Source organism: Cylas formicarius, unplaced genomic scaffold, assembly GCF_029955315.1.
Source record: "Cylas formicarius isolate icCylForm1 unplaced genomic scaffold, icCylForm1.1 PGA_scaffold_4__25_contigs__length_36172078, whole genome shotgun sequence".
Taxonomy (NCBI): domain Eukaryota; kingdom Metazoa; phylum Arthropoda; class Insecta; order Coleoptera; family Brentidae; genus Cylas; species Cylas formicarius.
Genome location: NW_026844334.1, coordinates 10,527,813 through 10,745,035, shown reverse-complemented (window position 1 = coordinate 10,745,035; position 217,223 = coordinate 10,527,813). Strand labels below are relative to the sequence as shown.

At 35.6% G+C, this 217,223-nt stretch overlaps 16 protein-coding genes and 2 long non-coding RNA genes across 36 annotated transcripts; 12 read left to right on the top strand and 6 right to left on the bottom strand.

Moving 5' to 3' along the window:
* Positions 1-772: 772 nt before the first annotated feature.
* LOC132701475 (histone-lysine N-methyltransferase 2C-like) lies at positions 773-36,297 on the top strand. The gene is made up of 43 exons (XM_060669421.1): positions 773-886; positions 1,091-1,366; positions 3,156-3,294; positions 3,347-3,649; positions 3,708-3,883; positions 3,942-4,163; positions 4,226-4,336; positions 4,432-4,598; positions 4,654-4,844; positions 4,902-5,059; positions 5,115-5,312; positions 5,369-5,556; positions 5,615-5,772; positions 10,078-10,225; positions 10,281-10,487; positions 11,602-11,914; positions 11,966-12,256; positions 12,312-12,538; positions 12,598-12,856; positions 13,034-13,176; positions 13,231-13,478; positions 13,534-13,767; positions 14,443-14,554; positions 16,752-16,901; positions 18,433-18,568; positions 18,639-19,069; positions 19,131-19,818; positions 19,985-20,535; positions 20,594-20,738; positions 20,799-21,010; positions 22,667-22,780; positions 23,090-23,575; positions 23,631-23,789; positions 23,957-24,278; positions 25,764-26,750; positions 27,854-32,841; positions 32,896-33,280; positions 33,342-33,857; positions 33,914-34,247; positions 34,324-34,608; positions 34,670-34,799; positions 34,856-35,038; positions 35,092-36,297. The coding sequence occupies exons 2-43, from the start codon at positions 1,102-1,104 to the stop codon at positions 35,182-35,184; spliced, it is 15,753 nt and encodes a 5,250-aa protein (XP_060525404.1). The 5' UTR covers positions 773-886; positions 1,091-1,101; the 3' UTR covers positions 35,185-36,297.
* A 764-nt stretch (positions 36,298-37,061) lies between these two features.
* LOC132700889 (lathosterol oxidase-like) lies at positions 37,062-48,854 on the bottom strand. The gene is made up of 6 exons (XM_060668466.1): positions 48,569-48,854; positions 43,924-44,111; positions 38,982-39,230; positions 38,580-38,763; positions 37,863-38,035; positions 37,062-37,806 (listed from the first exon to the last, which is right to left on the bottom strand). The coding sequence occupies exons 1-6, from the start codon at positions 48,750-48,752 to the stop codon at positions 37,498-37,500; spliced, it is 1,287 nt and encodes a 428-aa protein (XP_060524449.1). The 5' UTR covers positions 48,753-48,854; the 3' UTR covers positions 37,062-37,497.
* A 347-nt stretch (positions 48,855-49,201) lies between these two features.
* LOC132701513 (carbonic anhydrase 7-like) lies at positions 49,202-54,694 on the bottom strand. Of its 2 annotated transcripts, none has more exons than XM_060669492.1 (4): positions 54,277-54,694; positions 54,047-54,148; positions 52,690-52,949; positions 49,202-50,691 (listed from the first exon to the last, which is right to left on the bottom strand). In XM_060669492.1, exons 1-4 carry the CDS (start codon positions 54,551-54,553, stop codon positions 50,362-50,364), a joined length of 969 nt encoding a protein of 322 aa, XP_060525475.1. In that variant the 5' UTR covers positions 54,554-54,694; the 3' UTR covers positions 49,202-50,361. The 2 variants fall into 2 exon arrangements, with proteins under 2 accessions (XP_060525475.1, XP_060525474.1); XM_060669491.1 differs by having other exon boundaries at positions 54,047-54,220; positions 54,277-54,685.
* Positions 54,695-62,158: 7,464 nt separating this feature from the next.
* On the top strand, positions 62,159-69,100 carry LOC132701167 (carbonic anhydrase 2-like). The gene is made up of 5 exons (XM_060668890.1): positions 62,159-62,408; positions 63,965-64,135; positions 64,587-64,728; positions 66,660-66,996; positions 68,740-69,100. The coding sequence occupies exons 1-5, from the start codon at positions 62,324-62,326 to the stop codon at positions 68,869-68,871; spliced, it is 867 nt and encodes a 288-aa protein (XP_060524873.1). The 5' UTR covers positions 62,159-62,323; the 3' UTR covers positions 68,872-69,100.
* A 2,530-nt stretch (positions 69,101-71,630) lies between these two features.
* LOC132700887 (carbonic anhydrase 2-like) lies at positions 71,631-72,739 on the top strand. Its single transcript, XM_060668465.1, has 4 exons — positions 71,631-71,900; positions 71,946-72,193; positions 72,243-72,467; positions 72,515-72,739. Exons 1-4 carry the CDS (start codon positions 71,666-71,668, stop codon positions 72,737-72,739), a joined length of 933 nt encoding a protein of 310 aa, XP_060524448.1. The 5' UTR covers positions 71,631-71,665.
* Positions 72,740-74,319: 1,580 nt separating this feature from the next.
* On the top strand, positions 74,320-75,762 carry LOC132701371 (uncharacterized). Its single transcript, XM_060669217.1, has 4 exons — positions 74,320-74,527; positions 75,195-75,516; positions 75,576-75,675; positions 75,727-75,762. The coding sequence occupies exons 1-4, from the start codon at positions 74,323-74,325 to the stop codon at positions 75,742-75,744; spliced, it is 645 nt and encodes a 214-aa protein (XP_060525200.1). The 5' UTR covers positions 74,320-74,322; the 3' UTR covers positions 75,745-75,762.
* Positions 75,750-78,454, top strand: LOC132701372 (odorant receptor 49b-like). Its single transcript, XM_060669218.1, has 3 exons — positions 75,750-75,810; positions 75,882-76,037; positions 78,387-78,454. The coding sequence occupies exons 1-3, from the start codon at positions 75,757-75,759 to the stop codon at positions 78,444-78,446; spliced, it is 270 nt and encodes an 89-aa protein (XP_060525201.1). The 5' UTR covers positions 75,750-75,756; the 3' UTR covers positions 78,447-78,454.
* Positions 78,455-80,044: 1,590 nt separating this feature from the next.
* Positions 80,045-93,019, top strand: LOC132700884 (uncharacterized). The gene is made up of 13 exons (XM_060668460.1): positions 80,045-80,278; positions 81,769-82,008; positions 83,077-83,389; positions 85,097-85,196; positions 85,255-85,347; positions 85,426-85,581; positions 90,533-90,749; positions 91,213-91,452; positions 91,503-91,818; positions 92,215-92,314; positions 92,409-92,501; positions 92,642-92,797; positions 92,899-93,019. The coding sequence occupies exons 1-13, from the start codon at positions 80,074-80,076 to the stop codon at positions 92,947-92,949; spliced, it is 2,280 nt and encodes a 759-aa protein (XP_060524443.1). The 5' UTR covers positions 80,045-80,073; the 3' UTR covers positions 92,950-93,019.
* A 1,300-nt stretch (positions 93,020-94,319) lies between these two features.
* LOC132700553 (odorant receptor Or2-like) lies at positions 94,320-97,550 on the top strand. Of its 5 annotated transcripts, XM_060667947.1 has the most exons (8): positions 94,329-94,415; positions 94,522-94,594; positions 95,239-95,478; positions 95,529-95,844; positions 96,824-96,923; positions 97,062-97,154; positions 97,237-97,392; positions 97,457-97,550. In XM_060667947.1, exons 2-8 carry the CDS (start codon positions 94,522-94,524, stop codon positions 97,505-97,507), a joined length of 1,029 nt encoding a protein of 342 aa, XP_060523930.1. In that variant the 5' UTR covers positions 94,329-94,415; the 3' UTR covers positions 97,508-97,550. The 5 variants fall into 5 exon arrangements, with proteins under 5 accessions (XP_060523925.1, XP_060523926.1, XP_060523927.1 ...); XM_060667942.1 differs by having other exon boundaries at positions 94,320-94,594; XM_060667943.1 differs by lacking the exon at positions 97,062-97,154 and having other exon boundaries at positions 94,320-94,594.
* A 151-nt stretch (positions 97,551-97,701) lies between these two features.
* On the bottom strand, positions 97,702-105,904 carry LOC132700555 (uncharacterized). The gene is made up of 3 exons (XR_009618652.1): positions 101,012-105,904; positions 100,777-100,951; positions 97,702-100,706 (listed from the first exon to the last, which is right to left on the bottom strand). It is a non-coding gene; the product is annotated as an uncharacterized LOC132700555 (long non-coding RNA).
* A 202-nt stretch (positions 105,905-106,106) lies between these two features.
* On the top strand, positions 106,107-116,951 carry LOC132700554 (odorant receptor 30a-like). 5 transcript variants are annotated; one of them, XM_060667949.1, is made up of 10 exons: positions 107,647-107,694; positions 107,784-108,092; positions 109,354-109,544; positions 111,031-112,721; positions 113,658-113,897; positions 113,948-114,263; positions 116,175-116,274; positions 116,330-116,422; positions 116,593-116,748; positions 116,814-116,951. In XM_060667949.1, exons 4-10 carry the CDS (start codon positions 112,499-112,501, stop codon positions 116,862-116,864), a joined length of 1,179 nt encoding a protein of 392 aa, XP_060523932.1. In that variant the 5' UTR covers positions 107,647-107,694; positions 107,784-108,092; positions 109,354-109,544; positions 111,031-112,498; the 3' UTR covers positions 116,865-116,951. The 5 variants fall into 5 exon arrangements, with proteins under 5 accessions (XP_060523934.1, XP_060523931.1, XP_060523933.1 ...); XM_060667952.1 differs by having other exon boundaries at positions 116,787-116,855; XM_060667951.1 differs by lacking the exons at positions 113,658-113,897; positions 113,948-114,263; positions 116,175-116,274; ... (1 more) ...; positions 116,593-116,748; positions 116,814-116,951 and adding exons at positions 106,107-106,648; positions 107,090-107,329 and having other exon boundaries at positions 107,379-107,694; positions 107,784-107,883; positions 108,000-108,092; positions 111,031-112,486.
* Positions 116,952-130,335: 13,384 nt separating this feature from the next.
* LOC132701511 (uncharacterized) lies at positions 130,336-196,130 on the bottom strand. 6 transcript variants are annotated; one of them, XM_060669488.1, is made up of 7 exons: positions 195,741-196,130; positions 152,539-152,687; positions 140,044-140,148; positions 132,838-138,901; positions 132,631-132,675; positions 132,463-132,573; positions 130,336-130,673 (listed from the first exon to the last, which is right to left on the bottom strand). In XM_060669488.1, exons 2-7 carry the CDS (start codon positions 152,631-152,633, stop codon positions 130,590-130,592), a joined length of 6,504 nt encoding a protein of 2,167 aa, XP_060525471.1. In that variant the 5' UTR covers positions 152,634-152,687; positions 195,741-196,130; the 3' UTR covers positions 130,336-130,589. The 6 variants fall into 6 exon arrangements, with proteins under 6 accessions (XP_060525471.1, XP_060525472.1, XP_060525468.1 ...); XM_060669489.1 differs by lacking the exon at positions 195,741-196,130 and adding an exon at positions 185,263-185,432; XM_060669485.1 differs by lacking the exon at positions 195,741-196,130 and adding an exon at positions 181,137-181,410.
* LOC132701258 (uncharacterized) lies at positions 168,743-174,206 on the bottom strand. 2 transcript variants are annotated; one of them, XR_009618747.1, is made up of 4 exons: positions 172,896-173,032; positions 172,772-172,835; positions 172,387-172,715; positions 168,743-169,467 (listed from the first exon to the last, which is right to left on the bottom strand). XR_009618747.1 is itself a non-coding variant. In XM_060669047.1 (3 exons), exon 3 carries the CDS (start codon positions 170,725-170,727, stop codon positions 169,495-169,497), a length of 1,233 nt encoding a protein of 410 aa, XP_060525030.1. In that variant the 5' UTR covers positions 170,728-172,715; positions 172,772-172,835; positions 172,896-174,206; the 3' UTR covers positions 168,743-169,494. The 2 variants fall into 2 exon arrangements, 1 of the variants encoding a protein (XP_060525030.1); XM_060669047.1 differs by having other exon boundaries at positions 168,743-172,715; positions 172,896-174,206.
* On the top strand, positions 182,567-184,934 carry LOC132701156 (uncharacterized). Its single transcript, XM_060668870.1, has 2 exons — positions 182,567-184,347; positions 184,400-184,934. Exons 1-2 carry the CDS (start codon positions 184,009-184,011, stop codon positions 184,562-184,564), a joined length of 504 nt encoding a protein of 167 aa, XP_060524853.1. The 5' UTR covers positions 182,567-184,008; the 3' UTR covers positions 184,565-184,934.
* LOC132701071 (odorant receptor 30a-like) lies at positions 186,081-188,435 on the top strand. 2 transcript variants are annotated; one of them, XM_060668731.1, is made up of 7 exons: positions 186,081-186,283; positions 187,122-187,358; positions 187,419-187,740; positions 187,816-187,915; positions 187,973-188,065; positions 188,117-188,272; positions 188,363-188,435. In XM_060668731.1, exons 1-7 carry the CDS (start codon positions 186,118-186,120, stop codon positions 188,408-188,410), a joined length of 1,122 nt encoding a protein of 373 aa, XP_060524714.1. In that variant the 5' UTR covers positions 186,081-186,117; the 3' UTR covers positions 188,411-188,435. The 2 variants fall into 2 exon arrangements, with proteins under 2 accessions (XP_060524714.1, XP_060524713.1); XM_060668730.1 differs by having other exon boundaries at positions 188,117-188,398.
* Positions 196,131-196,411: 281 nt separating the features above from the next.
* On the top strand, positions 196,412-198,523 carry LOC132700739 (odorant receptor 49b-like). Its single transcript, XM_060668254.1, has 7 exons — positions 196,412-196,644; positions 197,095-197,334; positions 197,394-197,724; positions 197,779-197,878; positions 197,933-198,025; positions 198,100-198,255; positions 198,310-198,523. The coding sequence occupies exons 1-7, from the start codon at positions 196,440-196,442 to the stop codon at positions 198,355-198,357; spliced, it is 1,173 nt and encodes a 390-aa protein (XP_060524237.1). The 5' UTR covers positions 196,412-196,439; the 3' UTR covers positions 198,358-198,523.
* Positions 196,484-205,385, bottom strand: LOC132700740 (uncharacterized). Its single transcript, XR_009618685.1, has 3 exons — positions 205,257-205,385; positions 204,838-205,212; positions 196,484-196,622 (listed from the first exon to the last, which is right to left on the bottom strand). It is a non-coding gene; the product is annotated as an uncharacterized LOC132700740 (long non-coding RNA).
* Positions 205,386-206,495: 1,110 nt separating this feature from the next.
* LOC132700738 (odorant receptor 49b-like) lies at positions 206,496-209,667 on the top strand. 3 transcript variants are annotated; one of them, XR_009618684.1, is made up of 8 exons: positions 206,496-206,724; positions 207,311-207,550; positions 207,607-207,937; positions 207,992-208,091; positions 208,141-208,233; positions 208,301-208,456; positions 208,512-208,649; positions 209,062-209,667. XR_009618684.1 is itself a non-coding variant. In XM_060668253.1 (7 exons), exons 1-7 carry the CDS (start codon positions 206,520-206,522, stop codon positions 208,560-208,562), a joined length of 1,176 nt encoding a protein of 391 aa, XP_060524236.1. In that variant the 5' UTR covers positions 206,496-206,519; the 3' UTR covers positions 208,563-209,034. The 3 variants fall into 3 exon arrangements, 1 of the variants encoding a protein (XP_060524236.1); XR_009618683.1 differs by lacking the exon at positions 209,062-209,667 and adding an exon at positions 208,757-209,035; XM_060668253.1 differs by lacking the exon at positions 209,062-209,667 and having other exon boundaries at positions 208,512-209,034.
* Positions 209,668-217,223: the final 7,556 nt, after the last annotated feature.

Genomic DNA, 217,223 nt, shown 5'->3' with positions numbered 1-217,223 from the left:
AAAACATTCACCAAACACAATCACACAGAAACCACACACAGGAACAGAATCACACGAAAAAGACCGACATCAAGATTTTTGGGACGAATACAACGGATTCTGCTAGGAGCTGCAATGCTCCACCACAGAATCCCATGAGGGAATATTCTTTTATGACAACCAACATGACGTCATTACAAATGATTATAATTTCGACTATACATAATCGATGATGAAGAGAAGGCCAGTTGCGTGGCGATAGACAAAATCTTCTCACTTAAACACAAGTTATTTAAAACCTGGTAACTTTTTTTTCATAAAGTTGACCTATTTAATTAAAAACTCCGAATTTAAATTGTTTATTAAAAACAAAATTCTACCAAAAGTATATCGAGTCTTCCAAACAATAAATTTCAAGTTGCAAAAGCATTTTTAATTTTATCTAGTAAAAATATCGTCTGTACTGGGATATACTTTAAAATTTCCGCTAATTTTAAAGTATTGGTCAATTGATCCTGATAACCTTTCAACAAAAAAAAAGAAGAAGAAATATTTCATTATGTAGTGTGTTTTTTCTTTACTAGATGGCACTATCTTTGGATTTGCTGAAAAAGTGGATAGTTTATTCAGAGATGAGTTAATTGGTTATTAATAAAGCAACGATTTTGTCCGTTTGCGTTTATTTCCATATTCCCACAAATTAAGTGTTTTAAATTAAAGAGATTTTCGGAACCTTCCATGTTAGAGAAAACTATTTTTAAGATAGGTAGTGGCGACAGTGTAAGTAAGATGGCGCCATCAGAACGATTCGCAGTGGCAGAAGTCGAGTACGGTCTCTCCCTTTATTTAATTACCATTTTTGTTTTCGAAAATTACGAAAAGCTACTACCAACAATAATGAGTTGATGTAAGTGAACAATTTTTCTTGACCTAGACGTGGCAGACACTATCAAGATGGGTTGGCCAAGATTTTGTGTCAGATTTTGCTTGTAGGACTATAAACATCCGCGCTTAGTTGACATGGCGCTTGGCTTAATGAAGATATTTAATTAAATTGAAATAATCGTATATAATATATAAAAGGGTATTTAGTTAAATTTTGGTGTTGTAGCACTACATACCATGGATGAAATGAGCTCAGGCTTGGAGCCTGATGAGTTGATGGACCTGGAGGAACCAGAACCTTATGAATTGGAAGAGGAAGATGAAGAACTTACTGAAGATCCATCTTCTTCTCCTTTTCAACTTTTATCTTCTGGTCCTGGTTCCACAGCTACCTCAGCAGCGTCATCACCACCAAATACTGAAGATTTTCCCACCCCTTTCAATTTTTCTGGAAAGCCACTCAGTGTCAAAAGGGGGAGAGGTCGTCCTCGTAGAGAAGGAGGTAATGTACCGTTTTTAGAATTTGTTTTATTTACGTCTGGTGTCTAGTTTTCACTTAACTTTTTCATTTTTTCAATAATTTGTACTTTATCTATTCTTTGGCCGCGAGTACAGCACCAAGAAGTTATTTGTTAGTTTTTTTGGAGATGTTAGTTCACAAAGCTTAACTGGCCAGCTGTACCCGACAGCGCTCTATTGTGTGTACTTCACATAACCAAGCTAGAGTGGGAAATCATCTGCTATGACCGAGTGTATTTAAGGTAGTCTTGATCATCCTCTGGGAAGCAAGACTTTAACCCAGGCAGTTAAGATTCTTCATAATTTGATCCTTTCGCTTTTGCGAGTTCTTGTTGTGCCAACTGCTGCCCTTTTCTCTCCGAAAAAACATTTTTTAGGATTTGTTCCTACCAAATAATTGTTAATGCTACCATTAACCCTAAAGTACATGAGGTTGATGTACCAATTTTAGAAGTGATTATCGAGATTGGCTCATCTTTATTGACTTATCTAATAGTTTAATTCATAATAATGCGTACATGATGACATTTCAAACATTGTGAGAATCAAGCCTTTAACCTATTAAAAACTTATCAGATATTGTGTAATAGGTACCTTAATAAAACAATGCAACGCTGCTAATATGTTATATTCGGTTTTTAACCCGAAAACACCTCGCGATAAGTACAGCGTTGTGAGCAACATCGCTTATGCACATTATGTTTCATTTCGCGGCGCAGCGCTAAGAAATGCGTTAGTGCCATATCTTTCCAGATTTGCGTTCCAAAAGCAGTTATTAACGGATTCATCATTTGAGAGAGCAAGGATATGCTTCTTTTTCGGCAAACATAAGCAATTCAACTTGCACACTTGCTGGGGGCAGTTTATTCAGTCATATTACTAATATTGTTCCTGCAAATCACAAATTTGATAGTCTGTTATTTTCTCAATAAATATCTGTCTGCTGGTTTTCAGACTTTACTTTATTTGTGCATGTATATCGTTGTTTTTTCATCTGCTTTTCAGTCTATCCAGCTTGAATTAGTGTCCGATTTATTATGTGATACATTTTTGGCAGCATAAGTTTCTGCTTTCCATAGTCACTGCAGAACAAATGTTATTTCTGCATCAGAGTACATAGCCAACAAGGCATTTTAATCCTCCATCTAGCCCATACTCTGGTGGACTGTAGGAAACCGGAGTAAAAAGCGTAAAAAACATAAAAGAACAGGCTGACTCTTTGTCTCTCCTATGTCTGTGCACAACGTAATAACGTTGCTATTGGCAAAGTTGTTACTTACATTTTTCCGAATGAGATTTTTAGGGTAAAATACATACCGCATTTTGGTGGGCAGTATGTTTAGTTTTTGCTATTCTTTTCGATTTTCTTTTTTTCATTTTTTCCAATAACCCATACGTTCTCCATTCGTTGGTCGCGAGTACAACACCAAGAAGTTATTCGTTACTTTCTTTTACGGTGTTAACTCTAAAAGTTTAACTGGCCACTTAGCCAACCTAGAATGCGAAATCGCAAGGTCCATATGGTTAAAAAAGTGCCGTTGAACATACCATATTTAAACGAGTGCGGAACATCAAATTTTGGCAGCACGGGCATCTCTGGGAACGAAGTCTTAAACTGAGGTAGGGTTAGTTAAGTTTAGTCATAATTTAATGCTTTCGTTTCCCGACTTCTTGCTGCCCCAACTGCGGCCAAATTCCTTTTTGTCGCGGACAAACCATCTGGATTGGTAATACCTAAAACCTATCAGTGCATGTATTTGTGCAATTTGCAGGAAAACCAAGCCAAAGAAGAAGCTGTGGAAATTCATCATCTAGAGTTCGGCGAAGCAGACCATCAAGTTTATCTAGATCTAGAGGCTCTCGGAGTGTTAGGCAGCCTGACAAAATGGACTTTGATTTTTCATATTTTAGGTATCTGTAATATCTGTATTATTACAAGTCAGATGACAAAATTTATTTTTAGTTCATCTGCTTTGGATGATATGTCCCTTGATCCGGATACTGGAGCTTTGCTGTTTCCAGAGAGGGACAGGTTTCCACCAGTTGAGGATGTTCCATATGCTCCGGAGGCTTGGCCTGGAAAAACTTGCGCCTTTTGCAATTTACCAGAGCGCAGTCAACTCGGCCAAGGAGAAATGGTACGTTTGAACTGTCCTGAAGGGTTCACTCCTCAAAGGGTTGTTATGGATCAAAACAGTCAGACGCCTCCTCAAGCTTTAGAGAAAGACAATGGGGATAAGAGTCCCAGAGGGCCAGTTACATGCAGGTAAATGTTTAATTTTTAAGATTTGACAATGTATAAAAATGTCTATGTATATGATTAGGAGGAACAAGACTTTCAATAGGTTACGTAATCAGTCAATGACCAATGAATATGTAGATGAACTTAGCATAATTGGTTACAATGAGGAACCAAGTGTGAATATCCTGTTTGAGACAAATGGGCAGTTTTTTGTACACAGAAATTGCGCCCTCTGGTCTAAAGGGGTTAATAGAACAGGTTAGTCAATTTTCTCCATCACATCTCTTTTAATTTGACAATTAAGGTTTGTTTTTAGAACAATTTGCTTTGGAAAATGTGGGTCCCGTTGTTCTTGAGAGTTCCTCCAAAAAATGTTCATTCTGCAATCACTATGGGGCAAGTCTTGTGTGTAAAATGGAAGGCTGTACAAAAGTTTTCCATTTCCCTTGCTCCACAGCCTCCGGTGCTTTCCAAGAATTGGCCTCGTTTAGTGTATACTGCAGCAGTCATCTTGGGCAAGCTGCTTTGCATTGCGAGTGTAAGTTTTTTTTTTTTTTTTGAAGTGTGGGGGCTAATTTATATGTGTCCTTTTTGTTATAGCCTCGGTTTGTTACACGTGTAGAAACACCGGCGACGTAGCCAACTTGATGTACTGCTCTGGCTGTGGAGCCCATTACCATGGAAGATGTGTTGGGTTGGCTCAATTACCAGGTAATGCTGTGATTTTGGTTATTGTTTTATTTTGGTGCGTGTGGGTCTCTAAACTGACATGGAACAAATGGAATATTTTCAAAAATATATTTTAGGGGTTAGAGCCGGCTGGCAATGTCGCAAGTGCCGTATATGTCAAGTATGCCGTATGACGGGAGACGAAAGCAAACTTATGACGTGCGAGCAGTGCGATAAGGTTTACCATGCCAGTTGCCAAAGACCCATAGTCACTTCAATACCTAAGTATGGCTGGAAGTGCCGGGTAAGCTTGTTGTTGCACCAATTTGTTCGATCGTCATTATAATGTGCCACTTCAGTGTTGCAGGGTGTGTGGGGATTGTGGCTCCAGGACTCCAGGCGCTGGATTGTCCTCCAGGTGGCACCTACATTATACCGTGTGCGATTCATGTTACCAGCAACGCAACAAGGGTTGTTCTTGTCCCATGTGCCATCGTGCTTATCGGTCACACGCGCATAGAGAGATGGTGCAGTGTACCATGTGTCGAAAGTATGTGCCAGATAATTGTCTAACCATTTGTGTGACATACGAAATGTGTGTTTTTAGGTTTGTGCATGGTACTTGCGACCCGGACGCAGATTTGGCTACCTATCACCAAAGGAAGGAGGCAAACCCGGAGTATGAGTATGTGTGCGCCATTTGCAAAAACCTGGCTCTGCAGAGCCAGCATCAAACGTCTCGCCAGCTGACCACTAAAAGATTTAGTGAGTGGTTTTTAAGCGTTGCAACGGACATTTTAATATTTCTTTTCCATTTAAGGTACTGACGAACCTGGCGACTTATCCGGCTCCCAAGAGTCTCTGTATGATGACATGTCCGAATTTGACGTGCCTTTGGAAGAGAGCGTGCGCAACGTGGGCCTCGGCAAGGGCAAACCGTTTGCCAGCAAAATTGCCAAGAAACGTCTTAGTTTTCAAACGGGAAAGCCCGGCAGACCGAAGGGCAGTTACGGAAAAGGTACTTTGCAAAAGGAACCGAGTTTTACTAGAAATCTCTTGAATTTGAAATTTCAGGTGCTCCCGGAAAGCAAGGCTTCATGAAACGCCAGCGATCGTCAGAGTTTGTTAGGAAACGCGGCCCCAAAGCGAAAATGCGAGGTGTCTTCGGGGCGCCAGGGGTGGGGCTCCAAAGACCCGTGTCCGATGGGAAGGGCGAGGACGAACCGGGAGTGGAGAACCGCTTGGTTCTCTGTTCCGCCAAGGTATTTAGAGTTAAAATGAAACGTTTCAAATTAAATGATGGGAATGTGTCCCTTTCAGGATAAGTTTGTGCTAACTCAAGACATTTGCGTAATGTGCGGGGCGTTGGGAACCGATCAGGAGGGTTGCCTCATCTCCTGTGTGCAGTGCGGCCAATGCTATCATCCCTACTGCGTAAACGTTAAGATTACCAAGGTCATTTTGCAGAAGGGTTGGAGGTAAAGTTTGTTTGCTCTTTAGTATGAGGTAATTTATTTGGGTTAGTGAGAAAATTATAAAAAAATTGATAAAAGGACAAAGAAAAAAAAGGGTAAATTTGGAGAAAAACAGATAATATTAATGAAGATTTCGAAGAAAATTAAAAAATGGGAATTTTTAAAGGAATCATTAGTATGTGAGGCCTAGTTTGGCAGATAGACATTGAGCATAAAACGCAGCAAGAATTTTGTGGTGTTTAGTGTGTAAGTTCTTACAACCATCAGTTGACAGGCAAACATTTTTAAAATATAAAAAAAATTCGAATGTCAGTTATTTCATTACAAACGAGATTAGTGTGAGGTTTTGCTATCCTGGTTTTTTGAGTCATTGTATATTTTAACTGGATCAAAAAACCATTTTATATTTTTGAGTTAAAATTTTTTAGATCCATAGTTCAATTATATTTTGGGTTGAAATAAAATGGATACTAAAATTACCTGCTGCTTTAAGAATAACAGGTCGTTTCATTGTAATGATAGGTAAAATTGCTAGGCATGGTGGTTTTGCAATGTTACGGGAAAGGTTTTGAAGGAAGCAGATTGATTAATGGTTACCTATTAAAAATGAGTAATAAATAATTTTAAATTCTGTTGGTGTTGATTTTATTGTTTTTCATTGATGGAATTGATTTCATCAATCAAAAAGAAGTTGTAAATAGATGGACCGGAAAGTAATCTCGTTTTTCTGCATGCGAATATTTGTTCATCACTTATTGTATTACCGTACCCTTTAGAATGTCCATCAAGATAGATTTAAAAGTAAGAGTGGCTTATTGACTTGTGATCATTAAAAAAAAATTACTTTAAAACAATTTTCATAGAAATGTCAAGCGAAATACGCGACGAATTGCAAATTCGGCATTGTATGCTGTTTCAGTTCAAGGGTGGGCAATAATACAACTGTTACAAAAAACAATTGTGATGTTTGCCCAAGTGCGTTAGATGTTTGCAAATGCCAAAGATGGTTTGCATAGTTTTATCGTGTCAACCCATCTCTTATGAAACAACGTCCAGTTTTGGGTAAACAGCAAAGGCTGCCACATGACAATGCCAGACCACATGGCGCAAAGAAAAAATTAATGATCTGGGTTGGGAGTTACTTTCTCATCCAACATACTCACCTGATATTGCGCCCTCTGATTGACATTTTTTTCTATCACTGCAAAGCTTCCTAGCTTGAAGGAAATTTAACAATTTGGATGATATCAAAAATGCCCTCTCCACTTACTTTAACAATGAAACAATTAATTTTTTTAAATCGGGCATTGAAAATTTATTAAAAAGATGGCAAAAGGGCATTGACAAAGATTGGACATTATGTTATTGATTAAAAATAAAACCAAACAAATATCATCATCATCCTCAGCTATCCATCCATCGTCGGACGTACGCCTCCCCTAAGCATTGCCACTCCTTTCTATCCTGCGCATGCCACATCCAATTGTCTCCCACCAGTCTCTTTATATCATCTGTCCACCTAGTCTGGGGGCGTCCTCTGCTCCTCTTACTGCTCCATGGTCTCCACTCCATCACTCTGCGTGTCCAACGATCATCTTTGCTCCTGGCTATATGTCCTGCCCAGCTCCATCGCAGTCTACATAATCTCTCTATGACATCTGTCACTTTTGATCTTTCCCGGATTATATTATTGTTTATTCGGTCCCGGAGGGTTACACCTATCATCCTCCTTTCCATAGCTCGTTGTGTTGTTTGTAGCTTGCAAATGATTTCTTTATTAATTGCCCATGTTTCTGTACCGTATGTTAGTGTTGGAAGTACATATTGATCGAAGATTTGCGCTTTGAGGGTGTTTGGGAGGCCTGAACAAAAAACCTCTCTGAGTCTTCCAAAGGCTGTCCATGCCAACGATATCCTTCGCGGTAGTTCTGCTTTTAAGTTGTTTTTTGAAACTTCTATTTTCTGACCTAGATAAACATAGGATTCTGTGTGTTCTATTTTTTTGTTATCTATTTCGATTCTCGTTTCTTGTGTGATATTATCGTTCGTCATATATTTGGTTTTTCCTATATTCATCTTGAGGCCTATCTTTTTAGAGTTTTGATCTAGTTCCAATAGCATGTCTTGCAAATCTTGTTGATTATCCGCGAAGAGAACAATATCGTCAGCAAACCGTAGGTGACTTAAGTATTCTCCATTTATTTTAATGCCCTTAGTTTCCCATCCGATATTCTTGAACATATCCTCCAACGCAAGCGTGAACAGCTTCGGTGAGATGGACTCTCCTTGTCTAACTCCTCTGCCTATATCAATCTTATCTGTGAAATCTTTCAACATAACTTGGAGGGTTGCGTTGCTATATATATTTTGGATTAAGGTTGTGCATCGATAGTCGACTCTGCTGTTGCTTAATGCCTTCAATACAGCCCATATCTCTACAGAGTCAAAAGCTTTTTCATAGTCAATAAAAGCGACCCAGATTGGGATATTGTATTCATTTGTCTTTTCTATAACTGTTCTTACTACTTGCAGATGATCTAGTGTGCTGAAACCTCTTCTAAATCCGGCTTGCTCTTTAGGCTGGTAACTGTCAAGTTTGTTGGTCAATCTTTCTGTTATTATTTTTATAAATACTTTATACATGACAGACAACAGGCTGATTGGTCTGTAATTGCTTAATTTAGTTTTATCGCCTTTTTTGAAGAGCAAAACTACTAGGGCGTTCTTCCAGTCTGCGGGGACGTCACACTCCAGCAGGCATTTATTGTATAATATTTTTAAAATGTCCAGAACTATTTCTCCTCCATAGATCAGCATTTCCAATACTATACCATCCCCTCCCGCTGTTCTTCCTTTTGGCATTTTGGACATGGTTCTCTCAATTTCCTCACTTGTTATGTCTGGGATTTCTTCTGAGCCTACATTCATTACCTTCTGTCGTTCTTTAGAAGATGTTTCTAGTGGTGGTTTGGCTTTGCTTTCGTATAGCGATCGATAAAATGCCTCAGTTAATTCTTTTAATTCTTCCATCCTGGTACATTCGATGTTGTTCTCATTTACAAGCTTTGTGATGTGGGTCCTGTTCTTAAATTCCCTTTGCAGTACTTTCAAACTTTTTCTCTCCTCTAGCGTCTGTCTAACTTGCTGGTTCTTATAATTCCTTGTTTCGAGTCGGATTTTCTTTCTTATTGTCTTGTTTAGTTCCGTGACTTCTATATGATTCAATGTAATATCTTGGTTTATCGTCTTGCGTTTTTTGATTAGATCCAGAGTTTGTTGGCAAAGCTGAAGTTTTTTCTTTTTCTTATTTCCTGCCACGTTATGTGCTATTTCTTGGATTTGCTTTGAGATCTCGTTGTTTAGCATATTAATAGACTGGGTGTGTAGCATATTTCGATCGATACAATTTTCTAGTTGACGTTGGTATTGCTCCTGTTTTACTCTGAGTTCCTCTGTGTTGATACCTTTGGGTCCCTTTGAGATCAATTTGTATCGTTCTATTTTTGTATCGAAGTATATCTTAGATCTGACCATACGGTGGTCACTTCCCAAACAAATATATATGTAGTTTAAACCAAGTTTTAAACTGTCATTTCAAAAAAACAGAATATACACTTAATTATAAATTATTATTATCAATTATAAATCTGAAAAAATAATCAAAGTACAAAACAGATCTAAGTACTTCAAGATTAATAAAACTGTCAAGCTGCTCCAAAGAAAGCCTATATAAAAATTACAGCAAAGTAACTAATGAATGTAATAAGATCTACAAATCGTAAAAAAAGATTACAATAACTTTAAGGTAAAAAGAAAAAACAACTATTATTTCAAGCTAGCCCAAAGACTAAAATAATTAAAACAATTATAGAGACCAATGGCAGTTCTCACACAAGTTTTAGTGGTGTGACATGTCACATGCAAAGCTATTTTAGAAGTCAACTATGGACAGTTAAATTTAGAGGTTATGATCACAAATTTTTTAATTTTTGTATAAACTATTAATTGTGGACATATAATAGGGATATATTAGTAAAGTACTCTTAGGAACAAGTGTCATCTTATCCAAGAGGCCAGGACATTTATCGTACCATTATCCAATCTAAAAAAAATCCTTACTGATCTCACATTTGGAAGGTATGCTAATGATGACTGATATCCAAGATTACTATGATCTAAGATCTGCGCATCACTTCAATATGTCTTAAAAATTTGTGCTCTCTCTAACCTACAAAAATGGACCTCGAAATAAGGGGACCGAAATACTCCCTTGAAATTTGTTTAAAAAAACGCCTCTACGTGTCGAAGGTGTCTGGATTGTACCGTGTGCGAAGGATGCGGCCAGCGTAATGACGAGGGTCGTCTTATACTGTGCGACGATTGCGACGTATCGTATCACACGTATTGCATGGATCCACCCCTAGACTACGTACCGCACGGTAACTGGAAATGCAAAGTAAGCCTTTGCCATTTTATTCCTCTCCAAAGCATATTTAACATTTTTCGTCCAGTGGTGCGCATGTTGCCGGAACTGCGGGGCCACCGATCCCGGATTCAACTGCACGTGGATGAACAGCTGTACCGAATGCGGGCCCTGCGCATCTCATACCGCATGCCCAAGCTGCACTGAACCTTATGCCGAAGGCGATCTAATAATACAGTGCGTTCAGTGCGAGAGATGGCTACACGGCGCATGCGATTTTATCAAAACGGAGCAGGTGCGTTTTTTTAAACAATACGAACTGATTAATATTAATTTAAATTTAATTTACACTATTTAATAATTTGTTATTTTAATGTTTATAAATCAGTTTGCTTTACCGTTTTACCTAAATGTTCCTGAAGTATATATCCGGAACCTAAACACATTTTCTTTCCGCATCTGCTGAACGTGTTATACACAAGGATATAAAGACGTTCCTTTAGTACTCAAAAAAAATACTGCAAAGATTGTGAAAAATATACAAGGTATATATATATATATATATATATATATATATATATATATATATATATATATATATATATATATATATATATATATATCGCTAATGCAAATTATTTCGAAAAAATGACAAATGACTTATAACAAAAAAGAAAACATCGACCGATTTGATTTTTTTGCCATTGTTTTTATGATTATTATTATGATATTTAGAGAAAGGAAAGAGAAGAAAAAATAAGTAGAAAAAAATTGATTTTCTTTATGCTTTTGAAAAAATGTTTTAGAAATTACCGCAGGATTTTTTAATTCAACTTTTCTTGGGACTCATTGAATAAAATTATTAATATTGTTTGGAAGGGGAAATACGAGGATATAATAACTTTTTATCTATCTCCAACACGTCAGTTCAATTTTGTTGCCAAATCAGCGTTGTATTTCAGAATTGTTAATAATGCAATGTAATTGCTGATTGTTAATATTTATATTTATAATCAAATGAACAACAATAAAATATTATTATTATTATGCTTAAAATAAAAACAATGTCTAAAGAGAAAATTGCCCATTTCTGCACTACTGTACATGGAGGTTATTTATTCTAAAAATCTAAAAAAGTATTGAAAAACACAAATTTTTAATCTAATTCACAATAACATAATACCACCAACAAGCAATGCTAATCTTGAACTAACATATTTCTGAAAATATTCAGTATTGGGTGTAATTGTCAGGTCGGGATTTCCCAGAAATACCCCTGCGTGTCCTCATTCTCTTTTTTCCCACTCTTTTTTGTGTCCACCACGCAGGACGGTGAGTTTTGAGTTGTTGCATTTCCGAGCTGTGCTCCATATGCCCGCTTTTTATTGGCGACCCATTCTGAATTTAAGGATGCAGAAAAATGCGCCGAAGAAGGCTACAATTGCATTTTGTGTCGCCCAAGAGACGTGCCGCCGCCTCACATGGTGCCGCAACCGATCGCCCCGAAACCCCCGACTCCCACCAAGAGTCCTGAGCTAAAATCCCTCACCAACTATTTCATAGACGGTGTATGTTTGAGTGAATCGGGCCACAACCTCATCAAGTCCTTGTCTTTGGAGTATCACGGTTCCAGGAAGAAGCGCAAAAAGGTCCCGACTATGCAAGACAAAGAAGCCGGAATTATGGCGACCATAGAGTCTGTGGTTGCGGGGGGAAGTGCAGGTCGGTGTTACTTTAGGTGGTTAGTATCGATATATGATGTTGAAACTTGAGGTTTTGCAGCCGACAACAGTTTAGAAGACACCAAGCTGGAACTGGTGGATGTTAAGGAGGAACCGCAGGAACTTTACAAAGAGGGAATGATATGGACCAAAGAAGATGGTCCGCCGCCCGAGGGATTCACGGTATTTACCATGGAGAGCGGCATATCTGTTTTGAGAAGGAAACGGCAGAGGAATCTTCAAAAGTTGGGCATTGGCGGCTTCTTGGTGCGCATGAGAGGGTTCCGTACCGGGCAAGACAACGACGATATTGACACATTGCCCGGTCAAACTACACCCACTAGTAGGCCTAGTTTTCGGTAGTATTCGGGAACAATATAATTTTGCCTTCCTTATAGCACCCGATCTGCCACCGTCGTTACCGCCTGAAGGTGATAAACCCAAAAGGAAACCGATAAGACGCAAACCAAAAAGTAAGCTGGCGGAAACCTTCCCTGCCTATCTCCAGGAGGCATTTTTCGGTAAAGACTTGATGGACGTCACCGACTTGAAAAAGGAAGTAGACAGTGGCAGCAGCGACGACGATAACAAGGACGGGAAGTATCACGCCATCAAATTATCAGCGGTATGTTAAAATTTTTCGCTAGTTTTTAATCATTTGTAAATTTAAAATATTTTTTTTAGGAGGAACTTATGGCTGTGGCATCCGCCAAACAAGAATCCTCTGATTTTGTTCCAAAAGAAACCAAAGATGCCGTCGACGGAGACAAGTCGAAATCTTCATTAAATTTGATACCTAAAGATGAAGACGAAGAAAACACCGAAGACCTGAAAGATGTTCTCGCTTTGCCGGGCGATTTGTTGGATACGGACTTGGTGAACAGTATTATTAACGAAGATGATGACGATCTTGCCAAGAATACCGAATTGGAAGCGCTAGGGGGTAAGTTGAAATTTGTTGATAAATTCTAATGATTTATGTGTTTTTGATCATTCATTAAAAAAATTTGGCTTATTCAGGGAAATGTTATATTCAATGGATCATGATCAAAAAAGGGCAAAAATTGCAATTTTTAAAAATTCATTTGAAGGAAAGAGCAAAAAAAACAAAATTTTTCAGATGACACCGAACTCGGTGATACTTTGGGCAGCTCCGGGAATTCGAAAGACGCCAAAGACGAATTGAGCGATATCCTGGGTTCCCATTTCAACTTGGAATCTATACCAAACATAAACAGCAAAGACGTCGAAGACATATTTAAGGTGGGGCCGGTTCGGTTCTTTCTCGGTTATTTTCATTGACTGATTTTACTGCAGGGCGTGCTGACCGATGAGTCTCAGGAATCTCAGCTTTCCCAAGAGGCCAACATTTTCCCGCCGGCCCAGCAACCAAGTGCCGGAACTATGTTCAATAACGTGCCACAGCCCTCGCCTTTGTCTATTCCTCAGATGTCTCTACCATCGGCCCCAATCAGACCTACGGCTTTACCGTCGGTGAACCACAGCAATTTGAATTCGCCCGTCAGTTTTCCACCACCCTCCCCATACCATTCCGAGTACAGCAAGTAGGTTTTTTTTTTACTTCTATAGCGATTAGTTTTGACCCATTTACATATGTAGTAGTCCGCAATTTAGCCCTGCCTTCTCGGAGCCTCCGAGTCCGTGGATTAATATAAATGAGGGACCCGAGATCGACAGTACCAGCGTGGGGGTGCCGTCTACGTACAACCAGAGGTCGTCAGAGAAGATGAAGGCTGATGAAGGTTTGGGTAGCGGAGCTACTATTTCGGCCGTACTCTACGCCAATATGAACCATCCGGAGTGGAAAACGGAGTACCCAATTTGGTCGGATAGGTATGATGGGTGGAGTTTCACCGCCCGAAATTTGTATAATGAAATGCAAAAAATTATCCAGAACTATCAGATTTTTCAAAAAAACAAACCTTAAAAGTGTTTTTAAATATTATATCTATAAGTCTTCTGTTCCCCACAAATTTTCAATATCCAACAATACTCCTAAAATTTTTAAAAAATACCCGTAGTACTTTCCCCTGGTGTTTTAAAAATGAAGGGAAGAGTGGAGTTTCACTGCCTGATTTTTGTAGAATAAAATACCAGAAATTATGCGAAACTATCATATTTTTGAAAAACAAGCCTTCAAAGTGTTTTTAAATATCGTTTCTGTAAAGATTTTTCTGGTCCCCAAAAATTTTCAAAATAACCAATCAATATCCAACAATATTCCTAAAATTAAAAAGAAATACCCGTGGTGTTTTGAAAAGGAAGACAGGGGGTAATACAATGGGTGGAGTTTCACTGCATTAATTTCGTAGAATAAAATACCAAAAATTATGAGAAACTATATTTTTGAAAAAACAAGCCTTAAAAGTGTTTTTAATAATCGTTTCTCTAATTATTTTTCTGGTCCCCAAAAATTTTCTAAATACCCAAACCCAATATATTCAACAATATTCCTAAAATTAAAAAAATATATAACTTAAATATTACAATAAATAACGTTTGATTTAGAAACAAGCAGATAATCAAAAAATGGCGGACGCTGAGCCAGGACCAAAAGGCGCCCTACTTGCAACAGGCAAGGGACAATAGGAGTCAGTTGCGCATGAAAAAAGCGCAGCAGGTGAGTTACCTTTGCGAAATGGAGCGGTTGACTAATTTTCAAATACCAAATAGGACAAAAGTATTTTGAAGACAAAAAATGAAGCAAAAAAACAAAATAATTTAAGATTTCTCGATGAAAAGTTGAAAGTTCATTACTTCGATGTCATAGCATGAACTGTTAAACAATACTGTTGTCTGAGTTAACTCTCTTCTCAGCTGAGGGTATTGTTGCGATAAATTCTTTTGACAAAAATTTGAAATGATGTGAAGTTTCCTGCATATAATTTAATTATGATTGCTATGAATTTTTTTTGTTCAGAAATAAATTCAAATAACTAAGAAATGAAAATTAGGAAACATAAATATGAAAAAATGATCTAGCAAAATGTTATATTACTTTGATACTAGGAGATGCAGTTGCAGTAATTGCAGTATTCATCTCCCATATCAAGAGGTCTCAAAGAGATAGACATTTTAGTTCCACAAAGAGTTTAATTGTAGCTTTGGTTTGGGTCCACTTTAATTTTGTTAAATTTATAATATTTAATTATGTAAGTATTTAAAGATAAATTTATATTTAATTCATTTGTTACTATTATTAATATTATCATCTATTTAATTTTCAATATCACTATTATCAATATAATCATCTATTCTTTTTCTTAGGTATTTGGACCTATTTATGTTATTTGTTGGCTCATTATGCAAGAGCAAATCGGTTATTTTTTATATTTAATGAAAATTGGTGTAGGTTCTACGATTTTTCAGTTTTCGTTGTTATTTTTGAATATACATATACACATTGCCCCACCCGACGGTAGTTCCAGCAATTTGCATATTGGGTATTATTCAACATCGATGGCGACACTATACCGTTTGTACCAGAACACCCTGGCAATTGTTTACGGTGATTTTTTTCTAGTGATTGTTTTCTTATAAATATTAGATCGAAGAAGTGTTTTTCTATGCTACACCCTTTATATTAAATAAGTTGATTTTATTTATCGAAAGTGTGTTTGGTTATTTTTAGGAGGAAACTGTTATTATTAAACACGTTTTTAATTTATTTTTTATAGGTAAAACTTTTCGAGAATTGTTACTTTAAAATTTGCAGACACCCTGCTACAACTTTTTTTCGAATATTTTTATATAAGCTGCTCTTTTGGTATCCTCAAAAAAATGACTAGTCGGTATTTAAATCAAATTTAAAAAGTTAATCGTAAGGTTTATTTTTTATAACTATCTCCACTATACAGTGTGTTATTTTAAGCTATGCCTATATTTTATAAATTTCTAATTGTGTGAATGAGCGATGAAACCTGACAATTATTATAAATTGATTTTAATGATGCTGAGTATGAGACGTTGCTTTTTACTTCAACAAATCAACTGACTGCTTAAATTCTATGGTCCATATTATGAAATTAAAAATTCATGGACATACTTATGGTTTTTAAAAATTATATTGTTTGGTTGCCACAACAATGAATTTGATATGTTTTTAATGTTTCTCCAATAAATATAAATACTTTTGTCATATTAATATAATAATGAATATTTCAAGATATTTACATATTATTGATTCACACCTTGTGTGTATTGAGTGAATAACACCTTGTATAATTATTTCTAAAGCAAAATTAAATGTTGAATGATTTTTAAATTGGTACATATACTACAATTAGGCGAATTAGTAAAAAGTGTTACGCGTGCGTTTGTCACTTGCCTAAATTCTTCAAATCTATAAAGGCCGAACGTAAACAAGGCAAGAAGGGTCACTCTAAACTCCGTCTCCAACGTTCCTTTCTCTCTCTCTACCCTTATTAAGTGCTTTGTGGTATTCCAATACAGACAATCAAAAATTGTCCCTGGAGAGTGACTCTTGTTGTCCTTAGTATGTTCTGTGTTGTAGCCTAGACCAAATTATGTCCTATGACGAAGGTTATTTTTAATGAGCCCATATATTTTGTTTTTAATAACAGAGCATGCTCATTCGAGTTTTAACTCGGCCTGGGGGTTGTCACTAACAAACCGAACGTCACAGTTATTGGCTAGGTCGCGCATATCCTCGATTACTTTAAGCATGTAGCAAGCTTGCAACCCGCTCGAACCATACTTAGAATCTCAGCTGACGTACGTTTGCGAACCCGAACCCGAATCGAGTTGCAAACAGTGTCGGCTTGTGTTTATGTGCTATCACACGTGCCCCCATTTAGTCACAGACCAACAAGGACCCAACCGCACCGAGCCCGGCCGCTCCCGTAAAGCAACCCCCGACGGCGTCAGCCGCCACCAGCTTGCCACCCTCATCCTCGGGACCACCGCAGCCCGTCGTGTTAGCGCCGTCCGCGTCGGCATCGTCAGAGGTGTGCAACCAACAGAGGCCGCCTGCGCTGCCATTAACCAACGCTTCCACTAGCTCTGTGTCTGTTTCCCCATCGCCGACCCCACCTCCGACCAAATCCCCTCCCACGCACCAACAGTTCACGGTGCACGGTCACTTTGCCGGACCCGGCGACCATGTAGGCCCCGCCCCCAACGTGACTGTTAATCCTCATTATCAACCAGGCGAACCCCATCACATTCCTCCACGGTCCCTACTAGTAGCCCATCACCAAAGTAGTACATTAGCTTCGGATCAGCAGATCCGGGTGCTGACCCCTTCAGAGATTATGCGTACTCTACCCTCTCTATGTCAGGAAAACTATGAACCACCTCAGCAGCTGGTGAGAATCTGTATTTGGTGTGGATTGACCAGTTTTTTTTCATTTTTCTTTTTATTTGTTCGGCTTTTCGATCAAAATTGTTTTAAAAGAGCTACTAAATACTATAATGGAACAATTCCATCGCAGATGAGATACATCTTTTTTTTTCTGCTTAATATTCGATAAAAATTTCCGAAAATGACTAAATTGTTTCATGGGTTCAATTAGTTGTCACTAGAAACATAGTTATTGTTTCATTTTTTATATGGAATAAAACACTCATTTGCTTGATTTTGCGTTCATCAGCGTTTCATCTATAAACTGAAAAATCCGTTTCAAATTCAGCAGTTGCCTCTCAAATGATCATATGATCAAGTTCCTGGCTGTTTTCAGATCAATGGATTGGATTAACATAAGACAAATTTCCTATCTTCTAAAAATATTTTTTCTGGCATGTATCCAGTTCTAGTTGCATTTTCTACATATTTTAAAAATATGCAACGAAAATTTTCTTTGCTTTCATAATCAAAATGTCAAGAACTAACCAAAAATACATGAAGACTCTGTCCACCACATTAGAATTATAATAACATTAGATTTTCAATTCTGAATTGAAATTTTTTAATTTATAAATTGCATTTTTGCGTTAAAGGAGCTCATGGAAATAGAAATTGCCAGAATTGTTCAACGGTGGAATTTAGTAGTGATCAGCCAATTTTTCGATTATTTTCTGTGCTTTTTTTTTTAATTTAAAATACATGCCGATGTTTTAAGCGCCGTTTTGTTGAATTAGAACAAACACTCGTTATCCTTAATTTAATATCCCATCCACTATCCAGACTACGGAGCTACTTCTGTATCCGTTAGTACTAACGCTGGGATGAACTCGTACCTGTCTAAATGCTTTACAAGAAAGTGGTGTTTTTGGTGGAGGTTTCGCGAAAGTAGACATGTCGGCGAACCGATTTCCGCTCATAGTTTTTTTTTTGTTTAACTGTAGCCTGTGATATTACTAAGCATGACCGATTCGTTCATTTTAAAGGTGTTTAGACATCGATCCGCGCAGAAACGACAATTGCTTATGTTCCAGACATCATTTGTCATTTCTGCGGCGCTTTCTCCTATGTTGTTTGTAGCTGTCGAAGTTCTTGGTAAGCCTTCCGGCGGGTTTTTGCTTGATATCGTATTTTAGGACCAAGAGAAGATTTCCTTGCAGCAGAAATCGGCGCGGGAAGCTGAACAGGAGAGGCAGTGGAAACAGTTACAGGCTCTGAGACAGCAGCAAGCACAGCAACAGCAGCACGTCATTCATGAACAGAGAGTTCAAGGTAATACAATATAGTAACAGAGTTACTTCTGAACCGGTATATATTATTAATTATTATCCACTTATTGTAGCTATCGCAAGGGTTCAAAGAACCGTCTCCGATCCGAATCAGCCATTCGTGCAGGGTAATCAAACTCTGCCGTTGCAGGTGGCAACCACGCCGCAGGATAACAGCCCCGCGGCGTCTCCATCGCCCATTTCCCGCCAATTCATCGGTATTAAATCACCTCCGTTTTCACACCTCTCCCCGCAACAGACAGCGACCCCACGTACCCCAACTTCCTCTCAATCCCCTGTGCACGATTTTCAGCAGCAACATCAGCCGCAAGTCCAAGCGCCACAAACGGATTCCCCGACAGATCCTTATCCACAAGCTCCCGCCACTCCCAAACCCATTCAGTTTGCTCCTAGATTAGCCGGTGCAGGTATCGTTGATGCATTTGGGCAGCCGCCGACACCGAGACCACAGTTCGTGGCCCCACAACAGAGACCGTCATTGCAGGTACTTAGGCTTTTGAAAAAAACGGCATCAATCAATCTAATACAACGTGCGTGATCTCTAGGTTCGGCCCGATCAACCAGAAATCACCCGCCAATTACGAGAGCTCCTTCAACGACAGCAATTCAAGAATTTGGATTTAGTCCCCGGTAAAACTGGGCAAAGAGTGTGGCCTCCTTCCGAAACGCAAGAGTCGGAAATCGGAACCCCTAGCGCTTCTTCCGGATCAGACAACACCTTTAGGCAACCATTGCCACCAACAATCAATCGACCTAGAATACCTTTGCCTGTCGGTGCTCGAGGAGCGATGAACATACGACTTCAACCCCTAGAAGGAAGGCTCCAGGGCTTGGATCCTCGAATGAGACTTATTCTGCAGCAGCAACAAAGACTTTCGCTGCCTAATCAACAGCATCAGCTGCAACAGGATTTGGCGGGCGGGGCGGTTCGGTTTCCCCATATCGGATCGGTTAGACCTTCTACTGTGGAGCAGTATGAGCAGCTGCTCCATCAGAGGCAAATTCAGCTTCAAAACAGGTCTGCCGGGTCGCTCGACCAATCAGGTGGCTCGGTGGCAAGGTTGCTTCAGGGTGGACCTGGGGTCGCGCCCAGATCTGCAATAGCGACTTCTGGAGCGCATACTACAACTACAACTTCGGCAAACGCTGGCGCTGTATCTCAAACTGCTTCCAATGAACAAGAAATTCCCGACAACGTAACAGCAGAATTGGAAAAATTGGAACAGGAAACGGGTGAGTATTGTATTAGTATGCATCCTTAACATAAGAACGGTTTAATTATTCGATTTTTATATAACACGTACTGTTTTATAAAAGTTCATAAAATTTAAAGTTAAGCGTTTATTTTAAAAAAAAAATACAATTTTGAAATTAATATTTTTTTTGTCGTGTTTGTTAGGTACAATGGCAGAACTGCAAGGTGTCAGCGACATTTTGGGTGGTTTAGGGGACGATGACGATGAGTTATTAGCTGAAATGGGTGCCGATTTTAATATACTCGAATACGCTGATCCAGAGCTTGAAGCACTGGCCGGCGAAAAGACAAACATTCTAGACTTGGAACTTGAAGATGACAATCTGAAACAGAAGAAGAGGCAAGCGGAACTACAAAAAAAGAATGCATCTTCATCTTCAGGAACCGCCGTCTCTACCGCTACAGCGTCAACTGACGAGATCAAAAAAGACGCCACTACTGTTCAAGCTCAAGAATCCAAGGCTATTACTAGTGCTACGTCGGAGGTAGCAGCTTCCTCGCAGCAACAAATGGAAAATGTTCAACAGCATTTGCCTGTTGCGAATTCTGTCCACACCCCCCAGTCCTCTCAAAATACCCTTCAGCAGTCTCAAATGTCACAACCTCCTCAGCAAGGCCTACCTCAACCACCACTGCAGCCTTTGCATCACCCGCATCTCACTACTCAGCAGATTCATCAGCAAATGGTCCATCAGGTGTGATGAATGGTTCTTGGTTCAATCTAATATTTTCATTTTATTAATTTTATTGCAGGTCCAACAAGCTGCTGCCCAGGGCAGACCCATGCCTCCGGGATCAAAACTTCAAACTCCCGATGGCATTGTCGGCGTCGTTTTGCCTAATAATAATGTCCAGTTACAGATCCCTTCAAATTATCCACAAAGGTTGTTGCTACACCGTAAGTTTCATGCACCATATCCACGCTGGTGCGTTGAGAAGCTAGTTTTTTGTCTCTTAGTTCAAAATCAAAAACTGCAAATGCGTCAACCCGTACCTCGCATGGTGGCCCAGGTGGGGATGAATCAGACGAACGCTGGACTGCCCGGCCCTGTCATGGGGTTGGGCACTCGTCCCAGGTTAAATTTGGCCGCCCCTCCGCCGCCGCCGCCCCCTTATCCGGGACCTCCGCCTCCCTATCCGGGGGTGGTCAATCCTCAGCAGCAGCAACAGGTACTTTGGAGTGTTAATTTTTTTTGGTTTAGTCGGTGGCATGTTTGTCTTATGCTTGTAGGGTGAAACGCTGGGCGTATCTTTGATTTTTTTGCCTGTTGGGGGGTAGTTGGAGGGTGGTTCATTTCGGTTAACAATTTGATTAAATTAATTGGTGATGATTTGTCTATTTAGTCGCGTATTATAAACAGGTTAATTACGGTTGATGACAGAGTAACGTTTAACTGAAAACAAGACATACAATCATTCCGAAAATTGGATTGTTTGTGGGGAGTCATATGAAACTTTTCAGGGACACGACATTGCTGTTTTTTCTATAAAGTAACATCACCTCTGATTGAAGGCGGCCCCAATGGTATTGCCATTGCATTTTTGTAACTATAATATTTGCCTACGTCGATCTTTAGCGCTTTTTAAGAAGTTCAATTCATAAATTATGATAATATGTTTACCATTTATTTTTTTTAATGTAATAAAAAAAAGTGGTCCCACCCGATGACCCAAAAAAAAGGAGTAACTGTTTCTTTAGTCGCAGATTTTTGTGAAGAAGTTTTACCTTGCTAGATTATGGTGTGGTCAACGAGTCCGGTTTAACTTCCGCGGTTGCGGGGGTATCCACGCATTGTTTTGTTTGATTTTTTTCCTATTAACTATAATTTGACATTTATTTCAAAGAAAAAAAATCATAATATATGATAAAATAATTCAAAACATTCTTATCAGTAAGGGCGACTGATCAATTTTTTGTGTGTCATTTGACCGAAATAATTTTAAAAGTGCAATGAAATTTATAATTATTTATTTAAATTTATTTATATTGTGCGTTACGTCGCTATCGCGTCGTTCTGAGAACTAAATGGAGTGAATATTTTTATTGGGCTTCTCCCAATTGCTAAATATCATATTCGGGTATCTCTTGAAAAGGGTTATAAGTAAATTGGACATCACAAACTCATAATAATTTATTATTAAAACATGTTATTATTAAATAATGATAGATAATATTCTACAATTGAACCAAATAAGTTTAAAAATGCAATGAAATTTATAATTATTTATTTATGCTGGGCGTTACGTCGCCATCGCGTCGTTCTGAGAACTAATTGGAGTGGATATTTTTATTGAGAATTGAATTGAATGGGATTCGGATATTATAATTATATATATAATAATTTGTTATAAAATACATATTATTGCAATTGTTGTTGATCGAATTTGACTAGTCAATTAAGAAGTGGTCAATTGGTCAGTCCCAACACTAACGGTGACTATATATATGCACGTTTTTATTGTGTAGTTTATTTATGCTGTTGTAAAAAAATTTTGCTTTTCGCGCAGTACTTGTCTAGTGTTGTTTTTAAAATCTTTTATTGGTTTTATTGCTTTATTGGCGAAATAAGATCAGTATTTAAATTACAAGAGAAAAATTTTGCCACGATGGACTCCGTTTAAACATTATCACGAGTGATTTTTTGCTCTTTGAGCTGAAAGTAAAGGATCGGTGGAAAAAATATCAAACGAGAAAAAATATTGAACAACGCAAAAGTGCGTGTATGAACGTTGTGGACAATATTACTGGCTGACTGTATTTAGTAGTAACTAACATCGGTTGAGGCTGTGGCGGTACGTTATAACTGTTTTGCATGTGTGTGGTAGATGGGATTGAGAATGGGGCCTGGTTATCATCTTCCTATGGGACACGCGCATCCCATGGCACTGCAGCGCTATCATATGCATCCACACTTGGAGAGGAGGCCGCTCCTTCTCGAGGTGAGATCAAACAGTAGTTGCTTTTCATTTTTTTTTGTTAGCTAAACGTAGGATGATGTCGTGCCCCCACCTCGGAGAATTATCAGTCGTAATTCCAACGTGTCTCTACTTATACCCGTGTCTAAGTATTTTAAAGATGGAAATAGTGCGTTAGTATATCCCTCATTCTCAATACTCAGTTTTATTTTATTTTTTGGTTTTGTCGCGCCAGTATTTTAGTATCCGTCGGCAGTTTATGCGTATCTATAGAGGAATTTGCATGTTTTGTTGCTTTTAACTTTGGCGCAAAGCTAAAGGCCGTCATTTTAGGAACAGCCTCTACTGTTGGAAGATTTGCTAGAACAGGAAAAACGTGAACAAGAAAAACAGCAGCATCAGAATCAAACCGCGGGTCAGGAAATCGCGGCACCGAAAAGTATGAATACCTCGGAGCCTCCGTTACTGAGCGACCACGATTTCGAGCGGCTCAAAGCCGACGTCTTCAGCGGCGGTCCCGCGGGAATCTCGGTTCCAAATCAGGGAAATACCGGCGGGATCATCCAACAGGGCTGGCAACAAACCAGAGCTATTCCGACACCCACGCCCCAACCTACCACGGAACTAACAGCTCGTATACAAATGTTTAATGCAAATCTGAGACCGGCACCGCCGCTGCCTCACGAAAATATCGTCACCGAGCAGGACAAACAGGCGCAAATCGCTTATGAACAGTGGCTGAATCACCAAAACAATGTTCTCAATCAGCAATTGAGATATTTTGAAACCGAGGTGCAGAAATTGAGAAAAAGTCGGAAGGTGAATTGGTCGCTTGTTATAATTGAAGCGCCCCCATCACTTAATCTCGTTTCAGTCATTAAACAGCAAGCAGCGGCAACTGCGCAAGTCGGGCAATCAATTGAACGAAGTGGACGCGACCGAGTTGCAGCGTATCTCCGCGGAACAAGCTATTTTGCAAAAGCAACTCGAATCCAGCAGAAAACAGAGCCGTCAGCACGGCATGCTGATACAGGTACCTGTAATTATAGGCACTGCTGTTTGTTTAGGTCTCACGTAGTACTTTCCCTTGGAATGGCTTTCACCAATTCGTTTTCGCGTCACACATACAACTAGCAATGTCTATAACTGAAATCGACGTTTTCATATAATTTTGTATTACCCTTACTGGTCTATATGAAGGAATACCGGAACAAACAGCAAGCGACCAAGACTGGATCATCGTCCGCCATCGGGACGCCCCAGTCTATGTTGCATTCGCCGCACGGGCTCCCTTCCTCTTCTCCGATTCACCATCCGAGCACCTCGCAGTCGCCAATGATGTCTCCTCAGCCGTCACCCTTGATGCAGCATAACTCACCGATGCACAGTCCTGGACACGTGGTATCTCACTCACCCGGTCCCGGATCGGTTGCCAATTTGCTTCAGAGCCCCGGAAGTATGACCGGAAGCAGCATGTCGCCCATGCAGCCTTCGCCAAGGATCGGGACTCCCTTATCACAAGGTAGCTCAAATGTATCTTACAGTCTTCCGCCTCAATCGCGTATAATAACAAAGACTACTTTCGGCTTCTTTCTGCCCTGGTCCTGCCGACTGCTGTTGCATTCGCAAAAATCAATGGATTATTTTTGTGTGCACCCAGTAAGTACCCTTACAATAAGCACCCAACCTAACTTGAAAGTCATGTTAAACCATGCTAAATATAACAATTTGGACCAGTATGCCACACCATGCTCGAAGATTGCTCAGCCAAGAGACTCCTGGAATTTTTTTCCTGAAGGATACAGTGCAGTAATTCATATCTTTCTTTGTTCTTCACGATGTGACCCAGGTATTTTTTGCGGCATTTGACGATACTGACTATTTCCATGGAGGTTAATTTTCATTCTCCATAGCACTTCTTCATTAGTAACCTTTTGGGTCCATGGTATCTTCACGATTCTCCTGTACAGCCACCATTCAAAGGCTCTGAATTTGGACATGGTGTCTTGTACCGAGTACATGTAACACTTTAGGCGTCTTCTTTATTTCCAGTGAGAGGTTGTTGTTTTTGAATACTTGACCCATAGCTAAGAAAGCACTTTTAGCCTTTCCATCTCTCGAGAATTTTCCCACGATTCATTAGTTATAGTTCCCAGGTAATTATATTGTGAGACTCTTTGGATTTTTGTTTGGTTTATGTATAGATTTGATATTATAATTTTTGTTAGTTTTAGGTGTTAATATCAAGTCCATATTTAGCTTTTACAAGTCTTCTATTGTATCCGCGAATTTCAGGTTCGTTACCTTCATCTATATCTTTTAGTGTTTCTCTAAAGATACATTCAGAATATAGATTGAAAATCAGGGGAGAGAAATGATACATCTCTGTCAAACACCTCGCAAAATCTCGACCTGGTTAGTATGCTGACCATCTACATGGTCAAATGCCGCCTTTTTACAGTCTATTAGACAGGAAAAACATCACAGCTCGCCTCCCTACATTTTTGAAATAAAACTTGCACTCTGACTAAGGAAGGCCTCTCTTGTGCCTACCGCGTTCGCAAATCCAAACTGATGTGATAGATCCTATTACGAATGATCTTTACAAATAGTTTGAACAACACTCAGTTTTAATTCTTTTGTCCATACAGGCACACCCTATAGATTTTTGAATCATATACAAAGAAGTCTGTGACTCGAAAGTGTCGCCTGTGTTCTGGTTCAAGAATTTTCCCATGAACCCCTACAAATGTGGTTTTTGATTTTTTAAATACTTCTCGACCTCCCACCCTACAATTTCCACAGTTTCCGTTAAATGAACAAGCTTCATAGCTCCACGAAATATAAAATCGATAACTTTAACTTTCGAAAGAAGCTAAGTTTCGCAATTTTAGCTCTAACGCGGTTCGAAAGTTATCGCCCTAAAATACAGAGGACAGAGAACAGACAAACAGAAACAAAATTTCGACGTTGATTATTTTTGAAAATAACAAGAATGAAAATTTAGGTGAAGGCAGCCCAGGACCCGTTCCATCACCCTCTCAGGTGTGCTTACCCCCGCCCGTTCCGCGGATGACTTCGCCACAACATAGAAGGGTGGTTACTAGTCCCGTCGGTTATACCGGAGATTTGCGACCCGGCACGCCTCAAATGCGCTTCGTCCGCACCCCTTTGGACCATACGAATTTGCAACAAAGGATTAGAATCCAGTCTCCGATTCAAAATTTTCCGACTAAAGGGGGTACCCCTTCGCCATTAAATAGCCCTCCGCCCCAAGCCGGCATGACGCAGCAGCAGTTGCTCCAGAAGCAGTTGCAACAGCAGGTGTTGATGCATCAGCAGCATCAGATCCAGCAACAGGCTGGCGGCGACGCCACCAATCAAGATCAGAATATTTTGCATTCTCAACGGGTGGCGCAACTAATTCAACACCGAAATTTGACCAGGCAGCAGCAGGATCAGCAGCAGATGCAAGCTAGCGCGCAGCCTCAGCCGTTAACGCCTCAACAGCATCAGTTTATGGTTCAGCAGCAGCAGCAGTTGGCGAAGCAGCAGCAGCAACAGATAGCGATGCAACTACAAGGCAGGATGAACCACCAGCAGCAACAGCAGCAACTGAATAATCCTCCTCAGTCGCCGATGCCTCCCAAGAGTCCACTGATAGGGCAGCAGATTATGTCCCCTCCGTCAATGCCGGCGTCTCCGATGCCACCTTTTAGCTCTGGCCAGCAACAGAACATGCCGAGCTCACCCGCTTCCAGAAGTCCATTTCATCAAAGCATTAGTCAGCCCCCTAGCAGTCCCATGATGCACGTGCAGTATCAGACTCCTAGTTCCCCAATGATCCAGTCTCCTCATAATATCAGGAGACCTCCCAGCGCTAGCAGCAGCCCTGCTATACCGGAAAGACCGACCAGCGTGGAAAACCCGAGTACACCTCGGAATCATTTTACCATGGACAGTCAGATTCAAGACAATATGCACACCGGTGGGGGTAAGTTTTCTAAATTGATTTCAGAAGCGTTTCAATAAATCATTCAATTTATTCTTGGCATGGTATCGAAAAGTATTTACATGCGTCGATAAGAAGAATATCTAATCAATCACAATTTAAATTTTATTAGAATAGGTACCTATTCAATTATAATAAACTTACCACATTTGTTGTTTTATAACGGTAACGGTTACATTTCGATTACTTATTTTAGAAAACTTGAATGAATGAATCCCTGTATATAGCAACTAAATGGAGGATCTTATAAGGCAACAGTGATCAAATTTTAGTGCCATATTATTTATTTGATTTATTTGAAACTAACAGGTTATGTTTATAAACCATAAACACGTTTTATAACTGCAAACAACTTAAAGTTAAAATTGTGAAATGAAATTTATGTCGATTCGGAAAACATAACAGTGGCGGCCATATAAAAGGACGCCATGTTCTTATAGTATTTTATGGGCTTTCTAGTAATATTAAACACCTTTGAAATTTTTATATAACTTACTCACGTTTGCAAGGGCACTATTGCCCTTGCAAACGTGAAGTGATTTTGGAATACTTAAAGTTTTAGAAGTTACCATTTATAAAACATTCATAACTACTATAAAACTAAAAGTAACTTGAAAACCAACTAAAATGTCAATTATACAATCGTAACCTCACTTTTCCGTTGTTCTTTTAAAATTGTGCAAATAAAAGAAGTTGTAAAAACACTGTTGTTCAAAGTGCAGCGCGTTCAGGTTTTGTACTTTTAGGTTAGTGCAAGTTTTATAAGAACGATATAAAATCTTCTTTAATGAAGTAACCAACATAGCAGGCAATTATATAAAACTTAAAGTGTTTTATTAGTTTTCCTATATACCCCGTCAAGTAACAATAAAATCCTAAGCTGTTTTAAAGACATTTACAGACTTAAAATCACACTTAAAAAATTCAACAATTTTTAAAAACGTTTTATCAACTAACAGTTTTAAATTGTTTAAATTGTTTAACTACCAAGGTTTTAATATTTTCTGGACCATACGCTGGACCATTTTGACACCGTAATTTATTTATAATCAAATTATTTTTCATATTATTTTTGTGTCCGGTAGGTAACCCCAACAATCCGAACAATCCGATTCCGTTGCCACCTCCCGGCTTCGGGAGGTTTGGTTTTTTTAAACTGGGACTTAGAGGAGGATCGCCCATGTGGGCTGGATTCGGCAGAGGGGAGAAAAGAGTTCCGACACCTCCAAATATCAACGTTAGCACATCGGGCGGGAGTACTAATTCGAGTATCGGCCCTGATGTGGACAAACACAGCGAGTTGTCGGCGAAACCAAAGAAGGAACCGCATATTAGCAAAGTGTCAATCTTAAAAAAGAAAATGCCTTTGATTAAGAAGTCTTTGGGTGGCAATAAATTGAGTCCGTTAGTGGGTATGGACTATAATGAGTCCGACGATAGTTCTTCAACACCGCCGGTAACTCCACCATCCGGACCTGGTCGTATGTTAGGTCAAAGATTGATCACAAAGTCGGATTTGGATGATAAACAGATGCACGTTACCGAAATCGTAGATTACGAGGACGATAATAGTACCGTACTATCGTCCGAAATTTCGCTGAGCTCTGCAGCTCAACAAAATGACGACGAGATGGAAATCACGGAGACGTTGTCTCAAAATGATATGGGCGAAATTTTATCCAGTCCTTTGGTAGAACCAGATCAGATTTCCGAGGAGTATTTGCTGTTCCAGGAGAACATGGATATATCCTCTGGGGTTCAGTACTCTGACAAAGAAGAAAATGAAGAAGATTATTCTGGAGAAAATATGCATATAGTAATTCGCAGTCCGACTACCAGCGACGACGAATTCATAATGCAAGGCAAAACCAAAAAATATATACTGAATATGGCTGATACTCCCGAATCCCCAGAGCAGGAAGCAAGTACTGAACCTTCCTCGGAGCTACCGGAAGAAAATTTCGAGGAGTCGGAGTATGTTGTTATAGAGCAGCCAGTGAAATCTCCCGAGGAGCAGATTTCCACTAAAGAAGACTTTGAGGAATTGATAGATGAAGGTTCTAGAAAGGAGAAGTTGTTGAAGCACGAGGTAACCGCGAAACATATTTCGGAATTTCACAAGTATGCCGCCAGCAGCGTCTACAGTTTTCGAGCAAAACCGACTGCGACGACACCCGTTAAACATACGAATATTATCAATCAGAAAATGCCACAAAAAATTTCGCTCATAACAGCACCCATTATAAACAATTATACTCGCCCCGAGAAATCCGGTACAGAGCAGCAGTCACAACTAATTTTAGCACCTTCTTCGAAATTAAGCACGAACAGCAGTTCGCCCAAAGTGACAAGTATTTTCTTGACCCACAACTCAGTGAGAAGTAATATTTTGAATGTAGGTCCCAAGATAGTGACCCAATCTCCAGCAATAACCATCGTCAGTGCCAGTACGTCTCAAATCGCATCCATACTTCCCAATACTAAGTTTACTGTACCGGTAATTAGCGCTAGCGCCGTGAGGCAGCTGCCCAATGTTAAAGTGATAGATAAACCCTCTACGTCACTTTCACTAACAACGCACGACACGACGTTACCTAAGAAAATATTTGAAGATGATTCGGTTTCTCCAGACAGCTCGAACTTTGAAGAAGAAAAAAAAGATTCTTCTGATGAAAAATCAAAAACGGACTCTCCGCCTCTCGAGACAAAAGCTCCCATCTTTATTGCCAACAAGAAATCAGACATCAAACCCTCTGTTGAGCAGGGCAAATACGAAATTATAATGAGCGACAATAAAAAAGATATATCCTATAGGCTGGACGAATCTCATCACCATCAAATAACCCACATCATAGCCAAGGAAACGCTCCAGCGGACTAGCCCCGTATTGAGGACAACTTCGCCAGTGATTATTCACCATGCTACTCCAGAGTTGAAGATGACTGCACAAGTAATCCAGGAAACTCAGCCTCATATGCAGATAACGGCCACAGAAACTGTGGGTCCATATGATGGTTCCACAGAAGATAAATCGGTTGTCATATCTATCCCCTCGCCAACGCCCTCCCAAGAACAGATGCTAGACAATATCGCGATGCAAGCCTTGGAAAGCAGAAGAAGGGAGTTTGACTCATTTGAAGATGTTTTGGATATGATTGAAAATATGCAGACTCCTGAAGAATCTGAGCCTATACACGACCAAAACAAAATGGTAAAGCCGAACGCAAAAATAGAGGCAAAAGAAAAACCACCCATGCGCAAAGACTCGGGCGATGCGCAACCCCTGGTAAATGTTAGTGGTGCCTCCAAATCGGTGGTACCTCAATTATCTCCACTATCTCAACCTACAGATCTGACAACTAACATGGCCAATGCTTCTCAACAACTGAGGACTCTTCTGTCCTCTGTCCAGACTACAACAAGCTCTAGTTCGTCTAATATAGAGACGGTAGTCAAAACCATTAACCACAAATTGATTAATAGCTCCTCTTCTATAAATACCCCCCCTATTGTAGCTTCTAGGATAATTCAGCAAGCTAACAGAGATTCTCCACTAGTTACGACAATCAGCACTGTAATAGTACCAAATATCAAGCAAAAGGTATCTCTATCATCTCCAAGTAAGACCAGTACAACTTCAGTTGTTCATTCTGCTCCTGGTTTGAGTTTTCTGTCGAACAGAACTGTTTCAGGAATCAGTATTATTACATCAGATTACTCGAAGTTACCGTCAGTTACCCAACAAAACGCGTCGGTTATAACGGCCCAAACAAGTCAAAAAGCAAATATTATTTCCACTACGAATACAGAGCAAAATGTTAAACCCTCACTGACATTGACGGCTATGCTTCAAAATCAACCCGCCGCTACTGCTAGCACTAATTCTTCAGCCGACACCATTACAGCAGCTAGTTTGCTGGCTACTCCAGTAAGCTTATCTAGGAGTGGCTTTTCTACAGCCCTGGTCCAGGCTCAACCCAATGTTGTCATTGCCTCCTCAGTGGCCAGCACTAACAATTCTTCTCCTGTGTCTACCACCACAAACTCAGTTATCACTTCTTCAGCTTACAGAAATATAGCGGGTTCAACTAATTTGTTACATACCCAGCTCACTAAAGTCCGTACAAAATCTGTGGATGACATTAAAGACCTTAAGGGTGACGACATTGTGAAAACCGAGTCTGAGATTATAGAGGTACCTAAACAAGAGGCAGTGGGCTGTAAATACTCCACTGTAACGACAGCATTGGCCAGTAGACCTGATGATTCTCAGAATGTTCTTTTAAAGAAACTTCTGCAGAACACTGCATGTGCTAGCACTCAATCATCACCTCCTTCGACGGCAGTTATTACAACGGCAACATCTGCTTTCTTGAGCTCCGAACCACCAAAGCCACTAACCCCTACCCTATCTTCCTTGTTGCCTCCAACCATCAAGTCTGAGCCTCAACCAACTGCGCCTCAACCGCAACCGAAACCTGTAGTTCAAAGGGCGCCAATCCGAGAAACTTCTTTCGTCTCGAGTCCTGTTATACCGCAAATTCAAACCACCATAGCTTCTTCAGTCGCTTCTACTCAACAGCTTCACATCGACGTTAAAAAGTGTGCCCCGCCAAGTCGGACATCCAGCAGGGATGAACTGTTGTCTCCCTTAACTCCAAAATCGTCCTGTAGCCAAGATTCCAGTCTACAAACTCCTCCTTTGATCATTAAGAAAGAGTTTCCATCTATGCCGCAAACCATCAGCAATCAGGATCTCAAAAAAGAGTTGTTTGACGAAACTTCTCAGCATTCAGAAGTGTCCGATCAGGGAAAATGCGACATTCAGATAAAAGAAGAGCTTTTGGAGTCGCTGGACAGTGCTGCAGAAAAAGTATTGGACAAGGAGGGTTTGAAGAAACAGAAGAGAAGGATGTATCAGCAGAAGCGTAGGCAGAACCAAATATTAAATAAAGAGGTTTGCAAACCCAATAAGCGACCCCGAAAAAACTCGAAACTTGAGGAAGATTATGATACTTACATAGACGGGGTACTGGCACAAATTAGGCACTTGCCTCCCATGATGGTGTCCGAATCGGTTCTGGTTCGTAATTATGGAGTCTGTCCCGTGTTTGGTTCTGGCGATTTGTCCAAGCTCGGTACTAAAAGCTTCGATTCTCGTACTGGAGATTTGGTGGGTACTTACGGCAATGCGATGGTGCCTGGATATTCAGACTTTTACAGCACGACACCTTATGGTGATGAAGAACCTTTACCTGAGAAGCCTCCGCCGTCAACTCAACGAGGTTTCTACGATCAAGAGTTTCCTCTGATCCGTTTCGATAATGACGATGAAAAGAAGTTTGATTTGTTCTCCCGTGAAGATACTCCAGACTCTGTAGTTAGTAGTTCTTCGCCAGAGTGTGTTGCAAGATCCGGATCGCCCAATAAATACTATGGACTTAAATTAATAAGCGACGAAGAGGATGAAAACGAATACCAATGCGAAGGTCGCGTTTCTCCTGAAATTCCTTTGCTGAAACCTATACCCATACGTCTTAAACCAGCCGGTCTTTACCTCAAAGAAAATTCCGATGTTGACAATAAGGAAAATATCAGCAAAGACTTGCAGCATGACAAAATGAAACCAGATTCAGAACCATCGCCTTTAAAAGATTCTGGTAATGTGACTGTCACATTAACACTAACATCATCTGCTGCCGAAGATATAATCGGTGTATTGAGAGATCTGGCCAACATTCTTCATATACCTGCACCAAAGACCTACCAAATTGTTGGGCGTACTTCTTCACCTCCTGGGCAGAAGTTGGGAATGTACCGGACCAAGGGCAAAGATGGCAAAGAGGGTGCTCCTATAGATATACAAACTATTCTCAATGGCGCTGCCAAGTTTTGCAAACACTGCGATGTTGTAATTTTAAATAATATGATTAGGAAAAGGTTATCTGATCTGCCATTCTTAAACAAAGATTCAGAGTTGTTGAGTGAAGGTGAAGAACTATACTTCTGCAGTTCGACTTGTTACATGCAGTTTGCTCTAATGCATAGATCTCCATCAATTTCGGAGGATAAGGTAATAACAACTCACAAGGGTTGGAAAATCAAATTAATTTTTTTGTTTCCTTAGGCTGCCGCGATAGTTGATCATTTGTCCCAAAAAGACAAATTTGGCATGAAACACAGAACTGACTCGACTGAAAGCAAACATATCATAGCCAATCAACTTGTAACTGATCAAAAAGATTTCAAATCTGATGAAATGATGGACACGTCCAATTTTGGTTCATATTTTATGAAAATGAGTCGGTTTGGTGAGCAATTAAAGTCGCAGATGCCTCCAAAAACGCATAAGAATGTCAGCTACAAGTACTGGGCGGTAGGATGCCTTCACCCTAACCAGAAACATAAAAGACTAACTGACAAGGAACTCATGGAGATGTTATATCGTATGGGCATAACGGTAACCCCGCCAAAGATGCCAGACGATACGAGGAAATGCATGTTTTGTCAAGGTAAACTTGAAATATTTTGTAGTAGATAGAATTTAGTTAGATATTTTAATTGTTGTGTTAGGAATCGGCGATGGCGTAGCTGACGGGCCAGCTCGCCTCTTAAACTTTGATGTGGACAAATGGGTTCATTTGAATTGTGCGCTATGGTCGGACGGAGTATACGAAACTGTTAACGGGGCTCTCATGAATCTCGAGAATGCTATCCAACAGAGTCTGATCTCCATCTGCATCCATTGCAACAAATTTGGGGCTACTATTCGGTGCTTCAAAACTAGATGTTCTAGCGTATACCATCTTTCCTGTGCAGTCAAAGACAATGCGGTTTTCTACAAGAACAAGACTATGTACTGTACTGGACATGTGCCGAAAAATGAAAAAGATAATGAACTGACGACACTCTCAGTCAGCAGAAGAGTTTATGTTAACAGAGATGAGAACAGGCAGGTGGCGGCGGTTATGCATCATTCGGATTCTAACAATTTGCTGCGAGTGGGAAGTTTGATATTCTTGAATGTAGGTCAGCTTCTACCTCATCAATTGCAGAATTTCCACACATCCAATTACATCTACCCTATAGGTATGCGATACAATAATCCGAACCTTTTAGGGTCACAATTGCGTACGGTATTCTAGGTTATAAAATTATACGATTCTATTGGAGTATGCGCAATTTGAACAAAAGGTGCCGATACATTTGCTCGATTCACGACCTATGCGGCCGGCCAGAGTTTAAGATTGTTATTCAAGAACCTCCTGAGGAAGATGTGGAGTACAAGGAACAGTCTCCCAGGGCCGTTTGGGCTCTGGTCCTGGAAAAAATTGCAGCCATTAGGCGCGAAAATCAGTGCCTACAAATGTTCCCCAAGTTTGTAACCGGCGAAGATTTGTTTGGACTGACCGAACCGGCAATTGTTCGCGTTTTGGAAAGCCTGCCTGGAATTGAAACATTGACGGACTACAAATTCAAGTGAGTTCAAGTTCATTGAGGCGATATTGTACTGAGTAGTTTAAATGTACCGTGCATCGGAAATGCGTATTTGCAGATACGGACGTAATCCACTTTTGGAACTCCCCCTGGCGATCAACCCAACAGGAGCAGCCCGAACAGAGCCCCGCCTACGTCTGCAAACCCACTGGAAGAGGCCGCATACCCAGAGAACCACCGGTTCTACGTCTAGACCACTGTTTGGACCGTCGAGTTCGGGTTTGATGCCCGGTAGTTCAATCGGAGAAGCTGCTTGTCCCTACAGTAAGCAATTTGTACACTCAAAGAGCTCCCAGTACAAGAAAATGAAATCCGAGTGGCGGAATAACGTTTATTTGGCGAGGTAACGCGGATGACATTTTTGGGATTACACGTGCGGGTTTGGCTACGGGTTATTTTTTTAGATCTAAAATACAGGGTTTGGGTTTATATGCGGCGAGAGATTTAGAGAAACACACCATGGTGATTGAGTATATCGGGGAGGTAATTAGGACCGAGTTGTCGGAGTGCCGAGAGAAACAATACGAGGCAAAGGTACGCGTGTTGTGTGACGTATGTTTTCTACACTCTTAACTTTGTTCATTGTGTAGAATCGAGGCATCTACATGTTCCGACTAGACGACGACAGGGTGGTGGATGCGACCTTATCTGGGGGCCTAGCCAGGTACATAAATCACTCTTGCAATCCCAATTGCGTGGCAGAAACAGTAGAGATCGACAGGGACCTAAAGATTATTATTTTTGCCAAGAGACGGATCCAGAGGGGCGAAGAGGTAAGAAGTCTTCATTTAGCATATTTTTCTACGTAATTGTTAATTCAATTTAGTTGGCGTACGATTACAAATTCGACATCGAAGACGATCAGCACAAGATATCGTGCATGTGCGGCGCTCCGAATTGCCGTAAATGGATGAACTAATTTGTACATGTGCGAAACATTGTGCGCAAAAGCGGTAACATTCCATATTTAAGATTTGTATTGCTCAATCAAATAGGACGAGCCGTTCAAAAATCGTGTACAGCGCATTTGTACTTTCATACTTCGGTAAGAATCAGGCTGAACTGTGGCTTAGATTAGGGACCAACTTTGTGTTGTTACACGCCCCGCCCTATTGTATATATTCCCGAAGAAGTCAGTTACCAAATCGAATTGAGCGCTAGTTGTTTTACTCTATGCCCTTTTTTCCGAGCTTGTCGCCGTGCCTGCTAGTTGTAAATCGATGAAGTTGACGTGAAAATTTTCGCCTTCATTTGTTGTTTGTTGTCTGGATAATAATTTCGTATTTCCTTTTGTTTATTGAGTTATTTTGTTGATTTTATTTGTGCAATATCTAGTGCTAAACGACATATGATGTGTCTACAAGTTTCTGCACTAATCTTAATGTCATGTCAGTGTTGCTGCAAAATATAGTCGCGGTAAGCTAGTAACTTCAAAGTTGAACAAAATTGGAAGTGAGAAAATAGTCGAGATGTAACGCAGTTTTCTAAGTATCGTTTTTATCACTGACATGACATTCGGTGTGTTAATTAGGTGAAAGGATAATGAATTGGAACAAAACGTCGAGTTTTATATATATATAAGGAAAAGAAAAAGGACTAGTGTGTTAAAAATGCAATGGTTCGTCTTACGCACTATATATTTCTTTATATAGAATTATGTGATTTTATTTGATACTATGGGAAGCAGCCCAAGACTTGTTACTTTTCTTTTTTTATGTTCACACGAGTATAATATTTTTTTACAGTAAGTTTATAAAGTGGATGTCAAAATGTTGGGATAATGAGTGTCGCGTAAAGAAATAAGCGGAAGCATCTACCCAAGACACTTTATTAGCCTCTTTATTATTAACGATTTAGAGAGTGACAATCACTTTTACATAGACGAATATTTATGTTTGGAGGGTATGTTTTATTCATTTAGGTGTTTTGTGTATAATGTTATATATAACTTGATGCAGAAAAATTATTGTATATATTTCAAATATAGATATTTAATTGAGTATAAGTTCTTGGCGTTTAAATTCATCAAAGGCATGTTTTCCCAATTAACGACAAAAACATTCTGATGGAGGAAGACAATTAAATAGATAAACTCTAAAATTAAACAAAAGAGCTCGCAAGCTATGCATACAAAACAATTGTCTAAGTAACATCACGTATCGATTGATAAGCAAACTACGCATAAGCATAAAATGCCGTTTACAAGAAAGATTGTCTTATAGCCGTGCATTGGCTTGGTTATTAGGTAGGTATCAAAAATATCCATTAATATTTTTATGCTATGAACTCATATAGCTACTAGATATATGTGAATATAGAGGTAGATATAGAGACCCTCAGTTCATACGCTGGTAATTTAGGCTTTTTTGAAGTCAACTTACAAATATGTAAGCATGCGCGGGTCATTTGAATCCTCGCTTTCAACCAAGAAGCTTTTAGGACCATAAACCAGTTAACATTCGCTCTAATACTTCGTGAATTATCTCTGTTGGATCTGATATTTTTCGGCAGTATTTTCTTAAAATGTGTCAAGATGCCAATTCATTTTTTTCGCAAAAACTAGTAACCTGCATAGCCGTCCCGAGCGTATCAATTTAGCAACGTTGCCAACTTAGTTTCTTTAAAAATTCGAGGAAAGCGATAGTCTTGGTTAAATAAGATCGAGCTCGGCATTCTTAAGTCTTTTTTCATTGACACTTGTATAAGTCGTTTACTTTTGAGTAGATGGCAATTTTGACCATAAAAAGTTATTGAATCCTCAAGTTATAATAAATGAAATGAAAATCATTAAAAACATGTTTATTCGTAGTCAGGAAATGTTTTCCAAACAGTCTAAAGGGTATATTTAAATATTATGGCTATGATACATATTTATATAAATTAGATACAAAGTATATACAAACTTAGTAAAACTAGAACGTAATTACAAAATCAGTGGGCGATTTGGCGAACACTGGCAACATCGAGTATTTCTGCAGGGTAATTACGGAAACAAGAATAAAAGTAGGCATGCTAATAACACAGACACGTTCTTAAGAAGTTCTTGAAACGTTTGTATAACATGTATAATAATGACTCGGCAAACTGTTCAAATACATTATTTGTCTATGCCGTCTAGATACCTAAAAAATACGTCCCTTAAACGTGTTGTTATTAGGATAATATTGATGCTCCGTTTTCTTGGATTTAGTCCGCGCTAGATGTACTTGAATAATTAATTAAAGGTTATATTTCACGCTCTAATTCCGTTTGAAGTTTTGCTGGAGTTATTTTTTTTAGTTTCCTTTCGCGCGACACTTAGTTCCTCACGCGAAACCGTCTTTACTGTCTTGAACGTTTTCGTTGATTTTGTAATGTGTCTGATCTCGTTATGGCTCAGTTTAAATTCCATTTCTCCCCTGTACGCTAGTGGATTTTCCGAATTCCTCTCTTCCAAATCTGCCTTCAGTTCTTCGTTGGTCACGTCCTGAATGGATTTACCCACTCCGTAAAATATCTCTTCCGTATACACCCGATCCTTCCTCCTGTACGTCCCGTGGATCTGATTATTAGAATAGCACTTTGAAACTAACTTCCCTAGACAACTCGACGACCTACCTTATCCCACAGGGAAATGTTGAAAGCGAAATTGACGTGGAAATACTGATGATGGTTGTCGTGGAATATAGCATCCGGTTGCCATGGCTGCCACCAGAATGCTTTGAAGTTGACTCCGGAATGATCGATTATGCCGTGGTAGTACGCGTAGAATACGCAGGTGTAAAATGGAACTAAGAGGAGAAGAGCGTAGAGTGTATTTTAATAATATTTTTCAATAATAATTATTATTTAATTAATTTAATTATTTTTAATAATATTAATTTAATTATTTTACAAATACATTATTAATTATAAACACGGGCCCGTTTTTGATTAATTTATTTTTTATTAACTTGTGAGTAGCTCTCTACGCTAAAAACGCTAAACCAACATCAAACTTCAAAATATCAACGCCAAATGCCAACGAAATGTCGACATATTTTCAAATTTTATTCAGAAATAGCGAAAATAAAAGATAATGTTTAGCACTCTGTATATCCGTGCGGATGTTTAAGTGGCGCTCTTGTCTTAATACATGATATGTGTCAGATCAAAAATAGGAAACTTACTAAAAGACACCTTGTTATATACACAGGGTGGCCAAAAATGCCCGCACAACGCTAGTACCTACTTCTTCAAAAATAAATCAAGTTGTAAGTGGTTAGGTACTTTTCTATATTTGATTGAAGATACATTTGGATCGATGCGAACACTAAATAAAAGAAAAATACTCACGCCAGTGGACAGGTACTACGAATAGGGGAATGGCCATCGTCATCTGAATGTGCATCGACTCTACAGGGTGGATAGCGGTAACGGAAAACGCGGTCGGTTGCTTATACTTGTGGTGCAGCTTGTGGAAGTGTTTGTAAAGGAATGGCCAGTGGTAGATCCTGTGAAGCCAGTACGTCGTGTAATCCTGTGAATTGGTGAGATATTTAACGACTATCTCATTGGTCATTTTTCCCATAAAGATAAATTGAATGTAGAGGCAGTAAAAACGGCAAAGTTGTCATGATAGTCGAGGTATATTTTGATAATATACTAAAACGGTCAAACTCAGTTAGATCTGTCAGCCGCCATCTTGCAAGGCCCCTATATTTAATTTATCTAGTAGCTATATAGGATTTTCTTTACATGATATATAAAGATGATGGGAAATTGAAGAACAAACCACAGCCAGCCATAGTCGGAAATTTTGTAGTAGACTTGACTATAGCCGCCGTTTGATATGTAGCAAGCCAAGAGTGCGGACGTGGTAGCGTTGACGAATAGGGTGCACGATCCCAGAATGATCTCGTGCCGCTCCAGATCGGGCGGCAGCCATTTATTCGGTTGACATTTCCATTCTTCAGCTCTGTCTCTTTGACGAACGTAGTAGTACCACTGAAACAGTAACGTCGTTAATTCAACTTCGTTGAGACTATTACTTTGATTGGTTTATTGGTTTTTGAGTTTCATCCGTTTAGTTCATCAATGTTTATAAACAATATTCAGGTTTTGCAGAATTTGGCAAAAAAATACGTGTCTTAAAGTATGTGTTTCGACTTTTGACGGCAGAGAGAGACTTTTAATATTATGTTTTGTTAATTTAGGTATAACATCACATTACTACTAATAGAAAATACAATAACACTAAATATATAGAAATGTGGAGAACAATATATATGAAGGTTGTAATTGCGTCGTAATTTGGAGGGTCCGAAAAACCAAGACGACATATTTTGAGACACACCATACCGTATTAAAACTTCTCACTCACTGCGTACAGACACAACACATTCACACAAATATTGAAAATTAAGTTTATTGTCAGTGGTAAATTATCCAAAAAATTTTTTTAATATTTATTTTTAACTAACACAATCAGCAAAAACTTTTAGACAATCTTGCCATTTTTATCGTAAAAAAAAGAGTACTGGCGTAAACCAACCAAAATCCTGTTGAACTGTATCATAACTTCCTATTTGCAATTTGCCTAATTTACTTCGTAGTAGAAAATGAAATTAATCTAGGTTGTATAAAATAATTTGGGATAAGACAATATTGAAACTGCAAAAAAAACGCAATTACAAATATGCTACTAGAAATTTTATTTTTGGTATACAGTAAATTTTTTAATAATTATTCAAGCTATTTTAAAGCACCATTCCTGAAGTATTTTGTAGAAAAAAAAATTAGTGACTCGGGCTGATATAGTTTTACGATTCTGTAAACAAGAGAGTTGTTAACCGATGATTTTTGTCTGAAAGTCTTAATAACATATTTAAGGTTTCGTTGCATAGATAACGAAGAATCTTTTTTAAGTTGACGATATGATCCATATGTAAGAATATCTTGAATCTTTTCCCGATATTCATTTGTGTTCATGACCACCGCAGCATTTCGTTTATTTCCTCTTAGAATTATAATGTCGGGATTAGATTTTAGAGATTTTTGGGCAAGGCGTTCAGACTTTGAAATTTACCGGTGACATTCGCAAGTGGTTTTAGACCCAATATTTCTGGAAAAAAAGTATGCCACTAGTTCCTCCAAAAATAATCATTAGTTTAAAAATTCCCATTCAATTTGAAGTTTAATTTCTTGGACGATCGAATTGTTGATATTTCGATAATGTTGCTCTGTATTTTGTGTATTGAAAAAAAAAAAGCGCTTGCGAGCGTTTAAATTGAATACCAAGAATTATTACAAATTTTGGAACTCTTTTTTAATTTCAATATCGTAAACGAAGCCATTGCGATTCGTTTTTTATTGTAAGAATTTTTGTCTTAGTGTATCGGCCGCTTATTAAACAGCCAGCACCCTATATACTTAGAATGAAGGGGAAAACCGAAATATGCGCTTTACGCCGATTCGGAAGCAAAAATTAATTGAAACTGTCAGATAGATAGATACTAAAAAAAATGTTCGGAAGCGCGGCCATCCAATAACCCGGAAGCGCTCGAAACCGCATATCCATCCAATCCCGTAAAAACTTTACGACAAGATTCCCGCCGTTCTCTTCGTACGTATTCCCCCGTATTAGGTGCACTTTACAACCCCCGCGGCGTATCATCGTGACTGCGCCGCGTATTATAGCGGATTTATGTAAAGAGATAAATTAATTCCGAAATAAACATCTGCCGCGTCCTCCCAAATTGAAATTTACGTCCCCTCGGAAGTTCAAGCGTTTTCCTGTTTTGCGGCTCAAGTGCCCGACATGAATCCTAGTCGACGAAACTGTTTCGGATAAATAAGGCCGAGTGTCAAGAGAACGAATCCTGCAGCGGCAGTTGTTGCCCGACCGGAGTGATTGGGACAAAAGCCAAACGTTCTTATGCTAGCTGAACGCTGACCACACAATGAACCGTCGCAAATATTCGCTGCTTGCCATTTTGTTTTCTCAAATCAATAAATTAGTGATAATTGAGACGCATTAGTGTATTTTGCAACAAATTTGATTAAACCTCATTTAAGTCACGAGATTGATTTGGCATAAGCGTAGCGTGTCAGAGTGTCACTTATTTATTGTCCAATATGGAAACCATAATTAAAATAGATATATTATGCAACAAGTAAACGGCATTTGAGTCACTAGTTTACTTGGCACAGACGGAGCGAGTGTTTATTAAACAAGTGGCTTAAAAAGTTTACCAAACGTGTTGCATACTATACTTTTTCTACAACAAAACAAGACGAAAACATTCACTGACATGATCGTCAGAATTGATAAAAGTCGAAAAAAAATTTTTTTCTACTTACGTCTGTAAAAAACAATTACCCACCGATCTAGCGTGCGGGAAGCGTCACTTTACAACGTCAATTTCGTTTCCCACGAATCCGAGCCATTTCCGAGATTTTACCGGACGGATTTGGGAGATCGGATATTTTCGGAGATATTTCCCACGCTTTGAATTTTGACGTTTGTCAGTTCTGACGGTAATGTCAGTGAATGTATTTGTGTTGTGTTGCGAAAATGTACCCAAAAACTAGAGGTTATAGGAAAAGTATAGTATGCAACACGTTCGGTAAACTTTTTAACTCACTCGTTTATTAAAAACTCGCTCTGCTCGTGTCATATAAACTCGTGAGTCAAATGCCGTTTACCGTACTTGTTACATAATATACTATTTTATAACCAATAAGATTTTTATAGTTGTTGTCGTGAAAGTGAATTTTCAAATTTCGAAAAAATCATCTCAGTTATCCTTAAGTGCAGAAAAACCAAAAGTGCAACATCTTTTGCCACGATTATGCGATGTCGTATATAAAATAGTGTTTTCTACTCCCGTCTGTAAAATCCCTAATTACACATCGATCTAGCGTGCGGGAAGCGTCACTTTATTACGTCAGTTTCGTTTCCCACGGATCCGAGCCACTTCGGACATTTCCGGGGTTTTATCGCACGGGTTTGGGAACAATCGGATGGTTTAGGAGATTTTACCGCACGGTTTGAATTTTGACGTTTGTCAATTCTGACGGTCATGTCAGTGAATGTGTTCGTGTTGTTTTGCAACAATACACAGAAATATGTTATACAATATATCAGACAATTTAAATACTACCTGCTATAACCTACAAATAAAATCTAGTGGACTAGTCGGTAAGTAGAGTGACATTTATAATTTAAGTTTCTTCAGTGGTTTTTACAGTATTTATATTAATATCTTGCCAAGACCAATTGTACGATTTCCAAATATCCATATCTCATCAGTACAAACAAAACAAAATTGAAGGTTAGGACCTACTTTTTCTTATTTATACGATCTTAAACAATTTTCAATTACAATCTTTTTAAAATTGTGTTTATTACGTTGCTTATATGACATATTCAATATCTCAATATTCAATTCAATATTCAATATTCCCTCTCTCTGTCTAACATACACAATTAAAAAGAGACAACAATGGCAGAACCCATCGGTCGATCAACGTATAAGTTTAATGGCTAGTAAATATTTTTTTTGGATGGTATGAAATTTAGTAATCGGATAATCTGTTAGTATTATTAATTTGTTAAATTGTAATTTTTTCGTAACGGTTGTAGAAAAAGTATAGTATGCAACACGTTTGGTAAACTCTTATCTCACTCGTTTATTGAGCACTCGCTCCGCTCGTGCCAAATAAACTCATGAGTCAAATGCCGTTTACCGCACTTGTTGCATAATGTACTACAGAGTGACACTTTTATTTATTACAATGTTGGTGTGGTTACACAACTGGGTCTATCACCTTGTCCAATCTACCCACTCATTAATGTAATGAAGCTCATACCGCACTAGTAATAACGTAACGTTTTGATTCAATTCAAATTTCTTTAACATAACTTTAAACATTTTTTTTGTCATAATTAAAATTGTACTATTCTATAATTGGGTAAAATAAGTAAAAGTTTGCCCTCGGTGGCAAGATTCAAATTTTGCAGAGTTCGAAATTGGCTTGTCAATTGTGACTCCATAGTTAGGTTTTTCAGTTTGAATAGCGGCTCCTTAGCGTAGCTCGTTGCCGTGTTTTTTTTCTTGAAAGGCCTTCACATTGATATAGCACGTAGCCGTGCTCTTCTTTTCAGATTCTGTATTTTCTTCCACTCTCATCAGTTTTGGTTAGTTTTGGTTAGTTTTTTTTTAAGCGGACCTATCATTATTATTACAGCTTTTTTTTGTAGCCTAGCATATCTGCTGTAAATTTGGCCGATAGACATTGCCGGGATTCTGGTTCCATCCATTTCTTGGTGCCTCATTTTGTGATGGGTTTAGCCACCCCATAAAAGGGTTCTCTCATTCGCTATGCGTGTTAACGATCCTTTGCGGGCTACTTCGTCAGCTCTTACGCCACATTGGTCGCCTTAGGGTCCTTTATATAATGCCAAAAGTTATTTTGCTGTATGGCTGCTTGACTGTCGGTGAAATAAAGTAAAAATATAAATGCAATAATTTTAAAATTAACTAGGCTTTACTTTTAAATAGATAAATTCGCTTTGTTAGTGTTGTTGCAAACCGTCAGAAAAAACATATGCGTTATTCGGGTTCACTTAAAATACGTTTAAATTTGGTGTCCAGCAAAATTCCACCAAAACATTATGTTGTGACAAGTAACTTACATGTAGGAATCCTCCGATGAAGTAATACATCAAGTATGAGACGACGCAAGAGGAAAACCAAAAGCTGAGCAGATTCTTCAGTTTGAGAGATTCAAGTGACAAGGTTGACCATTGGAGTGGCGCGTCATGTTGTTGACTATAGTAGCCCAACTGTTTGGCTATGTGAACCCAAACATTAAGCCAATCTCCTGAAATTGTAATCTGTGGTTTATACGAAGTAAAATCAAGCCAAAGTTATTTTCGCTACAACGCTTAAAATCTCAAATTTAACGTTGCTTTTTGCGGTTTATATATATGTTGCGGGTTTCGTTGCATGAGAAAGAAACAGGTGAGTGTGTCATTACTATGAACATTTTTAATTTTTCATCTTGATTTTAATTACTCTTTGTTATAAGTTATAACTACAAGTCCTTTCCTTGCGTTGGTCTTTTAATGTTCCGCTTTTTTACGTTTTGAGGAATAATTACGCTTTGACAACGAAGCGTTTAGTGGAAAAGCAAGAGCTCTAATAAATACCCCGACTTTTTAAAACGTTTTATACCGAGTGGATTGGATCAACAAAAAGAGCTCATTTAAGCATGTCTATTCTAAAACTTAGGTCGGTCTGCTTTAATCACTTACCAATTATTTTTTTTATATTTAGATATTCTTTTTTTTTTTTCGGTATGTGAATCTGTTAGAATTGAAGGTAACAATGATTACTTCAATTTTCAGAGGCTCTTTTAAAGGGGTTAAATTGTATTTCGTCGTAAACAATAAATCCAAAAATAAAATAAATAAAGGAAAAGGACAGATGTTAAGAGCAGACATAATTTTCGAAATACAAATTAAACTAAAATTCGCCCACTAGTTATGTGAACATTAAGAGTAAATTTAAATATATTTCCTTTGTGTTATATTAGACATATAATTAATAATGATAGTGGAGCAGAAAAAATTGTCATTTGCTTTGTTGAAGCATTTATCTACGTTGATTCAATTGACTAATAGCTAGCTTACCTCGAAAAGGGTTTAATTCATTTTTATTTCAAGTATTGTGGATAAGGAGTAGATGTTGTGCTTCATATTTTATTGTTTCGATATTGCCTTAATTGGTTTAATTTAAGATAGTTACCCATATCCACATTAACGAGTAAGTAAAAAAAATTAAAATTAAGTATTAGAGAATGTAGTTTTTAAGATTATAATAGGGAACTTGAACATTATTTTTTTATTTCTATAATACAAGTGTTTATGTATAGAAATAAAGCATACCAAATATCAAAACTCAAAACCCAATATTTAAATTGCAACAAATGAGTCAAGTTGTGACACCGGGCTGTTCCTTTTAAACGACACTAAACACGTGGGAATGATCGTGACGTCATACCGCTGCTTTTCGATCGGTTATAGGTTATATCAGGTTATAGGCGGAGAATTATATTATTTATGTTTATTATTGCCTCGTGTAAAGGTATGTTTGTATTTAATCTACGCCAGTTTGGATTTTCGCTTAGGGTGCTTTACATGATAATAATGGGAGTAACACAAAAACAATATATTAATGTTTGAGTACAACCTGTAAAACGCTAGACAGCCATTTTATTCGTCAGAAAATAAAAGCCGTCATTTTTTGTTAACATTGTGTTCAGGTGTCACTTTATCCTTAGCCGTTGCAAAACATTTTTGACTCTTCGAACTTGCACTCATCCTATTGCAGTCTCCATAGGAATGAAATCAGTATTTAGGTTTCCACTAGTTTAAAACAAATCTTTTTTGTTTTTTTTTTTTTGAATAAATTACATTTTATTTAATATACCATTTAAATTTTAAAAACTAGAAAATTCTAAGCTGATTAAATTATCTTGGTTTAAAACTAGTGGCTAAATTTTCCATGAACATACCTTTTAGCTTTAACTAACCAAAACTTTCGGTGTTTCGTATGTGGGGGTGACCACAAACATACCCACTAAGATAAATTAACAGATTGGCCTTTTAAAAAATCGGTTTCGGTCATTTTCAAAACTTTCCTTTTGATACTAAATACAAGATAAAAGCGATCGACAGGATTAAGACTAAAATTAAAATTAAAACCACCAAGACCAGCGCGTTGTCGTTCTCTAATGACTTCTCTATGCTCCCGTCCGGCTGGTGCGTAAATCTTTCGAGCGAATTGAAGTCACAACCGGTCACAACCGATGACAGCCCGTTTCAAATTGGATTTAAATTTTACAATTTTGAATTGTTTATATTTGTTACATAGAAGTACGAAATTACTTTTTTGTTAACTGCGGTTCTTTTAATAGTATAAACTTACTTTTATAATCAATATTTTTCAAATTCAGTTCCCTATTAGATTTGCTTAGTATGATGAATTTCATATCTGTAGTGCGTGCCTACCAGAAAGGTCAATAAAAATTGAGAATTATTTCCAAAGTAAAATAACTTCATCAATATCCAACGACCGTTTAAAGTCCTGCTGCGGAAAAACGATAAACCCTGTAGAATGTAGATGCGATGCGAATAAATGAAACCGTGGCTGCATCGATATTCGATATTTTGTTAGTATATGATCCGTGTACATATAAATAATAAAATTATCGTCCTATGCATAAATTGTGTAACGTGGGCCCCATCGGTCAGCTGTAAATATCTATCTATTAACTTGCGTTATTAATATTTTAACGGTCCGATGAAAATTCGGAGTTAATATGAAACCAACCGCGTGGTGTAGATAATATAATACATAAGTTAAAAACGGATGTGTGAAACATTTAATCGTTCGATGCGGGCCAATCTTATCGAACTCAGATACGAGAAGGGATGATGTCACTTCTATCTAAAGCCAATAGGTACATATGATAGGTTCATCGTATCGCGTTTAAATCGTATTCTTTGATAATAATAAAGGAAGAATAAGTTTAATTAAAAAAAAAAACAATTTTTTTTTGTAAATTAAAAAATTTAGAGACAATTACATTTTAATGGTAACGTCATTGATTATTTTAAACTGATTGTTTTGCTTTGACGTTGGATATTGTCTATTTTCCCCAATTTATTTTACACGTCGACAAGTTTTGGAGCTATTATCTTATTGTTATTGAATATTCGCTTTTACCTATAGTTGCAATTGTTTTAGATAAATGAGAGCCTTTTAAAAATTGTTATTAATTGACTGGATAAATTAAAATTGAATTGCCAACTTTGCGGCAGTCGTCACATTTATCTGTAAAACACAATCTATCGTCACAAGAGTGGGGCGACGACCGGTTCTCTGGAGCAATTTTAGAAACGGTATATCTGGTGTACTTTGGATTCAATGGCACTTATTAAGTTGAATCATAGAATTTGCAATATTTGTTATGGCCTGTTCATAGATATAAGAAAGTGACCAATTGCTTTTGAATGGGATTATCCAACGGTGGCCATTAACATACAGTGCAACAAGATTATTACTTAAAGCTTAGAAATTTAAATTCAGGTAAAATTGTGGTCCGTAATAGAAACTAATTTTATACCTACCTGTGTTTAATATTCTTTGTTTTGGTATACTACTTTGTTTAAGTTTATTAGTAATTATTCATATTTCGTGTGTTGAATAGTGTGCGAATTATGCAAAATATGTACGAGTCTAGTGTATCTCAGGAGATGCTCCCGCCCAAATGTAGAAAACACTATTCTATTGAGTTTAAGGAAGTTATAAACAATGTTTATTTGACTCTCATTGGACGTGGTGCCAGCAAGCAAGCATCTTTAGAAGAAACGGCCACATTGACGAAAATTCCAACATCAACTGTATGGAAAATTGTGAATAATCCGATTTCAGCGAGGAAAAATAGAAGCGATGCTGACATTTCCTCGAGTGTAGATGAAAGTGATCAAGATATAATAAGGCGTAAAATTTACCAGTTATACGAGTAACAAAGCGTGCCTACATTAGATATCTTAATTAGGAGGCTTCAAAAAAATTAAACCGGATTATAACAAAAAGCAATTAATTGAGGTTCTACAAAGCTTGAACCTACAAAAGGAATACATACGTCTGTGATAATTTTCCCCGTGTTAACTCCAATGTCCTCAAACTTATAGAAACCGAAGTTTTTAACATCCCTCCACAAAGTTGAGCAAATTCTGCTAAACATATAGAAAAAGCAAAACAATCGTATACCCATATTGCAAATAATATAGAACAAATAATAATTATAACAGGCGATGATAGCGATAGTGATACTGATATATTATGTAAATAATTTTAAGTAATTTAAGTAGGTAATAAAAATAATTTGTAATTTTATTTTCGGTTTAACCAAAAATACATACATAAACAAATAAACATTGTTTAGTATCTTTCCTAACAAAACCCCGAATAATTAAATTCTAAGGAAAGTACGGACCTGTTCGGCCATATTTCATTCTTACGGCTGGCCCGGGTCTTTCCTTAATTTGTATCAGTTAGTCACTTTCTTATATCTATGAACAGACCATACCTCTTGTTCATTCAATATTTCTTTTTCGTCCGCTGCCGCTGCGTTATAGGATTTAACGAATTAAAGTTGGTAATTGTAATTGGCGTCATTTGGAGCAGCTTTGGAGTATATCTGTTGCCTAAAGTACAAAACTATCGGAACCAACAATCAATGGTGGTCCGAGCGGACCCAAAACTTACCATTGATCGATACTCCCACCGCGAAAACAGCCGCGGTGGCCAACACTTTCCCGACACTCTGTGGGACGTGTTTCCAGTACTTGCTGATCTGTTCATTGTATTTCTCAGTCCAAGTAACGGCCATGGGGTCGAACAAGTGGCCGTTTTCCTTGACCCCGCTTTTTTTCGTTTTTGATTTCCTCATGGCGTGTATCTCGAAATCACTCAGGTCACGATCATATCAATGTACCGTTCCAATCGCGTACACTAAAGACAAGAACAACGTCATTCGCTTGAATATATAACAATGCCGATTGATAACATTTGTATATCGCGAATTTTGAAGTAGCCTTTCTCAAAATGAAAAAAAAACGCACGTCAGCAGGGCGATAAATAACGACTTCTCCCTCTCAATATCGCGAAATGTATTAATTATCATAAACGTTTGTAGCGAAATAAACAACGTTCGGCTTTAATCGAATCTTGTGCAATACGAACTGCACTGAACTTTTGGAGAACAATTAAGAGATTAAGAAAAAAATGCATGTTCGGAAAAATCAAAAAGAGTAAAATTGCGCGTTTCTTAATTTAATTTTAAGAGCTCCAGAAGTATTATTTATTTTTTTGAGCACTAACATTTTCGGTAGGGAAATTATTATTATTATTAAGCCCCAAAATGAAAAAAATATTTATAAAATAAGTGGAAAAATTGATTCATATGGTTTTTATTTGAAACACATTATACACGATGCAACAGTATAACTGCTTAATATTGATTAAGTATATTAAATTCCTAGATATAGATAGTCTTAATCAGGATGCACATTTGTTGGTATCAGAGTTCAGCTAAGTTTCCTTGTATGCACAATAGGTACACGCTTCTTTCTCCCAATTAGGAACTGCAAATAATTTGATTTAAATCCCATCGGCGGCAGAAATATTGGACTGAGCGTGGACTATGCATCAAATTTTTAGACTCCAAGCCCGAACCTTGTATTAAATTATTCTCTTAGATGACGGTTTGTTTTGGAGCTACAAAGAAATAAGTGAGGGTTTGGATGTAATTTCTCTATTTAAACAATTTATAGTGTGTGTCCCCATATTTCTAATTAACTCGTAAAATAATATTTGAGTCGGTGTATACTAATTTCAAAGATTATTTTTCTAATACGTAAATGAAAAAATCGAACGTGGGTTAAGTGGGTACTCTCAACGTCATTTTGAAGGTTTTATTTGATTGTTATTATTGTTATATGATTATGCGACATTAGCAGCCTCTGATATAACAAATGAAGGTGGAAATACCACCAAGCAAAGAGTTTATATCTGTAGGTATCCCTTTTTATTAAAAAAAATTGTAAATTGTAGCTTAAGAAATTTAATCCCTTCCTTAGAGTAAAAAGGGATAATCTTGGACCACTGCGAACATAATACAAAACGAATTGGAAATCTGCATAATGAAGATACTGTTCGTCTTTGTCAAAATTGACGTACACCCTACACATCGTTTATAATTGGCGAGACGCAAAGTGTTGAATTTTTTGCAAAGAAAAAGTGTGTATTACAATATACGAAATAGTTTACTTTAAAGCCAGCGTAAAACCCAATACATTTCCTTCCTTATTGTCTTTGTTTATGTTTTGGAGAACTTGGATGATACTGACTGCACCGATAACGCTCGCAATCGTTTAATTATATTCAATACGAAGGTGCTTGCGCACTGGATTCGGTGCGGATGTACCGAAATTTTAATCGCACACGATTGCTGTTTGCTACCTCGGCCTTACGGGACATTTTTATTTACACCTTATAAACTAATCGTAATAAAAAACGTCTCTATCGTTAGGCAATTGCACCGGTCTGCAATTGGTAGCAATGGGCGCGCACTGGCACCCGAGCAAACTTCGGAACTGCTCGATCTGTTTGTGCGATATGGCCAGAGGTTCCGACTGGACGATCCATATGACGCCCTCCGTGCATGGCGGAAAAGTTAGGGAACCTTCGTAGTAGAAATAGTTCTTGGAGAACGTAGGCGCTAGCAGTTTCAATGGAAACGGGCAGATCGGTTGACAGCTCGATGGCAGTTTGAGATAGTCTAGTGCTGAAACTAGCGGCTCCAAGTAGGGGTTATCGTCTGGCGTTACCTTGAAAATTGATGATAGTTATAAATGCGGCCACTATACGTGACGTTCCTCTTGTTCGAATAATCTACAAGTACGCGAATAGATAAAGATAAAATCGAATTCGTAGAATGCGGTTAGCTAGATGTGCAGAGAATAACATCATTCAGATATTTAATGGGGGGGGGGGGTTGAAAAAAGTAAGCTGCAGTTGCCAGCTTATAAGGCTTTTGTGCATGTTAAAGACATACTTTTACTATACCTATCGTACATATTGTATGTGTAGGTTGGTCTCTGATTTGCGGAATTTTAATCACATATATATATTTAGATATGAAATGTAGTAAATAACCCGGCCACGCAAGTTTTTATAACGAGTCGCAAAATGCCACATCATGTCAGCTCTCATTTTGCACATAACACAGTAAAGTATTTCAACTAAATTAGGTTTGAAAATAAAATATAAAAATTGTCTTTTAAACCTCTACTAAATGTATTTTGTTCCTATGTTTTATTAAACTATGAAATATTTTTTGTCTGTGTTTAGTAGAGTAGCCAGCCAAAGGTATTTTTCTACTCCCTTCTGTAAAATGCCTAATTATACACCGATCTAGCGTACGGGAAGCGTCACTTTTCCACGTGAATGTTTGTCAATTCTGACGGTCATGTCAGTGAATGTATTCTTGTTGTTTTGCGAAAATGTACCCAAAAACTAACGGTCGTAAAAAAAGCATAGTATGCAGCACGTTTGGTTAACTTTTTAAGTCACTCGTTTATTGAATACTCGCTCTGCTACGCTCCGTTCGTGCCGAATAAACTCAAATGTTCGTTTACCGCACTTGTGATATAATATACTAATAATATAAATTAATATTAAATAATATAAAATTGTCAACCATGGTTTCTATATTGCATCAAATAAGTGACCTTACAGACAAAACAGTCACTCTGACACGCCTCGCTCATGCCAAATCAATCTCGTGACTTAAATGCGGTTTTATCAAAATTTCTTGTAAAATACACCAATGAGTGTCAATTATCACTAATTTATTGACTTGTATATTGTTGTATATTATACTTTTTCTACAACCGTTAGTTTTTGGGTACATTTCTGCAAAACACCACGAATATATTCACTGACATGAACGTGATCCGATTACTGCCCAACTCGTGTGGTAATATCCAGAAAATATCCGAAATGACTCGGATACGAAACGGACACGAAACTCACGTTGTAAAACGATGCTCTCCACACGCTAGATCGGTGTATTTTTCAAAAAGGAGTACAAAAAATATAGCATGTTTGGTAAATGCCGTTTACCGCACTTGTTGACTAATATACTTTTTTACGATTATTTTAAAATTCGTTGAAATGAAGTTTTGACTAATCAAATCATTCTTATTATTATTATTATTATTATTATTATATCAAGTAGAGCATTCATAGCCCGTAATTCACAAAAAACTTTCGGTCACGTGTTATTGAAATTCCTTTAAAAAGTGAAAGTAGGAGTTTAGTTTAGAAAGTTTTTGAGCATATATTGTTGAAGCAAAAAAAATATAAAGTTTGGTCATCATAAATTATATTTTTTGTCGTGGAACTCGTAGTGGATTTTCATCCTAAAGCTGAGTATAACCAAAATCCAATGGGGGAGCTTAAGAAAATATACGGTTGATGGCGATTCCCCGTTTGATAAACCAGAGAGGGGAAGAATGTACATTTAACTCATTCTATACTTACAACTCCTTGGAATTCGTCAGGAATTCTTCGGAATTGCTTTGGAATTCCTTCATAAGTGAAAAATGAAGTTACCAAAGATTACGTACAGTACAGTATTTAAACGGAATATTATTAGCTATCCATCCACTCCGGTATGTCTTATCGTTTAAATTTCCTCTATGGAAGACGGTAGCTCCTAACTTAACAGAAACATGTCAGCAAATGAAATTAGAAAAATCCGCAAATACACGACATTTGATCATTCGAGATACATTAATTTGTAGTGTCTATAGTGCGTTTACCATAAATAGGTAGCTGACCATCAAAAGAACCCTGTTCCGTGCAGCATTTATGACGTCGCATTGCTGCGCCATAGGTTGTTTGCTGAAGGCCAGCTGCATTTCGCACGCAAAATGGCGGGTATCAATCATGTGCTCTGAGCCTTCTCCGTCGTACCGTCCCCATCGGAACTTTATGTGCAAAAGCGCGTAGATGTCGTTATCCAGTGGTCCGCCGGTCAGGCTGGGTCTGCGATTGCCGTACCAATTGGCATATAGGGTCACTGCAATAGAAATTGCTAACCAAAACTATTCACCAAGCAGGCACATAAGCTGCTTTTGCTTTTTAATATTCGATCTAAGTTTTGGTACTTGTCCGTCTAAATGTAGTAGATTCTTAAACCCATCATTACTACCATGTATTAATGCATATTTTTCAGGGCATCTTCTCAGAATTGTATTACCGTTTTGTAGTTGTATACATTTACACATCACTGGTAATTTTTTCGTTGATCTTAAGTCTTTTGGTGTATAATTATTGATATAAGTTCTTTTTTTGTTGTTGAGTATTCTTAATTAGTAGAGCACTGACGTATTGTAAAAAAGGGTAAGCCGATATCTTTTAGAGACTCGTGATTATAGGTAATGATGATTTAAATAGGCTTCGCTTGTAAGCGTTGATAAATAAACATCGTAAACTGAATTGGTTGATTAAAAAAAAACCGTTCCAAAATTTTATGACTTTTTTAAATGAAAAAGCTAAACATGACCTCATTTGATAGTTGAGGCTTTTAAACAATTATATACAAATTTGAAATTTTAAATGCCTTTTAAAAGACTAATATAGTCAAATTTAATATAAAAAAAAAAAACAATTTTATTTTGTTGATTAAAAAAAACTGGTTTCAAAAAAATGGTGACGACGCCGGGTTGTAATTTAATTTTATCTAAGCATAAATTGACCGATTAAAGAGAAATTAGAGCAAAAAGCGTTTTTCAGTCAATGGTACACAAAAATGATTAACATTTGGCTAAAAATAATAAGCAATCAGAAGTAGGAAAAAACACATTCCTATCAGTTGATGTATAATTGGTTGCGTACACAATATTTTCACTGAATACATTATAGGAAGGAAGACCAATTCCATCGAATACACGTGAGTATAGCAAGTAAAACCGTTTTCTAATCCCACTCGACAAAATACATTCCAATATCGTAATCGCAAAACAGTTATCTCCAGACGGCTGAATCTTGGTTTTATAGTAGAACATTAGATTTTCTTATATTTTGGTACCACCTAGCATATTTCGCTTATTAGTACACGGCAAAGCACAACAAAGCCAAGCTTAAGCACGAGTTTACGTTAAAAGCTGCCTTAACCGTTCAATCCCGTGTTGTAAATTTTTATGTCGTAGGGTTGGGAACTGAATTCATCGGAAAACTGTAACGGTCGTATTTCTGACGGAACGTTTATGGCTGAAACTACCGAAAGGTTGATCGGAGACTGTCTTTGACCTCCGGCTTCAGTGTAGTACAGTTTCCATACCGCCGGACCTACAAGGTCCGCAAGAAAAATTGCAACTTTCAGGAACCTGGCTCTAATTGTTTACCGTTATCGCTCTGATATCCGTAATGCACCAATTTGTTATCGCCACCACCGTAGATGTAAACTTTGTTGAGCAAGTCGTTGAAATAGAGGGCACCCAAAACGCACGCGCCCACGAAGACGTAATAAAATAATCCGAGCTTGTCTGGCAAATACGGAGAAATGTAGTCCATGACGAAAATTTGGAGCATATGCAAAATTGACAGTTGTTGACAACACCGGTGGGTAATCAGTGTCAAAGAAACCTTATTTGTTGTGCCGCCCATATAGCTACTGGACATATGGAGCCAACACCCACGTCGGCGTCAGTATAATTCTGCCATTAATTTGGCGTTTTTGTTCTTCAAGCCCTGTAGATAGGATGCAATTTCTATATGTATTTTTTTATGTAACCTATTTTTTTTTGTAAATCGAAGTAAAGCGTTAGTTTTCATATACTTATAGGATTTAACTGCGTTGAAATAACGGGATGTTTCTTATACTTTTAAAAATTTAACTTGTAGCTCAATTGCTTTCTTATAGGTATTTACTGTAATTCTTATACACTACCCAAACATCCTTCGTAGCTATTTAAGTGTACCTAAAATGTAGGCAATTCTGTTTGGTAAATTCACATATAAATATTTGTGCAAGTCTATTTTACAGTGTGTTAAATGTCAAATATATTGGCATAACTGTTTTTCTAAGATCATATTAGGTCCTTATGAAAGAACAAAGTATCGAAAGCACAAATTATAAAAGTTTGAAAACAACAATGAAAACAACAATGGCTCAGTGGCCCACTCGAAAAAAGGTGGAAAGTAGTTTCGGATGGGACATCTTCCACAATTTTTCTTTATGTTCCGATTTTGCGCATTGAAGAGTTACGAATTTGAAAAGAATTGAAAATTGATATTGGAAATAGATTTACCTTCACATTTAACGCTTGTTATAATGATGAAAACGGTGGACACGCTTAAATGGTAAAACATCGAGTTTAGTCACGAAGCCGCAATTTCTTCTTTTACCGTTAATAATTGTTCTTAAGAAAAACGCCATTGCTTGGAATTGGAATTTATAAACCAAGTTAATTTTTTTTCGATTATCTGGAAAATATTAGAAAAGTCTGTTTTACACTTTCCTACTTGAGCTACAAGCACGGCAGTCTTAAATTGTTGCAAATGTGGCGTCGTTTTCTTGCATCCTCCAGTGACGAAACCTTTACTAAATAAACATCCTATTTACCTCACGCTACCTCAAATAATAATTAATACGGTAGTGCATGTAGCGGATTAAATTTCTGCAAACAAAGAGCGTCTTTTATTTCAATTATCAACGGATACTCCGTGGCTGAATGCTAATTCTAAAAGAAAACACGTGATTATAACATATTAAATTTGGTCAAATATTTGAGGTTTGCGCTCGATTATAATCAGCAACTCGAGATTCTCATCAGACGAGGTGTGTGAGATCCGTAACGTATGTTGACTTGTAAAACGCGTCATTTTATTGATAACCATTCCATGTAAGCCTGTTCGTATGTGCTTAAAAAGATGTTAATTGTTTATGCCACTAAACAAATTGTTAAGGAAATATTTACTTTCGTTTGATACGCACTACTTAAAATTCCTGGTCTATCAAAGACACTCCAAATTGGCTTTTTATAAGACTAATTTTTCAAGTCAAATTAGAATTATGGTTATATTGCCAATTCCTTATAAAATGATTAGCGGTTAATACCTACGTCTCGCCTTGCCCTCGCCAAGTGTCAAGACGGAACGATACGGAAACATACAAGGTGATACCTGCACATCCGCAATGTAATATGATCTGATCTTCAGTAAGAACACCATTAGTTTCTTTTTTACTTAATTTTTTATACGTCTTTTAAAAAAAGACACATTGTTATTCTTCAAAATAATAATTCTAATTCAAACTAATTTTCTTTTCTTGTTTTTTTAATTATTGTTAGTTTTACTTAAGCAATCAAGCAGAAGAAGAATTAAAAAAATAATGTTAAATTACTTCAACTTAAATGCGTTGGTATCTGCCAAGGTGTACTTATTTCAAGCGCTACTTCTAGAACTTTTTCCAACCAACCATTTCTGTCAACGAAAATAACCAAAAAACAATGGGGAATCCCCTAAAGGCCTTGATAACTGCAGGGTCAGCTCGGCCGACAATAAAGTAGAGTTCAGTTCAGTTCAGTCCATCTTTATCGAGAATATTTTTGAATGAGTTTTGGTTAGTTCAAATAGTCCTTAACCAAACACCTTTTGCCTGTTATTATTGGACAATTATTGATAAAAGTTCACCCCGTATAACAAAATTAAAATTAGGGAACATCGAATTACGTCACACGACAATTTTTACACTTTTTTTATACGCCCGGGGGGATTATCTTGGATCGACGTTAATCCTGCCGGATGGCAAAAATAATATTTGTGGTTGTTCGATACGGTGATGCACGGGCGTTTCCAATTAGTGCCTTGCGGAAGTCGATCAACGCAATACTACAATTTCAAAATGGGAAAAAGGAAGCGTAAGATTCAAGAGGTTGAAAATATTTCCAAGAAGGAGGCTGTGGTAGATGAGAAAAAACACGTCAAGAACGAGACGTCACCTGACGAACCCGTAGCCAAACGTTTACGCAAGGATGTGAAGATTCGCGAGCAAACGCAAAAGAAAAGCGTCCTTTCGAAGAACAAAAAGCGGCCCATCAGTAAACCAATTAAGAAACGCAGTGAGTACTTTGGAGAGAAATATTTTATTAAATATGATTTTCCTCGGTTTCAAACTCTCTAGGCCAAGTACTAATTTGTTCGGTTTGCTAGAGATTAGCGATAATGGTATTAATTGTTTTATGGCACTAAATGCCGGCCGCATTTTCTTTTTTTTTTTTGATGGTTCAAATAATAAATCTTTCATTGAAGTAAGCGTCATGCAAATAACCGTAAGTACGGTCGTATTAACGGAGATAATAATCACTGCCTTTCGTGGTGACGTCATTGTTGTTTTTCTAAAACATAGTCCAACTGGTCTCGTAGTTTTTGGTACAATCTGTATCAAAATCTTGTTTTTTTTATCAAATACAAATTGATAATATCCATATAATATACTTGGATAACAAAGTTATTATAACAACTTTCCAGAAATCCTTTATGGCGTCCATAAAATACGATACGATAGGCGTGCTAGTTCAATTACCCACAGGAAGGTGACGCTGTTTTAATAGGATGGTGCTAAATTGTACGATACGATAAGTGGAGAGTGACGTCATCGAGAGTAATTTTTGCTTACAAAATATAAATTAAGAAAAAAGAAAAAAAATGCGTCGTCGATCTCAGAACGACCCTTTATGACAACTTGGTCAATGATGTCACATAATGCATAAAGTTAATTTGGTACAGCGCAAATATTGCCCACACAGCTGTCAAAGCTTGGTAGACATATTTTTTATGTCTATGGACTTATACAAGAAGTATAGAATAATGAAAAAGAAAACAGAGCAATTGAAAAAATATTAGGGATACTTTTGGATCAGTTAAAGTAACATCAAAAGCTACTAAAGAATGAATTTAATGTTGAACTAATTCTAATAGATATTTGTTTCAATTCTTTTGTGCAGATCATTTTAAGATTTGTAATAACTAGGAAGTGCTTAAAGAAAACTTAATTTAGACAGTTGAACGGCATTAATTTTGGTTTGGTAGACAACATTAGATGCATCGTTCAATTCAAAGCTTAATATTCTCGACCAAATTGTCGCATAAGCCTTACATGTTGCAATTAATTAAGAGTTCCCTGTCACTGTGTTCATAAACAATAATTTACAAATCGATTTAATAATAACCAGTAATTTCTGGTACCAAGACAAACCACCCACAACATTCGAAATAACAAAACTAAACAATGTAAGAAAATAGGAAAACAAGGATTAGGCCGAAAACCGATAAAATAACCACAGCCAACGTTACTTCAGTTTGTCGTAGTTAAAGTACACTGCTATTCTTATTTGGTTTCATTGCGCATGCGTCAAAATAACGTTAACTGTAGAAATAATTGTTTTAATTGACCAAAAATTTCAACACCGAGTAAATTTTCATAAAGAAAGATTGGTACAACTTTAGTCTACCAGTAAATTTGTTTATAAAATGCTCTGGCAGTATTTCCTTCTTCTTCCCGTGCCTTCTTTTAGCTGGACACTGATCCATCTAATTATATTTGATGCTGACGTCATTTCTGTCCATTATCTTAGTCTTAGGTTTAAGTTGGTTAAGTTTGCAACCTCTCTTTGTTTTCTAATATGTTGTAGGACGTCTTCATTGTTTAAGTAGCACCACATCTCAAATGCTTATGGTTCCAAACGTTTACATGCAGCGTTGTGCAGGCCCATCTTAAAGTTATATTATTATTTATTTGTTTCCATTTGTTGTTAATACATGTGCAGCATACAACGTGTAATTTTGTCGTAACATGTTCATGTTCTTCATTACACATATGTCCTTTCCTGCTCAGCATAATGAGCTAAAAAAAACGCTCTCTGTGCTACAATGTGCGTTGGAAGAGTGACAGAAAACTTGGCAAATTGCATACGCCTGGGGGACATGTTAGAGATTCGTGAAAACCCGCCCTGTACGGTCCCTACTGTAGACGTGTGAGTAGCGAGCTTAAAAAGTATTACGTGGCAGCAAGATTCATCTAAAAAGTGCACATCTTTGAACGTTTCCGTCTCTCGTAGGTTTATGGTGGCAAATAATCTCGGAATTTTACACTCCTAATAAAAATGTGTGCGGCAATAAATTAATCGACTTAACAAACAAGTGTCAGTCAAACGAACTTTGCTTGACGGTTAAGTCTGAGCCTTTTAAGGATTTCAAAACGTTGGCGCGTAGAATTTTGGACTCGCATTCCACCGGGTATTGTTAATTAGGTGATAAAATTAAACGCTTAATTGTCTTGCCAAGACACGGAAGGCAGGGCCGGATTCGGAAGGACGGTCGTTAATCTCGGAAGTGGGTAGATGTCTACCGTAACATTGAAGATTCTTCTGGTTATTGGGATATAAACTTAAATAGCAGGTTTCCGTTGAATTAGGTATGGCTTCCAGCCTTCTAAACTAGCTTAGATCGCTCTAAAAATAAGAGCAGCCTGTGGCATTTTTTATTTTATCACATCGTTCCTGCGTTTGAAGCAAAAAGGAATAAGTTATGGGCCACCAGCTGCAGATGTAATTAAAATGTATAAAACGTTTAATTCCTTCAACATTGAAGATTATGAGAATGATGAAACGTTGTAACTACCTTGGGAAAGTTTTTAGTACCTTCTTTGCAGCATTACTCATGATACAAGGTAGCACTCGAGGTTGAGTACTACTGCAATAACTTTTCAAAAAAAAATTAGCTGAACTAGAATGCTATAAGTGAGGAGCAGCAAGGCTATTATCAAAGTAGATCGATGATAGATAATGTATTCATACTGCAGCCAATGATCGAAAAATCGAACAAATTCAACAAGCATGCATGGTAGACCTGAAAAGGGCGTTTGACAGAATGCACGTAGCCCCTACTGCGACAAATTGTCATTTCCGAAGGTTATATATACCTATTAGCAAAACTTAACAAAAACAATCAAATAAAAGAAAAACACAACGATTAACGGAAATGCCAGTTACAACAGAGATTAGACAAAGTGATAGTGATATGGATAGAATCGTACAATGTGTGAAAGAGGCTGAAGAAGGATTGAGAGAATGCATTGAAAATGCTACGCGAAAGATGCAATCTTAACGATTGAAAATGAGCACCACTTGCAAAGAAGGCTACACAAGTTTTACACAACAGTAGCAAGATTCGATATTCAGATATTTACACAACGGTAATAGCAAGAAACCTAATAATATGTAAAATTGTAGTGTTCGACCAACCAACACAGTAGGGTTCGAAAAGTTCCTATTTGGCAGTGGAATAATAAGTCATATCCAGAAATGCAGGATACATGATAGATATAATTTGAAAGAACAAGGACATGACCAATGAGAGCAAGGTCATAATCTATAAGATAGCGGTGAGACCAGTGCTAACATACGATGTAGAAACGAGGGCAGAAACGGAGTAAACAAAGACCATAAGCAGAACAACAGAAATGAAGGTGTTAAACGCCATTAAAGGAGTAATATTGAAGGATCAGATAAGATGTGATACATATAGCAGACGTTTTAAAAGATGATATGAGAGATGGTCGTTTCACAGGTAATAGTGAGCCCCTAAAAAAAATCAATTAGAAACGAGCCTATATCTTACGAATAAGAGAAAAAAGAAAAATTAGAATGCAACACGCGTTATGGTGAATCCACTGATCCTTTTCAACGTAACTTCGGCAAGGTTCTTGGCAATCTCATTGTAGCTTTCATTATTATGGAGCATAGTAACATAAGTACTAGAGGTCTATACTCGCGATCAAGATTTCATTGATGAGGATACTATAGCTGAGAATGTGATAAACGATAGCAAATTTAGAATATAAAGACTTATAAATACACGATTTGGGAATGGACTGCGAGTTAAGCTTAGGGCAAATTTGATCTAATTATAAGTTAGTTATTCTAACCTTCTCGTCCAAGTTGATTGGATAACACAGTTGTATTTTTGCTAAGCATGTTCGAGATCTTTAATAGTATATTATGCAACAAGTGCGGTAAACGGCATTTGACTCACGAGTTTATTTAACACGAGCGGAGCGAGTGTTTAATACACGAGTGACTTAAAAAGTTTACCCAACGTTTTGCATACTATACTTTTTCTACGACCGTTAGTTTTTGGGTATATTTTCGCAAAACAACACGAATACATTCACTGACATGAGCGTCAGAATTGACAAACGTCAAAATTCGAGGCGTGGGAAATATCTCTGAAAACATCCGATTGCCCTCAAACCCGTGCGGTAAAACCCCGGAAATGTCCGAAGTGACTCGGATCCATGGGAAACGAAACTAACGTGGTAAAGTGACTACGCGCTAGATCGGTGTGTAATTAGGTATTTTACAGACTTTAAAGGTCGCTTTCATGGACAAATTTAAGCCTGGCCTGAGATAGCTCCGGACCTTTAACATCCATGATCTACTTACGTATCCATTGCTAACCTGTGCAAAATACTGAATCAAACTATGCCGGTGTAGATGGAAGAAGTAGAAAGCTACCCCAAAACCCTTACATATCAAGTATCGGTGCAGAATTTCAATAAAATAGTTTCCCTGGGTGGCATTGCGAGGAAGAAGAAGATCTAGAAAACGATGCACGTTATGGTGAACCCATTGTTTCTTTTCAAATGGGTACCCTACTTCGGCAACGTTCTTGGTACCGTCCTTGTGGAGATTGATACTAGAGATTCAGATTTGATTGATGGAGATACCCAAAAATTATGTCTAAATAATATTGCGATAAACGATAGTAATTTAGAATATATTACTTATAAATACACGACCTGGGAAGAGACTGCGAGTAAGGCTTGGGACAAATAAGTTGGTTAGATAAAACAATTTTATTTTTAACAAATCATAACACCGTTATACTATAATTTGTTGAGATCTTTTAAAACAATTCCCTTTACTAGAATTGTAAGTTCGCTTTCATGAACAAGTTTAAGCCTGGCCAGAACTTCTAAATGCTTGATCTACCTGTGTGACAATCTTTGTAAAATACTGAAGAACAAGGAGAAAAGTACACTTACATATCAAGTATCGTAGTATCAATGCGCCCTAAAAAGTCATTCGAAGGACAAAACGTTTTGAACACGCAGTTAGAACGCTTTTAAAATTTGAGTTTATCGCTTTTTCTCGCGTTACGACCCTGTTTATCGACAAGTACCATTCACGACCGCGAAGATTAAGATTTATTCACTACTCAGTCACGCTGTAAGTCCAGGAGGATCCAAAGCGCGTGCGCAGTGTCCACGCGACCTTAAAAACCACTCTTAGACTCCACATGCACGCCAGTTGTTGGTAAACAGTCTGAGCGCGCAACGATAGCGTTAAATTATATACCGTTAATTTACCGGGTGAAGTAACTTGTAAAATGACAGGACCAAATGTTGCAGGGGTCACCAAGAACGAGTGCATCTGCGCTTCCGACGAAGAGCCTGAACAGTCGCAATTGGTGGGTAAGTGCATTTTTGGGTCATCATTTATAAGAAATAAAGACGCGGACAATTATGGAAGTATAAGGTACTTCGGACTGAAGTGCTTCATGTACCTGAAGGTTGCAGGTATAAACCGGCTTAGCAAAGTATTTGAGAGGCGGAATATTGTATCAGATTTTTATTTTTGACCGTTTATTTTGGGATAATGCGTGAATTTTAATGCCGATAAACATATAAAACGGAAATATCGCAAACTAAAATTTTATAAAAAAAACATTAAACATACAAACATACAAATAAAGATTTTTTTCATTGCAAATAAAGTAAATTCCATAATGCATTATAGTAATGGCTATTTTGAAACAGAGGATAAGACAGCGAAAATTTTATAAAAAAAAATTAAACATACAAAAATCCAAAAAAAATTTTTTGATTTCAAACTTGAGTTTTTTTACTTAACATCTATAGACGTCAAGTAAAAAAGTAAATTCGATAATGCATTATAGTAATGACTATTTTGAGACAGAGAACCAGCCTATAAAGTTTGGCAGAGGCTTTCGTCAACATCCTCTGTAAATAACCCTCATATCTCGATTGGGTGATCACCCTGTACCAGCCGAGGCGAGACAGGATTTCCCACTTAACGTCTAGATTCGTCACTCTACGAGCCTTATTATTTACATGTGAAGTCGGAGTGCATAATTATTGCTTCGACGGAAAGTAAGCTAAAAATAATTGTAACTCGTATTAAACTATCTCTAGATGGTGCGATTGCTACAGCTTTTTATACTTCTACACTGCGGTGAGGGATAGGCGGGTAATTAGTCATTTCAAACGGGTTCCGAATTGCGACAGATGAGAATGTAGTTGCGAGAAATATGTTTCCATTGCCTAGATTTTTTGCTACAAAAAAACATATAACAGATGAATTCGATCTGACAAAACTGAGAGCGCAGACATAGCAGATATTTGTATGCATTGGGAAATGTGTTCTGAAGTAATGAAGACATTCAGGGTGGAAATGAATTTATCAGGTCTTTAGCCAGTGTGTGACATTAATAAGGGTGATTACATATATATATATATATATATATATATATATATATATATATATATATATATATATATATATATATATATATATATATATATATATAAATATATATATTTCACGGAACTGAAAAACAACTAATTGCAAAAGAAAAGTATTAAAGTTGGGACAGTTTTTATCTTATGAGAATCTCGTGTCATAAAACTAATGTTATTATTTGCTGTTGGCGATTCTGTTTACTTCAAGATTTTTTATTCAAACACACAATGTGCCAAATTCAAAATGCCACATGTGATATTGTCAAAAGGTTTGTGGTGTTTTATCGAACCATATCGGTCCATATGGGAACTTTTGATGTTCAACCCTTCGATAATGTTATTTAACAACGCAAGTATATATTTCGCCGTCCCTTTCACAACTATGTGGTTTTTCGGAAATTATTTTAGGAAACGCGTATATATCAATGGTATTATAAATACGTTCTAGTCTACTAAGAACTCATTCAAATAAAAAATTTTCAATGTAGAAGACCACGAAGCTCACGTGTTGGTAGCGGAATGGAGATTGCACAAGTTCCAGTCGCCCATAGAGCTGAAACACGACGATAGCATTCATCACGACCACTTTGAGCCGTTGGAATTCCACGGGCACTGGGACAAAGGGGGCAAAGCTTTTTTGAAAAACACTGGCAAAACGGGTAAGAAACACGCACAATATCGATTCTTAAAGGGTGTGCCAGTTGGTGAAAGTTTGGTTTGTGGAATATTTATAATGCATAGGAAAAACCCACTGCGCGATTTTTCAAAGACCCACTCCGGCGAAAGTGCTGATGGGTGTTTAGATAGAGAGATAATGAATCCGGTCTAAAATTGCGTAATAATTTGTGTGTCGTAGAAAGTGCTGATGGGTGTCTAGATATAAAGATAACAAATTCTGTTAAAAATCCTGTAAGCGGCGCTTTTTTCGAAAAGTTACAGATTGTTGCGCGGCATTTTAATCACTTTAATTCGTTAAATACCTTAAATCCCATGGAAGAATCATTTGATTGCTGTAGATAACAGTAACGCAAGGTCTCGTAAATTTTTCGATAAGATTGCAGTAAATCCCGGACAAACCGAAGAATGACGAATTATGTTTTTTTGTTTCAGCCGTACTGCGTTTTGAGAGTCGAGAACTACCCGTGTTGGTCGGCGGGCCGCTTCACGAAGACACCTACGTTTTTGAGCAGCTTCATTTTCACTGGAGCGCCGATGATACCAGCGGTTGTGAACATATCTTCGAGGGCAGAGCGTAAGTATTTTGTTTTCATAGATTTAACAGTTTCTCGAAATAATTTCGTAGTCATGGGTTTGTAGAATCCGCAAAATGCGGTTATGCATTAAATTTTTACATCGCTTTGAAATTTGACATTGGAAAAAACTGATTGTTGGTTTAATGCTAATGCTAATGTTTATTTTGAGTTAGATGGGGAAACCCCCTATTACACAGGGCGTTTTGCTAATTGAATGTCAATATTTGCAGACTGATATGGTAAACAAATCATTTTTTAATAAAATATACCACGCTAACACTATAGATGCGTCAATGAAATTTTGCAGATACGCTGCTTGGATTTCTTTTCATTTAGCGTTTGACAATTGATGGTACGTTGCGGTTCTCTCCTAGAACAAAAATCGCTTTTAAAATACAATTTTCGGTTAAAAAAACACATGATGATTTCTTCGGAACCGCCTTTCCAGCGTTACTTATTGTTTCATGATGTTGAAGTTAATGGGAAATGCACCTTTTAGCAGTTCCGCTCGGCTTTTAATACCTATTAATAAAAATTAAAATTTTCAATTTATTTCCTATTAAAATAAGCAAAATAAGAACCTTTTCTTTCAACCTTGAGTGTTTATTACGAAGGTGTTCCTGCGTTGTTGTTAACAATGACCATATTAGGTATACAGGGTGTTATAATAATGCAGGTCAATCCTATAACTATATTCCTAAAATTATGTTATTTTCCATATGTATTTTTCCTTTTGAACCTTTTGTTTTCAACACACGAGGTATTATAGTTTTCAAGATGCATATTTAATAATAGCTCAGGTGTATTTTGAGATATATTTTTTAAATTTTTTGTAGTTAGGTTGATAGTTTGTCTAACTTTGTTGTCTCTTGTAAAATTTCGATTTGAGCTTCTGTGTTACGATTCTTTATCACCTTATATATTGAATACAGACGTTTAAATGTCGACACGAGGACAGTCCTATTACTTTTTGATTGATCCGCTTTTTTGCGACACTGCGTTTATAATAATTTTTCGAGGGAGAATTAAAAAGGCTTCAGTTTTTTTAAATTAGTTTTTCTAAAACTCGACGCACGCCCATGACCTTCATATGTTTACGTCTATCTTTATTTATACTTAGCCACTTGATATAACTTTACCATTAACAGCAAATAATCAATTAAAAGGTATAGATTATAAAATTGCCGCTGCATTAAATTTTCTGCAATGTGGAGTAAATTAAAAATAACTGTTATTACATAAGGCCTATTTTTAAAATATTCTATTTCCTGTATGTCATATTTTCGCCAGTGGCAACCGCGGTAAGGAAGATCGTTTCAGTTTATTTTGACTTACTAAAAGTCGTAAAACCAGTCAAACTGTTTGATTTAAAACAAAATTCACTTCACATTTCGTAAGATCACCAACAAGTAAACGTTCGAATATTGCTTCAAAATGTCGATCACGGAAAAATGATATCACGAAAACTGAGTTACAAAATAAATTAATAATATCTATAATTCAATAAATCAAAATTTTTGGCAATAAAAAATGCCACTCAAGTGCGATGTTCTTGAAACTTCTTTAGTCCTTCTAATCGTTTCAACATTTTAATATTATGTGTAGATCGTTTTCCAAGGTTTTCTTTTCAAAGTTAAATATTTTTTTTACGGGGCCACGATCGATATTGGCTGTAGTAATAACATTTTTAACGCTAATTCAGGCAAATCACCTATTGTTCAATTACTCGGTTTTTATGTAACCTTGGCTCGTGTTATTACTGACGCCTTTTTCCAGTAAGAACGGGTTTTCGTCGAAACGGATGGGTCGACTGGTAACCACGGGAGCTCATTTGCGGTCAACGCGTTTTAAATTTCAAGCTTAACACAATAAACAATCATTGACCACAAAATAAATAACGGCAACCACAAAGATGATCGCGTACTTTCAGGTATTCAATGGAAGCCCACGCCGTCCACTACAACACGAAGTATGCAGATTTCGATGAGGCCCACGACAAACCGGATGGATTGGCTGTGGTCGGGTTCTTCTTGGAAGCCACGGACAACGAAGACAACCCTTGTTTTAATAAGTTGACCAACGCGGTCAAAAAGATCGTCGAAATTGGATCCATGACGTGCGTTCCGACCGACTGTCTGACGTGGATTAAAGAGGAAGCCCAGTGCAAGGGGTATTACACCTACCAGGGTTCTTTGACGACGGAACCCTACACGGAGAGTGTCACGTGGATCCTTTATCCTACGCCGATTCACGTGTCACGCGAACAGGTCAGTGACATATCTGTTTTCAGTATAGTTGGTCTCAAAGTATATCTTGTTGGTTTTTGCTGGGATTTATCGGAGTGAGCGGCCGACTCCAATAAAACTGCGAACCTGTAGGTATGGTATGACGTCAATTATCGAAATAACCTAGCGACGGCAATAGAACACGTGACCAGTGATATTTTGAGATAGAGCAGAGCAGATACTTTTGAGTAGTTTATTATATAGCCCTGCTCGCAAAAATATTGAAGACGTACTTAATTGTAAACACAGAGGTACGAAAGTATGAGATCTCCATGATGAAAATTTCATGGGTCAGTCTAAAATCGAATGGCGAAGTACTTCAGATTCTCGGCGAGTAAAGAAATCTGTTCATCACTGCAAAGAAAAGAAAAATTGAGAATTTCGGCTATATGAATATAATAATACAAAATGGCTGGCCTCTAAGAAACTTTAGAAGCTTTCATTAGCAAATGAACGGGACTAACGGCAGAACAACTTTTCCATACAGCACTGGACAGATAGCATAAAAAGAAGATCTGATAGGAAATACGATAACACTAAATATTTACAAATTATTAATAATTGTCCAAATAAGTACGAAAAGCACCTTAAATCGGGTTATCAGTCGATATCTCCACGACTCGCTCTTGCCTTGTCACTTACGCGTAAATAAATTATTGTTTGTTGGGTTTACCCAGTAACAGTATGTATAAAGGTTGTTTTAGGAGCATCCCTCAAAAGCCAAGACGATATACCTTGAAGCACACCTTACCTGACCTACTTCTGATTTATTTATTGATGTGTTTACCCAATAACAGTAGGTAATGAATTCGTCTATCGGGCATAATATTACAAAATGATAATTTCTTGCTGTCCCTATAGACTTTTTGCAAGTACTCACGATGTTGAGCAAACCTTTTATAGGAATTAACAATTCACCGACTTTGCTGGCGTGAATAAAATTACGAATAATTTAACGTGTAAATAATGAAGTTTATGTAACCTATTTGCGTAGAAATTCAGGAAAAAACGTCAATAAATTAACTCGATTTGTTTATTAAATTTCAGCAGAAATCTGCGTAAAAATTGGAAAAACCCCTCGCCCAGCTCAATAATAGTAATTGTCCTTTTGTACACATTGCTTTTACTGTAGGTAAATAAAAGGCAACCAATAATTTATTTTTTAGAAGAAATTGGATTTCTGAAATTTACAAAACTACGCACTATTGTATTTATAAGAGCTTTTTTTAAGATTTTAAAAGTAATTTAACAAGCAACCAGAACTAACCAAAGCTATGCTGTGGCTATGTTGTGCTGACCAACGGTGACAATTTACAAGATTTGATGATTTTTTTTTCAAATTTTAGTTGGATGCGATAATCATTTCAATCGCCTATTCTGTGCCCGAAAATAGAGAAAAACGTTTTACAGGGTGTGAAATACCTGAGTACGTCTTTTGGTAAACATTTTCGAAAACTGGAAAGGGAGTAAATAAAATTTGATGTAGTTGCTAAACTCTTTGCGCTCTAGGGACTGAAAGGAAGAAAGGAAGTTCCAATCTTTTTGCAAAGCAGAATGTTTACAGTGCCGAGATAATAAAATTATTCTTTTTTTTAATGTCATTTGAAATGTTTTTTTTGATCTATGTGCAAACGATTACACTAGGCCTAGAAGTAAAATTGTTTGAATAGGTTCATAAATAAAAAGCTTTGCGAGATTCAATCGCGACTCGAATTTGATTTTCAGGTGGCTTACTTCAGAAACATGAAATCCAACGAGAAAACGACCATCGTTAATAACGTGAGACCCCTTCAGACTCCGCCGGAACACAAAAAACTAAACATCATTTACGCGCGGTCGCACAGGAAGAGCGAATAATTTTTGACAGTAGTACCAACGTTGGCACAATGTTATCGCTGCTATAAAGGCAAATGGGATTGCGGTGGGCGTCGCATATGCCGGCTGCAAACCGAGTCACCCAGCGCTGTCCTTCATTTTACGCCATCGGGAAACTGTATTAAGTAAATAAAAACCGGCACTTAATCACAGACAGATTTTTCTTTAACACTGTGTATATCGATGTACTTAATATATTTTTCAACGAAAACTATTTCTTTAATTTTCATCAGCGTCCAAAAAATAAAATATATCGCTTGATTTTCTATCACCGATGTCCAAATCTGCCGGTTCTTCAGACCTGAAAATTTTCTCTCCGTTCGAATACTTTTGAAGATCTTCCATGACTTCGAAATCAGTGGCGCTCGTTTGGGCAGCCTGGTCTGTCAAGAGAAACGGAAGTGTGTCAGTTTTGAGGCTTTCGGATGAAAACACACTTGAAACGGAGCAGATTGTCTCTTCCTTTCTGTCACAAATCGAACTTGTTTCCTCTACAAAGTACTTTTTCTTCTTTTCGCCGTAGTCGCTGCCGCTTTTATTTTCATTCTCAAATCCGTCGCTTCCAAATCTGGCCTTGCGGGCTTCCCAGAGCACACGGTAGGGTACCAACGTTCGACCTTTATTCGCTTCAATGGTGTCCACCAACATCTCCACTGCGCCGCGCAGATTTACGTAGACGGTAATATATTTCTCTTCGTAGTTAGCGATATCTTTCTTGCCTAGCAATCGGGAAGAATACGATTTCCCTGCCAGGGGTGCCACTGCATTTGGAGAAACTTCCTCTACGAATGGATCGATTTCAGTGTAATTGAATTTGTACAAAGTGTTTGACCTTTCTTTCGCGTTTCTAGATCTGTTGCCGCTCTTCGATGTCCTTCTCGCCTCTGTGCAGAAATAACTTTTGAAAACTTCGTTTACATTAGCAGGGTCAATGTTCTTCAGTAGTTCCGACTTGGGCCTTGATTCGGACCTGTCGTCTCCTTCACGAGCAATCCGTTTGGTTTTATTGACGCAGGTCTCGTCCAGTATTTCAAATACCATCCTATCCCTGAATTTCTCAACCGTAGTTAAATCTATCTTTTGGTCTTTGGGATACTTAACCTCACTTTGTTTTTTTCCGCTTTTGGCATCGATATCGTCTAACTCCATAAAGGCCTTATTGAGATACGTCTTTATAATGGTGTAACATAGAAAGTACTTTATACGTTGTTTGTTTGGCCTTGCCGAAGGTCTAACCAATTTCTGGATAATCCCTTGGAGCCTTTTAGTATGCGAGTCAAGCTGTGAACGACTGCGTATATGCCTATCTAACGCGTCTCGATTTCTAGCAACTCTCTTTATATCAGCAATGCAAAAATTCCATTCCGGGGGATCGGTAGTTTGTCTAACATCTTGATAAAATTGGTTCAGCTCGGAGATAAGTTGTGCATCGTAAGAATATTTCGGCTCCCAAACGTATACGTTCTTATACAAATTGCTGCTTTCAAACAGTTCCCTCTCGGTGATCTCGTACGACACGGATACAGTGTCCGAGTAGTAGCTACATCGGTTCAAAACTTCTCTTATTACATCCTGAACTATGGTGTGGGTCGCTCGTTGATCGAGTACATTAGTTATCATATTTGCCCTAGCTTCCATGTCTTTAACGAAAACGAATCCTTGAAGTGCAATGAGAAGCCGTGTATCTTCGGTCCACATTCTCGGAAGGGTGGTGAGTTCCCAGTGCTCGAAATAGCTGCCAGGTTTTCTCGCGACGAACCAAAATGGTACGCGGGTGCTTTCTCCGGGCAAAAGCAGCAACTCATTTTTGTTGAAACAGAAGGGGTAAAATATTGCCGAGTCGCGCGCAAACTCGCGAAAAAGTCGCAGTTTCTTGTACTGGTTCCAATAGAATCGCAAGGTCACCCTGCCCGTGTTCTCTAAAAGAACAGATTTCTCCGAAGACTTTATGGAGTCTGTATTTCTTTCAAATATAAGGTTTAGTGTGCAATGATATTTGAGTGAGGGACTATCTTCGTAGTACTCTGTGTTGTTTAATTTGAACGCCACTCTTTTTGCAACTGGTTTTTCGACAATTCTTTCAAAAATAGCGTCGTGGTTGTCGATGTCCTCACATTCCACGCTGATGTCTTTCGCCTGACCGATTCTGTGACCTACTAAAATCAGCTCATCCACCTCCGGTTTGTGCGGTCGAATCGTTTTAATGCGCGACGAATTTTTCTGCATTGCTTCCTTCCTGTATTTGTTGCTCTTCCATGTCTCGTAGAGGCTTCTAAAGCACAACCATACATTCAACTGCTAAACCAGAAATAATGACTTGTGCTCGTACCTAGACCTGGGCAGTACGTCTTTCTCGTGGAGCACACTCTTGGGCAAACCAACGTATACCGTTTCAGGAATTTCATTCTTCTCTTCCTTGGTCTTTACGACGGAATACTCGGACGGTCCGTAAGAGTCTTTACTTCGCAATGACGTCGGGAGATTCCAAAAGTTCGGGTTCCCCCTTAGCCGATCGAAACGAGTTTCGATTCTTGTATATGTCATCATAAGTTTTTCTTCTTTAACGTTCCTGTATTCCTCGGCGATGTTCATTATCAGGTCCCCCGACTGCCTTCCCAATTTCGCCAATTTCTCGTGAACTTTTTTCCTTCTTCCCATCCATCGTTCCCAGTTCTTCAAATGACCTTGAGGACGCGCTGACTCTTCGTAAGTATCCCTCTTCTTCAGCGGCGACATTTCAGTCACAACGTCATCTCTTTGGCATGTTCCATAAATTATGAGTACTATGTCAGACGAACAATGCAATGCAACTTTAGCGGAACGAGAAGAATTCTCGAAAGCTATGAGCGACGTACCACTCATATGGGACCTCTTGAACACGGAACAAGTATTTGAATCGCCCATAGATATCAATCTGTCTCAAACGACGCCGTTGGATTTACCTCCGCTAAAGTGGGAAAACTTCGGAATACCTCCAAGGAAAATGAAAGTGACCAATACGGGTCATACAGGTATTCCAGGACGATCATTGCAATTAGCGCTAGTCCGATTCTTAGTAATTTTAAGTGCCAAGTGGGGACAGGAGCGACCTTACCTCACTGATGGTCCTCTTGTCGGCAAGTACGTCTTTTCCCAATTGCATCTGCATTGGGGCACCAACGACATGGAGGGCAGCGAGCATACAGTCGACGGCGGGCACCTTCCAGGGGAAATGCACGTGGTCACCTTCAAGAGTTGCTATTTGACACAAGAATCTGCGCTAAAAGAAAAAGATGGGATTGTGATCTTGGTTTATATGTTGAAGGTAGTATTCGTAGGTTATTGGCTCCACTAAACTTAAGGTGCCGTTTTAGCTTCAAGAAAAACCAAATGTAGTTTTCCAGCGTCTAGTAGAAGCGCTTAAGGATGTGACGCAAGCGCATACGTCCAAGAAAATAGAGCCATTTGCACTGAGTTATTTGGTGAGGGAGTTCGTGGTGGACTATTTTACGTACTGCGGATCTGTGTCGACCGACGATTGCATCCATTACGTGATGTGGCTAATAACACGCGTTCCGATAGGTGTGTCATCGACCCAGGTGAGATTTTAAGACTTCTAAAGAATCTATTAATAATGTTTAGCTAGGTGAACTCGCTAAGGAACCTGATGGATGGAGAGGGCAAATTGATCCAGAGAAACTTCAGAGCCACCCAACCAGCTATGGACAGGCCAGTGCTACATGTTTGCCCGTCGACTTCAAAATACTCCACACTACTTCCTGTGCCGAAACCTGACTCCACCACGAGCAGGGAGGACGTAATAAAAATTTACTCCGTGGAAAGATTTTATATCCAAAGTAATGACGAATAGAGTAGTGAAAAATACATTGATGTTGATTTTTTCGTTTAGATTTTTGTACAGAGTAATAATTTTATCGGTCCTGATAGCGTGGTGAGATACTAGTGACATTTTGAAAACTGAGACTGTTTGATTATCTGTTTTTTTTTCTCAATGGCGCGAAAAAAAGTTTGAAAGCAATATGGCGCAAGTTATCTGAGTCGTGTGCGTTTTTGAGAAATTTCTAGTGCAGATTCTTATTTGAAAATTTCACGGTATTAATAATAAAGCACTTTGTTTAACCAGTTTCATAATAATTGAACCGCATTAGTACTTACTAAGTTATAAAGTGCATTCAGCAGTACTAGCCCGCTTTCCTGTCATAAATCTGTCCTTTTTTACTATGCCTTATCCCCTCAAGCCCAAAACAAAACTCAGAAAAATTCACGTTCTTTTCAACCACTTTACGTTCGATCAAGGCTTCAACACAAATTTTAGAAATCACGTGAATATTGCAGTATTGTTAATAATTCAGTTTTAAAACCTCGATGTTTTTTTGATGATTACAGGCCGCACGTACGCCAGGAAAAGTTTTGCTACGCCTTTATTTACCCACCTAGTCCATTATTAGCGGCAAAGCTTTTCGCGGCTTGATCACAGGCGGGGTTAAAATTCTATCCGTTGAAAAAGTGTTTTAATATAAGACAATTTTCGTTTCGGAATGTAAAACAAAATAGTCTGGGTTAGGCAGGTCGTATTGACTGTAGGGTTTGAGATTGTAATTAGATTAAAACGTTAATAACTTAAATTATAACAAGAGAGCAACAAATATTAAGTACCTACTAAAATCTGAGTTTAATTCGAACAATTTTTAAAATATTTTGTTCCATTTATTAAATTAAATTATTAATATTGATTCGCTTAAACTTATGCAAAATTTCTGCTACTACGCCTCTGACTACCAACAGCTCCCAGACCTTACAGTCAGAATATGTAAGTGCCGGAGCCTTGTTGTAAGTCAGTCTATTATGGGATCATGAATCTAACCGAGCAATACTTTAGATACATAAGGTGGCTGATGATTATAGCTGGAATCTGGAGGGTAGACTTTAAAGAACGCTCAGGTTGGAAGAGAAAACTATACCGTATTTACTCGGTACTGATTCAGATGATATGTTTTTCTCCCATGTTATCGTTTTTGTTCATAGTACCAAATTTACTCAAGACCGATCGACCTGCAGGTAATTTTGGTAATTTGAAGTGAAATTCCAAAACTTCAATACGCGCACGGCTTTTCAGTAGATTTTTGCACTGTACATACGAGCCAACCGATAATTTAAGCAAAATTATTGACACTTTTGACCGAAGATTTATATAGCGTATAAAAAAACATTTATTATTTAAGCGTCTTCCCTACTACTGATACTCTAAGTAGGTTTTTTTTGAGCTACCCCTGTATATATTCAATTACTTTTCTGTGAATACCGGCCACAGAATAAACTTCGCGATTTTAAATTAGGATGGTTGGACAGCAGCTATACTTTAATCAGTTCTTATTATGTTATTGTGCGTCTTTTTCAGCAATCAGTAGTATCGGAATCATCATAGTATTTGTGATGATAGTATTTAAAATGCTAATGTGTCAATCAAAACCAATCGTGACGCTTTTACGAGTTGCCTTACGGGCAGATTTTGTGTCGGTTTTGCAGAATAGCAAGGAAATAAAAGCAATTTACGAATGGCACATCAACTTCGACAACAAACTCATTTCGTTGGTTTTGGGAGCAGCGACTTTGGTGGGCGTTCTCATTCCCATATTCGGTAAGATTAGACAAGACGTCATAAATGTTTGTGTGCCAGAAATTAATTTTTCTACTCCCGTCTGTAAAATACATAATTACACACCGATCTAGCGTGCGGGAAGCAGTACTTTACCACGTCAGTTTCGTTTCCCACGGATCTGAGCCACTTCGGACATTTCCGGGATTTTACCGTACGGGTTTGACAGCAATCGGATGTTTTCCGTGATATTTCTCACGCCTTGAATTGTGATGTTTGTCAATTATGACGGCCATGTCAGTGAATGAATTCGTGTTGTTTTGCGAAAATGTACCCAAAAACTATCGCTCGTAGAAAAAGTATACTATGCAACACGTTCGGTAACGCCGCTTACCGCACTTGTTGCATAATTTACTATTTTATAACCAATAAAATTTTTATAGTTGTTGTTGTGAAAGTGAATTTTCAAATCTCGAAAAAATCATTATCTCAGTTATCCTAAACCAAAATTGCAACCGTCTTTTGCCACGATTATTCGATAATAAATAAAATTTGAAATATTGCTAAGGGATATTTACTGCGATAATACTCTCAGATACTGGGATACTGTTACGGTAAATTGATATACTTTTGGTCTACTCTGCCGTGGATCTTATGCCAAACCCTCTATATAAACAAATTTCCGTTATTGAAATTATCGGTATTGTAGGCGATGTGAACTGCTACCATTATTTCAAGGAACACGCCAGAAAGAACATTACCGAAAAACCTCTGTTGGTGAACTATTGGTATCCGTTTGATAGAAATAAATTCTATACGGGAATTTTGATAGATCAGAACATTCGTCCGACCCTTGCGAGCGTTTGCATTGCCATAGTGAGCGCGTTCGTGAATAGCATCATCATTTTCATAAGACTACAACTCAAACTGCTGCAGTACAGTTTTCGGAACTTCCACAAGCTGCACCACGAAGTGCGGAGCACGTCTCACATCTTAAAGATCCTCTGCTTTAAGCACCAGCAACTCATCAAGTACGTTAGCTGCAAGCTGATCGTTAGTTTAGCTGACGCTTACGTTACCGATGTTTCAGATACGTCGAAGACTTGAACGAATCCTTCAGAACTATCATATTTTTAGAGTACCTGGTGTCTTCGATTTCGTTCGCGTCGCAGCTTTATCGGATAACCGTGGTAATGTCATCGAAGAAGTAAAAATAAGCCCAATATTGTGTTCCTTTGTAGGGATCCAGACCATTTTGAATATTGATTTATATGATCATACAACTTCTTACGTTTGCATGGAGCTGCAACGAAATCATTATTCAGGTTAGGATCCAGCGATAGAAACTTTTCCGCCTATCCTTTTAAGGCCCTATCGAATCACGTTATTTTTTCAGAGCGCAGAGTTGGCCGCAGCCCTTTTTGAAAGCGACTGGTACAACTGCGACTCGAAAACGAAAGTTATAGTGCACATAATGATGATGAGGTGTCAGAAGCCACTGTGTCTGCGGAACGGCAGTTTTGGTGTGATGGATTTGGAAGTGGGAGTCTCAGTAAACAGATATGCTTTAAGCTTAAACTCGAACTGAAAAACTTAAATACCCTTTAGATAATGAACCCGAATATTCAGCTGGTCTTCCTTATGTACCGTTTCCATTTCGGAGTATGGCTATCATCATTGCTATTTTAACTTTGGAAGCTACGAGAAGCTACGGTTAAATAAGTCAGATGACGTGACGTGTTCTCAGATTTCTGAACCAAGATATGCCCTCCTTCCAACAGACTCCTAAAATTTTTCCCTGGATTATGAGTTGCCGGATATTATATTTCGGACCTCTCGTGATGTGCGAGATATTGCAGCTTTCCCTATTTCACTTCCTGCAGGATTTCAACATCTTTCCTTATTCTTCCCACAACCTCCACGTTGGTCACATGCTCTGTCCTTGGTATGCTCAACGTCCCACGGTAGGCCCACATCTCGAAAGGTTCTAGTCTTCGCTAGAAGGATGGGTTGAGAGTCCAAGCTTCTACACCATATAAAAGGATTGTGTTCTCAGATCACATGTGACAAACGTTGATTGGAGCCATTACCTTGGTATTACTCCTGTTTCATAGATGTTATTATACGGGGAAGTATCTCGTCCATATGTTGTTTTCCCGTTTTTGGCTGATTTTATTGCTGCTTTTACTTGTTCTTTTAAAATAGTTGCATTGTTAGTGTTGGTATCTATTTGTTCTCTTTGGTCATCAAAAAGGGTTTTGATGTATTTTCCCCATAAAAAATGTAGGATAGAAATATCCATCACAAAATATATGGTTTGTGTAATAATTAGTAATTATTTGACAAAAACTAAACTAAAACTGTGGCCTGTGCCTATATTACTATTGTTACTAAATGCTATACACCGTGTGCCAAATAAAACGATCCGCTATACGATCTGGAAACCCATAGGAGATGTGAAAAAAGTTTTGTACAAAAGTTTCCTGGATTCTTCTGAAGATTTAAAATATTATAATTTTGTTGATACAGGGTGTTCCAAAAGTGTCCCCTGGACATAGACTTTGTTATTTTAAATGGAACACCCTGTGTATTTCGGCATTTTTGGAATCTTTGTTTCCTTCTTAAGAAATTCCTATTCGAATTTTGCATAGTTTATTGAGGAATTGAGGTTATGTGTTTCTTTTTTCATATTTTGGTTGCTCCATATAAAATTCTGTTGTTACGCTACTGATCTAGGTATTGCATCCAAAATTTAACCATAGACTAAGAAGATAGTGCAACATCTTCTCAATCAGTTTGACAGATCAGCTTATGCAAGGTGGTGCCGTTTTGGCACATTCAATTAACAAAATTTCAAGATTTTCAAATGGAACACACTATATTTTTATTCAGATATCAATTCTAGGACAAAAAATAAGGAAAGTTTGTTTCTTTGATGTTATATTTAAAATTTACTTATTTGTTTTTTGTCCTAGTCAATCAATCTGACAGATGTATCTCAGCTTATACAGGGTGTGCTATTAGATAGTTTCAATCTCTCATGATGTAGATAATGAACTATTTAATGTTTCTTTAAATATAAATTCTAAAGAGTTATTAAAGCTGTTAAAGTGTGTAGTATAGAGTTCAAAATTTCCAGTATTAATAGGCACCCTCTATATGTTATGCATATCTGTAGTATTTGCTAATTAAAAAATGCCTAATATTGAAAACAAGTGACCTAATGTGGGCAGCTTCAAATTCAACAAGAATTTATAATTTTATGCTATCTTAAACCTCGAATATATCAAAACGTAAAATTTTAATATAAGATAAATTACAAACTTATTTTTTGTTCTAGAATTGACATCTGAATAAAAATATAGTGTGTTCCATTTGAAAATCTTAAGATTTTGTTAATTGAATTCGTCAAATCGGCACCAACTATTTGGGACACCCTGTATAAGCTGAGACGAATCTGTCAAACTGATTGAGTAGGTTTTCCTCTCCATAGTCTGTGGTTAAATGTTCGTTGCAATACCTGTATCAGTAGCTTCACAACATAATTTTATATGGGGCAATCAAAATATGAAAAAAAAACACATAACCTCAATTTTGGCCTAAACTATGCAAAATTCGAGTAGGAGTATCTTAAGAAAGTGACCTTTATTTTAACCAAGGATTCTAAATATGTCGAAATATAGTGGGGACACTTTTGGGACACCCTGCGTCAACAGAATTATAACATTTTAAATATTCAGGGGAGTCCAAAAAACTTTTGTACGAAAATTTTTATCGTAGCACCCATGGGTTCTCAGAGCGTATAGTGAATCGGTTTATTTGGCACACGGTGTACAAATGTGCTGTAGCTTCTTAAAAATGTTCACGGATATTTTCGTTGATAAAAAGGTTTCTGTTTCAGAGACTCAAGCTGGCCTATTCGTACACATCCCTTATGAAAAATGGAGACAATATTGAATAATATCCCAGTAATCTTTATTGTGGTTTTCGTTCAATAAAATGCGTAAATTTAATTTTGAATATTTTAAGTCTTAAAATTCATATTTATATAAATGCGTGTCCAGTGACTTGCTTGGGGATATCGAAACCGTTGATATTATGTTGCTTAACTGATAGTAAAGTTATCTTCCTGTTGCGTACACATATTTCTTGAAATTTTCAAAATTTGAGTTAAGAAGTGATTTTAACAATGTCATCATAAAAAAAATGAACGCTTTTTGTTTGTGTGCTAAATACAAATGTTCTTCATACATTTATAATATTTATTCCGTCAATACATATAATGGAAAATATAACAATTGATGTTTTATATACCTAAATTAGAAAAGAAATAGATAGAAATGATAGTAACCACAGAAATGGGTGTAAAATAGTTTTTGTTACAGACATAATTTGGTATTATCACCGAAATTAATGAGATGGCATGAGAGATGAACAGGTAAGCTAGGATTATATATGTACTATTTTCATTCGTATTCTTTTATCAGTTGTGCTAATATGTCAGCTAATTTGGGCAATTAATATTTTTTAAATTTTATTGAAAATAATTTGTTGGCCGTGACTATAGATTCTTAATGCGAAAGAGTAATAAAATTTGAATTCATAATAACAGAGACCATTAAACAAAGTGAACAATTATTGGTAAAGTTAAGGTAAATTGCAATAATAGTTTTTCATATTTTGGTTTTTAAAACCTACACACCTCGAATCATTTATAAATCAGGATCACACTAACTTGCATACCAATTTGGCGATTAAAAATAATGTAACAGAAGCAGAAAACGAAACATTATTTTTTATGATTTTTGAAAAATATGTTTTTTATATATATACGCTCTGATTAATTTTTTTAAAATTAATATTAAGACAGTTCATTTTAATAAATTTTAATATATTATCAATCATCATTTTAGTTTCAAGTTAAGTTCCGTCAAAAACAACTTCAGATTTTTTTGATTATGGGTTGTTTTGTAAGAGCCGCCAAAGTGCAAAAGTAGTAATAAAAATTATAATTGGTAACTATTAAAATTAAATGAGGTTTGAGACAACAATACAATCTTGATTGGATTACAAATATATGAACAAACAGCAATGGGTGATGTAAAAAGAGAGTCGAAAAAGAAATATTTTCGATGCATAAAACTTTTCCAAGCAAAAACCTGATAAATAATTTAATAGGGGAAATCCCTTGCCGACAACCCTCGTGATTATAGACCGTGTACATTTACTCCTACAAGTTTCCTTACCCTTTTATTAGCGGCAGAACATTCTACAATTTAATCATAGGCGTAGTCAATATATTTTTCCAATAGCATTACATTTTCTTTCATTTTATCATAAAGTAACGTTCAATATCAGATTAATAATAAATCTATTCTGATGCAATTTATAAAATATTTTCTGATCAATAATTTCCGTTTGCTAATTAGCATGTTTAACTAAAGTAATTTTAACTGAATAAACGAATTATAATTTCATATAGATCCCTTAGCACGCCTCTGTTGCCCATCTCTATAAAAAAACGAACGCTTCGTCCATTAGGAATCCAGTAACATTTATGCCTTCATTGCAAATTGGTTATTGCGAATATGAACCTCGGCCCGCAATATTTCAGGTATATCAAGTGGCTGATGGTTGTTGCTGGGATTTGGAGAATTGATATTGAAGAATTTTCAACGGTAAAAAAAAAACTCTACCACTTTTACTCAGTACTGATACAAGTAGTATGTTCGTCTCCGATGTTATCGTTCATGTTTAGTGTACCGACTTTACTCCAAAGAGATACGGCAGCAGGTAATAAGATGACATTCGCGGGCGTTTTTTTTAACTATGCGAGAGAGACTGATTTTAAAATATACAGGGTTATTTACGCTATAAGGCACGAAAAAAAAACTTTTGGAATGTGTAATTATGGTAACTTTTTAAAATAAATTTTATACTATACAGGTTGTCCCAAAAGTGTTAAAAGTGTCAAAGTTGTATTCTTTATGGAACGTCGCCATCTATAATAAAATAAGTGTATGTTTACAGAACGTCTATGATACCTTAATCTTAAGGTTTTTAAGATAATTAAGGTTTTTTAAATAATTTGTTTAATTTGTCAAAATGTAATTTAATTTTAGTCCCTCAAATACAGATCTAAAGTATGTTACCGAAATCTACAGAACAGTTTATAATAATAAAAGGGTGGACAAAAAATTATCTAATGGCAACTTAAAGGGACTATAACTATAACTTGATTAGCTAGTTAGGGTTTAATTCGTCCTGTAGCTAACTATTCGCGTTATAACAGAATACGCGAAATTTTCTTTTTTGGTCTTATCTAATTAAATGTTTCATGGCACCTAGTTGCCTATGGTATTTAGAAATGACAGATAAGTCACTCAGGTGGCTAGTTTCGTCTAGTTTTGCTGTAAGGTCTAGTTCTTAAATGATCTATGAATTTATATATTTTATTTGCATTGATCATCTTTCCTGAGACTTGACATTGGTGTAAATTCTATTATTAGGAGTAAGAGTTAGTGGAGGAATTATAATTTGTAGTATTGTTTGAAACCCATCGATGTGCAACAACTGGATAGGTACTATAAACAATATCATTTTTTAACAATTACAACGTATCAGATTTTTAAAATTTTTACGAAATTTGCAAATATTATCCAAGCTATAGTGACATCTAACTAAAATAAAAATGTGCATTTTTATATTATCTGATGAGGAGGATCCATGTTGTGAACAATTGGTTATGTGTATCTAGTAGTCTATTGCCGTCAAGTCTAGGCACCTGGAGGCAAACTTTTAAATCCTTGTATCCAAAATTGCCATTTAAAAATTGCCGGATGTTTACATTACCTGACAATTTCAAATCATTCAAGTTTTATTGAGAAAATACCAAATTGCGAATTGCGCTAAGACCATAAGATAGTTAATTGAAAATTAAATTTTCTGGGAAGTTAAATGTCACTGATATAATTTAAATATTTATTATGTATTTGTAAAATTGAAATATTTAAGAAACCTTAAGGTATCAAAAATTCTTATCGAATGAGTGAAATACCTTATTTTGACCGTGGAATCAAAAAATACTATAGTAGAAAGAGTATTAAATTAAAAAAATATGTACCGATAATAAGACTTCACTAATTACAGCAGTAAAACTTTTTGAAAAGTTTGTATTTTGCACCGTATAACGTTGATAACCATGTCTATATTGTATGTATGTATTCCCTACGGGAATTAAAATTGTTTAAAATAAAAATTTGGCTTTCTTTATTATAAACTAGCAATAAGTAGCATCGGAATCATCATAATATTTGTGATGATAGTATCGAAAATGCTTATGTGTCAGTCGAGACCCATCATCAGGCTTTTGCGTCTCGCCTTGCAGCCCGACTTTCAGATAACTTCTCCTATTAATGACGATGTACGGGCGATCTGCGATTGGCATATCAACTTCGACAACAAATTGATCTCGCTGCTGGTCGGCTCAGCGACGTTGGTGGGCTTTTGCATACCCATATTTGGTAATGTTCGCACATCAACAACAGAGTAATTTCAAACCCACCATCTTAGATGTTCCCTGGGTTAAAAGAACTATAAACATTGAGCTAATGACTTCTCAATACGTTATGCTCCAAAATGTTGAAAATTAAATATTTAATATAATGATACATTTACATTTTCAACCATTGACTCGTAGCCCATTCAAATGCAGTACTCAAAATTACATTGGAAATGTTTATAAATTTGATGATTCCATTCGATTTGATAGGATGATTCGTTTTTATGTTTCAAAAATGCGATGCACCTTAGTTCAGTGAACTTTATTTAATTTACTTAATTGCAATCTCTCTGCAAAATATTCTTAATTATTTTTTTTGCAAATATTTGCGTCAGAACAGACTTTATATATGTAAATTTAAAACTCGTCATTTTTCAACTTGGTTTGATATATTTATTTATAATTAAGAATGAAAAAACTCTATTGTGAGGATTTTTCGCTTTTAACCTATTCTCTGATTTTTTGCCATGTTAAAAAGGCCAAAATTAAATGGGAATTTTACTTCCATCCTTGCAAATATAATTTGTTAGAAACTTAACCTATTAAATAATTAATTTTAAATTGCTGCAAGTAATTTTTGTCCCAATTTTAATTATAATTAATTTGCAAAATAAATAATTGCAAATTAAATATTGCAAATCCAATGGTCTAATAAAATTTGTCATCAAAACTGCCTAGTAAAGTGTCGCGTTCTGGATGGGGAACAAATATTTCTTTAAAAACTAATTATAAAATTAAACAAATTTTTGCGTGGTATGTTTCAAAATGTGTTCACTGTACTTCATCACTTAAGATTAAATTTAATTTATTAACATATTTGTTTTTAAATAAAATAGGAAAGAAAATAGAATTCAAAAAAAAATTATTTAAGTGCTGTTTCTATTCCTATTCCCTTAACTAGAAACAGCATAGAAATTTTTGCATTTTTGTTATATCTCTAGTGAAAAGAACTGTGAAACATTGCTGCTCGATAGACCTCCAATTGAATTAGGAAAATTTCGAAACATTACAAAGATAACAAATATTTTAGGTGACGTCAATTGCTATATTTACTACAAGCAGCACAGGGGAACGAACATAACAGAGAAGCCAGTGCTGTTGCATTATTGGTATCCGTTTGACAAGAACAAGTACTACACTTTCATCTTGATTGACCAGAATATTCGGCCAGTGATTGCGAGCATAAGCATCGCCATCATCGGTGCCTTTGTTAACTCTATTATCATTTTCGTTAGGCTTCAACTCAAACTGCTGCAGTACAGTTTCAAGAATTTCGATGTAATGAATTCGGAAGGTGCGCACATGCTGAAGACGTTTTGCTTTAAACATCAAGAATTAATTAAGTTTGTATTCATTTGGTACCTGATTAGTAATGTGCTAAGTCTCACTCACAAAATAAGACTAAATAAATGCAGAGTTTACAATCTCAAAAGCAATATATTTATTACAATAGAGCGCTCATATACTAATAATAACAATATTTCATTACAAATTATAAATATTCATAAACATGCCTTAAATGTTAAATTAATATTTGCATAAATTTTCCAATTATCTTTCGTTATGATCATGTTGTATTTTTTATTTTATTGTTTTAATATGTTCTTCTGATGGTGCAATTTATTATTATTGATATTTTCGCTTAACATGTGCAAAGGGGGATAAGCAAACTTCAATTTAATCTATCAGTTATATTAAATTTTCTGGGCTTAGATAATAATACGTGAATTTGATGAGTGAAAGCAGTTTGTTTGTGCTTATTTGTATATTGCTGGGCGCCATTTTTCCAAAGTACGCCATATTTTTTTTCCATGCTAGAAATGATTTTATTTGGCAATACTGTGCATAATATTAGATTTTTCTGTAAAGCATCAGAGTTGACGCAGAAGAGCCAATACAAGAAATGTTTAAGCGTTAATATCCCTATGGTATGCTGAGAGCCTAGGAATCACAGTGATGATTGTTATTTTTGTTCGTGTAATGTTCAAGGATTCAACAGAAAAAATAAGAAACAAATTGTGTATCCCAATCATGACTCTGCTATTCAACCAGTTAGTTACGGATCAGATATACCGAGACCTACCGCCCCAAAAGAACTAGAAAACGTCATATGGTCAGAATTTCACACCAGATTTCAGAGACGCCGAAGTGTTTAACCAGAGTGAATTAAATGATTTAATTAGAGATTTGCACCTTCCAAAGCAATTGTTAACGTTCAGACTTCGTGACCAGCATTTGCTGGCACCTGGCGCCACATCAAGCTGTTACCGAGGTCGTCAACGTTTTACTCAGGACCGCTAGTGTATTGCAACAATATCAGCTTCAAAATTAGAAAATTGCGGTATATAAAAGAAAAATGGCGCCTGTCTATTTACTCAAGTAAGCATAGTTTTATTGCACAATGGTAACAAACTGGCCTCGGTTCCCGTTGCATATTCGGTACATTTAAAAGAAAAGTATAAGAATTTTGGAAAATAAACTACCAAGAACATTAGTGGATGCTTTGTGGTGAAATTAAATTGCTGTGAACTCAAATAGAATGGCCCTGCTGGATGTTAAAATGGGATATATTCGGACAACGCAGCTTTCTGGCAAAAGACGAAGATTTCACTCAAAATAGTCTGAGTAAAGTCTTTTTTTTCACTTTTTTAAACTGCCGATCCACTTTTTTACTGAATAAAAAATAAATTTTTTTAGAAATATGTTTTTTTTTTCTTTAATATTTTCAAAAAAACCATACGTGATACAAAAAAATTATATAAAATCAGTTATCAAAATAAATCTGCCAAAGAGTTTAATTTTGTAGACCTGTGTAATTAAACAAATATGAATTACAACTTATTTAGTTGCTATAATTCAACTTTAAAAACGGGAATGTTAAGAAATATGGACAAAAAAAAGAAACTTTCAAAATTATTGCTTAGAAGCCAAGCAAACACTCAAACTCAGCACCTTTAAGTATTACAAATTTATTGGAAATGAATATTTTGTCCATTTGAAACAAATCGTAATGAAATAAAACAGAAGTTTACATTAATATTTAATTTTAGGTACGTCGAAGACCTGAACGAATCCTTCAAAACTGTAATATTTTTAGAGTTTTTGGTGTCTTCGATCTCATTCGCATCTCAAATTTTTCAAATAACTTTGGTATCGCTGGCACTGACATTTGTTTTTTTCACGTGAGAATTAACGGCAATTTTTTCAGGGAGTCAGACCGTTTTTTGCTACCATAATATTGACTTATACCATTATTCAGCTACTCACGTTCGCTTGGAGCACAAACGAAATCATTATCCAGGTAGTTATTAAACTATTTTCCGAAATGTACTAGGAACTAGAACATTTCAAGTATCAAGCCTTCGTAGTAACTTTTCAGAGTTCAGAATTGGCAAAAGCACTTTTCGAAAGCAACTGGTACGTTCATGATTCACAGACGAAGACCATGGTGCACATCATGATGATGAGATGCCAGAAACCTGTTTGTTTGAGGAACGGCAGATTTGGCGTGATGGATTTAGACGTAGGCATATCGGTAAATATGTCTCGAATGCAACAATTTGATTTTTTTGAATTTTTTATGCATAATAAGTTCGGAAAAAAATGCGCATATTATGTACACCGACGAGAAACTGAAATTATTTTATTAATTTAATTTTAATTAATAATAATAAATTTTAATTATTATCAAAATCATCATTATTACTTCACAATTAATTTCAGCTAAAATTTACAGATATGGAATTTTTAACAATATTGATTTGTATGAAACAATTTAGTTTATTAAAGACTGATTTTTTTCATTGCAGATGCAAAATTTAACAAGTAGAGAGAGATGAGAGATAATGGGTTTTGTTTCAGAGACTCAAGCTGGCTTATTCCTACACTTCCCTTATGAGAAATGGAAATTGAAGACAACATTTTGTTTCATTTGCGAAATGTGTGTGTGTGGTCACGATAATAATTTTTTAAATATAGCATTCACATTTAAATTTGTTTTATGCTGCCTATAGACTAAATATTCTATGATCCGCATGTGTGTTTTTTTTTATAGATATTAGGGATTTTTAATAACCAGCAATTCTGCTATTTCTGCTCATTTTAACGATTTAATGTGACATCGAATTTTGTTCTAATCAATCAACTGCACGTCTTTTATATTTAAGAAAAATTTATTATGTAAAAACATTATACTTACTTTATTGATATAGAGTTGAAGCATATCACAAGGTATCACAAAATTTAAAGTAGTGTGTAAGATGTGCTAATATTTTGTCAACATATAGTAACTTCTATAAAAACAAAATTGAATTTTGCCTTTTCGAGGACGACTTCAAATCACATTTTAACCTATGATGTGTTTGAATTTCTTCCAAGTATTTCCGGTATTATGTATATATTAAATATCTCTTAAAAAAGATACCTATATACAGTATGTCCACGTTTGGAGTAGGCAAGAAGACAAAGACTAAAAATTGAAACATATGAAAAAAATCATATCGATCTATCTATCTATTTATCTATCGAGTAGTCTTGTGGAGTTAAAATGAGGAAAAGTTAAAGGATCTAAATTCTCTGCGATGCGGCTACTATTGCATTAAAGGGTTCTAATTCATAGATTGGGCACTGGTCTCTGAGAAAGGTACGATTTGAAATATACGCAGTGATTTTAAAAACTCAATAAATTTGTCTTAAGAATCAATTTGCTCGGCTGTGTAGCGTCAACAAACACAGCGATCTAATTATATTCTTTTGGAGCTTCGATTATTACGCAAGTGTCAAGAGTTTAATAGTATATTATGCAACAAGTGCGGTAAACGGCATTTGACCCACGAGTTTATTTGACACGAGCGGAGCGCAGCGGAGCGAGTGTTTAATAAACGAATGAGTTAAAAAGTTTACCGAACGTGTTGCATACTATACTTTTTCTACGACCGTTGGTTTTTGGGTGCATTTTCGCAAAACAACACGAATACATTCACTGACATGACCGCCAGAATTGACAAACGTCAAAATTCAAAGCGTGAGAAATATCTCCGAAAACATCCGATTGCTCCCAAATCCGTGCGGTAAAATCCCGGAAAAGTCCGAAGTGGCTCGGATTCATGGGAAACGAAACTGACGTGGCAAAGTGACGCTTTCCGCACGCTAGATCGGTGAGTAATTAGGTATTTTACAGACGGGAGAAGAACAAAGTAATTTTCTCACGTCATATCCAAATATGCATTTATATTATGTTCTGTTATTTTGTTGTTTAGTACATTATTTATTAAAGAAGCTTAGGTTAAATTAAGATATACATTAAGTAGCAGTTTTAATAAGAATTGCGTGGCCCTGTCAATTTATCTAACTGTGGGACTGCATTTAATCTGTGGTTTGACTATGAAGAGAAGTATCTATTATTAAAAAATATTGAAGCATGATGGAAATATTGCATATAAACTATAATTATTTATTTTTGTTCTTGTATTATTCAATCAAGCTATATAATGAACTATTAAATGTTTCTTTAAATATAAATTCTAACGTTTTATTAAATCTATTGAAGTGTGTAGTATAGAGTCGATTTTATTCAAAATTTCCACGTATTAATGGACACACCCTGTATTGTTAGCAATATGTTTTATTCGTATATTTGGAGTATCATATCTTTAGAAAGTAGTATCATGTCTTTGCCAATACCTAACGTTGCCAACAAGTGACCTAATGTGGGCAGCTTTAAATTCAACAAGAATTTAACGGGTGTTATCTTAAACCTCGAATATCTCAAAAAGTAAGTAAAATTTAAAAATAAGATAAATTAAAAATTTACCTTATTTCTTGTCCTAGAATTGATATCTGAATAAAAATATAGTGTGTTCCCTTTGAAAATCTTAAGATTTTGTGAATTAAATTCTCCAAAACGGTACCACCTCTTTGGAACGCCCTGGCGCATCTGTCAAACTGATTGAGTAGTGCAGTCTGCGGTTTAATTTTCGTTGCAATACCTGAATCAGTAGCGTCACAACACAATTTTATATGGGGCAATAAAAATAATGCAAAAAAACACATAACCTCAATTTCTAATAGGGATTTCTTGAGAAAGTGACCTTTATTTTAACCAAGGATTCCAAAAATGTCGAAATATATTCAGATGTTCCATTTAAAATAACAAAGTTGAAGACGGGAAAGGGGATGGGGGGGCCATTTTTTTTGTGGGTATGTTGTTTTATATATGTACGTTCTTCACTGAAAATCACAAAACAGAATCACTATCTCTACATTTACCACCGGAATAGGTGAGTTTTAATCACAATATAATACAATTGCTACGATTTGGCCTCATAAGCATTTACGAATTACGAAATTCCTCAACAACAATAGTAAAGGTCTATTACACAGTGTACAACCTAAAGATAGACGAGCGGTAATAAAGGTTGAAACAAAACGTGAGCATATGAAGTCTGCATCCTTTCAAGCAAACCGCTACGCAATTAATACATTCTAAAGAACTTCAAAAGAAAGGGTGACAAATATGGCGAGTACTATCGGTTTATTGGAGACTCATAATAAATACATAAGTAAATAACAAATTAATATTATATATCGTCCATAGATATAAGTATATAACATACATACAGGGTTGACATTATTGGTAACGAAAAGCAGAACTAATTGTACATTCATAATGGTGAGATTTCAATTAACTCTTCTGGAGTACACTTTTAGAGCTTTCGACAAGCCGAATGAACTAGAAAGTGCAGGACTTCTGTAGATTTTGTCCATTAGGCACCAGCATTTAATTCGCTAAATTTGCCATATGTTAAGAACGATTAAATGTATAAAATATTGCCTAGGAGTCATACCAATGCTTAGCTGGAAGATTACAAGCTTCAATTATGTTTATACTAATATTCAAAAGTTTTGATCTGCGCTAATATCGTTTATATCGATAGATATCAGTTTCCATGAGTCCTTTTGTGCATCAATGTTGTTGGCTTACACGGCCGAGATTGTTGAGGTGAGGCTTACACTATATTTTAGGGTTGTTCCAGATAAGGTATTAGTTATGCACTTTAAAATTTCAATTACCTTTAAATTCACCAAGTTTATGAGAGACAAGATACTGCATGAGTTATTTGGTTTGTGAGAGTGAATAATAATTCTCCTGAAGTTACTCAAATTGATTACCTTTGTCGACCAAAATTTTTCTTTTTTTAGTGATTGGACGACTTATAACACTATTTAAAACTTATGCAGCTTAGATAGAAAATAAAATTATTACTTTGTTCAAAATAATTTACTCACCCTTACGCCAAATACTAAAGGAGGTTGCACTATCGGTAAGGACCGTGGATTAAAAGCATGGACAAAAAAAAAGAAAAAGAAAAAAATGATTGCTTGTGCGTAGACTGTCTAACAGTTTTTTTCACAGTTTGGATTTCATTTCAGAGAGTTGGCGTATTCGTATGAATCGCTTATGACTAGCAGCGCCTGAAATGGGAATTATTTTCTCAATAATTAAAATGTAGTTATTTGATATTTGTCCTATTCAACTGTACACAGAGAAGCAACTACCAAGTCAACTTGTTAACTTAGCCAACAAATTGCAAGATACAGTAGCCGTAAAATTATTAAAACATGACCGTAATTGTGATAAAATTAGGACAAAATGTAAAATTATGCTATTCTTGACAAACTTATAAATTTAGATATCAATTTCCGTTGGCCAGTAGTTCTAATTGGTTGTGATTCAGCCGTTGGTAGAGTTTTACGATATAGAAAAAAAAAACAGAAAACTTACTAGATATATTATGCTATCTGCCACGATATTATCGGTTGAAGTCGCCACGAAGGTTCTAGTTCCATATCGAACTCCATTTTCCTTTTAGCCGCCGATTTTAATTGAAAATCTGGATCGTTAATTTTAATCAATTGTAACCAGTAAAATTTCCGAAAAATATCTATATCCGAACAATCAATTTTCGAAAACAACTAGGACACAATAGTTTGGTGCTGTAAAAATGATATTGAAAAGAATAACACCCCTTTTGATTACAGACTAAAGTTACGTCCCTTTTGATTACAGGCAAGTCATGCAAACCACAAGTGTGTTTTGCTGCGATACCCTGTCATTGGCGACGAGCAGTTTCTTATTTCCCTTTTCAGAGGCGTAGGCCTTTAAAGTTGCACTTTTGATATTTTATTTTGGTTTGTAAATTGCCATTTAATTTCTTAAGGGTTCACTACTTCTAGTTAGTAAATGTTGATGAAGCAGTATCCGCGTTAACACCGTAACCCATAAAAATGAATGACTAAAATCCACAAAATTGAACCTACTTAAATTCATCAAGTAAATTCAAAGCGCGCCAATGATATTTGTTTCTGGAGCGCTTCAATTACATTTCTACATGCATATTTATTTAAGATCAGCCGCTTTCGCTTCAGTCTCGTGTATGAATTGAGCAAAAAATTTTTTTATTTTCGCTGACGCTTCTGTAAAGTAAAACATGAGTCACGCCAGATTCACTCAGCGATACTTTAGATACGTAAAGTGGCTCATGATCGTTGCCGGCATATGGAGAATTACGATCGAAGAATTTTCAGCACCAAAGAGAAAGTTATACCATTGCTATACCATTCTTATTCAGATGGTTTTTTCCTCGCCGTTGATTTCCTACATCTTAAATGTTCCTATTTTGTTAAAAACGGACATGCCAGCAGGTAATGTTGAATGGATTCAGGGGGTGTAAGTAAATGCTAAGTAAAGCAAATTGGTAATAAATGGTGGAATATAGTACATCGTTGTGGTGTCAAATTTGCATTTTGAAGGTTAACAACATATTCAGCAAAAAACAGTTCCGGTTAATTACCGCTACTCAGCATTCACGTAAAAAAACAGATTGTGATACGGAAATCTTAACGGACGCCAGTATCGTCCAAAATTGACATTGACAAAATTGGATAAAAAATGGACATACTAAAATCTAGGCCAAATAAATAGTTTTTAAGAAAAGGATAAATTAGTGCCTTTATCAAAAGAATCAACTTTGTCTTTCAAGCATAAACAAAATTTCTGAAATCCTTCTATCAATATATCAATACAATATTAATAAATAACAGGATAATGAATTTATTAATTTTATTATATACATACACCTTCATTCATAAAAGCTCGGGTTTCTAGCAATAAGTACTTTGGGTTTCATTACATTCTTTGGGGTGATACTCACCAAAATGTTCATGTGCCAGTCGAAACCCATCATCAGACTACTTCAGCTTGCCTTGCAGTCGGAATATCAAACCGGAGGACCCATTAACACAGAAACAAAAGCGATATACGAATATCACATAAGATTTGATAACTACGTGATCTCGATCCTTTTCTTTGGTGCCGTATTAATGGGACTCTGCAACGACGTATTTGGTAAAAAGATTCCCTTAGAATGCTGAACTTAAAATAAAAAATTCTTGTAGGTGACATCGATTGCTACATGTATTTTCAGCAACATAGAGGTACAAATATAACAGACAAGCTGCTGCCTCTTAATTATTGGTACCCATTTGACAAGAATAAACACTATGCTTTGGTTCTATTAGACCAAAATGTTCGTGCCATGCTAGCTTGTTTAGTGACGGCTATAGTGAACGCATTCGTCAATTGTATCTTCATTTATGTGAGACTCCAGCTGACATTGTTGCAGTACAATTTTAGAAGCTTCCGGGAATTGAACAGCTCAGAAGGTTCGAAAATGCTCAAGAAGTTGTGCGTTAAGCATCAAGACCTTATAAGGTAAATATGTCTAAGGGTCTGAGCCCCAAACCAGATTTGGTCTATCTGGTCAGTCTGTTTGTGTGGGAGTCTTAGCATCGAAGGAAAACGAGAAATAATACTGTGAAATAAAGAAAACTTCGCTTTTATGTAGAAAACGTTTCAATATTTGATTTTAATTATTCTTTTCATTTTTCCTCTAGGTAAATAAATTTTGTTTATTTCGTCATTGCTTTGCCTTTTTCACGTCACTTCTTTTATTGGCTAATTTTTGTAAAGTATATGATTTCCTCTCTTCTTGACCTATTTTTTGAAGTGATATTTGTAAGCTAAAGTTGGTTTTGTAGCAAAGTCCAGTTTTAATAATAATGAATTGTTTCAATCCATGATTTATTTTTTTTTTACATGCATTTTCAGATACGTCCAAGACCTAAGTGGGTCTTTCAGAACTATCATATTTTTGGAGTACATGCTTTCTTCCCTTTCACTGGGATCACAGATTCTACAAATTACCTTGGTAAGTATGTATTGTATGTATTTGGGTCAGATATCTGTGACCAGTCATATCTGTCGCTGGTGGATACAGCCTTTAGTCGAATCAACATTTTTAGGGTATCCGACCGTTTTTTATGTTCATAATGTTGACTTACACTGTCATACAACTGCTTATATTCTCATGGACGTCCAACGAGATTATAATTCAGGTAAGATTGACTTACTGTTAAGTTATACCTATGGGTAGCTTCAGAGAGAGTAGGGTTATGCTAATACGAAACTAAACTAAAAAGTTTCCAATTTCCTATAACTATAAACTAATAATTTAATTGTAGACATTTTAATTTAGAGTTTAGAGTTGTCCAGAGCCCTCTTCGAAAGCGACTGGTACCAGTTCAACTCTAAAACTAAAGTTGATGTACACGTGATAATGATGAGATGCCAGAAACCGCTCGGCCTAAGGATTGGCCACTTTGGAGTTATGGATTTGAATGTTGGACTATCGGTAAGAACCGTAAAAAAAATATATTGTGTTAATCCGCACTAAATTACAACCAACAAATTGAACATAAATTCATGCTTTGTAATATTTGACTTTTATTTCAGAGGCTCAAATTGGCGTATTCGTACGCATCAATTATGACCAGCGGAGTTTGACATAGCATACATATGCATAGCTTATGTTATGTTAATTTAAATTTTTAAATAATCTTAAAGTTTATATGCAAATTGTATATTATCAGAATTAAAATTATAACGCAATTCATTTTGATGGGGATGCATTAAACTAGAAAAAATGGAGGTTGGGTCCGCTTGAACCTACGGCTTGTATGTTGTTGCGCTACGTATGGAATACTGATATTACTGACAGGATATTTAGATACTTTAAAGACATGGTTAGAGACACAAAACACTCATTACAATGTGTTTAAACAGATTTCGAATTCTCAAACACCAGATTGAGTTGATAAAGTACGTAGTACTGAAAGTAATGCGCCTTAGTTCCCTACCTAGGAACATAACAAAAAAGAACTACCCAAAAAGCCTACCAAAAATGTACTGACCAGTTAGCATATGGCGAAATGTGTATTTTCCGCGAACTAACAATCGGGTTTGTTACAATAAGAACAAAGCTTAATTTGGATTTGGTTGAAAGGCTGCGAGATAATGAAGAAATTTGTGAAATTTGATGAGCTCGATATTATGAAAAAAAACCTGGTCGTTTGGGTTTAATGGGTAAAAAACTCGGCAACAACGAAAATATGTTAAAATGTTTGTAATATTTTGACCTGATATATATAATTTACCAAAATATATACACCAAATAATATTCATAATTTACACATATCACATTAACATTTAAGTATTAAGTGGAAACGTTATCCCACACATAACAGTTCTACAACAATCGTACGCTTTTCCTATGTACGTTACCCAGCAATCAATTTTCGAAAACAATTTATTCCCGGGCACAGTTGTTTGGTTTGTTTATAACTTGGTGCTGGAAAAAAGATATTGGAAAGAATGACACCCCTTTTGATTACAGACTAGTCGGATACGTCTCGCATGTTTTATTGCGTTAGCCTGTCATTAGCGACTAGCAGTTTCCCGGGTCTCGCATCAGAGGCGTAGGCGTTTAGTTCACATTTGATATTTCGCATTGGTTGGTTTACAGTGCTTCATTTCTTTTCTTTTATTTTCTTAAATGTTCACTACTTCCGCTACGTACCTAAATATTGATGAAGTTGGTACAGCATCCGTATAAACTATTCAATTATTCTTTACTTACACCGATAAAAGGAAACATTACACTTATTTAATTATTATTTAAAAATTAAAGTTAAACATTTCACGCCTCAATTAGTTTAATTTGTTTTGCTATTCTCTAGCAAAAATATGTGTATGTGTCACTTTTGTGTACAACACGTCAAGTAAATCCAATGCGCGCCAATGAATATCGGTCTCTCCAAGACACTTCAATTATGTTTGCAAATTCATATTTATTTAAGAGCAGGTTTTTCCTTCAGTCTCGTATACGAACACGAGGTAAAACGTTTTTCATTTTTGCTTCTGATTCCGTACAGTCCCATGAGTCATACCAGTTTAACGCATCGGTACTTTAGGTACGTAAAATGGCTAATGATCGTTGCCGGTATATGGAGAATTGAGATCGAACAATTTTCGCCACCAAAAAAAAAGTTGTACTATTTCTATACCATTTTGATTCAGATGGTTTTTTCCTCGCCGTTGGTCTCCTACGTGTTCAATGTGCCTACGTTGATAAAAACGGATATGCCAGCAGGTAATAGTGGATGGTTGAATGAAGTCATTGAGTAAGGCAAATGAATAATGGACAAGCTAATACCGCGTTTAATTCAAAGCATAATTTTTCCGATTACTTACTACTACTCAGCTATAACGTCAACCACCATTGTTCGTATGACGAAAGGGGAGAAAATTGTACACACTAAAATGTCGGCCAAATAACTTTTAGAAAAAGCATAAAATACTGAACACAAATGAATCATCCACAAAGAGAATTCCTGAAACCCTCTGATTAATATATAATTACAATAGTCAACAATAAATTAAAAACAAAATAATTTGAGAAATAACTTAAGCAATAAGAATATACAATTAAAATTCATTTTAAAAATTTTACTGATGACCTCAATGAAAAACACCCATCTAAAATCACAACTGTAACTGTAAAAAATATGCAATATTCAGCAATAAATTTAAGAAAACATTAGAAAACACATTTCTCAAGCAATTGATGTGGATGATCGCACCTTTGAAAAATTTTGCTGATTCAAGATATAATGAATTTATAACTTTGATTTCTATAACTACGCATACAAGATATTCTACGTACACTTGTCCTGCAGTATTTTGCTATGTATTATTTTTGTAATATTTTTTATTAATAAAATATCGCCTTTCTAGCAATGAGTACTATGGGTTTAATTACATTCTATGGGGTGATTCTCACCAAAATGTTCATGTGCCAGTCGAAACCGATCATCAGACTGCTCCAGCTGGCCTTGCAGTCGGAATATCAACCCGGACGAAAAATTAACAGAGAAATAAAAGCGATATACGAGTGGCACACGAGATTTGATAATCACGTCGTGTCGATCCTTTTCTTTGGTGGCGTATTCGTAGGAATATGCATCGACGTATTTGGTAAAAAGCTGCCCTTAGAATGCTGAGCTTGAAATCAGTAACTCTTGTAGGTGATATCAACTGCTATATCTATTTTAAGCAACATAACGGTACAAATCTAACAGACAAGCTCGTACCTCTTAATTACTGGTACCCATTCGACAAGAACAAACATTATGTTTTGGTTCTACTAGACCAAAATGTTCGTGCCATACTAGGTTGTTTAGTGACGGCTATAGTGAATGCATTTATCAACTGCATATTCATTTATGTGAGACTCCAGCTGGCATTGCTGCAGTACAATTTTAGAAACTTCGGCCAACTGGATAACTCAGAAGGTTCGAATATCCTCAAGAGGTTGTGTGCTAAGCATCAACAACTTATCCGGTAAATATTGATAAAGGTTACTAAAGAAAACTATTTGAATTGTTAAAAAATTAGTTGGACATACTTATAATTTGTGGTAGCAGTAGTACTGAGAAGTAAAGGAAAATACGTAAGGAATTAATAGAGACAAATAAATTTAGTTTATACAATATTCACCTCAATATTCAAAAAGATGGTTTAGGCGAAAATTCTTAAATTCTAAGCTACAAGTAATTCAATATTTTCTTTAATTTCGTAGAACTAAATCTATTGTAACTAAAGGGTCAAAAAAATAAAATGCCGTTTGTCTTTTTTTATGAAACGAAAACCAGGGAAGAAGGAAAATAACTCAAGAGCCCAAAAAGTTGTAATTTTAATGGCTTATACGCAGTATAGAACATTTTAAAAAACTTTCACGAAATCGACAAAAAATATTTGGCATATTGTAAAAAAGTCGTTTTCTTTTTAAAATGTAAAATTTTACATTAAACAACGAAAATGGCCATTTTACAATGTGTTAAATATTATTTGCCGATTTTGTCAAAGTTTTTTTAAAATGTTTGTTCTTTATTGTTACTTTTTTTGTGACGAATATCGTCACAAAAAAAGCGGTGGTGTATGTTTTTTGGAACACCCTTTGTGTTGCAAACTTTTTAATATATAATTTTACTTTTCTTTCTTTTCTTTCACTTTGGGAATATGATTCATACAGTTTTGCTTGTTTTATCATGGTTGTCTTTGTTTATTTACTCTTTCGGCATGAACAATTTTTTGTTATGACATTTGTGCAAGTGTCAAAGTCAGGTAATGCTAAACGGAGAAATTATTTGAGAACTGGGCAGAGAATAAACTGGAATATATTTGTTTTAAAATTTTTTACTTCACTAATAGAAGACGAAATTCATATGTGAAATTTAAATGACAGTTAGAGCTAAGGCAATGAGACAATTTTTCAATGATTTCCATTACGAGATTAATTTCTTTCTTTATGGATTTTCAGATATGTCGAAGACTTGAGTGAATCCTTCAAAACTATTATATTTTTGGAGTACATGGTTTCATCTCTTTCCCTGGCATCACAAATTCTACAAATTACCCTGGTAATTATTTGGAACAAAAGAAACGAATGTTTACCTCTAGTGCATTTTCGAAATTTTAAAATTAATATTATTTCATGACATTTATGTTGGATTTTATAAAATCCCAAGTTTTTAAAAAATAACTCAAAACATTTTCAGGGCATCCGACCGTTTTTTGCAATTATATTGTTGATTTACACGGTCATACAACTGCTTATATTCGCATGGACTTCCAACGAGATTATAATTCAGGTAAAGTTGAAGACTACCACAATGTTTTCGAGTTTCCTATAAACTCTAAATTAGTAATCTAATTGTAGGCATTTTGATTTAGAGTTTGGAATTATCCGGGGCCCTCTTCGAAAGCGACTGGTACAAGCACCACCCTAAAACTAAAGTTGATGTACACGTAATAATGATGAGATGCCAAAAACCGCTAGGCCTAAAGGTTGGCCACTTTGGAGTTATGGATTTGAATGTTGGACTATCGGTAAGATGATAAAACAAGCACCACCAACAAATTCATCCTTCGTAATATTTGACTTTTGTTCCAGAGACTCAAATTAGCCTATTCGTATGCGTCGCTTATGACCAACGGAGATTGACGTAGCAAATGTTTATGCATACATTAAACTGTATTAACTGGAAGACATTACAACTTTTTTTTAATCACTGCAAATTGAATTAAAGTTATGACGGAATTCGCTCGGATGGGCATGCCACAAATTAGAAAATCGGAATTCAACAAGTCAACGAATGACATCCCGCAATTATTTAAGATTTTCATTCTTGCGAAAAGGCCGACGTGTATTAATTCGACGACACTACTCAAAACCTTGTAAAACAGAAAAAACTCTGTTGACGGAAAATTCATTTCGAACTTTATTCACAAACACAAACGTTTGGTTTGTGAATTACTCGATACTGAAAAGAATGTCGCCCCTTTTGATTACAGATCAGTCGTACAACAATAGTATATTTTGCAGCGTTACCCTTTCATTATTCATTCATGAGTCGCGCGTCAGGGACGTGCGAATTCGGAATTTTGCTTGCTAACTTTACGTCTTATGTAATGTAAATCAATCAATGAAATCAACCGAGGTGTCTTTCATTTTCACTAAGTAGTGGATAATTTTTGATGGAGTAGGTGGATGACCTGCGTAATATTGAGTTACAAAGTTAGAAAGCACACATAAACTAACGACAAATATTCTATGTTACTTATTGTTAAAGTAAACCTTTTCTATACGTCGGAGCCAGGAAAATAGAAAAATTGGAACACCAAAGTAAAAGGCCTGGTGTAAAACTTGCCAAACAAATTCGAAGCACGTCAAAGATATCCGTCTGTTTGTAACGCTGTACTCTGTCATTACTTCATTTATGTTTTAAGATAGTTTTCGGTTCGCTTTAATAATACAAATGAAAGAAAACGTTTTATTACATTTTCCCTGTCGATTTCGTACCGTCGAGAACATGATTCATATCAACTTAACTCATCAATACTTTAAATACGTAAAATGGCTGATGGTCAGTGCAGGCATTTGGAGAATTAAGATCGAAGAACTCTCGTCCCCAAAGAAAACGTCGTATCATATATTCGCCATTTTGATTCAGATGGTTTTTTCCTCGTCGTTGATTTCATATACGCTCAATATGCCTAAATTGTTAAAAACGGATATGCCAGCAGGTAATTTTAGAATTATTACAATTTTATTAGTATTGCTGCACAAAATAGTACCATAGAATCTAATACACTAAGAAGGTGGTCTTATAAAGATAAGTTTGCATTCTTTTCGAAGCTAATTTCCGGTTAAGTTCTCAACATTGACAATGGCAAAATAAGTGGTCATTGCACTTGAGAATATAGAAAAATGATAACGTAAAAATATACAGACTGTTTTAAAACAAATGCAAAAAACTTAAGGGGTAAATTTGGTACCATAGAATCTAATACATTCAGAAGGTGGTCATATTGAGATAAGTTTCTAATTTCCGGTTAAGTTCTCAGCATTGACAACGGCAAAATAAGTGGTCATTGTACTTGAGAATATAAAAAATGACAACGTAATAATATGCAGACTGTTTTAAATAAATGCAAAAAACTTAAGGGCGTTGTTTAAAATAAACGCTAGTTTGTTATATAAACGTTATATCAAAAGCCAAGCATTAGGCAGATATCGCGGTACAAATATGGCGGAAAGTCACGCTTTATTTTTTATCTTATCTTTTTATCTTGGATAGGGAGAGGAGAGAGGAGATAAAATTTGACTACCAATATCAATCTTCCTAACTGAATTTAAGGAAAAACTTATGCAATAACATAAAATAATATGTATTTTTAAGAAACTTTTGTCTCCTGCAAATTTTTTATACCAAAAAAAAAAAGAAATCTAGTGGGTTGCTGTCACTTCTTAAGGCGTTTCTTATTATTGCTTTCTTTGACGTTACGCAGTTAGAGTGATTACAAAATACAAGTAATTTAATTAAAAACATATCTAATTACACTAACGCGAAATGGCAGATATAGATTTTATGTACAGCCGTAATGTTTTTTCAGCATGCAATTCTTTACATTTTATTCTTTTATTTGAAAACTATGAGTTTTATGAAAATATTACGCGAGAGCAAAAAGTTTCTAATAAACACATCTCCAAAATTTATTTTGTTTATATGTCATTGCGTAAGATTTTATTTAAATTTTATTAAAAACAATGACAAGGCCACTTATTTAAAAAAAATATGCAGAAACTGCGTAATACTTCCGTAATATTTTATTATTCCATCTATTTCCGTTTAAAAAAAAAATAATTAAAACATTATGTTTCCGCCATATTTGTAGCACGTGGTTGGTAAACGACGAATCACCGCCTTAAGTTTTTCACATTTGTTTTGAAACAAACTGTTTAACTAGTTTGATCACAACGGAATACTTATTTGAAGTAATTAGAAAATGAATACATTTATTTAAAGTTATACAGGTGAAAATGCCTTACCGCATAAATAAATATGTACAGAAGTGTGACTTGGCATTTTATTTAGAAGTATTTCTAAACAGACAGAATTTTCTCACCAAACTTAATAGTTATACGAACCATCTCGTCTGAAAAAAATGGAACTATGTATTCAGATTTCCCGAAATCAAAATGGCAGAATTTGATATTTATTTTCACTTAATTTTTTGCTTAGAGCTTAAAATCGAAGCGATTAATGGGTACGGTAACATTTAAATTTTATATGGCATTGTAAGATCAATTCCAAACAGAAATAAAGACGAAAGAAAAGTATTTATCGAAGATAAGCATATCGAATTTACAAACTCACTGACTCTTTGAGCCAGCCCGAATACTATAAAATCCCTTTTATTGATATGCGTTTCTAGCAGTCAGTACGATGGGATTAATTATCTTCAATGGGGTGGCACTAACCAAAATGTTCATGTGCCAATCGAAACCCATTGTCAGACTGCTGCGGCTAGCCTTGCAGTCGGAATATCAAGAAAATCAAGGAGGACAAATCAGTGGAGAAATAAAAGCGATATACGAATGGCACATAAGCTGCGATAATTTTTTTATCTCGATCCTCTTCTTCGGTGGTTTATTTGCGGGAATATGCGTTGACATCAGCATTTAATTCGGTATATAAGTTCTATGGGTTTACATATTGTCAAAAGAAAATCTCATACATGTTTATCGGTTAACATATTTTTCGTTTCAAACCGCCCAGAACGCGTCCTTCAAAACTATCATATTCTTGGAGTACGTGATATCCTCGCAGTCGTTCGCGTCACAGATTCTGCAAATAACGCTGGTAAACAATTAATTAAAAACAATGCAACCAGTTCATAGTACCTAATAATAATAATGAAATTACTCACTTAAATTAATTTCTAGGGTGTCCGACCATTTTTCGCATTCATATTGTTGGCTTACACGGTTATACAATTGCTCGTGTTCGCATGGACTTCCAACGAGATTATTATTCACGTAAGACTGCTGCTAACTACTAACACGATGCTTCTTGAGGTTGACCCAGTTGATAAGAACAGAGTACTAGGGAAGGATATGTAAGATCCTGAACTTTCAATTTTTATTTAAAGAATGTATACGTACTACGTCGCTCGAAACGCTGGTCGCCAAATAAACATCTGGAACGCTTCTCCATTTCGGTCGTTATTGTTACGTCACTGGTTTTTAATTGTAAATTTTCGATTGTCTTAGCGGATCAGTTTTTCGGTAAATTTTATTTCCTCACCAATCAATTTACGGAAACAACTTATTCGCGGACCACGTTTGGCTTATAAATAATTTGGTATAGAAAAAACGATATGGGGAACAATAGTACTCGTTTTGATTACATGCCAGAGTAAGTTTTATTTTTATTGCACGGTGGTGTAATAATTGCTTTTGATGTTAATGCAACATGCGCATAACCTGACTTCCACTCATACTGGGCCAATGATTACTTTTACATTTCAAACAAATTATATAAATATATTGCGTTTATATAAGATGTATTGGCTATGTCGATGTTAGAAAGTAATGAAGATCTCATTCAAGATGACAAGAGTCGGTGCTAACCAAAACTAACCAAAATCAACAAATAAATTCGAAGCACGTCAATGATATTCCTCTCTTTCTTAAACCTTGAACTTTGTTATTATATCCGCAATATTCGCAGGTATATATATTCATTTAGCAGCAGAGCTTTTCGCTCCAGTTTCCTAGACGAATTGGAGCGAAACGCATATTTAATATTTCTGGTTCATTTCGGATAGTCGAATATGGATCACATCGACCTGACCCAGCGATACTTTAGGTACATAAAATGGTTGATGATAATTAGCGGAATATGGAGAATTGAAATCGAAGAATTTTCGATCTCGAAGAGATCGTTCTACCATGCCTATTCCATCTTTATTCAGATGGGTCTATGCTCATCGTTGATTTCGTATACGTTAAACATGCCTACTTTGTTAAAAACAGATATGCCGGCAGGTAATACAGCTAGAGTTAGTGTAAAGATGCACAAATCAATTTGATCTGTTTTCTGAGTATTGACTACTAAAATTCAATTGGGATTTTGCAAGGTTTTTGTTGATGAAACACTGTCTCTAATAATTTGCTGATATTTCAATAGTCATTAGAGTCGCCGTAATGTCTTTCACTAGGTAAATTCAATCAAGGAAATGAGCAATCAGCAATTCAAACCTCAAGTCCACAAAGTGGACGATCAGCATAATGTTGCATTAATTGAATTCGATTATTCGAAATATAACAAATATAATTAAAAAAAAGTTTTTTAATTTTTATTTTTTGTGATCATTTCGGACAATTAAACAAAATCGAGAGCAGAATACATCATTATAAAACAAAATTAAAAACTAACCAAAGCTAACTCCCTAAGTTCATTTTTTTGAATTTTTCTGGAAATTCCTTATTTTGAACATTTTGCACTTTATCTATCTTCCAAAAGCCATTTAAAAAAACTTAAGTGTTTGTTATATTAAAAAAATCTTTCAATTTTTTTTTAGTGAAAGATAACATAATAATAGTGTTTAGTACGCAAGCCGTTAACCGCATAGGTATTGTATGAGCTACACATTTGCTGACATATAATATAATATACTAACCTACTTCTAGCAATAAGTACCATGGGTTTAATTACTTTTTCCGTGGTTATGCTAGCCAAAATGTTTATGTGCCAGTCAAAATCCATTGTGAGTCTGCTGCGACTTGCCTTGCAGTCGTAATTTCAAATCGCAGGACACATTAACGCCGAAATAAAAGCGATATACGAATGGCATAGTTGCGGTAATTACGTCGTCACTATCCTTTCCTGCGGGTCGTTCTTGGTGGCTATATGCGTGAACATATTTGGTAAAATTTTTCCAATAAATTGTTGATTTAAGTGCAATTGAAGTTAATCCTTGCAGGTTACATTAATTGCTACACGTATTTCAAGCAACACCGAGGTGGCAATATGGTATTGGTATTATTGGCATCCGTTCGATAGGAATAAACACTACACCTTGGTTTTGGTTGACCAGAATATTCGAGCGATGTTTGCTTCATTACTGGTTGCTGTGGTTGGCGCATTCGTCAATACCATATTCGTATTTGTCAGACTCCAGTTAACATAGTTTTAGGAACTTTGATAAATTGGATAACTTACAAGGTGCGGATTTGCTCAAGAGGTTGTGTGTTAAGCATCAAAATCTAATTGGGTAAATATGAATTTATATATTGCACAATGTTTAAGTGTTTAAAAGTTTAAGATCTAAAACGGAGGGTTTTAACTATTATACTTAATTTTAATGCTTCTTTTTTACCGAAATTATTTGCAGCTACGTCGACGATCTGAAACAGTCCTTCAAAACTATTATATTGTTGGAGTATATAGTTTCTTCTCTATCGTTTGCAGCACAAATCCTACAAATTACTCTGGTAAGCAGTGGCCGCACGAAATAACAAAGTACTTGTCCCACATAGATTTCATTGCAATTGTAAAATTGTTATTTATTTTCTCATGATATTACACGCCATCAAACCTGCAGATATCAGCTTAAAACCTTACTTTATGGTTCAAATTGTTGCCATTTCTTATCGAGTTCGATAAATTTTTAATCAAAATCGGCTTCTTCGTATCGAAAACATCGACAAAGCAGCAGATATTAACGTAAAACCTTCTGTTCTGTAACTCTTGATTGGGACAAGATTCCAGCAAAAATAGGCATTTCCGCAACGACCAATATGTTCCCAACAAAACTAACCAAAGTTTTTTGAATTAACGTCTTGCTGCCTAACAAATACACAATAATTTCTAGGGCATCCGACCTTTTTTTTGCGTTTGTAATGTTGACCTACACATCTATGCAACTTCTTGTCTTCGCATGGACGTCTAATGAGATTATGTTCAGGTAAGTCTCGTTATTGGGCATACTAATGATTGAAAATAATTGGTCATTTATTTTAATAATGGCCGTCGTTGAAGGTATTATCTTGGAGAAAGTAATTATCAGTTATGATATAATACAATACCACTAATATCAAGAACTAATGGACAATATGATGGTCAAATTTACAACCAACTGAAATTTTTTTAATTAAAATATTTTTGCGTGGGACTTATAAACTAAATATATGCGGGTGCAGATTGTCTGTTCTCTATGCATTCGGAATACATTAATCTTGTAGAGATTTTATTTTAGAGTTCGGAATTAGCCAGAGGCCTCTTCGAGAGTGACTGGTACCAACAAGACACCGCAACTCAAGTCATGGTACTCATAATGAGCGTGAGATGTCAGAAGCCGCTGTGTCTGAGAGTTGGTCATTTTGGGGTTATGGATTTGGATGTTGGATTATCGGTAAGTATATAATATATATCGGTGAAGTCTCGATCTTGTCTAAAAAGCAAAATACCAAAAACATGAAAATATTTTTTGTATCCAAGTGATTTTAATGTTTGACGTTTATTGCAGAGGCTCAAGTTGGCGTATTCTTATACGTCAGTGATGACTAAGGGGACTTGATAGAAACACACAATTTAAAGCTACTTACATACCTTAAACCATGTTAAAATATTCGAGACTTACACATATTAATTTTTTTAAAATTCAAGCATCTTTTATTATTGCTGACATTGGCACATTAGAAACAGATAGTCGTTGCTTGTTCCACTATGACATGGCACCCTTAACTATACCGGGCAACACACACACAGTTGCCAAAGTTAATTAATCTATGCTGATGGAAGTGCATGTGCATTAAAACAATCAAACTTCAAAAATGACCTAATTGGTGAAAATAGGTGGGCGAGTGGTTACGACAGAAGAGTGCTAGGACCAGGGCTGCGGGTACATTGGGTAAATTATATCGAATTGTTGTGTAAATTCCATGAACTCAAGAAGATAGAAAAATGCTTCTCCAAGAATTGGAGACAACGGTTCGAACAGTATATCCAATTTGCAATCTCACCTACTTAAAATAATTGTATGAGCCACCCAGAACACCATCTAACCATATGCTATTTTTCCGGGTAAAAATTGAACCCGTTTTATTTGTAAAAGCATACGTTTTCACCAGTCAGTTTTAGTTACCTTCACTTGGATACCGCCAACCAAAATGTTCATAACATATAACACATAAGCCATAATTTTTTCTCGATACCTTTGTTCGGTGATGAATTTGCTTATTCACATATTTGCTACAACGTTTCCTCTAAATCTTCTACTTTAAGATTAATACCTTAGGGGATATAAATTGATATATCAATCAATATTCAGTTGTGCGTTAAGCATGAACAAACCAAATATAATGTGGGCATTTGCATATGTCTCTTTTCAAAGCGTTTAGTTCGCCAGTCATCATTTCAGGTATGTTGATGATCTAACGAGCCATTCAAACTATAATTTTTGATTCTTTAAATGAAGCAGATAAGCATTTAGCTAAAAATTTATGCTACTAATAAATTTACTCACGTTAACTTTTAGGATGTCTGGCCATTTTTCGCACTCAAATTGATGGCTAAGATTCAGGGAAATAGCTGCAAAATTTTTACGACTCGCTCCAGTTATAAGTTAATGATTTGTATTAAAAATATTTTTCACACGATACTTAATTCAGTAAACCAAGTTGACCAAAAATTTTGGAAGGAAGCTGCAGCTCCACTTACAGCAGCATTCTTTATATATTTACCACTAATTCCTAGTTCCCCGCTTATATCACAATTACTCGCCTATTCTTTCTGCTACTCTAGTCCTAAAATAAATATCCGAAACGCTTTTATTTTTCGATCGTCCATCTAAGGTTATTGACGTTTAATTGTAAGTCTCTGATTGTGTTGGTAAATCAGTATTTCCTCAAATTTTGTTTTTCTAAGAATCGATTTATGACAATAACTTATCGTCGGACACAAACCTTGTGATTGTAAATAATTTGATATTGAAAAAACGATATAGGGAAGAATAACACCCCTTTTGATTACAGACTACTAGTATTACTACCGCATGTGTTGTACCGTTTTTACCCTTTCATTAGCGTTGGACAGTTTCTTGAGCCCTATTGCAGAGGCGTAGAGATACGGAATTTGACTGCGGATTTATTAGATTTTAGTTTTTATTTCACTTCTATTGCAGGGTGGTGTTAAATGCCGTTTATGTCTTACGTATTCACCACTTTCGTTATGTTGATGTTAATTAGACATGAGATTAAACTGAGTCAATTGAATTGAACTCCCACTCACACTGATCCATCGCTTAGTTCTATATGTCAGGAGAAATTTTCTATGTTAGATATATTGTGTTTATCTTAGATGTATTTGTAGAAAATTGGATTTAAAGTGACACAGTCGGTGCCAAAATTCAAAGCACGCCAATGATAATTCGTCTCTTTCTGAAACGCTCCACTGTGTTATTATATCAGTTATATTCGCAGATACATATTCACTTAGCGGCGGCTTTTTTCGCTTCAGTTTCGCAGACGAATTGGAGCGAAACACATTTTTGATATTTCTGGTTCATTTCGCATAGTGAAATATGGATCATGTCAACCTAACGCAGCAATACTTTAGGTACATAAAATGGCTTATGATAATTGGCGGCATATGGAGAATTGAAATTGAAGAGTTTTCGGTCCCAAAGAGAACGTTGTACCAAACCTATTCCATCTGTATTCAGATGGGTTTTTTTTCGTCGTTAATTTCGTTTATACTTAATATGCCTACTTTGTTAAAGACGGATATGCCCGCAGGTAATACTACATAGAGTTCATTTGCAGATACAGATAATCCGCTAATACTTTAATAGTAGCATTAGTACCAATGAAAACTGCCAATACTAAAAAAATACAAACAATTGACAATATTAAGAAAATCGCGTACTTTTAGAAAAATAAAAATTAATTTCCGCCATTTTTAAAGCAGAAGCTATATTTAATAACGTTTCATTCTATGCAAGAAATTTATTTGAAAATAAAAGAATACAGCATTTAACCAACCCAGTACATTCGGTTTCTAGAATTTTCGAAAACTACTTCAAAAAATTTTGGATTTTGTTATATTGAAAATTTGACAATTTATTAAAAATTCCGTCATTTTTCAATTTTTTTTTATTGAAAAATGGTGGATGTTATTGTATCTAAACGAGGTGTAATATTAGTGGCTCATGTTATTTTTATTTGTAAAACTTCTAGCAATAAGTACCATGGGTTTAATGACATTTTCCGTGGTTATGCTCACGAAAATGTTTATGTGTCAGTCAAAATCAATTGTGAGATTGCTGCGACTTGCCTTGCAGTCGGAATTTCAAGTCGCAGGAGATATAAACGCCGAAATAAAAGCGATATACGAATGGCATATAAACTGCGGTAATAACGTCGTCTCCATCCTTTTCTTCGGTGCCTTGTTTGTGGGTATATGCGTCAACATATTTGGTACGATCTTCCCTTTAAATTTTTAAATGAAGTTCATTTGAACTTGCAGGTGACATCAATTGCTACATATACTTCAAGCAGCACCGAGGCGAAAATATGACTGATAAACCGGTACCCTTAAATTACTGGTATCCCTTCGATAGAAATAAGCACTATGCTGTGGTTCTGATTGACCAGAATATTCGGGCCATATTGGCTTCATTACTGATTGCAGTGGTCGGTGCCTTTGTCTGTTGCATATTCGTATTTGTTAGACTCCAGCTGACGCTTCTACAACACAGTTTTAGGAATTTCGATAAACTCAATAACATCCAAGGTGCGAGTTTGCTCAAGAGGTTGTGTGTTAAGCATCAAAAACTAATTGGGTAAATATGTTTTTGTTTTGAAGTTTTAAAAATATTCATATGTGCAATCTTTCATTTCAACGCACCTTTCTAACGTTAACCATTTGTAGGTACGTCGACGATCTAAAAGAGTCCTTCAAAACTATTATACTATTGGAGTATATAGTTTCTTCTCTATCGTTTGCAGCACAAATCTTGCAAATTACGCTGGTAAGCAATTAGAGTAATGAATCAAGCACTCGTCCCATGTGAATAGGAATTTTCAAACTAACATAAATTTAACGAAATATCCGCTGTAACCATAAAAAATAAACATCATTTTCTAGGGCGCTCGACCTTTTTTTGCTTTTCTATTGTTGACCTACACAGCTATGCAATTGCTTGTGTTCGCATGGACTTCCAATGAGATTATTATTCAGGTAAGTCTCGTTATCGGCCGTTCCATGGGTTATTTTAAATAAACTAATGTTACACTCGCTTACTTAGAGTAACAACCCGCATTCGAGCAAACCGTATTTATTATTATAAAAGTGGGTAGGAACAGTTTGTTGGGATGAAAACAGATTTTAAACGGTTATACGCGGTAAAATCTCTGTATGAACTCGTTGCCGACTGACACTCGCGTCAGTACTGAAACAGCGGTCTGGGCCTACGATGGTACCTCCAGGTGGGCCTACTATGCGTGTTCGTTACACTAACCAATATAAAGATTCCGTTCTAACTGTTACATTTTATTAAGATTTGGAAACTAGACTTTTTTTTAAATTCTTATTATTCATCTGTTTTACTGTAAAATAAAGGATTTTACTACCACTCCAAAGCGTCAAGAACGAAAAACAAATTTCAAATTTTCCGTTTCACGCTACTAAATTTGAGTTCTAAAATCATCTGAACTCTATGCACTATTTCATCAACTGCATGTTTGTAAACAGTACTCAGGTGACGTATTCTAAACAAGATCAGACGTTTCATAAATCTCAAGGTAGAGGCGCTCAAGTCATATAAATGCAAATTCAAAAACTTCATTAAATTTTAAAGACAAACGTTATTGAACCGGAGCTTACTTAAAACGTTAACTAAAAATGTCAATTTTTTTTAGTTTGATCATAGAAATAAGAATTTATGAGTTAGTTTAAATTATACTGCAACAAAAAAATTAAGAATTTATAGAAAAATTTTACAAATGGAGGCTAAGTTGATATTTGTATGTTCTCTCTGAGTGACAAATTATATGAGTGAGAACAAACAATACACGACATAAAAAATTACAGTTAAGACATAATCACCCGTAAAAACCAATATTAAATAATGGAAGTAATAAACAGTATGGTTGATGAAATTTGCGACGTTAGAGAATTTATTAAGACACAAAATGTAATTGAAATAGTGAATTGACATCTCCAGACAACTTTTGCAAGGTGTAGTTGTAATATTAACTACCTTTCCTACTTACCTTGCCTTCGTTCAATCCAGACTTAGATATGGACTTCTGTTTTGAGTGTAATTCTTCCGATTTTGGCATGATTTTGTTTCTACAAAACAACGTATACGTAGTATGTTCGGAATGAGCCAACACGATAGTTGTAGACCTGTTTTATTCGTTTTTGTGGAAAATTGTTGACATATTTGTGTTGAACAACAGATAGATATTGGTATTTGGTATTGGTATTGGTATTAAAGGGGGGCGTCCAAGCACTTAGGCCACCAGATGGGCCCGTTGTGCCCGCAGGCCGCTCTAGAGGGCGTCCAGAATGCCGCCCCTCCTGTAGAAGGTCAGCAACTCATTTAGCCCAATACCGTGCACTGAGTCCGGATCGATCAGGGCCCTTCCGAAGACTCCCAATATTGCCCATGTCAAGGCAGGGCACTCGGTGAGCAGATGATACGGGGTCTCCTCCCCTTCCATGCACCACCTACACTCCGGGTCCTCTCCAATGCCTAGCAAGCAAAGATGCCTCCTAAGCCTGCAATGTCCTGTGTAGGCTCCTGTTAGTGCTCTACACTCCCTTCTGGTCAGTCTAAGCAGCTCCCTGGTCCGAGGAAGGGCGGGCCCATCCATAATTAGCCTCGCCTGCCTCATTCCCGGAGCAACTCTCCAGCCCCCGCGGCCCGGTCTCTCGCCCAGGCTTCGAGAGCTCCCCGCCTCACACACGGGGCGATTCCCAAGCGGGGCTCTGGCCCTATACGCCTGGCCTGGCTAAGGCGTCCGCCGCCTCATTGCCCCGGATACCGGTGTGACCCGGGACCCAGACCAACGTGACCTTTCTCTCCTCAGCCACCCTCCTCAGTACCCCTTTGCATTCCTTTATCAACAAGGAGCGCGTACGCACTGACTTTAGCGCCATGAGTGCAGCCCTACTATCCGAGCAGAAGAAGACTCTCCTGCTTCCGTAGTTGAGCCGAATCACCTCTCTGGCCGCCATCAATAAAGCGAAAATTTCCACCTGAAACACTGACCCAGAGGGACCGACAAGCTTGATCCCGTTGTCTCGCAGTACGCTCCAGCTCCGGCCAGATCTCCCATTCTGGACCCGTCCGTGTACCAGACAAGTCCATCCCAGGAGCCCACTCTGCCCTCTCTCCAATCTTCCCTTGATGGAAAGAGAAAGGTCAATTTATCAAAGAAGGTCATCTCGGGGATCATGACGTCACTCGGCATGCCCATGACCCCGCGATCCCCGCGACAGCCCTCTAAAATGTCGTACGGACCCCGATTGAAGGTTCCCTCCCTCCAGAGCCCGCAGCTCGCCAGCGTCACAGCTGTCCTGGCCGCCTCCATCTGCACCCGATCCCCCAGAGAGGGCAGCCCCACCAGAGCCTCCAGTGTCCTCGTGGGCGCCATTCTCATGGCGCCCGTTATGCAGAGGCAAGCCAATCTCTGCAGTCTGTCAAGAACTAGCCTTGCTCCCGCTCTTTTGGTCCCCGGCCACCATGCCACTGCCCCATGCGTGAGCATAGGCACCACCAACAGATAGATATAAACATTATAATGTAACTAGGTATAAATCAAACCTTTTAGCTATACCCTGAGAAAAAACGAAAAGCATGAGTTATAACTATTTTGCATAAGGCCTTTTATTGATTGAAACAAAAAGTATTTTTTATCTTGAAGATTTAAAATTTGAATTTGATTTAAAATTTGAAAAATTTAAAAATTCTATTTTTTATAATTATATGTCTATAATAAGATATAATAATAAATCACTTACGTAAATGTTAATTTCGAAACGTAAGTACTACCTATTTAAATTAATAAATTTATAAAATGTCAGATTGTATTGCTAACAGCGCATTCCTTAAACCCAACACAATTATAATACATTATTAATTAATTAATTTTGCGGATATTTTATTTAGAGTTCGGAATTAGCAAGAGGCCTGTTCGAGAGCGACTGGTACCAGCACGACACCGAAACTCAAATCATGGTACACATCATGATCGTGAGATGTCAGAAGCCGCTATGTCTGAGAGTTGGTCATTTTGGGGTTATGGATTTGGATGTTGGTTTATCGGTAAGCCAATATCACGGTGGTGATCTAAGTTCCCGTTTTGTTCACAAAATAACTTACCACATGAAAATATTTTTTTGTGCTCCAGTGGTTTTAATGTTAGACATTTGTTGCAGAGGCTCAAGTTGGCGTATTCTTATGCGTCGCTGATGACTAACGGGACTTGATAGAAACGTTATTTGCAGCGATCTACATACTTTAATGTGTGCTAAAATATTCGATATTTAGGCATATTAAAAATTATTTAGGGCACCATTACTGTTATCTTTAATTATTAATTTGGTTTACGTAAACTCAGTACTCACTGGTACGCTAAATGCAGGTCTTCTCTGCAACTACTATAAGTAAATATTTCTTGTTCCAGTAGAATATGGTTTATCTAGTCAAACCAATGTGTTAACCTAAACATGTATATCGAGTGATAGAAAAAATTGCCAATGCTAATAATAATAAACTAGATAATTAATCTACATTAAAACAATCAAATTTCAAATCGCCATGTAGGACCGTATAAGGTTATTTTCTCACACTCTTAATTCAGCCGATTTATCATTATTTCTTACGCTTTTCACCTATTCATCCAAAAATAACGCCTTCCGATGATGATTTCTGACGTAGGCATATAATGTTAATGTTATGTCATTTTTAGGAGATACATAATCGATTTATTAAAAATCTTTTTTAAATCAAACTCAGGAACATTCTTTATCTGGAAAATAATACACAGTCACGCCCACGCGCACAAACTTTTCCAATAATATAGCAACGTAAAACAGTGGTTGAAAAGCCGATATCCCTTTTGATTACACACCGACTCTATAACTGAATACTAGATATTTCTTTCCATGCCACCCTTTAATTATCTGCGAGAAACTTTCCTCAGTCGGACTCCATTGGCGTAGACAAAGAAATCTGAAATCTATGTATTTTGATGTAAATTGATTAATATGCTGCTGGTTTCTTCAGAGCGTTTGTCTTGAAGCTGTGTCGCGGTTTATATTGACTGGGATCATTATTTTAAAGTTTAGTGTCATTAAATAATTCTTTTATCAGCGTCAGAAACGAAAAAACGCCAGCATCATCTATTTAAAACCAGAATATCGGTGACTTTAACTACAAATGCGACGAATCATAATAAATATTTCAAAAGAGTACACTAAAACTGACTACTAGTTCCATTAAAATATAACAAAACTAGAAACTGCAAAAATAATAAAAAGGACGCCTATGGGAGCCCGCCTCAATCTGTTACTTTTCCGGACGTTATTATGAGAATTGGAGAAACATTTTTTATATTTTCTCTGTTGATTTCGTCATGTCAAATGTGAACCACGAAAGCTTAACTCAGGAATACTTCCGTTACGTACGGTGGCTCATGATAGTAGCCGGTATTTGGAAAATTGAAGTCGACGAATTTTCACTTCCCAAGAAAAGGCTATACCACGTCTACGCTATATTGGTTCAGATGGTTTGTTCCTCCCCTATGATTTCTTACGTGTTTAACATGCCTACTTTGTTAAAAACGGATAAGCCTGCAGGTAATATGCAGATGCTTTTAATGCATGTTCTATGCAACATTGAGCAAATAGCAATAAATTCTAAGTAACACGCCATTTTATCTTCACTTATAAAGTTTTTAAGCGATTGTAGATGTAGTCAGTGCATTATAGTCAGCCTAGTACTAGAATGTTATAGCATAAAAATTGAGCATCTGAGAGAAGTAAAACCATAATTGAAATAAATTATAATAAAAATAGGAATTAACGTTCTTTCAAGACAATGTGTCAAAATAATCAAGGGAGGAAAATGGGTTGAATCTTATTGCTTCCTGAATTGAAGTTTTCCAGGATTCACCAAGTAAAACAGTCTCATGGGCACTTGATTTATCGTTATTATTTGGCTGTAGTTTTACGAGTATATTAGCTGTTTATAATATTTTTGAATATATATTCAATAATTTTTGTAAAGCAAGATTACTGCTGAGGAGCGGTCAAACCATCTTCATAAATCTTTTAGTCGTGAATTTTGGCCTCTTCCCACAGTTCTGTTTTCCTTTAGTATAAGCCGAAGTAATTTGCATCTTTTACTTCTTATCACATGACCTAAATATTAAATTTAACTTTCTTTTTATTGTTTATGCATGCGTAAAAGTGCAATTCGAAATCTTCTATTCTTTTCTTTGTTTGAGAGCAAAATAGAGAATATGTAATACTTTATCACTCGAATTCTAAGCTCTATCAAATAAAATTAATGCCATTAACATTTTGCACATAATTCTTTAGAGCCTGCTTATTAATATTGTAGTGAACTTGCTAATGACAGTGATGGTTCCCCTAACTCCAGCATAATGCAATCTTGTTACTCTTTTTGCAGTCCACGACTTTCCTCAATTTTTTGACTTATGTTTTATAGAAATAGTATATCTCACCTTTTCACTTTGGAAAAATACTACTACCGAGTCATGTGACTTCTAGCAATAAGCACCATCGGTATAATAACATTCTTTGGGGTGACACTGACCAAAATGTTAATATGCCAAACGAAACCAATCGTCAAACTGCTTCGACTAGCCTTGCAGCCGGAATATCAACATGAAGGAGCCATTAACGCCGAAATGAAAGCGATTTACGAATGGCACATAAGTTGCGACAATCACGTCATATCATTACTATTTTTCGGCGCCACATTTATGGGAACGTTCGTCGATGTATTTGGTGAGCAATTGTCGCTTACCTAATCCCCCAACTGACATGAAGCCTTGCAGGTGACGTCAATTGCTACATGTACTTTAAAGAGCACAGGGGCATAAACGTAACAGAAAAACCTGTACTTATAAATTATTGGTATCCGTTCGACAAGAACAAGCATTACGTGTTTGTTCTGATTGACCAGAATATTCGCGCAGTACTAGGTTGTCTAGTGGCGGCTGTAGTGAATGCATTCGTCAATTGCATCATTATTTTCGTGAGGCTCCAGCTGAAGCTATTGCAGCACAGTTTTAGCAACTTCGACAAACTAGATAATATTGAAGACTCGGACATGCTGAAAAGGCTATGCTTAAAGCATCAACAATTAATTAGGTAAGTATGACTATGAATTATATATTTTTTATTTTAAGTCAGATTCTAGTTTTCTTTAACATTTTGATTCATTCCCACGTGTTTAATTTTTAACAGACCGAGACATAACTTTTCATTAATTTTCATTATCACTTATCAAATCGCTCGGAAAACTTAGCGGAACTTAAATTGTATTAAAAAGTCAATAACTATTTCCTATAAACAAAACTAATAATTTATATAAGGTCGCCATTGTTATCCGTCGATTAAATTTATATTTGTGCGTTCCGGCTTCTCTTTTCGACTGACCGACTAGCGAGTGCGGCAGTACTCTTTTATAGTGGTGCCTTCTAGCGATCTACATATGACCCAGAACGCAGACCAGACCAAACAAGATTGCTTCCGGGGAAAGTTCGTAACGCCTAGCGCAAAACAGCTCTTTATTATAAAAGGAAAGAACTTGCGGTTTCATGTGATAAAGGGGACGCAATGTTTTCCTGCTCCTGCGGACCACTATGAAACACCCTGTAAAAAGTGTCCTTCGCATCTCCTCGAATTTCAATGTTACAGTAAACATCGGTAAATATTAAAATTCGCACAAATAATAGCGTTGTCGAATGATATTTTTTCGCGCCCTGTATAATTGACCACACATGAAACTCTCTCTCTCGACACAGTTTACGATACTGTTCAAATAAAATTATCCCATCTTCAACGGTTTTTCATTTACCGCCAATAATTTATCCAGAAAAACGGCAATTTTCAGGATCTTTCAGAATCTTTTGTACATAAACGACATACCCTGTACATGGTTTAAACAATGTTCGAAGTAGAGGTTATACCCCTGGATCTTCCACGTTTCCTGGTCCAAGAATTTTTTGAAAATAGTAAATGGTTCTCGAGAAAGTAATTTTTTTCTAAAACCATGCAGTGCGCCGTATTAATCAATGACGTCATCGCGTCTTGACAGCCCCCGAAATAACGATTTCAATATGGATTTTTTCAAATATCCTGAGCAGCGTATGTGACGAATACTTGCTAAAAGTTAATTGCACCCAATTTCTACCGTTTAAATGTGGACACGGACTTTTGCTTCTCTGCTAAATTTGAAGCTAATATCTGCAAATTTAGGACACTTAACACATTTCTCATTTAGCACGGAATATCGAGAACACCCTGTGCAATAGGTAAAAACCTTAAATACCAAAGTTTTTGCTGTCTATGCGGGCTATATCACAATACAAAAGAAAGTGAGATCTGAATCATAGTCTCTCAGTTATAACCAATTTTCCATAATAGGGAGACCAATTTTTCAGTTTACCTGTATATTTTTATGGAGCCGTACCTTCTGCGTTTTCCGGTTCCATATTTTTTTTGGTCTCGTAAACCGTTTTTGAAAAACGATTATTTTTGTAGACCATTAAACACGCGATTTTTAATTTTTTTAGAATACATGCCGAATCCCCCCCCCCATTTTCAATAGGTTCCGTCACAGGGCACAGCTGCATATATGTGCCAAATATGAATTAGATTGCTTCAAATTTCGGACACTTATCGTGTTTCCTAGCAATGTCCTAAAAATAGTCGAAAATGGCGAATAAAAGATGGATACCGGCGTCGGATCAGGGTCATTTTTTATAAGCTTATGTGGGGGGTTAAAAAGGATTCAAATTTTAATTTTTGTGGCTCCAACGGTTCGAAAGTTATTCCGGAAAAACCAATAGACGAGAACGGAGTACGGATAGACCAAAATAAAGGGGATTATTTCTGTACCAATGGCGATCCCATAGGACCTACCGTTACCGAGATATAAAATTTTTATACGAGCGCAGATACTTTCGAAAAAATCATCGATTTTCGAAAGTAACAAGGGCCTAACTAACCGGAGTCTCTGTAGAGGAACAATTACTTAAAATACCGTTTAAATTTCAGATACGTTGAAGATTTGAATAAGTACTTTAGCACAATCATATTTCTGGAGTACATGGTTTCATCCTTATCGCTAGCTGCTCAAATTCTGCAAATAACGCTGGTAAAAAGATACATTCATTCATATATATTCATTTATTCTCTGAACAATTTTTTAGGGCGTCAGGCCGTTCTTGGCATTCATACTATTATCTTACACAATCATGCAGCTGCTTGTGTTCGCGTGGACTTCCAACGAGATCATTATTCAGGTAATAGCTATTTCCTACATTTAGAGCTGTCCGGGAAGCGAAAATTTTATGAAAAATCGAACATTTTTGATACCTCACACCTACTGTGCTCGCCAGTAGTTCTCAAGATGTTAATTGACAGATTATTAGAATGATTTATCCTTTATACAAGTATTGATATACCTTTTCAGAGTTCAGAATTAGCGAAAGCTCTTTTCGAAAGCGACTGGTATCAGCACGACAGCGAAGTGAAAGTTATGGTGCACGTCATGCTAATTAGGTGCCAGAAACCTCTAAGTTTGAAGATTGGTCCCTTTGGTGCTATGGATTTGGATGTCGGAATATCGGTGAGATATTTACAACGGAATTTTTAACGTGTTTTAAGATTTGTGTTTTTGCCACTTACTTTTAGAGATTGAAGCTGGCCTACTCATATGCATCGCTTATGGCCAACGGTGAATGAAGAATATATTTATTTACTTCTATTAAACTTGCTTTGAATATTTAATTCATTCTGTAACAGAGTTTTCAAGTGGAGCGTTGAATCAAAATATAATGAAATTAGTAAATAAATTGATTCGAGTTTCACTAATCCGAATCCAGAATCGAATCCATTTTCATTTTGCGGTGAGAGTACAACTGGGAGTTTGTTTTAACTTTTCAAAATTGTTAAAATAGATAATCGGAATGATATGGAAGCGGAATTCATATAACTCAACGAAAACTAAAAAAATAATTTGATTTCATTGTTTTTATTCATATTTTTTTGCCTAAAGGCCGTTGCTAATTAGGTCTATCTAACAAACCCCTATTTGATGTATTCTGTAGAAACGCCATTATAGTAACTTAAAGGGTCCCATTTGATTAGATTTGGACACCTTATATTATTTAGGTATTATAATTATACAACTCAATTAGATACTTTTTGAGGATATGAAATATTATAACAAGGATTCCACAAAAATTCATTATTATTAAAAACACTTGAAGAAACGTGAAGATTTAGGGTTAACAAACCTTATTCGGTAGAAAGATTCCATAATGCACTAACATGCATTATTGGATTTCATATAAAAAGCACAACTTTGATACTTGTAGCACTTCTAGAACAACTTGCTTGATATGATAAGGGAAATTTGGTATGGCGCGAATCACACCCGCTGAGCATTTAAAAACCAACCGAGAAACAACAGCAATAAGCAACTTCCGCGGACCTCGTATATAATTCAGCATCAAAACCCCAACGTCGAAAAATCCCCTCATTGAATGCAATAGATCGATCTCCTAACTACTAGATACGCTACTGCACTACTCTTTCATTAACGACAAAATATTTCTTTATATAATCCATAGGCGGACCCACTCGAGATGTCGTTTACGAGACAGGAACAGGAGTAGTATTTTTTGGAGTGTGTTACGATAATAATAATAATGATAATATGCCCCTGACTCAATTCTGGAGAATGCTCTCTTCGGGGTCTACTGGGATCGACAAGTCTTGACTGATGAACCAATACATCATAACAGACCCAACATCGTAATCTACGACAAAAAGAAGAACGAGGTTGCTTTTTTGACGTCGTTGTTCCATCATCTGCAAACCTGGAGGGTGCGTGCGGTCAGAAGTATCTCAATTATAATAAGACCCACCGGAGAGATTCCTCGAAATCTGACAACGCAGTTGGAAAAATTGAATTTACCCGCTCGCCAGTTCCGGCAGCTCCAGAAGGCTGTGATTCTGTCTTCATGCAACATCATGAAAAAGGATTTAAACATTAACTTAACCGACCAATAGACTTAATGCGCTTCGGAGGCTACCGTGTACCGGCTCTTAAGTGGCAACCCGCAACAAGCGTGATTTAAAATAATAATAATAAAATCATTATTATTATTAAGTTAGTAAAAAATTGATGTACAAATTTATACCATAAAAATAAACGACACAATACAATGATGACAAAAATTACTAGATAAACTATTTAGATTTTCCAAGCAAAACTTATTTGAAGTTTAAAAAAAAACAAACAAAATAATCGAATAACCGGAACTACTCCACAGTCTTGTCTATTCAGTCATTCTCACCGCACATCGATTGCAAGTCTTTGTGTACTACCAGCCAAAGTGAAAAGCCCAAGTTCTGCTCTCATTAAAGGTAAAACAACACGCAACTACTACAGTTTCCCTGATGATGAACCGGTTTATCATGGAAGGATGGTATGAGAAATAATATTAATAAGTAAATATTAAACCCATCCCAACATCCCCAGGCGTGACGCCTCTGAGGATGTCTTTTTTCGAATACTCAGTCTTACGGAGTCCGATAATTTTCAATTGCCATTATCCACCATGAACATGAGCGTGCGATACTTTAGCCCACGCATGGCCAACATACGGCCCGCGGGCCACATCCGGCCCGCGTAATGAATTTATGCGGCCCGCGAGTAATTTTTCATTATTTACGTTTGCCTGACACTTATATAGTATTAATCAAGTAAATTAAAAATATTTCTGATTTTTCATATTAATTAAACTTTTCGTGCTTATTTGTTATCTGTAAACACACTACAAACTCTATAATCTATGTATTTGAAGTTGAACAGTACGCCAGTTCATTCAATGCTTTCCGGAAGTAGCAAACTTGTTAGTAATAACTTGGTCGCTTGGAAGTTCGTGTTTCCCTGGCAGCTTTATTTCTACTTGAAATAAGGTCTACCGAACCTGCGCGTCCCCCCACTAGGGTTATAAATATCTTAAAATATCTCTAGTAGCCGGTTGTTTTCAGGCTTTAGTGCTCGCTACCACCCGGTGCAGTTTACATCATCGGCTCGGCGTTATTTGTATTATATTATATATATTAAATTTTTAATTTATTTATTAATTAATAAGGTATGTTACGTAATTTCTGTTTATAAAAAAAATTTTATATTAAGAAATATTTTCATCCCTGGGATGGCTTCTAAAAAACGAAAGGTTGATAGAGAGTGTCGAAATTTTAATGATGATTGGAAATGGAAATATTTTTTTACGGTAGTTAAAGAGAAAGCTGTGTGTCTCATTTGTAACTCTAGTGTGGCAGTTTTTAAAGAATACAATTTAAAAAGACATTTTGAAACGAAACATGAGAATTATGCAAACAATTTAAACGAAGAAGACCGAAAACAACATTTCGAAGATTTGGCCACAAAATTGTCTCGTCAACAAAATATATTTGTAAAACAAAATCGCTTGCCAAATTCGGTGACGGAAGTAAGTTTTTTAATAGCCAAACGTATTGCCGAATGCGGAAAACCTTTTTCTGAAGGAGAATTTTTAAAGAAATGCATGTTGGATGTTTGTAACCGTGTTATGTCCAGAACTTAAAAATAAATTCGAAAATATAAGCTTATCTAGGCAAACTATTGCCAGAAGAGTAGAAGACTTAAATGTGGATATAACTGACCAATTATTATATAATATAGAGTCAACCAATTTTTATGCAATAGCTCTGGATGAAAGTTGCGATGTATAAGATACTGCACAATTGTTAATTTTTATCAGAGCTATAAATGATGATTTTAAAATCTTGGAAAAAGTTTTAGAAATTGTTCCAATGAAAAATACAACAACGGGTGAAGATCTGTTCTAGGAAATTGAAAAGTGTTCTTTAAAGCACCATACTGACTGGAAAAAATTGGTGAATGTTACAACAGACGGAGCACCAAACATGACAGGAAAAAATATTGGAGAAATTGAAGCATTGAAGATAAAATTTTCGAAATCGATCCCAATCATAAAATTGTCAACATGTCCTATGCAAAAATGTTTTAAAAATCGATCATGTTACCAAAATAGTTGTAAAATTAGTAAATTTCTTAAGAGCCAAAGGATTAAATCATAGGCAATTCATTGATTTCCTTGAAGAACTTAATACCACATATTCCGATGTAATATACTACTATAAAATCCGTTGGTTGAGCTTGGGAAAGGTATTAAAGCGTGTGTGGGAGCTTCAGGAGGAAATACGAATTTTTTTAGTGCTCAAAGAAAATGAGGAGTTTCCTAAATTAACGGATCCAGATTGGCTTGGTGATTTGGCTTTCTTTCTAGACATCCTCACATATTTAAACGAATTCAACACAAGTTTACAAGGAAAAAAATTATTTGCTTATGATTTAATGCAGAAATTAAAAGCTTTTAAAATGAAACTTCTACTTTTTTCCACAAATCTTGCTGAAAGCAAATTTGATCATTTCCCATCCTTAAAGACCATTTCCGCAATAATTTTAAAAGAAAAAGCTCAAATGTATACTGAAAATATTCTGGCATTACGACTTGATTTTGAAAACATTCGAATGTTTTAACAGAATAGATAAAATATTGTCGATTGTTAGAAATCCATTTACTGCAAATATTGAAGAAGCTTCTCCAGATATTCAATTAGAATTAATTGCATTACAGTGTGACCAATTATTGCATGATAAATATCGAGAAGTGGAAGATAATTTGTGTAATTTTTATAAGCAATTTTATAAGAATTAGTAAAAAATATGTAAATCTAAAAAATCTTGCCAAAAAATATTTAGTAATATTTAGTTCAACTTATATTTGTGAACAGACATTTTCTTTAATGAATCACAATAAAAGTCCTACAAGATCGAGATTAAATGATTTACATTTGGAGGCTGTATTAAAATTAGCCATCACAGAAATTAAACTTGACATTAAAAAGATTATAAACGAGGCAAACCGCCTCAATATTTCTCAATAATTATTATAGTATATTTGTTATTATTAAAATGTTTATTTTTTATTATAATGTTAATTTTATAATTATTATATATTATATATAGGTATTATTTATATTTTCATAATAAAATTTTGTTCATTTTTTGATTAAAATTTTTGTATTTTTTACGCCTGGCCCGCGAAAAAAATTTTTTTTCAATCCGGCCCGTGACAAAAAACTGTTGGCCATGCCTACTTTAGCCGCATAAGATGGTTGATGATTGTCGCGGGTATTTGGAGAATAGACATTGAAGAATTCTGTGTTACGAAAATATCTATACGCGGTTTACTCTATACTGTTACAGATAATTTGCACGTCACCAATAGTTTCATGTACTCTAGATGTACCTTCGTTGCTGAGAACCGATACAGCCGGAGGTAAAAACTATATGGAATAGAAATGAGAAACTTGTACCGCACAGACGTAGAACCCAGTAAATACTTCTCTTTTTTATAAATTTAAGTAGCATGTCACATATTATTTTGGATTCATTTTTTTTCCAATAATTCCAATAGAGGGCGCCGGAATCTTCAGCCATGTTTTTTGAAATACCCTTCATATTGTCGTTATTGCGAGTAACTTCTTCTCAATTATTTGTTGTCATAAGTTTTGTTGATTCGAAAAAAAAGGGAAATTAAAATATTTAATTCATGTATAAAAATTTTCTAGTTCCTACTCCAAAATACCCAATTATGCTTCCATCAAGCGGGCGTGAAGTGTCACTTTACTTAAAAAGTCAGAGTCAATGTCGCAAGTTATTTCGAGCGTTTCCGGCACTTTAGTCACGGTATGGATAAAAATTGATATATGTCATAGGTTGGGAGCGATTGAATGTTTTCGTTTTTACCACGCCGTTGGTATTTTTACGTTTCATTCGTGCTATTTTGCAAAAGTATACCCAAAAGTGGTTGTAGAAATCGGATAGTATGCAAAACGTTTAAATAAACTTCTTTAGAAGCTAGTTTATTACACACTCTCTCCGCTGTGCTCTGCTCTATGCCTAAAGAAACTCCTGGCTGAAAGGTCGTTTGGAAAACTGGTTGAAATAGTCAAAAAAACAAAAAATTGGATCAATATGGTAGTATATTGTGTAACAAGCGTCACGATTTGGCAGTGCGTAACGAATCCGTAGAGTGAGTGGAAGCTAGAAAAAAATGATTACGATCTCCATTGAAGGAAAAAAATTCATTTCTTCCACATTCCATTTTGCCATCTGGAAAAGTTCAGAAATATTTACTTTGTTCTAAACAAATACACATGTCGAAAGAAAATAAGCCGCTAAAACATCGGCAGGTGATTACTGAAGCAATTTTTAATTTTTGAAAGATTTACCAACTAATTTAGTGTTAAGCTTGAGTAATTTTAAACTTCTATTTTCTTTTTTTTTTTCTTTTTTTAAAAATGTTTGTTTCATGCCTAATTTTACTTTATATTTAGATGTGCATATGTGTCGTTAATATTTCCGTATATTTAGCTCAATTTGAATTTTGAGAAATGCTGTTTTGCTCGACTATGTAAACAGGATACGACTTGTATTTCTAGCTATTAATAACATAGGCATAGTCATATTTTTCGGAATGATAATTACGAAAATGGTAATGAGTCAGTCCAAATCAGTCGTAAAGTTGCTTCAACTTGCATTACATCCGAAATTTCAAATGGTTGGACACGATAATGGCGATATCGCAGTAATATACGAGTGGCACATTAAATTCAACAACTATTTTGTTATCCTTCTTTCTGCTTGGGCCATGTTCATGGGAGTTTGCGTCGCTACCTTCGGTGAGACCAATTTTGAATGGGGACGAATTTTTTAGCTCCCCCTTTAATTATTTCAGGCGATGTCAATTGCTACACGTATTTTCAACAGCACAGCAACGTGACGAACAAACTATTGGTATCCGTTCGACGTCAACAAGCACTACGTGGTTATTCTAATCGACCAGAACGTTCGACCAACACTATCGTCTTTATGCGTTGCTATAGTGAGCGCATTCGTGAACTGCATAATCTTTTATGTGAGGATGCAAAGGAGTTTCAGGAACTTCGACAAACTTGACGATACCAGCAACCTAAACGGGTCCGGTGCGTTGAAAGCGCTATGCAATAAACACCAACAACTTATTAGGTATAGATCGAAACATGACTTCTTATAGCTAAATTTTTTATTAATTAACAATTCAAAACGCAATCGCACTTGCTTTTGATCAAATGCTTTTATATGTAATTCCAAGAAAAATGTTTGATCATACCATTTGGTATCGAATACGTATTTACCAAGGTCTTTGGTTGCTTATGTAGCTATGACCTTACTAACATAAAGCATTTTTGCGATCAAAAACTAAGGCACAAAATTCAGTAAGCGTGAAAATATAGCGACCTGAGATGCATCGACTTTTACTGTAGCTATATGATTAATTTTTTAAAGAAACTTCCACAGGCTACTATAATACTTTTTATAAAACTTCTGAATTGCTCTTGCGAAGTAGCTAACGTTGGCTTCTTCAGAGGTTGACTAAAACTGGCTCGCATTTTACTCTGTACCTGTTTTTATATTGTTTGAGGGGGGCGGAGCTAAATGAGCGGCATAAATACCGTCCTAGGTGACTAATTCCCATATTGGTGACGATTTTTCGTTGCTACATGCAAGAATTTTAGTTTTATCCAATATAATTTTCTGTCCGGTTTCGTGATTGTGTTCGGCAACTGCTGATAAGTTTATTTATTTGTCTTAGTCTTGAGGCTCTTTCATGTTCTTTGAGCCTAGTTGATATTTTCCGTCCGGTCTCTCCAATGTATTATTTGCCGCATTCGCATGGAATGCTGTAAACTACTGGCATCTCAAATGAAATTTTGTCTTTGAGAGATCCAAGATGTTCTTATCACTAGAAAATCAGACCTAACATTGGTTCATTGTGTCTTCAGAAAATCTACGCACACAGACCGATACCTTAATGCATTGTCACATCACTCATATCATCAGCTCTCTTGTTTAGAGAGCCGTAAAACTATCTCAGCCCGAGTTATTGAACCCCGAATTAAAACACTGCTCTTTTCTCTAATAATTTCCACATTAAAGATATTAAGCGTTCCATCACAAAATACATTCATCACAACGTTTTAATAGCAATGAACCTGAGAGCAATCCCACATTTGCCACTGTTGTCCTTTCTTATATTCGAAACATTACTGATCACATATCAAATGTTCTAAAGAAATATAACGTCAAACCCAGATTTACCACTTGTCCAAAAATCTTTTAACACCTTAGAGCCGTCAAAGACAAAAATCAATTTGAGATGCCAGGAGTTTACAGCATTCCATGCATATGGAAGAGACGACCAAGACAAATAAACTCATCAGCAGTTGCACGAAACTAGACATAAAATGTTATTCAATAAAACTAAAATTCCTGCATGTAATCAATTCTTCTACCAACGAAAAATCAGAGAGTCTATAGAAATCTATAAGCAACCTAACACTCTTAACCGCGACTCAGGTCTCTACCTGCCACCAATATGGGAATCGGTCTCCCGAGACGGTGTTTATGCCTCTCATTTAGCTCCGCGCCCCCGCCCCTCAAACAATATAAAAGCAGGTATAGAGTAAAATGCGAGAAGCCAACAAGATGATTGGCGAAACGTTAGCCAGTTCGACTCAACAAAAACGGACGGAGGAAAAATCCAGAGTTTTATAAAAAGTAGCTAACCATTTACGTTACAGTTTTGGTTTTCGTACGCTGAAATGCAGCATTAAAATTTCAAAATCAAAAAGTCCGCAATCGCAAAGTAGCTGATTAAAATTTGAAAACTGCTGGTAAAAAAATGTAAATAAATATAAAATTCTAGCTACGTGGGTGATCTGAATGAGTCCTTTAAAACTATCATATTCTTGGAATATGTAATTTCTTCTGTAACGCTGGCGTCTCAGATTCTGCAGATAACTATGGTAAATATACAAAAATCTTGCCGACCAATGGCAGTTATTAACGAATGACAATTTAACAACACTTACAAGCTGTTTTAGGGCGTCAGGCCATTTTTGGCATTCGTAATACCGACCTATACGGTCACACGATTGTTTTCGCGTGGATATCCCACGAGGTTATTGTCCAGGTAAGATTAATTGAAACTGAGATCCAGCTAACTAATGCAAAGGTAGAGTATGATGAAAATTAGTTCTTAAAATATTGCTAGCTCTATTTCGAGTTCCTTAAAGCCCTTACTAGCAGTTAGCACTATTTTAGAGTTCGGAATTAGCCAGAGCCCTATTCGAAAGCGATTGGTACTTGCACGACACCAAAACTAAAGTAATCGTACACATCATGATGATGAGATGCCAGAAACCGTTAAGCCTGAAAGTTGGTCGTTTTGGGGTTATGAACTTGGACGCTGCCATTTCTGTAAAAGTTTTGTATTTATTTGTCTATGGATTTACATGACAAATATTGGTTTTAGAGATTAAAACTGGCGTATTCTTATACATCAGTCATAACTAGCGGCGCATAATATTTCTTCGCAGATCGAACGTACTGGAGACATCCAATCAACAAATTCATATTCTTAGATCTTAGATATTTAAAAATGATAAAATAATAAACGTAATCGAATTCAGTTGTGATTAATATACCGCTATTAGTTTAAATTGAAATTATGACCAAAATGAACATTCATCCTCATACTTCAGACCCAGAACTTGGTTGATGCTCGCTGGATTAGTATACAGGTGTTGGTAATCGTGCACACTTTAATCTGTCATTTGTGATTTCTCAATTAATAATAATAAAAGCAATAATAGTATATTATGCAACAAGGGCGGTAAACAGCATTTGACTCACAAGTTTATTTGACACGAGCGGAACGTAGCGGAGCAAGTGTTTAATAAACGAGTGACTTAAAAAGTTTACCGAACGTGTTGAATACTATACTTTTTCTACGACCGTTGGTTTTTGGGTACATTTTCGCAAAACAACACGAATACATTCACTGACAAGACTGTCAGAATTGACAAACGTCAAAATTCAAATCGTGGGAAATATTCCCGAAAACATCCGAGCGCTCCCAAACCTGTGCGGTAAAATCCCGGAAAATTCCGAAGTGGCTCGGATTCGTGGGAAACGAAACTGACGTGGTAAAGTGACGCTTCTCGCACGCTAGATAGGTGCGTGATTAGGTATTTTACAGACGGGAGTAGAAAAATATATTTCTGGCACGCGAACATTTATGACGTCTTGTCTAATCTTACCGAATATGGGAATAAGAACGCCCACCAAAGTCGCTGATCCCAAAACCAACGAAATGAGTTTGTTGTCGAAGTTGATGTGCCATTCGTAAATTGCTTTTATTTCCTTGCTATTCTGCAAAACCGACAGAAAATGTGTCCATAAGGAAACTCAAACTAAATCAAGTTAGATGGAGAATATATAAGCAATAGTTATACAGTATTTGTCTGAGCAATACCCGTTGTAGCACTTTTAGTTTACCAAATTTACTTCAATTAATTACAACTCTTTGTATGACGATGCGATGCCAGAAATCACTTATGAATGCGGACGCCAGCATTTCCGTAAACATTTTTGGGGTTTTTTGGCTCAATACAGACCAGCGGTGATTTATAATTTTGCCTATCAACAATATTATTTCTTGGCAATTTAAGGAACATCAAGTTGTCTAGTTTGCTGTCGGCAATAAATAAAAAATGTTTATTTGCTGAAAGGTGGTTTTATTGCATATATTTTCAATAATCAACAAGTCAATAATAAAAAATAACTAATCAATTTACAAAAAGGCGAGGTTCAGTTCAGTGACGTATCATTGACCTTTTCTTCCACTTACCGAAAAACTTAAGGCCTAAGAAATGCAGAGGGCAGATGTGACAAGTAGTTAATTAATCTTACAGGTAGGAACAATAACCATTTGGCAATATCGTTTATTTGAACTTACACGTATTATAACTACCGAACACCGAAAATATAGCTTACTAATTTTTTATGAAATTGTTATATTTAATTTAATTGGTAATTCGTTAAGAAATTTGGTTATTACATAAGAAAATGACCGTTTGTAAAGCTCAGTCCGGTGAAATAGTAGGGTAAGGGTCCCCTCATAGCTAATATTGACAGTGCGCACGTCACTTCCAAATTTAATTTTTTCATTTAAGTAAGGGGGATATTTATTCACCAAAATCTTAGAAAATACGCCGTTATACGCCGAAATTTTCTTACTCCGAATATCAGCCTCAAACAGCAGTTTTGTAATTTCTAAATACGGAAAATATCAATATGATTCAAACATGGATGAAAGATAACACCAGATCAATTAAGCTTGTTTTGGTAAATACTCTTTAAATTGAAGTCATATTGATTATTGATTTGAAAACCGCCATTCACTGTAAAATAGTAGACCTAAACTTCGTCATTTAGAAAAATTGATTCTTTAAATGTAAGTAAAAAGGAACTTTTGTTTTTCTTACGTCCAAACAATTTAAAAACGGACTTGTCAGCGTTAAGTTGCAGGCAGTGCTTCTCCGGAATATTCTGAATATAAGTAGATTTACTGCATTTACAGTATGTAGTGTAAAACGGTTACTAAAGAATGATTGAGTGTATTAAAAGCCTTTGAATAATCCAAGAGAGTCAGAAGAGTAAGTTTACCTTAATCTCGTGCTTAAAAAATATCATCGGTAATTCTGAAAAGGGCAGGTGTGCAACTCTGTCCAGCTTTAAAGCCTGATTGATTTAATGGTATGAGAGAGTGAATTAATTACTTTTTCAAAGATTTTAGACAACGTTATGAGAACACGATAGGTCTGATAATTAAGGCTTTTTTCTATTGATCAGGAAATATAGATTTTTGTAAACAAAAATTTATTATATGTGTGATATGCAGTAACATGTAGGGAACAAAGTTTTATTGACGAAATATTGATACCATCCACACCTACAGCTTTAGTTTTAATATTGTCTTTATATTTAATATTTCGATTTCCTCAACATCTGTAAAGGAGAAATTAAGGCTCTAAGCGTGTTTCTTCGATAATACTTAATTAATTTAGTATCCGGCACGATATTACGTGTTATTAATGAAGTGTTTGTTTATATTTTCAGCACAAGATAATATAACCAAATTTAACGACTTTAATGCTCTCCACAGTTTTTTCTGAGATTCTCCTGAGTAAGCTTTTTTTTCACGTTTTATTGCCATGTTGTTCACTGTATTACGCTAATCTTTGTAACAATTCCAATAGGCCGGGTTTTTATTCTTTTTAAATTTAGTTAAATCTTTACCACGTAGTTTTATCATTTCCTTGAGGATGTCCGTAAACCATCGCGTATAATTTTTAGTCACTAGGATTTTTTTAAATGGCGCAGCTGTATCGAGAAGCATTAAAATATTATTACTCAAAAATTGCACTTTGTCTTCGACATTTTTAAAATCAAAAATATTTTTCACGGTATAGGTATTATATCAGATTTAAAACTCTCATAATTGAGGTTCTGAGTGTCTTAAATGAAGCTGTCGTTCTATTGGTCTTAATATCATGGTCACTCAGACTATCAGCATGGATGATTACCCTTTTATCTTTGACTGAAGAGTACAAGTAGTTACAATATAGTCTAAAAGTGTCGCCGTAGACAGGGTGGTTCTAGTTGGTTGGTCGATAAGTGGGGTCATACCCAAAGAATCTGCAAAGCTGTTAAAAAACTTTACCTCAGTAATTTGATTATCAAGTAAATTATATAAATCTGATAGCTTATTCTCAAAGTGATCAAAGAAACTAATATAATATAATAATTAGGAGGACGACACACAACAAAAATTCCAAAGTTAGTATTTTGCAATTTAATATCCAATTAGATAAACTAGAAGGAACTACTTTTATTTAGTATTTTATTTGAAATTGAAGACTTTACATAAAATCCCACACCACCCCCTCGACCAAACGTCCTGTCAGATCTTGCAAAGTTATAACCATCAATTTTCAAACTCAAAGATTGTTCGACGTAATAATTATTTCTTAACACACATAGAATATTTTTATGTAAAATTACATAACATTGTTACAGTTATTTAGTACAACATACGGAAATTGAATATTAGTACTTAACAAGAACTGGAATGAGAAATTATATTAAAATAGCAAAACTTAAAAAGAACTACTTCAAACTGGTATATTAAATTGTTCCTCCAGTTGTTTACTAAGAGATACACTCATGCTAAATAACTTACGCTAACTCAAAGAAATTGAAATGAGAAGAAAAAAACATTTGCATATTCAAATATGAATAGAAAAAAAAACTGGAACACTAGAAACACTAAAAAAAATCGTCCCCGACTAACATATTATGTATGGTCGCAAAGGTACTCACTTTAGTTAAGTCTGCTTCCTTCGGTTTTAATTAACCTCTTAGTTCCTCTAGGATCATGAGCAATGTAAATATTTCCCTTCCAGGTCCAATCTGATTTAAAGCAATTTTAGCGCGCTCTGTCATAAAAAGAATAAGATTTTCGGAAGTTAGTTTTTCACTTATAGCGATACCGAAATTTTTAGTGTTAAAAATTAGCTCTAGCTTCCAACCACTGAGAGCGGACTAAGAGTTTTTTATGTCTTTTACTTTACTTTTACTTTTATTTTACTGTCGAGTATAATTATCTCCCGGTTTATTACAATTTTATTGTTGACTATAGCACAAGCTTCCTTGTAAATATTATTTGTTTCTGGAACACCATGGAATATTTAATTGTTTAAAAAATCCTGTTGTCGCTGCAATTCTATATTTTTATGTATAGTATTGGCACATGCTTGTAGGTTCGAAATATCGCTCTTAAGTTTCGCTAAGAATTGTTTTATGTTGGCAATCATTAATCACTAACAATAGTCATCATTAGTAATAGTATCTAATTTTTTAGTGTATCCATACCGCTTCGTAAGGTTTCTTCCATGTTGACCATCCTTATCTGCAAATCGAGGTTGGGGCTAGATTCGCTCTGTAATTTTTGATTTCGTCTACTCATTGTAAACCGATTATCCAGAGACTTATCACTGTTACAATCCGACTGTTATTCAATCGAAACTTTAACAAAATGTACATAGGTGTACTGAATAAATAAAACTAAGTTGTTGATAGAAAAAAATATTTATTAATCTCTTAAAATAACCTTTGGTACGTTTCAACTTCTTTATTAAACCTAATTTTATAAAAATATAACAAAATCTTTCTTATCTGTATCTAGAAAGATAAATAAAAAAATTAAAAATAAATTCCAAAAGCATCTCTAACAAATTGCACGCAGGAAGTTTAAAATTTTATAAAATATTATCTTACTCCTGTTGTTACTATCATATTTATAGCATTAACAAAATTAGCCAAAAGATTCTAAGAAACCTTGTAGTTACTTTGTTCCCGAAGAAACTAACCAATAATTAAGTACTATTAATATGGCCTTGCTCTGGTGTTGTGTTGTTTGAAATCACACAAATGAAGCGGTGAGATTCCCAGTCGGACAACTGAAAGTCAATAGTTGTTCAAACCATAAAAATAAAATTCACGCTGAAAAAATTATAGTTATTTGGGAAGATTATTTTAATTTATTTATAATTTAAACATAATTTGTTGAATTATTCTTAAATTTAAGAATGAATTAGCATTTAATTACTTTATTTTTGATGGATGTGTGCTAAGAATAGTAAAATAAAACAAATCGCCCATCCTCACAAAACTATAAGGATTCAATTCAAAGAAAAATCCATTGAATATTTAACTTTTAGTAAGCATTGTTTTAATGTATTGTTTGTTTTAAACGCTATAGATAAATTCCTGCCTTTTAAGAATTTAGCTAGGTGTAACGTAATATTACCGAAATATGTCAGTCATTGGAACTTGCGTTCTGGAGGTTTCGGTTTTATTATATAATACGATAATTAGTATTTGTTGTTTGCTGATTGAACAAAGTTTGATGGTTCAACCGTTATCGAATGCAATGTGTCTAATCGTCGTCAATTTCTTACTAAATGCTTCCTTTGAAAGTGTAATGTTGAAAAGCCGGTAGAATAAAGAATTAAAACAAGCGAATTATACCACTTTGTCAGTAGATGGGGCGTTTCTCAAAATTTAGAATTCAATTTTTTTTTACTTTTCCTAACTAAAAGATAATCAAGGTAAGTAAATTTTCTCATGTAAGGAATTGGTAAATGTTAGGAATTTTGGCACATATTTCGTGGCTTAACATAGTTCTTAGAAATACAACTGACTTTGGGAGCATTTATTGTTCTACCAAAAATGCAGAGCGGTTGACCAGTTACTTGAATAATATTGACATTCCAGGCAGTGCTATGTTAATTTGCCTCTTTTAATTCTTTATTCTACCGGATTTTCAACATTCCACTTTCAAAGGAAGCATTTAATAATTCACGACGATTAGACATATTGCATTCAATAACGGTTATCCACTTTGTTCAATCAAACAATTTTTAATAAAAGTTATGGATCCAATAGATTATTTTTCTAGATCAGGAGTATAATCTTTGAATTGTGAGGATTGTAATGAAATTTATATCGGACAGTCTGGCACTTTGGTGAAAAAGTACAAGGACACTGAGGGGACAGAGACCAAATTTTCTTTCGCTACTTATGATTTGTCCACGGGACATAAAAATGTCATTGTTTTACATGAGTGCCCAGAAATCACCAAAGCCAAAAAGAGTCCTATCCTTGATTGTGCCGTGCCAATAACATTTTTAATTTTGAGCCGATATTAATTTTTAATAATATAAACTGCAGATCTCCGGCGTAACCCTGTTAGGTGTTTTTTGTTTTTTTTTTTCATATATTTTTATATTTTTTACTTCTCAATCGCCACATTTCTTATGTCATTTTTTAGTTCTCGATAAAATCAAACGGATTCGATTTCATTCCAATTTGTGTCTGTGCGCATTTGAGTTGACGCTTTGTATGTGCGCATTCTTAACTTAAGAAAGTTACTTTATTATTTCAAAAAATTGCTGTTCTAGGTCTGATGATTCCCGTGTGGGCGAAACACGTGAAACATTTTAGAAATAATAATTTTTGAAACTTCGGAATTTCATTAAATCCTTATAGTTTTACTTAATATTACATAAAATAAAATATAAATAAGTTACAATTTTTTAATTCTAATTTTTTGACACTCATTGTGTATTAATTATCAATTCTTAAAAATGTGTTAAATATATATCAATGTTAATAATAAAATTTCAATTATTTGCTAATCTTCCCATTAAATGTGCGACCAAGCAATACTGATGATTTTATTATTACCTGGCAATTGGTTCCGCAGTACCAAGCCTGCTGACAAGCACAAATGTAATTGGCTTTTTTGTTGCATATGCACAGATTTTGCACCGTGTATACCATTGTGTTTTCTTCGGCCTAAGTAATTTAGAAATTAATAACCACGAGCGTTAAGTTAGGAAAACTTATACTCACCCTCATCGGTGGGCTTGATATTCCACTATCTGCAGGTGAAGGCACCTAAAAATAACAACAAATTGCAAACTAAAACGATTATCGTTTGAATAACTATGTTCAAATGCTTAATATTTACTAGGGTATAGAATTAAACAATATGTTCAGTATTACAAATGTGTTATTCAGGAAAAATATATCATACTAACTGCAAACCCTCGTACTCACCACAAAGACATCTTCTTCTTTCTTGACGTATATCAACTGGAGATCTATTTGCAATTCCGTTTCATCTAGATCGTCGATCCAAGTCAAGTCCACGGTTTCAACGTCATCATCAGTTTGGATTGATAGGGTTGAGTCTTCAGACATATTGGAGTTAAGCTGCGCATCTGGTTGCAGGACCGATGGAGAACGCCTATCTGGTGTTAGTGTATTTGCTACACTGTTTCCGTCATAAGAGCTTGATGCGCTTATTATTGGCTGAGTGCATCGCGGTGGCGACAAAGGAGTTGTTACGGATGTTGTTACACTGTTCCCTACACATGGGCTTGAAGCGTTTATTGTTGGCCGGGTACTTTGTGCTGCCGATAAGGGACTTGTGACGAATGTTGCTGAGGTAATTGACGCACGCAGATTATGAGAAAATTTCTGCGAAAAGGATGATTGTTGACTGGGTGCTGAATTTGCTACGCTACTGCGCTTATTGGAGCTGGACGCTTCCACCGTAGACTCTGGTTGAGGAATAACAAGCGACTGGAAACTTGACACACTTGGCAACGACGATAAGCTATTTGCTATAATAAACTGGGGACTGTGACGTGATAATGGAGACTGATCATTAGATACAGGAGTTGCTGAGGAATTTGTGTCATTTGAAGCTAAATACTCTGGAGCATGCAGAACATGCTGTCGAAGACATGCAGATTGATGACAAGCTGCTGAGTTTGGCATACAATTTTCACTATTGGATCGTGGTGCTTCTATCGTAGGCTCCGGTTGAGAGCGGGCATTTGGTGCCAACCCTTGAGGTTGGTCTCTTGGTAAGCTATTCCTAATTGGTTGAACCAATCGTGACACAACTAAATTCTGCTGCGGCTGGACGAAGGACGATTCCCATGCACGAAGTGGTTGAGGATGTGAGATAGATCGTAAGGCTTGACCACATAAGTTGGACTGCGGTTGATATAGTGTAGGAGATTGGGTGTATTGAGGCTCAGAAGAACGCGACAGGTTGTTTGGTCTTAATTGTGACTGAGAGCACCCGAACGATTGTGTATTTTGATTTATATTCGCCGATGACAACTGATATTTTTTAATCATGTCAGTCGACCGATCTAAACCGACGCGTAGTTGAGGCGATACCTGCTGAGAATTCCGAGGCATAATAGACACTTGCGATGGTTGTGACATATTAGTTTCATTTGATGAATTGTTGGTTATATTTTGTTTTGATTTCTTTTTGGTGTAACTACTTTTGGGCTTGGAAGTTTTGTCAACACTTGCACGTGATTTAGTGATATTACGCTTCATTTGTTGACAAATCGTTGCGTTTGGCTGAAGTAATTGATTCGGATTAAGGGAACTGTCGACATTAGAAGATGATAACGCAATAGCCCAATTTTGATCATAGGGGGGAGGTGGACGCTGTAGTGTTGCCAAATTGCCAGATGACGTTACGGATAAGTTTTCCGGATTTGAAGGTCTGCTCGTCTGATTTCCAAAATGTACTGATCTTTCGTTGGTTAAAACCTCTTTCAAAATTTCTTTGTTGCTTATATTAGAGGAGTTGCTTGTTTTGCCGTTTGCAGTTGTTGGCAAATAATCAGTATTTGCTGGAAAACGGACGCTACGAGATTGATTGATTGATTGGTAATGTGGTGTCACATTAGCTTCCTGAGTTGAATTTCCAGGGACTATGTTTGAAATATTCGAACCCAACTGAACAGGAGTTCCAACGTTGAAATTGGTTTGAGAGAAATTTGAATTTCGCTCAGTGGAATTTTGCAGACGCGTATTACGCTGAACGCTTGGTGGTAATTGCTGAAGGTGATTTGGAACCGGTCGGTGATATGTGTGAAGCGACAAATTTGTCTGGTTTGTAGAAGTTTCCGAATTTTTGGGCACCGCATTATTTGAAAACGCCATGATTGAACCGGTCATATTGGTAGTGCCAGCGGGAAGTTTGCGATTTTGTAATCTGCACAAATTCAGTAGTTGTTGACTGGCAGATTGATTTGCAATGGATTCAAAATTAGCTTGTTGCCTAAGACTACTCTCGTTCGATGAAACTACTCCGTGGTTGGTTATAATGGGGTTACTCACAATTGAAGTAGAAGGATCTGTGGCAAAAGAATGTGACGATCGAATCTGATCATTTTGACCTATGCGCATCTGATATTGCGGCACAGGATTCGATATTCTTTTGACGTTGCCACTTCGATAAATGTTCGCATTTTCCACACTTCTAATTCGACTATTTAAATTATCGTGACGGTCGTTATTTCGTCGAGAAGATATGAGGTTATTAGAAAACTCTATTTGCTCTAGGAGTTGATTTATTTGTTCCTTGCTCATAAATTTAGTTTTAGATTTCATTCTATCAATAACTATTTCGCAATAGCTCAATAAATTTTTGGCGATAGCTATTTTACTTATGTTTTCATGAAAACCATTTAGTAGTTGGAAAACAACAAGGACAACATGTTGCCTCGCAATGCCTGATGCATCGAATGTCTGGAGTCTTTGAAAGACCAATTCAATCAAAACATTAGGCGCAATCAATTTAAAATTCGCCATTATGTTTAAAGCGCATAATTCCTCAAAAAGCTGCTGCGATTTGCTTACCTTTCTTGCTTCAATGCTATTCGTAAAGCAGAGTAATTCCAATTTAAACCAAGACGAACATCCTTTCAGAGAGTTTAAAGTATCTTCGAATGCAACCTGAGCTTTATGGAGGTGGAAGTAGAAATAAACGTGATAAGAAAATAATGTTACAATTCTATCTGTGATTTCGCTTGTTGTCAACCTTTCTGGCGGTAATGCACTTTCACGTACGTTCACGTCATGAAACCGACTAGTATCCCCAGAAATCGGAGCTTCAAATCTAATTAAAGAAGGTGGCTCTTCGACACCAATGGGTTTAGATAATGGTTGCCGCCTTGAATCTGGTGGAATCTTAGATATTTCATGCTGCACTGACGTTATTACAACGCTTCGCAAGTTGCTATCGACAACTCTTTGTGAGCCTTCTGCATTTATTCTCGCTGGAGATTTTGAATGTTTGCCACTCCCCGAATTATCGTCCAGTTGGGCTGGATTGGGAATAGCGTCGCTCAATTCTAAAATCGAACTTACGGCATGATCAGTTTGCTCCTCAATGCTCGGTTCATGGGCAAGGTAATTCGAAGCTTGATTGGTTGTGGTGGTTCCTTTTTCACTTGGTGTTGAGACCGGTGGTTCGTCTTCCACTTTAGTTTTTAGCTCCTGTGCATTTGTCCGATCAGTGCTTCCAGAATCCCGCACCGCTATCACCGCATTTGAAACGTCATTGTTAGTGTTACCACCAGCTTGTACATCTTTTTTAATTAGAACTATATTATCTTTATCGTCGTTGAATTTGACATCCGCTGCGAGCTTTTCTTCCTTGGTGGTGTTGTTATTTTTTTCTTCTAAATCCTGCTTAATTCCGATTGATGCACCGCTTGTATCTTGATCAATTTCACTTGGCGCCGACCCTTTATCAGGCTGAATCTCGGCCGATGTAACATATTTACCGCCGACAAAAATCGATGCAGCAACAGCTTGTACATCTTCCTCGTCTAGGGCAACGGCATCTTGTTCAGAATCTCTATAAAGAGTTATCGTTTCGCTCTCGGATTCGATCGTCAAATCTATAACTGGAACTGATTGAACAACTGCTATCACATCATCATCTTCTGCAGGATATTGCAGAACTGCCGAATTAAAAGTCGAGGGACCGTCTGACATTGATGGGATATTTAAACAAAAATCTTCAGCGATGGACTCGGATGTAATAATATGTAACTCAAACGGTTGAGTACTGTAAGGTACGCATTCCTCAAACGGCAATGAAGGCAATTCCTGCTCGATAGCTGTAGAAAAAGCTGCTAGAGACTTAATATTGTCGGTTTTAATTGCATTATCCTCATAAACTTTTGACCTTTCTTTCGGAACGGGAGTCGTATTTTCCGGAGATGGCCTTCTAAAATTATCAAGTTTTTTGGGTTTCCTACCACGTTTCTTTGGTTGTATATTCACGACGTCATTACTGGACGAACAAATCGAGGACGAATCGGTAGCAATTCTGTCATCGTTTAATACAGTTGGCGTTATTTCAGCTGCTTTTTTTGTTGATTTGTGTTTTCGAGTCGCAACAATTTTTCCCGACGAAGACTTCGATAGCTTAGATTTAGCGAGAATTTTTTTTGGCATATCCTCATTTTGGCGACATTTTAAATTTGTATTTAAATTTTCTTTTGAACTGCTGTTATTATCCTGGGATCTTTGTTCAACTTCTTCGTCGGAACTGCTTCCAAACAAATCCGAATATGTCTGCTTCAATTTCTTCATTTTGGGATCGATCTTTTTCAAAATTTTTTCATTATCGGCGTTACACGTAAAAGTGCTCCTCCTTTTTTCAATGTTCTTTCTTCTCTTAACAACAGGTTCCAATGACAGAGAAATGTCAGGCAACGAGGGCTTTTTACTTGCAAATCTTCGTAAATACTCGGCTTTGGTAATACCTTCGTTGTTTAGTCCGTTCCATTGCGATGATATAGAATTATCCTTTGGAGATATCTCCACGGTGCTACTGCCAGATTTGGCAGTCGCAGTGCAGCCTTTCCTTCGTGGATCAATTATATCGGACGTTTTGGGAAATTCAATTCTGATCAAACCTGCATCCGAAGGATTATCAATAAGATGCTTATTTCTATTATTGGAGCGGCATAATCTTGGGTCCATTCTTTTGGATGGATAGGACTCCGACTTCGCAGGTTCTTCCTCAGAAAACTTCGAAATGTCTCTATTTTTCGTTTTGTCAAGTTCGTCGATTGGTTTGACTCTTTTTGTAGAAGGATGATCCTCGTCGCTGCTGCTATCGATTCTCATGTACCTCCTTCTCTTCGATTTGGTTACTGATTCTTCGTTGACTGAATCTCTCTTCGCGATATTTGAATTGAAATCAGGAGGAGAGATCGATAAAACCTCAGCATCTATCTCCATATCACTTTCACGATCGGGCGTCCTCATTAAATGAAGCAATTCATCTTTATAATCTGGAAAACTATCATTAAAGTAAGCGAAAGCCTGTGCTTGGCTCATATGAGTTGGGCTCTCCGGAGAATCCGCGCGAGGACCTGCAGATTGAAAGAGTTCCAACAGTTCATCTTTATAATCCTGTTTCGCTACGGAGACAAAGCGCACCTCTTCCAAGCTTGCCCCAGCAATATCTCCTAGAGATTTCACTTTCCTAAGCCCGTGCACAAATTTAACATCCGTCTGAGTATTTGTCAGAGATTTGCCTCGCGGGCGCAGACATTTCTTTTTCTTGTCTGCATTATTTTTTTGAAAAATCTCTGGAAATTGATCAGGAACGATACTGCAAGTTGTGTCTTCTAGAAGATCGGTTTCAGAACCATGAATTTCCAAATCGTGTTCTTTATCCGCGTTTTCCGTTGCGATACCGCAAAATTCATCTATTTCTCTTAAAATATTATTTGTTAATTGTAAATTATGCTCGTAAGACGATATGTGCCCGCCATCCTTACGCGATGACTCCCTAGGACATGAAGATGCTTTAAAGAAAGGATTCTCGGGGTTGCAATATTTTGCAAGAAAACTTGACCTTGTATCTATAGAATCCAATATATCAACTGGAGACTGTGGTCTAGATGACAGCTCCATGCAGCTTTGCTTGTTTAGAGGATCACAGTCATCGTTGTTTTTTCTATCACCACCTCCAGAATCAATAGCAAGGCAAGTTTGGGCGTCTTTGTTTTCAGTTTTATCACAGTTCACTTTGACGCAATTGTCATTCTTATTACTTTCCGCTGGAATTTCTTTTGCCAAATCGCATTTACTATCAGCATTATTCACGCCATTGATATCAATTACAATTTTTGCATTCTCCGTAGGCTGATCTTCTAAAGTCTCCTTATCCCTATTTTCAATTTTAATTACTGCTTTTTGAGAGCTGTCCGTCGATTCAGGTTGTACCTTGCCGGTTAAACTGCTTCTAGGGGTCATTTTTTGACGTGGAGCCTGTGGCCTGAAAATATGTCGTCATTAGGTAATTGAAATGTATTGGCAATTACCCCTGGCCCCGTTAGTTTTGTCCGCTTTTGTACCGAAAGGGAAACGTTAAAATGAACCCACATCCGATTAGAAATCATGGATGATTATTCTTAACGATAAAGATATACCCCCTATACACTGCACATGAAATATGTGTGTGTATACGAAGTTTACCCTGAAAAAATTATGCATTTAATTTTTTCTTCTGAAATATTTGGTCTGATATTAATAACGATAGTTATTGAGAAAACCAAACATCCAAAATCGCTATTAATTAACTTGAAACGAAAGTAAAATAATAAGTCAAAATGTAATTTCATTCATTCATAAACACGATGGTTAATTTGCTGCTTAAATTTATTGCATTTAACGGAACCCTCATAAAAATAATTCCTTTCTTTCAATAAAGGTGGAATTTCCCGCTGTTCCATGCGCTTGTCCCGACGCGGCATCTTCTTCGAAAAGGGAATGGTTGCGGCCAGTTTAAGAAATTCCGAGAATTTCAGGTAAAAATGCCACCCACATGTTATAATCCCTTGAGAAAGGGTCGTTCACACAAAATGCAGGCAGAAATTACCACTGGCTTTATTGAAATCTAAGTTCGAAATTCGAAAACAACTTTAAATAGTTTTTTTAAAAGTTGTTTTTAAACAGGATTATTCAATTTTTTCAATTTGAAAATAAGCAATTCACACCAAATTTAAAGCTCAGACTACAGTGTTTTCTTTTTAAATGATACAATAAATGTAATTTATTTGAATATTTTTTGGGCAAAATTCGTATACAAGCACACCTAACGCACAAATTCAAAAACAACACAATCAATACCAACACTGGGCATGAAAGAATGCAGATATATTGGAAAAATAAGCAAACAATATTCCCCGACCGTAGAATAATATCAAAGTTTTAGTCGAACATAACCGCACCCAAAGCACAAATTCGAAAACAACACAATCAATACCAACACTGAACATAGAAGAATGCAGATAGATATATGGGAAAAATAAGCAAGCAATATTCCGCGACCGTCGAATAAGATCAGAGTTTTAATCGAACATAAACTTGAAACCGTTGGCAGTTTTAATACTAATTCCGTCAATATGTTGGAATTACCCTTCATCATCTTTTTCACTGTAGTTCACCCCATACAAAACATCATCCAAATGGCAGTTTACCCTTCTGTCGATTCGTCCATTCCCTGGATAATCGGAATCACATCTAAAAAACAAAACGTGTTACGAAAACGTTCACGTGAAGACGATGACGGTGTTTATTATGCAGGATGTATTAATTTATTGTTCAAAAGTGACGAAAATTTCACATAAAAATGGGTCAACAAGTTATTTTGGGAGATAACAAAAATTTCAACTTCTAAAATAATTGTAGATTTTTAATTAAATTGAGCTAAAAAATTTATAATTTTCAAAAAAACTTTTCAAGTTTCTAAAAGAAAAAAAGTGATGCGTTTTTTCGAACGTTAGTACTGCGTTAAAATGCCAAAACCTAAAAATGAAAAGTGGCAGCCAGCGCTTTAGAAAATTGCCTTGTAATGTTATAATTTGCAATTGTTCAGAATTACAGAATGACAGAAGGTAAATTAAATAGAACAATTATCATAAGTTTTATTTATGAAATATGTCTTAAACATATAAACATATGTCTAAACATATAAGTAAGTCACGAATAAAAATTGTGTAAAATAAATAATAAAATAATAATAATAATAATAATAATAGAGCACCATCAGAGAAATGGATATGGAGGACTTCGCCTTAAAAAAAAAAGTTATACCTTGTTTATTATTCGGCGTTTATTTGCGTGAAATAATGGAAGCCTATTAACCGGTCTCTTAAAGAAAGTAATAGACAAATACATCGAGTAATTCGTATTTCATCAATTGAAAATTAAGAATCAATTATAAAATGACTCAATTCCAAAATCTCAAATTTGTATTAATTCATATTTAATTGTTAGTTTACAAAACTAATTGCATATACAGTCTATACATAATCTCTTTACTTTTAAATTAATTACTTATTAAGAAAACGAAAACATAAAATAGTAATTAAAAAAATAAATAAATAAATAAATCAAAAATAAAAATAGTAATTGAAATTCGAATTAAAGGCTCGCTATCTTCTTCTTTACGAAGCATGCACCAATCAATCAATCAGTGTGACGGTATAGCTAAGCAACTGAGTGACGTATTCGGACGGGCACTACGTCACTCGGCCAAAACAGGTTAAATGAATTAAAAATACAAATTTGAGTGATGTATACAGGGTATCCTCGAAAGCCAGACATATTGGAAGCCTAATTATTAAAGAATGTCTCAAAGAAAAAACGAATTATAAGGTAAATATTTATTGAGTAATATAAGCACAACGTACAGCATCGTAGAACCGGTGTTTTTGGGATGCGAAATTGTGTAGCGTTCGATGGAAATTTGCTCGCGGCGATCCTTTCGCCAGACTAACTCGTTCGCGCCTACATGTCATCTTTCATTTGAGGTCAGCAAAAGTTATCGTCGATCTCTCGAAAACCTTCGACCTGGAAACCTACATCCTTGAATGCGAATCTAGTTCCTCATGGCGACGTCTCTGTTGTACCGCGCGACTTATAGTATTTAGTATTGCATTGGGGGTATTTGTGTGTTGTATTAACAAGTGTTGAAGTTGTCTGGACAGTTTAATTACAATTCGCTTGGCAGAGTTTTTACGGGGTCATCATCACTATTGCATTGGGAGTATTTATTTGTTATAGTAACGAGTTTTGAAGTCGTCTGGCCAGTTTGATTACAATTCGCTTGGCAGAGTAACGTCATTCTTTTTTCAAACTGCCTCTATAAACAGTAAATTTTTACGGGGTCATAGTACGATGTTAATTTTCCATAGGGTTTAATGGTCGTCGTATTCACTAACTGGATAATATTTACAGTATGCTACTACGCGGTTTGCTCTAAAACGCGTCATCAATTCAGTTGATTTAAACTCCACTATCTAAAAAATCACAAAAATCCTACCAACGTTGGAAGTCTAGCCTGCCTAGCACATCGTCAGTGACACGTCGTGTCGAAGCTTGAATAACATATTAAGCTTGCTTATTTCATGGCGTTTTTAATAAGGTTTTTAAGCAACTAATATTGTGTAAAATGAAAATTCGGTATTTCGAATATCAAACATTTTCAGACTAATTCGGATCACATTCCGTGTGATGTGATGAAATAGCACCAGCTGATCATTGCTTGAATGGATAAATTGAAAAAGTACAAAATGTTCGATCACAGCCTTTACAATGTTCTATGATTAGATACACCAAATGGGATCTTATGAGGTTTGCTGTAAACCCAAAACCATTTAAGAAAATAAATTTCAAATCATTTACAATTTCACACTCAATCGACTAAACAAGTATTACAATATTACAAAATATCCATTTAAAACTAGTTACTAGAAAGTACTTACATTAAACGCCCTATATTCGAATTTAGCGCCATATATATTCACGCCAATAATATTCAGAAGCCAAGTTCACTGGAGGACCAGAGGAGAGACTTCACTTCACTTCACTCGAAAAAGAGCGGAGAACACGTCTTAATCAAAAACCTCTGTACGAATGCATATTATCCGATGGTGGTGGTGCTGGCAGTAAACAAACATGGTCGAAAGAAATATTTCCTAACGTTTTTTAGCGAACAGTTTTTGTAGTGTGTGGGTTTATGGAAAATCTCTCACAAGAATCAGATCTTACATTTTCATCTTATTTACCTTTTAGTAGTATGCATAAATCGTTTTTCTTACATTTCCCGTGTGCTTATTCGATTCAAATATTTTTCAAATCAAATACTATTTTTTTTATAATTGTTATTTAGTGTTTCTAGAGTGACCTCCACAGCAGAGCAATTTGCGGTTTGTTTGGATTTGGAACGGATAATGTTTTCAATGTTGTGTATGTTTCTATGTTGAAGATTAGAGAGAATCTAATGGTAAAGTATACAGGATTAATATATAAGTTGCCAGACTCGACAACGTGCCGCCAATCGACCGTTGGAAGGTGTCCCCCTTCCCGTCTAACTTGCAGTAGGTCGACAGTAGGCAAAGGATACACGGTGCGCTTGCAACGAACGTCGACCGTCTTCTACTCGGTGATCGAAATAAGTGAACAAAATGTCTGTGACGTATTGTGTAGTGGAAAGTTGTGCCAGTAAATTAAACGAGGAACTGTCTTCTTTTCGTTGTCCATTAGATGAGGCCAGGTAGTATTATGTTAAAAACTTTTTTTTGTCTTTCTTCCCAGGGAAAGTCCTGTAACCCACTTTCTCAATAGATTTTATTGCTTACCACTTTATTTCATAGTATATTCAATCTCATACTTGTATGCAGGTGTTACGCTTGGAAAAATGTACTTGAGATTTATAGGCACTCATAGATGCGCTAATATAACGTATAAAGTCACAGTCGAATAAGAATTTGCAGTCTACATTTCAGTGATAAGTGATTCCGATGGTATGATTTTCCTGGGAAATTAACAAACGGCCGAATTTACTTATACAATTTTGTAACAAATGTATGTTTTAGAAGAAATCAAAGAATAAAACTTATATAAGATTCAACTGAAATTAACACTGCAAGCGTCGGATGCTAGTCAGAATTTGTTTATGGTAAGTTCATTTACCTCCAAGATTATAGGTTAAAGGTTGGTGAAAAAACAGCATATTTGGAACACTCTGTGAAATTTTTTATTGTCATACCCTTCAAGCCTTGTCCTTTTTTAATGGTTCAATTTTTCGTTCGGCTTGACCCTTCTTTTTAATGGAGTTCTTAAACATTGAGGTAGAGAGAAATATATTTAAATGTTCAATATTTTTGTCCAAGAAGCTGAGACTCGCAAATTTTCATGTAAAAATAGAAATAACTTTATAAGGTGCGTCATATTATTTATTTATTATATACCATACTTTTGGAAACCCCGGGTATATAGATATGCTATACTAGGAACAAACATACAATCAGAGATCCCTCGTAATCCCGTAGAATAACGAACACATCAAAGGCACAGCAAAGGTCCGACAGAGAGAGAGAGAGAGAGAGTGCTAATGGGTTTCCCAATAAGAACGCCCGATTTTTAACAAGGTCGCATTGAAAAGTCAAAAGTCACACATGCCTTTTATAGCAGAGGCCCGGAGCACGACTTACATCACCACACACATAAGGTGCAACTGACTAAGGAATTGAAGCCAAGTGATCATAAACTGTGGCGTGAATTCGCTAACTGCGCGCTATAACAGAGCTAGCAAATGACTGTCAGTAGTGTGAACGGTAAGGCTATGATAAAAATATTTTTGTGGAGCATAATGGTATGGATCTGAGAAATATATTTCAACAAGATTCAGTTCGAGGAGTCTTTTATATCACGAAATGGCGACATTTACTGAGAGCCCAGATCATTCGATACACCTTCGTTGGATTTATTTCTCTGGAGATTTCTTAAATCTCGTGCCTAAGCCGATAAACTACAAACGGTTGACGCCCTTAAAGCCAACATCAGACGCAATATTGCTGCGATTGTGCCCCACCTGTGCAACGAGGTCATCGAAAACTGGATTCACATCATTCGACTCACAAGGCGGCATTAAATAACTATTAAATTATGTCCGATTAATTTAAGATTTTTATTTTATTACACTTTGAAGATCGGGCATACTTATCAGGAAGCCCTTTATACTTAAACTATTTTTTAAAGCTATGTATCAATAAAAACTACGAAACAAACATAAAACTCGTATGAAAACAAAGCGACCATTCCAAATTTTGCATCACAAATAAATTAACATTTTTTTCCGCCGGCGGTGAGAACAAACCTTGTTTGTTGTAGACGCCGCTGTTGTTCGAATTCTTGATTTTGATCGGTTGCCATTCGACGTAACCTTCGTAGCTGCGGTTCCCAAAAACCAAGCGCACCATTTAATTTAGGTGCGACTTATCGGTGCTCCGATAAAGTATCGTTTGACCTAATTATTTCTTAAGTCCATCCACAAATTATTATCCAGTACTGTTAGGCACTTTTCTTTTTCTTCGGGGGGAGAAGAGAGTGAAGACTGTCGGAGATCTCTATAAAAACATGCGACAGAGTTATTGTAAAAAAAAAGAAAAAATATAATCACAACTTACCCCCTGGCGGGATCACATAGAACCACGACACCAAAAGGTCAAAAAACACCGACGTAACTTGCTCCTCTCACACCCGATCGAGATCGACTAATGGCGAACACCACAATGAAACGTATTTACACTGCAAGGACGACGGTTTCTTTTCAGACTTGTCGGATAAACGGGGGCCGGTTAGTTTATATATATGCGCGTGTTTGTATATGAGTGTGTGTGTGTGCAGGACGTTCTGTTGTAATAGGCAATTTTAATTATGGTCTCGAAGAAGAATACCGCTGGCTAATTTATTCGCGTAGATAAAGTCAACAAATACCGTAAATCGGAAGGAAGTGTTAATTTTTTAACGTCGACAACAGCATAAAACAATTTGACACCCGCAAATGACCACAGCAAAGCTATATAACAAGTTACATATTTTTTTAGTTATATTTAGCAAATTTCGTTCAAAAGAAGTTCACTAACACCGCGCGTGTAACATGAAACATGTCTAGACTTGCTAAATTTCTAGTTTATCCGCACGTGTTTTCAAGGACGCGCGCGGAAGGATCATACTGTGGTGTGCTGATATTCGTTTCCATATTTAAGTATTTAATCTATTGTTCAGTTACTATTATTATTATTACTTATTTGAATATCAACTAATTGACCTATATATGGAGGACCATATACATTGTAGGGTAAATTAGAACACTTTATCAATATATAAAGTCAGCTGTCATACACCAATAAATAATTTGTGAAAATCTAACAGATAATAATAAATCTAATAAATAATTGAGTCAAACAATTAAACAAATGAAATGAAAAAAAAAGCATTTTACGACGAAATGTTAATGACGGATTTTTTTGTTGTGTAAACTACAAAAGAATATATATAGTAAAAGGCGGAAAAAACATTATTTTAATACGCTAAAACAATTGCATAAGAACAGCCGATGTGTTAAAGGTTAAAGTTTAATGTACAAAATTATCTAAATGCAACTTATACCGATTTGTTTGTTTGAAACTACAAAGCTATCAAAAAACATGTCGACTGCCAAAAATAAGGTTTAAAGGCTTTTTTACAGGTATCCTCAGGTATTATCTGTTTCGAAAATCCTTAGACACCCAATATGCTTGATTTTCAAGGTCGCTGTTTTGGTTGTAGTGCCCGTATGAATACGTCAGCTATGGGTTCTCGACTATCACCAGTCATCGCGAATGGAAACCTTTGAAAAAAGCTCTCGACACCGTCCATCTAAAACCAACATTATGGAAACGCTACGTCGATGATACTTTTGTTATTTGGCCTCATGATCAGGAATCCCTAGTAGATTTTATTAGACATTTAAACTCTATACACACTAACATACGTTTTAACATTGAAATAGAAACTAAAAACAACCTCCTATTCTTAGATATTCTTATCAATAGAAAATCAGACCTAACATTGGGTCATTGTGTTTACAGAAAACCTACGCACACAGACCGATAACTTAATGCATTGTCACATCACCGTCCCGCCCAAAAATCATCGGTGGTCAACTCTCTTTTTTGCAGAGTTGTAAAACTACCTCGAGAGTCATCGAACCCAGGATTAACACACCTAACCTCTGCTCTTCTCTCTAATAATTACCAAATTAAAGATATTACAATTCACCACAACCTTGTAATAGCAATAAAACCGAAAGCAATCCCACAATTGACACTGTTGTCCTTCCTTACATTCAAAACATCATTGACCACATATAAAAAGTTCTAAAGAAATATAACGTCCAAACTAGATTTATCACTTGTCAAAAAATCTCTCAACATCTTCGATCCGTCAAAGACACAATTGCATTTGAGATGCCAGAAGTTTACAGCATTCCATGCATATGAGGTAAAGAATACATTGGAGAGACCGGACGAAAAATATCAACTACTCTCAAAGAACATGAAAGAACCTTAAGACTAAGACAAATAAGCTATTCGAAAAAACTAAAATTCTTGCACGTAATCATTTCTTCTACCAACGAAAAATCCAAGAGTCTATGGGAATCTATAAGCAACCTAACAATCTGAACCGCACTCAGGTCTCCCTAACCAATATGGGAATCAGTCATCCGAGAACGGTGTTTATGCAACTCATTTAGCTCCGCCCCCGTCAAACAATATATAAGCAGGTAGAAAGTAAAATACGAGGCAGTTTCAGTCAAGGTCTGAAGAAGCCAACAGAATAATTGGAGAAACGCTAGCTAGTTCGACTCAACAAAAACCGACGCTAAAAGTTTTATAAAAAGTATTGAAAAATTCAGGCACATAGTTTACTAATTTTGAATTTGATATCTTTTCTTTGTTGTTTTAATTTTGATTTGCTGGGATACTATCTACATTCCGCAATAATGTAAATCATCTATGGGCCGCTTTAGACAAATACGATAGCACCAGCTTATTAATTCACTTACCTTTAAAACTTTTGTGTCCTATAGGATGTTTGTATTTTTGTGGAAAAATAAGAATTTTCTTAATTTAAATGGTTCAAGTATATTATTGTATATTATGGCATTTAATACATCGAAACTAACATTTCCTAAAGTTTTACCGTTTCTGACATATTTTTAATTTTATGCCAAAGATTTCGCCTTTCTCGTTCGATTTCTAAATACTACCAATATTAGCAGAAAAAAAAACAATTAAGCAACTATAGCAGTGGCACCTACTATGCTCCAATAACAGAAAAAATGATGAAAGTTTTAAAATCTTTGAGGTTAGGCAATAGAGCTGTTTTATGAAAGATTTCATTTTGACTGTTGCAAATATTAAAATATCTTTTTTTACTCCCGTCTGTAAAATACACCACGTCAGTTTCTTTTTCCACGGATCGCTCCGCTCGTGTCAAATAAACTCATGAGTCAAATGCCGTTTACCGCATTTGTTGCATAATATACTATTTTAATTATATTAAATAACTGTTTTGTCTATATTTCGCAGTAATACCATTTTTTTAAGAAAAAAAAGACGTGTTGTTGCTAATATTTGGAAGTTTTGATCACATTGTATTTATTTATTTTAAGAATATCAACAGACGACTAAAGTAGATCCCTTCTATAAGGAAATCAATATATGTATAACAGCTTTTAGTTGTTCGTCCGATAAATATATTTAGACCTGCAAGTCACTTTTGAGTTGAAATTTAAAATATAACAGAGAAGGGCAAGACTTCCGAGGAATTAAAAAATGCCTTAATAGACCTACGAGTTTTTCTCAAAAAGTAAGCTGACTTTTGTAATTGGTCGAGCTACGTACATTCGACCTTGGATATATTTGTATTATATCTGGAGGATTACTTTGAACGAGGCAACATTGATTTCATAAATATAAATACTTTTTCATAAAACTCAAAAATCACGTTACTTTTTGAACACACCTCGTATATACGTAATATTTAAAAAACGAAAGTTTTAAATTGCCCGATATAAAATTATATGTGAATAGCAAGTTTTGTAACTAAGTTTTTTTTTAACATTTTGTTTAGTTTCTGAGGTTGGGAACATACGGACCGATTGAGTCGAAGATTATCTATTAGAATTCAAAAAATATAGAAAAATCACAACGGTTTCCACGCCAGCCAGTTCTACGCCAAAACATGTCGTGCGTGTGTGTTATTATTTCTTGGTACGTATAGGTATGCATCGGCGAAAAACGTAAGCTTAAATTTCGCGCTGACTCGATAGAAGCCAGGAAACTTTATCTAATCGCGTACATAACAGACTTCCGCAGTTTTTTTTTATTTGTGGTCGACGCACAACAGCTCGAGATAAAACCCTTTAATCCAAATCTTTTTCGTTTAATGCTGTGGTCCAAAACAGCTCAACGCATTTTAATAAACTTGAAGTCGTTAAAAAGGTTTTACCCTAGGCTATCGTGCTAGGAGTGACGCAATTTCGATTGTGTGACGATTTGGTGACGTTTTCCCTAATACTGCACCTCGTTGTGCACCGGGTATGAAATAATACCTAACAATGGTCAACGTCAAACTTTACTTAGTCAACGTATTAGTACTATATCGCAAAAAAGTACTGTTTCTTTTTACAACTGTAGTAAATGGCTGTAACGAAAATACAACAAAATATCGCGTTTTTGATTGATAATATACTGCAACAATTGTGCAACAATTAAGGCGTGTTCATTCAAATCTAGACGTCTCCACCTTTTACATAAAATGTGAATAGAAAAGATGTAGACCATGTTGTTTCTGAGTTTTTATCGGATTAGTTGGATTAGAAGCGTTCAAAGTAATTGAGAAATTTATTTGTTTTATCAAAAATATAATACAAAAAGTAATAAGCCTGTAAAAGTGAGAAAATACAAGGAGGCACAGCCCCTTATAAATAAGAGCTAAATTAAGAACAAATGTAAAATTTTAATGTTAAATAACTACCAGGTACCAATTTTAATAATAATGAAGAAAATATAAACATAAAACTTTGTCACTCCACACTATAGTAACCATAGTATAGTAAACATAGTACAGTAAACATATTGAGACATCGCCACTTGAAAGTACTTATCAAATAGCACTCCGTACACGCAAGTGCATTTTAACTTTAAACTTTTTTTAAAAAGAAAATTTTGAAAAATTGAAACGTTATTTGGCACACTCTAGTTTCGATTATATACTAATTATTCGTCTTCGTGTTGGAATATCTCGCAATTTAAAATTTTTAGTAACGGAAAACCGAGGGGAAAACTGTACAAAATGAGGCATCATAGTAGCATCTTATCAAATATAAGAGTTAGTTAGAGCTAGTTTGCCATAAAATTTAAGAATATAAACAATATAAATTTATAGATGAAATTATTTCCAAAGTTTACATTAAACGCTTTTTGTTGTCTGTGAAATCTCGGTCAAAAATCAGAAACGCTCTCCCAAGAATTTCGGGCAAACCCTATTAGTATTATGGAGCTCTTTTTATTGGTACGTAAATTCTAAAAATCTATATATAATAACCACACAGTACAGTATTACACAATTTTATTTTAATCTAATTATCGAATTTATCAAAAAAAGCTGACTTCTTTAGGAAAAAACTTATTACTTCAGCGTGTTTCCACTTTCAAACAATATTAATACTTTTATTCACTTAATCCCAAAAAAGGTTAAAATAAAAGATCCATTTTTCCTTGGGCAAGTTTGTTGTACTTATTTTTTCATTTCTTTCAACAATAATTAATATTTTCAGTAAACAAACCCACGTTTTTTCGAAAATTCGGATATTGATGAAGACCCGATAGTTTCCGAAAGTAAACACAGAGCTTTTCAAAATATTCTGTCTTGAAATATCTAGAATGTATGCGAGGCATGTATAATATGCCAACTTCTTTTACAAAATTATTTTTTCATAGCTCTGAAACAATATTTCGTGATTCGTGAAGATGTTAAAAAATACAGGAAATTTCATTGCAATGGTAGAAAGTTTTCTGGGAAATAAAAAATTCCTCTAATTTCAATCATAAAGAAGAATTCTGATAAAAAAAATCGAACAGAATTTTTAGCTTTCCTAAAAAAGTAACAGCGACGAGAATATTATTGACGAGGACGATGATCAGCTTAAATAAGTAATTTTGGTTTATTTTAAATTCAGTCCAACTGCTACTGGCTATTTATTAAAGCAAGTTTTTTTCTCAGATAAACTTGTTTTGGTCACAACATTTCTTTATCTATCTGCTTAGTTTCGACGTCAAATAGAAATATTAAATACAAGAGAAACAAGAATTGAAGATTTTTAGGATTTTGATTCTGCTTGGGATGGGGGTTCTATGTGTTCTATTTTTAATTTTATTGAGATATAGTTCAAAAATTGTAGCCATGGTTCTTAACATTTGCAGTACTTTCTGTTGCTATTAAAGAAAGGTTTCACCGTCAACTACAAATTATACTATCGAGTAAAATAAAAGCGACAAAAAAATTATTTCACTATGTACCGTTTTCTACATATTCCCATTTTTTTAATCGAATTATTGGCGCTGTAATTTTTTATGGTTGTAACTTGGGTAGCATATATTAGAACATAAATCGCAAATGCGTTATTCTAATTATTTTTCCATTGCAACCACTTTAACAGGCGTAAAAACCGCACAACTTCACTAATTTAACCGATCTCCTGGATCCCTGAATAAAGAACTTAGCAATAAACTCCACTTGGGTTGACTCACGCTGTATGCCCATTAAACACGTTTATGATCGCGCTCTCATTATTAGCCTGCCACGCGCACAGAGTTTCTTTTAAACGTTCTTGGATGCCGGAAAAAACGGATCGAACTTAAATGCCAAGTGAGAAAGGAGCAACGCTCCAAGTAGTTTGCCTGTGGCTAACGAAACAGGTCTGTTCTTGCCAAATGTACTTGCGTAGGCAGAGCGTTGGTATTTTGTTCACAGATTTCGTATTTAATTATAACAGATTTTTGATTAACTCAATTTGCAATGAAATATTGAAAACATTCAGGCACCCTGGATAGCACCAAGGAGAGACACAAGTTTCTTGGGAAATTGTGCGGAGTATTGCCTTTTGGCCAAAAGCAATAATTTTCAAAGTCATCCGGATTTTTTAGTTTCAATTCACTTAGCGGATTTTAGCGGACGTATTTCTTACTTTTTTGTTTTTTTTTTCATTTCGTGCTATTTCTACGGTTCTCTACGATTCCAAAAGTCAAAATTTTTCAAAGTCCAAAACATCAAACACACTTGAAATCCGGGCCATATACTTAGCTATTTTTTTTAATTGACGTTGCTTGTGATAAGTTTTACAGCCAATGTTCAAAAACTAATTCTCTAAATTATTATTACTATTATTACTAAACTAAAAGGCGGAAACATATTTTTCTCTTCGTATAACCTTTCGGCACCAAATATTATTCCATTTCCTCGCTGATTCTAAACAGGTCCGTAACCATCGATTTTGGTTTTTCGATTATTCTTCGATAATTTATGACATGCCAAATATATTGACTATACTAATTTTGATCACGTATGTCAATATTTATGCCAAACACACAGTAAATATTTTCGGTCACGGACAACTGAATCCTTGGCTTGAAGCTTCCCTGGATTATATGCCTCATTATAGACGCTGCGTGGCCGGGAATTCTAAATATTACAAATTATTATCGAAAAAAAAAATCATATTATTAAGACCATAGCGACCAGTGACCAAATTTGAAATCGCTTGCATTGTTTAACAGTACACACAGTACCGCCCAAGTACCACGAGTTACATTGTCGACCAGATTCGAGAAAAATTGCGGTTGTAGCTTAATTTCAAATAAATCCATTCATCATCTCGTTTTTTTAAAATATGGATACCGACTTAAGTACTGAGACAACTGTATATGTTTTGAAATATTAACTCTTTTGTTCTGTTTTTATTTTCTTGATTGTTGACTGATATAAAATTATGATTGTTAATAAGCTTGTGCTTACCTTGCCCACATCGGATAGTTGAGACCATACAGGCCATGGAATGATAGTGGCGCTGGTGGACGACCGTGCAATGGAGGTACTCTTGGTGGTGGCATCCTGAAGCGCGATGGAACCGCACCGAATGGACATGGACGGAAGCCGAATTGATACTGCAAAGGATTTCAAGAAAATCGACTTAAAACCGACACAGGAATAAATTATTTAAAAACAAAAACAAACAGGATATTCATCTTTGCATTAGAAAAAATTGAATAAATGAAGTTTTCATGGTATAAAAAAAAGTTTTTTGATAAATTGATAAAATTTTACATTTTTGTATAGATTCGATGTGTTACTTTAAAAACGCCCGAGAAACAACAACTTTTGGTTGCTTAATTAAAAAAAAAACAGGACTGGCTGCTTTTTGGGATAGTCAACAATATAATATATTTTGATATTTGAAATCCGGACATATTTGCTTTAAACAAAAACTCAAAGAATCATTTTTTGAAACTAGGTCGCCTAGTTTGGACAAAGATATGTGTCTAATATATTCTATTTTTCTAATACTGTTTTACCGTTCTTTTGTATAGCTTTTTTCAGTTCTGTTCAGTATTTTCTCGTATAGCCGAATTTGGTGAATACGATTCTTTCTCTTGAAGTTTAAAAACCGAGTTACCTTTCGTATTTAATTATAGAAATAATAATAAAGAATTATTGGCAACACTGTTACCTCTCTTGGTGTAATCTGAACAGAAAATCCCCGTTGCAAGATATTCGCGGACATTTCAAAACTTTCACAGTTCTAGAGACATCAACGCCCGCCCCAACTTACATGCAATCCCGATAGGAACGAATTGTCCCAGTAAAAAATCGTTCCTCCATCGGTATACATTAAAATTTGTCGCATATATTCATTCACAATCACAACAAACGAAACACCAAGCAACATAAACAACAGAGTCGTTGACACGCACCTTTTTATAATCTTTTCCCCACCTCTCGAAGCTTAAATAGAGGGGAGAGCCAAACCTGAAACAATGATTTCCAGGAAAGGCATGAAAGGCATGTATATAGTTCCAAGGACCGACTACCTGTACATTTTTGACCAATTCAGAAAAATACTTTTTATCCCTGCGAATACAATAAAAGTACAGGTACATGAGAACCGAGAATGTATACGGTCTTTTAATCTTTTTCTAATATATTAACACTTGCAACATATTTATTAATTCAATTTTCACATTTTACTTAATTGTCCTGAGGTAATTTTGGACATGTAGGACGTTAGCCTTACATTTGCAAATTTCTAATGGTTAATATGTTTAAAAAAAAACAAATTTAACAATAAAATACAAAATTAAACTAAACCAGTAATTTAATTCGATACCTCCATCGAGACTCCTACATACCTCTCCGGGAAATACTTTTCCTACTACATCCTTCAAAAAAGCCATCAATCACAAAATAGTACTTTTCAAATTCAGAGAGTTCTAAAATTCCCAAGGGCTGGTCTTCCCTCACGTTTCAGCTCCAAATTTTATACCCAAGGTTCCAATTTTTAAATAAATTTTTATTTTTATTAACAAAATCTTGGCATTGGAATTGGTTTATATTGGCGGAATTACTCAGGTGTGTTATTAAGAGAATTAATGTATATATAGATATAGATTGGGTGTTTTTGAAATATACGGTTTATTACACTGCGAATGTGTCCCACAATTTATTAAAAAAATATATATTTTTTAAAAAGATCAGTTTTTATTTGTTTTTCTTTAGTCTGTAAAGAAATTTCGTAAAGAATTTTGTATTAATTTTCATTCGTTCGACCGTTAGGTACAATTTTATGCCGTCCTTCAATGGTGCTCAGTGTTCTTCAAAATAATCAATAAAATAATAATTTCTTTAATTATAAAATTAAAAATGTAATTTTATATATTTTATTATCATTGATCCCTCACTTAAATTTGTCAATAACAAATACAACAACAAATGCTTTTACTCGACTTTTTAATAACTTAGTTACGACCTTTTAATCAGAATGTTACGGATATTTACATTTTTATTATATCAATGAAGAGAGACCCAAATATATTCACTTCCACTGATGTCAATACACTCCTAATTTCTTAAACAGTTTTTGAAATAAAAATTTCAAAGCCTCGGCGACGTTAAACATAACATAAGATTTGATTCGAGATCATTAAATCCGAGTTTAAATCTCCAAAACCATTTTAACTACAAAATTTTATTCTGCACATACGGGGTAATTAATTCACTTTTAGCAGTTATTTTGGAGAGTGCAGCGTTGTCACATCATGATAACCATTGGTGCTTTGCCCTTGTTTATTATCTTGAGCATACGGTGATTAAGAGAAAATATGATGGTTTTTGGGAATATGTCCAAAAGCTTGTAAAAAAGGGACACGTTTGGTTACACTTGACGTACGCATGCATTAAAAATTGTTAAATACACATTGTAACTATAATTTTGGTGTTATTTCTCACATATACGAGGTGCATTCAAAAGTAAGGTGCCTTTGTAATTGGTCGGGTAACGTACATTCGATATTCGATATATTTTTTGTTATATAGGGACACATGTCCCTAACATACACAGTGCTGCAAAACACTTCAAATGTTGACAACGGCATATGGCGAATCTAGCTGAAGAAGTGAAACAAATGGTGTTGAAAAATCATCGAATCACTATTACAGAAGTGGCGAAGACGTCGGCATCTCTATTGGTTCGTGCCCTGTAATTTTCTCGCAAGTTTTGGCCATAAAACGTGTACCAGTAAAATTTGTTTCGAAACTGGTCAATTTTGAACAAAAGGACCGTCGAAGAAGCGTCAAAAGCTGTTAAACGACGTTGAAAATAATAGGTATAACGATAATTAGTATGATCTATTATAGATATAAGAAAGTGACCAAATGCAACAAGATATTATTAATTAAGGTAATTATTAAGTAATCAATTATTAATTATTAAGGTGCATTGTTGCATTGTTTATTAATGACCACCCTTGGATAATCCAATTAAAGCAATTGGTCACTTTCTTCTATCTATGAACAGACCATATATGGTTATGACGTCGGAACCAATGATCAGTGGTGCCAATGGAAGAATCCAAGATCGCCAAGACCAAAAAAAGCATGTCAAGTTCGATCAAATGTCAAGGTTTTGCTTACTCTTTTCTTTGATTTTCATGGCGTAGTACATCAAGAGTTCTTACCATCAGGTCGTACGGTCAATAAGCAGTATTACCTTTAAGTTATGTATGGTTTGCGAGAATCAATACGAAGAAAACGTCCGGAATTGTGGATTTTACATCATGCTCACCCATCGTTGCTTGTGTCTAACTTTTTGGCCAAAACCAAAACCACAATCATGCCTAAGCTAACATATTCACCGGATATGCATACCTTCGAATTTTCCTGTTCCGAAAACTCAAGAAACCTATGAAAGGAAGGAGAAGGAGGTTTGGAATGATTGAGGAAATAAGCAAAAATCGCTGGAAGAACTCAAGGTTATATATATGCCAGAGAGCGTTTAACAGAAGTGCTTCGAGGATTGGCACATATGTATTATATCTGGAGGGATTATTTTAAATTAATTTTGATGATTAAATAATAAAATAATTTTTGATAAAACTTAAAAGTCACCTTATTTTTTGACACAACGCGTATTTTAGAACGAGTGTAGATGGTATACCAAATTTTAAGTAATTTTTGTTCACTCTAACGAAATTCTTGTTATACCCTGTATATTAACCAACAATTACTTCTCTTGCGTTGTCAAATTAACGCTTATCAATTTTAAAATTATGATACCTATATGATAACAGCTTCGCCTAAATTTCTGAAATATTAATTGTTTTGACCTGAAATCTTAGTTGTTTGGACCTGTCATTTTTATGTGAAATTGTTACTTTGTTTTTTTTTCTTGCTTTCGTCGAAGATACTACAAAAACGGTCAAAATGGAAAATCAAATAATCATTACTTATATTTTAATCGCTTATATTAGGTACATAACAACAAGTGAATAAATGAACAACAACAATAAATGAACAAATAAATAAATTACATCTGAAAGTACTTTTTAAAAATCCACGTGGGAATCCAATATAAATATTTCTTTGGAAAATCAAATAGTATTTATAGAAAGTTCTTTTTGGGTTAGCCAAACCATTTAAATAAAAATGACCTAGTAAATTAGTAAAAAACAATTTTACAGATTTCACAGATTTAGACTGAATTAATATGGATAAGATACCTGCCTATATAGCAATTGCAAAAGCCAAAGGAATAATAATTTAAGATGTACTAGAGAAATGCGTGTTTACTAAAAAAGATTACAAAATTTCCACCTCTCAAATGCCTCCTGTGACAACTTGATGTATATTATCACTTTAGGCAATCGCTTCCTATCAATCGGCCTCTTAAGCGGAGCAGTAAATATATAGAAATACATATCTTTTCTCTTTATCAGTCAAAGAAATTAAAGTAAAATTAAAACTTTGCGCTTCTTGTGTGATATTAGACTATCTATTAATTTTTGAATTTATTAATTTGTTTCTCCGCCTAGTTGATGCTCCAATCTTCCGCATTACAAGGTATGCAGCGGAAACATGGACTTTGAACAAAATATATTAAAAACCGAATAGAGGCATTCGAAATACAAATCCAAGAAATACAAAAAAACCCTTAATAAATATAAGACTGCATGATGCCGAAAGGATTGCACAGGATAGGCAAGTATGGAATCAAATATAAATAGTCTCAGTACATTTGGAAATGATTATCGAAACAGGAGGAGGAATATTGCTATAAAAAGAAAACTAAACAAACCAATGCCACGAAGACCACAAGACACAAGTCAGTTCTTAGTTAAATCGCCACAATTTCTCATTTGTGTATATTTTTCTTGCAATCAATGAATAAATGTATCAAATCAGAAAGTCATTATTTTAAAAAACTGAGGAATCCAACATTGTCAATATTGCTTAGAACATTATTCAGCAGCTGGTCTGAAACAGATTTTGGTTAAGAACGCAGCACTAACTCTTACGGATTACGGCGTAGTTTCTTGTAAGTAGATGTATAGTGCCGATATAAGCAACAGAAACCGTACATAACCTCAATTTCCTAACCCCCCCGCAGCGGGGGCCCCCCGCGCGTGGCGTCCTAGTGTCCCCCCTGTCTACCAGAGTGCGCTCCGCCCCCCACCCAGCTTGTGTAGCGTCCTGTTTTGCCCCGGTTCCGCCCGTCGCTGCTAGATGTCGCGCGCTTGTGTAGCGTCCTGTTTTGCCCCGGTTCCGCCCGTCGCTGCTAGATGTCGCGCGCTCCGACCGTCGTAGGCCCCCCCGGTAGAGGGCGGTGACGGTGCGGCACGGCGACGGTGTCGCGCGGTGACGCGGGTGATCGGGTCGTCGGTAAACAAGTCGAGTGACTTATACAGAGTGTCTCAATAATCACGGTTTAATAAAAGAAAAACTATAGATACAATAGTAAATATTTATTAGCTCATATGTAGACAACGTAATGCTTCGTACAAGCGGTGTTTCTGGTCCATGAGATTTTCTACTTCATCGCGGTCGAGGATAATTTCGTCGCCATGATCCCGTTTCAGTATCAACTCACAGCTCTCTTCTTCGTTCGAATAGGTCACCTCGATACTGCTCCCGATGTAGACTGTTATGTCGTTCCAGAACATGATTTCTCCCACCTCGTCCTCCAGAAAGAACAAAAAATCCCAAAAATCCTGGACTTGAAAATCTATGTGCTTGTTCTTGAAGATGAAACGGACACCTGAATTCTTTATTTCGAAAATCGTGTTTTCATCGATAGTGACCACTTTGTTACACATTGTGACAAACAGACTGACTTCGGTATCAAATTCAAATGTACTTATATATCAACAACCCCCCACTATCGGTGTAATTAAGAGAGATATTTACATTTAGTCAATTTGAATAAGCATTTTGCCAAAAGAAGCAAACAAGCGCACGTAGTTACATATAGCGGGATTAAAATAGTTTTTCGATCTGCCGAGATGTTGTATTCGTTACCGCAATTGTCGTTAACGCCGCCGCTGGTGTTATTGGAATTCTTGATAGCGATCGTTTGCCATTCGCCGTGGTCTTCGTAGCTCCGGTTCGCGAAAACGAAACGTACCTTGTAATTTAAATACGGCTTATCTGCGGTAGTGTTATTCGACAATGTCACGCTAAAAGTTTGTAGCTTGTCGATTCCGTTGACCTGAGCGAGTTGCATACGCGTCCACGTATCGGGCCAAATGCACCGATTATTATGATTTTTGAAACAAACGAACGCTTCAATCACATCCTTAGGTTTATGTATATAGAAAACGTTTTGTACCACAGCCGACAACAAAACAAAGTGAGCACTTAACAAAACCATGTTTCTAGCCCGAATGAATCTATCCTAGATCTCGGTAACTGCTTTTATAACACTCAAACAATAATGACATTTATTCTGGGGAGGTGCCGGGCCGTCGATATGCATTTTGCTGTCCGGTCTGTTATAGTGAACAAAGCAGGGCAAATGAGTTTGCAATTCAAAATTGTTGCGATGTCGTACTGGTAACTTATGCCACATATTTAACAAATCGTGCGGTCTCACATGCTCCAAGAAATGTTGCACAGGAATCAATTCAAGTTGATCGGTATCCAAGCTTCTAAAATCGTCGAAGAAAACTAACTTCTTATTCATTGTTGTGAAAGATCGATAACTTTCTTAACAAATCCCTAATTTGTTTAAAGACACTCTCTGTGGGACAATTAATTGCGACAAGACTCAAGTCTATTTCACCGACTCTCGTTAATTTATTCAAAAATTCGTTGTATTCGTAATACGTTTTCTCTTTGAAAAAATACAAATGTCCGTTGGTGTATCGAAACGCGCCCGACAAATCGTCGGGCAGACCCGGAAACAGTTCCGTAGTAAAACCGTGTTCACTCGCACTCAAAGAACACTCGTCTATTTCTGCATAGTAGCGTTTACCGTAAAATATATACGTTCGACCGCCATACGTATTAAAAATAGCGTTCACTGTTTTACCCGCAGGCACACCCAGTCGCTGGACGCTTTGTCGGTCGCCCACTACCGTGAAACTCGGGAAGTGAAGTAAATAAAACGAATCACCGGTGACTACCAAAAGTTGTCCGTTGGGTCTCTGGTAGATATGCGAAATAGGAGCGTAAATAGGGACATAATCTGATATCATTTTAGGTTCCATGTAGACTTTATCACCTAATCTTATTATCCAAACCCATTTGTCGTAAAATAGATACATATGATGGTTAGACGTAACCAAAAATATGGATGGATTTACGTGACACAAATCTGGTACTTTTGTTTCGTTTTTCCCTATCGGAGGTTTCGTAGTTGTGGTAGTAGTGGTAGTTGATGTTGTTGTGGTCGGAGTTGTTACGCGGGCGGTGGTTGTGGTTTTTTTACCATATAAACGTTGAAGACCTGCAACATCGTCGTATGACAATGTCTTAGAATTTAAGCTATACCAAGGGTACATAATGGCATTGCGATCGTTACTGTGCGCCAAACCCAACGTATGTCCAATTTCGTGGAACAACACAGTAAACAAGCTCGTTTTTCCTCCGGGCGCAGGCACTTCTAAACCGTAGTACCAATCTTCGGATTTATCCAAATGAACTTCCACGCACTCTTGTTGTTGATTTGGAAAAAATGCATGTCCTAATATGTTACCCCTTCCGTCAAAAGCAAAAGGACAGGATTCGTTCCCTTTACATCTTATGCTTTGTCTGTGGGTAGTATATTTGTCAGACATCAAAATCATTATATCCGGCTCTGAGTAATTTAAGAAAAAATTTAAATTTGATTCATCACTCCATATTTTAAAAACCTCGGTTGCCAGCACTTTTAACTCTTGATAGTGACTGGGCGGTACTTGAATATACCAATTTAAATCCGTTTTCTGCCATCGCGAAACAGTCGTGAAGGCATTTTCTATTACACCACATCGGGGTTTATTTATTAGTTCGACGGTTTCGTTATTAAGAGTACCATCCACCGGTAAATTATAGAAATCCTGAAAATCCATTAGGGCACGTTGCAAACTCGACGCATTGATCTGCGTTAAAGATTCGTTGTCGTTAGGTGAAAGGAATCCGAATTTTTGTAAATATTCAATCACACCTTCCTCGGGCAGCGCGGCGACTATCGTCGACACGTCCGAACAGGTAGTAAAGACAGCGTAGCATAGCAACAAGACTCTCATCTCGTTCAAGGTCAGTAAAATACTAAAATGTATTCGGTTCCTAGCTAATCTTTTATAGGTAAAATAACAAAGAGAAGTGATGAACCAAACGCTTTTAGTCGCTATTTTGCGTGAGATGACGCAGAATATTACTCGAGAAATGGAACGAAAAAAGAATTATACTTCAATAGATTACAGTTTCGCAGTTTGTATTCATATCATAGCATTAGCGTGCTTTATTTTTACGTGTAAATGTATTATTAATTTTTTTGGATTGAAATAAAAAGTCTTATTTAAATAAAGAAAGTTTTATTTCATACAGGGATCCTTGAATACAACCAATTATATAAAAGGGCAGAATTTCTCAACGCGCACATGCGCAGTCTTCCTCCGGAGTGAAACATGCAATGGGCGTGATCCGGTTGAAATTTCGGCGGATTCAACCAATTATCATCATCGAATTTCTCCACGTTAATGACTCTGCATGCGACATCCTCCTGATCCATTTTCGACATTAAAAATTCCATTTTTGATCTTCCTCTCACGTATATCAAGTCAGCATTTTCTATCAGTAGTCCGATCAACGTATCAATGTCGGAATATTGAACAAAACCAGAACTGTATTTGAGACCGTGATGATATTGTTCGAGCCAGCGTACCGTTCTTTTTTCTGCACCGGTCAACGTGCAATATTCACGCGGCGGTTTCAAAACGTAATGACTAATTTGACATCCATTGTAGACAGCCATTTCTTTAACGACAAATCCATCTTCTAACTGGAAGCCTTGAATATCTACCGCAACGATGCGCATTTTTAATATGACTGGTTAAGATTAGGTTCCTCCGGCGGTATTTATGTTAGATTTCGAACAATCTCGCTGAGCGGTAGTTGTTCCACGATACAATCGTGAATGATGATGCAATAGGCACGTGTATTCGCGGGAAATCCCTTTTTTGCTTCGATGTCTAACTTTACGTCGACAGTGCTGGATTTTACACTGTCGTTTCTTCGAGAACAGTCGATGACGAAAATCGCGCAGTTTTTGAAAGTCATATAGTCAAGCAACGCAGTTTTTTCCTCACATCCCTTATAACTGGGGTAGAAATCCGTGTAATTGTGATGCGCTTCCACGAAGTCATTCTTTTCAAAATCTAATCGTAAACGTTCGTGAGGGTAATATTCTCCGTTTAGTGTTAATCTTATATCCGTTACGTCGACGTGATCGAAAAGCGTCGCATTTTTCGCTTCGTTGTCTTTGCGATTTGTTTGAAAAGCGACTATTACGTATCGGGGGCTTTCGATAGCCGCGCACGTCTTGACAGACCAAATTTCTTTGGTAGAGCCCGCGGTTAGGGCAGGATATTCATGAAGTTCCCATCGTCTATAGGGTATCAATATGGGTTGATCTAATCTAATCGATTTCAGCAGAGCCAATTTGATTTCGTCGTTTGGAAATATGTGCTTGACCCTAAGATCGACACTATCAATTTTTAATTCCGCCGTTGTTTTAATTGCACTGGCCGCAACACCGCCCATTGGTTTAATTATCATACAATTTTTGTCATGTCTGGCTCTTACCAATCTTATGGTTTGTTTTCCACAAGTTATCATATTATAATCATTAAATATATTTAAAAAGTGTCGTAACGGGATTCGCATGCTAAAATGTCCATTTTCTGTATCGTGAATCGCATTTTCAGGGAAATTCCAGCCGGAAATATCTAGATGCGATGAGTCATCTTTCGAGTAACATAGATAACCTCTAATCGTACTAACTATACCCGGATCACGCACGCTATCCACTTCTTTCCCATTCAGCTCGTACGATATAGTTTCAAAAAAAAATGCTCCTGCATTGTTTACAAATTGCACTTGGTCGGTTCCCGTGAGACGTTTCAGCGATCCCTTAATGCAAATAGCAGCGTCGTACATAAGCAGCCAGGCATCTCCTTGATTGATCGTGATCTCAATGGTGTCGTTGTTCAAAAAAGATTTCACAAAGGGATGATAGGTGCGGGTCTCCACGCGCTGGATAGATTCATCAAATTTTGGCTTTCTGTGTATGTCGAATATTTGATTCGATAACATCGTAGCCCAGTGATCGGAGAAATTGTTTGTTGCTCAATGTAAGACGACCTTTACGGATACGCCTCGGTTTTGTTACTAACCCTACCTTTTGGATGTTCGCTTTTTTATATTCACCAGCGTCTCCGATTGAGTTGAAAATCAACATTACGTTAATTTTTTAAGTTCCAATCTAATGATGATTTCTTCACCTCGGAAATTAACCAACTCAAAGTTTTGATCCAGAACCTGTAGGGTAATGTTGTAGATTTGTCGTTTGTCTACTGGCAAGTACGTTAGATATTTAGGAGTTTCGTCGATGGCGTACCCCGGATCGACGGACAAGGCAAACTCGTAAATTGTGTGCGAAGGTCTGTCGTTGTAGAACGCTCCAGACGTTATGTTACTATCTACATGTATCGTTCGCACTTTTATTATATCCACGGGTAAATCTGAGGAATGCATAATATTGGGCTCCAAAATTTTCTGTGAAAACCCCAATAATTTTCCGATACTGTCTGAGTGTTGTTTAAAGTTTACCCCGTATACGGGGCTGTAGATTTCGCACTTTATCGTATTATTGTTGGGTTTGATTGATATCTCCTCTATTAACTTTGGGATCGTATTCTTCTCTTCCTTATTTTTTGGCAGATGTTCGTTAATGTAGGTTTCAATGTCGCTAATTTCATAGGACCCGGTCGGAATTTCAATTACGTTTTCTTTATTGTTACCATCGAAGTAGTAAAATTTATTCGAACCCTTATCTATGTTGGGAATGTTGTTGTAAGAGTGGAATCCAATCAGCGCTAAACCGTACTCTACATCTTCATCCAACTGCAGCGGATTGACAAAGTCGATGGATAATGTCGACGTGTGCCCTTTTAACGTAAATATGATCGACATGTTGACTGCTTATAGATCCGCGATTTCAGTCCTTTTTATAGAGAAATTGCAAACACAAATGACCGCAATTGTATTGCGTAAACTTTTGATATCTATCGTGATTGTAGTAGATATTGGCGCTGTTGCCGAAATATTTAACAAGTTCCGCGGGTGGTTTAAGGTTACCGAAACTGTCAAAATACTCAACATCGTTTCCCTTCCTCTTTTTGTATGCTACCCAGTGGGTTCCTCTATTTCGACGAACATCCAAATTTACGATTCCGCATTCTTGCGATCTGATTCGACGGGGTAAACTATCTCGCATAAAAACACCCCTGAAGTGAGGAATTTTTAATTTGCGCGCCAGAGATATTAAATCGACGTCGTATAGAGCCCTTCTGGGTAGCTTTATTGGGAGTTTTTTTGTTTCTTCAGATAAAGACCGAATCCGCCGCGTGGACTCTTTTTCAAGAATAGACCCGATCCCTTTTTTCCAATCTCTTCCATAGCTCGGTTATGGCGGTTGGCCTCTTCGAGTTTCTTTCGTGCGTTTTTCGCATCGATGACAGTTTTAGCGATAGCAGCGGCTCCGCCCGAGAGCGAACCTAAAGCCCCTAGCGCTCCTAATAACGGTAAAAGTGGTAAAATACCGCCCGATTTTGATTCGAACGGTATAATTCTAGGTACCCTAATTTTTTTACGTCCTCCCGCTTTTCTTACAGCGGCTCTGCCAGCTCGAAGCGCTTCCAGTGCCGATCTTCTAAGCATTTTAGGGTTATCGATATGAAACAATTGTTTCTTCTTTAATGCATTGCGAACCTTTTTCACGACACCCTGTCGAAACGAAACAGAGGGACGCCGTTGTTGACCCATACCGAGCTTACGTTTAGTTTTCATAGTCGCGGTGACAAAGAATGCGGCAGCTTTTTCACCAAACTTTGCGTCTTTAGATTTTACTCGCTGCCACGCACGCCTTTCCAATTCTTTATCCGCTTTATGACGTTCGTCTAACGATTTGTTTTGCGAATAGGCAATGTCGTGTACCTTACACGCAGCGTCCAAAGGATTCACCCCGCTATCGCCTCGGTTCAAGCGTTTTTCCAATTTTGTACCGGGACCGCAAAACTGGTAACCCGGAATGTGTACTTCAAAAGGTAACTTGTTAATAAGCGTGTTAACGAGACCACTTCCGGACGCGAAGCATAACATACTAATTAAAGGAAATTGCTTGTGTCGTATATATATACGAGGTGTCTCGAATAAACATTGTAGTCATGCGGGTGGTGCAGCAGAAACTCAAGCTCCCCATCGATAATTTAGATTTGGTTTGCGGAGATGGTTTCTTTAACAAAAGCAAACACGGTCAACTGCTACCCAATTCATTTAGGGCGGTGTTTTGCGGACCTAGCGGTTGCGGCAAAACCAACACCATGTTAGCGCTACTCTTTAACCCCAACGGGGCAAGTTTCGAAAATGTTTACGTCTACTCAAAGTCGTTGTATCAACCAAAATATCAACTGTTATCTCGCGTATTGAGCAATGTCAAAGGAGTTGGATATTATCCCTACAGTGAAAGAGACTCGATAATCGACCCCAGCGACGCGAAAGAGAATTCTCTGTTTATTTTCGACGACGTGGCGTGCGACAAGCAAGATAAAATTCGCGAGTATTTTTCGATGTGCCGACACAAGGCCATCGACGCTATTTATCTCTGTCAGACATACTCCAAGGTACCCAAGCAATTGATACGTGACAATTGCAATATTGTCGCGTTGTTTAAACAGGATGACATGAATTTACGTCACGTTTATGATGAACATGTCTCACCCGACGTTTCATACGACAAGTTTAAACAAATTTGTTCCGAGTGCTGGAAAGAAAAGTACGGCTGTTTGATAATTGTCAAAGATTTCGACGTAAAAAACGGACGCTACCGCAAGGGTTTCGACAAATATATAAAAGTCGATATTTAATTGTCGATAGAAACAGTCATGAAGGCGACGTCCGCCGACATCGCCGACGCGGCGCTAAAAAAAAAAGTAAACGAGTTGTCTAGATCTATTCGAAAGAAGTATTTAACATTAAAATTGGGTAAGAGCGAAGAGGATGCGTCAATTCGGAAGCTTTTCAAACCCGTCAGCGAGCCGCTAGAACGTATAGCAAAAATAAAGCTATCACCGTCACCGGCAGAAATAAAAACTGAACGTCGAGGTGTCAAGCGGGAACACAAAAAGGAACCGAACGAAGAAACAAAAAATAAGGTTAACGTATCATTTTTGCCTATGGAAGAAATTCAGGAAACGCCGGATCCCAATAAGAGCGTTGAGATGCAAAATATCGATGAGGAGGAAGATGATGTGTTTGACACATCGAGCGTGGCCAACGCATCCCTTCAATCATACCTGGAACAATATCCAGAAATTTCCCATTCATATATTCAAAATTTATGGGTAAAATCGCCCGACACCGATATTGTTTACGGACCCGTTTACGACAAAATATCATCCAAATGGTTTCTCGGCAATAAATCGCTGGATTTTCATCAAGGATCTGGCGATATTATTGTAGACGGCGAGAGATATTCCGGTACCCGCGGCTTGTATAATTTGGTGTTTTTAAAAGATCCCATAGCATACACAAAAGACGATTTGGCACAATATAAAAAAATAATGGAGGCTACCCAGGTGCACAGGGACGCGATCGGACGTTTGAAAGGCGCATCGACTGTACCAAAATATACCAAGGTCATCCGACCCTTAATAAAATCTCAGTCGCGTTCGTACTCGTACAGCGGTCAAGGTTATAATATGCGTTATAATGACGCTCCTACTGAATATGTATACGACGACGTCAATGAACTCGTAGAGCGTCTGAAATTACTAATCGCGTCGAAACACGCAGGCAACACGTCTCATGATAACGAAATAGTTTCAATCGTTGAAGAGCTAAAAGAATCAGGTTTTATACGTTAGTTTAACGATGAGTCTGGACAAGTTTGGACGTTCTAGCGCGCTGCGACGACCCTTCACTAATACTGTGATTAGAAGCGCCCTCGATTATATGCCAGACGGAAACGTCAATATGAACAATTTAAAAATTTGCAATGTCCAAACGCCTAGCGACGACGGTGACGTGGCTAACAAAAAATATGTGGATGAGACAAGTAATTTATTAAAAATTGCATTGAGAAAGATTATTGGACAGAAACTCGAAGCGTACACGAAAAGATTACAAATTGAAGACAAAACTAAGTTCTCGCGTCTTGAAGAACAACTGAAAATGAGTAGCACTACACTCGAAAATGAAATTATGCAGTTTCGCGAAGTTTTCCACCAAAAGCTAAGCGAAATGAGCGCAAAGAAAGATTTGGAAAAGCACATGACAAAAGTCGCCGTTTTGTCACAGCAATTTCATGATATTGTAACCAAAATGGAGCGACTTACGAACGAAAATGAGAATATAATGAAGGTATTGAAACAAAGGGTTTTAAATCCTCCATCGCAACCGAACACACATTATGAATAAAGAGAAGGTACAACTGGTTCGAGAACTGCACAAGCCGGCACGCAGAAATTATGCTCGCCGCCGGACTATAATACGAGGGATGGACGACCTGTGGCAAGCGGATCTGGCCCAATTAGATCGCTACAGCAAACAAAACAGAAATTTTAAATTCGTGCTGGTTGTGATAGACTGTTTCTCAAAATATGTATGGTGTCGCCCGTTGAAAACCAAAACCGGGGTCGAAGTCGCCAAGGCGTTTTCCAAAATTCTCAAGGACGGACGGCACCCTCAAAACTTGCAAACGGATCTCGGTAAAGAATTTTACAACGACACGTTTCTGAAACTTGTGGATAAGCATAAAATTAACCACTATAGTACGTATAACATAAAAAAGGCCTCAATTGTCGAACGGGTGATACGTACCCTCAAAGAGAAATTGTTTCGACATTTTTCTTTACGCGGGACGTACAAATGGATCGATGTGCTCGCCTCTATCGTTGATGAATACAATAACACAAAACATAGAACGACGGGTACGAAACCCATCGATGTGAGTAAGAGCAATGAAAAGAGAATTTTGAAAACCGCGTATAGTAGCATAAAAATATTCGGTCCTCGTAAACTTAAAGTCGGCGACATCGTTAGAATCAGCAAAGTCAAGCACGTGTTTAACAAAGGTTATACACCGAATTGGACCACGGAATTGTTTAAAATTGTTAAAGTACGGGTTACTAACCCCGTAACGTATTTGCTTCAAGATATGCAGGGTAAACCCATAATGGGCGGATTTTATGAAGAAGAATTGCAGAAGACAGTTAACCCGGACTTATATCTCGTCGAAAAGGTGTTGCGCAGACGAGGCAATATGGTTCTCGTGCGCTGGTTGGGATTGGATAAGTCGCACGATTCGTGGGTAGACAACGTAGACGTTTTGAAATAAATTTAGTCTCGATTTAGAAGTTCTGACATAAATACGTGTATATGATGGCTCAAGAGCAAATTGTGACATCCAACGAATTGTATAATTTATTGGAAAATTTCGAGTTGCAATTTCCTTCATCAGAAGTGCTCCCGTCCAGCTTCGTTCCTGTAGAGCAACAAACCAAAAAATCTGCGACAAAACGAAAACAAAGTGCGTCGGTCGTATCCCGCAAGAAGAAGAAGAAAACTACCACAAGTGAAGCGTTTGCAGCTCCAACGTCATCCGCTGATTGGCTCGAAGTGTTCACGGACGGTAGAGAAAAAAGTGTCATTTGTGAGGCATTCAATTTAAAAAGAAACTTGGCGTCTCAGTTGTCGGGATTAGAGTGCAATATCAACGAAATTGAAACACAAATTGCGCTTTTTAATACAGACTTGCAAGTGGCGCGGATGCAAGCTCAAGAGTGCAAAAGAAAACTAGAACAATTTAATAATTTAGCATTTAACGAAATTGTAAAATAGTAATAATGTATATAATAAATAAATTATACAATTACAAACTTCTGTGTAATTATTATGCGGTGTTGTGGTGGTGGTAAAAAAGAAAATAGCGTCTAAATATATACATGTTTATTCTTGTTGCAATACAATGGAATACAATCAATACATAAAAGCCTTATCTACAGTTACATATTTTATAATAAAACCACAGTATTAATAGTTCAATGGACTATCAGAAAAGCGTAACTTTTTTCCATATTTCCTCTCATTGTGAAGCATTAGATTACATTCATCTTCAGTTTCTACAGTGAACAAAACTTCTTCAAAGCAGCTTTGACACCAAAATTGTTTATCGTGATATACATCATTCAAATTATTTATATCCAGCTGTAAATGATAGTGATCCAATAAAAGTCTAAAATTTTTCTTTTTAAATTGTTTAACTACTTGAAATATAAAGTGACAAGATTTACAAACTAAAATTTCCGAATATTTTATCCTGTAATAACTGACCCATAAACAGTAAGCGGATTCTCCGTCAAAATCAATGGTTGGAGTTGCCAAAATGCTATTTCTGTAAGACGATCCAAATCTCTTATTCAACAGAATGAATTCTAAATTTAATAAAGAATTGCCATCAGACTGGAGCGCTAATTGTTTAAGGTACCTCCATCTATATTTCGAATAATATTTAAATATTAGTATCGTTAGTTTCCAAGGCAAAGGTGACTCAAGCAAAAAATCAGCACTACACCTAATATTTTCGCAAATTGTTATAATACAAAGGCTTTCTAATGTAAGTTGTTTGACCATAATCTGTAACAAAAATATATTAAAAAATAATTAGGGCACTTTATAATGTCCCCACGGAAGCGTTTCATATGAATTCGGCAAAAGATAACGTTTATCGTCTAAAGGACTCAAGGCAACTTTTGTTTGTTCGATGCTAAATACATTGTGAGTGTATGAACGAATGGTTCGTTGAGTGGCGTACTTTTCCCTAAAATTTGTTAAGCATTCTACGTAGTCATCAAATGAAATTTTATTTTTTACAATATTGTACTGAATACCCTTTGACTTTTTAACTACCGAACCCGTTAAAATTTTGAAAGTATACATTTTCGACCTTAACCCAGCATAATGACTAATGATGGTGCCATTAGTCTCATCCTTCATCAACCCCAAAACCTTTTTGTTGATTTGCGGTATATTATAGGGATTGTCATTAGGATAATCAGACGTGTCAAATTTTGTTAAATCGGCCTTAATAACGCTTTCATATGCGTCATAACATTTGATATTATAAATGAAACTGTCCGTATCCATGTATTGAATTTTACATTTTTCGGGACCCAAATTTGGAAGCATGTAATTATAATGAAACTCGTACATGGTCGTTTTCGACAAATCCAATATGGACATTCCAATATAAAGTGGCTTATTAAAGCAAAGTTCCGTTTTTTTTAATTCTATAAGCAACAAATTGTTATCAAGTATGGTTCTACTGTGAAATCTAGGACTAGAAATTAAATTTTTCGCACCGTAGCGACCATCCCACGCTTTAACAAATTTAACAATACGATGCTTGCGAATGTTTTCCATTGTTTTACCGTAAGCGGCATTATTAAACAATTTGTATAAATTTATACCAAATTTTGTTTTTGCTTGGGTTCTTAATTTATTATTATGATCGATATAACATTTCAACCAACGAGATTGGTTAAATTTTAATATTTTGTGAATTTTCTTTAGTACGAGACCGTTTTTGAGAGCCTGTTTTAAATTGCGATAGTGTATGACGTATTTTTCTTTATTATACAAAGTAGTCATTAGTTTTGGTAACTTTGAATTGGGGGGCACTCGATGTTCGGCACAAAATGGAAAATCTCTATGTGTGTCATGTAATTTCTGCGGGTATTCCAGGTCTACCTCTAGGATATATCCTTGGGAAGATTCATCTGGAATGTTCATGACATTAAATGAATCAATCTCTTGATGAGACATCCAGTCGAATCCTCCGTAAGGAAGAGGCTCGCACATGGCCTTGCCATAGAGGTTATTGACGTCAAAGTACATGATATAGGAATCATCCCTGGATGAATCGTAATTTTGAACGAACAAATTTTGATAAATTAGATATTTCCTCCACGAACCAATCAATACAATCTAGACCACGATAACTTTTGAAAAATGATATTGAATCATCATAAGAACATTTAAAGTAATATGCAGCACTGTAAGCTTCGTGCTTTTGGTATTTCGAGGTTTTATCTGAAATTTTCAAATTTACTTTTCTCAATTGACTCTCAAAATCGGCGTAAATTACAAACGGAGTCCTTTGTTTATATATATGGTTTCGAAATTCAACGTAATCATATTTGGGAAAAGACACTTTATACTCATTGAAACTGGAACATATTGTTTCGTGGTCATGTAGACGAGTTTCGTTATTGAAATAATTCAAACACCTATCGCAAATGTATTTCTTGTGATTATATTTACTGAGCTGTGAGGAAACTAATCGAGACAAATTTTTAATGTAACAATAGTGATATTTTATTTCTTCATAATCATTATCTTGCGGATCAGGATCAAAATCATTAACTTTTGGATAATATTTATTTTGTATTAACAACAAATTTGAATGTTTTTCGCGTTTTTCTTTTGTTAATCGTGCAGGTAACACGGAATAAAAACTAGTTTTTTCATTTTTATTAAACTCTAAGATATAAACATTGATGGAAATATCATTGTCTTTTTCAAATTTGCTTATTTTATTCATTTCCATAGGTGTTTGTAAATTTTCAGTTTTCAAAACACTTTTGTAGTATGGATATGAAGAGGGTAAATACTGACGAAAACGTGCTGGAAAGAGTCCGCATACAACTGACCAATAAAAACACGCTTGATCGTCATTTCTAATGTTAATACAAGCCCTTTTATTCGCAATTTCTTTAGGCAACTCAACGAAGGATGACCCGTTACCCATTTCAAATTTATTAATGTTAATCTCTAAATAAATAATATTATTTAAAGCCCACCCGGAATCACGTTCCTGAAACTCTGACATTTGATTTAAAATTTTATCTTGCACATTTTCAACAAACCAATCATTCAATTCTGTTCCTAAATCAACTACAGCATTTCCGGTAGTCAGATATTTAACATCAACTTCGCCTTGGACATCATTTTTTGCCTTAATAAATTCACCGCAAAATGTGGTATTTACTTTCAGCAATAAAAATTTCTTTAAAATTTGACTAATTTTTTGTTGAAATATTGGACGACAATCGTTTAAAAATTGAATTAAATCTTTATGAAGTAAATTAATTATGACACCGGTCTGAACTCTTCCCTGGAAACACGACGCTACCGATTCCCATACAACCATTTCATTTGTGTTTGTCTCACGGCTACTACTTTGTAATCCCAATCCAAAATGCTTATGTTGATAATTAAGAATAATTTTTCTAATAGCTTTCAGATGTTGAATTGTAGTTTGTAATTTTCTTTTTAACCCAATAGATAAATCCTTTTCGTTAGAAACGATTTGGTTGCAAGATTCAATATTTTTATTTAGTCTCCTAAGCCACACATCACTATCTCTAAGAGTGAACTTGTCGGAAATATGCTTTTTTAATTTTTGTAAGGTTAAAATTAAGATTTGCGCTCTATGAATGATCTGCTTTACGCGCATCGTGGTTTATTAAATATATAACAGTAAATAAGACTTACCCTGTATAATATGTTGATTAATTTTGAATTATTTTGAATTTCTTTAAAGAGTTGGGCTTTCCAATATCTTTGGATCCCTCGTAGACCAGTTTGTACTGCCCCGACGCAAAGTGTTCTAGTCTCGGACGGAAAGCTTCTGTCACGCGAGTAGGAAGAAATACTACGGAATTTTCTAATTGCAGCAACACGGAATTGCCAAATTTTGTATTAACAATTTTGGCTCTAGTAATTTTAAACGGAACGCCTATCGGCAATTCATGCAGTTTGACAATCGGCTGCTCAAAATCACCTTCTGCAAGACAGGTTTGATTCAGTTGACTTAAGTCCATCTATAAATTATTATTAATTATTTTATCTCAAAATAAAAAAAATAAAAAAAACTTACGCTTAAGATTGCTGCTATTCTATTTGCGGTTACGGGTTGAGAGTACTAAGATGATCTTTAAGACCTTTATAAAATAATAACAAATGTTAAAGAATTAAAATAAAACAATAAAAAAGGTACTTACTGCTTTTTTGTACGAACACCAAACCACTAAGTTAGCTTCCACGTTGCACGAATAATACCAAAAACAACTACTGACAAAACAGAGAAAAATGAGATGTATTTATACGGTGCGAGAATACTTTCTAAAAGTTAACAAACGAAGACACCTCCACATGCGTTGCAACAAATTTTTCCCATTACGTTAATCCCACGGAGCAAATATAAAGGGGGCAATTAATTATTATTCTCAACAAGCAAAACAACTTGACATTTAGACTCGGCGCGTTTTGAAATTCCACATCCCATACGGAGATTGTAAAAAATGAAAGCAAGTTGGCCTTGATCTTTTGCGGCAACATACGTTCGTCCAACGTCCGAAGCGGTTGCGTTCCCGTGTGAAAGCGTGTTGACCTTGAGACTTCTACCTGCACGGTTGTCTGGCGACAACATCGCGTCTATTCAAATCGGCGTTGGTGCTTGTGGGTAGAAGACCTTTCGACTTTTAATTCAACCATGGAAGGGAGTGCATGTGTATAAATACGTTGCATGTGTATTATAGACTATATTCAGTGCAATGAATACAGAAGTGCGATGTCCATTTCCCTACGACCCTACAACTGGTAAGTTTTATATTTTAATTACCTTTATACAGTGCGCGTCTTTTCTTGTGGGTTTCAGTTTGGGTTATCACTTTTTTGGTTAGTTTCTACCTGTTTTTAAAATATGATACTCATCTTTTTTACGTTGCATAATAACCGATTTAAATTGAGTGTTTTTAATATCTTTTAAATGACAGTGAATGGAAAAGGGAATTTTGGCTTTTAAAAAATAAACAATTTTTAAATTTGTTTCAAAAATGTGCGTTTTATGGGGAAAACGCGAAATATGTTTTATTTTTTGTACTAAAAAATTGCAGTTTGCCTTTTTGACAATAATAATCGAATTAAATTGAGCGTTTTTAATATCTTTTAAATGACAGTGAATAGGGAATTTTGGCTTTTAAAAAATAAACAATTTTTTAAAAATTATTTGATGACCCCCCACTTACTGAAAGTTTTGTTTCAAAAATGTGCGTTTTATGGGGAAAACGCGAAATATATACATATTTTTGTTTATTTTTTGTACTAAAAAATTACAGTTTGCCCTTTTGACAATAATACACGTACATTTAAATGACAGTGAATTGAAACGTGAATTTTGGTATGCGCGTATAACTTAAAAAACAATTTTTAAAATTATTTGATAACCCCCCTTTTTGGAAGTTTTGTTTAAAAAAAATGTGTGTTTTATAGGAAACGCTACATATCATACTTTGTTTTGTTCTAGAAAAAATCGCGGTTTGTCCGTATGACAAGTCGCATATTATGTTGGCGCATCGCTTAGGGCGTCACATATTCAAATCACACAAAGAGTACCGGGGGTTAGAATTCCCGGTACGACATGCAACGACAAGGGAACATCACCAGCAGCAGGAGCAACCCGGTGGATCAAAAGAAACAAAGGAGCAGCAGGAGTACCCGGGTGGGTGGTCGACGGAGTGGGACGGCGAGGAGTGCACTTCGTATTTAGATTTCCTCCGGGAACGGGAAGAAGAACAACGCAAGGAACAGGAACAATGGGATGGTCGACTGAATCGACATAAAAAGAAGAAGAAACTCCTCGCCAGACCAATTTTATAAATAAAATAAAATAAAATGTATTAAAATTCAAGTTTATTTAATTATCCTCCCGATCCACCGCGTCACCGCCCTCTACCGGGGGGGCCTACGACGGTCGGAGCGCGCGACATCTAGCAGCGACGGGCGGAACCGGGGCAAAACAGGACGCTACACAAGCGCGCGACATCTAGCAGCGACGGGCGGAACCGGGGCAAAACAGGACGCTACACAAGCTGGGTGGGGGGCGGAGCGCACTCTGGTAGACAGGGGGGACACTAGGACGCCACGCGCGGGGGGGCCCCGCTGCGGGGGGGTTAGGAAATTGAGGTTATGTACGGTTTCTGTTGCTTATATCGGCACTATACATCTACTCTTGTAAGATTTAACAAAAAATAGTGAAAAGATAAAACTAAAATTTAGTTAGATTTTTGTGTTCTCATTAGTATAATTTTGCAACGCGAGCATTGATTGAAATTGCCATACCTAGGGGGGAGGTTATTAACCCGAACAAAATGTTGACCAAACAGTTGTGTAGTCTGCATATCAAATAAAATAAAATGCACGCCAATAAAAATTACCAACTACCCCACATAATTATATAAAACAAAATAAATCGCCGATATTAATATTAAATGTATTTTTCGAATTTTGTTAGACTTGTATTTTTCGTATTCTAATTTATTATAACTATTCATATGCAATATTCTTCGGGGAGCATTTTATCTAATTGCGTGGCATTTCTCTCTTGTACTCACCTTGAACTTACGTTTTGCTTATCTACACAAATTTTTAAAAAAGCAGAAAATAGCAACACAGTTAAAAGTGAGGTTAAAAGGCACCGAACATTTGTTTGTTGCACATATATTCCAATTTTTCCATTGCCATATGCAATCTGAGAAGCAACAAGAATTAGTTAAATATGGTAATTTCTTGTTGAACTGAGGTGGCTTTTACTTGATGAAAATCTATTTATCAAAATAAACAAGAACTTAAAGTTCAGATTTTCACGAAATTATATATTTTGACGTGACAATTGTTTCGACAACACCGTGTCTTTATCAGTTATTTTGGTAATTTCTTGTGCCGATGAACTTTTATTTTTCAGATATAGATATTTATTTCTACAATGTCTTGACCAAGTGAAAATTTTATTATTTTTATTATTATAATCAACTCTTGTTTTTATTAACACTATATTATTAAGTACTATGTAGAACATTATTAAATGATTTTCAACACACAGGGTAACGAAGATTAAGGGCATAATTGTGTTCTAAATTTCAAAGAAGTTTTTGGCAATTTTGTTGGTACCTACCCCTATTTAGGAGTTTTTTTTTCACAAGAATAAATAGCTAAGGTCCCTTCGATCCCACTGGATTTCACAATTGGTTAATGTCTTATTACAATTAACACTATAAAATTTTTAAAAAAGGCAAAAAGTGCGTTTAGGTGTTAACTCGGGCGCCCGGTCGGGTATTAACCCACAAATGTTTTTAACACTCTTTTATCTTTGGTGCTTGAATTTGTTTCAAGGATGCGCTTCTGTAATTACAGTCTATCCGATATGTGACACCCTGTGTAAATTGTGCTTATTTCAGATACATTTTAAATAACTTTAATAGAAAACTTTTAGTAGACCTAAACAGGGAGAGTTGTTTCCAATCGCATTAACCAGAATAATATACTAAAAGGATTTTAACCAGGATTTTAATTTTTCTGTAATGAGCGAGGTAGTAACAAGTAAACAAATATTTTCATATTGTTGGACACCTAGTTTAAAATTTCCCACTTTTAATCGAATGAGGAAAGACTCTAACGGTCAAGTAAATATTTTGAACGCAAAGAGCATCGAATAGGTTAAGGTATAGGTATAGGTTATACTTGTAATAATTTTAAGAGTTAAAATAAAATAGTTAAAAACTTTCGGTGTGATAAATTGTTTTCGCTGCTCATCCATCCATTTTGACCACATTTTCGTGCAGGGAAGCACGTGAAAATACATCCCTGGTGTCATTTTTGAGTAACACAACAATCTCTAAAATTTGCTATGAAACACGAAAGACAAGCATGAAAATATACAGCTTAAAAGCTATAAATCAAGATAGACCGTATTTAACTTTTTCTTGCAGCGGTTAACTTTAAGGAAATGAAGCAGTTAACAAAGAATACAATTAACAAAATGGATAAACGGAAAGAGAATAAAAAAAATAGGAAGAACTTTAAGGAAATGAAGCAATTAACAAAGAATACAATTAACAAAATGGATAAACGGAAAGAGAATAAAAAAAATAGGAAGTGCAACTTGCTTGGTTTTATTTCGCGGTGGGCTTTTTCTACTCGATGTAGATCGGGACTCTGGCGAATTATCAGGCGCTGCGCGGGCAAAGGCGGTTGCCATGGTTACGGACGGACAGTGGGCTCGCACGGCATAATTACCGCATTCACTAAGTCAGCAAAACTCTTTCTCTAACAATGGTCCACATAACGAATAATTTACATATTATGAATTATGCCTTTACTATCCTATATTTATCACCTTTCACCTTTAAAACATAAAAAACGAGGTCAAAAAGCTTACGGGGATTCACACATGCGCATTGGATATATCTTAGAACCATTTGGATTGGGTTCTAAAATTAACCAAAACATTATTAAACATCAAACCTATTAAAAACATATTAAACGATATTTCAGTGATAGAGATGGTGGTGATAGTGGAATTTTATAAATAAATACGATCTCTGTTATTGCTTATTGCAAACCGTACTAATGGTCAAATATTTTGGTTATAATATTGGGTGCCTAATAATACCGATGTTACGTATGGGCTGGCCCATTTATTATGGGATAATAACTCTGAATCCGAAAAAAATATAAAAAAAGTTTAGAGAAAAAAGTCGCTTAAATTAACTCGACTTACACTTTTAAAATATTTTATTGCAATATATACAAGGTGTTTAATTTTCATTAAAAATTTACTTATGTTTATATATTGTTATAATATATTTATTTATTAACTTTCACTCTTTTGTATATTTTGAAGGTCTAAATGTCTATCGATTTCTTTGTTATATTTTTGGGGGTTGATTTCTTTTAAAAACGGGATATACCTTAGCGGTATGTATATGTGTCTCGGCGGCCTTAGCTTTAAGTGGTCGATATTTCCTTATATTTCGATTTGGGTGTCATGGAATGTTTATTTTTGACTAGTATGGTTTATCGGTTTAGACCAAACTGTTATAATTCGTAATATTGTGGACCCATAACCCACTTTGGTATTTTTCCGAAGTGAACGCAACGCGAACGAAGATATTCTGGCTTTATAGAATTACTGGTTAGGTCGGATTTTGAGCAGTTCCGATAGTTTATTTTTGATTGGCTATTTTGCAGCTGATCTAGCGGATTACGGATAGTTGGATTCTCTTTAATAATCAATTAAGCGATTAGATTATTCGTATGTTTTAAGCACTATGTTATGTGCATTCTTTTAATATGTCCAAGAAGTCTAACCCCATGTCGCCTCGCTCGCCATCACCGTCCCACCGAGTTTCTATTCCCATTTTGTTATCGACAATATTCGGAAGGCTCGACGAAATCGACCTGGGAAAAAAAACCGATATGGCGGTTTTTATCAAGTGGGTGCCGAGTTACGTCGGGCGCGCTAAGGACCCAAGAGGAAAGAGAGGGCGGTTGGCATTTAACACTCTCTGCAGACATTTCTTTTTCCGCTAGTCTAAAAACTCGATAGTTTTATATTTTGTATTTTACATTTTAATAAATCCCAAGTTTTCAAACGAGTATTCTACTTTAAAAACACCTTGATTACAATTTGATTATTTTTATTTCCGACATAAATTTAAAAATGAAAAAATGGAGGGTTGCCAAAAACTAAAAAAAAAATTAATTTAAAAAACCTTTAACTTTTTATACATTTTAAATGTAAAGGCATTAACGCAAAACATTCTAAATTTGTTTAATGCAAAAACGGAATAAATTTTATCGAAAAAACATTAAGAAAAATATATATGCATATATATGTGTATATATTACAAAAAAATATTTTTCTACTCCCGTCTGTAAAATGACTAACTACACACCGATCTAGCGTGCGGGAAGCGCCACTTTACCACGTCAGTTTCGTTTCCCATGAATCCGAGCCACTTTGGACATTTCCGGGATTTTACCGCACTGGTTTGGGGACAATCGGATGTTTTCGGAGATATTTCCCACGATTTGAATTTTGACGATTGTCAATTCTAAGGGTATGTCAGTGAATATATTAGGGTTGTTTTGCGAAAATGTACCCCAAAACTAACGGTCGTAGAAAAAGTATAGTATGCAACACGGTCGGTAAACTTTTTAAGTCACTCGCTTATAAAACACTCGCTCCGCTCGTGTCTAATAAACTCATGAGTCAAATGCCGTTTACCGCATTTTTTGCATAATATACTAATTCTTTGCTGGTTTATGTCTACGTTTATGTTTATATAAAAATCATGAAGGGACTTGTGGCGTTTTGAACGATATTACTATGTAAGATGATACGTCCTGCGTGGTCGAAATGTTTGCTTTAAAAGCATTTTAAAATATACATCCATCATCGCCAATTGGGTTGAGTGTGTTCTTCTTAAAAGAAAGAGAAATTAAATATTTTATATCAAAATCTACTGTTGATATATTACCCCATACCTTTCAAAACAATTTTACAATGAAAAACCGAAGAAACAATCTTTTGTTGCTAATATTTCGAATTCTGGGCAACCTTATACAAAGTCACCGTTTATTTACATGCATTCAAAATATAAAAAAAGTAAATGTGACCTTCTTACCGCCACAAACTACTAAATTAAATTTTCTTCTGTAAGAAAATGAACGCCAAATACATAGCAAAAGCTTTCAGCTGGAGGAATTGATATGCAGGGTGTTCAGGGAATTCCTCAGACCATAAACAATTTCCGATAAATGTAGGCCCGAAAATGCATTGTTCTCTAGATATAGGATGTTATTTTTTTTTTAATAATGTGTTGGATTCCCTCGTGGACTATAAAAGCACTTTCAAATTTAATACATACATACATTACATACTGTTGTCGAGAAAAGTTGTAGTTATATATATATATATATATATATATATATATATATATATATATATATATATATATATATATATATATATATATATATATATATATATATATATATATATATATATATATATATGATGACACTACATTCCGGGATATCATCCGTTCGCTCGTTGAACTCCGACTGGAATCCTGCTGACGTTTTGCCAAAATCTCACTTGGCATCTTCAATGCTCGCGCTCCGAAAACACTTATATATATATATATATATATATATATATATATATATATATATATATATATATATATATATATATATATATATATATATATATATATATATATATATATATATATATATATATATATATATATATATATATATATATATATATATATATATATATATATATATATATATATATATATATATATATATATATATATATATATATATATATATATATATATATATATATATATATATATATATATATATATATATATATATATATATATATATATATATATGTAATTACATATCCAACCAACCTTTTCCTCTAAGCTTTTCTGGCAATTTTAACATCCTTTACAACTCGGTCTACAATTATACATTTATATATATATATATATATATATATATATATATATATATATATATACATAATTATATATTATAATATGCATGTGAAAACAGATACACTAAATATAACATCTATTGGCTATTTACTTCAAATGGGGATGATTTATCTTTTGGCATATATGGCTCAGTCTGAGTTGAATAACTTCCCACACTCTAAGCAGGTACCTATATTTTTATTTTCCCACGGTCGGAAGTAATTTAACTTCTAGCACTCTAGTTGTTGCGGATCAATGCAAAAAAAAGGATTGCCGAATTAAATATTTGAAAAATTAACATGTTTATTAGATTTATACATTATTAGCAATTTCCGCAGACACCATCGCTAAACTAAAATTTCAACGCCTGCTCCTGAGACTACTTTGAATTCACCTTCTCAACTTTCATATTCATTCAAGGTCATCAGAGATTCCTCTATTTCCCTCGGAATTATTGAATTACTTTTCCTACACTCAATATTTGCAATACTTAAGTTGAGTAAGCGGGGACACCTACCCTACCTAAAATAGTTGTAGTTGTGGCCAATCGTATAGTTCAAAATTATGATAATTTATAATATCCGATTATTATCAGCAAATTTTTCAATGGCCAACGTTAATATCGGGGTTAATACCTATATAAGCCGGACATGGGTCACAAGGCGAGCGATTTGTAGCCACAGCTGGTATCAACATAACCACAAATAAATATAACATATAATCAATGTATTTATTGTTCCTCGAGCAATGTTTTGAATTTGTTATATCAATAGAAACTGAGTCACGGGCGTGACACCTATGGCGCGAAAGTTACAAGCAATATAACCAAGAATATACGTAATTTAATAAATGCATGATATTAGGTTATGTTGCTTATTCATATATTCAAATCATTTCACTTACGGGAAACTGCCCATAACAATGACGATCCTCTGATCCCTCATATCGTTTCGGGAAGCTGTATTTCGTATATTTATCTCGATACATCACGCAATCTACAGTGTATAGCGCCACAAAATAAAAAACACAGTTATTCCATTGGTTTCAGATGCATGCACATTGTTTGTCAAAAGCCGTTTCACTTTTTTACGCCGGATTCGAGTTTTTCAGTGATAAATTTCACCTTTGTAGGATGAAAACACAGTCATAGCGGAACCGAAAATGTCTAGTACCACTTACAAATCGCGTCTGCGCCGAAGTTAGTGGTAAACATAAACACTACGAATGGATCTAACTCCAACGCGAAATAGTTTCACTCTGTCACGTTCAGGAGGGACACCGCCACGTGCTCAATACGATCTGATTCGCCAGCGTTTGAAATTACACGAGATTGTAAAAATGCACCAATTGGATAACGCAATGCCTTCTAAAATGTTAAAAATTCACCCGTCTCACAACGCAATGTGGGTTGCATATATTAGAAACTTATAAGGGTATTTTTAAGTAAAAGAAAGTATTGTTTGATTCCACGTGGATTGTTAAAAATCAGTTTTAGATTTAATACATTTATTCACTTTTTCAGAAAAGAACATATACATATGCGTCTAGTATACGCGATGAAATTATAACGTCGAGCTTTTGTCTCTTTAACAATGGTTATTTGTTTTTTCGCTTAATTAAATTACAAGAAACCTCTCAGGAAAAAAAAGCACTTAGAGCGCGATTTCCTAATATTCATAGTTTAATGTACGGGAACATTTGTTTATTGAGTTATATAACTTAAATATATGAAAATCAGTTAGAAATCTATAACTTTAATTTTATATATAACATTTAGAACTTTAAGGACAAAATTTTATACAAAAAATATTTTAGCTTATTAGTTGCTTTAGTCTATTGATTTATTGGTACAAAATTTATATAAAAATTAGAAAATAATTGAAGATATAACTTGAATAGAAAAATGTATCTAAATATTATCTAATATGGGAGTGGGAATACGGTATTACATTATTTTTTCTTTTTTTTTTTCCTAGAAAGTATACTATACGTACGCAACTCTCCTTTAAATTCGTGAAGGACCCTTACGATAATAACTGTTTTTTTTAATTTCCAAGCTTTGAAATCTAACGTGTGTACGAGATAAAATTCTTTAAATTTTCTTTCTTTCTTCTTTAAGCAACTATGCTACTGGATACATAGGATACACGGGCAAAGAAGGAAGGGTAATATGTTTTTTTTATTGAAGCCAAAGCGGAAACCGGCCACTCTGGAATTATTTTTAACGCTTTGGATGGAATTTTTGTCATAAGCGCGAAAATATTTACATTATTATATTTTTTAAAATTTATTTATTATTTTATAACCAAAATTCAAGAAAACAGGGGCAATATACTAAAATAAAGGGAAAAAATTATCGAAACATAAATTAATTAAAAACAATTGCTGCGAGGGTAGTTTCAACGTCATGAATTCAAAGTTGCGAAGTACTCATTCCCACGTAAATGATCTAAACAATGATTGATAACGGTTAAGTCTATAAAACGATAAATTCCAAGCATACAAGATGACTAAAACAATATTTAGAGGAAAAGGTGGTAATGTGGCCCCTGCAGATATATTGGCCCCCTTCAATATTTTAATGTTTGAACAACGCCATCTAGTATGTTTTATGCGCGTTACGGGATGCTCACGGCATGATACGTATTTAGTACCTTACAAATCCACCAGAGCCTGTCGCGTTCGATTGTTATTCGAAACAGTTGAAACTCGTTCCCGGTAAAACTTTAAACTACTGTTATTTTAATTAGGTAATTGTTTATAAATAGAGTGTTTTGGCTATTGCATTCGGACATTGGATACGTTGAACTGTTCTTCTACGGGAATTAAAAGGTAAATACAAAATTAGATTTGTAATAATTATTTTTGGTACGTTTGTTTAAATATTCTCAATAGTTGTAATTTGGCCCCTCATGTTGGTTGTATAATGCTCCCGGGGGCGACATTATATGTAAGAGTGATTCATAATTTTCATATTTTTATTTTTTGCTTTCAGAGCTAGACAAGGAAGAAACAAAAAAAAATGTAAATATAAAAATGTATTCTATGCCTAGATCTACACTGAAACGGTTAGTAAAGGACCCTCAAGAATCTTTAGAGTTGCTCGTACATAAACCGATAGGAAGGAAACCTGTACTTCCAGCTGAGATGAAAAAAAAGTTAGTGGAGTATATCTTGTTCATAGAGTCCAGGTACTATGGGCTTACTAGAATGGATGTCCGGAAAATGGCTTATCAGTTAGCTGTTAAAAATGGTATTCTTAATACATTTAAGAATGAAGCAGCAGGGTGTGCTTGGTGAGATCATTTTTTAAACCGACATAAAGACACTTTATCTTTACGCAGACCAGGATTTTTAATATTGACCACAGGTGTTATGTAAAAAAGGCAAAAAACAGATAGGTGCCTTAACTCCTGCAGAACGAGGGTTATTATGTACTCTTGTTTGCTGCATGAGCGCATCGGCTATATTTGGGCCACCTATGATGATTTTCCCCAGGAAAAACTTTATATATTTTGATGAAGGGAGCGCCATCCGGTTCGATAGGCAAAGTTCATCCATCTGGTTGGATACAATTCAATTTGTTCACTGAATGGTTTAAGCATTTTATTGATAAAACAAATCCCAGGGTCGAATATATCCGATATTACTCATCTTTGACGGCCATTACAGTCACACACGCACAAGCTCCAGCCTCTGGACAAGACTTTTATGGGTGCCCTAAAGAGTTATTATAGTGAGGAAATTCGCAAGTTTACTTTTGCAGTCTGACAGAATGCTAAAACCATACATCGCTAAGCTTTTTGGCAGAGCATATCTTAAGAGCACTACGGGAGAAATCGCATTAAAGGGTTTCCGTGCCACAGGCATTTATCCATTTAATCCTCAAGTTTTTACAGAAGTCGATTATTTAACGGAAGAATCTAACAATAATCAATTATCTTCTACTCCTGATAATCAAGATGCAGGCCCTGTAGCTAACCAGAGTGCCCCAGAGGAGAGTGTAGAGGCACAAGCACCGGAGCATAGTTTGGTTCTACCAGAAAACATTCAGCCAATTTCTACGACCAAGACTAGGACTTCTAATCGTGTAAGAAAGGCTACAACAGCAAAGGTGATCACGTCATCACCATGCAAAAATCAATTAACCGAATCTTTGCGCTTAGCACAGAATCGTGAACATGAACGAGGAAGAGGCCGTGGACGCGGACGAGGACGTGGACACGATGTCGAACGTAATCACGACAGAAAAGGGTCCGGTAGGAATGTCGTTCGATGCCAGAGAGAAGCTACATCCAGCAGTGGCTCTGAAAGTCACGAAGACGCAGTGAATACCGATTCCTGAAAACGCGAACGTGCCGTGTATGTCCTGCCAAACGATTTATTGCAATGACAGACCAGTGTCAAAGTTGCAATTTATGGGCTCATGTGGAGGTTCTGAACGATACTATTATATTTGTGATTTTTGCCGTTAATTTTTAATTGTGCAATACATTTAATGTGACCCCCCAGGGGGTCACATAACCATCACTTGATCTCGAGATACCAAATTTGAATAACTTAACAATAAATAATATTTTTGCTATCTTGTACGCGTTTCATTTATTTCATAGTCAGGGATGTATGGACCAATAAATAAGAAGTCCTATAATGTGAGGTTTGTCACTCCTATATTTTTTAAATAAAACTTAAAAAACAAAATGTGGGCCACATTACCACCTTTTCCTCTACATAAAAAACAATTAAAATGTTATTACACTAATTAACTTAAAGTAAATAGTTTAATGTTTAAAAGTAATGTCTGCAGAGAAATCAAAACTCAATTTTTGTTCACTAACCACTTAAAAAATAAAATGTTCAAGTTTCGAGATAAAATCAAAATTATCTTATCACTGGTTACTAATTGCGACCCTGACAATGAACTGTAAATCCACGCCTTAATAAGGAACTTTGGACGTTAAATTCACGATTTTATCGTACTCAAAGAGAAACACAACGTCGTTACATTATAACAAAATAACAAACTTACCACATCATATATGACATACCATGACGATTGGAACGGTTAGGTTAATTCGATGATATGTCGGTATTTGTTAAATAGTGTTTTCTGCAATCGCCGACTAAGTTTTGGGATGCATCAATCTGTTACAACGCAAAATCTTACAACGAATGGCAAAAGACACCTACCCATACACCTACATGTTTGTTTCCAGCAAAATTCGTAAATAATTCAGCACTACGAAAGCGCTGCTGAAAATACAAGACACCCCTTTTGATAATAGACCACGGCACATTTTTTATTCGCATACCCTTTCATTAGCGTCGAAGTTTCTTTAAGTTGTCATCCATAGGCGTATTCATGTCGATTTTATTCGAAAATAGTCGCACACTTTTATATGAATAAGTTTCAAAAAATGACATAATTTAGGTGAATTCTCCTGTCACTCAGTTTTGAGGTGCGATATTTAAGCTAAAAGTAACTTAGTTATATTTCGGGATACTACTTAATACCAAAGAATAGGTGTTTCATTGCTTACAACTAAAACCTTTCATTTTACCGATATTTATTACATTTATCAATCTACCAATTACTATGTAAATTTTTCGATATTCAATTTCTCTATTATTGCTTGAACAAAAAAGTGATCCACGTAGCAGTAAAAATAATACTAGTTCAATCCAAGCTATAATCTAACACCGTGTTGATATTATCAGTTATTGTATTAACGTAAAAAATAATCAACGGCGACGCTGGAGCAAGTCTCTTTCTAAAAAAAGTTTCTCTTTTGCTGCAACAATTATTACACTTCACCAAGTCACTTTTCAATTTGATATAGACATGAATTTAGTCGGGCAATACTTTAGCTACATAAGATGGTTCATGCTGGTCGCCGGCATTTGGAGAGTAGAAGTGGACGAATTTTCGACAATTAAGAAAAAAATCTACTCTATCTACTCAGTTATAATACAAATAATTTGTACTTCGCCAATAGTGTCTGCTACGTTGTACGTTCCGATGCTGTTCAACATCAACAGGGTAGCTGATGGTAAGACCGACTGGTCCCAAATAGCGACGGCCTTAAAAAAACATTTTTATTGGTAACAAAACGCAGCCAACTTCTTTTAAAACACATCCACTGTCCCTAGATTCATCTTTTATTTTATCTTTGATACGCACATTTTGGACATCCTTTGAATGTAGGTTGATTGGTGAGGCAGCGCACCACTTTCAGTATATTGAGCCAGTCGGCAATAAATTGAGACCATACATTCTGAATGGTCTTGACCTTTTATGAGTTCTTGATGATGATTTACGCGTGCGATTGTCCTGGTATGGTCTGTTCATAGATATAAGAAAGTGACCAATTGCTGTTGAACGGATTATCCAAGGGTGGTCATTAACATACAATGCAACAAGGTTATTATTAATTAAAGTAATTATTAATCAATTAATTAATAATTGATAATAATAATCTTATTGCAGGTAATTATTAATTAATTATTTATTAATTACTAATAATATCCTTATTGCATTGTATGTTAATGACCACCCTTGGATAATCCGTTCAAAAGAATTGGTCACTTTCTTATATATATGAATAGACCATATCATTCCTTCTTACTACATATGACCTGTTGGCCATGAAGGAAGCATTTGATTCCACTTATTCTTTTTCCTACAAAATATTATAATTTAGAGACATTTTAATTTGCGGTATGGCATTTCGAATTAGTAGATGGCCTCTAAAGTATCAAGTCCTTGAAGAGGATTTACTCACCCGCTTACTCAATACATAAATTTATTTCCTAGAGCCATGAACTTAATTTGTTTTTCTCTAACTGAAACTGAAAACGATCCGGTAAAATTTCGATTATCATTTTTAGCAATTAGTAACATCGGCATAGTTGTATTTTTCGGGATGGTAATAGCCAAAATGATGATGTGCCAAACGAAGCCAATAATAAATCTTCTCGAAGTGGCATTGCGAACAGAGTTTCGTATGGGACTTGTTGATGCTGAAGTGGAAGCTATATATGAGTCGCATATTAACTTGGATAACGGCTTCATCACATTACTGTTCGCGTGGGCCATACTGATGGGTCTATGTGTTGCTTCTTTTGGTGAGTGAACCAATATAAACATTTAATTTAACTCCTCGTAAAAGATATGATAAATTTCAGGAGACGTTAATTGCTACATGTATTTTAAACAAAACAGCAATGTAACAGAGAAACCTGTGCTCGTAAACTATTGGTATCCTTTTGACATCAACAAACACTACGCCGTCATCATGATAGATCAGAATATCAGGCCGACGGTGGCGTCTCTTTGTGTTTTCGTCGTGAACTCGTTTGTCAATTGCATAATTATCTTCGTAAGGCTGCAACTTAAACTGCTACAGCACAGTTTCAGGAACTTTGACAAGTTGTGTCTAGAAAGTGGGCAATCAGAAGGAGGAAACGTGCTGATGATGCTCTGCGTCGAGCATCAAAAGCTAATCGAGTCAGTGAACACATGAGATAACAACGTTGCAAGCTTTTAGTAAAACATATTACGTTTTAAATTCACTTGTTTTAGATATGTGCAGGACCTGAATGAGTCTTTCAAGACGATAACACTTTTGGAATATATGGTCTCCTCGGTTTCTTTTGCTGCACAGATTTTTCAAATAACCGCCGTAAATGAGAGCACATCGTAATAGCGGAATTGAAAATAATAATTATCTTTTTTGCAGGGCGTGAGACCGTATTTGGCAACGATAATATTATGTTATACGATATTACAACTCTTCATATTCGCTTGGAGTTCGAATGAGGTTATTATCCAGGCAAGATTTAAATGATCGAAAAAGTGCAAAATATTTTATTGCGCATTTCAGAGTGAGGAGTTGGCTAGAGCTCTCTTCGAGAGCGACTGGTTCGTTCAGGATGTCAGAACTCAAGCTCTGGTGCATATCATGATGTTAAGGTGTCAGAAACCTCTCAGCTTAAAAATTGCTAGGTTCGGCGTCATGGATTTAGATGTTGCAATTTCGGTAAATCTGCCAAATCATTTTAATCAATTATGTGCTAGTTCCAATTTGAAAAAGGATTTTTATCTATTATTGTCTATTGCTTTGTTTTAGAGACTCAAACTGGCATACTCCTACGCGTCGCTGATTAGTGGATCTTAACCTTTACAACATATCAGTAGTGATTCATATCAGTAGTGATTGTAATTTGTTTGGTTATTTTATTGGTTTGATTTGAATAAAGAATGCCTAACTCCCCGTGGTTTTCTCAAACGTTTGTTTTGAGATTTGCTAACTAACTAAAACGAAAACAATAAATTTTGAAATCGTCAAGAAATAGATCTAATAATTCACATTAACATAATGATTTCTTTGAGACGAAATATATTCCTATTAACCCAGCGCATCCGCCATTAATGAAACATTGCTTATTTGAAAAAAGGCAATAGAAAAGAGTTGAAATTTGTTGTAGTTGCTGACCTTTCTTAAATGAAATATAATTGAAAATTTGGTACATTAACAATCCTTTAGTTCAGCAAGCAACTGTTACTCTCTGTATATTTTACAAGTTTCCTAGTCAATTTCAACTACAGAAATGGTGAATATGTAATAATGTTAATTTAAAATCGCATTTTTATCTTATTAATTATAATTGAACTGTTGGGATGCTAAGTTAAATGAAACTGTAGTAAATACGATGATCGAATGATGTTTGTCTTTTATTGAGACTTTTGGCTTCATCAGAATTATTTGTTATAGACTCAAAATGTCACTATATATATATATATATATATATATATATATATATATATATATATATATATACATACATACATACATATATATATATATATATATATATATATATATATATATATATATATATATATATATATATATATATATATATATATATATATATATATATATATCTATATATCTGGCGTCTCTGATGGCATCCGTACATAATTCATACAAGGTGGTATCCTGGCAATATACATTTACTCAAATGTATATTTTTTGGGTTTTATCTAACGGAGGAAGTGGCATCCACCTTTGCTATTTATAGAACGCATTTTTTGTCAGCTATTCGGGCGCAAGGTCATCGTTGTTATTTAGTTTAGAGTTTTAGTCTTCCCCTTGGGCACGGGTTCAAGTGATATTCATGTTATAGCTCTCGAAAAAAAAATGAAAAAAAAAATTGACCATAATTACTGTGTTTTTCTCAGACAAAAATAATCTGAAAAATCTCGACGTGTTAAGAGAAAACATCATTGCTGATCAAAGCGTCGGGAATTTAAAAAAAAGTAAAAATCGAAGAAACCGATTAACTAACTAACAAGATTCAGTCTCCTTTGAAAAACTGATTAAAATGCGGTAAATACAGCTGATTACATCGAAATTAAGAAAGAAAATCCTCACAAGGATTATATGGAAAATTTCTAGGGCAATTAAGGTTTCCAGATAAACCTTACACTCAGATATTCAAAATGGACAACAATGAGCATGTTGCTTTATTTATGGGTTTAAATGAAAAAAAAACAATCAGAATTTTATCGTTTGCTCGACGACGTTTCCCAAACGACTTAAGTGCATAACATATTTATACTTTCACAACATAAATAATCAAAATCACAACGAACTGAAGAGTAGGTTACAACTGCTGCGGAAGAAATCCTTAGAGAAAAAAACAAAAAAATAAAATTTAAGTTGTTACCATGAACGACGATCAAAAACAAATTACAGAACGGTTTTTCAAAAAACATATTAAAAATAAAAATTGTATAAATCGTGAACTGTCCTGGGATTTTTATAAACCAAACATTGTCAGTAAAAAAAATTTACGTATGCAATAAATTTTAAAAAATATGCTGATCCGAAGAAGAGATTTTATTTACAAATTTAGAAAAGGTTCATTTTTAGTTTACTAATGTTTATATTTTTTTCGGAACAGTTTATGTCCATTTTAAAGTATTTTATTTTGCTTTTGAGTTATAATTGCATATAGAGATGACAATTTAAAAACCTAAAACAGCTTTGTTTAGGGACGAAAAAAAAATCGAAAATCGCTGGAAACGATTTCTATCAGGAGAAGTGAAAGCATAAAAGTATATTTACTAGACATTGAACATTGACCATTAAAATTTCAACTAGCAAAGGGATTCGAGTGATGCTCATTTAAAGCTTTTGAAAAATGTTTTTGAGGAATACTAGAAAATCTAGATTTTATAATATTCTTCTCGGTTTGATGTAAATGAATGCAAACTTTTGAAAGATTTAATTTTCATTTCATTAATTAAAAGTGTTTCTGTTTTCTAGCAAACCAAGAACTTGAAGCGTTTTTCAAAAGCTTTAAAATAAGGTATTCCTCTGCTCCTTATTTAAGATTTCAATTGAGAATCTTGCTGTATCCAAGGGGTTGCAGATTGGGCCTAATTAATATACATTTTTTGTTCTCACTTTGGATAGAAATTGTATTACTCGAGCCTCACTCGATTCTGGATTTCGGATGTGAATTTCGTTCTGTCCAAGGGATTGCAAAGAAGGGATAAGAGAAATGCAAAATTAAATATATAGTCTTTATTTACCATATTTTATACGAAATGATCAAATGAATTAAAATAAAATAGATTGCATAATAAAATAAAAAATAAACCTTTTTCGTAGCAAAAATTTGGAAACAAAAATAGTTTTCATGTAACATTCGTTATCATTGACAAACTAAAAAACATTTCTACATTTGTAAACAACACATCTTCAGACCCATTATTTTTTATTAAATTTATTGCATATGTAAACTTTTATTACTGGCCATGTTTTGTTTGTAAAAATCCCAGGATGACTCTCGATTAATCTCATTACCTCCTGCTTTTTTGGAGGAATTTTATTTTTAATGTGTTTTTTGAAAAAACACTCCGTAATTTTTTTTTGGTCGTTTGTCCATGGTACCAGCTTACGTTTCCGTTTTTTTTCTCTAGGAATGTCTGCTACACCAAAGGCAGGAACCTGATCCTGATTTTTCAATTGATTCGGGTTTTGATTTTCTAACACATTTTTGTAAATATCTTCTAAATAATTGTCATCACTTTCGTCTATGATCTCATCATTTAATTCTATTTCATTCAGAGGTTTCCCTTTGTTCTTTTCAAATAACGCTCTGTTTTGTGAAAGTAATAATAACTTGCTTACTTTAGCGGTTTGGTAAACGTCGTCTGGCAAACGATAAAATTCTGAATGGGTTTTTTCATTATGACCCATAAATGAAGCAAGCTGCTCCAATTCATTTTTCTCCATTTTAAAAATCTAAGTGATAGTTGCCAACTGCTTTCTTAACCTAGTGGAAGTCAACAATGATGCTGCTGCCTTGTTTCCACCAAGCGCCAGTAATGAATGTTTTCTCATGACCGTATATCCTCCAATTGGATTTAATGTTCCCGGTAAACCAAAAAGATACTGATTATTTTCAAGATCAAAATTTTTTCTCAGATTTACCAAAGAGAGTGTAGAATCCATCGCGATTTTTTCAAAAAGTACAGGAACCCCTCTACCCCTTTTTCATCTAATGACTATGCGTTTGAGTGATTTAAATAAAATTTTCTCGGAATTTGTCAGCACTTTTTCAAATTCGGACGATCGGACTGAATCTTGGTTTTCTAAAAAGGCTAACAGGGTCATCCTTTGGAGTTCCCCTACCCGCCTTTTGTTAAAAATCATGACACTGCAAAATATCCCTTCCAGTAAATCTCGATAAGCTTTTTCATTGTGATCATTTTCTGCCAAGACAAGTTTGGCTTGTGAAATAAGATTTTTAAGATATTGGTCCAGTTTCTGAAAGAAAGAAAACTACATAAAACAATGATGAAATTTTGATTATATATCTAACTATCTCTATTACAAAATCACTTTTTTTTATTGATAATCTAAACTTTCATTTAAGTCATTAAAGATTATTTCATAGTATGTATTTGGTGAGATATTGTTTTCACAGCGATACCTCTACTTTTTTTTTTAATTTTATTTTTACATAAATATAAAAACTGTAAAACAAATAAACTTAATATAACCGAAACACAATTTTGTCCATCTTCAGGAGAAGATTAAAACTAAATCTTTTATTGGAGATGTCAACTTGAGTGCTAAAACGCGCATCTATGAGAAAACAAATTTTTTCGACGATTATGCAAGAAGCTACTTTTTTCCCAATATTTACACAAGTTTCAAAAAGTGATAAATTTAAATTAACCTTGATATCTTCCGCCACAGGTATTAATGTTGGTTTGTTAAATTTTTTGTAAGCCAAAACCTCAATTGTCCAGTCATTATCAATAAGTTTTATTAATTCCTTGAAATTTTCTATATAATTTTTACGAGGATTTTCCTTTTGAATTTCAATAGAACACGCTGTATTTACTGCATGTTTAATCAGTGTTTCCATCTGAAGTGCCAAAGAAGGGGACTTAAAACTTCGATTTTCAACGTCATACTCTGCTATGTTTCTTGTAGCTAAAACCAGTATTTTAAACATTTTAGGTAAGAGAATCTCAGCTAAACCAAGTGTTTTATTATTTTTGAGTGTTCTGACGCTGATGAGTAAACGAGCTAATCGTCTCATGTTCCGTTTCGCTACTACCAAGAGATGTTTTTCTTTGTGACTTTTTATATAGCGCCTACCAACTTCACAAATAAGTTGATCTTTCTTAGCAACCAACGAAGTTTCATCTGCTCGTAACATGTTTATAAGACCACTAATTTTTAAAGGATCATTCGGTCCAAAATTCCCAACCATTACTGTTTGACCTTCAATCTGTGCTTGAAAGCGTTGACTCGGATCGGGATTAAAGAAACATTTTTTTGCGTGGCGACGAAGGCTATTCTTGGCATAATAGCCTTGACAAAATTTGCAAACAATATAGTCTTCAACTAGCTTTTTTTTGTTTGCCATTACAGGTACAACATTTGATGTAGAAAAGTCACCTTCCCTACGAAGTTTGTCAATCAACTTGATCCGTTTCTTAGATTTCTTCTCTAGCGACAAAATTTCCTGTACTTGTAATTCGTCCCAGTGATTACGCTCCATGTGCCTTAAGAAATTTCCGACATCTTGATTACAATATAGGCATTGATGTTTTCTTCTAACACGTCGAGTTTTTCCAGGTGTTTTAACTTCGGAATCCAGATTGTCATTTTGTCTGAGACTGACACAGTAATTGTGGTCAACGCTATTATTTTCTTCGGGAGGTAAACCTGGTTGTATTGTTTGCACCGTAGTATATGTACTGTCGGGCAATTCTTGACGCAGTTCAATAGGGCTATCCAAAAAAAAAATCACTTTCTCTGTATCCACATTCCCACGAACTTTCTGATTCGGATTCTTCTGGTAATTTATATTCCGAATCGGAAATTATTTGGCTATTATCCGAGCTTGAAGGAGTCATATCTACAAAACAATAATTTAACAATGTAAAGAGGTTACGTAGTTTTCATTTTTCGCGGATAGTTCCATACATTACAGCAAAAACTTTAAAAAAATTGTCTGTGATTTAAGCCAGATACCAAAAATGCACTTTTTCGAGAAAATGTCATTCATTTAATTCTTTTCTTACAATTCATTTTTTTTACAAGAGTAAAGTAATCTTATTTAAAAGTTTTTAGCAAAATGATGTTTCAAAATTGGATCTAATTGTTTTAATTAAGTTTGGATGATAATATTTTTTTGCTTGTTTGGTTAAAAATATCTCATTTAGAACTTATAATCTGAGTAGCACTTTGCTAAAAACTTTAGAATAAGTTTGCTTTACTCTTGTAAAAAATTGTTAACGGTTTGGACACTCTACATGCAAAATAATATTTTTTGTTCAATCAAAAATTTTGATAAAAAATGTCCTTTTCTTCAAAGACGAAAGTTTTTGTCCGTTTAAAATCTTGTTTACCACATCTGGACAAGGACATGAACATGCCGAAAAAAATTCAATATTGTTTATATTCGTAGTTCAGTTTCAATTTTCTCAAAATTTGAAAACTTACTTAACTTAAATAAGAAAAACGAGCACTGTTTTCAGCCTTTATTTCTTAAACCAAAAATTGAATGTGATGTATCATCTAACTTCAGTAAACTAGGAAAATACTTGATGACACGGTTATACTGCAAATTGCAATTGCAAAAGGTTTTTGAAAAGTTTACGTTTATCTCACAAAACATGCATTTTCGGCCCTTTGATTATATAAACTTTCCATCATATTTTTCGGTGAGATCTTGCCTCTGAAATTTAGCAATGCAATTTTCAAACATAAATGGACACAAATAACTGGTTAACATTAAAAAAAGTAACGGAATCGCTTAATATGTTGAAAATATATTAACATGAATGATTTGACTTTTGTATTGTTTGTGATGTGTTTCCGTAATTTCGTTGTTGAATCTCAGTTATTTTAAATATCTTGAAAGAATCTTAACCTGCGAATTAATTCTCGTAATGCTTGATACGGCGAAACTTTGTAACTAAGTGTAAAACAAATTGTATAATAATTTTGACATATTGTCAAAAAAAAGTGTAAATAAAAAAGCTGACCTTCTATAATTTATTTAGGCAATCGAATTTTAAAGAAATTTCATCAATTTTCCGAACAAATCCTTTGGAAGCTAAAACTTTTTTAAAAATTCAATTTCATGGTACCCGCTATACTATACTACAATAAAATAGACGATATTGTGTTGCTTATTATACATACCTGAGAAAATATAAAGCTAATACAATAATTGTCAAAATTCCTACCTGCTAGGCTCTTGTCTCGAGCTAGATCCAAGATACGTTTACTTCTACGATTCATTGTTAAGTTACGCCGACACAAATTTTTATAGGTAATGAAAATATTCAGAAAGGTTAGGTTTAAGGGATAGCAATGTGGCCACTAAAAATAAAACTATATCGCATGGGGAAGCCAATATAATCCGGCGACATATTTCCAATATACACGGTAAATTATGGAAGTCAAAGTAACCGTTGCCAATATCACTATATACACATAAATTGGGGAAGTCAGTGCCACCGCTAAATATATAACCAATATACAGGCACAGAAATCGATGCTAGAGACACAAGCGGAATCTCGTTGAACCACCTCGTATAATTTTATCCAGCTAACGTGAAAATTGACGTCCGCGAGTTTTAAGTGTTTTTGAATAGGTGGTGCTCAAATAAGTGTAATGCCGACATTATTTTAAAAATTCAAGTTGGCATCCGTATATCGGAGTTCACTTTGTCCCGGATGCCACTTTAACCGAGGATTTTACATGGGAGGACACCACTCTGCATCACGTATATATATATATATATATATATATATATATATATATATATATATATATATATATATATATATATATATATATATATATATATATATATATATATATTTACGAGAAGCAGGAAAAGGAATTATTATGAAAGTTACGGGAACCAGTGTTTATAGTGTTATCGTATTCTTATCTTACCTGAGTTTTTCTCGAAAATTATTCATTGATTTCTCGTTTTGGTTTAAATTAGTACTGGGCCACTACCAAATTCGTTTGCTTGAACTCTCAGTGAAGCTTCAAAGACCTGACAGCTCGAAATAAAGTCGTTTCATCTTCAAAACAGCAACGCGTCAAACTTATTGAATAATTCAAGAAGCCATGTCGACACAATTACAAGATTATAGACCTTCGTTGCATATATGTCTAGTTATTTGTACTGTATATTCTACCCTTTGATTAGACATCGAGGGATATATCGCAAGAAACCATTGACGTGGGTGAAGTTATATTTCGTAGCCATCTGTGCATTGAAAATTGCAACAAAATGATTGGGTGAGTTAGTAACTTTTCTGTTCCATATATGAATATACCTGGAGACAATCTCCTAGAAAATAAAACATTATGTAGCAGAAAATTTGATAAATTTGGAATTATAACTCTGGCAGAAGAAGCAGCACATTTTTTAAATAAATTTAAAAAAGTTTAAAACACAAAAGTGCTTATGGCAAACATTGAATTATCATCTACAGAGTTTTTAAAGTGAACTACAAGAAAAAATAAACCTACGCCTCTGGATCTATCTCTTTTTATTTAAGTTTAATGTCCTGTTCTGTTCGATTAGAATATCCTTTGTCGCATACCTGGTCATTTCCTTCATCGAATGGTTACGAGGCAGACATGCACCAAAACGGCGGGTATTTTACTTACATGCAGTGGTGGATGATGCTGATTGGAATCTGGAGGCTTGATACTGAAGATCTTCCCAATTATAAGAAGAAGATTCACAGAGTGTACTCGTTTGTAATTCAAATAGTCGCTTCGTCGCCGACAGTATCTTTTGCAATTGCGGTTCCTGGATTACTGAAAACAAATATCACCATGGGTAATATGCAATGCACACGAAGAATTAATATAATTTGAGTTTCAAAACAAAAACTAAAAATATGAAAAATTAATGAATAAAGTTTCCATCTTTCGAGTAGAATTATTTTTCTATCTTATTCGCTATCGTTACAGTTTATTTGTGAATTGTTTGACAAATTAACAAATTTTTGTATAATTTATTTATATTGTTTAAATGTATAAACAAATCGTCATTATTTGCAAAATTTTACAGAAATTTTAGTAGATTTTTTGTAGAATATATTTGCTCAGTTGCTTGTTTTAATTTCGCAAATCAATTTAGTACATCTTTTTTGTCTATTTTGATCTCTCTTTAATCGATTAGTTTCAAGTTCTGTCTCTCTCTCTTATGTCTACTTCTCGTGCGGGTATTTAATCTCACCGCATCTTATGTTCACAACCCTTGAAACCTTTCTATTCCGACATTTAGCAATCGGCAACATTGGTATCATCATAATGGTCGGCATGATAGTAGTTAAAATGATAATGTGTCAGTCGAAATCCGTTACCAAACTTCTCCAACTTGCGTTACGGCTCGATAGGCAAATCAGAGCACAGAGGGAGCCAGAAATGCAATTAATATACCGGCAGCACGTAAAGTTCGATGATAAACTAGTGGCGTTGATCGCTGTATCTGGACTCTTAATGGGAATTTGCGTGGTGGTGTATGGTAATGTCTAGTTATCAGCAAGACCAGCTTGGACATGTCATACGGTTAAATCGTTTTAGGTGACGTTGCATGCTACGTCTTCTTCAAGCAGAATAAGGAAAGAAACACCACAGAAGTACCCGTAATTGTAAACTATTGGTATCCATTCGATAAGAAAAAATACTACACGTTCGTACTAATTGACCAAAACATTCGACCCACGCTCTCTTGTATATGTATCGGAGTGGTCAGCGCTTTCGTTAACTGCATCATTATGTTCGTGAGATTGCAACTGAAACTGCTGCAGTACAGTTTCAGGAACTTTCACCGGTTTCCTACGCACGGCGTCCATTTGGAGACCGTGAAGAATACGTTAAGGGTGTTGTGCGTCAGACACCAGCAGCTCATCCAGCAAGTACCTAGATCCATTCTCATCGGCTTTTGGTAATGCTCATTGGTTTGCAGATACGTAGAGGACCTCAACGAGTCTTTCAAAAATATTTTACTGCTGGAGTACATAGTGTCTGCGGTTTTGCTGGCAGCACTGATTTTGCAGATAACAGGGGTAACTAGAAATAAGTTTATGGCTTAGGATTCGTACGACCAGCCTCAGTTTTAGGGGAATCAACCACTTTTAATCTGTTTGGTCTTATTGATATGCATCGTTCAATTGCTCACTTTTGCATGGAGTGCAAACGAAATAACTGTCCAGGTAGGAAACATTATATTTATTACCTAAATCAGGAAGATGCTGTTTTGGTTTCGTCTGCAAATTTTACATTTTAGAGTTCGGAATTGGCTAGAGCCCTCTTTGAAAGCAAATGGTATGACCAAAATACCCCGGCAAAGTTAATGACGCAAATCATGATGATGAGGTGTCAGAAACCGCTAAGTCTGCGTATCGGCCCATTTGGAGTTATGGATTTGAACGTCGGATTATCGGTGCAGGTTATTTCCATATTTTTGAGATTTGTGTTTCATATGTGTGCATTTTAGAGGCTCAAACTGGGATATTCGTATACATCCCTTATGACTGGAGATTGATATTTAAATATTATTAATATTTGAAATTTTTCTCTTTTTTTTATCGTAATGAGTTATACAAAAAATAAAAGTTATAATTTAGCTAGCAATTGTAAGCTGTAAAACTAGCACATATTAAATATATTCTTAAAAGTTCAATGAAGATGGCAGTAATTTAAAAAATAATAAACGGTATTATCCAAAAGCATTTGTTGAATCAATTGATTGATGTATTTTCTTGTTCGACATGACAGAGAAAACTTTACACTTTGTCAAAAAAATTTTTTCATAAAGGATAGATTATAATAATCATCCAGAAGCAATCAGGCAGTAGATGAAAGAAAAGATTTAAAAAATGTAGAATTTTTTCTAAAGAATACTTATTGCAATGCTTTTTACAAAACTTCTGGATTCCTCCTGCGTCGGTTTTTGCTTAGTCGAAATCAAATTGGTGACAGGTGACAGCGATTAAGATTGTTAGGTTGTTTATAGATTTCTATAGACTTTCGGATTTTTCGTTGGTAGAAGAACTGATTACATGCAAGAATTTTAGTTTTATCAAATAAAAATTTTATGCCCGCTTTCATGAGTGTGTTCGGAAACAGCTGATGAATTTATTTGTCTTAGCCGTAAGGCTCTTTCGTGTTCTTTGAGCCTATGTGCTGCCTCATTTTTAAAAAGATAATAGGAAAAAGTTGAGTTCTTTAAATGGCATGTTAATTTGAAAAGAATTTGGATTAGAAAAATATGACAAAAGAAGTAAAGTGGTACTAAGTTTCAACGTTTGTAAGGTTATGATGAGTAAACCCCATCCCTGACACCAGAATACACCTTTCCTAGATTTTTTATTAGATATATGATATATAACGCTTTAACTACCTTCTATTTTGTTAGAAGTTTTCTAGTGAAGTACAACCAAAACGTAATTTTAACTTAAAAACTTGTTTTTGTTTGATTAATCAAAATTGATCCATAAAAACAAAACTGGCATTAAATGACTGTTATTGATTGGAGGTTATTGTTCAGCAATTTTCACTGAAACAATTTTTCTAGCACATAACCGGTAGGTTATCTTCTTCCACAAGAACGAAATCGCCTTCTCGGGGAGTGCTTTGAGTCTTCTTCCATTTACAATTTGTTGCAGTTGCATTTGCTGCAGGTGTTGGTATATTGATTAGATCTAATTCAGGTATTGTAGTCAATTGCTTGGTAAATAAAAAGTGAGAAGGAGTCAAGGGACTAAGATCATGGAGAAATATGTACAAACAAACGAAACAAAACAAAAATGTTCAAAAGTTAAATTTACGTCGCTTTAAATGATGTTCCATACTTTTCACACTTGCCGCCACGACATTGGCCAAAATTTCTCGCTTATCGATGCTAATATATGTTGCGGGCCTGCATGAAATAATTTTTCATGCTCGGATGTTGTGGTAAACTAAGTCGATATTTCCTTTGAAAATTATACTTTGCATCTGACAATGTGCCCCCAACGTGCAAAAAATCAACGTCATCAATAAAGGGGTTTAAATTTATAATTTTATTCGAATTTCATTTACCTTTCTTGACTAATTCAATTTCATGAGAAAATGATTCAATTTGAACTAATTTAGATGCGATTAAAAGCATCTTCAATTTGGCCTGAACTGACGATTCTGGTTCGAATTCTTACAATTTTCTTTGAATCTAAATATCAGTACAACTACTCGTGTTCAAGTTTTATATTAGAGAATATTTCAAATATACTAATATTTGAATTTTGACGAACAATAAGAACTTATACCTTGTTTAGAATATCAGCAAGTACTTCTTTGCGATTCAAATTAATAGTGGACCAATGAATTTCGTCTAATTTTAAATAATCCGCTCCATGCCACCATAATTTTTTTACACCTCGTGACAAAAGATCAGCTGGGTTAGTTGAGTTGGAACGTGTTTCCACTGGTTTGAATCTGTTAAAGTTTGAATATGATACACTCGGTTACTAACAATTTTTTTTAACTTATTTGGGGGGTTTTCAACCACTTGAGTATTACGGTCGAGTCTGTTTAAAATACACATTTTTGTATTTTCAGTCTTAGAGCATTCAAAACCTTTTCATACGATCTAGCTGAAACTAAAGCACCGCATAATTTCAATTGAGGCATGGTAATTGTTTTAAGAGGTGCATTTTTTTCAGTGGATTCGACATACACACATGAAGCATCGGAAAAGAAATGGACCTCAAAACTAGTTGAATTTTCACAAATAACATTTCGATTTATTTTTAATTAATTCGTTTTTCTACTCCCGTCTGTAAAATACCTAATTACCCACCGATCTAGCGTGCGAGAAGCGTTACTTTACCACGTCAGTTTCGTTTCCTATGAATCCGAGCCACTTCGGACTTTTCCGGGATTTTACCGCACGGATCGTGAGTCAAATGCCGTTTACCGCACTTGTTGCATAATATACTGTTGATTCAATGAGTTGCGAATAAAACTGATGCCAAATTGGGTGGATATTTAAAGGTAAGCCATTAATTTTGCAACAAAAATTTTATATGGATCTAATGGATCAAATACTTGAGATATTGATTACAAAATTGTATGCTTCGTGATCTTTGAACTTTCCAGAATTTCACATGTGTTATACATTAAACTGTCGCTAGTTATACATCAAATAAAGCCTTATATTTTTGTGGTTTCGTTTTCACCGAAGTCTACAAGTTTTGACAAAGAATCGTTATCAGGAATACATGATAAAATTTCTGGGTTATTGGAATAAAATTTTCTCAACCTTGTATTTCGGACACTGTTTAACATATTTGCATAGCTTCTTCAACCGTATTTGCGCCTGCATATCATCTACGAAAAAGTCCTAGTTTTCATTTGTTAATTGTACTAGACATCTTATAGCAAGAAAGGAAGCCGCCGTTGTACTGTATGTTATTATTGTTTTCAATTCGTAAGCGTCGAGTGGATCGTTTGAAAGAAAATTACATTTTTGCAATGTCGGCTGATACTACGAAACGGTGTTGTCTAAATCTAAGTAATATTGAAAACAAATCTGGCTGAAAGGTGGGTCCCAGCATTTGTAAATTATTTAAAGAAAATCCTGTAGATATCAGAGATGCCCCTGAAAAACTACGCGTTATTTAGTTGTTCTAGCATTTTCTCGAAACACCCCATGGTGAGGCATATAGTAATTTATACTCGAAGTAGAGTCGTCATTCACTTTTTCCATATGACCTAATTCGATATCTTCTTCTTCATGTGCCAAGCAGATTCCTGCATGGGCATTTATCGTTTTCTTATCAGATGGTTCTGTTAATTGTAGCATTCTTTAGTATTTGGAAGACACCAGCCAGCTGAACCTAGGTTTTTTAGCGAGGTTTGACTCCTCGATCCCTCCTCCTTCCTTATCTCTGTGATAAGACCACAGGTTTGGGACTGGCATAGCGGAGTTTCGATATATTCAAGCATAAATTCACTATACATTCTTTTATACTCTGGTTTTGTGTTCAATTTTTTTCCGAGTGATAAAAAATCGTTTTTCCCCGTTATCAAAAATTTCTCCTAACTTGGTAATGGCTTAATGGTAAGATAACCATAAATGCGCGGTCATTGTTTTGCGTCATATTTTGTAATAAGTGCCATTTACGCATGTATTTTTTGTTCATCGATTCTCGAAAAATTACAGCCAATGCTTTTTCATTTAATAAAACTGGGACCCGATACTACCCATCCGAAACGAGTTTTTTGAAGCAAAGATTTATTAGAGCCAATCGAAATTTAACCAAAGGAAATGAACTTCCAAAAGACACGGACACCTATGAGTATGTCAATGCTTTTAGGTTCAAAAAATGTTGGATTTTCCAGTTTAAGTTTAATTTTAAACTTGGTAAATTTCCTGTAATTTTTGGTATAACAAAGCAATAATTTTTTTTCTTCAGAAAATGCATTAAATTGAAATTGAATTTTGGCATTGCATTTGGCTTCAATGCTTGAAAGAGAACCATTTAAGTCCTTCACGGATATTGAACTGAGGTGGCTTTTACTTGATTAAAATCCATTTAATAACATAAATAAGAACTAAAAGTTCAGATTACGAAATTATATATTTCACGAAATTATATATTTTTACATGACAATTGTCTCGACAACACCGTGTCTTTATCAAATGTAATATTTACAAAATACCTGCTACTATATATACCGAAAAATTTCTATAAAACCTTAATTAATGTTGTTGTGAGAATTTAAGTTTAATAAAGGAGAGGTGTTTAAATCTATTTCATCGTGAACATTTGAATGTCTCATTTTGTTAATCTCCATGGCTTCCAATAAATTTAATTATCTAATTTTTGTGGCTGTAGGTAAAATATCAAAATTGTTGTCAAAAATGTGTTTTTCTGTGTTTAAGTGTGAAGCATAATTAGAATCTAGACTATTGTTTTCAAACGCTCTTTTGTGTTCGTTAATGTGTTTGTCCAGTATAAATTTTAGGACAAGATCTGCATTTCAACCTGTAGACACCTGATTTTTGAGATTTTGGACATTTCGTTTTATTGTTTTTTAAAAATTTTCCTATTGTGTTGTTAGTTCTCAAAGCTATTTTTAAACCACATTTTGACAAATGTTTTGAAACTTTCACTAGGTTCTCTTACGTATGTAATTGTTTTAAATTGTTCGTGTTCTGTATTAGGTTTCGGATAAATAGAGTTTACTGTTGTCTGGATTTGTTTTTTATTTATAATTGATATTTAGTTCTTTGTTGTAATTTTCTGTTGAGAGTGGTGTAGTAAGAAGTCTGTGTATAAAAGAGTGAAATGCAGCTATTTTGTGTGTGTATAAGGGTGATTTGAGCTGTTATGTATGACTGTGTCCGTGTGTTAAGGTTTATGATAAATGGAAAAATCTAATTTGTTTTGCGTTTTCGTAATAAGTCTAAAAAATTAATACAGTTATCCTGTTCAATCTCGATAGTGAATTTTATACGATTATGTAATGAGTTAACGTAATTTAAAAAAGAATTCAATTGTCTGTCCGTTCCAACAAAGCAAGCAAAGATATCGTCCACTTATCTATAGCACCATGGAAAACTTTTGCTTAAAGGATGTTCTAATATGACAGTTTCCAAATTATCCATAAAAATCTCAACTAACAAAGGACTAAGTGGGTTTCCCATAATCAAACCTTATTTAAAGATGTAAATCTGTCCATTAGATTCAAAATAATTTTGGTCTAAAGATACTATTAAGCAGTCTAATAAATCTTGTTTCACCAATGGGTTAACCTGTTTCCGAGTTTTGGTGAAATGTACTAAATTTATCACATCCATAGGTGGAATACAGGGAAATAAATTTTGTACATCAAAAGATAGTGTTGCGTTACAAGGGATTTTGATATCTTTAATTTTGTTGATTAATTTTTAACTTTGGTTTAAAATCTCTGTGGAAGTTTAAAATATTTACTAATTTTGTTGAGAGTTTAACTGCTGGAGCTGTTACATAAGACATGACTAATGGACATATCTTGTTTATGTAATTTAACTAAAGAATATAATTTCATCGGTTGTGGATTCATAATTGTTAAAAAATATTTAGCTTTGTCACTAAATAGTAATTACTTCCTTGACTTGTCTTTGATATAACTCGGTAGGATCGTGTTTGATACATTGGAAAAGTTCTGGTTTAAGAAAATTGTTGGTTTTTGAAATATATTCTGGGAGATCGATAGCTATGTGTTAGTGAGAATTTTCAGAAATTCTGAACAGTTGTGTATGTAATGTAGGCCCTTTCAAAATGAACATTTTGCCGCTTTTTGATCGTTAAAAATCCTCCTATGTCTCTTTTACCGCATTTTTCAAATTGTTTATCGGATTGATTTGATTCAAATGTTTCTAGCATTTCCGCTTTTGAGTTTAAAAATGCTTTTAAATATTTTAACTTGGGGACATCTTGACTTTTTGATTTAAACATCTCCCATTCTCGAGCTGTAATGCTCTGGAATTTTGTCCCTACTAAATAACCAATTAAAACATCCGACGAATTTATCGTTAATCGTTACTAACGTCCTTTACATGATTGTGTATTAACATTTTGTCATTGTTGAACCTTTGGACCAGTAAATCCCAAGCGATTTTGTAATTGCTTGCAGAAAATTCTAGCCAGCGGGACCTTCTGTCAACGAAGCTCTTATTTAATGAAAACGCTGTATATCGTTGTTTGCCTCCTTTTTGTGGATAGGTGACTCGAAAATATCAAGAAATTCTAACCAATTTTGCAGCCAACCATCGAAAGTCGGCAAATTTATGACAGGAAGTTTGATATTTTGTAAAGAATTAACAACAAATTCATTAAGAATTTTTTTGCAATTGACACCAGCGAATAGTAAATATATTCAAAGTCGTTGCGCTCTGTATATTTCTTTTCCACATCTTCGCAGATTATTGAATCTCAAAGAACTTTTGCAATGACACACAATCAATGTTTTCTAACCTCTAAATCCGTAAACTCACTTTGATGACTTGATCTGGTGTTTTTTTGTAGCGTCGGCACCGTCTACGTCTGTTTCTGTCTCCTGGATCGCCGCTCGAGCCGCTGTATATACCTTGCAGGTGTTTTGAGCCGCTGCTTCAGTTCTCGTCGTTTTGGTTACTTTGATGTGATTCGTTGGATTAAAAAAAAACATCCGCCAAAGGACCATGTTATTGTTCACTAACATAATTTGTCGGTAAAATAAAACGTCTGAAGATGACTAGCAAATTATCGCGATATTCTACGCGACAGTCTACTGCGCTTATGTTTGCGACTCAGAGACCGACCGACTCTAGTCTGCCTAGAAGTAAAGGTACCATGCACGGAACCTTTTGCACATGCGCACTAACTGAAAACTTTGAAATTGACCAAAAATATTTAACAATGAATCCTAATAAACTGCCTGATTAAAAAATGCCTAATTATCTAAAAACAGGTGGAAAAAAAGATTAATATAATTTTTTTCTTATACCTACCTACCTATACTTTTGGCTTTATATTTAATATTCTTCAAAAGAGATCTTACAGCTAAAGTGAGTACAAGTTTTATCACAAATTGTGCAGCACAACCGTGAAGAGGCAAAAGCCACTTCTTAGTGCTTAATCGTTCAACCCAAATTATGTTAATATGAAGTTCTAAAGGTGTCTACCTAAATATCAAATTACAACAAGTTAATAAATATAATTGACATTTACAATTTTAATTGATTAGGGTAATTAAATTTGAACGGAAAATATTTAATTTAAAATGGACCAATATTTTGACAAACAGCCAAAAAAATATTGGTTTCAAAAAGCAAGAGAAAGAATCTATTGAATTTGAACATTTTTTCCTCTCAGTACTACTTCAACTTTCCGGATCATCGAAGTTATTAACTTTGAATAATGCGCAATGACCTATGTATTTAAAAGTTTGTTCCTTCAATACGTTAAATCGTTTTTTCAAATTTATCCATCTTACCAAAGATTCTTTTATATTGGTCCAACCTAGTACTACGGTACTACCAAATTTTAACGAACATTCAATGACACTTCAAAATTATGATAGCCTGAAATGAACTCACTTCGCTTTCGATACACCCTACGCGTCAAACTTATTAAATAATTCAAGATAACATGTCGCAATGGTAAGATGATTACAGGTTTTCGTTGTATACGTGTCTAGTGGTTTGTGTTGCGTATCTTACCCTTTCATTAGCTATCGACTTAAGGGACATGTCGCAAGAAACCATTGACGTAGATGAAGTAATATTTTACATGCTACAAACAAATATGCGTCGAAAATTTGAAGATAATGGTTCAGCGAATTAGCGAAATAGCTGTCGTTACTAATATTGTTGTAAGGTATTTGGATATGTTGGGAATAAATTGATTAGAAAATTAAAAACCAATGCCAAGCCAGAAAAGTGCTGTATTTCGCGGCAGTCGTATCTCCAACTCTTAGACAAGGCATATTTAAAATAAAATGAAGCAAAAAGTGACAGTGACAGACTTGCTTGGGAATCATTTGGTTAATATTTAATCTATATAATAGTATCATGAAAAAGAAATATAAACGTGCGCCTCTGTGTCTGTCTTTTTTTATATAACGTCCCTACTGTGTTCGAGCGGAATATCCTTTTCTGCATATCTGGTCATTTCCTTCATCGTCTGCGAGGCAAACATGAACCAGAACGGCGGGTATTTTACTTACATGCAGTGGTGGATGATGATGATTGGAATCTGGAGGATCGACACTCAAGATCATCCCAGTTATAAGAAAAAGTTTCACAAAGTGTACTCGTTAGTAATCCAAACCCTTGCCTCTTCGCCGACCCTTTCTTTCGCAATTGCGGTGCCTGGATTACTGAAAACAGATATGACAACGGGTAATGTGTAGCGAAGACAAATTTTAGTTGTAAAATAAAATTAATAAGGTTTCTGTATTCGCACAACGTTTCTTCTAATTTATTTCTTTTCCAAGACTAAAAAACCTTCTTTGTTTCTGTCCAAAAACTATAATATAATTAACGTAAACAATCTAAACAATGTAAGTTCAACTTTTCTTCATCTATTTTTCCATTCTCGTTTTCCTTTTCCTTTAAGGAGAGTTTTTATATTTTGCTCAATGTGGTCGATGGCCCGACAATTTTAATATTAAAGTTGTAGGAGAGTAAGTGGGGAATATTTTAAATATATCTTCAATTGTACTAGGTGTTTCTTCAAATTAGAGCATTATTTTTTTATATAAGACGTCATATATACATTATAAATAAAAATATGACAAAAAGTATGTTAAGTAGGCGCTTCTATAAATAAGTAATTCAACTTAACTCAAGAGGTTCTTTTGTGGAAGTTGAAAATATTGACAATATTTTAGACAATGTCCGAAGGTAAACAGTCCACTCTATATTTTAAACATCTCTCTGATCAAGTCGGAAGACTTTCTTGTTTTCCTTATTCTGCAATTTTTAGCAATCTACAACATCGGCATCATAATAATGGTCGGCATGATAGTCGTTAAAATGATAATGTGTCAGTCGAAATCCGTTACCAAACTTCTGCAACTTGCGCTACAGCTCGACGAGCAAATCAGAGCACAGAAGGAGCCAGAGATGCAACTAATATACCGGCAGCATGTAAAGTTCGATGATAAATTGGTGACGTTGATCGCTGTTTCTGGACTCATCATGGGAATGTTCGTGGTGGTGTATGGTTAGGTCTAGTTGTCATTAGCAGCATCTTGGAAATGTAAGCTTCAACCGTTTTAGGTGATATTGAATGCTACGTATTCTTCAAGGAGAACAAAGAAACCAACATCACGGAGGTACCTGTAGTTGTAAACTATTGGTATCCTTTCGACAAGAAAAAATACTATACGTTCCTACTTATTGATCAAAACGTTCGACCTACTCTGTGCTGTATATGTATCGGAGTAGTCAGTGCTTTCGTCAACTGCATAATTATTTTCGTGCGGTTGCAACTGAAACTGCTGCAGTACAGTTTCAGGAACTTTCATCGGTTTCCTTCGCACGGGGTCAGTTTGGAGGCCGCGAAGAATACATTACGGTTGTTGTGCGTCAGACACCAGCAGCTCATCCAGCAAGTACATCGACCCATCCTCATCGGCTTTTGGTAATGTTCATTTGTTTACAGATACGTGGAGGACCTCAACGAGTCTTTCAAAAATATTTTACTCCTGGAGTACATAGTGTCCGGGGTTTTGTTGGCAGCATTGATTTTGCAAATAACAGGGGTAACTTGAAAAACTGTATTACTTAGGGAACTACGACCCTCGGTTTTAGGGCAATCAACGACTTTTAGTCTGTTTTGTTTTACTGGTATCTGTGGTCCAATTGCTTACGTTCGCATGGAGCGCTAACGAAATAATTGTCCAGGTATTTGAAACTTATAGCTAGAATAACATGCGTTGGTTTGATGTGAAAAACTTGATATATATTTTAGAGTGCGGAATTGGCAAGAGCTCTTTTTGAAAGCAAATGGTACGACCAAAATACCCCTGCAAAATTAATGACGCAAATCATGATGATGAGGTGTCAGAAACCTCTAAGCCTAAGCATCGGTCCATTTGGAGTTATGGACTTGAACGTCGGATTATCGGTGCAGAATATTTTACATATTTTTAAGTTTTATGCTTGATATGTATGCATTTTAGAGGCTCAAACTTGGGTATTCGTATACATCTCTGATGACAAATGGAGATTGATAAATTAGTTATTCGAAAATGCAACATTTCAAACATTTTCGAACCCTGTATTAAGTTGCGAAAATGTTGTGGATTCATTTTGTTTTGGTTAGTTGGTTTCCAAAGTTATTTTTGCAATTTCCATATGCAAAGGATAGAAAAATCAATTTTTGTGGCTTAATTAAAAAAGTAAAATAAATCAACTAATATTTTAGCTAATTAACTAGATATTGTGAAAGAAACACCAGTAAAATGGGCTCAGAATACAATAATTACCAGTTGACAATTTATTCGAGGAATCTAGTGAAAGGCAAAGGATTAGCTTTAACCACCGGTCGTAATCCACTCGCGCTGTATTGTTTTTAAAATATAGTACATAATAAATTTATTTTATTTAAATTTTTGCGGTATGGTAGCTTAAGATTTAATTAGATGCTTTTTCATGCAAGAAGATTAGTTTTTTGTTTGCGTTATAGATATAACTATTAAATGCAAATATGATTTTGGGCTCATTATTTAGGGGTGATTTGCGATGGTAGCGTCGTTAAAACCCACAAGAACGATATTCGTCTTAAATTTCCCTTTATAATATCTACACGACTTTTCTGCGGCAATCCGGGACCATAAACAAGTCGATTCGCTTTCGCACTCACCTTATCGATACCGAAACCCGTGGGACCCGGAGGCAGTGCGAGGGAGGTGCCCGTCCCTCATCGAGGTATATACAAATCGATAGTTTCGAACTGCGTTTTACGAACCATAAAATTGCCTTGGAATGTGGAAAAAGGTATAAGCATGGTTACGTACTCCATAACCTAGCATCGTGTGGTCGTTAAAAGTATACAACTTGCACCTGCCTACAGAGAGGCGGTTTTCCGTCAATTTTACGACTTTTCTCGATAAGTTCATAAAAATTAGTATCTCAGGCGTGCTATTTGACATCGGCTAAGAGAGAGGGAGGGTGCGTAAAATAGTCATTTGCGATAAATGAAGTCAACAAAACTTCCATTATACATATGCTTTACATTGGTCATTTTAGAGAATCTGCAAGAGTCTTGGACCAATTGTCAATTTTGCGGTGCTACGCTGTTGTCATTCTTTAAAGTAAAATAAACATCTCAAAAAAAGTTGTCCTTAAGTATATAAAATCCTTGACTTGCTCGAAAATATAAAAATATGTAGGGTGTTCTGTACGAAATAACAAAGTCGGTGGAGGAAAATAATAAATACAATGGAAGTCGAAAATATCTTATTCCAACAAAGTGACTCTCAAATCGGAAATCCTACAAGTTCTAAAGTAAAATGTGACAGACCATATAAATATAGGAACCGTAGTAGAATTAATTTTAAATTTAAAATACGTTTGATCTATAATTTAAAATAAAACATTTTTGAGCTCGCTCGAAAAAAAAATGGTGGCGAATGTATATATTGTTTTTTAGAATCTGCAAGAAGGTTGCTTCATCATTATTATTAAATTTTTTAATTGAAAAGCATTTTAGATAATGGATATACCAAGAATTACAAAAGGCTAAGACGATTAAGTGAGGCACGAATATTTTTCTTCTTCCTTGTCTGTGTTCTGTTTAATGTACCTAAAAATAACAAACGGTATGATTCACAAAAATTTGCTGGATCCGTTAATTGATATTTTTTGTTGTTTTTTATAAATTTTTGTTTTGTTTTGTTTTTTATAAAGAGAATGAGCGACAGAAAAAAGCTGACTTCTTCATTCAAATGACGTGTTAATTTGAAAAGTATTTAGTTTCGAAAAATATGACAAAAGAAATGAAGTAGTAGTAGTAGTAATAATAAATAGGAAAATGGAGTATATAAGATAAAAATTTAATATAAATTACTCCAACTTCTTAAGGTAAGAAAATTTAAAAAACTAAGTTTGCGCGTATTTGACAAACTTTATTAAACCAGACGGTAGAACTCCTTTTTCAAACCAGGCGCTGTTGCCACATGAAACTCTACATAGTTTTGTTGTAATTTGGCGCGAAAAAGTAAAATGCAAGATTAAGGTTTTGAAGTGCGTATTGTATTTGATACGAAATGCAAAGTGATTAAACTTCTCATAAAATTGCAGGAAAGAAATTGTGTACGTTTTTCTATAAATATAGTTTTGTAGACTGAAAAATTTTTTTTCTACGATATTTGTAGCTCGATATATAAAAATAAAAATAGATGGTTTTTGCTCCAACGGTTATATAGCAATCTCCCCTTTATTTTAAGTAAGTTTTTTAAAGTTTTTCTCATTGCTTTTCGAAACACCCGTTATGTTCAATTATGCCAACAGTTATTAGACATATCAATGATATCTGAACAAAATAGATTTTCTTCAAGTGTTACTCAAGTGACACATCGCGTTCCTACAGGCATTTGAGTCACGAGTTTATTTGGTACTAGCGGAGCGAATGTTTACTAAACGAGTGACTTAAAAAGTTTTTTGTGTTGCATACTATCCTTTTTTTACCACCGCAGTTCTAAGGCTTAACACAAAATTTTCCTTAGTGTGAAATTATAAATATTTTGGTTGCTGTGAAGCATTTTTAGAGATAAAAATTTTTTTTTTAATATAATTTTTGGGTGTTCTTTAAAACCAAGAGCGCCATTGATTAATATTTTTGGGCTCGTCAATTTAAATATTTTGAAATTTGCGTATAGAGATTTAAACATTGCTTTTAAGAAAACCCACTTTATCCTTGCTCCCAAAAATCATAAAATCAGTTTCCTTAGGATTAAGTTGTGGTTTTTGGGAAGATCAGTTAGTATTTATAAGTCCTCATTAATAAATTTAGCCTCCAAGAAATCTTGAAATAGTTGATCTGAAAACCGTATATGTTATGTATTTATGCACACATGGACTGTAGAGTTTAACCATTAATGGCGAGATTCATGTCATGTCATGTCATGTAAAATTGTTATGTGTGAAGTTGTCGCCCGCGTTCCTCGCCGAGCGATTCCCCTCTACCCCTACTCCAACCACTAGCTCCGTCCACTGCTGCCGTGCCTGCCGCTTGCTTACATCATAGACGCGCGACCTGGCGACGGGCATTCACTATTTTAATAGAAATATATATGTTCTAAAATATTCTTCAGATTCATATTCAGATAAGAATATTACATTTATAATGCTACTTCTATGTAGTATATCTCAAAAATATACGTTCTTACATCCAATATTTTTTTAGAAACTGTTTTTCAAAAAATAGAAAATATTTTTTTTACATAGCTTCCGGTCCATGTGCATTCATTGCGTTGATACCACTAATGGATAATCACAAAAAGGCTATTTCATCAAAATTTGAATAAAGCAACTTGGGGATTAGGGGGTGAAATAAGCAAAAAGCGTATTTTGCGGAAACATAAAATATATTTTTTTAAATATGTGCCGGTCTATGTGCAGCGATTGTGTTAATATCACTAAAGAAGTAAATACAAACGCCTACTAAATAATTGTAGATATAGTCAGTGGAACATTAGATTATGGACACCTGCTATTTTCACAAATTTTCTAATTTTTTACTTGTTTCCTGTTGTGGTAAATAAAAAAGGCTCGTTGATATTGTCCGTTTTCTGCTTATTTCAACCCCTAACCCCCAAGTTGCTTTATTCAAATTTTGATGAAATATCCCTTTTGTGATCATACGTTAGTGGTATCAACATAATCAAAATCCGTTTTTTTCTTATTTCAACCCCCAATCCCCAAGTTGCTTCATTCAAATTTTGATGAAATAGCCTTATTGTGATTATACGTTAGTGGTATCAACGCAATAGCTGCACATGGACCGGAACCTATATAAAAAAAATTTTTCTATTTTTTGAAAAACAGTTTCTAAAAAAATATTGGATGTAAGCCAACGTATATTTTTAAGATATACTAGGTGAGGTAGCATTATAAATGTAATATTCTTATCTGGATATGAATCTGAAGAATATTTTAGAACATATATACCGTTTTTCTATAAAATGGTGAATGCCTGTCGCCAGGCCGCGCGTCTATGATGTAAGCGACAGGCACGGCAGCCGTGGGCGGAGCTAGTGGTTGGAGTAGGGGTAGAGGGGAATCGCTCGGCGAGGAACGCGGGCGACAACTTCACAACGGTCAGAAAATACATCAATTTCATAAAAAATACCACTTTCGCTGCAGTCTGCAATATCTTGCAAAAATTAAAAAAAAATCATTTATTTGGTTGGAATCGAATAAATAATTTGAAATAGACCTATTTTTATTTAAGCAAATGTTTAAAAAAAATCACCTCTTTTTTCTTGGACCTTTTTTGTTCTTATATTTTGTTTAAAATAGTTGGTAACCAATTTTGAATTGTAATTTGTTATCTGTTATTAGTTCCATGCATATAAGAAAATATTAAGAACAAAACGGAAGTTAAACGCGAGTTTTATGGTGTGAAATAAGTAAAACTGTGCACGGTCAAAACTGAATTGAACTGAATTTTCGCCTGAAGCACAATTTCACTAATTCCTATTGATGTGGTCTCGCAATAATGTAGTTTTTTAAAGACAATTTAACTGCTAAATAGGGATGTAAGTTTTGTTTTAATCCATTAGACATGTGTAAACTCAAGCTGTAAATTTAGCAACAGCGCCGGAGGCAAACTAATCCGTTAGACAGAACAATTTTATATACGATGAGGTTAAAAGGTGCTAGTGCTGACAGGAGTACTGTACTAAAATTTTATATCCTAAAAAATACAGTGTTTTTAACCCTCTGCACTTGCTCCTTTTCAGTTGACGTAGTTATACAAGTTATATCTGTTCTGGGGGGTAGGATCGGTTGCCTGACTTGCATTTCCCATTCAGCATATGGTGTAACATAACGTCTTCAACTATAGTATTTTTTTTCTTCCGTCACGCTTCAAGTTTGTATCCCTTCCCCGGGGCCGAAAATTTTGTACAATTTTTGAAACAACTTGTTTTATCACTTTGAGTTGTTCTTTTACTGTTTTTTTGAGGTATTCCAGCTTTAAAAAATTCTATAATTTTTCCTTTAAAATGAGCAGAATAATGTAAGCCATGAGGCATCTTGCACTATGAGGCTTTACGGAAAAACTAGCGAATAGAAAATAAAAACCAAAGCTTTTTCTCAAAATTGATCATCTAGTAACCGCTACAATGCGTTGAATGCTTTTTTATACTAGTTCTAGCTAGTACTACGGTACTACCAAATTTTAACGAACATTCAATTGTACTTCAAAGGCATTATTGCATGAAATGGACTCACTTTGCTTTCTAATCAAGCTTATTAAATCATTCAATATACTATGTCGAAACAGGTCATTACATGTTGCATACGTGTTTAGTGGTTTGTGTTGCGTATCCTACTCTTACATTAGCGATCCATAAAAGGGATATCTCAGAAGAAACTATTGGCGTAGGTGAAGTTATATTTCGTAGCCATATAAGCGTCGAGAATTTAAAATAATGGTTCAGCGAATTAGCAAACTAGTTGTCGTTACTAATATTGTTGTAACGTATTTTAATATGTTGGGAATAAATTGATTAGAAAATTAAATGCCATTGCCATATTTCAAATAAAATAAAGAAAACCATTTGTTTAACATTTATATACGACGAAGGTTCACAAAGATTACTTTTAGTAATCCAAACCCTTGCTTCCTCGGTGACCCTTTCTTTCGCAATTGTGTTGCCTGGATTACTGAAAACAGATATGACAGCGGGTAACGTGTAGCGAAGATAAATTTTATTTTTAAAGTAAAAGGCCTAAGGTTCTTGTATTCGCACAACGTTTGTGTCTAATTTATTTATATTGCAAAACTAAAAAATCTTTTTTGGTTGCGTCGAAAAACTCATTATAAAAATGTCTAAGTAATGTAAAACTTTTTTACTGTAATTATGTCATTCCTTCATTTATTTTGCCATTTTCGTTTTCGCAGTTCCCTTCCTTTATGGAGATTTTATATATTTTGCACAGGGTGGTCCGCGGACCGAAAATTTTAATATAAAAGTTGTAGGATAGTTAAGAGAGTCATATTTTAAAGATATTTTGAATTATACGGAGTGTTTATTCTAATGATAGCAGTACCTGTAGTTGTAAACTATTGGTATCCTTTCGACAAGAAAAAATACTATACATTCTTATTTATTGATCAAAACGTTCGACCTACCCTGTGCTGTTTATGTATCGGAGTAGTCAGCGCTTTCGTCAACTGCATAATTTATTTCTTGCGATTGCCATTAAAACTGCTGCAGTAGGGTTTCAGGAACTTCCACGGGTTTCCTTCCCACGGGGTCCATTTGGAGGCCGCGAAGAATACGTTAATGTTGTTGTACGTTAGACACCAGTAGCTCATCCAGCAAGTACATCGACCTATCCGCATCGGCTATTGGTAATACTCATTTGTAGATACGTCGAGGACTTCAACGAGTCTTTCAAAAATATTTTATTCGTGGAGTACATAGTGTCCGGGGTTTTATGGGCAGCACTGATTTTGCAAATAATAGGGGTAACTCGAAAAATGTATTACTTAGGGAAGTACGACCCTCGGTTTTAGGGCAATCAACGACTTAAAATCTGTTTTGTTTTACTGGTATCTGTCGTCCAATCGCTTACGTTCGCATTTAGCGCTAACTAAATAATTGTCCAGGTATTTGAAACTTAGAGTCAGAAGAACGTAACTTGGCATGATCTGGAAAACTTGATATACATTTTAGAGTGTGGAATTGGCAATAGCTTTTTTTGAAAGCAAATGGCACGATCAAAATACCTCTGCAAAGTTAATAAGAACTTGTGGCTTAATTAAAAGGTAAAATAAATCAGCCAATGTATAAGTCAATAATTTAATTATTGTGAAAGAAATAGCAGGAAAATTTTAACTAGAACAGGCTTAGAATAGAATAATTCATAGTGGGCAATCAAAATAAAAAATAATTTATTCGCGCTGTATTTTTTTTAAAAATATTGTAAATAATTAATTTAGATGTTTTTTCATTCAAGAAGATTTGTTTACGCTATATAACTACTAAATGTACCCATATATTATTTTGGACGCATTGTTTAGAGGTGATTTACGATGCCAGCGTCGTGAAAACCCACCAGACCGATATTCTTCTTAAATTCCCCTTTATAAAATCGCACTCACTCACAAATCGATAGTTTCGTTTTATGAATCATAAAATTGCCATGGTATGTGTAAAAAGGAATAGGTATGGTTACGTACCCCGTATGAGAGCATCATGTGGTGGTTATACCGGCCTACCGAGAGGCAGTTTTTCAGTCAATTTTATGACTTTTGGTAGACAAGTCCATCCCATTCTGGGGTCAAACAACCAATGAACGAATACCCGCATTAACACCAGTACAAATTAATATTAAGCCTAGAGTGACAATTATTAATCGGAAGTCAGTGTTTGGTCCAGTTCCTTAATTCGCAATAACTTGCTGGTACCTTTTTGGCATCGAGGAACATTTGAAATTGTATCATCGTCTATAGACTTCCACGTATTTTGGATTTCTTGAAATAATTGATCCTTTTTTGAAGTTTTTTTAGTGCGAATTTGTTTTTCAACGATCTCCCATAGGTTGTCTACTGTATTTTTTAATTATTTTTGCAGTGTGTTTGGTGTCGTTATCGTTCTGGAATATGACGGCATAACGTCTTCTAATACAGCATGATATAAAAATCAATTCATTTTAGTATAAATTTTATGAATAGGTCCCATTCCATATGCAGAAGAGCAACCCCACCAGCCACCACTTTGCTTTGCTTAATTGGCGACTAGCAAGCGATAGATAAGGGATCTCAACGGTTTTTGTGCTGGTCTTCTACCAGGAAGTCCGGCTTCCCCGAAACGAAGCTGCTAAAATCTGACTTGCAGGCAACCGTGGACAGCTTTGAGCAATTATTTTTGTTCTCTGAATTTTATTGTTTTTTTGTGATATTCTTGAGGCATCTTGCACTATTAGGCTTTACCCAAAAACTTTTTCTGCAATCACACTCAACTAGCGAATAGAAAATAAACCGATTGTTTCTACTTTGTCTTAGAAAATGTATGTTAAACCCATGTTAATCTCAGTACTAAAACAACACAAAAATCATTGAAGTTATTAATTGTAGATTAACCGGTTGCTGTAATAAATTATATTGGTTTTTTAAGCTTGTCTATTTTATCCACGCTTTTTCCACAATTGATTCTCAAGCAACCGCCACAATTCGTCAAATGCTTTTTTATATTGGTTCCAGCTAGTACTACGGTACTGCCAAATTTTAACGAACATTCAATGATACTTCAAAGGCATGATGGCATGAAATGAACTCACTTCGCTTTCGATACAAACTTATTTGTGTTGCGTATCTTACCCTTTCATTAGATATCGGGGGGATATATCGAAAGAAACCATTGGCGTAGGTGAATTTATATTTCGTAGCCACATATGCGTCCAAAATTTGAAGATAATGGTTCAGAGAATTAGCCCACTAGCTGACCTCACTAATATTGTTTGAACACATTTTAACATGTTGGGGAAAAAATTGATTAGAAAATCAAAAGCCATAATTCCAACTGTTAGATGAGGCATATTTCAAATAAAATAAAGCAAAACGTGAAAGTGATAAACGTGCTTGGGAACTATTTGGTTAACATTTAGTCTATGTAATGGTATCACGAAAAAAAAATACAAACGCGCGCCCGCGAGTC

Bases quoted from the DNA above. Each gene is read 5' to 3' on its own strand.
- LOC132701475 (XM_060669421.1), top strand. From the start codon at position 1,102: ATGGATGAAATGAGCTCAGGCTTGGAGCCTGATGAGTTGATGGACCTG. The intron at 5,557-5,614 runs GTATTTAGAGTT...TGTCCCTTTCAG, and splicing joins TGGTTCTCTGTTCCGCCAAG to GATAAGTTTGTGCTAACTCA. The intron at 13,177-13,230 runs GTGGGGCCGGTT...ATTTTACTGCAG, and splicing joins ACGTCGAAGACATATTTAAG to GGCGTGCTGACCGATGAGTC.
- LOC132700889 (XM_060668466.1), bottom strand. From the start codon at position 48,752: ATGAGGAAATCAAAAACGAAAAAAAGCGGGGTCAAGGAAAACGGCCAC. The intron at 38,036-38,579 runs GTGAGTATTTTT...TTCTCCTCTTAG, and splicing joins CGTAGTACCTGTCCACTGGC to TTCCATTTTACACCTGCGTA. The intron at 37,807-37,862 runs GTAGGTCGTCGA...TCTAATAATCAG, and splicing joins ACATTTCCCTGTGGGATAAG to ATCCACGGGACGTACAGGAG.
- LOC132701513 (XM_060669491.1), bottom strand. From the start codon at position 54,553: ATGTCCAGTAGCTATATGGGCGGCACAACAAATAAGGTTTCTTTGACA. The intron at 52,950-54,046 runs GTTAAGGCAGCT...TTTCTATTGCAG, and splicing joins TTACAACACGGGATTGAACG to TGACCCTATATGCCAATTGG. The intron at 50,692-52,689 runs GTAAACGCACTA...TCAATTTTCAAG, and splicing joins TGGTCAGCTACCTATTTATG to GTAACGCCAGACGATAACCC.
- LOC132701167 (XM_060668890.1), top strand. From the start codon at position 62,324: ATGACAGGACCAAATGTTGCAGGGGTCACCAAGAACGAGTGCATCTGC. The intron at 62,409-63,964 runs GTAAGTGCATTT...TTTTCAATGTAG, and splicing joins TGAACAGTCGCAATTGGTGG to AAGACCACGAAGCTCACGTG. The intron at 66,997-68,739 runs GTCAGTGACATA...TTTGATTTTCAG, and splicing joins TTCACGTGTCACGCGAACAG to GTGGCTTACTTCAGAAACAT.
- LOC132700887 (XM_060668465.1), top strand. From the start codon at position 71,666: ATGAGTACTATGTCAGACGAACAATGCAATGCAACTTTAGCGGAACGA. The intron at 71,901-71,945 runs GTATTCCAGGAC...TCCGATTCTTAG, and splicing joins GACCAATACGGGTCATACAG to TAATTTTAAGTGCCAAGTGG. The intron at 72,468-72,514 runs GTGAGATTTTAA...ATGTTTAGCTAG, and splicing joins TAGGTGTGTCATCGACCCAG to GTGAACTCGCTAAGGAACCT.
- LOC132701371 (XM_060669217.1), top strand. From the start codon at position 74,323: ATGATAGTATTTAAAATGCTAATGTGTCAATCAAAACCAATCGTGACG. The intron at 74,528-75,194 runs GTAAGATTAGAC...TCGGTATTGTAG, and splicing joins CGTTCTCATTCCCATATTCG to GCGATGTGAACTGCTACCAT. The intron at 75,517-75,575 runs GTACGTTAGCTG...CCGATGTTTCAG, and splicing joins AAGCACCAGCAACTCATCAA to ATACGTCGAAGACTTGAACG.
- LOC132701372 (XM_060669218.1), top strand. From the start codon at position 75,757: ATGATCATACAACTTCTTACGTTTGCATGGAGCTGCAACGAAATCATT. The intron at 75,811-75,881 runs GTTAGGATCCAG...TTATTTTTTCAG, and splicing joins GCAACGAAATCATTATTCAG to AGCGCAGAGTTGGCCGCAGC. The intron at 76,038-78,386 runs GTAAACAGATAT...TTTCTGTTTCAG, and splicing joins ATTTGGAAGTGGGAGTCTCA to AGACTCAAGCTGGCCTATTC.
- LOC132700884 (XM_060668460.1), top strand. From the start codon at position 80,074: ATGAACCTCGGCCCGCAATATTTCAGGTATATCAAGTGGCTGATGGTT. The intron at 85,197-85,254 runs GTATCGCTGGCA...CAATTTTTTCAG, and splicing joins AAATTTTTCAAATAACTTTG to GGAGTCAGACCGTTTTTTGC. The intron at 92,798-92,898 runs GTAAGAACCGTA...CTTTTATTTCAG, and splicing joins ATTTGAATGTTGGACTATCG to AGGCTCAAATTGGCGTATTC.
- LOC132700553 (XM_060667942.1), top strand. From the start codon at position 94,381: ATGAGTCATACCAGTTTAACGCATCGGTACTTTAGGTACGTAAAATGG. The intron at 96,924-97,061 runs GTAATTATTTGG...AAACATTTTCAG, and splicing joins AAATTCTACAAATTACCCTG to GGCATCCGACCGTTTTTTGC. The intron at 97,155-97,236 runs GTAAAGTTGAAG...ATTTTGATTTAG, and splicing joins CCAACGAGATTATAATTCAG to AGTTTGGAATTATCCGGGGC.
- LOC132700554 (XM_060667948.1), top strand. From the start codon at position 106,435: ATGGATCATGTCAACCTAACGCAGCAATACTTTAGGTACATAAAATGG. The intron at 107,330-107,378 runs GTACGATCTTCC...TTGAACTTGCAG, and splicing joins TATATGCGTCAACATATTTG to GTGACATCAATTGCTACATA. The intron at 108,093-111,030 runs GTAAGTCTCGTT...TATTTTATTTAG, and splicing joins CCAATGAGATTATTATTCAG to AGTTCGGAATTAGCAAGAGG.
- LOC132701258 (XM_060669047.1), bottom strand. From the start codon at position 170,727: ATGTACTTTGACGTCAATAACCTCTATGGCAAGGCCATGTGCGAGCCT.
- LOC132701511 (XM_060669485.1), bottom strand. From the start codon at position 181,220: ATGTATCGAGATAAATATACGAAATACAGCTTCCCGAAACGATATGAG. The intron at 138,902-140,043 runs GTAATTCCAACA...ACATATTTTCAG, and splicing joins AGTGAAAAAGATGATGAAGG to GCCACAGGCTCCACGTCAAA. The intron at 130,674-132,462 runs GTAATAATAAAA...ATTGACTTTCAG, and splicing joins ACTGCGGAACCAATTGCCAG to TTGTCCGACTGGGAATCTCA.
- LOC132701156 (XM_060668870.1), top strand. From the start codon at position 184,009: ATGCTAAAACCATACATCGCTAAGCTTTTTGGCAGAGCATATCTTAAG. The intron at 184,348-184,399 runs GTGATCACGTCA...CTTTGCGCTTAG, and splicing joins GAAAGGCTACAACAGCAAAG to CACAGAATCGTGAACATGAA.
- LOC132701071 (XM_060668730.1), top strand. From the start codon at position 186,118: ATGCTGGTCGCCGGCATTTGGAGAGTAGAAGTGGACGAATTTTCGACA. The intron at 187,359-187,418 runs GTGAGTGAACCA...GATAAATTTCAG, and splicing joins TCTATGTGTTGCTTCTTTTG to GAGACGTTAATTGCTACATG. The intron at 187,916-187,972 runs GTAAATGAGAGC...TCTTTTTTGCAG, and splicing joins AGATTTTTCAAATAACCGCC to GGCGTGAGACCGTATTTGGC.
- LOC132700739 (XM_060668254.1), top strand. From the start codon at position 196,440: ATGCACCAAAACGGCGGGTATTTTACTTACATGCAGTGGTGGATGATG. The intron at 197,335-197,393 runs GTAATGTCTAGT...AAATCGTTTTAG, and splicing joins AATTTGCGTGGTGGTGTATG to GTGACGTTGCATGCTACGTC. The intron at 198,256-198,309 runs GTGCAGGTTATT...TGTGCATTTTAG, and splicing joins ATTTGAACGTCGGATTATCG to AGGCTCAAACTGGGATATTC.
- LOC132700738 (XM_060668253.1), top strand. From the start codon at position 206,520: ATGAACCAGAACGGCGGGTATTTTACTTACATGCAGTGGTGGATGATG. The intron at 207,938-207,991 runs GCAAGTACATCG...ATTTGTTTACAG, and splicing joins AGACACCAGCAGCTCATCCA to ATACGTGGAGGACCTCAACG. The intron at 208,092-208,140 runs GTAACTTGAAAA...CCTCGGTTTTAG, and splicing joins TGATTTTGCAAATAACAGGG to GGCAATCAACGACTTTTAGT.